Source organism: Hippocampus zosterae, chromosome 4 (assembly GCF_025434085.1).
Source record: "Hippocampus zosterae strain Florida chromosome 4, ASM2543408v3, whole genome shotgun sequence".
NCBI classification, from domain to species: Eukaryota; Metazoa; Chordata; class Actinopteri; order Syngnathiformes; family Syngnathidae; genus Hippocampus; species Hippocampus zosterae.
The window spans coordinates 27569424-27857781 of NC_067454.1; the positions used below are offsets into that span (position 1 = coordinate 27569424).

At 43.4% G+C, this 288358-nt stretch overlaps 5 protein-coding genes across 7 annotated transcripts in view; 4 read left to right on the forward strand and 1 right to left on the reverse strand.

Moving 5' to 3' along the window:
• The first annotated feature begins 3358 nt into the window (after positions 1–3358).
• large2 (LARGE xylosyl- and glucuronyltransferase 2) lies at positions 3359–99001 on the forward strand. Of its 2 annotated transcripts, XR_007962167.1 has the most exons (15): positions 3359–3715; positions 4820–5109; positions 6793–6875; positions 8179–8302; positions 22966–23137; positions 23853–23957; positions 24722–24834; positions 24934–25059; positions 27072–27227; positions 28494–28657; positions 29019–29297; positions 31525–31671; positions 33574–33769; positions 34316–34838; positions 98723–99001. XR_007962167.1 is itself a non-coding variant. In XM_052063902.1 (14 exons), exons 1-14 carry the CDS (start codon positions 3616–3618, stop codon positions 34511–34513), a joined length of 2253 nt encoding a protein of 750 aa, XP_051919862.1. In that variant the 5' UTR covers positions 3359–3615; the 3' UTR covers positions 34514–39073. The 2 variants fall into 2 exon arrangements, 1 of the variants encoding a protein (XP_051919862.1); XM_052063902.1 differs by lacking the exon at positions 98723–99001 and having other exon boundaries at positions 34316–39073.
• Positions 81141–122632, forward strand: LOC127599704 (EMILIN-1-like). The gene is made up of 14 exons (XM_052063858.1): positions 81141–81639; positions 104151–104276; positions 105118–105344; positions 105567–105784; positions 108132–108305; positions 108379–109392; positions 109977–110280; positions 111128–111373; positions 111458–111706; positions 111872–112063; positions 120173–120280; positions 120930–120947; positions 121175–121309; positions 121496–122632. The coding sequence occupies exons 1-14, from the start codon at positions 81503–81505 to the stop codon at positions 121816–121818; spliced, it is 3471 nt and encodes a 1156-aa protein (XP_051919818.1). The 5' UTR covers positions 81141–81502; the 3' UTR covers positions 121819–122632.
• An 8855-nt stretch (positions 122633–131487) lies between these two features.
• On the reverse strand, positions 131488–134628 carry mthfs (5,10-methenyltetrahydrofolate synthetase (5-formyltetrahydrofolate cyclo-ligase)). The gene is made up of 3 exons (XM_052064040.1): positions 134360–134628; positions 132210–132474; positions 131488–132009 (listed from the first exon to the last, which is right to left on the reverse strand). The coding sequence occupies exons 1-3, from the start codon at positions 134468–134470 to the stop codon at positions 131783–131785; spliced, it is 603 nt and encodes a 200-aa protein (XP_051920000.1). The 5' UTR covers positions 134471–134628; the 3' UTR covers positions 131488–131782.
• A 7577-nt stretch (positions 134629–142205) lies between these two features.
• Positions 142206–155614, forward strand: fah (fumarylacetoacetate hydrolase (fumarylacetoacetase)). Of its 2 annotated transcripts, none has more exons than XM_052063980.1 (14): positions 142206–142797; positions 142898–143099; positions 143548–143669; positions 144687–144736; positions 145322–145412; positions 145976–146073; positions 147019–147071; positions 147578–147677; positions 148923–149053; positions 150853–150928; positions 152147–152193; positions 152522–152623; positions 153537–153654; positions 155230–155614. In XM_052063980.1, the coding sequence occupies exons 2-14, from the start codon at positions 143070–143072 to the stop codon at positions 155304–155306; spliced, it is 1095 nt and encodes a 364-aa protein (XP_051919940.1). In that variant the 5' UTR covers positions 142206–142797; positions 142898–143069; the 3' UTR covers positions 155307–155614. The 2 variants fall into 2 exon arrangements, with proteins under 2 accessions (XP_051919940.1, XP_051919939.1); XM_052063979.1 differs by having other exon boundaries at positions 142989–143099.
• Positions 155615–176151: 20537 nt separating this feature from the next.
• The window catches only part of arnt2 (aryl-hydrocarbon receptor nuclear translocator 2), a 113974-nt gene continuing 1767 nt past the window's right edge, over positions 176152–288358 (forward strand). The window contains exons 1-18 of the mRNA XM_052063916.1: positions 176152–176445; positions 180433–180544; positions 183751–183798; positions 186928–187141; positions 187436–187649; positions 203400–203502; positions 206853–206918; positions 208198–208283; positions 219765–219841; positions 238438–238572; positions 252287–252361; positions 257930–258081; positions 267724–267796; positions 267954–268077; positions 268336–268438; positions 268562–268700; positions 269985–270135; positions 282144–282289. Of these exons, the coding sequence (XP_051919876.1) occupies positions 176415–176445; positions 180433–180544; positions 183751–183798; positions 186928–187141; positions 187436–187649; positions 203400–203502; positions 206853–206918; positions 208198–208283; positions 219765–219841; positions 238438–238572; positions 252287–252361; positions 257930–258081; positions 267724–267796; positions 267954–268077; positions 268336–268438; positions 268562–268700; positions 269985–270135; positions 282144–282289 (2049 nt within the window). The 5' untranslated portion in view covers positions 176152–176414. The remainder of the gene's footprint in view (positions 176446–180432; positions 180545–183750; positions 183799–186927; positions 187142–187435; positions 187650–203399; positions 203503–206852; positions 206919–208197; positions 208284–219764; positions 219842–238437; positions 238573–252286; positions 252362–257929; positions 258082–267723; positions 267797–267953; positions 268078–268335; positions 268439–268561; positions 268701–269984; positions 270136–282143; positions 282290–288358) is intronic.

The following is a 288358-nucleotide window of genomic DNA, read 5'->3' on the forward strand; positions in this document are numbered from 1 at the left end:
ACCAGCTCGAGGTTGCCATTGGCTTGTGGTATACGAGGTACTTGTAGCTGTCCTCAATGTTTGCTATTGTTCCTTCACGGAGTGAGACCCCTTCAGTGCGGACTATCTTTCCTCTCTTCGTCACCATCTCAAGTCCGAATGACATCCCGATGTAGCTGCTGTAGATCCTGGTTGTGTGGATCAGATATGTCCCTTTCGCTCTTAGCATACAGCTTTATGTCATCCATGTAGAGGAGGTGACTGATTGTAGCTCCATTTCTGAGGCGGTATCCATAGCCTGTCTTGGTGATTACTTGGCTTAGGGGGTTCAGTCCTATGCAGAACAGCAGTGGGGAGAGTGCATCACCTTGGTATATGCCAAATTTGATGGACACTTGGGTAAGTGCCATTGGCTTCAAGTGTGGTTTTCCACATCCTCATCGAGTTTGCAACGAAGGCTCTTAGGGTCCTGTTCACCTTATACAACTCAAAGCATTCAGTGATCCATGTATGTGGCATCTAGTCATAGGTTTTCTTGTAATCAATCAAGGCTGTGCACAGGTTTGTATGTCGGGACCTGCAGTCTTGTGCGACTGTTGTGTCAACCAGGAGTTGATGTTTGGCTCCTCTGGTATCACTACCAATGCCCTTCTGTACTTCGCTCATGTATTGATCCATGTGTCCACTTATCTTAGCCGAAATGATGCCTGACATGATCTTCCATGTTGTGGAGAGACAGGTTATTGGCCGACAGTTGGATGGGACTGCACCCTTTGAGTGTTCCTTCATGATCAGGATCGTTCGTCCTTCGGTTAGCCATCCTGGGTGAGTCCCTTCCCTCAGCAGCTGGTTCATTTGTGCTGCTAGGCGCTCATGGAGTGCTGTGAGTTACTTTAGCCAGTAGGTGTGGACCATGTCCGGGCCTGGTGCTGTCCAGTTCTTCATATCTGAGACTCTTTCCTGTATGTCTGCCACTGTTATGGTAACTGGGTTGTGTTCAGGGAGGTTGCTGTGCTCCTCTTTCAGGGTCACCAGCCATTGTGCACTGCTGTTATGTGCAACCTCCTTCTCCCATATGCCTTTCCAGTACCTTTCAGTTTCCAGTCTTGGTGGGTCAGCTCTGTTGTTAGGACCCTGCCACTGAGCGTACACTTTCACAGGATGTGTTGCGAACAGCCACTTTATTCGTCTGGCCTCTTTCTCTTTCGTGTACCTCTTTAGGCGGCTGATCAAGGCTTGGAGCCTTTGTTTGGCAGTTTCGAGTGCTTCAGGTATGGTCATCTGGATGTACCTCTCGCGTATCGGCCTTTTCATCACACCTCTCTGGGCCTCCGTCAATTGACTCACATCTTTCCGAGCCGCCTTGATCTTAACCTCCAACCGTCTTTTCCATGGTGGGTAACGTATCTCATGGCTTCCATGGTTGCTCTTATAGCCAAGCATCTCAAGGATCACTGATGCTGAAGCGTATATCAGCTCAATAGTTTCCGTGATCGTTACGGTAGGGATCGCCCTCAGTGCTGCATTCACACTTTCCATGAGACTTTCAGGTGGTACTTCACATAGCCGTTGTAATCGGTTTCTAGGTTGCCCAGCTTTCATTCTCGCCATGATTTTAGCTTTCAGGTCAGTTGCTGCCTCAATCAGCAGTTCATTCATTGGGGCTGGCCTCCCGATCTCATCATCTGCATTCAATGGGGCTCGCCTCCCAATCTCTGGTATGACCTCCTCCTCTGATCTGGCAGCGTGGGGCCCTTCACCATGGAACCTGCGTTGTACCTCATCAATCTCAAGTTGAGACAGCAGTTGTCGTTTGTGGATGTTGGAACACTGAGCTACTAGTTGTTTCGTGGTCAACCGTGACTGTGGGTTTCGAAGTAACCATTTAGCCCACATTCTCTGCATGTAACCCCTCTGACTAGGGTTGCTTGAGTAGTAGCATTCCAACAAAGCCATATTATTGATCTCGGCTATCTCCGCTTTGTTCCAGTAGCCCATTTTTCATCAAGGTGCTCCGGTTCCCCAGCGCCTGACGCAGACCTTGTTTGGCCGGGCGACGTCTGAGCCGGCATGTCATTCATTTTATTGTCTCTCATCATTGTATGAGGCATTAGCGTGAAGGATCTTGCCCACGGATATATATATATATATATATATATATATATATAGAGAGAGAGAGAGAGAGAGAGAGAGAGAGAGAGATGGAATTGCTGGAGTCTATCCCAGCCGTTCTTGGGAAAAAGACGGAACAACCCCTAACTCGTCGCTTATAGTATTACTCTAAATTGTGCAGAGTTCGATTCCGGGGCTTCCTGTGTATTGTTTTCAAGCTCTCCCCATGTGTTGTGGTTTAGGTTGAGTTGTTTCACAGGTTTTGCCAAAATTATTTGGTTTTTTTTCTATCTAGAACATCACAAACTGCATCATGGCTGTCGAAATGGCTCCACACACACACGACTCCAACATACACTCAGGCATCAGATCTGACTGAGTGACTTAATAACTGAGCATGGCATGCCACTGCGCTTACACACACTCAACCAAGCTGAAGAAAAAGTAATTCCCACCAACTCTGTATCACTCTTGAATTTGGGACTCGACTTCCCGACGGATCCTCCTCTCCAGCATCCCTGAATAGGATGAGGAGTGTGATCTCTGTAATCGGAATACACCGTCTAGTCCCCCTTCTTGAAAAGAAGGACCACCACCCCAGTCTGCCAATTTGGAGGCACTCTCGCCGATGACCATGCAATGTTGCAGAGGTGAACCAGGACAGCCCTACAGCATCCAAAGCCTAGACCTAGAGGAACTCGGGACAGATCTCATCCACTCCCAATGCTCTGCCACAGAGGAGCCTTTTAACCACCTCACTTAAATCCCAGTGAGAAGAGAGCCCACCTCAGAGTCCCCAGACTTTGTTTCCTCCAAGGAAGGCGTGTTGGTGGAATTGAGGAGGTCTTCTGCTCAACGACTCACAATGTCCCAAGTCGAGGTTAGCAATGCTCCATCCCCACCATACAGTGTTAATGGTGCACTGCTTCCCCCTCCTGAGATGATGGATGGTGCATCGGAATTCCCTGAAAGCCTTCCGAAAGTCGGCTTCCATGGACTCACCGAACTTCTCCCAACTGCTGGCAATTAGTGTCACTTTGTATTGCTACCCTTCTTCCTTCCGTTAGTCCTGCTGCCGCTAATCTATTCATACTTGCAGCAATCGGGCTAGCTGAAACTAGTGACATGAGGCTATGTGCGACTATCATCTTTATGTATTTTTTTTTCTTGCATCACAATGTCTTCTTTCTGTCGGTTTGTTTTGGTGATAAACTCTTTCGGTCTGAAAAAAAGAAATGCAGTTTTGGACTTGAGACTGGTCTTATCTGGGACAGTGTCTGAAGGTGGGTATGGCCTGACAAAACGACGTTGCAGCCATCAAGGCACCATAAATGTCCAACCCCGTGGGCATAAGAAATGTGCCACCTGTTCTATTGTGTTTAATATGTTTTAAAAATGATGTTTTTTGTTCTCCTTCCCAGATGAAAAGATGGCATCTACGCACCTGATTTGGCATCTACGCTCTTCTCGCTCACCCATTGCGCTTGACCTCTGACCCTTATCACTCTCAGTCACCATAACATCATGACCTTGCTGTGCCGTGGACGCCTGAAGTTTTTAGTAGCGTCTTTAACTACCATTGTGCTCCTTACCGGGCTGTACCTGCTGTCTGGAAACCTGGAGTGTGAGTACAAATTTTCACAGAAAAATTGCAGTATGTGGAAATAGTTTCAGGGGAATGAAACGTTTGAGAATAGGACATCACTATGGTGTTCAGCTCAGCTTCTCAACAGCTGCTCAATTTTCATTAATTTTAAGGGGACTATTCAGTTGACTATGAATTTCCACCAGAGTATTACTCGCAGCCATTAAAGTTGCATTCGCAAATCGCAGTCAGCTCTATATTGTAATTTGAGCAATAATAGCATCATCAAGTAACGGGATGATTCTTTCATCAATCACACCTAAACATGCATAAATAAGGTGTCAGAATGAGGTCCGATATTGCCTCACAACTGCCTTTCGAACATATTATTGTGCAGTTGCTCAACATCATGTTGTTATCCTGCGTATTTCTGAGTTTTCTACACTGCAGCAGGTGCCTTGAAAACCAATGCACTTAGCCTTACTCAGGGGTGCCTAAACTTTTCGGATCGAAGATCTACTTTTCGATCAACTAACCTCACGGGATCTACCCATACCGACGTGCGCGCGCACACGCACGCACACGCACACACGCCATGATGAGAAACAGCCTGAAACTGAGGCATGCGACGCACTTCTGTAGCCCGTTAACTATCGTAGCTCACAAGTACCATTTTAAAGTGCTTCCCTGGACCCTCCTAGATTCCTATTCTTTGCCCGTGCCCTCGGTGAATTGTACACGAAGCAAACTCTGAATGAGAAGAATGACGATAAAAGATAGAGCGCAACAGCTCTTATCACTAGCTGCAATTGCAGACTGCTGAGCGCTAACAACTTCCGGTGACGTAAATACCGGTAAATTCAAGATTTACCTGCTTTATTTTATTTTTTTAATATTTATTTTGTGAAAATGAGACTGATAGGATGATTAGGGTGCAGCGTACATGACACAAAAAATATATTACTAACATGTACAAAGACACACAAATGGTTGTTTGTTTGTTTTTCTCCTCGACACTCTTCAGATCTACTCGGGACCTGTCTTAGATCTACCGGTAGATCAGGATCTACCTAACGGGCACCCCTGCTTTAACTCATTAATCACATAAAGAAAAGTCTTTATCTTCCCTTTCCCTTTTGACAGATGGTAGATCCCTGTTCCTTCCTCCCTGTTTGGTGGACATGCCGGCATCTCAGTTCTTGGAACGAGCCATCCTGAAGTCACGGGTTCGAGAGGTGGAAGAGGAAAACAGAAAGATCAGACTACAGCTCAGCCAGTCACAGAGCACTGCTACCCAGTCAGCTGAGAGAAATTATCGCGACTTGCAATGGGGTGCTTCTGCTGACATTGGACCAGAGGACGGGTACAACACATTGGAAGAGAAGAAGAACCACTCTGAGTGTTCAAGATTGCCTGCCGTCCAGAAGTGTGAGGTAAATAAACTATCATTTACTTTTCCAAGCATAAAAGGCGTGGCTGTACATCGGTTGTTTCTTGGGTGGGTGTGCTTTGTGTCATTTGTCAAACATCTTTGGTTTGGAGACATTATTCCAGATGTGACATTTTCATAACATTGCTGGTAATGCAATTAAATTATGCCATATTGTCGAGTGACTAGTTGACTGATTCAAGTGCCAACAGCTGTTTAACATTGTTAAGTTTCTTGAAAATTCTGAGAAAAAGAGCTTTTTGTGAAAAGATGCATTTCAAGTAGAACTGTCACTTTCCATTTGTGATACCTCACATATCTAAACAGTGCTTTCCGACTAAATAACAACAGAAACAACACAAAAAGGTCACTTTGACTGCAAAATAACAGTTTATTGCAAGAAAAACCGGGTGCTGATGCGTGCCCTATTCGTGACGTTTTCATGAACGCGCGTTTGTTAAGAATGACAATAGATTTCGTCATCTTTTTTTCATTTTAAAAAGCTGTAGTAGAGGTATTTATCCATGTTCTCACTACTAAATTGCTTCCACACGTCACCTTGCGACATAGGATCGCCATAGGTTCGCCATACCACACCCACTCACACTGTGAGAGCGACCAAGAGCTGCTGCCACTCCTGCCATCTAATGGTGATTTATCATACTGAAATCATTCCCACAGTATTAATACGGATTGATGAGATGCACAAATTCCTTTTTGAATATATTTTGAATAAAACACCCAAACGTGTTTGTACGTTTTGACACTCATGGATTGGATTTTTGCAAACTGATTTGTAAATTGTGGCATTAAATTAGTTAAATGGTGAAATATAGCAATAAAAAATGTGCGCATTCAATCACAAATCTCTGTGCACTATGTACAGGTAGAAATCGGAGTGTTCAAAATACCTCATTGCATTTTCCAATTTAAAATATGCACATCATACACTTTCCATTCATCCGCTATAATATACAAAAAGAATCAGAGTAGCATTGACTAAAATTCAGGAAGATAAATACACACACACACACACACACACACACACACGCGCGCGCGCATGCACGCACGCATGCACGCACACACTTTGATCTTTTTTTTCTGCCTCTGAGCTCCAGCTATTCATAGATGTTGCTTCTAAATATCCAGTGAACTGATATCATACATATTTGACGAGCTACAGTCAATCCGAAGTTTCACATCAAGGGAATGACTGAATGTCCTGGATACAGCAGCTCTTATGTAACGTTGCTAGGGTCACTGCTGGAGTCTCAGAATGGGCTTTAACCTGGAACCAGGGATTACAAACTGACAAAGGACACGTTAGTTGATATTATATTCTTGTTCATATTTAACCTTGGTAATTAGACATATTTTGAAATTATATTTTGGCAAACGTTTTCTGATATTGTGATATGATATTTATACCAGTGGACAAATTCACACGGACATCTCCTGGAGGTCAAGCAGCAGTGTCGGGTATAATGCACGCTGAAATCCAAGTAATTGACTCAGACCAGTATCAGAGATTTCCTTTTCTATCTTGAGGTTTGAGAATCACCTTTTCACCGCGAATATGATTCAGTGTTGGTGTGTTTGCATGCCTTTAATTTGCAGGGCTACAATCCAAATGAGTGTAAATACTGAGTATGCACTCTGTGACATCAACAGTTTCATGTTTCTACAGGTAATACACGTCGCCTGTGTTTGTGCTGGACACAAAGCCAGTAGAGATGTGGTCACACTTGTCAAGTCGGTCCTCTTTCACAGGTGAACTATGTCATCTGATTTAATTTCAGAATATTAGTGCTGGGTGTCATTAGCAATCATTAGGGATAATATAATGGATTGACGAATAGCAGTTATAATGACAACAACAACAAAAAACATTTTAAATGTTCAAGTATCGAGCTGGACTTGAGTCTAAAATTTCAATCACACTTAATCACACTTGCAAGAGGGGGCGGGGCGATTCATTGCCCCCATTTTTGTTTTTTTTATGCTCAGAATATGTTGGAATCAAAATACTTCGAAGTGCATGCAAAGATACCTTCTGAAGTCATCCACAATGATTATGAATAGATAAATGGCTACTGAAGGATGACTTAAAAGCTGCACGCCCAACACCTGCAGAGATGTTTTGACCAATGGCAGTCATGTTTCTCCACTGATGTTTCTCACATTTTAAGATATTGTGTGTCACTCCTTAAGGCTGGGTTCCAAGTTTAGTCATGGTATTTGAAAGTGACATGATGCAATGTTACACAATCTATATATATATTGCACGTCGTCCCGCACGCGGTCTGTCCTTCCGTCTGTCCCTTTTCAAAACGTACGTACTTCACCGCGCCGCTGCGCGCCGCCACTGCGCCGCCACTGCGCCGCTCAGGCAGTGGCTGACTACGATCGCGCGGGCATCTTAGCGAAAAAATGTTGTCTACCCACAAGCATTGCAATAAAATTGTTAGTTATTTAGTAGAGCTAAACATCTCTATTTTCGCGATAAGCAATGAAGATGAACAAAAAGTTGAACCAAGCAACAACACTTTTGTGCGCCGAAGGCCCACCTTACCAGCCTTCCGCAGGAACTAGCTGATGAGCCGCCCAGAGGGCGGCGAACCAGCTAGTCTTACATAAAAGTGACTTTTGGCCTTTCCCTGTCAGGGGTCACCCCTTGGTAATGACATTTTCATCCGGATCATATTTTATGAAAATGACATCAAATTGACCACGCTATTTTCTTCTAAGTTGCACCAACCATTTTGTAAACTACCATACAGTTATAAAAATGTAAAGTCATCACAAGTTTATGAGAAAAGGAGTATAGTCTTTCAAAATCTCTGCTTTTGAATGGTGTGCGCAGATGTGGCGACCCCTGTAGGTTGTGCCGATTTGTTTGTTGGACAGAATCAGATAAAGGTTGTCTCATTTGGCCATGTTTTGCAGCTGATTTGGTTTAAAATTTCCAAACTGTTGTCTGCAATGTTTGTTGTTGTTGTTGTTTTAGAAATGTGATTAATTTCATGATGTTTTCAATTGACTGAGCAGAGTTTTCCCTCCCTCAATTTTCCAGGAGAAACCCTCTTCACTTTCATTTTATCACTGATGCTGTGGCCAACCAAACTTTGAGCTCCCTGTTTCAGTCCTGGATGATTCCTTCTGTGCAAGTTAGCTTTTACGATGCAGAAGAACTCAAGGTAAGAGTATGCCAAGCACGCATAACTGTGTCAGTCCCAAAAGTTGTACAATGCCCTTGGCACCTGCCCCCTGTTAGTAAAGGATGAGTCACAACAATTATCAGATCAAAAGACAATCTCTGCTGTCAAAAGGAGCTGCACTGATTCAAAGACGAGAAATGGTCTTGCAGAAAATTGATTTCACCAGGTTTAAAGAGCATCAAAGTTAAAAAGACAACCATATAAAAAATATATATATTGTGGTTTTGGCAGCCATTTTAGATTTAGTATTAGTCTTTGGGGCAAAAATGCGTCGTCATTTTAGTCACATCTTAGTCATTTCTATCTGTGATAGTTTTAGTCTAGTTTTCATCAACGAAAATTCAAAAAAAGTTTTCGTCTAGTTTTGGTCGACAAATACTCAATAAGGTTTTAGTCTAGTTTTCGTCATTTTAGTTCCAGTCTCGTCTCGTCAACAAAAACACACATTCGTCACGTCATATTTTAGTCATCAAAGAGCCATGTTTAGCTTTTCATCATCTCATTAAAAAAAGGGACGTTAACGAAAAAAAATTGTCATCGTCGACGAAAACAACACTGGTTGGACAACATCCAACAACATCCAAAATTTGCAGGGTGGGCCCCTCGAGGACCGGAGTTGGTGATCCCTGCTCTATTGGTTATGTTCATTGATGGGCTTCTTCGACACATTGCGCGAATGAAATGCAGTGTTGCCACATGCTGGCACCAGCTCGGTACTTTCTGGGCTCCAATGTACACTTTGAATCACTTTTCTGGCCATAAATGACGAAATAAGTGACGAAATGTGCCCCACACATTCTTAAATATGATATACAAACAGTTGAACGTCAGCATGTGCGGTACGTGTGTGACACATTTATTGGTGACAGAAAGACGAACACCCCTCCGTGAGTCGTCACCTTACCGTGGTGGAGGGGTTTGTGTGTCCCAATGACCCTAGAAGCTAAGTTGTCTGGGGCTTTATGCCCCTGGCAGGGTCACCCATGGCAAACAGGTTCTAGGTGAGGGGCCAGACAAAGCACGGCTCAAAGACCCCTTATGATGAGCAAAATATATGGACCAAGGTTTCCCAAGGTTTGAGGCGGCCAATCTGAGTTGTGGCCGTAAGGTGGTTGGTGCCTGTCGTGGCGGCAACCCCCGTACTCGCTGGTGGACACCAGCAGTAAGGGATGCCGTCAAACTGAAGAAGGAGTCCTATCGAGCCTTTATGGCCTGTGGGACCCCAGAGGCAGCTGACGGGTATCGACTGGCCAAGCGGACCGCGGCTTCGGTGGTCGCCGAGGCAAAAACCCGAGCGTGGGAAGAGTTCGGTGAGGCCATGGAAGCAGACTTCCGGACGGCTTCGAGGAAATTCTGGTCCACCATCCGACGTCTCAGGAGGGGGAAGCAGTGCACCACTAACACTGTGTACAGTGGGGATGGGGCGCTGCTGACTTCGACTCGGGACGTTGTGAACCGGTGGGCAGAGTACTTCGAAGACCTCCTCAACTCCACCAACACGCCTTCCTTGGAGGAAGCAGAGCCCGGGGACTCTGAGGTGGGCTCTCCTATCTCTGTGGTTGAAGTCACCGATGTGGTTAAAAAGCTCCTCGGTGGCAAGGCCCCAGGGGTGGATGAGATCCGCCCGGAGTTCCTCAAGGCTCTGGATGTTGTGGGGCTGTCCTGGTTGACACGCCTCTGCAACATCGCGTGGACAACAGGGAGAGTGCCTCTGGATTGGCAGACCGGGGTGGTAGTCCCTCTTTTTAAAAAGGGGGACCGAAGGGTGTGTTCCAACTACAGAGGGATCACACTCCTCAGCCTCCCTGGTAAGGTCTATTCAGGGGTGCTGGAGAGGAGGGTCCGTCAGGAAGTCGAGCCTCAGATTGAGGAGGAGCAGTGTGGTTTTCGTCCCGGCCGTGGAACAGTGGACCAGCTCTACACCCTTAGCAGGGTCCTTGAGGGTATGTGGGAATTCGCCCAACCAGTCTACATGTGTTTTGTGGACTTGGAGAAGGCGTTTGACCGTGTCCCTCGGGGAGTTCTGTGGGGGGTGCTTCGTGGGTATGGGGTACCGAACCCCCTGATACGGGCTGTTCGGTCACTATACCACCGATGTCAGAGTTTGGTTCGCATTGCCGGCAGTAAGTCGGAATCGTTTCCAGTGGAGGTAGGACTCCGCCAAGGCTGCCCTTTGTCGCCGATTCTGTTCATAACCTTTATGGACAGAATTTCTAGGCGCAGCCGAAGCGTTGAGGGGGTCCGTTTTGGGGGCCTCAGTATTTCATCCCTGCTTTTTGCAGTGATGTGGTGCTGTTGGCTCCTTCAAACGGGGCTCTCCAACACTCACTGGAGCGTTTCGCAGCCGGGTGTGAAGCAGTTGGGATGAAAATCAGCACCTCCAAATCTGAAACCATGGTCCTCAGTCGGAAAAGGGTGGAGTGCCCCCTCCGGGTCGGGGAGGAGATCTTATCCCAAGTGGAGGAGTTCAAGTATCTTGGGGTCTTGTTCACGAGTGGGGGTAGGAGGGAGCGGGAGATCGACAGGCGGATCGGTGCAGCGTCTGCTGTGATGCGGACGTTGTATCGGTCTGTCGTGGTGAAGAAGGAGCTGAGCCAAAAGGCGAAGCTCTCAATTTACCGGTCGATCTACGTCCCAACCCTCACCTATGGTCACGAGCTATGGGTCGTGACCTAAAGAACGAGATCCCGGATACAAGCGGCTGAAATGAGTTTTCTCCGCAGGGTGTCCGGGCTCTCCCTTAGAGATAAGGTGAGAAGCTCAGTCATCCGGGAGGGGCTCAGAGTCGAGCCGCTTCTCCTCCACATCGAGAGGAGCCAGTTGAGGTGGCTTGGGCATCTGATTCGGATGCCTCCTGAGCGCCTCCCCGGTGAGGTGTTCCGGTCATGTCCCACCGGGAGGAGACCCAGAGGAAGACCCAGGACACGCTGGAGAGACTATGTCACCCAGCTGGCCTGGGAACGACTCGGGATCCCCCGAGGAGAGCTGGAAGAAATAGCTAGGGAGAGGGAAGTCTGGGCTTCCCTGCTAAAGCTGTTGCCCCCGCGACCCGGCCCCGGATAAGCGGTAGATGATGGATGGATGGATGGATGGAGAAAGACCAACAGAAATGTCTCTTGTTTGCCTGAGTCGGCAATGCATGTGCGTGTGCTCCACTTCACTTCCTGCCCGTATATTTGAACAAGAAATATGCCCATTCAGTGATTTTAATGATGAGGTTTTTTTCTGCTCGGCTGTCAACGGAGGAAGACGCTTCTGCTTCGGCTCCTCTCCTCCCTTATCTTCGCTGCTGTCCTTGTCTCCTGTCTTTTCTTCCGAAAATGTCACCATGGATTTCCTCAGCTGGTCTGTAGACACAATTGACAAGATTATCTCAACTATAAATGGTAGCGAAGAAACGGCTTGCCCTGAGTGGACAGTGAGAGCTTGATACGCCTTGGATTCCCGGAAAAGATGGAAGATGCCGTGTCTGTCTATTCTGTCCATCGAGGGTGGGGTATCCTGTTGTTTGGAGCTGGCAGTTTCCCGATTTATCATAAAAGTCACCGGAGCAGCTCCTAATAGAGGTGAACATGCTGCCGGTCTTTCTGAATGGTGTTGGACGAGCTGTCAACACTCAGACTCGGGTGATGAGTAAACTCAATCTCTGGACACTGAAATTGGTCCACAATGTTGACACATTGATTGATTGATTGCCAATTTGGCTAATTGATGGTGTCTGAGAGGCACCAGCAATGATTCAATGTTGACTGAAAATATTGTTAGCCTGTTCCTAAAACAACAGCGATCTAGACTTTCTCCTGGAAGTGATGCTGCCAAGTACTTGTCCTTCACCTCTCCCATTCTCCTGTGCTCTATATTTCTGTTTACGCCTCCAAGGCTGACTTTCACGTGCTGGCTGGGACATCAACACACACAATTCACGACTCCACACAATACAAGCACATGCCTGACATTTCTTCACCTTTGTTGGCTTTAACACACGCTCCACCTGCTCGTGATGGCCCAGGTGTGCTGCGGATGCCTTAGCCTTGAAATGGATGCGCTGTGAGACAGAGTGTCTGGGTGTCACAACATCCTACACATATGGATTTGTTAGAGTTCTGTTTTCATGTCTTTCATTACGTTTAAGCGATGTTCCCCTTGAAAGAACATAAATTGGGGCTTGTTTTTTTTCCCCGTGTTTTCGCGTTTTTCATCGAAAAAAAGCGGGGCGCTAAAACGATCTATCTCCCTCGGCTGGTCATCGTTATTTCTTTTTTTGTTGGACAGGTTGTGACCGTGAAGACAAATTCCTTGTGTGTTTTTACACACTTGGCAAATAAATCAGATTCTGATCTTTATTGCATTGTGAAAAGGAAATGGAAAGCTTGGACCTTTGAACTAAATTATTACATAATTTAAAACAATCATTGTTTTTGTTTTTTAATGTGTATATATATATATATATATATATATATATACTGCGATTGGCTGGCAACCGATTCAGGGTGTCCCCCGCCTACTGCCCGAAGACAGCTGGGATAGGCTCCAGCAGCCCCCGCGACCCTAGTGAGGATCAAGCGGCTCGGAAGATGAATGAATGAATGAATGAATATATATATATATATATATATATATATACAGTACATACCGTAAATTCCGGGCTACAGACCGCACCTGATTAAGAGCCACATGCTCAGATTTATGAAGAAAAATCAATTTTCTAATTATATGCGCCGCACCGTACTATAAACCGCTGGCCAATGAGTAGGTGGGGGTTTGCTTCTGCGGCCCTGCCGCCGTGGAGCGCCTCCGGATGAGGCAGCTGGCGCGGTACCCTGCTGAAACCCCGCAGGAAAAAAACCCCGCAACATTTCTTAAGGTTAAAATAATCTCCATATTTTTATGAGCATGATAAATGCATTTGCACAACGAAATTACGCTGAAACACATAATAAGACGCCAGACAAAGAGAGATCTTGATGTGCATTTGCGTAATTACAAGGAGAAATACTGCAGCCCCCTAGGCTTTAGATAGAATAATGCAAATCATATAAATGGGAAAAGATAAATGAAATTATTTCTAGAGTCAGCCGCTTAAAAATTATCATCGTTGGCAACTTTAGATCCGATGCTGCGTGGCTCAAAACATAGGTAAAATGTGTTCTCTCGTGGCCACTTGTTTTCAGTATAACGGAGGAGTCACCTTTTTTAATTACAGTCCGAGTGAGAAGCAAATCAAATGTCAGAGGGTCTTCGTCCATATTTATTATTTCATCTGGGCTGATGGAATTCTCCGCTATCTTTGTTTGTGTGAATGTGAGGAACGAAGCAAGTTTGTCCTCATAATTGGGAGGGAGCTGCTGACACAACGTCATGCGTGCCCAAATAGACAGGCTTTTCCGTTTCATGAATCTATAACACCACGATGGCCCACCTTGAAAACCTTTAAAAGCTTTGGTTGTCTTTTTACACTGGCTCAGTTCTTCTTGCCGGAGCCTCCACCTTCGCACCATCGACTCGTCTATTCCAAGATTACGGGCAGCAGCTTGATTTCCTTCTTTAACTGCCAGAGACATCGCTTTTAGTTTAAAAGCTGCATCATATGCTTTTCGTCTGGTATTCTCCATGTTGATCAGGGTTAGAAGAAAGACTGAATTAAGGAAGTTGTGATTACCGGTAATCATACAATTTCATTGAACCCCTGTGTACTACTCATTCATTTTATTGTTCGACTGTTGCCGGGTTACACATTTTTCCCATGCTACAGCAAAAAGAGCAGAAGTTGTGATTAGTCATACAATCTCATTGGACCTCAGTGAAAGACCCATTCATTTTATTGGACCATGTTTTTCCCGCGATGGAAAAAAAAAATTTAAAAACCGCTTCATATTACATGCCGCAGTGTTGAAAGTGTGGAAAAAAGTTACGACTTGTAATCCGGAATTTACGTTACATATATATATATATATATATATATATATATATATACATACACACAGTATATGTAGTTGGGGCTGGGGGGGATAGCTACTGTCGGTAATGAAGCAAACGTCAATGATTTTTTTTCAAGCTTTTGACGTGGCTGGTGGCCCTCTGGAATGACACTTGATTGGTTGCTGCAAGCTACTTCAACAGAAATGAACTTGAAGTTCGTTTGGAACTTGTAATCTGAACCAGAATCAGAATTAGAATAATCTTTATTTGACAAGTCTGTAGGAAGGAATTCGTCTCCGATATAACATGCTGCATTAGTATCATCGTAAACAAGGACATGACAAATAGGTATGCAAATAGGTAAGTCAGTGACTGTTTAGGGAGTTAATGGCTAGAGGGAAGAAGCTGTGTAAGTGTCTACTGGATTTGGTGCGCATGGATCTGTAGAGCCTGCCTGAGGGGATGGAAGAACACAGGATTGATTCGATGACTGCCGTGTAGAACTGTCGTAGCACCTCCTGTGGCAGGCCATGCTTCAGCTCAGCGGCCTCAGGAAGTACATCCTCTGCTGGGCCCTTTTCAGGATGGAGATGGTGTTGACTTCCCACTTCATGTCCTGGGAGACAGTGATTCCCAGGAACTTGAAGGTCTTGACGGTTGACACAGGGCAGTTGGATAGTGTGAAGGGCAACTGTGGAGAAGAATGTTTCCTGAAGTCCACAATCATCTCTACAGTCTTGATCGTTCCAGTCCAAAGGACGCCCAACCCTACCTTTGTTTTGTTCATGGTCATTTGTTCATTCAAAAGTTCATTTAGAACCCTGGTTACTAGGATGGAAATGGGCTCTTGGGCTTTGCTGGGGAGCTTAACTTCAGACCAGACAATTCCAAACAGTCACCATGAGCTTGCAGAAAGCAGCAACATAAGGTGCGTTGCTAAATGTGCATCTGAGGATCAACTGGAGGAGCACGAAGGAATTGTTACTGTGATTGTGTTAGCAATGTTACATCAACATAAAATCTGGTTCACAGCAAGCTAAGTCAAATTAAGGCATGTCATTTTCTTTGCCTAAAATTCCTCTGTCATGCAAAGGGAGTGTTTCCACATTTTTATAAGATTTCAACTGGGACTTTCTTGTTAATTCTCTCCCACAAGCCTATACAGGTACATGAACAGAACACAACACACAACTCAGTGGCAGTTATAACTGCGGGAAGAAGGCTTTTCTGAAAAAGAGCCCTCCTGCACCCTAGTGACCTGTAACTGTGCCCCGAGGGCATGAGGATGGTGTGTGTGTGTGTTTTGAATTATTGAAGTTGTATTACTTCTGGTAGCTTCATTATTGAATATACGGACAGACCAATGATATATGCAGCAATGTTGGTTCCTATCTGTGAGTTTACTTTGTTTTGGGTTTTTTTAACAGACAGATTTTTATAGAAATAGATGGATCAGTATAGAAACATCAGTGGGATGATGCTTGAATACAGTAACAGAAAGAGATGTCGATCAACATAAAGCTCTCTGAGTTTGCAGATGGTTTATTGTGTCTGGTGACCCCGTTGAATTTCCACGATGTGCCGGTCGAAAGTTTGTTTGTTGTCCAGTTTTCCCTCAATGTATTTCTACTGCTTTGTTGTTGAGGGCAGTGAGCTGCTGAAGAGTTGTGAAGACCGATAAGTTAAGTTTATCATTTTTCTTTCGTGTGTTTGTTTGTATTTTTGGTGACTTTGAGGATGATATTGGGTGAATACATACATGCACTGATACACTTCCAAAAATTTCTATTAAATATCAAGTAAATGAAAATATTTCAAATACCCAAATAAATTCATATATTTTGTTATTTGTATTCCTGAGCTATTTTATTCAACTCAAGTATGTATTCAAATTTGCGCTAAAAAAGACATTTGAGCAACCTATTTTGGAACACACGTCGGAAAAAGGATTAGACAAAAATGAAAAATATTTATCCTCCAAGGTTGTGTTATGGCCCCTTCTCTCTCCCTTCTTTGGTTCCGTGCCTGCATGCGTAGGTGAGTGAATGAGTGAGCTAGCAAGTGAGTGATTGAGCGAGTGCATGCGTGTGTGATTTCATCTTGATTCATTCACAAAATCACATTCTACTTCCAGAGTAATCTTTATGCTAAATAATGAGGCCTTTGTGCTGACAGCTACTTAGACCTGCACTATCATTCCATTAACTCATCAAACACAAGAAAATCAGCCAAGACTTCAAGGTGATTATATTTGCAGATGATGCGCTTATCCAGATCCAATTACACTAAATAAAGAAAAATAATTAACACGTCTGATTTGTAGACACAAATATAAATCGTTTCCATAAATTATTTTCCATGTGAAAATATTTTGTTTGTCATTGGTTTTTGGGCCTTTGTTCTGGACAATTTCAGTGTGTGTGTGTTTTGTGCATAAAAGCGTCTTTTTCCTCTCTCAAAATTGTCTCTTTTTTGCATGTCAGCAAACTGCATTTTGTACCGCACTGAATAATCTACCGTATTTTCTGCACTGTAAGGCGCTTTGGAGTATAAAGCACACCTTCAATGAATGGCCTAAAACCATTTTCATACATTAAAGGGCACACCACATTATAAGGTGCATAGAATAGCTAAAGGCAACACAATACAATACAGTGATATACAGCTTTATTTATATCGAGCTTTCACAACCACTGCAGCTGTAACAAAGCGCTTCACAGAACATTTAAAATACTACGCCTGAGAAATCAGAATATTGGTCCATATATAAAGTGCATCGGATTATAGGGTGCACTTTCGGCTTTTGAGATAATCGAATGCTTTTGGGTGTGCCTTATCGTGCAAAAAATACTGTAATTTATCTCAAGGTAACTGTTGTTTAAACAACATTCTCTTGAATGGTAAACTGTCTCTTATCACATGAATGTTTGTGTAAGCGTTTAACAATGGAAGCAAAACAGTTGGACTATGTCAGTTGATCAAGCCTGCACTACCGCTCTCCTGGCATGAGCAATTGTGTGGTCAAAGGGAGGGGTGCCCATTATGTCATGCGCGATCGACCGGTAAATCGCTGACTGGTCCCAAGTCGATCACGAGGGGTGTAGAGGAGAAAAAAAACAAACAACCACTTGTGAGTCTTTGTGCATGTTAGTAATATTTTTTGTGTGTGTTAATGTACACTGCACCCTAATCATCCTATCAGTCTCATTTTCACAAAAAGTATTTACAAAAATCAATCAAATAAAGCTGGTAAATCATTAAGCTAAGGTGGTGCTTGAACTGCGTCTTCGGAGGTTGTTAGCGCTCAGTAGTCTGCAATTGCAGTTTGTGATCAGAGCTGTTGTACTATATCTTTCATCGGTATCATTACAGTATTCTCATTCAGAGTTTGTTTCGTGTACAATTCACCGAGGGGACGGGCAAAGAATAGGAATCCAGAGGGCAGAGGAAGCACTTTAAAACGGTATGTGTGAGCTATGATAGTTAACAGGCTCCAAAGGTGCGTCGCATGCCTCCGTGTCAGGCTGTTGTTCCTCATGGCGTGCGTGTGTATGTGCGTGTGCGGTAACGGGTCGATCGCAGGAGGTTGGTTGGTTGAAAAGTCGATCTTCGGTCCAAAATATTTGGGCACCCCTGGTCAAAGGAGTTCAAACGTGGCTGAAATGTGTGCAGCAGGGGCACAACTGCATGTGCACATTCAATTGCTAGGCACATAGGGCGAGGTTCAATGAAACAAAACTGTTCGGTAGTGATGGGTCCATGAGGCCTCATGAGGCGTGTCGACACACTGACACACTGTGTTGATACTGTGCTGATACTGTGTCACTGACCACTGCCACCTGCTGGACCTTCAAGATCCCTGCATCCAACCCACTCAACAGACTTTACTGACTGATAATTTTTTTGTATATTGTACATATAAAATATACAATTCGGTAATAAATTGGCAAAAAGTGAAGGTAAGATATAAAAAAAGGAAAAGAAAATAGTCATCATCACAAATATGTGTTCAAAGGAGTAGAAAGAAGTAAAAAAACCCTAGAGTCCTACCCCTTCTTATATATGAATTGATCATTTTTCAAAATAGAAAAGAAAGTCTACATATCAACAAATGCTTTTACCCTTATGTATGCTGTACTGATACATTTTTACAACTTTAGGTTTGTATATACAGTACATACTCATTGGAGCACAAGTATATGTCGATTTTCTCATATTCATAATGGATGCTACATTTCATTAATATATTAAATAATCTCATCAATGTATTCCTGATGTATTGCTATATTTCATGGGTGTATCGAATTTATTAGCTTAATTCTGATTTGTGTAGTTGTCTTGTACTACTCTCAAATTCATTTTTAATCTCAGCAAGAGAGTTACTCATTTTACTGGTCCGTTTCAGAATCATTCCACAGATTTACACCTATTACAGATACACTCCTTTGCGTGATGTTTGTTCGTGTTTTGGATTTTTCTGTATAGGTTAGTACCCCTTAAATTATGACAACTTTCTTGAATTTTAAAAAGCTTCTGGATGTTTTGGCAAAGGAGGTTATTGTGTGCTTTGTACATTAATTGGGCGATTTTGAAGTCAACCAGGTCATGAGATTTCATTGTTTAATTTGATAAACAGTGGATTTGTGGGTTCCGTCTATTTGGAGCCAGTGATTGTTCTGATTGCTTTGTATTGCAGTTTTAAAACAGTGTTTTACTGGCATTTCCCCATATTTCCACACAATAGGTCAAATATGGAATAAAAGTGTGTACAAGGATTTCTTATTCAGCACATCCTTAGTTTTGGGAGGATCCCTATGGTTTGGGATATTTTTCTTTTATTATCTATTATGTAGCTGCCAGCACGGTTTTGCATCTACAACTGTTCCAAGACATTTTCATAAGGTCATTCATCGATTTGATGAAGTGTATACAATATCATTCACATCCATGCATTCATTTTGCAACATTCAATGTGTTCAAATAATGTGAAGATCATTTGAATGAGGATGCTTGTGGGCTTTGATTTCACATTTTTATTGAGAAAAATAAGATGCTCCAATGTTTTAAACTTCAGCCTGTTGCGTCTTTTACAAGCAATTTCTCCTGCTGTGAAGAACACACGCTCACAAGGGACGGATGTGGCTGGCGTACAAAGGAACTCCTTTGCGAGGTGGGAGAGGTTTGGGAAAGAAGTGTGTTGGTCCTTCCAGTACAGCTGCTTCCTGGAACCTTGATTGTCAAACATGGAGTGGAGAGTCAACCAATAATTACTGATTGTCAATTAATCATCAACATAGCAACCGTGAAAAGATGAGTGAACGTTTGTATACCTGGCGTAATACCGGGTGTATCGCGAACTTCATTCTCATGCTTGGCCCGATAATGCCTCAGCATGGTGGAGGTGCTTCTGTTGGTGTATGACAATTCGACTTGGCAAATTCGACATTTCACCTGTAATGAAATGTGAATAAGAAGTAACTAAGAGTTACCTTGAAATGTATTCGGATTAGAATGGTACAACACGTCAATAATCTGAGAGGCACTCGGCGACAGAAGGCGATTTGAATAAATAAATAAATAATACCTTATTCTCCAGGACATCAAAATGGTCCCACACGGCGGATGATTTGCGTCTCTGCTCCATAATCGGCAAGGAAGGCAAGGCACGAACACGAAGTCTGCACTGACACGAGCTTCGACGAGCGTGAGTGAGGTCTGGCTTGTTTCGGCAGGTGTTCCTTATAAACACTGTGTGGCGGGCTTTTGCTGCGTCAACGCCCTCTGCACTGAGTCGACGCCCCCTGGACTAAGTGGCGCAGCCTGTACTGTGCCAAGCAGCCGATGCAGTCTAAACTGCACCGGTGCAGTTCACGTGTCAATTAGCAGCCTGGACTGTGTCAACGCAGCCGATGTGTCAATTAGCAGCCTGGACTGTGTCAACACAGTCGATGTGTCAATTAGCAGCCTGGACTGTGTCAACGCAGTTCACGTGTCAATCACGTGACGTAATGAGCCAGCACATGCATCGACACGTGGTTTGCCCTGTGAGCCCGGCGCATGTGTCAATGCATCGGTGTCGCTGGACCCATCGCTACTGTTCGGGTTTGGATGTGACCCCAATAGCACGACAACAGGCAGGTATAATTGAAGCCAACACTTGGCGTAGTTTATTGAAGAGTCTTAGAAAAGTCACTCAGGAAGAAGCCACGGTGAAAATGTCCACAGGAAACGAAACCCGTCGCTGGACCCATCGCTACTGTTCGGGTTTGGATGTGACCCCAATAGCACGACAACAGGCAGGTATAATTGAAGCCAACACTTGGCGTAGTTTATTGAAGAGTCTTAGAAAAGTCACTCAGGAAGAAGCCACGGTGAAAATGTCCACAGGAAACGAAACCCTTACGCAGGGAGACAACTGGGACTTAAACACTCAGGGGGAAGCACGAGAAGTCCACAAGGGAATGACCACACATAGAACAAGAAAACTGTGGGTGATTCCAACAGAGCCCACTGGTGTGGTGACAGCACGGACTTGCACTGAGGAATGGTCTGTGAGTCAATTTATACCAGTCCAAACGAGCAGATTGGCAACAGGTGGGTGATGAGCTGACGAGTCTCAGGTGTGAGGTGCAGAGCACCCTGGCTGGCCCCTCCTTAGCAAAAACATGGCTTTTACGCATTTTCAAGGAGCGACTGGTTTACTTTCTGTACCTCAGCAAGAAGTTTGTTCATTTCTTCCACAAGGAAAAGTGCAAAATCCTCTTTCTCAGGATACGGCTGTCAGACTTTTTTTGGGTGCAAAACCACGGGAGGGGAAAGCAGGACTGCAGTCTCCCTCGCTATCCAGGATCAAGAGGGTCTCGTGAACTAACATCGACAGATACACATTGGACTATCAGTATATATTGAATTTGGGCAATGACCTAGATGACTCTGTTTGAAAGATACGTCTTCAATAATCTTGCTGTCATTTTGTACGGGGTTGCACCGACCAGAAGAACCCGAGCCAGAGTAATCCATGAAACCGGAAAACCATGGCTTAAACCCCATTGTAAAACCGAAAAACTTTGGTACATAAGCGTGTATACTTCTGTGCACAGCAACTATTGTCCCATCTGTAATCCTGAGTAAAGGGAAGCATGTGTACTGTCCTTGCATATTCAAGGCTCATCATCATCAGCTGACTGATGGCCAATGGCGGCTGGGCTGTTGTGGGGGTCCACAACCCAACTTCAGAATTTCTCAGTCACAGCCACTGAAAATGGCCCAAAAGTGCATTTTTTTGGATTAAGCCTGAAAGTTTTTTGTTATCCCAGCAGAAACAGAATGTTGTGAGGACGCAAGAAAAAAAAACACGATAGGGACATGCTCAATTGGATAAAACGCCATGAATTGAGCGTCGCCTCATGTTGCTAGTTTTGGATGGACCGATTGCCCCCAGCCTTAATAGATTCGTGCTTGCCGCAGTGAGAAACCTCAATGGAACAATATGGAAGCAGTGCAAAGTGATTCTTCCCCAGCAGATTATGATGTCTAGTAATACGCGGACAACAGCAATCAGTCTTTACTGTCATAACACTTTTTGCGATATGGCATGCAACGGGTCTTCTTCACTCTTATTATTTGTTTTTATTCATTTATTCAGATCATCCATTGATAATGTCTTCACATGAAAATGGTCAGTGGAACTATTACGTTTAGGGGGTCTCCATCTTTATTAAAATAAATAAACCAGCAAAAAATCATTTTGTTTTTGTTTGAATGTAGTAAGTAAATATTTTAAGAATTTGGTTGTTGATTTATTCTTTGAAGCGAGAATATTAGTGATGGGTCCAGCGACACCGATGCGTTGATGCACGCACCGGGCTCACAGAGCAAACCACGTGTCGGTGCATGTGCATCATTACGTCACGTGATTGACACATGAACTGCACCGGTGCAGTTTAGACTGCATCGGCTGCGTTGACACAGTCCAGGCTGCTAATTGACACATCGGCTGCGTTGACACAGTCCAGGCTGCTAATTGACACGTGAACTGCACCGGTGCAGTTTAGACTGCATCTGCTGCTTGGCACAGTCCAAGCTGCGGCACTTAGTCCAGGGGGTGTCGACTCAGTGCAGGGGGCGTTGACGCAGCAAAAGCCCGCACAGTGTATCCTAAGGAAATGCGTCTGGCGACACGATGCCGATTGCCGAAACAAGCTAGACCCCACCCTCGCTCGCACCCTCGTCAAAATGAACTTCCTGGCATTCGATTCTAAGGGCCATTATCAATGGCATCTGATTCCATGAAAAAAGGTTTCAGCCGATTAAGTATTGAAATAATGAAATCCCTCTGTACATTGCCATAGTGTCAATCGGTCATAAAATTGTATTTATTTATTTGTTTTATTTTTTATTTTTTTACAATAAGTGATAGTGTTTTTTCTGTACCAGGCAACTTGGAAAGGCAGGCAGGGTATGTCGTTGTTTTGGTTCTTAATCGGCTTAAACCTTTTTTTCAGGGAATCATAAGCCATTGATATTTACACTTCTGTTCTTTATACACGCTGACTAACTGAATGCTGGAAAATTTATTTTGACCGGTGTGGTCCTTTCACGTCATACCCTTTTGCCTGCAAATTAGTTAAACAGTCGGCGTTTCAGACATCAGACATGCTCAAGTTTGGTGCTCTTGCTGTGGATGAATCCTAACCAACCAATCCTTCATTGTTGTGTTTCAGTCCGAGGTGTCGTGGATACCAAACACTCATTACTCAGGTATTAACGGCTTGATGAAGCTGACTCTCACCAAAGCCCTGCCACATGACCTGTCAAAGGTCATTGTCCTGGATACGGACATCACTTTTGCCACTGATATTGCTGAGCTCTGGGGTGTTTTCAGAAAGTTCACAGGTAAGGCATTTTGAAATTTACATACTGTAGTTTACCAAAAAAATAAAAACATGTACTTTGTACTGTATCTGCTGAACAAGACGCCAATGACTGAAAGTTTGGTCGAGGTCAAATAAACCTTGCGCTGCAGTTTGGTTCGGTTCTGTCTCTCTGTCTCTCTGTCTCTTGCGGGAGTCTGGAAGAAAAACTGATTTGTATGATATATTTATAAGCGTCAGTCACACATACTGTAATGTGGAAAAAAGTGCTTCTTTCAGTCCAAGATTTTTGCAGAGCTCGGTGCAAGACACAGAGGTGTCATGGAACGTCATGCCAATTACACGCAATTCATGAGGAATTGAATGTGGCTGATCACCATGTACTGTTAAGAACTGAAAGATCCTCAAAGGGAAAGAGTTTATAGAAAGTGATGATGGCATTTAGGCCCCTTCAGTCAACGTTTTATTCACATTTTTACGGCAGCGTCTTGTATTAAGTTCTGCCTAAGCAGACAAGTTCATAAAATAATCATCAGGTTTACGTTTACACCAGTGTATTTATCAAGGTTATACGTTCAATAAGAAACCGTGAGCAAAGATGCTGTCACACTTAATGTCACTCTCTGCTTTGCAGTTTTATGAATGAACACAAACTAAATCCCCAGATGGGTAACACAGGCTTTGCCTCTAATCCCATGCAACCAAAACACATTTTGGCCTGGTTTATGTGTTCGCAGATAAACAGGTCATTGGTCTTGTGGAGAACCAGAGTGATTGGTACCTTGGAAACCTGTGGAAAAATCACAAACCGTGGCCTGCACTTGGCCGGGGCTTCAATACAGGTAGGATTCTGACATAAGCTAACAGTTTGCTACTGCACCTGTTGCACCTAGAATCTACAGTAGGGGTCGCTAACTCAATTTGTGTGGGGGGCCGCTGGAGAGAGCGTCTTGGCTGTATTATGCATTATGCAAAAAATTGGTTCATTTATTTAAAAAAGTACAACTAATCCAATCTTCGCAATCTTTATTAACAACCATTCAGAATATTTATGGCTCTTCAGGTCATGAACAAGATTGCTGACTCCGTTTGTCTCTCTCATCTCCCTGGTATTTTCCATCTTCCTCTGTGTGTGTGGCTGAGCAATGGCTGAATTTTTTGAGCACCGCAATTTTCTCTGCGCAGTCACATGTCAGTTCGCGACTTTCCATCCCCTCTATGTCTTGAAACAGGTTGTTTTCGTCGCCAACCTTTTCTTTTCATGGCGAGTTTTGAAAAACAACATGACTGGGACTGTACTTGCTGTCACTTGAGAATTGCGTTTCCCCAAAAGATGTTATGAGCCTGAGCTATGGTAGCCCATGAGTGATTCAACAAATAAATAAATAAACACGCATGCGCACAAACACACAACATGCCCAGTGCAACGACACGGCAAAATGGTGGGTGCCATAAAATCTCATCCTGCGGGCCACAAATGGCCCCCGGTCTACAAAATTGAGACCCCTGCGCTACAGTGTTGCCACTCACAGATGACCTTCAACAACCTGTTGTCCAGTGAGTCCTAAGATGATCATATTTTTGCTTGCTTCATATGCAAAACTAGGTGTAATTCTCCTCTACCTGGAGCGACTCCGACAAATTGGATGGGATCAGATGTGGCGCCTGACAGCAGAGAGAGAGTTAATGAGCATGCTCAGTACATCTCTGGCTGATCAGGTGAGGAAAACCTCTGTTGTTCATTGGGGGGAAAATGAGTTCTTGAATTTAGTTCAATATTTGAAGGTAAGCACATGTAATAACAACTTGTGCTTTCAGGACATCTTCAATGCATTCATAAAGCAGAACCCGATTTTGGTCCACCAATTGCCCTGCTTCTGGAACGTTCAGCTGTCTGATCACACTCGTTCTGAGCTGTGCTACACTGAGGTCTCTGACCTCAAGGTATATTGTACTCACACAAAATTGGGTGAGGGGCCGGTCACTCTTAAAGGGTAATAAATTGTGCACATTTTCAAACCCCACGACATCTCTTAAGAACATATCTGTGACATGCTTTCAACAAGATCAGCCATTCATGTTGAACCAGTCGTGCACATAGGTGGTGCGTACCACTAAAAAGTGTATCTCTTGTTAAAGATGAGAAATACAGTGGCAAGAAAAACATGCAAACCATTTGTAATTGTTTTCTGGAGAACTTTGTCATCATGTTATGTCGTCCTCATATAAGTCAAAGGCACTGAAAACCAAAATGGGCCCCCTTTTCATAAATCCCGTCACATGTGGCACAGCAAACAGCCTCGATGGAAACATCTCTTTGCGGAGGAGGACGACACATAATTGCAGCAATCTCTGCGTGAGTGAAGTCAAGCATTGCCACTGCTCCAGCCATGCTCGAGACAATGTGAACCGTGATAGCTGCTGGCGGCTTAAATATGTCCGCAGAGTTCAGTATCTTTCTGCCTGTGCCACGATGTGGCAAACGGTCACCTCAGAACCAGTGGCTCGACGTGGTCTGAGCAGGCATACGTTTAAATCGATTTTCCGCCACATAATTGTCACTCGGCTCACTCCCTCACTGTGCCGGCAAGTCTGCGCAGAGGGCAGCAAGTGCAAATGGGCAAGCAAGTGCAGTGAGTCTTGTGCTTGCATGAAAATCAAGATCCACGAGCGTTTGCGCCCCACCACAGATCTGCTGTCTCAGCAGACAAAATGGTCACCTTTCATGTTTTTTACACTCTAATTTAAGGGTCCAGCTGATTATTATTTTAATAATTTAATTGTAATAAATAAATTAATTATTTAATTAAGAATAAGAATAATAATTAATAAAATTAATACATTAATTTAGTTTGAAAGTGCTCTGTAAATACTGTTGACTTGACTTGACTTAATAATTGATTCATCTGTGGATTTTTGTCGATGAATGGCTGAAAAAAAACTGTAATTTCCACTCCTTTATTCAAAAACAGGACATTATTTCAAATGAGCAAAAAACGCCCACATTTTTTTAATTAATCTATTCATTTCGGGTTCGATCCTCAAGATTGATTTTTTTTTTTTTAACGGTAAGTCAAGTCAAAAATGTTCTCTGCAATAATATGTTCTACGCAACCCGACTAATCTAAATATGGTACTATGATTAATATTGCATTTATTGAACAGGAACCAAATGGAAAAATCCACCCATTTTTTCCATCTTTAAGGGGCAGCTATTTTGCTATTTGCTGTAAACTTGCTCAAGTAAAGAACAGTCATGGCTTATCTTGCGAACAGCACACAACCAAACTCAGAAAACGACTATGTGAAAATCAAATTAAAAAAAAAAAATTGGAAACATTTGACAATCGATTCGGTGTCGATAAACTGTTGCAACTCAGTACGCTCATTAACATTTATAATGGCAGTGGAAAAAGCATGGACATAAATGAACCCTTGCAATTCATAATCCTGATAATTAAAATCAAATCAATAATCTCAACCGGGCACTTCCTGTTGCTGTGGATCAGACCTGCACATCGTTGAGGAGGACGTTTAGCCGACTCTTCCTGGCAGAACTGTTTGAGCTCGATGGTAATCTCATGTGTGTTCCCCCCTTTACATCATTTTTTGTTGATTTGAAGTCTGGGCTCTGATTGGGTCATTCCAAAAGGCAGATTGTTGTTTTTCTGAAGACATCATGTTGTGGACTAGCTTCTGTGTTTTGGGTCATTGTATATAGTTTTCTTGCAACACTATTTTCTCTCTCTCTCTCTCTCTCTCTCTCTCTCTCTCTCTCTCTCTCTCTCTCTCTCTCTCTCTCTCTCTCTCTCTCTCTCTCTCTCTCTCTCTCTCTCTCTCTCTCTCTCTCTCTCTCTCTCTCTCTCTCTCTCTCTCTCTCTATATATATATATATATATATATCATTTTGACCTATTTGGAACCCAATGACACCTGGTCTAAATCTGTGCTTTTAGGTAATCCACTGGAACTCTCCAAAGAAGCTTCGTGTGAAGAATAAGCACGTGGAGTTTTTCAGGAACCTTTACCTGACCTTCCTGGAGTATGATGGGAACCTGCTGCGGCGGGAGCTATTTGGGTGCCCAAGTCAGGCTCGTCCAGAGAGCATCCAGGTTAGATAAATACACGCAAGTACAGTACACACACCGTGGTAGCACCATGTCCTGAATGTTTTGGACACACACACACAGAGCGAGAGAGAGAGAGAGAGAGAGGGAGAGAGACAGAGATTCACAGTTCATCAAAAACCATCAATGATTCCTACATATAAATTATACACCATGAGAGGAGAGTGGTGACCCAATCAGAGCCCAGGCTTCATGTTATGTTCAAACCAAAAGGAAAATGAACTGATCATGCATTTCCGGTATATTAAGAAACACAATACTGACAATATTGAATTAAAATATCAAAAGCAATATTAGAAATCCCAAATTCTTGAATTCACATATGATGGAAAGAAGCTGTGGGGAACACGACATAAGTCATGAGATGGAATTCAAAAATGCATGCCTTTCTAGAAAAAGATGGAATATTGTTTTGGAAAACATATCCAGTTATATTGCAAGTTATTTTCACAATTATTTCACCATAACTGAGGGATGACGTGTACCAGTGTACACGTCATCCCTCGTCATGATGACTTGTACAGTGTACAAGTCATCATTTTTAGAACAGGACCGCATGCATGAATTTCTTGGGGACGACCTGGCGATCCCCTTGCGTTCAAATGACTCAGTCGTGCATTATCATGTGGATCGCAGATTATTTGGGCATTGCTTGTCTGAAATTATTTCCTGTTTACGTAGATGCAATGTTGTGTGATGGTGCTTTCATTCAAATGTGGCCCCAATCTATCTTTGGCTCCAACCGTGCTTGGGACGATTAAGTTCCTTAGTTTTGCTCGCCCCAACTCATGTTCAGCATGTTTGGTGATTGTGAATATATGCACAGTATATTCCATTTTTTCTCTCTCTGTTCCTCTGAATTTGGTTCATTTTGATATTACAGTATACTGCTGTATTTGTGTTTGTATGCATGTGTGCATGCTGCAAAAGCTAATGAGGATTTTGTGCTAATGGGGATTGGCTAAACAATAAGAAAGAAAAAAAAAACAATGTACCGGTAAATGATATTGTGTGACTGTTGCAAGGCAGCTGGTTAGGGTGTCGGCCTCACAGTGCAGAGGTGCATGGTTCGATTCTGGCTCCGGCCTTCTTGTGTTTGCATGTTCTCCCCATGCCTCCATGGTTTTTTTCTGGGTATTCTGGTTTCCTCCAACATCCCGAAAACATTCATGGCAAGTTAAAATTTCACCATTGTTGAATCAAAGACCACAAACCCTGAAAATGTTTCAACCAAAGGTTCTTTTTCTTTAGTTGCAGACTGATCTTGAGGAGCTGGATGAGGATGATCAGTGTTATGACTTCCGCCGTGAGCGACTCACCGTCCACAGAGTCCATCTTTACTTCCTGCAGTATGAATATACCCCCACAGAGGATGAGAATGATGTCACTCTCGTAGCTCAACTTTCCATGGATAGGTACCTGCTATTTCACTAAATTTAGAAGTAGAATATCAGGAAAATCTGGATAAAATGTTTGCCTGCCTGAAAAATGCCTACATAACATCTATTGTGCTAAGTCCAAATAAACTTTGTAGCAATTTGTACATCTGTTAGTCAGCACTGTACTGGCAGGACGTTATTGTGTTGTCCTTCCCCTTATAAATGTATTTAGTAAACTATCAATGCATGTGCAGTGAATTATGAGGTAACCTTAGTTGTAGCACTCCTGTGCTTGTTACTGCTCCTCCACAGATAAATGCACGTGCTAACTAAAATAGCTAACCTATCACAGCATTCTGTCTGAATAAAATGTGATTTTTCTGCATGTCACCGGAAGGCTACAGATGCTGGAGGCCATTTGCAAGCACTGGGAAGGGCCCATCAGCCTGGCCCTGTACATGTCTGATGCAGAAGCTCAGCAATTCCTACGCTACGCTCAAGCCTCCGAAGTGCTGAAAACCCGCAAGAATGTCGGTTATCATATTGTTTATAAGGAGGGCCAGTTCTACCCCATCAACCTGGTGAGGAATGTTGCCCTGAAGAATGCAAACACTCCCTACGTTTTCCTGACGGATGTGGACTTCTTACCAATGTATGGTCTCTATGATTATCTCAGGTAAGACCGGCTGCTGCCCTTCAGTCTACTGTATTTCAGCCACCTGTTCACAATGGGACAGTGAATGCTTGGTGATCTCAGTCTCGCTGGTTTGTGCTCATTTGAGTTCATTTCCTGTTTTTGAGTCCTCGTCGTGTAATGCAACAACACTTTGAAGGTTATCGATTCAGCTGCTTTGATTGTTGCTCCCACTAGTCTGTCTGCTGACTTAACACTCTTCATGTCTTAAACAATACTTTCTCAAGGTCTGAAGGACATTGTGCTATAGCTCCACTACAATGACTGCACCTGGAGCTACCAAAGTTTAAGTAGAAGGTTAGAGAGAGTAGAACGATTTCTATTGCTGGGCCCAAAAACCATCACTATCCATTTCAGACTTAAAATACATTTATTCCATAGCTTTCAAATGCAGCTTGAGAGGTTGCTCTTGTTTTAGGGGTTTTTGTTTTGTAGTTTTAGCTTTGTTTTTTTTTGTTTTTTTGGGGGGGGGGGTTATAGATGGTGTTATTTTCACTTGTCGTGTTCAATTTGTACTTTAGTACAGCACACTCTTTCAGATGCGGTTATATGCTCTATAAATGAATCTCAATTCAGTTGAGCTCAAGAGGCTCTTCACCCGATGTATGAAAAGCTTTTCTGTAAATACACCCACACTCCTTTTGAAGGCAACGCCAAACTTTTGGCGTTTGTCCCTCAGTTTGAAATCGAGAGCTCGCGGGCGTTCATTTTGAATAAGTATCGTATGTAAACTGCTTCAAACAACAAAGCGTGTGACGGAAAAGTGGTTAGGACTGCACGACTGTCCGTGTCTTATGTTATGTGTTGTGTTTATTTATTTTACTTTGTGTGAACTGTTTTGTTAAGCGCTTTGTTACAGCTGCCGCTGTTGTGAAAGCGCTATAGAAATCAGCATGTATTGTATTGTATTGTACAACTATGTAACGTTATCCTGGATGTCATCATTTTGGTTATCATCTTCTGGTGCAAAACATGTGTGAGCAGCTGAGTCATTAAATTCCGGTAATTTGTGTTGCGTCTCTCTCCCTGGAAAGGCAGGACTTTGATTATGGTTCAGGCATTACGCCCACAAGCAATTTTTTTCAACTATCAAAGATGGTTTCTAAGTAGGCCAACAAGTATCTATTTTATTGAGGAAATGTAGAGGAGAAAAAAAAGTCCATATATATAAAAAATATATTTGGGTATAGAAACAAAGTATTTGTACACTGTTACATTACAACACAGGCAAATGCATGCTACGCCCAAAGCAACTGTTCAAAAGTATATGATGAAGAGCAAGCAGCTACAGTATTTAAAGCTACCGTCTTTGACGTCCCAAGAAACTCTTGATGCAGGATTCTTCAAAGGCTCAAACTCTTGTATTATGTATTTCGGCTACACATACCCATTTTTGCGGGGGCCTCAGAAATACAGGAAGACTGATTTTCAAACAGTTTAAGTTACCAATGAATACCATGCTAATTTGGATGACACAGATGGACAAGGTTCTGGATGGTTTGCTAAATGGACAGGATGTCCACAAAGGCTGTGGTGCCAGCGAAGAGGCGTTAAATTGATGTTTTGTGCTGGAATAATGGGGCTGAGGTGGTCAGCCCCTGTCGAGTTCATGGAGGTCTCAAAATGACAGAATGACCACAGAATATGAGGAGTTTGCAACTGACCAATTCCTGTCATGTTTTTAAAAGAATTACACATAATGCAGAAAAATATTGCATAAGACGATAAATTATTCCACACTGCAAATATACATATATATAAATATGCAAATATAATAAATATATCAAAACTCTGAGTGAAAAGGGGGAAACACTGTGTGTGGCCACCATCATCCATGACCTCAATTCTATTAAAAGCTTGTGGACCAAGCTTAAAATGAGTCGTCAGTTTCAGTGGATTCAAGCGGAAATAATATTTGTATATTTGAAGAATGATGTCAATGTAAAGACAGACTTCAGTGGTTGTGCACAATTTGAAGCACTGGATTTCGTGTAATGACAATGTCATTGTGGTTGTTGTGTTTATGTATTTTACCATAAAAATTCATGTAAAAGTTGACGTTAAAAAAAAGCATTGTAAATTTCTTGGTAAATGAACCCATTTCAAAATAAAACATCAGACAGACAAACTGGATTAAAGCATGTGCAATGTCCAGAATATGGGGTTGGATTTGTAATTGTTGATCGATTGATTTCTTTCCTCTGTGCAGAAAAACTGTCACACAATTGGACATGGCAAATAATAAGAAGGCTCTGGTGGTTCCAGCTTTCGAGACACTGCGTTATCGCTTGTCCTTCCCCAAATCCAAAGCAGAGCTCCTCTCCATGCTGGACATGGGGACACTCTATACCTTCAGGTACAGTACAAGAATATGAATGCAGGATGATATTCTATGATCAAATGTTCTCTGCAATTCATTTCAACCCCCTTATCAGAATTGTTCTACATCAGTTCCGATGCTCTACTTGAGATACAGTTTTAATGCCGTAAACCTGATAACTATTTATCAGGTTGCTGTCAACTATTCCATTAGGGGTGCACCGATTAATCGTCCGGAATCAATATCAGCACCAATTTCTTTTAATTTGGGGTATCGGTAATTGACTGAGGTATGGAAAAGTCAGCCACTGTTCTCTTCTGCTGTGAGATTACCAATAAGGTATTGGTTTTTATTTCAGAGAACTACTTAAAATGCAATTAAAACAACCCGCTTGTATTGTTTCACGGGTAGTGTTCAATGTTTCACAATAAGACAAGAATGGAACATCAAAGGCATACGCTGTTGGTTCTGGAAAAAAAAAAAAAAAGAAAAGATCAGGATTGACAAGTCAGACATTTTAAAGATCGGTGATCGGCCCGAAAGTGTCATTGGTGCACCCCTGATTCTGTTCGGATTTTCGTTCGTTTTGAATGGGAAATGTGTTGAGAGAACACATGCGTTGAGAGGCAGCATATACCATCAGAGGCTGTACCAGGTCTTCAATTATAAATCAAATGTAACATTTAGAGGTTCTTTCACCTGCTTATTGTTTTGGAGTGATCAAGAAAATGCCAGAAAGCGCCAGATTGAGAATGTAGCACAGAGTGTTTACTGAATTAAAACCAACATGACAGTGCCCTCTCAGCCAATGTTTTTTTTACATTCTGGATGACAGTATATGGATGGTACAAATTATGACGAAAATCATCAATGATTTTTATTTTCATTTCCATGATGACTTGGCTATTCAGTGTTGCGAGTGTGGCACAAATGACAGCTGGGTAGTCATTGGAGTGGGTGGTCATCTGAGACAAAGCCACACCGAGTAAACTGTGAAAGATGGTTTCAACTTCTGGGAAGGAATGAAAGGAGAGCTTTCCAAAGCCCCTTAACACGGCTATTATACCTTATGATTATATTGATGCTGATGAAACTGAATGGTAGTGTTGATGGGTTCTCCATAAATAACGAGGCACTCTGGCGGACTCAGATTTACTTGTACACTCTCAAGTGACCTAGTAGATAAGTGGATTTATGGACTTCGTAGGAATGCGATAAAGGAAATGTATTTATAGGCTGGGTTGAAACGTGCTCTTGTCTATAAAGACGGAGGGTACCGGTATATTCCATCATAGATCCAGAGGTCATCAACTATTTGAGATCAAGGCACAAGTAAATACATCGAGTGTGTTCTTAGCAGGTGTGCCTCGGCCGGCTCCACTCGCCAGCAGTTGCAAAGGCAAGACAGAAAACGAAGAAACCAAGAACATAACACTGTATGAAGCAAAAAGAAAACTTAAATTTATGACTTATGATTTATAAATTTTATTCCATGTGCCAAACTGAAAACGGGTGTATCGTCCGGGGAGAAACTATAATCTTACAGAGTTATATCCAACATCAGCTCAAATTTGCTCACAAACTTGGGAGTTCGTGTGGGGATCCTAAGTGGTCAAACCTGACACAGACTGTGGAATTCCAGAGTTCAGGGGATTTGAGTGAGAAAATATTGGGATTGGCTTTGGCTCTAGAGCACGAAAATTAAAACTACTAATGTTAAGACGAGTGTTTAACTCTGAAAATTAAGGTGGATTCCACGGGAGTGGAGCATGATGAGGGAAATCTGTCTCGTGGGTGCACTTCCTGTGATTCTTGGAACCACCTTGAACTCTGTGACTACCATGTCAAAGTAACATGCAATTAACTCTGTAGAAAACCCTTTTGAATCGGAACCTGATCAGTGAAAAACATTCTCACCATGACTTATTTTATCTGCAGGTATCACGTGTGGCCGAAAGGCCATGCCTCCACCAACTATGCTAAATGGAGGACAGCCACCACACCTTATAAGGTTGACTGGGAGGCAGATTTTGAACCTTATGTTGTCGTGAAACGACATTGCCCAGAATATGATCAGCGTTTTGTGGGCTTCGGCTGGAACAAGGTTTCCCATATCATCGAGCTTGACGCACAGGTACTGTGCAACACAAATGATCAGATCTACAACATGCACTGTACTTTGTTGCTGCATAAAGTGCATTTCGCTCTGGTGTTTGAATTTGGTGGGTTGGTAAAGGGGAAGTCAAGGTCAAAATTTTCTTGGCAAAAATATGCTTTCTCTGCAGCCACTGGTCCAAACACAGTAAAAATTTACATTTGTGGCATAAGAATAAAGGTGATTAGTCAAGCCACCCATTTTCAGCCATATTTAGGTGGCTGACATGTTCATGCAGCATCGCCCTCTGCTGTTGACGGGAATGGACGTCAAAGTGCCACTAGCCTTAAATTGTGAACGTCACGATTCATCTCTTTTCTGGATTTGGTCATGTGATGTTCACAATGCAAGCTCCTGGTTTACTTCTGCTTTATGGAATGAATTTACAAAATTAAAGAAACACGTCTACTCTACTCTATTAATTTCACGTACAATATTAGTACAGGAAATCAGGAAATGCCAGACGAAATCAGGAAATGCCAGATGAATTCATAATATTGATTTTGTTTTGTTTTTTCCTCTCAGGAGTATGACCTTGTGGTTCTCCCGAATGCTTTCATGATCCACATGCCCCATGCACCCAGCTTTGACATCTCCAAGTTTCGCTCCAGCTCGAGCTACCGCAACTGCCTGAAGACTATAAAAGAGGAATTCCACCAGGATTTATCCAGGAAATATGGCTCAGCTGCTCTCAAGTACCTCACTGCTCAGAGAAACATCTGAGCAATGCTGTCAGACACGCATTTTCACAAGATAAAGAGCTCATACATACCGTTGATTGATTGGCGCTCAGCGATGGCCAGCACCAAGTTGCAATCCAACGGTAAAGCGTTACAGCCCCTACAGGACAAGAAGAAAGTTTAACATGATGGCAAATATCCTCATTTATATGGATTAACGAGGCCGATGGAGGTGTGAGACTGAAAGATCTTGCTTTAAAGCGTGTGATTGAAAACAATACAATACAATACAATACATGCTGATTTATATAGCGCTTTCACAACAGCGGCAGCTGTAACAAAGCGCTTAACAAAACAGTTAACATAAAGTAAAATAATAAACACAACGCATAACATAAAACACGGACAGTCGTGCAGTCCTAACCACTTTTCCGTCACACGCTTTGTTGTTTGAAGCAGTTTGAGATGAAAGAGGAGAGACGTGGAAATTTCATTTCCATTGTCCTAGACTTTATCTTTAATTAAACCAAGAGCATCATTTCGAGGAGTCAAAAATATCCTAAGTGCTTTGTGAAGCTTCATTTTCCCAAGAGTAATGAATGCATCCATCCATTTTAGAATCCGTTCAACCTCACGATGGGGCGTACTTTCCCAGCAGTCGGTTACAAGTTGTTTCGTCTATCAGGGATATTTCAGGCAGACATGGATCTCTGGAAACCAAGTTCAAGAACACAAAACAAGCAGTACAGTTGGCATTTACATCACATAGTTAGCAGTTGTGACGGTCAGCTGACCGTGAGGAAATGTTTACGCCTTATTACTTTGTACAGTATTTACTAAGATATTTAATATTTTCATATCTACACTTGTAAATATAAACCGATTAACTTAAAGAAATGAGCCGGTTAATTTGTCATGTGTAATGTAATGTGTGGAGATTTTGTACTGTATCGGTGCCACACACTGTCAGCACTCTGCATCTGGTTTATTCCGGGTGGGTACGGATCACTCTGCAAATGTGCTTAAGCACCACATGTTCATGTGGTCTATTCACAAATGAAGAATAGTAAGATCAGGTATCTCATTATTTTTCCTTCCAGGCGACGTTAATAAGCAATGCAGTGATAGAGAACAACTCAAAATTAAAATTTGTATTATCGAGAAGCGGTTATATGTATGACTGAATTGCAGATGCTTAGCTTTCTGTATATTTGGCATTGTTGTCTTATTCACTGGATATTGTGTGATCTGCTGAACCGTTCCAACAACAGTTTTAGAGTGCAAATTAAATTAAAAAGCAAATTCATCAAAACAGCACAAAAATTGGAGCCTAATTCACAGAACATTTTGTATCCAAATTGATAAGAGTTCACCTTGTTTTTTGACCTGAGACTTTTGTTCAAAAAACACAATTTCTCTTTGTTCATACTGCAAGGTGTGATGCCCAATTTGTTCACATTACAAAAACAAATACGGCTTCTGATGTAGCCACAATTCGTTCGTGATGTGGCACTCATGCACAGATGCTGATTCACGTGCAACAAAAAAACGACTTCATGTGGCGCAGTGTTTACTCAAGTGGCCCTGCATATATAGCGACTCATTTTATCATCTCATGTTGCCAGAGTAGCGAGGCGGGAGGAGGTAGAAACATTTTGGGGATATGAGGTAACGCTTCTCAATCTCCTTGTTTCATGGAGATGTCCACTAAAGATGACCTCATGACATTGCCGTGCATAATAAGTGAAACGCCTCCATGGCTGAATTACTATTATCGCCACAAATGTCCACCTTATGCTTCATGTTTCAAGTGGGATTAATTTAAAGTCTAATGTAAAGACAACGACAACAACTGTTACTCAAAAGATGTGCACAGATGAGATCTCATACAGAAGACACATCGCATACCTATCTGATTTATATCCACATCCAAAAGAGGCCCAGGTTGTAAAAATCGGAACTATACCGATTGAAAAAAAGAGATATGTGTCACATATGGGCAAAAAGTGAGATGCAATGTGAACACAGCCTTAGTTGGGTTTCCTAAATATAAATGGCCACACCAAAGGAAGTTTCTTTGTTTTGTTTTGTTTTGGGGTTTTTTGCATCATCCTTCAACTACTTTTAATCATCTACAATTTGTCCCTGCAGGAATTTGCGACGCAACACTGGCAAAATTTGCCCCGGATTTCAAAGCCCTGTGTGGAATTGAAAGCAGTCCGGGTGCCCAATATTACTTTTACATGTAGTATTTGATCCTGGTGTCTAGACGTCGTGGTCAGACAGGATACACCACAGAGTGTGATTCCCAATTCAATTTTTTTTCCATGTTCTCGTTCATGTGACAAAAACAAATGTGTCCTACAATGTTAACTGGACGCATCCATGATGTGACACACGTGTGTTTGAATGACATTTACTGTCATACCGTGTGCAGTCTGTTAACAATATCTAGGTCAAGTGGCGAGTTTACAATTTAAGTCTTAGCTTTAATATCACTTGTTCTGCCTCAATTTCTTAGCTTTTTAGCTCGTCATTTTAGATCTTTTTTTTTTTTAACTGAACATGGAAAATCAACATTTAAGCCGAGGAAGCAAGATTTGCTCTCCGCACAATCAAAATTGTTCTCCACAGAAGCAACATTTTTTTCACAGCAGATTCCTGTGTGGACGAGACAATGACCAAAAATTATTTTTATACAAATATCTATTTTTTGAAAATTATTTGTTCATGAATTCATTTTGGTGGCAATTACTTGACTTCTTTCTATGGTTTCAGTCATAACAGCCCTCCAAGTGAAACAGTAACTAAAATATGGCCCGCGACAAAAGTGAGAAACTATAGCCAAAGGGGAAAAAGAGACAAAAGTTGTTTCTGTTGTCTTGTTCTCTCATTGTGGCCCAGTGTTTTTGGGACCCCTGTTTTAGCAGCACAGAGAATCTGAAAAGCCAAGAATTATATTATCATGAGTGGGTGCTATTGAGACCACTGGATAATAGTCGGCTATTTCTAGAAACAATGAGAATGGGTGCTAAATAGGACTCGGAAGCAACTACGCTACATAGTCAAGCCAAAGAACAGCATTTGGGTACTATGTCAAAACTTTATTTTTCAGTGTACATAGCCTGCTGGTGTATTAAAGCACCAAAGTAAATTAATTCATGAGCTCTTATTCCTTCTGTGAATTTAAGTTGTGCTACCTTCACCGCATAAGATATGCCACAAAAGGCAAGATGGTCAAATCTGATTTTGATCAGGAGATTGGTAGATTTGGTCCTCAATGGTGTATTCACGGTCAAACAAAATGTGTGTGTGTGTGCGTGTGTAGGCGTGCGTGTGCGTGCGTGTGCGTGTGCGTGTGCGTGTGCGTGTGCGTGTGCGTGCGTACGTGCGTGTATAATACCGACTAAACTTTTGAGAACCAAACATATTCCATTGGCACCTTTCAATGAAAAACTAAATATCGTACCAAAACAAAATTGCCTAGATAAGTCATATTTTCGCTCCACACCCACAGACTGTCCCAAAGAACACTTTGGACCAGTGTTTAAAAAGGATTTTTATTGGTCTCTGGTTTTGATATCATAAAATCTTGGTACTGTATTTGAAGAGGAGTGTGTCAAGGTAGTCCGGAGTTCTCCGGACAGAATTGGATTCTTCAAACGTAGACTCAGAGAAGGATTGACAAAAAGGTTTTATTCATACAAAAACGTGCAAGGCCGACAAAGTACAGCAAAGGCCCCTGGTTACAATTAACCCGGAAATCACAAAATAAATGCTTGCAAAGGCAAGGACAAAAAACAAGAAAACCCAAAGCGCCTTACCTTAAAAAACCATGACTAGAATTATCAACCAAAATACTATTTACATAGAACAAATCGGCGAATTTTCCGACAGCAGTAGTTGGCGTGGCGTGGCTTTTTAAAGGCGGAATGTAACTCCAAATTTGGCTCAGGTGCGGCTCGTGAGGAAACGCCCACACTCCGGATGGAGGAAACAAAGCAAACAGGACAGGATCATGACAGAGTGTGTAGACTTGGGTAGTTTTGTTTTGTTTTTTGTCAACTATAACTAATTAATTATCATCACAGATATGAGTAATGGTAGGCATGTTACATGTATATTACACTATATATTTTATAAATGAGACCTCTGGACATGAGAGAGAAAAAGTAGTGGACCAAAAGTGGATACAACATTTCATGACTAGAGCATTGCATGGTTCTGGAATTGCAATACGGGATTAAAAAAATGTGTTTTATGTGCATCTCTATCAACCTCCTCCCCGCATTAATTGAATACACAAGGTGAATAGAGAAACAGTCCAGGTTTTGAGCAAAGCGGATGCAGCAAGGCCTTAACCGTGAGTCAACAGCATAATGCATGAACATGAATCATGAATCCTGCCCCCGCACTCCTGCCATCAATGCCCCGTCCATTGAGTTGTTGCTAATTGTGGTAAATGCTATACTGTAGTGCCTTTGCTGTATTGTGGAACTTGATTTTGATTGTCACAAAAAGGCCTGTCCTCAGGCACTCTATTTATTATTATTGGATCTTATTTTTCTATGTAAGTGCTTGAAATAAATTTGCCCTTTTTTAATCGTTTAGCCCTGTTTATTCTGTACACACCACAGAGCAAAACAAGATCAGTCTTGTTGGCTTCTTATAGAACCGCGATGACAAAAACGCTGTCAAAAATGCATCAAGAATAACAATAACTTTAGATCAGCTGCATTGATTGCAATTGAGATGTTCAATGGAAGGTCAAGAAATTGAATTTGGCGCCTTTGAGTCACAGCCTGTTACACAAGCTTCGCTAGGTTTTCTCTTATATGTAGTTTTCTGACCTTATTTTTACATTTCTTTTTAGTTGTTATTATTGCAACCTACAGCATTTAATAAACAACAAACACGGAAGGAAGACAAGAGCCGGTTACAATCTCCGACCCGCTCTGAGATACAACCTGCCGAGTCCTTAATTTATTGAAGAAAGAGCTCCTTAATACACAAGCTTCGAAAGGGAAGGGAGGTGGAAGCACACACACACATGTCAGAACATCAATAAAGTCCACAGAAAGATGATGTCACGGTTCTGTGTCAGTCTGGCCAGCAGGTGGCATCAGCGGACTTTGGTGCACACCTGCTGCCAATATATGATTAGTCTCAGTTTGTATTTAAGGAGCCCTCTGACATGCACATATCGCTGGAGTATTGTAGTTAGCCTTGCTACTTCTTTGCTCATTGACTGCTATTGCTATAGATCTCGTCGTGTTTCGCTCTCGGTACCAATGATTTTGTAAGTATTGGATTTTATTTTGTGAACTGGCTTTCTCTTGCGTGTATTTTGGATACATTGTTTTTGTTTGTCTTCGCGATCCTTATTTTCCTACCTTGCCTTTTGTGCAAGCGCTTTTTGTTATTCGTTTTTGTGCCCTCTGGTCCTTGTTTTGACCAGCACTTTATGTTACTACTTTGTTGGTGCGAATTTTTGTATATTAAACCTTTTTGCTACGGAGACCTTGTTTGGTGTCTGCATTTCGGTGATCCACTTCCTTATTTTTTTGTTGTGCGCGAAGCAATTATCCTATCGCTTCGTGCACAACGTGACAGAATACTCCAGCCAACATGGATCCCGCAGACCTCAACAAGATTATGACCGCCTTGACCAGCCAAGGACAACTGGTGGGTCAGCAGGAACAAGCGCTCGCGGAGCCCCGGGGCACAGTCTCCCTGCTGGCCCATCGACTCGAAATTTTGGGTTCACCGGTGGAGCGGGAACCCGATATCCCACACCCACCACGTTATGGTGGTGAACTTGGGCTCGGTGAACAATTTCTTCACCAATGCTCGTTGGTGTTCGACCAACAACCATACAGCTATGCCAAGGATAAAACCAAGGTGGCATTCATAATGAGTCTGTTGACTGGTCAGGCGGCGTCATGGGCTTTGGAAGTGAGCAATGCTAAGCCCGGCCTTCGGTCTTCCTTCCCTGATTTTGTGGCCGAATTTCGGCGGGTCTTCCACCCTCCAGTGATGGGAAGAGAGGCCGTTTACTAGATTATCGGCAAGGAAAGCAATCAGTGGCCGAATACTCTATTTATTTTCGTATTCTGGCCGCCCGTAGTGGTTACGGGGACCGCGCCCTGTGTGGCTTGTTTCACCGCGGGTTGAATGTATCATCAAAGGACGCACTGGCAACCCGCAATGACAGCACCAATTTGGAAGAACTCATTAAGCTGGTCCTTGTTATGGACAACCGCCTGCGGGATCGCGAGCAGGAACGTAAGGACGAACGGGGAAATGCCAGCGCCCAGCCCCGACGTGCGAGCGGTCGGCCGGATTACCGCGAATCCTGGCGGCCGTCTGGACCAGAGCAGCACCCCGGTGCCAGGATCGTCGCCGCTGAGGGAGAGCCTATGCAGCTGGGCGGAGGACGTGTGGGGCCGGAGGTAGGACGACAACGGATTCGTGACCAGGCCTACGGCGGCCAACAAGGACATCGAGTTGACGACCATCCGATGACCCCAACCCGCTTTTCTACTCGCACGTACAACCGTGAGTCTGCACCCAGCACACAATACCGGGAGCCTAGAGGAGGGGAGTCCAGGTCGGGACTCTCCAAGAGACTTGAGCTAGACGGGACACTCTATGGTCCTTCACGGGCTTTTCCGGGTTCGGGCACTGGTGGACTCGGGATCGGACGATTGTTTTATTGAGACTAAGTTGGCTAATGACCTGGGTTGTCCGATAGAGGAGTTGGATGTGGCTAAACGTGTTCACGATCTCGATGGGCGACTCCTGGCGGAGATAAAACAGATCACGGGCCCCTTAATGGTAAAGGTCTCTGGTAATCACGTTGAACAGAGGCGATTTTATCTTATGCAGTCTCGGTCCGTACCTGTTACCCTGGCTAAAGACCCATAATCCTGTCATTGCGTGGGATCGCACCGCAATTGAGAATTGGAGCCCATTCTGTTACGCGCATTGTCTACGGTCGGCAGTGGGGGGTAGAGGGCTACCTCGCACCGACCCGCCCGAAACCATTTGCTTGGACAACGTCCCAAGCATCTATCATGATTTACGCCAAGTGTTTAGTAAGGATCGTGCTCAATCCCTACCTCCACACAGACCTTACGACTGTGCTATTGACTTACTGTCTAACGTCCCTCTACCGAGTTCTCGACTTTATCAGGTTTCACAGCAAGAACAAGAGGCTTTAAGGGAATACATTGATAATTCACTCTCGGCTGGCCTCATAAGGCCATCTAAGTCCCCGTTGGGGGCCGGGTTCTTCTTTATTGAAAAGAAGGACAAGTCGTTACGACCATGTGTAGACTATCGGGGACTAAATGAGATCACCATAAAAAACAAATATCCTCTTCCACTATTGGATTCTGCATTTGCCCCCCTCCAATCAGCAACCGTTTTCTCAAAACTAGATCTACGCAGTGCTTACCATTTGGTCCGCATTAGGGAGGGGGACGAATGGAAGACTGCTTTCAAGACACCATTGGGCCATTTTGAATATTTGGTCATGCCTTTTGGGTTAACCAACGCTCCTGCCGTGTTTCAAAGTTTAATCAACGACGTGTTGAGAGATTTTTTGAACGTGTTTTGTTTTGTTTACTTAGATGACATATTGATATTTTCAAGGAACATCAACACCACGTCAGGCTGATCTTGCAACGTCTAATGGAAAATCGTCTTTTTGTAAAAGCAGAGAAATGTGAGTTTCACGTTGAGTCTATTTCATTCCTTGGGTTCATCGTGGAGAAGGGGCAGCTGAGAGCCGATCCTGCCAAGATTAAGGCGGTGGTGGAATGGCCGACACCCACTGCGAGGAAGCAGTTACAACGTTTCTTGGGGTTCGCTAATTTCTACTGTCGTTTTATTCGTAATTACAGCCAGAGAGCACTTCCATTGACCCGGTTGATGTCCGTCAAAGTCCCGTTTCGGTGGGATTCAGATGCCGACAGGGCGTTTGCCTAATTAAAGAAGTCATTCACTAAGCCGCCCGTGTTGCAACACCCTAACCCTGATATTCCGTTTGTAGTAGAGGTGGACGCTTCGGATTCAGGAGTGGGGGCAGTGCTATCTCAGCGTTCACCAGTCGACCAGAAGATCCACCCTTGCGCCTTCTTTTCACGACGTCTCAGTCCTGCGGAAGCCCACTATGATGTGGGAAACCGAAAATTGTTGGCCGTCGTGCTAGCCTTACAGGAATAGAGACACTGGCTCGAAGGAACTAGAGAGCCGTTCACCGTGGACACCGACCACAAGAACCTCGCATACATTCGCTCGGCCAAGCGACTGAACTCCCGTCAAGCCCGGTGGGCACTCCTGTTTACACGCTACAACTTTACGCTCACCTACAGCCAAGAACGTGAAACCTGACGCCCTATCTCGGATCTATGACCCAGCGGCCGAGAGTGGTGTACCCCAGAGCATCCTACCGGACCACCGCATCATGGGAGCGCTTAGATGGGAGATTGAGCGGAGGGTACAGGAGGCCCAAGAGGGAACCCAAGTTCTGGCGGGATGTCCTTCCGGAAGGCTATTTGTGCCCCCACATCTGCGCGCGGAGGTGTTGTAGTGGGGACACACATCGAAGATGGCATGCCACCCCGGGGTTAACCGGACATTGCATCTCGTCACTCAGCGGTTTTGGTGGCCTGAGCTTCGAAGGGATGTTCTGGACTATATCAAGGCCTGCTCCGTCTGCGCATGCAGTAAGGTCTCACATCAGCCTCTGGCTGGTTTGCTACGACCCTTACCTGTTCCTCCTCGACCTTGGTCCCATATTTCAATGGACTTTGTCACTGGCCTCCCTGTTTCCCGGGGAAAGTCCGTTATCCTCACCATTGTGGATCGCTTCTCCAAGTCCGCCCATTTCATTCCGTTGTCCAAGCTGCCGTCCGCCCTAGAAACCGCCGACCTCCTCATCAGCCACGTCTTTCGCCTCCATGGGATCCCGCTGGATATTGTGTCGGACCAGGGTCCCCAATTCGTCTCCAGGGTGTGTAAACAGTTCTGTCGCGCCATGGGGGCAACGGCAAGCCTGTCGACGGGATACCACCCCCAGTCCAACGGACAGACCGAACGGATGAACCAGGACCTGGAGGCGGTGCTACGATGTGTATGTCTCCACCGTCCCTCATCTTGGGCCGTCCACCTGCCTTGGGTGGAGTACGCGCATAACACACTGGTCTCCTCAGCCACAGGTCAGTCTCCCTTCATGTCTGCCTATGGCTATCAGCCTCCGCTTTTCCCATCACAGGAGGGGCAGGTGGAAGTTCCGTCGGTACAGCACCATCTCAAGCGGGCCCATCGCGTGTGGAGGGAGACCCGGGCAGCCCTGTCGCGTACCGCCACCAGGAACCGGCAGATTGCAGATCGGCGACGTCGCCCGGCACCAGGCTATCAAGTGGGGCAGAAGGTGTGGCTGTCTACGAGGGATCTCGTCTGGCCGGCACTTCGAGCAAGTTGGGGCCCCGCTTCACGGGACCGTTCGTGGTGGAATAGATCGTCAGCCCCGTCTCCGTCAAGCTCCGGCTGCCGCCCACCATGAAGGTCCACCCAGTCTTCCACGTTTCCCTGCTTAAGCCGGTGGCCTCCAGTCCCTTGGCTCCGCCTCCCACCTCGCCTCCTCCTCCGCGGATTGTTGACGGTGACCCGGTGTACACGGTGAGGGAAATCCTGGACTCTCGGCGCAGGGGTAAGGGGTTCCAGTACCTGGTCGACTGGGAGGGCTACGGCCCGGAGGATCGGCAATGGGTCCCCCGCTTCTGGATCTTGGATCCGTCCCTTCTCCGCGCCTTCCACGCTGCGCACCCATCGAAGCCAGGTAGTCCGCCAGGAGGCGTCCGTTGAGGGGGGGGTACTGTCACGGTTCTGTGTCAGTCTGGCCAGCAGGTGGCATCAGCGGACTTTGGTGCACACCTGCTGCCAATCTATGATTAGTCTCAGTTTGTATTTAAGAAGCCCTCTGACATGCACATATCGCTGGAGTATTGTAGTTCGCCTTGCTACTTCTTTGCTCATTGACTGCTATTGCTATTGATCTCGTCGTGTTTCGCTCTCGGTACCAATTGTTTTGTAAGTATTGGATTTTATTTTGTGAACTGGCTTTCTCTTGCGTGTATTTTGGATACATTGTTTTTGTTTGTCGTCGCGATCCTTATTTTCCTCCCTTGCCTTTTGTGCAAGCGCTTTTTGTTATTCGTTTTTGTGCCCTCTGGTCCTTGTTTTGACCAGCACTTTATGTTACTACTTTGTCGGTGCAAATTTTTGTATATAAAACCTTTTTGCTACGGAGACCTTGTTTGGTGTCTGCATTTCGGGGATCCACTTCCTTATTTTTTTGTTGTGCGCGAAGCAATTATCCTATCGCTTCGTGCACAACGTGACAGATGATGTCTGGTCAGAAACAATGCACTCCTGTGCTTAGAGGAATTCATTTGCGCAAGGTCGTCGTGAGCGTGCCGTCTCACGGTAGCCATTTCCATTCCTCAGTGGTTATCTGATTTCAGTCTGAGTGTTGGCGAAGTCTCCAATCCAAAGAATATCATTTAGATGCACTTTTGTGTACTTGGAAGGTTGAAAGTTCTTCTACACGGCGATGAAGCCTAACAAGCACCGCTCCTTGATGACTTATCACGTCTAAGCTTGGGAACCGGTTGGCTCCCTTCAACATCGTTCTTCACTGTTCCTCTCTCCTGGAAACCTTGCAAGGCCATTCTGCTGAATAAATGCTTTGTCCTAAGATGAGAGTACATGTGGGATAACTTTATGTACATTTATTCTATTAATTTCGTTTAATTTTTTTAGTATGGCCCTGTCCCCGCCCTTGTCCCCCTCATTTGCGCGTTCCTGATAATGGGTGCCAATGTGGGGTGTCCCAATTCTCCATTGTTCTTTTGCCCCACCCCCTTTGCAACCTTGCTCCACACTTTGGCTCGGCCCACATCCATGCACCCTCAGCCAAAACGTATTCCCCACAATGCATTGCAGATTTGACCAAAATTGCTGGAAAATGGCAACGCTCGATGAAATTCCTGTGCTTGTGCCAAAATAATTATTTTCAAGTATAAATATGGAATTATTATGTATTTATATGTATTATCATTATGTTAGATTGGCCCTTTTGGTATTGTTAATATTATAATTACATTAGTTGTTGTTATTTGTATTATATTATTTAATAGTTTGCATGTTCTCCCCGGGCTTGTGTGGGTTTTCTCCGGGTGCTCCGGTTTCCTCCCACATTCCAGAAACATGCATGGCAGACTGATTGAACACTCAAAATTGTCCCTAGATGTGATTGTGAGCGTTGATGGTTGTTCGTCTCTGTGTGCCCTACGATTGTCTGGCAAGCAGTTCAGGGTGTCCCCCACCTACTGCCCAAAGATGGTTGGGATTGGCTCCAGCACCCCTGCGACCCTTGTGAGGGTAAGCAGATCGGAAAATGGATGGATGGATGGATGGATGGATATTTGTATGTTTTAAAAATATTCTGGCTCATAAACTACCCAGCGAAAGGTTGATGCTTGGCATCCCTGCAGGCAGTAGCTCATTACATTTACTTTACCAAGTGAATATGAACTCTGGTGCTGCAATGAGCATCTGACTTTTTCGCCTCCTTCGATTCCTGCACCTTTTTTTCAAATACCGGCAACCAACCACAAAATTGTGGTTGGTTGCAGTTTTAAAATCATTTTAAACAATAGAATTCCAAAACAACAACCAGCGATGGCGTGCCGCTTGTTTGTGACAGAGATTCAACACAGTGGCGTAACGACATGGACTGTCCTAAGTCTGCAATTTTGAGGACCATAAGGTATAGTGTGGGCATTGGGTATTGGGACAGAGCCTTTGTCGTTTGAACTTGTTGTGGACTTTTTTTCTGGATTTTTGGCTGATGGTATTTGTTGGTGGAGAATATCGGCACAAACCGGCGATACCTTCATGGCAGTATTCTTGCAACAGCACCGGATTTCGGCTATGATGGTCCAATTGTTGGAAATGTGTTGTTTGGTGGCTTAACAGGCAGCATTGTTGGCTCAAAAAGGCCAATGCTGTTTGACTGTCCTTGATGGTGCAGCTGGAGGGGCTGCGACACGGGCAGCGTTAACAACGTGGAACCGAATGTATCCGCAGAGGAGATATAGACGAGAGTGCATCACAGATGAGACATAGGGAGAAATGACTTAAGAGGACTGATTAATTGGACTATTCTCTGTGTTACTCGGACGGACGAACGTGTTAAAAGTAGGGGCTGGCAGTGACAATGTCAGTCAACTCGTGACAGCTAAGTCAATGATCGAAATTGAGGATTCAATATTTGAGGTCAACTTATATATTTTGAAGCTTTGTTTTGCTCTCAGCGGCACGTTGGTCGACTCGTTAGCACATTCACCTCACAGTGCAGAGGTACCAGGTTCATTCCAGCTCCGGCCTTCCTGTGTGGAGTTTGCATGTTCTCCCTGGGGCCTGCGTGGGTTTTCTCCGGGCACTCTGGTTTCCTCTCGCGTTCCAAAAACATGCATGGCGGATTAATGGAACACTCCAAATTGCCCCTTGTTGTGATTATAAGTTTGTCTATGTGTGCCCTGCGATTGGCTGGCACCCAGTTCAGGGTGTACCCCTCTCACTGCCCGAAGACAACTGGGATTGGCTCCAGCAAACCAGCAACCCTCGTGACGATAAGCGCCTGGATGGACGTAATATTCAATGGCAACAACACACATTGATGCCATTCAGGCGCCACGCAAGGATTTTTCTCTCCCGGGCTAAGGGGGCCTTGAACGATGTGGGGAAGCTAAGGAGAAAAGAAAGATTTTCATGTCTTCACTTACTTTAGAAAAAAAAGTAAACACTTTTGAGACATGTATATTCATTATAAGTAGAGCTGTCAGTTTAGCGCGTTTTTATTGGCATTAATTGAAATTAATTTTAACGGGATTAAAATTTTTCTCGCGAGATTAACGCGGCACACGTCACAAGCGGATGTTATGTTGCTCTATAAATACACCAGAAACAAAACAACAAGCGCGCTGCAGAAGTCCACGCCCATGTCTGTTTTGCCAGCCACGGCAGCGCGAGACACCGAAAACTGATACTTAAAGAGTTTATGAATGGAAAGTTTACTTTTAAAAAGTTGCCATATTGCTCCACTGACAAGACCAAAGTTATCTGTTCTTCTCTCTCTCTCTGTATCATACAGGTATACGATGTATGCCACTGACGCGATTTTACGTGTTTGGAACTATTTTGTGTGGAAGGTTACAGTGTTCTGTGTCCATGTAAATAGAGCGGGTGGAGCTTCTCTGTGTTCGTCTGACAGTGACAGTGCCCTACAGTGGTAGCGAAAGTAAAATGTCTCCAGTGTTGTCATCGAACCAAGTGTAGTCATTCGAAATTAGGTCTACACAAAACCGTAGACAGACTTCGGCGCAAGTAGGACCAATACAATCAACATAGCCTGACTGTGTTAGGGGAGTGAACCCCCCACCCCCTTTCAGAATGGTTTGCCCCTGCAGCACGGGGGAAGTGCGTGTGCTTGTTTGTACGGCCGGCAGTTTCCAATACAGCGGCGCATTATGAACACTGATGTCCGGTGTCTCGTTATTCTTCAACAAACATACAGAAACAGACCGCTGTGTTAAAAGCAAACTTGAGAAAAATGAAGTATGCAACCATGGTTTAAATCCACTATAGGCTGAGATGTTATATTGCTCTATTTTGATTTCATAAAAAAAGCTGTTAAAGCAGCTGTTGTGTGACAAAATATTTTTTTCACCATTATTGATGGACAGTAATATTGTGTGAGAGATTATGTGTGAATAACTGCACCAAGTGAAAAATGTTCATGTAAAATTGAAAATCGAATTTGTTATTTCATTAAATATTTGCATTTGTCACAACATTGAATGTTTTCATTGTTCCGCCAACATGTCAACCAAGCTGAAACCGGCATAAATCATCTCCATCTTTTTCTTTCATAATGACGTGAAATCAAGATTTTCATGGTTTCATAATCTCGTCAATGGCTTCTTTTTTTTTTTGCTGTCGCTTGGAAAGAAGGAGGAGATGATTTGGTTATCCGTAGAACAGTGGGAGTCACGGCCTCCTTATTTGCGTCAGAACAAAAGGAGGATCGATGCGGTCGCAACAGAAAATAGCTCCCACCCACACCCACAGGTCTCTACCACTTGCAATCAATGGCAATAACCATTCTCTTCTCGTTCTTCTCTTCTCAGGAAGTCACCAAAGGGGAAGATAAGCTACTCTCTCAGGTGGGATTTAAGTCATTGACGATAACACACAGGGTATTCGATCGTATTTGCTCTGGGGATGTTATTGTCCTGTCTGTTTTATTGACAGGTGCACAATTCTCACTTGCTCACATATAAATTGTGTGTGTGTGTGTCTGTGTGTGTGTGTGTTTCACGGACATGAAACATATAAATACAAATGGCATTGCAAAACAAAAAAATTAAAGACAAAAGTTTTTAAGACAATTGATAGAACAAAAAGGCACACAAATCTTGGGGGCTCACATCCACAAGGAGCTGAATATCCTTAAAAGTCTTGCTTGTCTCCTTACTACATTTAGTTAGTAGTTAACTTTGCTTTTGGCCTTTGTTTCAATATGGCTGTGCAGAGATCAGAAAGTAGTTGTCTGAGTGTATGTCGGGCAGAACCCTTTCACGTTACAATTGGTTCCTGCTAATAATTACCACTAGATGGCATCAGAACACTAACAGGGAAACAATTCAATGGGACATACTCTATAATGAAGAGACTGTAACACCATTAATATAAAGCGCATCAGGTTATAGGGCGCATTGTTTTGAGAAAATTGAAGGCTTTTAGGTGCGCATTATGGTTGATGCAAACAAAGGAATTAACGGTAGCTCTTTGAGAGGCTCTCATTACTCCATACAGCTAGTGTAGGATTCTGATGTTAAAAAAAAACAACCCACTGATAACAGTGTTTGCGTCCTTTACTTGCGCAAAACCTACATGCGATGTTTTGAAAATGTGCTGCATTTCATTCCAAATATCAGGATGTCGCTAATTTCCTCTGCATTTTCTGGGCAATTCTAGTCACCGTTTTTACTTTGACGAACAATGAAGATCATGCCAACTAGAACAAAGGCATTCGTACTAATTCTGACGAGTGCGTGGCATGTGTTGCAGACGTGCTGTGCAGCACCATGCGTACAAGGGCGTCTGCACATGCGTGGAAGCATCAAGAGGCCTAAAGTGGTCAGGAATTCTGAAACTAACAGATGGCTAAGGTGAGCGTCGGTGTTCGCTAGCTCCATGTAACTTAAGCTATTAATTCCTTCGCATTATGGTTTGTGATGTTTACTTTTGCCGTTTTTTTCAAGGCCATCCAACAACAACTCAGCAACTTAAAAGTTGCCCGACAGTGCAGTCCCACCTAGATTGCCGTCCATTAAATCCTCAGTACCTTTTTATGTAATATAATAAGCAACAACACAAATTACCAGCGAACTATTACACTCATCTTGCCATGCAAATAGAGTTACCTATGGGTTTGTAGTTCTCTCCTATTAGTTGACAGTGGCCCAAAGGGCTGCAGTTTTCTGTCGTTTAAACATTAGGTTTCTCTCTTAAATAAAGATCAATTTCAGGTCATTTTGTAACATCTTCCTCCGACTCTGTAATCCCATTAGGATCGAAAAGTTGCTTCCATCTTTCAATGTTAGTTTTGTAAAGTAATTTTCTGCACCAGCAGTGCGCACACATCCTGATGGCAACATGCCATTTTTTACGTTTAAAAGTGATGATTAAGTCAAATGTGTTGTTGGCGACTGGCTGAGACATCAGTCCAAAGGTTTTTACGCTGAGGGAATATGGAAGCTTGTGCACAGATGGGAAAAGTGTGTGATAGTGTTGGAAGACTATGTTGAACATTTTTTTTAAGTGACCTCATATATGTATAAGAGGTCCTTATACCGAAAAATTCACCTTATTTATTGATTGATCCTCATAAATACGCACAAAATTCGAGAACCGCTTAAAAAAACCCAAAAAGCACAAAAAAAACCATCCGACCTATATATTTTCCCTTCATAAGTAACTGAACTTGAGAACCTGCACGGACCGCCCTCTAAATGGTCAAATCTATCAATATATGGTCAATGCAAAAGTACCACAACCATAAATGTATTAAATTTTCTCCAAAATGGACGTGATGCCTAATAATGCGGGCCGCCTTGTATATGCACCGAGTTCCAAAATCTGTGAATGCTGTTGTGTGACTTCGATGTGGGGTCTGCTTGACCGACTGATGTTTTATCGAGGAAAGGTGGCCATAACTGAGGACAGCATGCGGACGTTAAAGTGGGATGGGTGGGAGTGAAAGAGGACGCTAAAGGCGTGTCCCAAGCAGGTGTAAATATTGCCCTGTACGTGTCTTGAGCCAAACAACATCTTGAGACGCGCTTGCGAAGCACAGTAATCTGTAATCTATCAGTTACACAGCAAACCGGGGGAATCGAGCAACAGCAATCGAGAGAATTCAAGATCATTGAATCCATGGTGCTTGGTGCTTTTGTTTTATGGAAGGGTGCCATCTATGCATCATTGCAAAGACGACCAAGGTGCAGCAACATCAGTCCAAGGAAAAGCTGTCCATCTTCCACTCCGACTGCAGTAAAAAGTGTAATGTTCTGCGTTCCATAAAATAAAGACGCTTTCTTGGAGATTGTAATACTTTTTTCTGCCGCTCTGCCGTCCCCACTTGGCTTCCATGTTCTCTCAACCAATCTCCACATTCTCAACTCAAATGTATTTATAGAGCACTTTCAATTTACAGCACGTGCTACGGTAAGTGATGAAGGATAAGCAAATTTTGCATTTTCAAATACTACAAACAAGAAGATTGCTGACAAACCACAAGACAGCCCAACTATATCACCAACATGGATGAGGTGCCACTCGCTTTCGACATCCCGGTGAGGCACACTGTCGAGAAGAAGGGGACCAGCACGGTAGCTGGACGCCCAACGGGGTGCGAGAAGTCGGCCTTTACTGTTGGTTTTGGTTGCCATGGTAATGGACAGGAATGCCCACCTCCAGTCATTTTTAAGCCGAAAGAAAAGTTTCCAGCTGGAGTCAAAGCGAGGTTGCGAGCGGCGTGGGAGGAATGGTGAACACAACTTTATGAAGACATGAAGGCAGCATCAGACGAGTTTCGTCAGTTTGTGAATAGATTGTTCGACAGTCGAAATCATTTCTGAGGAAGCTGCACGGCAACGAGGCTGACTCTGAGAACGATGCGAGCGAACCTGGTTTAATGGAGAACTTGCCCAGCTGTTCATTTAAGAAACAGAAGATGAGGACTTTGATGGATTTGTGGATGAGGATTGATTAAAAAAAAAAACAACTTGAGTACATTGTTAAATACTTGAATAAAGTTCTCAATAAACTGAACTCAGTTGTATATATATTTGTATATCATTTGTAAATTTATGTGAAAAGTCATCAAAATTCATAATCTTCAGGCGTTGTTGCTTTCACGTCCCCGTTAAGGTGGGCCAACATATTTTTTTGTCATGTACAGTACATTGTTTGTATATCATCTTGGATATCTTGGTCTTGGATATCATCAACAGCAGCCTTTCTTCTGGTGTAGTTCCCCAACAGTTTAAACATGCTGTGGTCCAACCCTTGATCAAGAAACCTGGTCTTGATCCAGATGAGCTGTCAAGTTACAGACCCATTTCCAAACTGCCTTTCATTTCCAAAATTCTGGAAAAAGTGGTGCACATGCAGTTGAAACTTTTCTTGGATGAACATAACATCTTGGAGGTCTTCCAGTCAGGTTTCAAGACGATGCATAGCACGGAGTCAGCCCTGTTACGCGTTTCTAATGACATCCTCCTGGCAAATGACTCTGGAGACCACGTGTGTCTGGTTTTATTGGACTTAACTGCAGCATTTGATACAGTGGATCACAGTATTCTGCTGACTCGTTTGCAGCACTTGGTGGGCATTGGCGGGAGTGCTCTTGATTGGTTTAGGTCCTATCTAGCTGACAGGACCTTTTGTGTCAGCCTTGGCTGCTCTGAATCACGCACTGCTCCCCTGTCATGTGGTGTTCCACAGGGCTCAATTCTGGGGCCTCTGCTGTTCTCGCTGTATCTGCTCCCATTGGGTTCCATCTTAAGGAAACATGGTATTCCTTTCCACTGCTATGCAGATGACTGCCAGATCTATGTCCCACTGAGCAAGAAAGACACCTTCTCATTAAGGCCACTCCTATCCTGTCTGGAAGAAATCAAAACCTGGATGGCACAAAATTTCTTGAAGTTCAACGAAAAGAAGACAGAGGTGATATTGTTTGGCCCCAGTGGACCTTGTACATTCCATCCTGTAGACTTGGGCCCCCTATCTCCTTATCTGAAATCAACGGTCTCAAACTTGGGACTTAAACTGGACAGTGATTTCAAACTCGATCGGCAAATTGGTGCCGTTGTTAAATCCAGCTTCTTTCACCTTAGACAGCTGGCCAAAATAAAACCTTTCCTCTCACATGAACACTTTGAGACAGTAATTCATGCCTTTGTCACATCCCGGCTCGATTACTGCAACGCCCTGTACTTTGGAGTCAGCCAGTCCTCCATCAAGCGCCTTCAGCTGGTACAGAATGCCGCTGCTCGCCTCTTGACTGGTACTCGTAAGAGGGAGCATATAACTCCTACTTTGGCATCCCTTCACTGGCTCCCCATTCATTTTAGAATTATTTTTAAGATCCTCCTCTTTGTTTTCAAATCTCTGAATAATCTCGCGCCACCTTACCTCTCTGAGCTCATATGCCCCTACACCCCTGCCCGGCGCCTCAGGTCTGTGGACCAGTCTTTGCTAGACGTACCAAGAACTAAATTGAGGCTCAGAGGGGATCGAGCCTTTTCTGTTGCTGGTCCATCTCTCTGGAATGACCTCCCACTGAACATTCGGCAAGCCTCCTCGCTGCCCATCTTTAAATCCCTCCTCAAAACTCACTTGTATTCTTTGGCGTTTGACTCAGCATGACTTAGATTTGCTATTGGTTTTACTGCTTGGTGCTTTCTACCGCCTTATTACTTATTACTTATTACTGATTCGTCTTACTGTTTATTGTATATGTTAAATCGCTCCATGTACAGCACTTTGTATGCAGCGATGGCTGTTTGAAAGTGCTCTATAAATACTGTTGACTTGACTTGACTTGACTTGTATCTTCACTCTTGCACCACTTCACTATTTTACGAAGTATCCCGTGACACATCTGAGACTGAGAGAACTGTCACACAGTGTGGGGGTTTTGGCAACTCATTTTTAGGGTGTTTTTATGGTGGAGTGGTCCTCTAGCCGACTATCTGCTACAGGTTGTTTATTAAATACACTCAAATATACACTTGAAAAATTAAAGAAAAATTCATCAATTTTGTACCAAATCAAACATGTCTGGTATCGATGATCACTGCAGTATGGTTCTGTACCAAACAAGTACTTTACTGTGCACTTTACCAAGTACAGTACTTAACTGTGCTGTAAATACAAAGACATCCCTCTCCCCATCCATTTCTTCCAATTCTTGTGGAGGGATCTCAAAGCGTTCCCAGGCCAGAAAAGGTGATGTAAGACAGTGCTAAACATGACCCTGTCCCAGCTTTTTTGGGAACCTTTTGAAGCCATGAAATTCAAAGTTAATGATTATTTGCTAAAAACAATAATGTTGATCAGGTTGAACAATAAATATCTTGTCTTTGTAGTGTATTCAATTAAATACTGGTTGTACATGATTTGCAAATCATTGGACTTGTTTTCTGTTTTTACTTTTGGTTTAACAAGAAGAGTCAGCAAAAGCAGAATAATAAGATAGCGATCCACTCTGTTGCGCAATAAACAACAATGCACCAAAAGGCCAACGGCACCTTTAGTATACCAGTTAGGAGGGAGAGTGCGGTAAAACTGATACACTCTTGAGTGTTTACAGGAAATGGCTATCGGTGGAGGAAACCCACTTCATTCCCGAAGCATACTTTGATCCACATCTGCGGAGAGAGGCTGCTAAGTGAATAGTAATGGCTGCATTTGTATAACGGCTTTGTACATTCAAGGTACTCATGGTGCTTTTACAATGCTACCTCATTTAGCCATTCACACAATGCTAATGGTCTATAGTACCATCCAAGTAAAGTATGTAGCTCTTTCGCTTACAACCCCAATATGAGGAGTAACTTGCAGGTTCATTATCTTGCGCAAGGATGCTTCTAAAATTGGAATCTTCGGAGACAACACCAGGCTGAGCCTATTATGCACGTTGAATGCTCCGCTGACTCATTTACAGTCAAAAGTTGAGGGCAATCGCTTTCCATAGTACATTTGGCTATCTTAACTCCCTTTTACTCCATATTGCTGCCTGTAACATAATATGTATACATCCAATGCATCCAATAATGAGACAGCAGAACATCATGATGTCATGTCATTTAAATACAAATAATAATAATAATAATAATAATACATTTTATTTGTGGGCGCCTAATGGAATGGGATTAAACAGACTGTAAATGACAACAACTTGTTACAATTTAAAGGGATGTTACTAACTTTTCCATTTTTTAACCCGTAAAATGTTGACATTTTGTCTATGATGAATATAACGTCTTAAAAAATGCATTTTGCCACTTGCTGAAAATGATATCACGTGTACTTAGGGCTCAGGTAACGATCAATAGCAGCTCAGCTTGTGAACTTTACATGAGCTGTGAGTTGTAACAGAAGTGAAAAAAGGAAGCACGGTAAAGCCCGTATTCCATTTATTGGCGAAGGTTTGCGAGGGTGAAATGTAATGAATGTAGTGGATGTTGATTTTATTTCAGTTTGTACAGGGTCACAAACGTTCGTAAAGACGTTTGCCAGTAGTTTGCCAACAGCTTTAATGGTCAATTTTTCTTGTCACAAAGACATTTGGAATAAAATGTTATTTATTTTTTATTTACTTTATTTTTTGTTCAAAAAATTGATCTACGACCATCAAACTCTTTGGCAAACATCTTTGCGACCTTTTGCAACCTTGAACGAACCCTAATTAAAAATAAAAATTAAAAAAATGTGTGCTTCAAGCCCACAAACACCAGAGAGATAAATTTCTATTATATTTTCTGACATTTTATACGTGTTATATGTTATTGTTAGGGTTTACTGCGTATAAGACTACTAGCTGGTTCGCCGCCCTCCGGGCGGCTCATCAGCTAGTTCCTGCGGAAGGCTGGTAAGGTGGGCCTTCGGCCCACAAAAGTGTTGTTGCTTGGTTCAACTTTTTGTTCATCTTCATTGCTTATCGCGAAAATAAAGAGATGTTTAGCTCTACTAAATAACTAACAATTTCATTGCAATGCTTGTGGTTAGACAACATTTTTTCGCTAAGATGCCCGCGCGATCGTAGTGAGCCACTGCCTGAGCGGCGCAGTGGCGGCGCGCAGCGGCGCGGTGAAGTAGGTACGTTTTGAAAAGGGACAGACGGAAGGACAGACCGCGTGCAGGACGACGCGCAATATATATATAGATGTGAGAGCAGTCAAGGAAAAAGGCAGGTTAGCTGCATAGGTTGCGTGTGCCGGCGTATTGCTGTGCACACTGGCACTGCGTGAAACTTGTGTTAAGTACACTCTATGTAAAAAAAAATATGCCAGCGTTTGCCGTTTCTGGTCGATCCCTTGCAAATTTTTGCCATGCATTATAGCGTTGTTTTTCATTGTGTCTTCCTCGTTGTCCAACGTGCGTCTCTAGTCGGAGCAGTCATTGAAAGTTTCAATTTGCTAAACATCGTTTCAATTTGAAACACGTTACGACTCAAACTGAGACCTTCCTGTGTGTTGTAAAGGTGTCGGAATAAAAGTGAACTACAGTACATCAATATAGAAGTGGATACTCTTGTGCAAGACACACATGTAAGATCAAAGAAGCCTTCTTAAATAAAATTCGTGTGATTGGATATAAGATCAAAGACGCCTTCTTTAATAAAATTCGTGTGAATGGATATGAGCCAAGAATGTTGAAAGGCGCTTATAAATAAAATGTATTATTATTATTATCTAAGAAAAAAATATGTCAGCAACGTTGCTAATAAACAGCGTCCCCTTTATTTCCTAATATGTATTACATCCCGTTTTGAACATCAAAACTATTATAATCAATGCCTTAATTTTTGTCTTGCTTATTAAGGCCAACATGATGTATTGACATCAGATGGACAGCAGGTAGCAGTATTTAGCCACGTTTCAAATTGCTGCCCTCGCAATGATTTAAGAACGCCGCATGCATACAGTACATACAGTATAGAATCATTATTGTAATGCTGTAATGAAAGGAGGTTTCATCTAGAGTGCAAAGACTGCCCTTATAATGTCACCGGCATGTTTTTTAACTGTATTTCAATAACCACTCGAAATAGGTGATGGAAGGTAAAGTTTCAGTTTACTTATTTGTCAGTTGAATTAGGCTCTCTCCATTCCGAGAAACGCCACTGAAAGCCTTGCGATTTGAATGCAACTTTTCCACTTTCATCAACTCAGTTTATGTTGCAACGATCCACTAAATGAGGACACCTTTTGAAAAAAATGCAGCAACAACTGTTCGATTAAGGTTGCTTAAGGAGAAGCCAAACTAGCAATCATCTAGAGCAGGGGTGGCCAACTTGCGAGCCACAAGTTGAATGGCATGCGGCTCTTTGGCTGGTTCAATGCGGCTCCCGGGCTTTTTCACACCACAAGCGTCGAAAACGCCTCGGCAGTGGCGAATGGCGATGGCATTCAAACAAAGGCGCAAAATACACAGAACGTACTACGTCAGCCTATCATCAATCCCGTTACTTGATTGACATAGAAAAGAACCAATCAGATAAAGGCATTGCCGCTTATGGGCAAATAACGGCGCAAAGCGTTAAACTAGTCAGCGAACTGTACCTCTGATTTTAAGGCAGGGGTGCACAATACGTCAATCACAATCGCCCGGGAGCCAGCGAACTGGTCCCAAGTCGCACGCAAGGGTGGGAGGAGGACGTTAGTGGGGGGGGGGGGGGGGGGGGGGGGATATTTGTTTGTTTGTATCTTTAGCTTTCATTCATTTCGGCCCATTCCGACTGTTGCTCATCGTGGCGTGCGTGCACATGTGCACGAGTGGGCACCCGCAAAGTTGATCTTTGGCCAAAAAAGTGTGCGTGCGCGTGTGCATGCCCAAGAAGGGTGTGGCTCTTTGCAGTAACAAAATTAAAGTAAAAAACTGGCTCTTAGTCTCTGACTGGTTGGCCACCCCTGATCTAGAGAAATTAATAATAATAATAATGCATTTTATTTAAAAGCGCCTTTCATGCCACCCAAGGACACTGTACAAACAATAAGAAAATACAATGTAAAAATTTGTAAACGAGATGTTATATAAAAACAGGACATAAAATCATAAAAACATAGGAAATGGAAGAGCTATGTGTTGTAGGCAATCCTGAACAGGTGTGTTTTTAGTCGGGTCTTGAAAGTGGAAAGAGGTGTGCAGTTTTGGAGGTCCGGAGGTAGGTTGTTCCAGAGCTTTGGAGCAGCGTGACTGAAGGCTCTGGCTCCCATGGTGATCAGTCGGGCAGGGGGCACTGACAGGCGGAGGGAGGACGAGGATCTGAGGGAGCGAGAGGGGATATGCACCTGGAGAAGGTCAGATAGGTAAGGAGGGGCCAGGTTGTGGATGGCCATATATGTATATAGAAGCAGTTTGTAGTTGATTTGATGTAGAACAGGGAGCCAGTGGAGCTGTTGGAGAACGGGGGTGATGTGCTGGTGGGAAGATGTTTTTGTGATGATACGAGCAGAGGCGTTCTGAACCAGCTGGATTTTATGAAGGGACTTTTGAGGTAGACCAAAGAGGAGAGCGTTGCAGTAATCAAGGCGGGATGTGACAAGACTGTGGACAAGGATAGCAGTGGTGCGGGGGGTGAGGGAAGGGCGAAGTCTGGTAATATTGCGGATGTGGAAATAAGCAGTGCGGGTGATGGTGTCGATATGTGAGTGGAAGGTGAGCATACTATCCAGGATGACACCCAGACTCTTAACCTGGGGGGAGGGGGACACGAGGGAACTGTCAATGTTGAAGGAAAAACTGTTTACTTTGGATAAAGTGGATTTGGTGCCAAGAAGGAGGACTTCCGTTTTATTAGCATTTAATTTAAGAAAGTTTGTTGTGAACCATGTTTTGAGTTCGGAGAGGCAAGAGGTGAGGGAGGTAGGTGGGAGTATGGAGTTTGGCTTGCAGGAGAGGTAGAGCTGGGTGTCATCAGCAAAGCAGTGAAAGTGGATGTTAAATTTGCGGAGGATATGGCCAAGAGGCAGGAGGTAGATGATGAAGAGAAGTGGACCTAGGACAGATCCCTGTGGTACACCTGTGGTGACTGGGGAGGCCTTTGAGGTGAATGATTTGAGCTGGACAAACTGTGTGCGGCCAGTGAGGTAGGAGTGGAACCAACTGAGGGGAGTGTGGGAGAGACCAATGGAGGAGAGTCTATTGAGGAGGATAGGGTGAGAGATTGTGTCAAAGGCAGCGCTCAAGTCTAAGAGGATGAGGATGGAGACTAAACCGGAGTCAGATGCTATGAGGAGATCATTTACAATACGGATTAGGGCAGTCTCTGTGCTGTGGCGGGGGCGGAAACCGGACTGAAAGGGTTCATAGAGATGTTAAGGCTGGATTAAATTCCGTCTTTATCGTTAAAATAACATTAGTATATAAAGAATGTTGTGACATGTACATTGAACATCATAATTTAACACTTCCTGCATCACGACTATTTCTTAACAAGAGAAAAAAACCCAAACCAACTTGATTTCATTCAGAACCAATCTGTTTCCAAAATTGACCCTTTGCCATGGTATGCTGTTCCCTCCTGATGACCCTTGACCCTCGGAAGGATGTTTCCAGTTTTGGGTGTTTTCTATTCCCATGATGAAGCTTCATTTCATCCTGTTAGATTAGCATTTAAAATGCTCATCCTGGTTCCAGGGAAACATTCTATGATAGCCGTTCCTGTCCAGCTGAGGTAGGAAGTAAAGGGCCATCAAATCACTGCAGGTAATCGTGCAACAAATGTCCTGTTGGTCTGTTTTTAGAGTTGTTGTCAGTGAAGTCTGATGTGTTTTTATTTCTGTCCGAATACAATGCAATGCACCAAGGAAATGGTTTGTTTCATGGTTGCACTAAAAATGTCAAATGTCAATGCCGTGACCTGCACTATGGGCCACATTCTCCCATTTGCGCATTAGGTTTTTTAAAAAAAATTATGCATAGTGATGTCTGTTAAAAAAAACACAGATTGGAGTACCTATGTGTGGACAATTGTCCAGAAACATCCACTGTTGATGTTGAGACTCGGAGGTATGTGAGTTTGAGACAGATTCTTCAAGCTACTATTAACCGTCCGGATCACCTGAGAGCAGCAGCCCCTAATCCCCTTAGCTCCCAGGAAGTTGTGAAAGAGGTGATAACTTGCCAACCTCAAAGCTAATGACCATTGTCTGAGTTGTTACTACAGTTACCATTTCTATCATACAACATGCAAAAATAAGCACACATTTATCCTTCAATAATATCAGACGTTTACAAATTATGCGGCTCGTGATGTGTGTGATGGGTATCTATTTTTGTTACCTTTCCTAATCGCAATGTAGCAACATAAATATTCTGTAGTTATTGAACAGAATTCTATAAATTTTTGTATTGAGAGACCTGTGAGCAACAATGGTGATTTTTTTCTCACTTCATACTGCAGCAATGTTTCTTTAGATGCTATTTTTTTAATTTATCATTTGCAGAAGCTGCATCAAGCAGCAGTGGGGCTGTTGATGACTGGACAGCGACTGGTTGGAAACCTTCAAAGGGCAGCAGATGGGCTCCTAAGCACTGCTGCGGACTTGGACTCCGGTCAGGCAGTGGACTTCCTCGGGCTGTTCCTGACAGATGAGCTTCTTGAACAACCAAATTAACAAACACACTGACTCTTGTCCGTCACGAAAATTGAGAAGTGTCTTTTTTTACGTGAACACAGTCTCCTCTCTGTTACCAATTTTTAACGGGCAACTCCGTGTGACGCAAGATCCAGAGAGGCACAACACGGTTGACGAGGCTTGCCCAGCACGAAAATGAAGTTCCGTAAGTTTGTCCGCCGAGCTCACAGGCTTCAATTGACCAAAATAGGGCACTTAATGTCCAACAATGGTGTGAAATCTCCCTGGCCACTGATGTTTGTTCTCATTCAATGAACACAGAGGGAGCAGGCAGCCTTGGAGAAGTCAAAACCTAAGATGATTAGATTTTTAGCACTCTTTAATACAGTGACGTTTCATGAGATGGATGCCTTTCAACAACTGTCATGGTGCTGTTTACACTGGTTGCCATGTCGCACGTCCATTGATTGCAGGGCTAGCCAACCCTCGGCTTGCGAGCCACATGCGGCTCTTTGTCTGGTTCAATGCGGCTCCCGGGCTCTCACACGACAAGCGTCGAAAACGCCTCGGCAGCGGGGATGCCATTCAAACAAGGCGCCGACTTCACAGAATGTGCTCTGTAAGCCTATCATCAATCCCGTTACTTGATTGACATAGAGAGCAATCAATCCAATGACTGAATCTGGAATTTCTCCATTGCGAGACTAAAAAAGGTTTTCTTAATCTTAATCACCGCTCAGCGCAAACAACGGCGCTAAATGCTAAGCTAGTCAGCGAATTGCCTCTGCTAAGCTAGTCAGCGAATTACCTCTGATTTTAAGGCAGCGGTGCCCAATACGTCGATCAGAATTGACCGGGAGCCAGCGAACTGGTCACAAGTCGACCGCAAGGGGTTTGAGGTGGAAGTTCGTGGGGGAAAAAAAAAAGATTTGTTTGTTTGTATCTTGAGCTTTCATTCATTTTCGGCCCGTTCCGACTGTTGCTCATCATGGTGTGCGTGCACATGTGCGCTTGTGCACTGGTGGGCACCCGCGTGAGTGCGTAGCGCGTGCGCGCGTGTGTGTGCGTGTGTGTTTGTGCGTGTGTGTGTGTGTGTGTGCACGCGCATGCGCGAGGATGGGTATGATGTGGCTCTTTGTAGTAACTCAGTAAAAAACTGGACTCTTCGTCTCTGACTGGTTGACCACCCCTGATTGATTGTATAAATAGTGAGTGAGTGAGCCAGCCCAACAAATACTGCAGTCAGACTCTGCAACAAAGATCGACTGAAACACAAACCACTACGCAAGAATTCTAACCTCAAAGTGATGACGGTTTTATTGATTTAACATATACCACTCAAAACCAACTCCAACTTACTACCACGGATACGCCCCACAAACTTCATCAGAGTTGAAGGTGAACAATGCAGGTCCCAAATTGACTCAAGACCAACAAATGTAAAAGTGTGTCTGAAATGTGAAACCAAAAACTTCCAGTCGTTGTTTTGAGATGAAGTCATATCACGCTGTCTCATTGCTTAGCAGTGGAGGCAGGCAGGCCGGTATACAGGACCAATCAAGAGACACGACATGCCGCACATAGACACAGATTGATATTTGGAATTGTAAGGGTCAACGGCAGGGTCTTAAAACACAAAGAAATAAAAATGAGAAGATTGAAAGGTGATGATAGTCAATGTTGCTTATGCTCACTGACTTGCTCAAGAGCTCACTTTGTTTACAGCAAGACTTTGTCCACTGTAAGCACAGTGATAAAGAGCTTCCTGCTTACATTAACATTTATTTATTTATAACTCCACCGGAGTTGGCAGTGATGTCAGTTTGAAGGAGGAGTTTGCAGTTTTGGAGAAAAAGAAGTCATATATTTTAAAAAGTTTGCATGACTTTGCCCAAGAGTATTATTTAAATGATCTTTTGAAAAAAAAATCATCTCTCACCTCATTTTATGACTTTAGTTTTATTTCAATTATTACTTTAAAACTTGTGTGACAAAAATAACATGTGAGACTCACCGAAACGTCTCAATCACTCGCCATGCACGCACACACCCACTCATAAAGCACACACAGTCTGACACGCGTTGTCTGCTGAGAAGTCTCACGCATGGAGTTTTCTTGGACTGATTAGTTAATTCCAGTGATCCCAAAAAATTCAAAACAATGAATTGGACAGCTGCCGAGACAAATCAATGGTAAACGTGGTGTGCCCTTGAGCGTAGTGGCAATTCGGAGGCACAAAGTCGATCTGAATGTGAACCTACTGAGACCGCTTACAGCATTTCGTACAGTTGGTCAAACACTGTGAATTTGAGGTGCAGGCAGTCAGACTCTTAACTCCGCTTTTTTTTTAAGCATCCTGACTGCTTGGCATTGGAAGTGGGGGTGGGGGCAGTTGCCCATTTTACAGTGCACATCTGTGATCTCCTCCCAAACCAACTAAACCCCCCTTAGAGGTCTGCTTGGAGCTTTGTGAAACGTGCTGTGCACTCCACCACCTGGACTCAAGCAAATTAATTTCTTCTTCCGCCATGTCGAAGACTGTTGAAGTACTTAATTGTGCTACAGGTATGCAAAATTTCAAAGAAGTGAAAGGAGTCTGTTTGATTCTATAGGAGTGAATTCGGCTGTGACCACGCCCACATCAGCACAGAGGTCCCTCTTTTAGATTCAGTGAGGTGCGGTTGTTTATCCACTAAGTAACCAAAACCTTACCCACCTCCATGCAGAGTTACGGGATTTATGAAAATAGAGCTCTTAGTGTTTTGACTACCAACACGAATAAGCCATGCCAACCAGCGTAGCAGCCGTGACTTCAGCTTGTTTTCAGCAGTGAGCGCACTTTACCTTTACATGTTTCATGCACGGTCACTGGTGAGGCTTTGGTTAAGGGACATGAGGAAGGAGGAGGAAGGTGAGGCGCGGTTGAAATCTTGGAAGCAGAAACATTCCTACTCCCCCTAAGTCTTCCACGAGCTTTCAGGTGATATTCACCATAGTTTTTGTCCATCACAATCACAATTGTGCCGTCAGTGACATTGACATTGGGTTAAGATTAGCTGTTGGTCATTTTATGATCCAAACTGCCTTGCATTAGGAATTTTACCTACGTCAGGCTGCATGAACGTCTCTGTTAGCCCAAGAACTATATTCTCTACTTCTAAACACAATGGACCTTCAGCCATCCTGCCAGTTGTCTTGCAATGGAAAGGTGTGTTTCTAAAATATATGAAATCCAACCTTTCAACAATTTGTTTAGGCAAACTTTATATATGTATTCAATCTGGAGTCCGCAAGTTTAATCTGGGATTTTAAACTGGTTTGAAGACACACCTTTCTCCCTCTGCTGTGTACGCTGCTGCCTACATGGACTGTTACACACTTTTATTGCTGTGTAAATTTCCGTTTCAGAGTGGTTTCATTGGACTCCAGTGGTGACTCGGGGTTTTGCTCCTTGGTGGTTTATAACTAAAATAACAAAGATCCAGGCAGATGATGAGCACAAAAACCTGCAAGTATATTTCTATGTACACTATTCGAATATAAATGACTCTTCAGGAAGTCGGTTATGGTAAAGATTACCAAGAGGAGAGAACGTTATTCTATTCTTTCTTTCCTTTGAAAATCTCTTTCTTTCTCTCTCCCTTTTTTGTGGTGGTGGGAGGCGGGGGCGGGGGGCTTCATGAGCCAACGATAAACTCTTCTCATTTATAACATCTTGTGTTATCCTTTGTGAACCAAGAGGAATTTTTAACGTGCACACATTAGTCAACACTTTGGCCTTGGTATGTATGCTCTTACTGCGATTCCACTAGCGTGTTTTCATTTAGATTTTTACTTTGGACAGGACAGTTTTAATGTGGATTGTCTTTGGCCTCCTTGTAAAAGTTGCTTTCTCTGTTGATAAAAAAAAGCATAAATTGCATGTTTTTCTTCTGTCTGTAGGCTAAAAATTATTGACTTCTTTCAACTAAGAACTCTGCAAACTTTTGTCAAAAATGAAGCTTTTGTCATAGTGTCTTGCTATTGTGCTTTACTGGTATAGTTTTAAACCAGTGACACTGCCACAGACCTCTGAATCTACACTGAATCCCCGTCTTCGTGGTTCAGTTAAAAAAACAAAAAATCACATCTCCCAGATACGCCAAGATCTTTTTTTAAAATCCTCTTGGTACCAAGTGAATATGTGGAAGTCAGTTTCGTAACTACACTTCAACAAAAGTTATGCTTTGCTGAGATCTTATACAATTTGTTGGCAATTATAAACCTTTTTGTGGGGCTTGCAATTACTCGTGGGTTCTTCAGCATATGTGATCTTCAATTGTTTGTGCATGATGAGTTACTAAATTTGTCTTCCAAAAGCATACATTTAATTTTTGTGTGTAGTGAATTGTCGCTTAATTGGACTAGTGGCTGTCGTGGTGGATGGTTGACTCGCCAAATAGAGTGAACACAGCAGGGATTTTCGTTACTGCCTTATACAGCATTTTTCACACAGGTACAGTAAGTGAGCTAGCCTAATATGCGGTTTATGAATGACATGCAGCAAGAAAAAACTATATTATTAAACTCTTTCAGTGGATTTATATTTTTGAAAACATGCACACAATGAATTACTGTTGGTTTGCAATCCAGCGTTTTGGTGCCATTCTTGATTGGGAATTTGATGTAAGGGAGCCCTTTGTCATCTTTTTTAAAAAGATGGATATTGGTTTAAAAAAAAACCAGTAACATAGACATTTGTCATTATTTTCAAATGATGATTTTTGTCATACATCTGGTTAAGTGTGCTGTCCTATGTGGCCTCCCAGTAGCGCTCACTAAAAATTGTGAAAAAGAGGTGATATATAGTGTTTTATAACAATAATGAGCCATGTTTACGATTTAATATGTACCAACTGTTGTAATATTAAAAAGCTTGTAACTAGTAAAAAAAAAAAATCGATCACATTATATCCATCCATTTTCTGATTCGCAGGATCCTCACAAGGGTCGCGGGTTGTGCTGCAGCTTGTCCCAGCTGTCTTCGGGCAGTAGGCGGGGTACACCTTGAACTGGTTGCCAGCCAATATCAGGACGCACAGAGAAGAGAGAAAAAATCTGCGCCCAATATTTCGATCGCGATCGACCCGTAGCTTGCAGATTGGTCCCAAGTAGCTCGCGAGGGGTATGGGGGGGGACAACCCAAAACATTTGTATGTCTGTGTGTGTGCTATTAATATGATATACTTTTGTTAGTGCACACTGAATCCTTAGCAAACTATCAGTCTCCCTTTCACAAAAAGTATTTCAAAAATAAAATAAAAAAGCAGGTCACTTTTAACCTACAGTAGCATCACCGAATTGGAATTGCACTTTGCGATGAGAGCTGTTGCACTGTTTCTTTTATTGTTATTATTATTCCCATTCAGTTTGTTTCATGTACCATTCACAGAGGGAACTGGCAAAGAATGGGAATCTGGAGAAGCATTTTAAAACAGTACACGTGAGCTACGATCGTTAACACACTGCAAAAATGTGTCCCATGCCTCCGCATCAGGTCTAGACAAAGGTAGGCAGTGATTTGCTTTTCATAAACTCACAAACTTTGTGTCTACTTTATTTTTTCTGTTTCATTCATCTTAGGAGCCGTTATGGCTATTGCTCATCAGGGTATGCGTGTGTATGCACGCATGTGCGGTAATGCGTCAATTGCGAAAGGTTGGTTGATCAAAAAGTAGATCTTTGGTCAAAAAAGGGTGGACACCCCTGATTTAGAGTGTCCCATCAACCTGCCACGCATGTTTTTGGAATGTGGGTGAAAACCCACGCGGGCACAGGGACACGCTCCACTTGAATGCATTTCCAGCAAGACCTCTGTTAAGTGTACCCGGTACTCTGTCACCCAAGCACTTAATTATTCTTCACAAATATGTCATCTTAGCTTATCAATTAGCATGGGTTCTCTGTCTTTCCGTCTGTTAATTCCTCCTTGTTTTCCTTTTGTGAGAACAATACTTGTAACAAGAATGGCTTATTCGCCACCGTGGAGGCTGAGTTAGGTAAAGGCAAATTGATTTGTATAGCACATTTCAGCAAAAATGCAACACCAAGTGCTTCACACAGAACATTAAAATATAATTAGAAAGGGAAAAGAAATCACAAATAAAGCATTTTAAAAATAAGCATGTAAAAGATGTGCAAAAAGAGCAAATAAGAAAATAAAACCACAAATTACAGTGCAGATTTTGAGAAAGGTTTGATGACCAAAAGCGATGATGTTCAGAGGTATCAGTAAACGATGAGTCTTCAACCTCATTTTTGAAAGAATTTAGAATTCTCAGCATAACAAACGTTTTCTGGGAGTTTTTCCAGATTTATTGGAGCATCGAAACTAAGGGCTGATTCTCCATGTTTGGATCTGACTTTCGAAACACAGAGCAGATGTGCCAGGGTGGAGCCATTGATGTGGATGACTGCATGTCAGTGGTGGACAGTCAGAGGAGCTGACAGGGGAGGTTGTGCTCTGAAATACAATTTTTGGTGAAGGTGAAGAAATGTGAGTGGAGCATTAGTGAGGCGAGTGTACTGTAAACAGTTCAAAAGTTTGAGCGGAGCAAAGAGATGTTTGGCTTTTTCTGCATCTCCCACAATGCATTGCCGGCGGATATATTGAAAGGCTAGCAGCACGAACAAATTTGCCATTTGTCTTCCCTTGTACCTGTGTCATTGTTGGCTGTAATCGTCAGGAAAAAGGGCAGAAAAGGTTCCTTTAGCCTCCTGAAAATTGTTACAAACCAAGGATTTGACAACCACTCAAAAGATAAGCCATTGATCACTGGTAGCTTAGCTGTTACTATGGTTGTGAGCACAACCATATTACCGTCGGTTAGCAGTCTAAAGAGAGCTTCATATCAACGCAGATGTTCTACAGGTTCCCTTGTCTTTGTTAATAGTTCACCCCCCCCCCCCCCCCACACACACACACACAGAGAATTTTATTCATGTAGGAGAGAGCAACTTTTGAATAGTTGTTCACTGTGGTGACCACTGTCCTTGAAAGGGCTACTGAGCATAGTATCTGATTGGGCACAAATCAGGTCATGTTCGTATTGTTTTCAGAGCAACATTCCTTTCACTGCGCTTTTCCAAGATTCTCCAAATGTTCTTAGTGTTTCACCAGCAAAGTCAGAGAGTGAAGAGTTACAACGTTGGAATGGGGTGGTCAGTTTGGGGGGTAGGTATAATGATTTCCAGGTGCTCACTGTGTTTCATTTCTACACATTTCCCACCGTAAGTTTCATTATACTATATTTTTAAAAATCCTTGTTTCAATCATACCTAAGGTGTACACGTGGTGGTCAGAAGGAAAGTATATATAGTTTCTCAAGAAAAATTGCAGACAAACATATTTTGGTCACACTGGTTGTACGAGGGTCATTCAATAAATAAGGTGAATTTTTCGGTATAAGAACTTCTAATACAGATAGAAGCTTACTTTTTTCTTTTTTTTTTTGCAACGTAGTCTCCCAGCACTGTCACACACTTTTCCCACCTGTGCACAAGCTTACCATATTCCCTCAGCGTAAAAATCTTTGGACAGATGTCTCAGCCAGCCGCTTACACTTTTGACTTCTAAGTCACTTTCAAACTATCGTGAACGTTTTTAAGTGACCAAACAGGTGAAAGTCACGACTGTCTTCATTCAGTAGGTCAAAGAGACTCACAAATGATCAAATTAGAATTGACTAAATGAGCAAAAGAAAGAGTTAAAAAATTGTAGCTCATTGAAACTTTTTTTGTTGTTGTCACCAAACATATTGAAATTGTATTAACCCTTTCAGGGACAGCGGTGACAACCGTGGACAGCTGATCATGTTGTCAGGTTACAGGTTATCATTATTGGTGCATGACATCATAAAATACATTGAACAGATTCTAATTTGATAACAGTGACGCTGTAAAAATTAACTTTCACTTCACATTAGGCTGATAATGATTAAATCATGAATTTGGGAACACTGAGAAAGTCACATATCTGATCGCATCCTATGTTTGACAGTCGGCGCTGCCGGCTTTTTTCCCCAAACATAAACAATGTACAGCCTCCAATCTTCTTTTTCAACACATTCTCAAATCATGGTCAACAGCTTGTTCTTGCTCTTCAGTTTGCCCATACAAACTTGGTATGTCCCCACTGCACAATCGTGAAGTACTGTATGGATTAAAGTGCTTGACGAGTCTCCTGATTACATTTCTTGGCCCAAACTATGATTATGGTGACACACAAGCAGCATACTAATCATAGCAACTACTCACCTTAATTACAAATAATTGTCGGCCCCCTAAGGGAATAATAAAATGACAACTCCGATTTATTAAGAGCCCGGTGTTTTGAAAACATGTGAGTCTCCCGGTAAAATTGGGCTATTTGGCAAGTGTGCTTGAGTTACTTTGTGGATTCAATGAGGATAGAGTCTCTGGTCTAATTTCAGAGGACACCACCCAAGGTAAGAGACTCGAGGCTGTTGGACAACCCCACAGAACCGCCAAGACCATCCCCCAGGGAAAGAATGCCACTATCGAAAGGATATCATCAATGTGTGGATTCCCGCCCAAATGTTAGGATTACATCGCTAGAACAGTTACACTGAAACTAAAACATACAACTGAATAGATGGAATCTCCTGCAGGGAATAAAAATGATGATTTGACCAGAAAGTGGAGGACTGTCTCTCACCTTTAGAGAGTGTCAATGACTACTTTGGGCAGAGGACAAAACCATTTCCAAGACTTGGTAAGTCAATGTGAGGCGTTTCATGGAAGGAGGCATGGACTTAGGCACACACACATCTGGCTCTGGAAAAGCAATGTATATACAGTAGTACCTCTCCTGATGAACATCTCTTCATACGAAATTTTCAAGTTATGAAACACCTCAACAGGAAAATATTACCTATTAGTACAAAAGAAATTTCATGATATGAAATCTCTGTTCCGTCACTGGTGATCGGCGTGAACCATATTCTCAGGCGCCAGTTTGTGCGTTATCTGGAACATACTGTAGAACTCAGGTTGTGAGCACTTGCGGCTGTCGGGATCTCACGCCACCGCCATTGACTCTGTTTGTGATTGTTTAATGACCATCTGGAAATCAATTTGCGTCACTTTCTGTTATTTCTTGCGCAGAGGCAAATAGCGGTTAGCAGTATGCGATTTAGGTTGTTGCGCTCCTATGCCCCCACCACAACTGTACCCAAAGACGTGGCCTGTCTCCTCATATCTCGTCCACACTGGAAAATGCTTAACTAGCCAGGAAACATCCAGAAGGAATGACATCACCAGCAAAACCATTCCATAAGAGGGGTTGTCATGGGAATTACCTCTCTTTCCAACTGTAGCCTCCTGAACCATTTGGACAACAGAAGGTAAAGTTGATTCACAATCATGATTGCCTCCAAACTGGATTATCTGTTTGGGGTTGACATGGAGTTATACTTTAAGATTGGGGTTTTGATTCTGACTGCAAATCCTGCTGTTCTGAGGTATTGAGTCTTTATATTTTTTTAAACACTAGGTCTTGCATCCAGCATATGCTATTCTGAATTGTGCCATATGTGTGGAGTGAGCTGGAAAGAGAAGCTCTGTGGTCAGAGAATGACCTGCATGCTAGGCTGGAAGCAGGTTTAAAACAAAAGCGAACAGATGTTCTTTACCAAACATCGATATCGCCATATGTAATGACATCTCCAAATATTTACCAAATACGCTTATGTGTATATTTTCTCACAATTATTCAATAGTTACAAAGATATTTTGTCAGTTACGCTGTAGGCAATCTTTTTGCCCACCTTGCCATTGGATAATAAATATGTTTGGTCAGACGCATGTTTCGTACAGACGCATGTTCCCCTCATGTTATCTCCTCTGGCAAAGTGTGGTGTCCTGTTTCACTGCCAGACGGTTTCACTGTCTCTCCTGCTTGTTCTTTTCTCTACACCCTAATCTCAGCAGCCTTAACAGCTCCTTTATTGGATGGAGTAAAATAAACGGTGTGTGTGTGTGTGTGTGTGCGTGTGCGTGTGCGTGTGTGTGTGTGTGTGTGTGTGTGTGTGTGTGTGTGAGATGGTGTTACTGGGGTTAACTTGGGCCCCCGGTTATGCCCGCCCCTCCACCAAAGACAGTTCAAGCAGTTTAGATTAACACCAGACACAGACTAAATATGTTTCTGTTGAACAATGATAACTCTCAAGACACACTGAACTGAAATGAAGTTCATACCTCAATGTTGAAAGACCTTTTTTATTAATTGCTTGGCGATGCATTTGTTGATAATTGTTCTAAAGCTACAACTGCGACACACAGCAAAGCAACTCAACCTGACTGAACTGTCGTGCAGTTTGTGGTCTCGCTGATCATCGGCTACTAGTTTTGCTATATGATTAAAAACGTGAATTGCTAGTGAACTATGTCTCCCGATATCACAGATGTAACGGCAATCAGAACCGTCCTGTTAGCTCTCGTTTTATATGCATTGCAATGCATATAAAACATTTACACGGTATACTATAATATATATTAGATGTGTTTGTGTTTAGAATAATACTGATCTGCATTTCGATTTCCGTCTGTATTTATGGTAAAGTGAAATGTTGGAGAGTCTCAGTTTTAGAAATGCACAAGTCACAATCCATTGCCTCTGAAATATCCCCATGCACTCCCTCCTTTTACAGTAAATATTCTCTTGTACTGACTCGTGTTTGCGCTGTCCAATTTGTCCTGATAACAGAAATTCCTCATTTGGGAAATAAGCATGGTACATGTCCTTTATGAACCTGCAAGTATTTTGACAAAATGAACGTGTAACAACACAATCAATAAAATACAAAAATATACTGTCCAAAAATTGTTTATATAACAAAAACTCCAATACAGGTGTATCAAAAAAATCACAACAGTAAATACGCACAGTATTTTAATGTTTATTTTTTGTCTTGGGGAAAAAAATATGTATTTTGGATTGTTTTGTTGGATGCATTCTTTGGTTTATGACAAGGTTTGCCTGCATGTCATACAGTTTTCTTGCTAGCTGCAAGTAACTGTCACGTTGATCACCGATGTCTGGTAATTCTTGGGCATACTGAAGGATTTTTGTTGCCATTTGCATTGCTTCCTTGCTGGATGGTGGCTTATCATCAGGAGTTGAATTGATGCCCTGTTGTTTAAAGTTTCGTAGATTTGCGTCTTTCCGACTCCAAGTGTCTGCTGGATCTTTTTAAATTTGTGTCCAGCCTCACTCAAACGGATGCATTTCACTCGCTCGGCTCCAGTTTTTACAGTTCTTCTACGTTTCGATGGGATGATCTACACGACGTAAGTGAATAAAGTTAAAATCTTTCGCAATTACAGTAAAACGCACGCCAATAAAAAGTCGCTTAGACATCTTCGTTTCGAATCTGATGAATGAAAACGGCGAAGCGAACACGTTTCTTCGGTCGTGTCGAGTGGGTGCTGCTTTTAAGCTAGTGCCGCGTTCTACAGGACGTAAGTGAATAAAGTTAAAATCATTCACAATTACAGTAAAACGCACGGCAATAAAAACTCACTTGCACGTCGTCGTTTAGAATCTGATGATCGAAAAACGCGAAGTGAAAACTTGTTTCAACGTTGTCTTGTCGTCGTCGCATCGGTGGGCGTGGCGTGTAGTTAAGCTCCCGCGGCATTACACCTCCAACCGGGTTACGGGTAGTGGAATTTCCGCTTACGCAACTTCCGGTAACATGTAATATCGTAGTCAAAATGTTAATGCATAGGTTTTTATTCCGGGTGAAGGATATTCCTTTGCATAGAATTCCGGGGATGGGAATATTTACTGTATTTCTCAGAATTAGAATCATCTTTATTGTCCAAGTATGTAGAAGACACAAGGAATTTGTCTCCGGTATAACACGCTGCATTCGTATTATCGTAAACAAGGACATGACAAATAGGTATGGAAGGACATTTCGTAATTTAAGTGAACCGTAGTGCGCTGGTACCACCCAGTGACAACTGTGAGACAATGTGCAAAGTATTCTCGCCGGTTTCCTTCTTTCCCTTGACGATCGTGCCGTGTCGTTTGAAGTTCAAAATCGGAGAGTACAGTGAAGTGGAGCCTCATAATTTTTTTTTCCCGGTGAGAACACCGGGGGTCGCAGTTTTTCAGTTGCAGTGAGTTGGTTGAGCTGCGCAAGGCCCAATTGCCTGATGTGCGACGTAAATTCGCCGACTGTGTCTTTTTAAACACCATTGTCCAGCTCTGTTACTTTCGACGCTGTGGTTCTACAGTCTATAGAAATATTCTGGGGCGCCAACTGGTTAAATTGTGAACATTTAGTAAATAAAACTACTAGTGATAATGTCCGTATACTTTAAGAGAGGTACATTAATCAGTCTCATCAGCAAGACTATTGTCAACCAATCATCTGGTTTGAGAGGTTTCTCCCTCTCGACTGCTTGTGAAATAAAGCAGCCTTTGAATTTTTGACCCACTTTAGACTGCTGCAACTTCACCAACATTCCTGAAAAGCATGATTGATATCAGTGAAAGCTTAATCTGAACCAGAGAAGTGTGTGTGTGCTGGTTTTGTGATGACCTGAAGGTGTTTGACTGAATACACACAGCTGCTTTGGGTTCTTGCTTTGTTGATATGCAGAAAAAACTTGTGTTTTTTTATTATTTTTTTTAACAAGAGTGTCTGTCAATCACTGGGCCAACACTGAACTCTTAACAGAAGCTTATTTTTTTAATATCAGATATGATTTAATGTTCAATCAAATATGTGTATGTTACATACATGTAGTTACAATTTACAGAAAATACCCAACCACTATTTCTCTTTAGAGGTTCCCTGAGAACAGGTGTATTCCTTTTTTGGAGGTTGTCATCTGTGTTATGTTTGAATGTTGATTGATCCTACCTGTGCGATTTTACTCTTGTCAGAAAATGTGTATTTGAAGCGATACTGTGTCAATTGACTTTAAACAATGTTTCTCAAATCCATGACAATGCACTTTAATTCAATTTCCTCACAAGGGTCACGGGTGGGGGGGGGGGGGGGGTGCTATCCCAGCTGTCTTGGGGCGGTAGGCGGGGGACACCCGGAACCAGTTGCCAGCCAATCGCAGGGAACACACAAACGGAGAACCACCCACGTTCACACTCACACCGGGTGACAACCTTTGAGTGTTCAATCAGCTTGCCATGCATGTTTTTGGAATGTGGGAGGAAACCGGAGTACCAGAAGAAAACCCACGCAGGCCTGGGGAGAACATGCAGACTCCACACAGGGAGGCTAGAGCTGGAATTGAACCCGATACCTTTGTACTGTGAGGTCGACGCGCTAACCACTGGACCACCGGGCCGCCCTCAAAAAAATATCTGGAGCGAAAATATATGGACAGAAGCCAAACTGGCTTGACCCAAGCGGAAATAGGCAGGCTGAAAATCAGGTGAAACTAAAGAATGAAAGACAAACACACAGCATTATTCAAACACAGGAGGGTTCTGGGAGAATCCAAAGCCTAAAATCAGGAACTCAAATCAGAGTTTAGACTTTCATCTGGAACTACAATTGCCTTTCTTTGGTTTTTGTGTACTTTGACATGTACCGGTATGAAAAATACTCCCTAAAATATCAATAAACTACAAGGGGATACCTTTTCGAAGCTTTTGAAAGAAGGCTATCAATTGGCGGATTACGTTTATTCTGTAAAATCTGTTTCAGGTTAAAATATCTGAGGTTAAATTGTTTTTTTTCGCTTTCGCTAAAAAAACAAGGACAGCTTCTTACATTCTTCTCTCTCATCCTGTTGGCCTTTCACCCTCCTGGTGAAGGTCACAGCAAAAAAAAGTCAAGAGGATGACCCCCTGGGCGACTTCTGTGCTTTTACAATCACACTTCAACAAATTAGAGGCGATTTTATTGATGGTATTGTGGCTACTTTGCAGATAACATCAGCGCATAAACAAAGACTCTTCAATGAAGTCGTAAACCAATCCAAAATGATTTACTTCAAAAATGTACCCCCACCCCCAAGCCCTCCACCCCCCACAGTTCTAAGTAATATGTTTCTTTTTTTTAACTGAGGCAATACTGCAGATTCTCTCCACAATGTGAAATGTCCCCCCCGCCCCTTCCCTCAATCTGTGAAAATTGTGGACTGATGATAACCTTTACAATTTGCACCTGAGATACGATGGCCAGGTGATCGCCTGCGGCTTAGACAGCTGATGAAGAAGAAGGCGTGGCTTTAGCCTCGGGATGAACGCTTTTGCTGGGACGCCGCAAATAACAAGATCCAGGACATTTAACGAATGTTTTCGTTGTTGTGAAAGTTGTTTCTCAAACGCAGAGAACGTTATGAGTGTTTCAAACATGCATAAAAACGATCACATTTGTCACAATTATTTTTGAGAAAAAAAATGCAATAATAGTGTTGTCATGGAACCGATTGATATAAGCAGCTTATGGAGCAATACGTGTTACTGTATAATTATGAGTTTGTACCGTTTTTTTCCCTCCGGTAGATAGCAGGCGGAAATCTTGACGATACATTCTTTCAGATGCCAGCTATTAATTTGTTCACCAAACACTCCTCCTTCCGGAAAACAACCACACCTCTTTTAATGCTTGAGGCATAGTTGGTGTCGTCCTCCTTTTTCGAAGTCTGTAAATGTGTCTTGCCACAAAGTACTTCACAACAGATTGGCTGCAAAGCAAAACACAAATCTAAAAGCCCTGTCGGAATATAATCAATAAATTAGTCAGCATGACAGACAGAAGGCCATTCTCCCACTTGGATCCAAAAGTGAGCAATTCTTCAGGATGAGCCTGAGCCAGCCCTAACTGCAGGTTCAATCAAAAAGAACGTTACAATCTGTTCCTAAAAATATACCTTCCTGACCGAAGCTTGAAGATGGTCCCATGGGAGAGGAGCCAGACAGATGACTGCTTTGCTTCTCATTCTGCTTTTGGAGTATCTGTTCACAAAAAATACTTTGTAGGACTGACCTCAAGGAGTGCAGTGTTCAAGTGGGGCTCAACGCTAGTCTCAAATCCATCGAAGATTGGAGAATCCCTTTAGGCTGCTGACAAATAATGTAGTTCAGTATAACTGTATAACAATGTGGATATCAATACAGATGATAGAAAATAATAGCAGGGAATTTCCATCATCAATAAACGGGATCCATTCAAACCTGCAACCTGTAGAAAATGCACCAATTTTATTGTTATACACTGTGCAAAATATTTGATATCAGTGTGTTCTTGTCTTGAAGTAGAATAATAAACCTGTAGCTCAATCAAAACTGTGACTTGAACAGCATGCTAAACCATCGTGCGTGTGTGCGAGGATGTGCCACGGGGAAACCTTACTGGATTATGAAGGGTTCTTTATATAGGAGGGGGAAAAAACATACATGGACTTGACCGCAGTATACAGATACACTTTTAAACAAAGGGAGGGCGGAATGAAAGTAGACTTAACCACCTTGACTCCAACAGTCCTGACATGTGATTATGGATTTATGATTTCCAAATGGAGCAGCCTGGAGGTCCAGTGGTTAGCGTGTTGACCTCACAGTGCAGAGGTACAGGGTTTGATTCCAGCTCTGGCCTCCCTGTGTGGAGTTTGCATGTTCTTCTCCTTGCCTGTGTGGGTTTCTCTCCGGGTACTCCAGTTTCCTCCTACATTCCAAAAACATGCATGGCAGGCTGATATAACATTCAAAATCTCCCCTTTAGGTGTGAGTGTGAGCGTGGATGGTTGTTCGTGTGTGTGTGCCCTGTGGTTGGCTGGCAACCGGTTCAGGGTGTCCCTGGCCTACTGCCTGGAGACAACTGGGATAGGATCTGGCATGCCCCGCGACCCTTGTGAGGATAAAGCGTCTCGGAAAATGAATGAATGGATAGATGGGTGATTTTAAATGTCATGCAGAGGCTCCAAGGTGATTAAGTGAAGGGACGGGACCATTGCTATGCTTACTCTGGCATGGGAAATCGTTTCAACCCAAGTCTTTATTTGAAAATAGTCACATGAAAGTAAAGCGACTGGGCAGTGGGGAAAATGCTGCGTGGGTGGGCTTACGGCTCCGATTTATGAGTTCAGATAAAGAAAATTTCCAGAAGGATTTGTTTTTCTGCCGCTGTCTCTGTTGTACTTGTTAGGAGGGAGGCAAACAGTAATATTTGAGTTGAAGTGTTGACTGCTGATGGCACTCCATATTTAGGCCAAGAGTAAGCTTTACTAAAATAATCATCATCATAATAATAATGCTCATTTTAAAAAAAGGACTGTTGGTGACATCAGCAACAACCTCCAGAGGGCAGGAAGGAAACACAGTGTAAAAGTCACTGGTAGCGGATATTTCAGCTCATTTATCATATTTTGTATGATAAATATTTCTCACAGGTTGTATCCCCTTGCTCTTCCATCATTCATGATGAATCTCACTGGACTTGCAAAGGGTGGACATTTTAGGCGGAACGCATTGTGTCCGAAATACAACACACACCCCACCAACAATCAGTGGGAGCTGACAGTTCATCTACCATGTTTGTGTGTGTGCGTGTGTGTAGGTGTGTGGGTGTGTGTGTGTGTGTGTATGTGTGCGTGTACGTGTACATGTGCGCGCGTGTGTGTGTGTGTGTGCGCGCGCGCGCACGCTCACATCCATGCTGGTCAGTCTTCAATGTCATAACATTTTGCAAGTCACTGATATGACATTTCCTTGTGCTCCGGGAAATCTACAAGGTTGTTTTCTTCTCAGGTTAAATACAAAGCAGTCACAGGCATCATCTCAACATTTGTGCCTTTTGCAGTGAACCCCAATGTTGGAACTGGGCAATATTGTTGCAATTATTTTAGGGATAAGTTTGTACTCTGGGGAATACTTCAGGTCTTTGAGACAGCAGAAAAGCTTTTTAAGACTGTCTTCATGCTTACATTTGGTACTCTTGGTACGTATATTGATTCAATCACTCACAGATCAATGATGATATCGACTGGGTTACTTCCGCTTGTTGTTTTATGGATCACAAAGAGCTTCTGAAATTGATCAATTGAAAAGTGTCAAAAGTTCTTCACACGTAGAGATGTGGTGCAAGACTTAACACAGTTGAGGTGAAGTGAATTGCTCCAGTCAACTTCCAAGTGCACCAAGACCACCTCTTCAATTCACGAGTTTAAGATTCGCACAAGATCAAGCCCTGAGAAAAATGCAAGTGTGGACACAAAAAAGTTCAATTTGATACTCCAAATGAAGAAGTCGTGATAGTGAATATAAAACCTTCTTGGTAAAAGAAATAAAAATCTCAGCCATCATTCCCTGGTGGTGAATCGAAACAATTTCGAAATGCTGGCTTTGATTTTTTCAGAATTGCCTTGTTGTGAAACAGAACAGAAAACAGGCTGTAAAAAAAAAAGGAAAAAGCTTGCGGTGAGGAATCGGGAAGAAATACAGCTCCCATTTCAGCCATGTCTTTGTTCGGGAAACCGGTAAGGGACACAGCAGAAACGCTTCACCGGTCATATTTTGCAAAAGCCAACTCACACCTCGAGTTTGATTCAAAATTTACCAAATCAAAAGCAAAATAATACAAGAAGATCAAAGCAGTAACAATCAGACAATGTTATGGAATGCATAAAATGAAAAAATGGAATAGAGTCCAACATGTTCTTGCCATTTTAAAGATAAAACTGATTCTTCACAATTATTTATATTTGAATCATAATAGTAATAATATTCCCTTGTGCTCCAGGAACTCTGCAGGGTTGTTTTTCTTTTCTTTTCTTTCTTTCTTTTTTTTTTTAATGCTGGGATAGGCTTCAGCACCCTTGTGAGGATAAGCGGATCGGAAAATTGATTCATGGATGGATGTTATCATTCTCTTCTACTGAAAGTCTGTTATTGTCAGTTTTTACATTGCACGAATGCACAATTCTCTGAAACACATCATAGTTTGTTTACTCTTGCCTTGTTTTTATTTTTATTTTTCTACCTTTCTGAAGTAGCTCGACAAATTTTCTGAAGCGATAAAACACCAAAGGTTTGCGAAACCCAACACACCCTTTTTATCCCCCCATTTGGCTTCACAAACTCTGCGTCAAGGTCATGAAACTTGAAGATTAAGATGAAGAAACACCTGAGGATACTGACGTCGTAATTCATTCGCCACATGATAAATGTCTATCATATACCATGCAAGAACTGACAAATATCAAAGTGAGCACTGTATAATTCAGCCTTCAGAGTTTTACAAGGTCATAGAATGATCAATGACAGAGTAAACATATATAAATGGACGATAACGTAAAAGAACATGTCAGGTATTCATCGTTTCACAGATTTTGTGTCATTATAATGCAGTACGCTAAGTATTTCCAAGTTGTTTTTTTTAACCGGCTCTGTTACACCTATATTTAAAACTTAAGTCTCATTTTGTTTTAAAACTGCCCGAAAGTTACTTCCACAATCAAAATTGAATTGGGCAGACTGTAGGGTGTATGTAACATTTAATATTTGTTGTTTTTATCATTGCAAATTTCAATGCAGTATGTGGGTGTCTGTGCATGCAGGTTTGTGTTCTGTGAATGTGCACAGTGACATCACATATGTGTCACACAGTGACATCACATATGTGTCACTTCGAATATACATAAATACTACAGTAAGTATAATTCCAATACATGGAATTATATGCTTTCATCTGACTTTGACCAATGAGATACAACCTTTAAGGTACATCCAATAGGTGAACGGTATCTAGGGGCATTACTAAATGATTAAAAAAAAACACATACAGTGCATACAAACGCATTTATAAGTTATCACAATTAATTAGCTAAGAGCTTACTTATTTCACCTTAGACAGCTGGCCAAAATAAAACCTCTCCTCTCACATGAACACTTTGAGACAGTAATTCATGCCTTTGTCACATCCCGGCTGGATTACTGCAATGCCCTGTACTTTGGAGTCAGCCAGTCCTCCATTAAGCGCCTTCAGCTGGTCCAGAATGCCGCTGCTCGCCTCTTGACTGGTACTCGTAAGAGGGAGCATATAACACCTACTCTGGCATCCCTTCACTGGCTCCCCATTCATTTTAGAGTTATTTTCAAGATCCTCCTCTTTGTTTTCAAATCTCTGAATAATCTCGCGCCACTGACCTTACCTCTCTGAGCTCATCCGCCCCTACACACCTGCCCGGCGCCTCAGGTCTGTGGACCAGTCTTTGTTAGAAGTACCAAGAACTAAACTGAGGCTCAGAGGGGATCGAGCCTTTTCTGTTGCTGGTCCCTCTCTCTGGAATGACCTCCCACTGAACATTCGGCAAGCCTCCTCGCTGACCATCTTTAAAGCCCTCCTCAAAACTCACTTGTATTCTTTGGCGTTCGACTCAGCATGACTTAGATTTGTTCTTGATTTTACTGCTTGGTGCTTTCTACCGCCTTTATTACCGATTCGTCTTACTGTTTATTGTGTATGTTAAATCGCTCCATGTACAGCACTTTGTATGCGGCGATGGCTGTTTGAAAGTGCTCTATAAATACTGTTGACTTGACTTGACTTATTTTACAGGAAGATGGATTTTTTCTGTGATTGGCTGCGAACAGTTCCGGGTGGACCCCGTCTCCTGCCCGAGGACAACTGGGCATGCTGGAGCCGACTCCAGCATGCCTCACGGCCGTTGAGAGAAGAAGCGAATCAGAAAATGGATGGATGAATGGATTTTTGTGTTTTCATGAGTAAAATGCCATTTCTTTTGGTACATTTTAAATATGACCAAATCATAGTTAATCAAGTTTTATCAATAACATGCAGCCCTAAGAAATACATAAATATTTACAGTACACATAGTGTACCAAGATAGAGGTAATAATTCGGAATTGGGCATTTCCCTCTGCAGGGTAATACCAGGCGACACATGGGAAAAATTGCTTTGAGTGAGTCTGGGTGTTCAGTGATTGGCTGGCAACTAGTTCAGGGTGTCCCCCGCCTACTGCCCTAAGACGGCTGGGATAGGCTCCAGCACCCCTCGCAACCCTTGTGAGGATAAGCAAATTAGAAAACAGATGGATGGAGTCTTGGCTGTTGAAATTTCACAAACTTGGCACAACACCAGCATTTTACTGCTCCTCTGAAATTACATCAAAAGTGAATCAAGACGGGAGAATGTGAAGACTGACATGGAAAAATACACTCTATTACATTTTCCGACAGTGGTGGGAGTACTTTTTCAGTACAGTAACAAGTATTTACTACCATTACTACAACTACTACTTATTATTATTACTACTACTCCTACCTTTTCAATCGATTACGCTTTTTTTTTACTGTCACTGCCCAAAAATGTGGTGTGCTCATTGAAACCTGTTTTCATCAGACCAACTTAAAAACGGGAGGTGAAGCTTTTGCGCTTGTTGTTGTTACTTCAACATTCTTCAATTTCACTGTGAGCTATTTCATTGCACAAAAGTGACGAACCAGTGTTCACTAAATCAAGAGTGGTCTCGTCTATAAAAATAAACGAGAAACAGTAGAACACGAAGAGTAGAAAGAATAGTTCTGCAGTGAGTGCTGGATGGATGTGTCGGTTTTCTTCTCCGGGAGGGGCGGGGGCAGTTCTGGGGGGCGGTGATGTAGAGGAGGAGCAGCTGGACTGGCTTCAGCCTGGACTGTCGCAACCTTTTCTTTGTTTCGTATGAGACATAAATTGTTCTGATGGAGAAAAACTACCGGGTTAGGTCGGAGTAAACGTGGACAAAAGGCGGGACTCGGAGCGGTTCAGATGAGTTCGAACAGTGCGTCAAGTGCGAATTTTGGATCAGAATCGGGATTATTGATCAGAGTCGTTCGGACGAACTTTTTTTTTTACTTAGAAAAAAATATGACCGTCTATTATATTTGACTCCATGGAGCTGGGATGTCGTTCTCCAGTTGAGGCAGCCTTCCCTCTCTGATTTGTAACGACATCCAGTATTAATCGCGTATTGGTCAACGGGATGGCACTTCTTTTGCTCCTGCTGGCTCTCTTGACTTGTGCGGACGCCAAAAGCGCGTTCCCGCTCAGAAGCTCCTACAACCTATACACCGGCGGGAATGCGCACGCTCAAGGTGCTCGAGTCGCCAGCAGACACAGGTAATACGACGACACAACTCTGCTTTTCTATGACTTCTCTGCAGTTAGTTCTATTTGTAGATTTAGTAAAAAAAAAAAAAAAAACCCACAGCAAAGCGTTCCAAATGAAAGACGTTTCAACGAGCGCCTCTTCATCCTACTAATTACACATACACACACACACACGCAAAAACTCGGCTTCATTTGATCATGTCCGGCTGCAAATGACTAAAACGTGGTCAACTGACGTAATTGTCCACGTTCAAAAGAATTGTGTCGAGGAGGGAGGAGTTCATTCAGACTTTTGAGCATGGGTGATTTCATGGAAACATCGACAGGTGGACACAAGAATGCATTTACAGTCCACAACAAAGGCCCGCTATCGGCACAAACTACATAAATCACCTCAAGTTTTTTGAGTGGTAAATGCTCTCCCATGGATCCAACCGCAGACGCTCCCGTTTAGCTGCCCGCCTGTGGTCAAAGATGTGAAACACACTCGTTAGCAGTTTGTCACCATGTCAAAAGTTGCTGCCGACCACCACGTGGATTTTTATGTCCATCTCGAGAATGTAATTTTGCACACAGTATTTCTCGTTCGTATGTGTGGCATCTTGGCACGATGATGTAATATATTATGACATCCTGCCGAAAGGGTGGAGCTTTGTGTTGGCCAGGGGTGGCCATGGACTAGCCTGGAAATCCAGATTCATTGCTGTACCACCGATTGAGTCTCATCAAGTGCATTTCTAAGGCAAGGCAAATCTGAGCATACAGACAGTGAAATGAACCAATCAACAAAGAGCAGGCATGCGTTGCAAAAATACACCATGTCGTCCCCCAAGTGTCATCAACTGCTGGGCTTTAAATGACTCTCTGTCTTTCTCATTATTATTTCCAACTTTAATGCCGAATGATGTAAACAAACTATCGTATGTCCTGCGCATAATTTTGAATGAGGGTGGACTTCTGCCACTGAAGAGTTACATTGCGCACAAAGGAAACGCCACAGCAAATAAACTAATTTGATTGGACGCCTCATTTTGAACTCCACACTCCATACTGCGCTGGAGTGTCGGCTTCCCACAACCACTTTCTTGCCAGGCCACCCCTTATTACTCTCTGACCACTCCACACCTCGGGAAAATGTTGAGAAGAGATTTTTCTGCCACTTTCTCATCGATGGGAGTCTTCAACAGCTTGATACTTATTTTTCATATTAACGACACATTTAAAGAGCAAAAGCACAATTGATCTGAATGCATCCATCCATCCATCCATTTTCCGATCCGCTTATCCTCATAAGGGCCGGGAGGGTGAGGTGATGGAGGGGTGGGGTGGGGTGCTGGTGCCTATTTTAGGCTATTCTCTGATCATACCGGCACTATCAGCCTGCCATGCATGTTTTTAATGTGGGAGGAAACCGGAGCACCCGGAGAAAACCCACGCAGGCCGGGGAGAACTTGCAAACTCCACACAGGCAGGCTGGAGCTGGAATTGAACCCAGTACCTTTGCACTGTGAGGTTGAAACGCTAACCGCCGGACCAAAGAGCCGCCAAAGTCTTTAATTTTAATTTTCTAATTACAAAAAGCAATATTAGGGCTACTCAAGTGGCGATACAATTTACTGCTTTCTATAAATATAAAAAAACACATTAACCCTTTCATGCACCAATAATGATAACTTGTCACCTGATAACATTGATCGGCTGTCGACTGTAGTAACCGCTGTCCCTGAAAGGGTTAAATTAATGTTTAACATAACTGAGTTACAAAAGGGAGATGATTGTATTTTTCTTCCCTCTTTATTTCCTGTAGTTGAAAAACGTGTAATTGTGATGACAGAAAGTGTGAAGAGATATGACAACTTCAGATTATGAATTTCGCCTTGGGAGTAATTTTGCATTACTCTTACTCTGTTTTCACCTATTCTGGTATCATTAAACGTGAATATTTGCTCATGGATGTTCAAGCAGCCAGAAAGCAAGGAATACAAATCAAGTTATTAGTACGACTATGACAATCCAAACAGTATATTGCTGTTGGTCTTTCACAGGTTTAGCATGATGCGTAGCTCTCCATGTAGTCAAAATAGTTGGGAAGTCCAATACACAATACAAAGATCTAATTCATCCACTTGCAGGCATGCAGGCAGGGAACAGATGCCAGAATAACGGTGAAGCTCAACGTTGGCATGCCACTGAGCAGTTAGAAGAATGAGTGAGTTTCTTAAGACACCTGGACTGTGCTCAGGAAGGAGACTTTCTCACAACAGCACTGAATTGAACTTGCAACCTTTTGCACCATAATCAAGTCCAATTGAGCTGGTGTGAGAAATCATGCAAACTAGAAATGGGTTTGAAAAAGTGAAATTCTCTATCCAACTGTACACCGAATCACTTAAAAAAAAGAACGCCTCTCAATGAAACAGCTCAGTGTTATGAAGTACCTGGTGTTGAAGAAAAGCCTTTTTTTTTATTGCTTGTTGTGTCATACAGTAGGCAATGTGAACTTTGGAAATGAGTGAAAGCAGCCTCTCCAATCTTGTGACCCCTGTTTGAATGTCTTAAGACCGCAACATACCAGTCGCATTAGGACCGTGTTCTTGTCATTGAGGTTCGGCAGATATAAATAACCGATCAAGTCATGCTGTCGTGCTTCAGGCTTAAATGCTCACAATGTTGATCTTTAGGGCAACCTAAGTACAAATTCTGGGTAGATTTGCTTCTGCTTTTAGCCAACAGAGTTGGGCTCATCTTTGCTGTCAAGTTGTTGCCCCCTGACTTTATGTCTGCAGTTTCTCCTCAAAGTCGTATGGTGTACAAGAGCTCAGAGCTGGAAAGCAGCAGGGGATAGTGTTGCCAAGTACAGTGTCGATGACTGGCGATAGCAGATTGAAAATGCTTTCAGAAACAAAGAAAACTGGAATCTCGCCTCAAAGAATGCGCAGCGGTGGTTTCCAACCTTTCCTTCGACGCAGACCGGTTCAAACAAGTGCATGCTTTTTGGTGGATTGTGTTCATGGTCCGGTGGTTGCACAGCTGCAGAGTAGCAACTAAATTGGTAATGATATGTCGACAGGCTGTGCAAACGCCTCTCGCATTATCATGCTTTCCACATCATGCTTCTTGTTACAATGATTCAACAGGATTCTTATATTGCCTGTTTTGGAGGACTGACATTGTACAATGGCTTCATTTGCGCCCCATCGCTTTGCAGATACCGCCACACAAGCGAGGCTGAGGAACCATCTTGTGTACCGGTAAATAGTTTCGTCTTTAGGAAGATAACTCCAAATCAGAGCTGCCCACCAGTTGCACATTCAGTCATTGTTTACTTCTTGTTTCTTGGACTTTCTGTTTACATCTTTGACTTGCAAACTACAATAGAGAAGGAAAAGCTGGACTCTGATCACATACTGACACTCATAGCTGGTCACCTTAACCCTTTCAGGGACAGTGGTTACTCCAGTGGACAGCCGATCATCTTTTCAGGTTACAGGTTATCATTATTGGTTCACAAAAGGATTCATATCACAATTCTTTGTCATGGAATCATTGAGCCCTATTTATATGTGCTTCTATTTTGGGGATGATCTATCTATCTATCTATCTATCTATCTATCTATCTATCTATCTATCTATCTATCTATCTATCTATCTATCTATCTATCTATCTATCTATCTATCTATCTATCTATCTATCTATCTATCTATCTATCTATCTATCTATCTATCTATCTATCTATCTATCTATCTATCTATCTATCTATCTATCTATCTATCTATCTATCTATCTATCTATCTATCTATCTATCTATCTATCTATCTATCTATCTATCTATCTATCTATCTATCTATCTATCTATCTATCTATCTATCTATCTATCTATCTATCTATCTCTCTCTCTATCTATCTATCTCTTTTTTCTTCACATACATACACACACACACACACACACACACACACGGGCGCGCACACACACGTGTTTGGGAAATTACCTGGAAACCACCTGTTTCTGGATCCTGTTGAAGGAGTTTTGTAGTTACATGCACATTATTTCACTCCAGGGAAATTTCTTTTCTCATTAAATGGTGATTTAGCAGATTGGGATGGTTGTAATAGATAGGTGTAAAAACCCTCGAGACTGGTGTTGATAAAATATTTCAGGCGCACACACATTGCATTCTATCCAATTCCTCAGTCACAAAATACTACTTTTTACATGCCACATGGGCAGCCCGCTGATCGACTGGTTGTGGGTTGGATTCCGGCTCCGGCCTTCCTGTGTGGAAATTCTCCCCATGACTTTGTGGGTTTTCACCAGGTACTCTGGTTTCTTCCCACATTCCAAAAATCATTTGCACAGCAGTTCTTCCGTCGTACACAATTGATAATGAACGATCATTTGCAATTCCAAACCACCCCATGTAGTAATGTTGGCAGAGTACTAAACTCCTTAAAGTCATATGGTGTACAAGAGATGTCATAGCTGGAAAGCAGCAGCGGATAGTGTTGCCAAGTACAGCGTGGCAGGTTAATGGAACCTTCAAAATTGTCCCTAAAATGTCCCTCTAAATTGTGACTGTGAGTGTGAATGGTTATTGTGTGTGCCATGCGATTGGCTGGCAACCGGTTCAGGGTGTCCCCCGCCTCCTGACCGATGACAGCCCACTACCCTTGTGAGGCTAAGTGGTTTAGAAAATGGATGGATGGATAAATGCCATAACTTGAAGGGACGACGCTCGGGGATTTTATCACAATGTATTATCAACTTCATCCCCAAGATGTAGTGCGAAGGTTTACGCATCTGAGCACTAACTTTTTCTGAACACAAAATCATTTATGACTTATGTGTCATGAAATGCTGATGCAAAATAATGTGCTGGTCGTACGTATGTATAAATTGGATTTGAATTTATGTTGCTTTATTTTACTTTGTTGTCTGCAGCCAGGTTGGCATTGCTAATGAAAATCGGTTCTCAATTTCCTTACATGGATAAAAGTCAAATTAAATGAAATACAATGACAAACTATTTACAAAGTAAACATGAAGGTTTTACGCTTCTGTTTAAGATATAAATAAGTATAATACACGTTTCGAGAAATGAAGGAATAAAAATAGTTCCCATTTATCTGTGCAAACTCCAATTCAAATGAAGTTGGGACCTTAAAGCAATACCCAAATTAACATTATAGTGATCCCTCGCTCTAATGCGGTTCACCTTCCGTGGCTTTGCTGTTTCACAGATTTTTTTTTTGTGCAGTTTTTTAAATGCTTTTAAACAGTGAATTGCATTCTGCATCCTGTTTGGCTAAGGCACTGACCAACGTGAACAGTCTCTGCACCTCATCTTTGTACATACATACCCCACAATGTCGACGAAACGTTCTGCACCGGCAAAGGCATCTGAGGACGCACTCAAGCAATATCATTTTACTGTACAGTATTTCCAAAAACTATTACAGTTATTTGTTGAAAACATTTTTTGTTTTGTTTTTTTGTGCTTGGGCCTCAAAACAGGTTTTGGTCTTTGGTTTCATTGTATACATAGTTCAGTATTGTATAATACTTTGTAAAATTGTAAAATAAAGCTCACTACTTCACGGATGTCACATATCATTGATTTTTTTTGGAACGTAACCCCCGCGATAAACGAGGGATTACTGTACTACAAACGATAATACCAAATACTCCCCCCACTGGCTGAGTGGTGTACTGCTTGCTCTCTATGGGGGGATGGGCAAGTCTATTGATGTGACGCCAGAAAATTCTGCAAACATGTCCAAATGGTCAAAACTATCCAGAACACAGGGAAGGAAAAAAAGACGATTGATGAAAAAAAGAGACCAAATCGGAGAAAGACACATACTGGCACCACTCACAGCCTTCAGGATTTCAGAGAAAGTCAGACATTATAAAACTCTTGCAACAACAATCTACCGAACAAAACTGAAGGTTTGTCAAAATACAGCTGAAAACCATTCTCTCCACTTCTTTTTTTTGTGGAAATGTTATACTAAATATTGTAGCCAGTAGCGACCCTGTACTGTAGTTGTGTTATACAAAGGAGAATCACTAGTTTTTACGGACAGGAGGATTCTAGGCCCAAGGGGATGCACAGAATGAGATTGGCAATACTGTGTGAAAACTTGAAAGTCAATGTTTGATGTCATGTTTTTTCAGTCTGCTACAGTACCAAACACAGAATATGTGTACTGCGTTAACCACAAAAAAGGAAAAAAAAAATAAGTACGCATTGTTACAGTGGATGCAAAACATGCCATTGTGTTGTCAGAAAGTAAGCCAAGCCCGTCAATTAAAAACAAAACAAAACGGAAACATTAGAGAGAAAAGTTTCCCTTTATGCAGTTAGAATTGTCATGAAAATGGGATTTAACAGCTGCAATTGCCAGCTGCTTGTTGTGTGGAAGCATCAAAGAATGGCGTCAGCTTTTTGAGGGTGCTGGTGCTGACATGACTTTGGCTCACAAGACACTCTTTGCGCTAAAATACTTTTGAAGTCGCAGAGATTCTGGCGCATATATGTCTATACCAGTGGTGGGTAAACTACGGCCCACGGGCCGAATCCGGCCCGTTTGTCTTTTTAATCCGGCCCGCCGAAGTATGAAGACCGTACTTTCATGCTTTTGTTCTGTTGATGTGTGATATGGACTGTCAACAAATGCAGTTTTTTTTTAATATACCATAGCTCGTGCTGACTTGGCCCTTCTGTCAAATTTTAAAAGTCAATGGGGCTCACGAGCCAAAAAGTTTGCCCACCCCTGGTCTAGACGATTGAAGAAAAGGTATTACTGAGTGATTTTTCAATGGGATAATAACATTCATATTAAAGTAGCGGTCTGGAAAATAGAATCATTCGGTTTGTATTTATCCCTTGGTTTGCTCCACTTTTCAATTCTTACTTTCCGAGATCGTCCAAATCCGAGATGATGCAACTTGCCTCATTTTTGTCGATTTTGTATCCATATTAAATTTGACATGATTCCTAGGCTTTCTGCATCACAAATGGATTCTGTGAAATCCTTTCAACTAACATTTTCAGTGACCCTCACTTCAAACATAATCCACTAGGATGAGTCCTGGTGGATTGGATGAAACTCAAATTAGATCCAAAACTGGGCACCTCAAACCACATTTAATCCTGAATTTTCAAATTCAGATTTGGAAATACAGTCCTGCCTTTAATCCAGATTGGAGCCTTTGTTGAGCCTTTCAAAACTTCAATGGGATATCTGGATCAGTTTGATCCAGAAAAACAGCATTCAATTCGGGTAGGATTGGAGTGATGATCCCATTTATTAGTTTTGCACAAACTCATCAATAAATAAGCATGACTTGCATTTCCGGGAATTCATTAGGAAAGAGATATTTTCAATAAATGAATTATGTTTTTTTTAAACTCAAAATTTCCAAATTTCATGAATCCAAATAAGGAAAAACATAAAGTGCTTCAACCAAAATTGTAACAACAGCAAAGCAATTTGGGATTTTTTTTGTTGTAAATACTGGCATGAACAGCAAATTGAGAAAATAGGACATTGTCCACCAGTCGACTTTCTTTTTGTTGTTGTTGTCGTACTGGAATAATGTCTAATTTTACATCCACTGGAATTGATCAGTGACAGTGGCACTGTCATTGTCGCATTGTGCGCTAATTTCTTTTGTTTGCTTGTTTGTTTTTTGTAATTGTAATTCAACAAGCATGCTCATACACACGCAGCGCAGAGCAGAAAGAATGAATTGCGGTGAACCAACGCTTAACGGACACAATGGGAAAATATTGGAGAGGGACCAATAGAAAGTTGGCGAGAGACTAAAAACAAGGTTCAGTTGTTCTTTGTTGTAATCTGTATTTCTTTTTTGTTTTCTTTCGTGTTGATAAGGATACAATGGTATGCAGAAATATGCTTTGAACAATTTTACAGGCAAATGATACTATCTCTAGTCGTGGCGATGAGTGGGGGAGGTGTTTCTTCTTCCTAGGGTGGACATTCAAGAAATGAGAAGTTCTGCTTTGGTGTCGACTGCAAAAAAAAAAAGTGTGTATATATATATATGTCGTGAGCAGGCTGCAAACACAGTCCCCCAACGCCCTGCTGATCATCTCTGGGGACTTCAACCATGTCTCTCTGTCGTCCTCCCTTTCAACCTTCAAGCAGTATGTAACCTGTGCCACTAGAGACAATAATATTTTGGACTTGTTTTATGCCAATACCAAGGAGGCATATAAACCCCTCTCCCTCCCTCCTCTTGGAAGAGCAGACCACAACTTGGTATTTCTCGAGCCTGTGTACAAACCCCTGGTGCACAGGCAACCAACTGTGACCAGAATGGTCAAGAAATGGTCATCGGAAGCTGAAGATGCTCTGCGAGACTGCTTCGCGACAACCAGGTGGGAACTCTTCAGCGAGGTTCATGGGGAGGACATTGATGCACTCACTGACACCATCACGGATTATATAAACTTCTGTGAGGAGAACACTGTACCCACCAGAACTCTGCGGTGTTTTTCCAACAACAAACCATGGATTAATCCTGACGTAAAGACCCTGCTGAAGGAGAAGAAGAGAGCTTTTCGGTCGAGAAACAGAGAGGAGCTGAAGGCCGTGCAGATTCGGCTGAGAAGAAAGATCAGGGAGGGGAAGAAGTTATACAGGATGAAATTGGAGGACCAGTTACAGGCCAGCAATGTCACTGGTGTCTGGAGGGGCCTGAAAACCATCTCAGGCCATGACAGCCCAAAGACAGTGGTCGAGAAGGACAAGGACTGGGCAGATGGACTGAACCATTTTTTCAACCGTTTCGACCAGTCGTCTGTCCCTTCCCCCAACCACAAACTGCAACCTCTCTCACTGAGGACTTCTTCTCCTCACCCTCCTCTTTCGACCAGCTCTCATCAACCCAGTATGTCACCTGGTTCCTGCCTGTCCGTCACAACAGAGCAGGTAAGGAACCAACTGAGGAAGATGAATGTGAGGAAGGCAGCAGGTCCGGACAAGATCAGTTCCCGGCTCCTCAGGACCTGCTCTGACCAGCTGTGTAACATTGTCCAGCACATCTTCAACCTGAGCCTGAAGCTGGGCAGAGCTCCACAGCTGTGGAAAACTTCGTGCCTGGTCCCAGTGCCCAAGACCCCCCACCCTAAGGAGCTGAACAGCTACAGACCGGTGGCGCTGACGTCTCACCTGATGAAGACGCTGGAGAGACTCATCCTTGCCCACCTTCGACCGCTGGTGAGCCCGTCACTGGACCCGCTGCAGTTTGCCTATCAGCCTGGCATCGGCGTGGAAGATGCCATTATCTACCTCTCCACTCAGTGCTGTCACACTTGGAGAAGGCTGGGAGCACTGTGAGAATCATGTTCTTTGATTTCTCCAGTGCCTTCAACACCATCCAGCCCAATTTGCTGGGAGGCAAACTGCAGAACGCCGGAGTGGACCACCATCTCACAGCATGGATCATAGACTACCTCACAAATCGGCCGCAGTACGTGAGATTGCAGAGCTGTGAGTCGGACCGGCTTCTCTGCAGCACTGGAGCGCCGCAGGGGACTGTTCTGGCTCCATTCCTGTTCATCCTCTACACCTCGGACTTCAGACATGACACTCCAAACTGCCACCTTGAGAAGTTCTCCGATGACTCTGCGATTGTTGGCCTCATTACAGAAGGGGACGATCGGGAGTACAGGGGACTGACAAAGGACTTTGTGGACTGGTGCCAGCAGAATCTCCTCCAGATCAACCCGAGGAAAACTAAGGAGTTGGTTGTGGATTTCTGCAGGAAAAAGTCCTCACCAGCACCGATGAACATTCAGGGTATGGACATAGAGAGGGTGACCTCCTACAAGTACCTTGGTGTTCTTCTCAACGACAAACTGGACTGGTCCACAAACACGGACACCCTGATTAGGAAAGGACAGAGCCGACTCTTCCTACTCAGGAAACTGAGGTCTTTTGGGGTTCAGGGGTCACTCCTTAAGACGTTCTATAACTCGGTGGTGGCCTCGGCCCTCTATTATGGCATTGTCTGCTGGTCAGGCAGCATCTCGGCCCGGGACAGAAAGTGACTGGAGCGACTGGTCAGGAAGGCCAGTTCTGTCCTGGGTTGCTCCCTTGACACTCTGGAGGAGGTGGGCAACAGAAGGATGCTAACTAAGCTAAAAGCTATGATGGCCAGTCCCTCCCACCCCCTCCAGCCCGCCCTGACAGCACTTGGTAGCTCCTTCAGCCAGAGACTGTTACACCCGCGCTGCAAGAAGGAGAGATACCGACGCTCGTTCCTACCGACTGCTGTCAGGCTGATGAATAAAAAATAACAATCATAATAATAATAATAATTAAATGATGTGAAGGTAAATTGTAAATAGTACTGCGATTTATCCATTTGTGTTCATATTGTATTTAATTGAAAGATGTTTGTTGTTGTTTTTTTTTCTCTTCTTCTTTCTACATACATTCTTGCTGCTGGAGGCTGTAAATTTCCCCATTGTGGGACAAATAAAGGATATCTTATCTTATATATATATATATATATATATATTATATATATATATATATATATATATATATATACAGCTTGGATAGGATCCAGCACCCCCCGCGACCCTAGTGAGGATCAAGAATATATATATATATATATAGGATATATTGCATATACATCGTTCGACCTCAGTATGTGGCATGCATATGTAAGTATCGATGGCTTATACTTGCATAAAAGTCTATAAGTAGCCTCTATTTAATGGGAAATGGTATTACATTTTGACAATTCCAGATGCTGTCTATAATATTGGAGCTGTGAATGTAAATTTAAAAACAGAATTTAGTATGCATGGCTGATGGTTGTGATACATCTTAGTGATTGAATACCTTATTGGAAGAGTGAAATGGCTGAAGTAAAAAAATGACAAATGACATTGTTTCAATCTTATGACATTTGATGTCTGCAATGATTACCACAGAAGAGCTGGCTTTAAGCGATTGTATTTGCGCAGATGATATATTTTCGTATTTTAGGCAAAAATGACATTTAGGGACTCTGTGTTTCTCAGTTAGTCAGAATCACTAACATAACAAAACAAAAAGGCAAATCATCAGGCTGCTGCTGCCATTCCAAAGCGTGCAAGACTTTGATCCCTGAGGACTTGAGCAGATGGATAAATGATAAAACCATGTATGACATCACTAACAGAAACTCAGCAGTGACTGCTGCAATCCAGTCAACATGGGAAAAGATTTCCACTCAGAAATTGAATAAATAACAAAACTAAAAAACATGCATAAGATGCAGTATACCGAGTATAATAGGGCACAACCTCTCAACATCATCTGATCAATGGAACCGTTTGCTACGTGGCAGTGAATTCAACCTGACTGCCGTCTTAACGATTTGGCTAACTTCAAGTGCACGTTTTCTGCAGCTCAGAGCAATCTCCACTTGAAGGCGATCCACCTCCACACTCACAGGGAGCCAATTTACATTTTAGTTTTTTTTTTCCCACAACGACATGAGCAGATCAGCTAAACCTGAGCCCCCTCTGTCTTTTTCAGCATTGTAATCAGATCATTCAAACAAAGGAAGTTTGGTAAATAAGTTAACATGTTTCTATGATGCTGTGCCTCACAGTCAAACAGATAGGAGTACAATTTCATCTCAGCTCAGGCCATGTGTGGAGTTCTTCCCATTCATGCATGCCCCCCCCCTCATTCCGCCCCCCCCCCCTCCTTAGATACGCCCACTTCCTCCATAGCACTGGGAGTTAATTGTCATAAGTTTTGTGGGAGGGGACAAGCCAAGCCCCGAAAGGGGGCGGGCCAATATGTGGCCTTTGTCATCACAAAAAAAAACGCCCTTAAATCACAATCAATTATTTTCGGTAGGTGAATTTTAGTGCTGACATCATTTTTACATACAGACTTATATAAGTGCCAATGTTCAAGTTTCCCTTTCAGCATCCCGGTCATGTGGTTACCATACAGTGTGGAAGTGAGAGGATTGGCTGGGTCCTCCATCTGCTTTAAGCTAAAGAAGACTGTGTACAACCTCTTTTAAAAAAACGCGACCAACTTTATGAGCGTGTCCGTACTGATACACCTCACAGCTCTTTAGATTGCTCTTTGCCTTTCATCTGAATCGTTCAGAAAATAGTTAAACGTGACTGTACCTTGTCGGTACCACTTTTTAAGTCATCCTCCTACCCCGTTGCATTAGCAGGAAGTGTGATTGAAATGTTTTCTCTTATAAGCAGTTAACAACTGGCGTTCCCACATTGTTAAAGTCTTTAACTCATTCAGTACCAGCCAATTCTGGACCAAGACTGAAAAGACGTTTAAAAACGTCTTTGGGAGTGAATGAGTTAACTGTCATAGAAAGCGGACTCGCACAGTTTCCGTGTACACAAAATCCAAGTTTTGCTCTGTCGGTGTCATGATTCGGTTTAGGGACCAATAGGTGGCATTGTAGGGCTCCACCGGCAGCTGCACACCTGTTGGTCATAGGTAAGCAGGGCTTTAAAAGGACTCCCAGCCCGAACACTCAGTGTCGGGTCATTGTTTGCTCTTGCTACTGTCATGTTTGTTTGTTTGCTGTTCCTTTGCTGCTGTCATGTTTGTTCTAGTAGTTTTTTGGTTATTGATAGTTTTTGTTTAAGTCATGTTTTTTGTTTGTTACTTTGGACTTTGTTTTGGATTTAGTTTTCTTTGTTTTAAATACAATACTTCAAATACACCCTGCTCCTCCCTCCTGCCTGCTTTTTGTGGTCCACCACCACCTTGCAACGTGACAATCAGAGGTCTCAGACAAACTACACGCAAAGGCTCATGCGTCATAGGTATAAGGTGGAGAGTCTTTCATCAACTCAAACTTACTTTGTTCCTGTTTGATATTCACGTTTTCTTTGTTCCACAGTATTTATTCCACACACACACACACACACACACATGCACACACACTAAAATGATGTCAGACCTTGAGCAGGAAATATGTCATTGGCCTCATACCAGTTCAATATGCTTCTAATGACATCCTAGTCCTCACCGTGCCAAAAGGAGGAGTGTGATTCCACACAATAGGTGAGTAATCTATTCGTGCAGCAGACATGTGATTAATGCTTTGAGAGTTTTAGACCACCCCACCCACTCCCCCTTAAGATCATCGGAAAAAGTGTTTTCTGACATGGCCTTATGATAGTACTACTCTTTTCTGTTCAGCTGCCACAGAAGTCAAGAGTATTAGGGTGGACATAGAGGAGGAATGGTATTATCAACATATCACAAGACTAACTTAAGGCTTTAGCTTCCAGCAAAGTTGAATAATTACTGTTCCAGCTGTATTAAATGGAACTTGGCCCTACAAGTTCAATAATTCTGCAAAAACTAAGCCTTCAATGTTAGCGTATACGAATAGACATGGTTAGTGATGACTAGAATTTTACTTCTTTTTCAGTGCTACAGGCAAATCTCATTCGAAAGTCTTCATGCTGTCTCCAAAGTCTTTAACGTCAAATTAAGGTGAACCTGGGGTACATTTTAAAGATGACACTTTATTCAAGCCTCATTGGCTATATTTCAGACCCCATCAATAAAGACATTTTAATCTAGTATTGAAAATTTTAACTGGTGAGATTCTTTCAAAAAATAACAGTTAACTCAGTTTTATTTACTTTCCTCTTGCGGCCTGTAATCTCTGCTCATGTGTGCAGCCAAATTTAGAGGAGTCACTGGCACTAACATGGACAAACATGGACTAGAAATAGTTTAACTTTCTGTTTTACTGGCGTGATGCTTGTTCGATAAATCTAAATAAAAGTAATGTGCAACAAAGCCCAATTTAAATACCATACTTGTTTTATGTGTTTGGCGTATCGAATTTCCTCTATGGGGCCTTTCAAAACAAAATCACTGCTACTGGATGAACAACAACAAAAAGAAAGTCGACTGGTGCATATGGGCAGAACTAATCATACAAGATAGAAGTTTTGAGAATTGTTAGTCTGAAAACTATGACCAAGCATTGGCATAGGTCGAGATGTGCACAAGTATTTTGGTGGTGATTGGTCCTAGTTTTCTGACATTAAGTTATGTTGAGCTTTTTCTCTGTAGTGAATGCTTATGGTGAAGAAAAAGCTTGATGCCCATAAAATAAAAAATACTGTGATGATTGCTTTGATGGGCGGCCCGGTGGTCCAGTGGTTAGCACGTCGGCTTCACAGTGCAGAGGTACCGGGTTTGATTCCAGCTCCGGCCTCCCTGTGTGGAGTTTGCATGTTCTCCCCGGGCCTGCGTGGGTTTTCTCCGGGTGCTCCGTTTTCCTCCCACATTCCAAAGACATCTGAATTGTCCCTAGGTGTGAGTGTGAGCGTGGATGGTTGTTCGTCTATGTGTGCCCTGCGATTGGCTGGCAACCAATTCAGGGTGTCCCCCGCCTACTGCCCGGAGACAGCTGGGATAGGCTCCAGCACCCCCCGCGACCTTAGTGAGGATCAAGCGGTACGGAAGATGAATGAATGAATGAATGAAAGGATTGCTTTGATATTTTCAGAGGTTGAAATAGGCATGGCAGCCCGGTGATCCAGTGGTTAGCACGTCAACTTCACAGTGCAGAGGTACCGGGTTCAATTCCAGCTCCAGCCTGCCTGTGTGGAGTTTGCATGTTCTCCCCGGACCTGTGTGGGTTTTCTCTGGGTACTCCGTTTTCCTCCCACATTCCAAAGACATGCATGGCAGGCTGATTGAACATTCTCTACATTGTCCCTAGTCGTGAGTGTGGATGGTTGTTCGCCTATTTGTGCCCTGCGATTGGCTGGCCACTGGTTCAGGGTGTCCCCCGCCAACCTGCCCAAAGACTGCCGGGATAGGCTCCAGCACCCCCTGTGACCCTTGTGAGGATAAGCAGATCGGAAAATGAATGAATGAATGAAATGGGCAGAGATGGAGACCTGCATATGCATTTTGGTAGTGATCGATCATAGTTTTCTATGATTAAGCCACGTCAACAACGCAAATAAAGCGTTTTAGACTGTCCTTCCAGCGCCTTGATGAAATACAGCAAAATCAAGTTACACCATCTGCGCAGTTAAATGTGGTTTCTAAAGACTAGTTTACTTTTTGTGACCAAATTTGCAGATGCGCTGGGCGTCGAGGCAGAAATCCCCAGTGAGGCTTTGCACGTATACCAAATTCACAAATACGCTGAATACCCCCAGCAAAAAAAGACAAAGTGCCTGTTTTTATGCTGAGCGCAGACTACATTCTGTTACCAAATTGTCGGAGGAGTCAATTGACCAAATCAATTAAGTTAAACACACAGGGTCTACTTACCAAAGGGTTATGTTTGAAACAAATGGGTGTAAACTTGATTGCTCAAGAACACAGATATGGAAGCTAATCCACTAACTGGGTTCACCTACACCTACAATACAGCAAAAAATTAATCACAAAACAGTAAAAAGCACGTAAATAATAAAACTAAAAAAACAGTCTCCTGCTGAATTGAAAGCCAAAGTATACAAATGAGTTTTAAGAGGGGTGGTGGTAAGGTGAGATGCAAAACAGAATGGACAGTCTGTGTATGGAGCAATGACTGGTGTCATTATGGCACAGGCAAAATCTGTTTTGCAGGTTCTGAATGATCAGTCAAAGGAGGGAGTCATACCATCATCTATGACAAAACTCCTTTCAACTATGCTTGTCCTGGCGTCAGGGATCATTTCAGCACACATTTAAAAGAATTGGTTCTGGCTTCTCTGTCATTTTGGGTGTGCTGTTCCAAATTTTAAACACAGTAATCGCAGGGCAGCCAAATATATCCAATTGTCACACACTCGGGAAGAATTAAATCAAACAAAACATGGCTTTTATGTGGTTGCTGACTTTCCCAAAATTATCTGTGCGATATATTTAATTTCTGTTTCTTTGCCTCTTTCGCAGCGCATCCAATTCCATCACTTAAAACATAAAGGTTTTGCGGCTACTTAAAGCACAAAAACCTTCAGAGCTACTTTCAGCATTTGTTAAAATATTACTGTCGCCATAATTTTTACACCTTTTGCCAACAGTTTGCAAGCTGTTGGGTGTGCTGTGTAGTATCTGCTGTTTGGTATCTTAAGTCAAGTCAAATCAACTGTATTTATAGAGCACTTTCAAACAGCCATCGCTGCATACAAAGTGCTATACATGGAGCAATTTAACATATACAATAAACAGTAAAACAAATCGGTAATAAAGACGGTAGAAAGCACCAAACAGCACAAAACCAAGAACAAATCTAAGTCATGCTGAGTCGAATGCCAAAGAATACAAGTGAGTTTTGATGAGGGTTTTGAAGATGGGCAGCGAGGAGGCTTGCCACATTGGCAGTGAGGAGGCTTGCCAATTGTTCAGTGGGAGGTCATTGCAGAGAGAGGGACCAGCAACAGAAAAGGCTCGATCCCTTCTGAGCCTCAGTTTAGTTCTTGAAGACTAGATCTTAGTCGCAATCGTAGTAGAAACTCAGATCATATGCAATACATCCTTCGACAAGCCATCACTGTTCGAGTGAACACGCAATTTAGTGACCCCTGTTTGGGATCAAGCCCACAATGTGATGCTTTGTCTGCTCAGAACAAATGTGGTCAACATATTCATCAGTCAACAATGATGACATCATCAAATTGTAGTCCGACCATGTGCTAAGCATTTCTTGGGAATGAACTCACAATTGTACTTTGTCAGGACGATGGAGATGAAGCTGCCATATACCTCGTCTGTGTGCCTTGAGCAAGTATGAAGAACTCTGCTTGCATCTGATCTTTATAGGGCACTCTTTGCAACAGTTGAACAGTTCAGTGAAAAGGAATTACTGAAAGACATTCAATGTTGTTTTTATGATGATTCTTATTACAGATTATACGACCAAAGTGCATCATTACAAATGCAAAAAAACTGAAGCAATATTTGAAGTGCATCATATTTTATTGAACCACAAATAAATAAATAAATAAATAAATACAATACAATACAATACAATACATGCTGATTTATATAGCGCTTTCACAACAGCGGCAGCTGTAACAAAGCGCTTTACAAAACAGTTAACATAAGGTAAAATAATAAACACAACACATAACATAAAACACAGACAGTCGTGCAGTCCTAACCACTTTTCCGTCACACGCTTTGTTGTTTGAAGCGGTTTGAGATGAAAGAGGAGAGAATCAAAGTGTCCTTTAACCAGTGGATCAGAGACGTCATGCTCAAAATGTGCACACGTCGGCTACAAGCTAAGTTTCAAAGTCAACAAGAAGCTGTAGCATCCATTGACGAAAAAAGAGATTGGTTAACTTCTCCTGTCCCAATGAAATCCATTTCAATTCCAAGCGGTGACTCACGGTTCCAAATATGCATCGGCGCTCTTCGCCAATGCTCCTCTCTCCTCATCCTCAACTTCAGCGGCCATCCATCCAGCCGCACCAACGCCAACTGTCCAACAGCGCTGACATAGCCACTGAACAAATCGGGGTTGTGAAAAATGCTGCCCATTACTGGCGCAAAAAACACAAGCGCCCCAGGTCTGTCCAGCACCGACAGTCAATGGCGCCGACATTCCTCCCAATCAAAATCTGTGCTGGTACAGGCGTGCTGCCGAGTCACGAGTCAAAATGTCAAATAAATCACATGATTGTCAATAAACAAGCATCGTCAATTCATAGACTTTACCGGTGCATTTCCTCAAGTCGCCACACTTTACTTTATAGTCACAGGTTTTCTCTCCCTCTCTCTCTCTCTCTCTCTCTCTCTCTCTCTCTCTCTCTCTCTCTCTCTCTCTCTCTCTCATATATATATATATATATATATATATATATATATATATATATATATATATATATATATATATATATATAATATTTGAGTTCCATCCCAAATCCAGCACCCTGAGACAGTACACAAGCCGAAAGGAAGGAGGCCGGGTACTAGTGAGTGTGAGAGCCACTGTCCAGGATGAAACATCCAAGCTCCATGAATACATCAAGGAGAAGGCTCCAACGGATGACGTACTCAGAAAATGTCTCAGACAATGGGGAACAAAAGATGAGGCGCTGGAAGAGGGACCATCATGGGAGGACAAGCCCCTACACGGGATGTACCACCGGACCATAACTGAAGTGGCCGATCTCAAGAAGTCCTATCAGTGGCTAGAGAGGGCTGGCCTGAAGGACAGCACAGAGGCACTCATCCTGGCTGCTCAGCAGCAGGCCCTGACCACCAGAGCCATTGAGGCCCAGAAATACCACACCAGACAAGACCCAAGGTGTAGGTTGTGCAAAGAGACACCTGAGACGATCCAACACATAACTGCAGGGTGTAAGATGCTGGCAGGGAAAGCCTACATGGAACGCCATAGCCAGGTGGCTGGCATAGTCTACCAAAACATCTGTGCGGAGTATGGACTGGAAACCCCAAGGTCAAAATGGGAAACACCTCCGAAGGTGGTTGAGAATAACAGAGCGAAGATCCTGTGGGACTTCCAGATCCAGACTGACAAGATGGTAATGGTGAACCAACCAGATATCGTGCTCATAGATAAAGGGCAGAGGAAAGCCGTTGTAGTGTGTGTAGCGGTCCCAAGTGATGGAAACATCAGAAAGAAGGAACACGAGAAACTCGAGAAATACCAAGGGCTCAGAGAGGAGCTGGAGAGAGCCTGGAAGGTAAAGGTGACAGTCGTGCCTGTGGTGGTCGGAGCACTCGGGGCAGTGACCCCCAAACTAGATGAGTGGTTGCAACAGATCCCGGGAACAACATCGGACATCTCTGTCCAGAAATGTGCAGTGCTGGGAACAGCAAGGATTCTGCGCAGAACCCTCAAGCTTCCTGGCCTCTGGTAGAGGACCCGAGCTGAATGAGGGACAGACACCACCCGAGGGATGAGACGAGTATTTTTTTTTTTTTTTTAGAGAGAGCGAGAGAGAGAGAGAGAGAGAGAGAGAGAGAGTTAATTGTTTAAAAATGGTTTTCCCATTATATCTGCAACGTTGCAACGCCATTCACCTGCGATTCAAATTTTGAATTGCTGCTATATTTTATATGCACCATATGAAATTACTTTTACCCGGAAACAATTTTTGTCCATATTACACAGCACTAAATGAGCTTGTGTTCTTGTTGAAATATAGGTCATCATGCTGTCGATATATAATTTTATAATTGTAGGTAAAATAAAAAAATTGTGCTGTTTGTATTACTTATTACTTATTGTAATACAATAAGACATGGCTTGGCTTTAAATTAAAGACATTGATTTTAGAAATACAAAAATAAGCTTTTTCTTCTCTCTTTTAGCTTTGCAAATTGCTTGGGAGTGATACCTAACAGGTCCTCACAGAACATATTCTTGTCTTTCTTGAAATTCCTCCCATAAAGTAATAACCGAGCATTGATCGACACGTCAGAGGTCTCACATTCAGCTGGCCCTACAGTGGTTCCTTAAATGTAGCATTATTTTGCTAGGATAGCATATCCTATTATTCAGTGAATCATCCTGGGCTTTGCAACCTATAGTATTGTTTTGTGTTTTTTGTTATTGTAAAGTGTCCTTGGGTGTCTTGAAAGGTGCTTATAAATAAAATGTATTATTATTATTATTATAATATCAGTTGAGACTTAAGCTGCTATCTGTTCAAAAATGTGCTTTAACGTATAGTAGCATTTGACATTGCCACTTTTAATAACTGGGTTGCGACGCAAATGAAATGTCGGTATGTTTGACATGCTTTGGAAAAATTAATTAGAAAGAGTCCTTCCATAACAAATAGAACAGTAGATGCAAAGCCATATGTCAGGTGTCTTGGCATGCCACTCTGCCTTCACTTTTATACCAATGAAGGACTATCAACATTGTAGGTTTAAGATAAGATAAGATAAGATATCCTTTATTCGTCCCACAATGGGGAAATTTACAGCCTCCAGCAGCAAGAATGTATGTAGAAAGAAGAAAGGAGAAAGAGAAAAAAAAACAACAAACATCTTTCAATTAAATACAATATGAACACAAATGGATAAAAATTATTATTATTATTATGATTGTTATTTTTTATTCATCAGCCTGACAGCAGTCGGTAGGAACGAGCGTCGGTATCTCTCCTTCTTGCAGCGCGGGTGTAACAGTCTCTGGCTGAAGCAGCTACCAAGTGCTGTCAGGGCGGGCTGGAGGGGGTGGGAGGGACTGGCCATCATAGCTTTTAGCTTAGTTAGCATCCTTCTGTTGCCCACCTCCTCCAGAGTGTCAAGGGAGCAACCCAGGACAGAACTGGCCTTCCTGACCAGTCGCTCCAGTCACTTTCTGTCCCGGGCCGAGATGCTGCCTGACCAGCAGACAATGCCATAATGGAGGGCCTAGGCCACCACCGAGTTATAGAACGTCTTAAGGAGTGACCCCTGAACCCCAAAAGACCTCAGGTTCCTGAGTAGGAAGAGCAAAAGAGATTAGTACATAAAACACCAAATCCTTGTACTCTCCGAAGGCCTTATGCCACCACTCCGCCCAGAAGGACGTATTCACGCCGGAATGGGCCCTTATTTGGCGAGTCAGGGTGCGGAGGCCTCCAATGGCCTTGGCGAGGGCACCATCAGGCGCGGTGTTGTTAGGTATGAACGTACAACACTGGTCACCAAACATCGCACATACTCCATTGGTCTCTGCCAAGAGCATATCAACCGCGATGCGGTTCTGAAACGCCATCAGGGAGGTGGCCGCCAATTGCTCTTTTATAGCCAAGACGGCTTCTTCAGTAAAATTTCCGAGCCTCTGGACGTTGTAGTGGAGGTAGTTGATCCTGTCAACATTCTTATTAGGGGTAACCCAAATGAAAATGGATTCCCAACCGGCAGCAATCTGGTTAACCAACTTATACTCATCTGGCACGCCATGAGGAACCCCAATTGCTCTGTCCTTTCCTAATCAGGGTGTCCGTGTTTGTAGACCAGTCCAGTTTGTCGTTGAGAAGAACACCAAGGTAGGAGGTCACCCTCTCTATGTCCATACACTGGATGTTCATCAGTGTTGGTGAGGACTTTTTCCTGCAGAAATCCACAACCAACTCCTTAGTTTTCCTAGGGTTGATCTGGAGGAGATTCTGCTGGCACCAGTCCACAAAGTCCTTTGTCAGTCCCCTGTACTCCCGATCGTCCCCTTCTGTAATGAGGCCAACAATCGCAGAGTCATCGGAGAACTTCTGAAGGTGGCAGTTTGGAGTGTCGTGTCTGAAGTCAGAGGTGTAGAGGATGAACAGGAATGGAGCCAGAACAGTCCCCTGCGGCGCTCCAGTGCTGCAGAGAAGCCGGTCCGACCCACAGCTCTGCAATCTCACGTACTGCGGCCGATTTGTGAGGTAGTCTATGATCCATGCTGTGAGATGGTGGTCCACTCCGGCGTTCTGCAGTTTGCCTCCCAGCAAATTGGGCTGGATGGTGTTGAAGGCACTGGAGAAATCAAAGAACATGATTCTCACAGTGCTCCCAGCCTTCTCCAAGTGTGACAGCACTGAGTGGAGGAGGTAGATAATGGCGTCTTCCACGCCGATGCCAGGCCAGGTTTAGCATGCCAAATGGAGTGTACATCTTCCAAAAACAGTTTTAAGATATTAAAAAGAAAAGCACTGAATAGAGCTGGGCTGACAAGGCCATATAGTAGTGTAGTCGATTCCTCCCTCCATCCGAGTTTTAAACAGGAATCTTATAACATGGATGACGACTATTGAATTCCAAACCTTAATTTTTTTATATAATAAAAGTAAAAAGAAAAAAAGCACGGTTATAAACTTGAAAAGCCACAAGTTGTTCTTCACAAGTGCCATGCCTGTCTTGTTAAGCAGGAATGCTTATTTAAATGTGGGTGACAACAGCAAAACAATAAGGGAGAAGAAGTCAACTCAAATGTATTTATCTAGCCCTAAATCATAGAAAAGTCTCAAATGGCTTCACATTACAGTTGACAAATATTAACCACATTCCCGAACCACCATGAGGGCATGGAAAAACTAAAAAAAAAAAACGGAGGACAAATGAGAAGTAGCAGCATATGGGGGAATCCCCTTTCCGGGATTACCAGGCTGCAATGGATGCCGGGTGGCAAACATTCAACACATAATGTATGCAATATTAGTTAAAATAGTGTAAAGGTCCATTTGATCAGCCTGAAGTGGATCCCCACCCAGGTGATCAACGCGGAAGCCGACACAGTGGCTCCGAGGAGGTGATCCACCTCAGCTCTTGTCTCGGTCAGTCGGTTTAAAATCCAAACAGTGACTTCAAAATTCAGTCATCGTTACCTAGCCCCCTCCCCAAGCCAGCAAGCAGCAGAGAGAGTAGAAGCGGTACTCAATTATTCCAACATGGAGTTGAAGTAAATGCAAGCGTTTATAAATAAGTCTTTAGTTGTGTTTTAAACATTTCTTGGGAACACTGATTTGTTGTACAGTTACATTGACAATGGACAGCTCCACTGAGACCTCAAAATGTGTGCGTTCCCCAGGAATTGGTGCGCGTATGTGGCAACAAAGACAGTAAGTTGTGTCGTTGAAGATGGAGTGGAGACATATGTGAAACCAGACTACCATCCTTGTGCTTGGGGCAGCGGTCAGTGCAGCCGCGTGGTTTTGTGAGTACTACACTCTGCAAATCTAAACATGTTTTTTATTCTCTCCTGTTGACTCACGTTGGGTGTGCATATTGCATTGTGTCACTGTCCAGATGACCTTGGTTAAAATCCAACCCAAACTGCTCAATTACTTTAACATCTGCTGTTCTCGAATGCCTGCTTTCCATTTTAATTTTCTGGTATTTGTGAGTTGTGTCTGCAGCTACACAATCTGATGCAATCAAGTGTCACTCTCTGTTTTCAAATGACCTGGTTGGCGCAGAGCTCATTTCAAAAATTTTACAGCATTTTTTTCCTCTCAAGACAGGACTTAAATTAGAAACCAGAGTGCCACTTGTTGAGTCATCGTCATAGCCGGTTCTGTCACTGAAGGAAGAAATTCCTGAAGGAAAAAAGAACAGTGGGCCCAATGTAATGGGAATTTGACATCTAACAGTGCTAAAATGTATCTAACTGTTTGTACCATTGAATGCTGACCAGTTATTTGCAGATAAGAAAAGTTGCTTGCTCACAGTCACACCTAGGAAAAAACTTGAGTATTCCATTCACCTACCTTGCATGTTTTGGAATGTTGAAGAAAACCCACGGGGAGAGCATCTAAACTCCACACAGGAAGGCCGTAGCCGGGAATCGAACCTCGGATGTCTATGCTAATGACTGTTCTGTTCTGTTTCGACCATTCCACTCCCGAGCAAAAAATAACAAAACTAATCGTACAATTCAACAGTGGTCCGATTTAGCCATGTTTTATACCAATGCATTGAAATTGTTAAAAGAACCTTGATTAGTTTGAATGGTAATTTCCATTTTTTCCCAATTTTTCTGATAAATGTCTTTACAGCTATCGAACCTACATGAGGCCCAGGTACAAAATAGCTTATAAAATGGTGACGCAGATGGAGTGGAAGTGTTGCCAGGGTTACAGTGGTGACAACTGTAGCAACGGTCCAGTTGGTGGGACAGGAAGCACCAACAGGCCTCAGCTCCAGCCAGGACATGGAGGAAGTGGGATGAGCACCGGACAAGGAGGCAGCAACACTGGTGTTGGACAGAATGGAGGACACAGTGGTCAGTCCATTCTTATGTTTATTACCACAATGGTGCAACCACTTGGCAGGAACTAGGTTTGATAGGGCACATGAGAAAACCGGGTCAATTGAATAATATACCAAAACTCAAAGCAAATGTAATGTTAATTATCTTTAGTGTCTTGTTGAATGATCTTTTCTTGGCTTTCCTCTGTTGCCATGTGAAGACAAACAATGAAGTTGCTGTTTGGTTCTTCTCCAGGAAGGGTCGATAATGAAAAGATGAGACAGCTGGAGGAAAAGATCCACACCCTGACTAAGACTATTGAGGACTTGCAGTATACCATCACTGACAAATCTGGTATCAATGCTGGTATATCCTCCGGAGCACGAAACCCTGCTGATGCAGCTCAACCTGAGATTAAAGAAACAATCCACAGCATTCAGACCAAACTGGATCAACTTGACAATCGCACGCAGGTGACATCAGCATTTACATTATTACTCCTCCTACTGCTATTATAAATAGCAGTGTCACAGAAATGTGATCGAACACAGTACAGTGCAATGTCAAATGTTGGTCATGTTTGCGTTTCTTTCATAATATGTCAAGTCAAGTCAACAGTATTTATAGAGCACTTTCAAACAGCCATCGCTGCATACAAAGTGCTGTACATGGAGCAATTTAACATGCACAATAAACAGTAAGACAAATCGGTAATAAAGGCGGTAGAAAGCACCAAACAGTAAAACCAAGAACAAAACTAAGTCATGCTGAGTCGAATGCCAAAGAATACAAGTGAGTTTTGAGGAGGGTTTTGAAGATGGGCAGCGAGGAGGCTTGCCAAATGTTCAGTGGGAGGTCATTCCAGAGAGAGGGACCAGCAACAGAAAAAGCTCGATCCCTTCTGAGCCTCAGTTTAGTCCTTGGTACTTCTAATAATGTCTGGTCCACAGACCTGAGGCGCCGGGCAGGTGTCTAGGGGCGAATGAGCTCAGAGAGGTAAGGTGGCGCAAGATTATTCAGAGATTTGAAAACAAAGAGGAGGATCTTGAGAATAACTCTAAAATGAATGGGGAGCCAGTGAAGGGATGCCAGAGTAGGAGTTATGTGCTCCGTCTTACGAGTACCAGTCAAGAGGCGAGCAGCGGCATTCTGGACCAGCTGAAGTCGCTTAATGGAGGACTGGCTGACTCCAAAGTAAAGGGCATTGGAGTAATCGAGCCGGGATGTGACAAAGGCATGAATTACTGTCTCAAAGTGTTGATGTGAGAGGAGAGGTTTTATTTTGGCCAGCTGTCTAAGGTGAAAGAAACTGGGTTTAACAACGGCACCAATTTGCCTTCGAGTTTAAAATCACTGTCCAGTTTAAGGCCCAAGTTTGAGACTGTTGACTCAAGATAAGGAGACAGGGGGCCCAAGTCTACAGGATGGAATGTACAAGGGCCACTGGGACCAAACAATATCACCTCTGTCTTCTTTTCGTTGAATTTCAAGAAATGTTGTGCCATCCAGGTTTTGATTTCATCCATACAGGATAGGAGTGGCCTTAATGAGAAGGTGTCTTTCTTGCTCAGTGGGACATAGATCGGGCAGTCATCTGCATAGCAGTGGAAGGGAATACCATGTTTCCTTAAGATGGAACCCAATGGGAGCAGATACAGCGAGAACAGCAGAGGCCCCAGAATTGAGCCCTGTGGAACACCACATGACGGGGGAGCAGTGCGTGACTCAGAGCAGCCAAGGCTGACACAAAAGGTTCTGTCAGCTAGATAGGACCTAAACCACTCAAGAGCACTGCCGCCAATGTCCACCAAGTGCTGCAAACTGTGTCAGCAGAATACTGTGATCACTGTATCAAATGCTGCAGTTAAGTCCAATAAAACTATACACACATGGTCTCCAGAGTCATTTGCCAGGAGGATGTCATTTGAAACGCGTAACAGGGCTGACTCCGTGCTATGCATCGTCTTGAAACATGAGTGGAAGACCTCCAAGATGTTATGTTCATCCAAGAAAGTTTAAATTGCATGTGCACCACTTTTTCCAGAATTTTGGAAATGAAAGGCAGTTTGTAAATGGGCCAGAAACTTGACAGCACATCTGGATCAAGACCAGGTTTCTTGATCAAGAGTTGGACCACAGCATGTTTAAACTGTTGGGGAACTACACCAGAAGAGAGGCTGCTGTTGATGATATCCAAGACCGATGCGCCAACACTCGGGAGAACCTCCTCAAAGAAGTGCGGGGGAAGAGAGTCGCAAGGGGAGCCAGATGGCTTCGTCTGGCGAACTACATCCTCCAAAAGCGCCAAGGACACAGTTTCAAAAGAATTTAGTACAGCTGAACATGGAACATGGACAGAGGGGTCAGATGCGGTATTTTAGACCGGAGTCCTAGCTGTAGAGACCTTATCAATGAAAAACTGAAGGAATCTGTTGCACAACTCGTGTGAAGAATCCGAGCAAGTAGGCAGAGGGGGTTTGAGTACAGAATCTCAGAATATCGTTTTAAATAGTGCGCATGGGTTGTCACGGTTAGCTTGAATAAGGTCCGACAGATATTCTCTTTTGGCCTCTTTTATGTGTATATGTGGAGTGAGAGCAACGATGGAAAGCATCCCAAATTCCTGACTTTTTTAAAAACACCTCCACCTCACCCATTTCCGATCAACTAACAATCAATTAACGATCAATTAACATGTTAATTTTCCAAAGTTCTCTTAGGACCATGGTTTCATACCCGCACTAGATTAGTCTTTGCTTTGCTTATTTTTCTGTCAAAAAAAGAAAAAATAATAATTCAGATTGTTTTATTTTGTATTAGGCTCATGATAAAACCCTTGTAAGTATCAACAATCATCTGGTAAATGGAAAAGGAAACGATCTAGAAGGAGGTCTTCCAGGAGGAACTACGAATGGAAAAAGTCTGAACTCACTGAAGGAGGAGATCCTTGAAGAGCTTGAGAGAAGGGTTTCACTATCATGTTCCTCCTGTCAGGTATTAGTGTTCTATTTTCATCATCACACCTACTGTCACAGAAATATGCATTCACTTTTGTATATTCTTTCAGGCTGGTGTGAAGGACCTACACAGGCAACAGCAGGAAGACCAGGAAAGAATTCGGGCCCTGGAGAAGCAGCTTAATGTAATGGATGTTCGTTATCGACAGGAAATTGATGGATTGCGGAGGGAACTAGCAAGCTCAAAGAGATGCTGCGACAACATCAATGACCTCCGAAACCGCGTCACAGATGCTGAGCGCAAGATTAGCTCAGCGGCCGAAAGCTTTGATGTCCTGCACAACCGCCTGAACAAAGAGCTTCAGGGAGGAAGTGACAACCGTAATAAGGATGCTGGCTTCAGAGGAGGGGAGATTGGTGCTGAAGGTGGAAGAAGGGGCGGTAGTGGGGATGGAGTGGTGACTGAGGATAAACTAAATAATAGACTGAAGGATTTGGAACGACGGGTCAATGGGACTATGGAGCAAACTGAACAAAGCTGTGCATATTTGGAAAATGATTTAAAGGACTACTTCCACGGAGAACTTGGTGACCTTCGGACTGTGTTCCTGGACCGCTTTGATGATCAAGCCTTCAGGATTACAGATGTGGAGCTGGATGTAGGGCTTGTGAAGCAAAGGGTGAATGAACATGACAAGACACTATCAAAGCTAGAAAACAGAACCTCCCTCATGAACATGAAACTGGAGGAGTGTGGCTGTAGAGGCATGATAGCAGGAGGGGAAGTCGGAAAAGGAGGGGGGACTACTATCAATGGTGGAGGCCGCGGTGACACTGCTGGTGGTGGCAGGGAAACTGGTGGGACCAGAGGTGGCACAAGTGGTGGCAGAGGTGGAACTGGTGGAAGTCAAGGTAGTATTGGTGGAAGCAGTAGTGGCACTGGTGTCGATGAAGGAATAAGTGGGACTGTGGAAGGAGGAAGATTACCGGGAATAGGAGGAGAAAAAGATAATTCCACAAGGAAATCACTGGAATGGAGAGTGATTGCCAATGAGGTTCAAATAAGACATTTTAACACAAAACTCAAAGACCTGTCCGTGTCTGGAGACTCTCTTAATGATAAGGTAATTCCAAGTCCACAAACAATTTAACATTACCCTACGGCCATTTGAAAAAAAAAAACGACTCAAAAACTCTCAATTGTTGCCAGTGTTTTATTCATAGCCCTGGGTTCTGCTTCTATCTCATCTCATTTACCGTTGCTGTCCTCTGATGACAAACACGTACCTGTATGTCCATTTTTGTAATTTTCTAAACATTGTCACATTAACACTTTCAGGGACATCAGTTACTACAGTGGGCAGCTTATCATGTTATCAGGTTACAGGATGCATGAAAGTGTTTATGGGATGTCCAAAACACAAACACCCCATGAACGTGGTTGTTTTTTAATGCCAAAATTGCACTTGTGTTTTTCACACGACAGCGACTTTATAGTAAATTATAATCAAATCAAAGATGTGAGAAGGGGTACATCTTGTAAATATCCTTTGCAAAAATAAATAAATTTAAATACAGATGTTGCTATAATTACTAGTATGAATATTAACATGTAAATGTTCACATCTTAAGCAAAAAAATAAATCAAAATTCAGATGTTGCTATAATTGCTAGTACATATATTAACATGTAAATGTTCATATCTTAGGTCGTGGACCTGAGTCATGACATTCGCAAGATCAAGGCTTTGACTGGGGACCACGGTGAACACTTTAACCGCATTGTGACAGAGGTGGAGTTACTTGGGCAGGACTGCGTAATCTGTGGGACAGTCGAGGATGAGTTGCGGAAGCTGCGGAATCATTCCAGGGATGCTTTGGGCCGCCTGCAGAACCACATCAACCGACTTCAGTTGAGTGTGGACTCTGGAGGCGCTTGCAACCAGATGTGCTCTCACCTGCAAGATGAAGTTCGTCTTCTGCGAGAGGATGTCACACGTTGCACCAATAAATGTAAGGTGTGATGTAATGTCGAAGTGTGTTGACAAATGCCTTGAAAGTATTTCTATGGTGTATTTCTATATCACGGATTTCACTTTTTGTGGGGGTGATTTGGAACATAACCCCCGCAATGGAGAAGGGTTGACTATGCACTGTAAAATATGCAAATGCTGAGATGTTAGAAGAGAATAAGCATAACACTCTGACTGGCCATGCGGTACTTGTCTGGCAATGGCCAAGCGTCCATCTATCCATCCATTATTCGAACCGCTGATTGACACGAGCCTCACATGCGTGCAGGAGCCTATACCAGCTGACCTCAGGCAGTAGGCAGGGTACACCCTGAACTGGTTGGAGCACACATAGACAAACAACCATTCACACTCACATTCACACCGAGGAACCATAAGAGTGATCAGTTAACCTACCATGCATGGTTTTAGAATGTGGGAGGTAACCGGAGTACCCGGAGAAAACCCACGCAGAAGAGAACATGCAAACTCCACACATGGATGTGCTTACCACGGTGTGCTGAGACTCCTCAAAATAGTTTTTCAGTCTCACATTTGATCCACAGATATGCAGCAAGTTATCATCACAACCCATTGAGATGACATTTACATTTCACAACATTTAATAACTACAGTATATCGTCAGTTTTTTTTGTAAGTTTTTCATCGCTCATCAGAAAAATGGATGTCCATCAGTGACGAACTAATGGACCTGACGGGGTGCCTGGCTATGTTATTTTTAACTTTGGATTTGATGGAAACCTTTGCACCAGATGTTTTGAAACAACAGGGATAAGAAAAAAAGGTAAAGCTTGTTCTTCCCTAGTATTCACTTTTTTACTGTTTAGGTGATGGTTCTGGTAGCACTGGTTCAACCGGTACAAATGGAGGTACCAGGGGAGATGGACCAAGTTTGGACGCTGAGCGACCTTTAGATGGTCACAGTGTGATCGGCGGGGCCCTTAACAACAACCAGATGAAGACCTTGCAGGGTGAATTGTCTGAAGTCATCCTGACCTTCAGCTCTATAAACGACACCCTCAAGGGTCTTGAACACACTGTACAGAAACATGGCAGTGTCATCACTGACCTGGGTGAGCTCAGCTTAATCAAACTGACTCAGCACACATTCTTGATGAAAACATGCTGTGACCCTATAATTCTCTAACAATCGACAGGAAACACAAAGGATAAGATTATCTCAGAACTGGATAAAATACAACAGGAGGTGACCGAACACATTGAGGAAAGTCGGGACCGCTTGGATGGGATGGACCGAGATTTCAGACGCTACGAGAGCACGATGCTGGTCGAAATTGGAGACTGTAAGAGATCTGGCGATGGGCTAGAGAAGAGGTTATCCAAACTTGAAGGAGTCTGTGGAAGGTTGGACGGAGTTTATGACTCCATCCATAAGATCAAGGAAGGTAATTGCCTCATCATTTCTTTCTCTTCTTCTGCAATTGCTGGAGTAGTGAGATTGGCGACTTTTGCTGATGGAAATTTCGATAAAACTGAAACATACTCTTCAAAGTATATTTTGTAACAATTGTTTTGTGAATCTCTTTTCCACTGTTGTCCTCCACTTTCAGGACTTAACCAACATGTATCTAGCTTATGGACGTGTTTTTCGGGTCTAAACAAAACAGTCATTGATCACGAAGGAATCCTCGACTTTGTTCAGAAGAACCAGGATGAATTTCAGGGCCGGATAAAGAACCTCAACTCCAGCCTGAATCATGTCTTGAAAGAAATGCATAGCTTCTCAGAGCTCACCCTGACTGGTAGGATTATTTTCTATTCTATTCTATATTTGCATATTTTATAACAAATTTATCTTTTTTTAATACAAACACTTAAACAACGATCAGTCTTGCTGACTAGTTTCTGGAAGACAAAAAATACATACATGAAATATCCTCATTGAATCGTTTCTATTCCAAAGGAATAAATAGCATTAATTCTCAACAGATCTTACCTCAGGGTACTGAATACAGTATATGTAACAGATCTAGAACATCAACGGAACCTCAAATTGATGTTTACTCAAAATTGGCAGAAATATTTGACAACATGTATTTGTGTTATAGTAACTGCTCAGGATTCGTTCTGATCAACATTTGTTGAGGCACAAAGTAGTACCGTATTTTTAGCACTAAAAATCGCACTTATGAGCATTCGTTTTTCCCAAAAGCCGAAAGTGCTCCCTTTCATCTTACCTTATGTATGGTGTCACAGTCTCTTTATATACCCCATTGAGTTGTTTCCCTGTTCGTGTTCCTATGCCAGTGGATAGCAGGAAGCAATTGGAACCGAAAAGGGTTTTGCCCGACACTCATTGACATGTGCATTCGCCAACCCACACTAAACACCATTATGAATTGAAGGTAATACCACAAACATAATTAAGTACTGACTAAATGAAGGAAGACAGAGACAAGCAAGACTTCTAAGGATATTTAGTCCCTCGTGGATGTGATCCCACGAGGTTTGTGTGCCTTTTTGTTGTATCAATTGTCTTCATAACTTTTGTCTTTCATTTAGTGATTTGGAATATAATTTTTATTTACCGGTATATGTTACATGTCTATGTTTGTGACCAGTTCTCATGGCTTTGTTATAGTTGCAGCAATTGTGAAGGCTTTATATAAATCAAGCTGTATTGTATTGTATTTATTGTATTTATTGTATTCTCTTGATCGTAGCTCCATCTCGTGCAGCCATGTCCAGCTTCAGGCCTTGAGGGCCACTGTCCTGCCTGTATTCCAGCTCTCCCGGCTGCAACACACCTGATTCCGATGATCAGCTCATCAGCCAACTCTAAAGCAGCATTAGAACGATCATGATTATTTGAATCAAGTTTGTTGGTCCTGGGAGAGCTGGAAAACAGGGGCCCTTGCGGACCGACTTTGGACACCCCTGATCTATTGGATGCATCGCGTAACCGCGGCCACTATTGTAGCTTCTATACACCAGTGCGCTCTGTATAGGAAAACTGTTTTAAAATAGGCCATTCATTGAAGGTGCACCTTATCATCCGAGGTGGCTTATAGTGCAGAAAATACGGGAATTGCTTCATGTTGCATCAACTTTTCATAGAAGGCTATTTCTCCTGTTTGCACGTTAAGTCTTTTTATTTTTTTTATTTTTTTCTTACGTGTCTGGCTTGTAAACCTTTCATGTGCATAGTGGTACATTCTTGGGGATATTCATAGGGTTATATTCTTCTTTAGGCTTAAGTCAGAAAAGATGCACAGATGCACACCTTTTTGGCAGTAGAGATGCTCTCATTGACTTGCATGTATCACTTATGTATGCACTTTTATGAAATGTATGCACTCTGAGTGGAGCAAACCTTAAATCGTGTGCTCCCTGTCAAATCCTGCGTAGTCCGCATTCTCCCAAAGATTTAAGAGCCTTTCTTCTTGTGAAACATTTTTGAAGGTGAAACATGTTCAATTTGGTTAACCGCCGGTCTGACTAATGATGACGTTGCGGTACACGACTGCCCCAAATGCTCACTGACTACTCAACGGCTGTAATGTGTCCCCACTACGTTATGCCCACGGCAATTCAAATTCGTCGGCATTGTATCATATCAATTGACAAAATATAACTTTTGGGAAGGGGGTGGCGGCCTCTGCTTCAAATATGGTGCTAGCAGACGGGGGGGGGTTTGTTTGTTTTTTTAATGTGGAGAGCTCCCACTATTACAGCAATCGCAGTCGCTTCTTACGTTCGCAGTGGCACAATGGTGACTGAGGTATTGAGTCATTTGTTCTCATTTGCTTCCATGTTAGTTGTCAAATACTTTGTACTTTTCAAATACTTTTACTCAAATACTTTGTACTTGTCAAATACTTGTCCGTGTCGCAAGGAAGCTTGGGAACAGCTGAGCTATCCCTTTTTTATGAATGGATCTTCATACATGCGTTCTGTCATAAGCACGGTATTCTGATAAAATTATTTTGATTGAATTTATTTCAGACAGAATACAAAAGCCCCTCCGGGGAATGCCCACATCTTTGGGTTACTCCATCCAGAGTGCATACCTGGCATGAGGGTACATAAATGACAGATTTGAGTAGACAGCTGCGTGCCTTTTCTGATTTACGTACATGGGAGAATATGGCCCAGAATTAATTATGTGTTCCTCTATTATCCCTCTTTTATCCAGTGTCTTTATTGTGGTCTTATTTTGTTTTTGTTTTTCCCATTATTTTGTTTCTTGTTTTCTCATGTAGCCAAACCTCTAATTCTGATTCTTCTTTTTTGCTTTGAAATTCTGATTTACACACTTGTTTTCCTCGTTCCTTTTTTTTCTTAGTTCATTGTTCAACAAAGTTTTTTTCTAAAGTTTTTCATTGGCCATACAATTCGCATTGAAAGATTCACATTTGAATCTGCAAAAGCCTAGTGATATTCACAAAGTAACTGAACTGCAGTTGACTGGTGTCTTATCCAATTCAGCTATATCTTATATTAAAAGACGTCTGTCAAAAACTTCAAATACGTTTTAGAACTGGTCTCTTCACCAAAATTTCTCTCATCATAAATTAGGTTAATGCTAGGGTTTCTTATTCTGCCATTATCTCAGCCACATCCAGTGGTTACTGTCTGCCAGACTCACTGCTGGGTCACAAAGGGTGAGAGGCTTGGTGCTCAGTTGCCTAACATATACTTAGTTTTTATTTTTTTTACTGTGAGTTTGAACAACCCAGAGAACATGCGAAACTCACAGAAAATCTGTGAGAACATCTTGCTTCAGGCAACAGTGCGACTCACTTAACCACAATGGGCCGCCCATTGGTTAACCTGTGGTAAGAATTTATTGTTGAAAATATATGGGGAACCCCAGGGTCAGCTGCTCCAATTGGCTGCAACCATCATGAATCATTCCACTGCTTGACAACAAAGCCACTCACACACACTCCTTCAAGCTGCTCTGTCGTCACGACATCAATTCAGTGATCTGATGACTCTTTGAGAAAAAGCAAACAGAGCAAGCCATCATTTTTTGGACTGCGCTCAAAATAAATACTTTGCCTGATTTATTCGGCAATGCTGTAATATGTCAGGCGGACTGAGATGAGTGTTGCCACCCAGAAAAACGCGACAATGTGCTTTGACCAACTCAAATCCGCAAATTCGGATTTCTCGTTTGTTTTTAGCAGCCCGTTTGTTGCTCACTTCGAGTCACTACAAATTCGTATGCAGCCCTAATAAATACTTACCTAACATACTGTACCTATAGAAAAACAGACGGAAATTTAAAAAACACAAAAACAGGTCATCCACTTTGCAAATACAGTACACGTAAAATGCTCTGATTTGTATCCTCTTTCTGGAGTATTTCGAAATGTGGTTATTCACCACATTCCTCTGCGGAAAAGTGCAGGCAACATGTGACCATATCAATATTGTCTGAAATTTATCACGGTAAGCGGCGTGTGGTCTTTTGGTTTTAAAGAACTCTCATGGTGTCCATATTTGTCCTGCAGCCAGAGAGCTTGATATACTGTATTGCTGTATGTACTGTATATCAAATACAATACACAGACAATTTGTCTGCACATTACGGCCAGGTTGGCCACCAAAAAAAAGAGCACATCAATCACATGGTCAAAGCTCAAAGAATTTTAACAAAACTGTCACTTTCTGTTGTTCACCTCCTGTTCTGGCTGCACTGTCCAACAACACATTCGGTCTCAACTGCCTGTTTGGCTATAAATGTCTGATTCACTTTAAACACAGTCTGTTCTCAATTAACTCCAGAGGTGTTTACAGGGCTTTCACTGTTGACTTCAGCTCATTCCAAATTTATGACATGATTAAAAGGGAATAGTTTGTCATTCCATTTAGCCACACCATGTTGTTATCTGTGGGTGTGCAATTCCAAGAGTTAGGCCAAATCTTGCAGGATCCACTTGGAAGGGAGCTGTGTTTCACCACTGGCTATCGTTCGGCTTGAGCCAAACGTACAGAATGCGATGAGATTAGACTAGAAAGACATTTTTGAAAATTATATTCAACCTTTCCACAGTAAATTAGAAACAAAAAAATTACAAGGTGTACTTTCTCTTATATTTCCAGGTCTGTTGAAAAGCTTTGAGAGTGAACAATGGCAAATTAAATGTAGTTACACAGCAAAAATTGAATTGTTAAAATTCCAGAGTAAAATTTGTGGGAGTTCATTTTAACTCACAAAGTGTAATTTTAACATTTAAATTGTGTTCAGAGTAAATATTTCACACAGATATTTCCAAACCACTCCAAGATATCCTCCTCTCCTCCTTGCTTATCACTGGAAAACTCTGACACTGAAATGAAACGATTTTGGGCCAATGAAGCCATTTTCTCTAACAGAAGAGACCGGTCAACAGTGACTCGCCAGAAATTATCTCTTCTAAAGCGGTGTTCAAAACTAGTTGGGTTAAAATTAATGGTCTTGAAAACAAAGTTGGACTTGTTTCAAACTTGGTCCAGAATGCTGCTGCCCGCCTCTTGACTGGTACTCGAAAGAAGGATCACATAACTTCTACTCTGCCATCCCTTCACTGTATCCCTATACATTTTAGAGTTCTTTTTCAGATTCTAATATTTGTTGTCAAAGAATAGATGTCAAGTATTTCAATGGACTCGACCCACTCTGAATTCCTCCACCCATGCACTCAACTCAACTCAATTGTATTGATAGAGCACTTTAAAACTACCACCACTGTATAAAAAATACACACCTGCCCGGTTTCTCAGGTCTGCAGACCAGACGCTATGAAGTACTAAGGACTAAGCGGAGTCCCGAAGGGGATTGAGGCTTTTCCGTTGCCGGTCCCTCTCTTTGGAATGGCCCTCATGAATGTACGGCCAGCTCCCTCGCTGCCCATCTTTAAAACACGCCTTAAAACAAATTGGTGTTCTTTGGCTTCTGACTCAACATGAGACTTTATTTGGGTTTTACTGTTTTTGGGCTCAATTGGATAGCACGTCCACCTCACAGTGTAGAGGTGCAGGGTTCGATTCCGGCTCTGGCCTCCCTGTGTCGAATTTGCATGTTCTCCCTGTGCCTGTGTGGATTTTCTCCGGGCACTCCGGTTTCCTCCAACATTCCAAAAAACATGCATGGCAGCTAGATTGAACACACTAAAATTGTTCTGAGGTGTGGGTGTGAGCACGGACGGTTGTTCGTCTCTGTGTGCCCTGCGATTGGCTGGCAACCGGTTCAGGGTGTCCCCTGCCTACTGCCCTAAGACAGCTGGGATGGGCTCCAGCACCCCCCGCGACCCTCGTGAGGATAAGCGAATCCGAAAATGAATTAATGAATATATATATATACATATATACTGTATATATATTACACCCTTTGATCGCATTATCATGCACATACAATGTGTGGCGACGGGATGGCTCAGTGGGTAGCTTCACTGATTTAGGTGTTGCGGTACGTGTTATCAAATTTAGTGCGCTTTTAAAGAGTCAAACTGACTGAGAGGGAAAACAAATGTCTGAGAAGAGTCACTTGTATACTACCCCCCCCCCCAAAAAAAAAACCTCTCCCAGTGTTTTCGGTGTTGATTTAGCTCTGTAGCGTGTGGGTCTATATAAACTCCAGAAAAAGGTCAACTCTGTGGGTATCAATCAACACTGGATTTTTTTTGCGGTGGACTGTCCATAAGCTGTCTGTGCAAAACTACACAGGAGCTTGGAATCAGTGAAAACATTTAATTATATTATTTGTGACACCTACCAAAAATACAGATTCATTAACCCATCTCTTGAGAGTTCAGTATTCTGAAATTTAAATTTCAGATGCAATAGGGGGCATATTCTCACCTTTGTGCTTAAGTCATTTTTTTCTGTGCCTGGCTTGCGCACTTTCAAGGCGATTCTCCTGTTCAGACTTCAAACACATCCACCATGTGTAACCTGGGAATTTGTACGCAATCACCAAAGTGCCATGATTTGGTGAAGTGAGTTTGATGAGTTTTCCTGAGACATGTGAATTTCATACAGACCCTTTTGGAAAATATGTCACACTTCAAATGTGAAATGAACTTACATGATGGAAGTTTAGCTCCTCCTCGCCTGTGATGTGTGTGTGTGTGTGTGTCTCATGCAACGGGCCACGTTGAAGGCGCACGTGTTTTTGCAGTGTGCACAGTATGACTAACAACACCCACCTAGTGCTAAAGCTATCCGGCGCAACCATGCATTTGAGAAACAGCTCTTATTTCTTTTTAATGCCTATTTGATGCATGATGCCCGCCAGGAACTTAAAAATGTTAGCTACTGGCACCTGGAACCCGTTCCAAGTACCATAATTGACAGCGAGACCAACGTACCGAGTCTGTATCACCCCACTGCCACTGCCTCCAGGGAGCTGACAGCCCGCCTGCGTTGAATACGTTCATCTTTGTACATCATATAGGGCTTATTTTATAACTTGGGCTATCATTTGGGAGAGTATTGAGTCAATCAGTTGCACCTTTTTTATATTCCAATAACATCACGAACACCCGGCAAACAAAAATCTAAAAAGTATCAATACTGAAATAATGATTTTGTCTAATCATAGATGTACTGACTTAACTGCAAAATCCGGGAGTTTTAAATTGAACGCATATGATGTGTTGGATGAATGTTAAGAGTTGTTTACACAGGTTGATGGGATCTTTCGCCTTCTAATGGCCAAACATTTCATTTTACTGCCCGTCAGTACAGGTATATACCATTGGCATATACTGTATAGGAACAGATAAACAAAGAATTTCTGACGATCCAAAATGTATTCAAACAAAAAGCAAAAGACATAGTCAACAGTAATGATCGTAATGACGATGATAGTGATATGAACAAACTTCCTGTGATTATTCTTTCACTTTTAACCTCACTGCAGTCAAATTGCTTTAAAACATATGATTGTACAAGCTGACATTCCAGCCTTGTGCAACCAGGCAAAAGAGGACAGTGTGTAGCAGACAAATGGCATCTCATTTTACTATGCCACAGCAGAGGGTTTGTGGTTGTCTGTCTTGTTAAAAAGCAACAAAAAAAAAGACATGCAACCCATGTTAATTAAAAAAAAAAAAGAGTGTTTGTCAAACTGCTAAGACCTTTTTGATTTTTCACACGTCTCCTTAGCCTGTGCTCTGTATCTGCGCTGTCGGGGGTGTTGTGTGAGTCACCTATTTCAAATTCTGTGTTCTTACATCCTGCATATTCCACATTTGCACATTTGAGAAATACATTAGCACAAATTCACGGCTACACACACCTCCTTCATATACAGTGAATGGGGGCGAAAATCCCCCATCCTGGAAAAAGGCCATCGTGTCTAGAATCCCTAAAGAGGGCAAGAAGAAAGAACTCTACAGTAGCTGCAGACTACAAATATTTCCAAACAATTTCAGTCATTCATGCCTGATATAAAACACTGGGAAAAAACTAAAACTAGTCAAGTCGACACATAGAGTTTTTGAGTACATTTTACTTGCATTGTGTTAGTTTATGAGCACTAAAGCTCCAGCATTGGCGATCAAGTAGAAATACGAATTGAAGTGGATTGTGAGAAAGGAAAACATCTCGCAGTGTACATCACAAAAAGGGTGGACCAATAGTTTTAAAAAAACTACACACGGATTAACTAAACCGTCACGAGAGATCTGGGAAGCGGGTCAACACATGTCCAGAATCAAAATCCTTCAAATGAACACGCTGCCAAAGTTATGTTGCCTTTATCAATCGTTGACTATTTTAATACCATGAAAAATAAAATGTGGAATGGGTCCCTCAGGTACTTCAACTTGCTCCTGAGATCCTGTTGATGTGGTGTCAAACGTATGATATACTTACTCAATTTATTTAACCTCATAACAAGGTGTGTCATAATATTACAGGCCCAGCTGGACCTCCAGGAGAGAGAGGCTTCAATGGGCTGCCAGGTCCCCAAGGGCCACCTGGACCTCCTGGAAGACCAGGAGAAATTGGAACACATGGCCTCCCAGGTATAGCACTCAAATCTTTGTTCTCCAATGTGAAGCCTGAGAAATTGGATTCATTTAGACTCTGAAGCAACTTTGTTGCAGTGTCTTGTGATTTTGAATCTTTTTTTGCGGGGGTAGAGGTGGATCATCATAGCATTTTTTAACTTACACGTACCTGTACATATTTTCAAAATACGGGTATCGCCTGCACACAGCCCATTTGATGTCACCCGAAAGATTTTCATTTGGATTTAGGTCTGGACTCTGTCCAATAAAACACGTTATTTTCCTCTGGTAAAGCCAATGTTTTATTGAGTTGGATATATATGTTAACTCTTTGCGATGCGGTTGGTTGTCTCGAAAGATGAATTTCTTCATCTTTGACCCCTAGAGGAGACCATTGAAAGTCTCCTGCCAAAACTGCCCGCGATTTTGAACTCATTTAATGAACTCAGCCTTGAGGAAAGTCCTAGATCCATCTTAAAAAACGAGGTTTGAATGTACACGTACTATTTTCCAGATTTATTGAACAAGATGTCTCTTTTTAGTTAATTTGAAAATTAATGATGGTTCCCTTAATGATGGTTCCTAGTATAAAACCTATATTGTCATAAAGTGTTTGTGACCTATTGAATGTTTTTTAAACTAATTACTGATATGCTTTTTATAGGTCCCAGAGGAGAAACAGGTATGTATATCATAAATTTGAAAGATGAAATGATCTCATAATCCATTATTTCATTTTATTCTGCAACAGAAATCACTGTGATGATGACAGATGACAGTCATTATGATCAGTGATTAACGATCATTAAAGCCAAACATTGCACACTCCTACCATCCATCCATTCTCTAATCCGCTTGTCCTCACGGGGGTCAAATCATATACTAATTTGCAAAATGTGCGTTTTTCAGGACTACCCGGTATTCATGCTCATTTACCAAAATTGTCCTTCTCCGCTGCCCTCACGGTTCCCATGGAGATCCCGGGGACCATTATCTTTGACAAGATCTTTGTTAATGAAGGTGACTTCTATGACCCCAGAACAGGTAAACAGAACTTTCTGTGAGCGTTCATTGTCCTTCGATATTTGTTTACTCTCGTCAATGATTCACAAGCCAACATTTGGCCCGGTCCCTGATTAGTTAAATAAATTCACATCTTCAAATGTCACTTCAGTGTAGAATACGGATGTATATTTGTGCAGTAACCAATTGCTCATCTCTTCATCTCAGGTATTTTTACTGCTCCAGTTGATGGACACTACTTTTTCAGCGCCATCCTAACAGGCCACAAGAATGAGAAGATAGAGGCAGTTCTTTCCAAATCCAACTATGGCATGGCCCGCGTGGATTCTGGTGGCTACCAGCCGGAGGGGCTGGAAAACAACCCTGTGGCGGAAGTCAAAACCTCTCCAGGCTCGCTTGCCGTTTTCAATATCATCTTGCCCCTGCAGGCCCAGGACACAGTCTGCATCGACTTGGTGATGGGAAAACTGGCCCACTCTGTGGAACCACTTACCATCTTTAATGGGATGCTCCTCTATGAAGACATGTGATGGCTTCCCGCCAATGTCTGAAACATTGAAGACATTAAATGACAAGGACAGAGGACCTGAGTAACACAATTTCCAGATGAGTCAAGACAATCCCACCAGAGGTAGCATCAAAACAACAATCTCATTTTGGTATTCAGAATTGATGGAGAACTTTTCTCGACAAAGACCTCAAGTATTGAGAAGATTAGATTCTCTATCATGTAACTGATCACGTGACCAGAAACTTGTTTTACCAGTTTTATGTGATTTGTCCTCTGAGCTTTCTTTTCTTCCGAGGTAGATTAAAGCAGGACTATACTCCACGGCTGTGTATCCCTATAGGTTAGCATTAATTCCAATTCAGGTGTCGAAAACCTAACCTATTTAGTAGGCAACTTTATGTCAAGGTCAAGCTATATCCTGTGGTAAACAAGTGCATGTTTGTAGGCGTATCACCCTTCTCAAAGGTTTTCATTGAATCTTGCTATCTTTGTGAAAACTCTGACATGTTTGTTTTGTCTGATAGTAATTATACTACAGTATTCAGTTTACTGGTATGAGTTTCGGATTGAATGTTTTATCATAAATTGCACATTTTTTGTTGTTGTTTATGTTGCCAAATGTCTTTATGTCACTCACAAGACTATTTTGATTGAAAAGGAAAGTAGATTCTAGCACTATTCTCTATTTGGTTAGTGTCTGCAGTTGGTTACCAGAATTTGATGTAAAAAGTGCACATTAGAATTACTGTCTTCCAAAAAGGTCAAATGGTCTTGTTTTTTTAATGTGTTGTTCGAAGAGTATGTAAGGTATTAAATTTTTTATTTAATGCAGACATTTTTGTCATGTCCATTATGATGTACAGTTTTGCTTTGAGATTTTTGAACAGCTAAATAACAGTGTGTGTGCGTGTGTGCATGCGTGTGAACCACTCAAAATATTTTGCTTTATATACCGGTAGTATAATTTGGACTATATGCCGCATTTTGGGGGGAAATTAATTTGCAATTACCTGCACACTGCTTTTTTTTCGGCCCCGGTTAGCTGCTGCTGCTAAGCTGTGAGATTGCTGCTGTTTGCCAGATGCTACAAACTTCTTTCAGCGGAGTAAATTCTACATATGTACTGCACATATGTATTTGTGATGTATTCTTTCTCTTCTCACATTTGTACTCTTCTCTCTGGTGAAAAGACAGTTTGTGGGGAGTCATAATCCCCAGTCTGGTCCAGCTCTGGTGTGTTGGTTCACACAGACCGCTCTCTGAGTTTCTGTCTCCCTCACACTTCATCTTCTTGGACTTTTTTCCCCTTGTTTTTCTTGCAGAGCACTACCATGTCTTTGACCCTTCTAAATCCTTTCCTGCCTACCCTTTTTACATTGTTTTCGTCACGCTGGGGCACAGATCGCTCACTTGCTATTCTGGTGGCGAACCATCATCTGTAAATAGCTAGCAGTTTACCGAGATGTCTCCACTCACCTTTTCATCCTGTGGTGACTGATTTTGCCTCACTGAGAAAGTTGCTGATTTGAAAGGACTTATCTCCAACTTGTAGCAAACTTGTGAGGCTACAGCTTCTTACGTACACATGCGATTCCCGGCAACTCGAAGTTACTGCTTCGACCGGTCCTTCAGAATGCAAATTTGATGACCACCACCGGTTATGCCTCAGGAAAGCGCTGAATCCGAGCCCTGCTCACTGGTTGTCGCCCATGGTATGAGTTCAACACTGTTAAATGTGCTCAACTCCATCACACCAGTAAGACTTCAATTTTGACCTTAGAGGCTTACTCTGTGGTGTACAGATGAAATCCGTCATGTAAGCATGCTGAGCGCAAATGGCGTGTGACTAACCTCGTGGTCTTCTATCAGGCATGGCGCGATAGCTTGCTGAAATACAAAGAAGCTCTTGTTTTAGCTAAAATCAATTATTTCTGCAGAATAATCGTAATCAAAAAATGACCTAAATACTTACTTGATGCAGTAGCAATGATTACGGCTCTTTGCAAATTTTGCACACCCCTGTGGGACAGTATTACCGCACTGATTATTGTAGCTTCAGCTCTCTACATACTTGAAGAACTGCCGTTGATCACTATTCCAGACCACTAGACACAAAGCACTCTAGGACTTTCTGCAAAATTGCACACATAAAGTTGGACTACAATTACTGCTCCTGGTCACTTAAAAATAGTGCAATGATCATCTGTGCCAACTGCACAACAGTCATACTATTGTAAGTACCACTGATCGCTTTATCTTTGCTCGATGACTCTGCATATTGTTGCACAGCTGTTATTGGGTGATACTACTGCACAACGCAGTAGCTGATGCTGGTCTGTCAAGGAGGGGAAGCTCACATCATACAATGTGTCCGTTTATTTATATGTGGATTCTACTCTCCGTTCCTTTTCAAAAAAAATATCTTTGACCCTGTCAAACCAACAAGGCGTCTTTTCCAGGGACTGAACTAGTGTCCTAAAACTACAGCAACTGCAATAAAACCCACCAGAAATAAAAAAAATATTTCGTTGCTAGTCGTTTTCAACAAAGAGAGTGTGGCTAAGATGATTAGAAGAAGTCTCCAGTTCAACTTAGAACGGAATGAGAATTGAAAGACGTGCCCACGGATGCCAACACCAAAAGATCGGTGATTGGCTCATTTCGCTGTCAATCAAAAAGAGATTCAGCCTCAGAAAGATCATCCAATCATCATGCAGAAAAGCTCAGCGTCCGAGCCAGCCCATAAAAGCCCAATGTCAATAGACTCCCAGAGACACTGAGCAACTGATGGGCGGGACAAAACCAGCAGTTATCCAATGACTCATCTCGTTTCAATGCATTGGGACAACCGACACTGAACTCTCTAGACGCCCAGTGTCCGCGCTGTAGACGATCAGCGTCCACAGTTGAAAGCACAGTGAAGCTGAGGGAGGCGGCCCGGTGGTTAGCGTGTCGACCTCACAGTGTGTAGGTCGTGGGTTCGGGCCTCCCTGTGTGGAGTTTGCATGTTCTCCCCGGGCCTGCGTGGGTTTTCTCCGGGCCCTCCGGTTTCCTCCCACATTCCAAAAATGTGCATGGCAGGCTGATTGGACACTCAAAATTGCCCCTGTGAGTGCGAGCGCGGATGGTTGTTCGTCTCTGTGTTCCCTGCGATTGGCTGGCAACTGGTTCAGGGTGTCCCCCGTCTACTGCCTGAAGACGGCTGGGATAGGCTCCAGCACGCCCCACGACCCTTGTGAGGATGAAGCGGTTCAGAAAATGCATGGATAAAGCTGCGAGAATGAATGAGAAGAGAGTCGCATCGTAACCAGTAATAAGAAGCTGATTTGGAACAAAGGTTGAGCGCGTTATAGCGCATATTTAGTCAATGACATGTCCACACAATTGTACGTACACACATATATTTGGTCACTTACTTTTTGACATTTTAGAGGAAGCTGCGTTTCCCTTGCAGTCTTAGAGCAATCGCCTCTGGCACAACGGTACCCTTACATTATGGAAAGTCTTTGTGCAAAACCAGTGTAACTCATACTACCTGAGACAAATTTATCGTGTGTTTTTCATACTTTCAGACTATTCAGACTCTGATTCCGATCTTCAATGCATTTCCGGGGGCCTTTTTACTGACTCACAACATGGACTTGAAAGGGGTATTCCAGTCCACTTTTCCAACTCAGAGGTCGGAAAACTCATATTTCCCACCTTCCTCAAATGCAGCATTATACCACAGAGCTTAAGGCAATGTGCTATAAAGGTTAAAAGCTGCTTTGGAGATTCAATTTTGTCACATGCTCAAAAATGAAATTGCTGATTATCGAACAGATTGTTCCCAACTTTGCCCAATTACTATTCCTAAAGTACCTGGATGCCTGTCACAGCTAATTTGAAATTGAAATGACAGAATTGGATTTTAATTGAGACTGTGATCGTGTAGTGGTTAGTACCCTGCGTTGTGGTCGCAGCAATCCTGGTTCGAATCCTGTTCATGGCATGTGCAAAGGTCATACTTGTGAAGGCAAAGGACGGCACAATCCTGCAGGAAAGAAAAACGTAGAACTTTTACAAGCTGGGGATGCACATCTCCTCACCCGCCTCCACACCTTCATCCTTCAATGCTGGGCTGAGAGAAGGTGCCTGGGGAACTGAAGGATTCCGTCATCGTCACGAAATTGAAGAAGGGCGACAAACTCGACTGTGGAAACTATCGTGGAATTTCCCTGCTGTCATCTGCTGGAAAACTCATCTGTCGTATACTGGCCGACTGACTCAACTGTCTCGCTGAGCGGGTTCTTCCGGAGTCCCAGGCGGGCTTCCGTCCAGGAAGGGGAACCGCGGACATGGTGTTCTGCGCCAGACAGCTCCTCGAGAAGTGCCGGGAGCAGCGGAGGGAGTTCCACGCCATCTTTTAAGATTTGGCCAAAGCGTTTGATTCTGTGCCCCGAGCAGCACTCTGGAAAGTGCTGGAACGTCATGGCTTACCCTCCCCCACCCCCGAAATTCATATCCCTCATCTGGATGTTTCATGACGGCATGAAGGGTTGCGTCCTGACTCAGGGCGAAATGACTCCCCCATTCCCGGTTCGGACCGGAGTCAAACGGCTGCACGGTGGCGCCAACGTTGTTCTGCCTCTACATCATCACGCTCATGCACCACGGAATCACTCTACGCTACCAAACTGAAGGGTCGCTCTTCAACCTCAGTCGTTTGAGGAGCAGGCGGGGGGCCATGGTCACGACCGTCAGTACGCTGATGACAAAGCTGTGGTCTCCAACACTTCCAGGGGCCTCCAGCTCATAGCGGACGGCTGCGCCGCGGCGTACAGGACCTTTGGCCTCTCCGTCAACACCAAAAAGACCCTCCACCTGAACCATCATCCACCCCAAATCACCATCGACGACGAACCCATTGATTAGATCTCGGCGTTCCCTGACCTGGGCAGCATTATCCAAGTGGACGCCGGCTTCACGGAGGACCTCACTTACCGTATCCAGGCAGCCCACACAGCCTTTGGACGCCTAGGTCATCGGGTCTTCTGGAATCACGCCATTTCCACCAACACGAAGATCATGGTGTACAAGTCTGTCATCCTCCCGACCCTTTTCTATGGCGCAGAATGTTGGACCCTCTATCGGACCAGCATCAAGGGGCTCGAGAGGTTCCACCAAGGACGACTCTGATCTCTCCTCAACGTTTCCTGGGAGGAGAGAGTGACCAATAATGAGATCCTCACCCGGGCTGGCCTCACGAGCACGACCGTCTCCCGAAGCAGCTCCTCAACGCGGAGTTGCTGGAGGGCACCCGTCCCCGCCGTGGCCCGAAAAGACGATTTAATGACCAGCTAAAGGGTCATCTTCAGCGATAACGAGGGCCTTCTTGGCCTTCTTTGGACTTCTTGGCGGCCCGGTGGTCCAGTGGTTAACACATTGACCTCACAGTGCAGAGGTAACAAGTTCAATTCCAGCTCTCGCTCCCTGTTTGGAGTTTGCATTTTCTCCCCGAGCCTGCGTGGGTTTACTCCGGTTTCCTCCCGCATTCCAAAAACTCTAAATTGTCCCAAGGTGTGTGACAGGAGTGTGAGTTGTTCGCGCGGATCACCATGCAGAGACACACATAGACAAACAACCATTCACACTCACGCAGATGGTTGTTTGTCTCTGTGTGCTCTGTGATTGGCTGGCAACTGGTACAGGGTGTCCCGTACCTACTGCCTGAAGATGCCTGGGATAGGCTCCAGAAATGCCCAGCGACCCTTGTGAGGATGAAGCAGATTGGAAAATGGATAGATGGATAAAATATACTAAAAACTTGTGTCGCATTGTTAATTATTTTGTTCCAGTCTTTTCTCATAGGTGGGCAGTAGGAAGCGTCATGTTTCACTCAGAAACTGCAAAATAACTCATGGGAGACATTTATGACATTTTTTATACTGTACTGAAATCATCAAAAAAGGGGGTTCATTAACACCAGATAATTTCCCATCATTCACATGGCAGGTGATAGGCTTGAATCAATTCACGGTGTCCATCAAATACAAAGCTTTTGTAGCAATTTTTTAACCCTCCAGATTCTTTGAAAATGTTTCTCCACCCCTGCCACAGACTGAACCAGAAGCTTTTTTTAACAACTGAACCAGCTGAGCTCATTGAGTTGGCTGCTGGTTGATTAAGCTTTTCCAGATGTTTCCACCTCCTCCAGCTCAGTTCAGATTACTATTGAATATTTACCCATGTCACTGTGGGAGGGGCGACTCATGGATATAAACATTCTGGGGGTCAGTTGAAGTTGCGCAAATAGCACGACAAAAAGATTGAATCAGGTCACACATTGACCTGCAATGGTAGTGCAGTGGTTTCACCCCCCCTCCCGCCCCAAAAAAAGAATCAGGGAGTAGTTCTCTAGTTTTATTGTTACCATTTAATATTATAATATTAAATGATGGAAGGAGATGCTCTCTTGTGCCCGTTTCATGACTGTGGACTGTCTGTCTTGTGTATTTCTGTTCTTAGACTTAGCCGAAGATGATTTTTTTTGCCATCGATATGCCTCAAAGATTCTATTATAATAACCTACAGATTGTCACCAAGCTTCTATATTTCTTTATGGGCGTATGCTTTCGAGCCAAGTCAGACAAGAAAGAAATGAGACCAATAAACAGGTTTTCGGTCTTCTTTGGGCGCCCCACCCCTCAATTTAGCTAGACACACGTGTGACACATGGGGACCTTATGTAATGCCACCCTGACTTGGCCTGTGTTGCCCAACTGAACTGGCATGAATAACCAGAAAACAGCTCATGGACTACAGTCTTACAAAGAACCACACATTCAACTTGTGTTTATCCAAAGCATTTTACATAGAATTCAGGGGTGACATTACACTTATCATTCTTGGGCCATCCCCCTGACCACCCACATACCAAGGGGGAAATTTTAATATCTGTTTTTTCCACCATTTTCACATGGAGGCCACCCTTTGATACCCTATACTGAGTTTTTTTTAATTAACTCCATATTTAAAGAATGAATGCACAATTGATCTAAATGCAAACTCTGAAGTATTTATAGTCAACGTTAAGTCATTATTTTCACATTTCATTAAGCCAATAATGCGACTTCACATTTTATCATACCATCATATCATAACATCGGCAGTCATAGTTTTATTTTAAAAAATCCACACACATACCAATCTTGCGCACACACCATTATATAAACCAAGTGAAGGAATAATTATGTATTTTAGATTTAGTAATCATACATTTGTGTTTTAATAATGGTGAATTGATTCTGCTTACTATGAAGAATGCTTGTGCGCTTAATAAAGATATACTTATGCTCTTAATAAATAGATGCTCATAATTATAATAAAGAATGCTTAGTGCAAAAAAGCAACATTTAGAATTGTGAAGAATTAAGAGACTTGTTTTTGTCAATGTGCTTTTTAGATGTGATTTGAATGAATGAGCGATTGATCTCAGTATGTAAAATGGTGTCAGCTGGCCGTCTGTGAGAAATGATCACTGGGATTAGCCGTTAGTTCGCGAATCAAAGCATGAGATAGAAGTCGATTATGAGGTAGGACACAAAAGCAAAGCCACTAAAAAGAAAATGGCATTATCAAGTAAATTAAGATCAGACAAATGTTGCTTTCTACGTCGATTTTTTTCCTGCTTGATTATGAGTGTGCTGGGCATTTTTCTGGAGAGTTGTGAATTTCATTTCATGAAACACTGACTGTGGATGGTATGGTAAAGAATGACGAAGACACGCACTTCACGTATGCACCTGGTCATCTGCCACTAAAGTAATCAATCACACTGAAACCACGCCCCACTCCCCCGCGGCTAACTTCACGTTATGTTAGCTGGTCTGATATTATGACACAAACTGTGATACGATATCATGTTACTTTCCCTAAAGTGTTTAAGATACAAACCAAGCCTGTATATATGCTGGTGTTAATTCAACACCCGTAGTGTCAAATTTTTTCAACAGTACATCCACTACAGTATAGGAAACGGACAGTGTTATCGGGCCAAATCTTCTTGGGCTGTTTCCCTTCACTGACCAGAAAGGAGAAAACCCGAGAGGTGTGTGCAACTCAATACGCACATGACTAGTTGGCCTTGTCTTCCAGATTGGAGGAAGGACACTTGGCTTTTCGTATCATCTCATTTTTATGTTACATTTTGGGGAATAGCCATATTTTTGTCAAGCAGCTGACAAATTACGCTCGATAGACTGAATGGACTATAAGTTTACACACACACACACACACACACACACACGAGTTTGAATTCAAACAGAGTGAAATGAAAACTCTTTTAAATAAATTTGAAAAAAAAATTGTGCAGCTCGTCTCTCTGGCAGATTGCACCAAAACATGTGAAATTAACTTGAATGTTAATGAACCCAATTGCCCGTGTCGCCCATGTGAGCATGTGTCATCACAGATTTATGATTAACCAAGAGGCCCATGTGACCGGCACACATTTAAGTACTGTAAAGATGTAACATGATGTGGACTCTGAATTAATGTTATCCATTTTAAATAATATGAATCATAAAATTCAAGTGGGGACCAAGTTATAAAGAAAATTTTCTTTTTCAATCAAATATCACCATGTGAGAGTTTTTTTAGGAAATCGATGCTGAGGAAATTTTTACAAGGAGAACTAGTCAACTCCAGTCATTACCTAAGGCCGTGGTTTCAATTTCAAATGGACACCAATCAGGGTAAAATGCTGGTGACATCCTATTTTAACAATTTCTCAGTGTTACATCTTAAGACAACACAGGCTTTTTATTACTTAGTACTGTGAATGCAATACTGACAATCTGCTTTTATAACCATCCCCCAACTTTGAACACCGATTGAATTGCAGCGTGCTGAAGCCAGAATGTGTTTTATCATCCTTTTGCCTTCAAGGTACAGAGCCCCTAAAGGGACACTAGAAGGCTCAAAGAAGAGAAGCCACTCCTTTGTCATCTCGGCTACGTTCTTGAGGTCGTTGTCCTTTTGGAAGGAAAACCTTCACCCTAGTCTGAGGCCCTGAGCACTCTGAAAAGGTTTTCATCCAGGATGTCTCTGTGCATCACTGCGTTCATTGTTTATATTTTATTTATATTGCACTTACATTGTACAGTTCTTATCTGAAACTTTTAGTTTGTGCAATGAAACACTTTATTCCCCCCCCCCCCCAATGTTGCTGCTGTAAACTGCAAATTTCCCCAGTGTGGGTCAAATAACGGTTATCTTATCTTTCCCTCAGTGCTGACGATAGTTTCCACTTCATCCAATTTATGGGGTATATTGTGTGTAGAATTTTCAGCGGGAAATTGTGATTTATTGTATTTTGGAATGAGGCAAGAACATAAAATGTAGAGAAAAATAAAACGATGTGAATACTTCCCGGATGCAAGGTGACGGTGACCTGAAAAGAACAGCAACTTGACAAACCAAGAAAGCCTCCTGTTTTTGTGCCATCTCGAGTAGCAGAATTCTAGCAAGAGATGGTGCCGTTGCTCTGTGCAAGCTCTGATTTCAGTCGGGGATTGCTCAATCTCAAATGAAACAGGCTGCACGGTATCGCATTTGGCGCCTTGATGTAAGTAATTAATGTACTTGAACAGGGAATGTTAACAATGAATATTAGACTTAAAATAAAACCAAATCAGACCAGGGAACGTGATCGAAAATAATTGCATTTAATTATTGTTTACTTTTGACTCTTCCTCACCGGCCTGCCCATCCCTGCTTGAGTTACACCTCTGTTGTACCAGTTAGCGTTTTGAACGAGCGAATGACTTCTGGGTAAGCATTAACCCAAGGACACTACAGATTGGATCATCAGTACATATGACCTACTAAATCACAGCCATACCCACCTCTGTCATCCTGCTGTTTAAATGCAAAGATCCACACAACTGCATGAAACAGTGACATTTACACATTTATTTATGCAGCATAAAGAACCAAAATGCTCAATTTTTATCTTCATAAAGGACTTCATCAATGAGCACATCATTGCCGTCAACAGGGATATCCTGACACAGTTGCTCTTTATAGGCCAAGGCGATGGTGTAGGGCTTCCCTCTGGGGTGCCGGAGGCAGCGCTCCAGATAAGTGTCATAGAAACCCTTGCCCCTGCCCAGACGCTTTCCAGACAGGTCAAACCCGAGACCTGGCATCAAAATGAGATCCAGACCCCCTAGAAAATATTGGTAAAAAAATGAGTGTTAGCGTTTGTTGTGAATGAAGTCATACAGGTTCAAACATGCACTTATGGTTAAGTTATTATAGGGCTAAAAGACAAACAATAGCACAGGACAGACTAATTTGTGAAGTATTTTTGCCATTTTCAGACTCAGGGGTAAAAAACAACAACAACAAAACACTTGCAGTCTCTACCTCCACAAAATGCATCTTCTCTGCTTTTGTCATCCTCGGCGGGCTGTAGGATATTCCAAGACGTCTTGGGCAATGAGGCCATGTCCTGCATACTGTTGAGCTTCAGCATGTCCATGTGGTTGCTGCTATGGTCATATCTGGGGATGAAGCAGCTTTTACCCACTTTAAACACATCTTTGATGATTTCCTCGGTGTGTACTTCATCATCCATGCTGAGAAATACTGCAATACGTTTACAAGCCACATATTTTGGGTGTCTGATGAGCTGAAAGAAATAAACAAGGCAAGATCATTCGATTCAAGAGCAGAGTCCGATGAAAGCTTACAATATGCATATCAAAACTTTTAAAAGTTTAGCAGTTCAAATTGGTGTTCACTCTGGTGTTTCTGCATGGGGTTTTCATTAGCGATTTAATGAGATGTCCCGAGGTGTTGGAGCATGTCTCGAGCAAGAGTGGGCGTGCCAAATAAGGCCCCGATTTAGAGCGTGAAGAGAATCACGTAACTGACGTCATTGGTTTATTCAATGTAATGTTATTTCATCACACTCGAACCCCATGCGCCCTTTTTTTTTTTTTTTCGATGCGGCCGGTATGTAGTCATTGTATTTATGTTTGCTTGTTGCAATTCTGCATATACTTATTTTCAGCTGGCGCCATGAATAGAGTGTTGCTCTTCCAGTCACAGTGTCCTGGGTTCGAGCACCATAATAGATTTTGACAGGTTAAAACTCACACTCATTTATATTCATCTACATTGTATTTAGGGTGTTATATTCCTCACTTGTGCCATATTTACATGACACACCTACTACTAAAACTTGAAAATCGCTACCTATTGTAACTGTTTGATCTTTTTGACCACATGATGGCTCCATAGAGCAAATGAAGCAACATGGAGCTTTGAACCATGGGCAAACCAACTGGCTGGAAAGCTTCAGTGCTTCACAAAGCTTAATTTCCCCATCACTCGTTTTCATCGTATCCGCTAAACTACACAGATATACATGATCAGTATTTTTGGTCCACCATGTTGGCAGTTTAGATCAAAAAGATTCTCGATTCAAATGCTCAGTTGAATCAAGGAAGAAGAAAAATAATGAGTCAACCTCCAATTGTGGTGTGTGACATCATGGGAAAACGATACAGTAAACTTCCCTCGAAAACAGATTCCAGGTTTGTGGTCCTGCTATACACAGGCTGTGTGTTTAGAGTTAATATAATTTGATTTATTATTATTATTATTTTAATTGATATGAACTGTAATTCCACTTTCAACAACTTTATGGTGTATAATGCGAGGTCAGTTAATTTTGTTAGTTAATAAAAGAGGAATAAAAGACGATCTTATCTGTTCCTTGAAACACAGAGAAGGAGCAGTAGGCTGTACAATATTTATGTGCCAACCATTGCTCTTGGACACTGTCAACATGCGCCCTCCTGGGGATAAACAGTTCAGATATGGATCCTTGATAATAAAAGTGTGTTTAAATACATTAAAATGTTTTGTATTGGTCATAGAAACACACCAGTAGAATATTTAAATAGTGTGTTTCTGTATCGCTGATTTCACTTATTGCGGGATGCTTTGTTAAGGAACCCGCCTCAATGTAAGAGGATTATCAAACAGTACTGTGCTGTTAATGCCAAAAGACATTCAGAAATTATTTTCATGGCCCATGATTTAACCATATTCTTATAACAACAAAATCATGTAGTCCTTTGCACGATACTGTATCTTTTTTCTCTACACCCGACCCTTTGTATTATTACCATCTATAGGGGTTTAATTTGCTGTTTTTCTTTTAAGAATGCATGTAAGTAAATGTGCCATTGTGTTGATGTGAGTCGTACAAATTCCCGAGCCAATAACTGATGTATATTTTGAAACTGTCTAAAAGTGGGCAAAGCAAGTTGCTAAACTTACATTAAAACTTAATCATTAGATGCAACTTGACGCCCAGTGATCTGAGACAATTGTATGTGGATGAACTTTGCTAAAACCAGTGTAGCGAAAGTATGAGTTTTGTTTGAGCAACGCCATGCCACTGCATTACAATTATGAACCCGTTTTCGCCCAAAATGTACTTTACTTGCGGCACCATTGAAAAATAGCGTCTTTACATGAGCGCCAGGGTCCCATTTCCTTACCTTTTGGCAAACAATTAGAGACTGTCGCTGTTTCTCCTGTTGACTTAGGAGTGCGAGCCGACGCTTTATTTCTTTCCTAAGCGCTTGTTTAGCTGCTCGTGTAGCGGCCATTCTGCCTCTCGAGATTGAGTGCAAAGTCTACTTTATCTATGCTTCGGATGTCTGAACCAGAACTGATTTCCACATCCGTTGCGCCATTGCCTTATTAAATATTAACTGCAATGTAAGTGACAGGGATGCAAACTTTATTGTCCGAGGCGCTCTGCAAATACGCAACCTCCGGCTTGTGGGCTTGCAGCCAAAGACCTAAATACACAGATCCCTCATTGAAGTGGTGAGCCCGTTGCCACCGTCCGTCAGGGCGTTCGCCATGTTGAATGTGACCAAGGCTGAATGGTGTGCTGAGGTTTACTTTATTCATATGTATTTACCCAAATTTGGCTAAATAATATTCAACTAGGGCGGCCCGGTGTTCCAGTGGTTAGCATGTCGACTTGACAGTGCAGAGGTCATGGGTTCGAATTCTCGGTTCCGGCCATCCTGTGTGGCGTTTGCATGTTCTCCCCGTGCCTGCGTGGATTTTCTCCAGGTACTCAGTTTCCTCCCACATTCCCCCCCAAAAAAACATGCATGGCAGGCTGATTGGACACTCTAAATTGTCCCTAGGTGTGGGTGTGGGCGTGCATGGTTTTTCGTCTCTGTGTGCCCTGCGATTGGCTGGCAACCAATTCGGGGTGTCCCCTGCCTACTGCCCAAGGACAGCTGGGATAGGGTCCGGCACACCCCGCGACCGTAGTGAGGATAAAGCGGTTCGGAAGATGAATGGATGAATGAACGAATATTCAACTAAATAGTTAAGCCAAGGGAGGCATGATGGTCGACTGGTTGGCATGCCTGCCTCACAGTGCAGAGGTGCAGGGTTCGATTCTGGCGCCGGCCTTCTGGTGTGGTGTTTGCATGTTCTCCCTGTGCCTGCATGGGTTTTTTCAGGGTACTCTGGTCTCCTCCTCCTCCTGAATGACAGGTTAATGGAACACTGTCAATTGTCCCTAGTTGTGATTGTGAGCGCAAATGGTTGTTTGTCAATGTGTGCCCTGCGAATGGCTCAGGGTGTATCCTGCCGACTGCCCGAAGACAGCTAGGACAGGCTTCAGCACACTCTGTGACCCTTGTGAGGATAGAAAAGGAAAATGAATGGATGGATGAATAATTAAGCCTTATACAAGTGTCCAAGAGGAAATTGCAAAACATTTTCACCAAGGTAACAGATACACAGCAAAGGACAACGTCCACGTTCCTGCCAAAAACAGACAATTCATCCAAAATGTGTCAGTGCATTTATGATTCATATGCAATATTTAATAAAAGCAAGCAAACATGCACTGGCAATATTGTTTCATATCACAACATAATAACTTAGAAATGGGGTGATTAATAATATACTGTAGCAGTAGTGCAAACAGCTTCTGTCACGTTGTGCCGGAAGCGATAAAATGATCGCTTCGTGCACAACAAGATAATGAGGTGGATCCCCGAAATAGCAGACAAAGCAAAGGTGGTCCGAGAACAAATGGGTTTTAATACAAAACACAAAATACCCGTCCGGGAGCAACAAACAGAAAACGCTGGTCAAAATCAGGACCAGGAATAAAAGGAAGCAACAGAAAACGCTTGCGAGAAAACGGCAAGGATTATAGTTGGCAACAATAGGAATTAATAAGAGTAGATTTAACGACGCGCAATCACAGCCACAAGGCTACACAGCAATGAATAGATTAAGGCAGTAATCGAGAGAATTGGCTCGGGGTGGAATACTCCGGCAGTAAGTTAACTGCCCGAGCACAAAGATAAACCCTGTGTAATCAGTCCTTAATGGGTGACAGGTGTGTCGGCGGTAGGCAGGAAAAGTCTGCCCCCCTGCTGGCAAACACGGGACGTGACAGTACCCCCCCCTCAACGGACGCCTCCCGGCGGCCTACCCGGCTTGGTCGGATGAGCTGCGTGGAAGTCGCGCAGAAGGGACGGATCAAGGATCCAGGAGCGGGGCACCCATTGACGATCCTCAGGCCCGTAGCCCTCCCAGTCGACCAGATACTGGAATCCCTTACCCCTGCGCCGAGAGTCCAGGATGGCACGAACCGTGTACACCGGGTCACCGTCGACGACCTGCGGAGGGGGGGGCGGAGTGGAAGGCGGAGCCAAGGGACTGGAAACCACTGGTTTGAGCAGGGAAACATGGAACACGGGGTGAACCTTCATGGCGGGCGGCAGCCGGAGCCTGACCGTGACGGGGCTGACGATGGACTCGACCACGAACGGTCCAGTGAATCGGGGCCCCAGTTTCGCGGACGTGCCGGCCAGGCGGAGATCCCTCGTAGCCAACCACACCTCCTGCCCCACCACGTATAAGTAGGTGCCGGGCACCGACGACGGTCCGCGATCTGCTGGTTCCGGGTCGCCGTGCGGGCCAATGCAGCTCGGGCCTCTTTCCATACGCGGTGGGCTCGCTTGAGGTGATGCTGCACAGACGGGACCTCCACCTGTCCTTCCTGGGACGGGAACAGCGGCGGTTGATACCCGTAGGCCGACATGAAGGGGGACCTACCAGTGGCTGAAGAGACGAGGGTGTTGTGTGCGTACTCCACCCACGGTAGGTGGTCGACCCAGGAGGAGGGACTGCGCAGGCATACACAGCGGAGGGCCGCTCCCAGATCCTGGTTGGCACGCTCGGCTTGTCCGTTGGACTGGGGGTGGTATCCCGAGGTCAGACTGACCGTGGCCCCGAGGGATCGGCAGAACCGCTTCCATACGCGGGACACGAACTGGGGCCCCCGATCCGAGACGATGTCCTTCGGGATCCCATGGAGACGGAAGACGTGTTGGACTAGGAGGTCGGCGGTCTCCAGCGCAGACGGCAACTTAGACAGCGGAACAAAATGAACCGCCTTAGAGAACCGGTCCACGATGGTGAGGACGACCGACCGCCCACGGGATGGAGGGAGGCCCGTGACGAAATCCAGGGCGATGTGTGACCAAGGTCGAGGAGGGATGGGCAATGGCTGGAGCAGTCCTGCCGGAGGCCTATGTGAGACCTTGCCGCAGGCGCAGGCGGAGCAGGCATTGATATAGTCCACCACATCCCTCCGAAGCTCCGGCCACCAGAACCGCTGGGTGACGAGATGCACAGTCCGGTTCACCCCAGGATGGCAGGCCACCTTGGACCCGTGCCCCCACTGCAACACCTCCGAGCGCAGAGGTGGGGGTACAAACAACTTCCCTGCGGGGCATCCAGCCGGGACCTGGACACCATCCAGGGCTTCCTGGACCTTCTGTTCGATCTCCCATCTCAACTCCCCCACGATGCACCGGGTTGGGAGGATGGTCTCTGGTGACCGGTCCCTCTCCACGGGGTCGTGGAGACGGGAAAGGGCATCGGGCTTGGTGTTCTTTGAGCCAGGAGAGTATGTGAGGATGAAGTTAAAACGGGTTAAGAATAGTGCCCACCGGGCCTGACGGGGGTTGAGTCTTTTAGCGGAGCGGAGATATTCCAGGTTCTTGTGGTCGGTGTAGACCGTGAACGGTTCCTTAGCCCCCTCGAGCCAGTGGCGCCATTCCTGTAGGGCGACGATTACAGCTAGCAGTTCACGATTGCCCACGTCGTAGTTGGACTCTGCTGTACTGAGTCGACGAGAGAAAAAGGCGCAGGGGTGCAATTTCTGGTCGACCGGGGAACGCTGGGACAGAACGGCCCCGACCCCCGAATCCGAGGCGTCCACCTCTACGACGAACGGGAAGTCCGGGTTAGGATGTTGCAGTACCGGGGGATTTGTGAATGCGGCCTTTAGGCTGGAAAATGCCGACCCCGCAGCCGAATCCCATTTGAATGGGACTTTTGTGGACGTCAGACGGGTCAACGGGAGTACCTTTTGGCTGTAGTTGCGAATAAAACGACGGTAGAAGTTAGCGAACCCCAAGAAGCGTTGCAACTCCTTCCGGTTAGTCGGTGTTGGCCAGTTCGTCACCGCCTCCGTCTTGGTGGGGTCTGCTCTCAGCTTGCCCTGCTCAATTATAAACCCCAGAAAGGAGATGACAGGTACATGGAATTCACACTTCTCTGCCTTGACGAAGAGCTTGTTCTCTAATAAACGCTGCAATACCAGCCTGACGTGTCGCTTGTGTTCTTGAATTGATTGGGAAAAAATTAAAATATCGTCGAGATAGACGAAACAGAAAATGTTCAGCATGTCTCTCAACACGTCGTTGATGAGATTCTGAAAAACGGCGGGGGCATTTGTCAGCCCGAAGGGCATAACCAGATATTCAAAATGGCCGAGCGGGGTCTTAAAAGCAGTCTTCCACTCGTCACCTTTCCGGATGCGAACCAGGTGGTAGGCACTGCGTAAATCTAATTTTGAAAAGACTGTGGCTGACTGTAAAGGGGCGAAGGCGGAGTCTAGCAATGGTAGCGGATACTTATTTTTTACTGTGATGTCGTTCAGACCCCGATAATCCACACACGGTCGCAGGGATTTGTCCTTCTTTCCAACAAAGAAAAACCCCGCACCTAACGGCGATCGCGATGGTCTAATTAGACCTGCAGCGAGCGAGCTGTTGATGTATTCCGTCAGTGCCTCGCGCTCGGGTTTAGACACCTGATACAGCCGGGAGGTTGGCAACGGAGCGCCCGCCCGCAGGTCTATGGCGCAATCGTAGGGTCGGTGCGGGGGCAAAGAGCGTGCGCGATCCTTGCTGAACACTTGACGCAAGTCATGATAGCAGTCTGGCACTCCGTCAAGGCAGATAGTTTCGGGGATGTCGTCACCGGCGCGTTCGTGCTGCCCTACGGCTGATCCTAAACAACGTTCATAACAGTTCCGGCTCCAACTCTCTATTGCCGGACGCTCCCAGGAAATTACGGGGTTGTGAGTCCTGAGCCAGGGCAAGCCGAGAATAACCGGAGCGTTACGGCACTGCAATAAATCGAACCGTAGATGCTCAACATGGTTACCGGATAATTTTAGTTTTAGTGGTTCTGTTCTTTGCGTCACGACCCCCAGGAGGCGTCCATCGAGATCACAAACCCGCTTTTTATCGGCCAACTTCTCGACATAACAGCCCAGGTCGGCGGCGAAGTCGGTATCCATAAAACAACCATCAGCCCCCGAGTCTATCAGAGCCCTAACCCGCCGCGACCGGGGCCCCTCAAATATCTCCCCCTCGAGTTCCAGTCTCCCGGTGTGTCCCGGCCGGGAGTCAGTTCGCCGAGGCGTGGGGGACTCTGCGCGGGGTCGGGACTCACAGTTTTTGGAGGGCGAGGATGGGGAATGTTCCGGTCGGCTGGGAGCAGCATGAGGTCCTCGTTGACAGCTGTCAGACCGAGCCCGATCGTTGAATCGGCGCCGTCTCTGCTCCGGTCCAACGTTTTCGCCACCCAGCTGCATCGGCTCCTCCCCGCAGTACGTGGCACACCGGGACGGAGAACGATCACCTCCCCGCTCCCGGTTTCTCTCTCTCAGGCGGTTGTCCAATCGCAGGGAGAGCTCGATTAACTCCTCCAGGTTGGAGCTGTGGTCGCGAGTCGCCAGCTCATCCTTGAGTTCGGTGTTTAATCCACGGCGAAACAGTCCGCACAGCGCCCGGTCGCCGTAGCCACTCTGGGCGGCCAGAATCTGGAACTCGATGGAGTAGTCCGCCACCGATCGCCTCCCCTGGTGGAGTTCAAGTAGCCGGCCCTCAGCCTCTCTGCCCCGCACGGGATGGTGGAACACCCGGCGAAACGCCGCCACGAAGCCGTGGAATGAAGACCGGAGGCTCGGCTTCGCGTCGCTTGTCGCCATCGCCCATGACGCCGCCGGACCTGTCAACAGGCTCATAATATATGCCACCTTCGCGGCGTCAGTAGCATAGAGGTAAGGTTGCTGGTCGAAAACGAGCGAGCACTGGTGGAGGAAGTACCCACACTGCCCGTGCTCACCCCCGTAACGTGGGGGGTGTGGAAGCGAAGGCTCCCTCATCATTGTGGGAAATGATGCGGGTGCCTCAGGGGTGGCAGGACGAATCACGGAGGGAGGTGCTCTCCGTTCCTCCACCCGTACAAGACGGGGTTCGAAATCATCGAACCTGTGAGCCAGCATGGAAACCGCGCTGCTGATTTCCGAAATGGCTTGGCCCTGCTGACTTAACTGTTGCTCTCGGCAGGACAGAACGGAAAAAATCTTTTCTAAGTCTGCGGGATCCATGGTGGCCGGAGTATTCTGTCACGTTGTGCCCGAAGCGATAAAATGATCGCTTCGTGCACAACAAGATAATGAGGTGGATCCCCGAAATAGCAGACAAAGCAAAGGTGGTCCGAGAACAAATGGGTTTTAATACAAAACACAAAATACCCGTCCGGGAGCAACAAACAGAAAACGCTGGTCAAAATCAGGACCAGGAATAAAAGGAAGCAACAGAAAACGCTTGCGAGAAAACGGCAAGGATTATAGTTGGCAACAATAGGAATTAATAAGAGTAGATTTAACGACGCGCAATCACAGCCACAAGGCTACACAGCAATGAATAGATTAAGGCAGTAATCGAGAGAATTGGCTCGGGGTGGAATACTCCGGCAGTAAGTTAACTGCCCGAGCACAAAGATAAACCCTGTGTAATCAGTCCTTAATGGGTGACAGGTGTGTCGGCGGTAGGCAGGAAAAGTCTGCCCCCCTGCTGGCAAACACGGGACGTGACAGCTTCTGTATAATGATTCGGATCTCAACACTCTAAATTAAATTAATCTAAATTAAATTGAAAAAAAATTATGTCCATTTGTAATGTAAAATGTATATTGTCATGCTGCAAAAGGGGGCTTTAGAGCAGCAAACAGCGATTGTTCTGGTGCTCCTTCATGACCTGGCTCAGATTACGAATGGGTTCTTGATCACAAAACAATCCATTCCTGCAATGGCCAATCGGCTCGCGAGCCTTAACTTAATTTGCAAGTAAAATCGCTCACAATCACACCTTGGGGCAATTCAGAATGTTTCATTACCCTGCCATTCTGGAACGTGGGATGAGACCGGAGTACCCAGAGAAAACCCACACAGGCACGGGGAGAATATGCCAACTCCACACAAGAAGGCCGGGCAGGAACAAACCCCAGACCTCTGCTCTGTGAGGGAAACCACCATGGCACCCTTTTTCTGTGTTCAAACTATTCCCATTTGACAGCATGAAATCATAAGAGTTGGACTTTAAAATAAAAACTTTTTACTTTCCACCTTTCCATTTTGTGATCTATAAGCTTGCTGTTTTTTTGTGTGTGTGTTAAATGTTTCCATTGGGCATTTGATTATACAGTATAGCTACTTTGTTACCATTGTGTTTTAACTAAGCCAGAGTTTGACGGTTTGGCTGTTTAGTTCTCTTACCACTATGAATAACCTTTATGCTCAGTTTCGCTATCAATCAATTCATTATCGAACTACTTTGCTTCTGAAATGTTTGCACCCCTGCATTTGGGTTTTCTGCATAAAGAGCACTGTAATGTTTACATTACATGTAATGGAATTTTATGAATCTGTTTCATATTCAGTGATTTACATCAACAATTTGATTAATGAGAAATATGATCACTGATCTTGATGTGATGTTATCATGGAAAAGTACAATCAAAAGCAATTATTCAGTTTAATGGCTTTGTCAGTCTGAAAATACACATCTCCAAGAAGCAAATGAATGAGCCATTCTCACCTGTTGCTTCGCTCCGCCACATCAAATATGGTGGCAATGCCGGCGTACCATATTGTGCTCAAAGCAACTTTGCGTAAGGTATGCACTACAATGACGCATGACTCATACGTCAGCAGCAACGAGGAAGTGAAATGCTTTTGGAAGTCAACGTTACAATTCAGGACGAGGAGATTGCATAGCAGCCGACTGCTGTTGCAACGTTATCTTTAACTTTAATATTTTCCATCTAACCATCATTAAAATCAAACGCATTTGAAAACAAATAAGTAAACATAAAATAGCTTCTTTCTCTTTCAACCACAACAATGCATTAAACACATGGACGTGTATTTTAATTTACACTTAAACATAGTGGAAAATTATTCATGCACAACATTTACATTATATATTTATCTTGACATATTTTACTTGAATGTGAATGGGAAGAAGTGCTTAGTCATCCCCAAACTGGTTTAAATTAACTTCTGAGTTCCCAAAGTTAGGGTGGATCCTATTGACTGCCTGTGATTGGATGTGCCGTCGCAGGCGGGTCTGTCCAAAGGCTGCAACATCTGCAAACTCTCACAGATGTTGTCCACTCAAAAACTCACTTAGGTTTACCTTGGAACACGACCTCTGGAGAGAAAATGTCTTTTGTGAACGTAGATCCAGCATCTGATTTCTCTTTCCACAACCTACCGTATGGCGTATTCTCCACATTGGACAATGTAAGTGTTTTTGTTTTTGTTCTGTGAACTGTCATTTAACAAGAAAGGACCAGGTATGGTTTTCATCACAGTATTTTCTTTCTTGCCTGATTACTTGTAGTTGGAGAAGCATGCTAAAATGTGAGAATGAACCCTCAAGGAATCAATAATAATAATAATTAATAATAATTAGAAAACTCTGATGTCCTCAGCCCAAACGTCGCATTGGGGTCGCCATTGGAGACCAGATTCTGGACCTGAGTGTGATACTCTCACTGTTTCAAGGACCCGTGATGGCCAAACATCAGGATGTCTTTCAACAGGTAGTGTAGCTGTTTTGCATTGTGAGAGATCGTATATTCCTCAATAAGGCTCTCGGATTTGCCAGAGGATTTCTGGTGTCAAGTTGAATCAGTATTACTCTTACTTTAAAAAGTTTAACAATGACGTGATCCACATTTTTCAAAAACAATGTTGAGTTGGGAACGAGTACGTATAATTACCAGTGCTATCCTATAGAGTTTGACATAGGGCAGACTTACACGTGCTGCTGTGTTTACAAGGTACCGCAGTTGCATCATAATCTTTCTTTAATCCGTTCTAAAACCTCGGCATGGGTTCCACTTCACAATTGTTGTAAGGCTCATAAACGCAGAATATTTATTAAACACCGTGACATTAATCAATGATACATACGACTTGTCCAGTCATAGATGCCTTTACATAATGTTGTGTGTTCCCATTTCTATGATATTGTGTTCCATATGTCAGCCTACATTAAATGCTTTTATGGGTCTGGGATATGAAGCATGGAAGGAGACCAGAAGAACTTTGCAGTTTTTGCTCTCAGCCAATGAGAGCACTCTAAGAGATGACTGCACTCTCCGCAGTAGGTGAGTGTATTTGTAGTAGTAAAATCGACTCCTAAACAATTCAGCGTGTCCATCAAGCAGGGAGGAGTCCGCTCCAAAATTTTCTTGACAATAACATGTTCCCTTCGTGCCCACTAGACTAAAAACTGTTTTCTGATCAATATTGCATTTGAGGAATATGAATTAGGCAGCAAAACCCATCCGTTTTCATCCACCAGCCATTTTGACACTTGCTGTCGACTGAAAATTACGTCACGGTTGCACAGCAATGACCAATCATGGCTCAGTTTGCAAATGTCACATGACCAAACCAAGAAAAACGTGAGCCGTGATTGGTCGTTACCTGAGCCCTGAGCAACTGTGATGTCATGATACCTTGTTATAAATTATTGTTTGTAGATTCTTGAATTATTTTATCAGAACATTTTTAATTAAATAGAAAAAAACTCATTGGTAATGCTGATTTTAAGGTCGACCCGATTTAGTTTCAGGACACTCCTTTGTTGAGCTTCTATTTGTGCCTGTCTTGTGCCACTTGTTCATTTGCTTGCCTTCTACATGCCATCAGCTTTTTCCTTCAACTTGTTTTTTGCCCAAATGGCTGTCTCGTGATTGATCATAGTGTATTTAATCTCCAGTTTTCATTTTGTCCCTGTCAGGTCTGCATCAACCAGTTTGTTGAATTGGATATTTGTTGTTTTTACTGGTCACTTTGAGTACCCTGTATGTGGCTTCACTGTTTTTATCAGTTTTATTTATTTTTTCTTTGCATACTCTCATTAGCAACAGTTTTCCGTAACATTTTGTATTTTGGAATTTTCCTGACTACACTTGTGGCTGCTTAATCGACATTTCCTGTCCCCTCTTTGTCTCGCACAGTATATGCAAAGAGACGTTTCAAGTGTAATCCTTTCACATGCATTAATTTGTTTTTTTTTGTCATTTGTGTTGCCTACAAATTTGAAAATATTACTTTGTTTTTGCTCATTTTATTCCACTCTGGTTTTCCTCTCACTAGTTTTTCTTTTGTGTCTGCAGAGCTTTTGTCCCACAGAGCGCAGCCAAAATGCATCTTCCCGCAGATATCGGTCAGTCCAAACTCAAATACACAAAACTAACACTGTCACACACACAAAAAAATGTTCTATTTGGAGGAATGAGAAATTGTCTTTGTGAATTATTGATTTTTCATAATTTACGACACTTCCTAGTTGTCCTAATAAAATGTGTCCAATCACAGTTACCTGTCATTCTTTCTACGGAAATTTATCATCCAAAGAGATGTTGATGAGATTAAAGGTGAATATTAGTAACCAGATGGCAAAAAGTGTGTAGATCTAACATGTCATGAGCCAAAGGACCAGACCTTAGATCAAACATGATGATGATGATGATAATTACTGTGTAATGACAGAGCTGCCAAAGTGACAAGGCCGTTAAAGATGTTATGAGGAGCTCATGCATGAACACTCTTAGTATTAGGTTGCAGTGTTTCATTCTAATGTGACAGGAAAGGACTATTCCCATCCGGTTTACACACGTAAAAATAACAAAGAAAATTTGTGCTTTAAATGTTACATTTTATAGCCTCTTCATAAGTACATGTTACAGGTGATTTCTTTGACTTTGTGTCATCGTTTGAAATATTTTTATGTGTGTGTCTTTCAATACAGGTGATTACACCGACTTCTATTCATCCAGGGATCATGCAACTAACGTTGGCACCATGTTTCGGGGAAAAGAAAATGCTCTCATGCCAAACTGGTAAACTAATATCAACACAACATCTGCAGGCAATTGCTGGTGGAGAGAGAGGAGTGTGTGAAACCAACTGCCCGGCACTCTTTGCATCACTGATATGCACTGTAGAGGAACAGTTGAACATTATTTTATTGATGCAGATGATGCTCATATTCTAGCACAGTAGTGTGCTGTGTAACCATTCCTTTTCGCATTTTAGAAGCAATGTCCCTCAAATGGGCAGCAAGGTGGTCGACTGGTTAGCTGGACCGCCTTACGGTGCAGAGGTGCAGGATTCGATTCCAGCTCCTGCCTCCCTGTGTGGAATTTGCATGTCCTCCCCGTGCCTGCGTGGGTTTTCTCCGGGTACTCTGGTTTCCTCCTACATTCCAAAAACTCGCACGGCAGGCTGATTGAACACTCTAAATTGTCCATAGGTGTGATTGTGAGCGCAAATTGTTGTTTGTCTCTGTGTGCCCTGCGATTGGCTGGCAACCAGTTCAGGGTGCACCATGCTGCACCATGCTGATATAAAAAAAAAATGTTAGAACAACTTGATCTCTTACTTGGCCTTTTATTTTGTGCAGGTTGAGGCTTCCCGTGGGATATCATGGTAGAGCATCATCAGTGGTTGTTTCTGGTACCCCTATTCGTCGGCCCGTGGGCCAGATGAGACCCGATCAAAGTAAGTTCACAGTGGCACAACTTGAAATTCATTATGCTGACTCCCCTGTTGGATGTTGACCAAATGTTCTGGTGAATGAAGCACTTACACATTAATGTCCAACATTGTACATTTGTGCAGTCACATATTTGGATTGAATTTATTTTGAGAAAAAAAGCCTTCAAGTGGTATTATATGATTAAATTATCACATTAATAAAATAAATGGGCAGCAGGGTGGTGGACTGGTTAGCACATCCACCTCTCACAGTGTAGAGGTCATGGGTTCAAATTCTCGGTTCCGGCCTTCCTGTGTGGCGTTTGCATGTTCTCCCCGTGCCTGCGTGGATTTTCTCTGGGTACTCCGTTTTCCTTCCACATTCCAAAAACATGTATGGAAGGTTTCTTGAATGCTCTAAATTGTCCCTCTCAATTGTGCCTGAAAGTGAATGGTTGTTTGTTCCCAAAGACTGCTGGGAGAGGCTCCAGCATACCCATGACCCTCGTGAGGAAAAAAGGATTCTAAAATGGATGGATGGCTAACATAACTGCCTGACTAATTTTTTTTTATTTTTTTTTGGCCAGTCAGATTTTTTCTGGAATTGACTCTCCATAGTCTAATGCCGATGTTGCAAAAATCTCCAATAAACAGATTTAAGATTTCCTGCAAAAATCTGACTTTGGCAAAAAAAAAAAAAAAAAAATGAATCGGGCAATTATGTTATTAGCATGAGAAAATTATACAGATTCAAATCCAATGCAGTGATGACATCAAGTTAAATATAAATAAATACACAATATTCTGTTTTGTTTTGTTTTTTATTTGTTTTACACAATGTCCCCACTTCATTGGAATTGGTACACATTGCAGTACATTATCCAAAGGAGAAATGTTTTAAAACACAGAACATTAAGTAAAAGTAATCATAAATGCACATTACACCAATGTTTCCTTCCTTTGTTTCAGCAAAACCTCCTGTCTTTGGCCCATCAAAGCAATTGGACATCGAGTTGGAAATGGTGATTATAGCTCTCTCTCAGCTTATCACGTGCATGCTTGTCAATCTATTTTGAAAGAAAATATGTTAACACCGGGGCGGCCCGGTAGTCCAGTGGTTAGCACGTCGGCTTCACAGTGCAGAGGTACCGGGTTCGATTCCAGCTCCGGCCTCCCTGTGTGGAGTTTGCATGTTCTCCCCGGGCCTGCGTGGGTTTTCTACGGGTGCTCCGGTTTCCTCCCACATTCCAAAAATATGCATGGCAGGCTGATTGAACGCTCTAAATTGTCCCCAGGTGTGAGTGTGAGTGCAAATGGTTGTTCGTCTCTGTGTGCCCTGCGATTGGCTGGCAACCGATTCAGGGTGTCCCCCGCCTACTGCCCGGAGACACCTGAGATAGGCTCCAGCACCCCCCGCGACCCTAGTGAGGATCAAGCGGTTAGGAAGATGAATGAATATGTTAACACCAGGTTCATTGAAATTTCTTTTGATGTCTTTTAAGATATATGTGTTTTATGCTGTGTGTAGGCGTTCTTTGTTGGAGGGGGCAATTTGCTGGGGGAGCCAATCCCCATTGAGAAAGCCCATGAACACATCTTTGGCATGGTACTCATGAACGACTGGAGTGGTAGGAACATCTGTTCAATCATCACTTGTCCAACGTTAACCCTTTTAGAGACAGTGGTTACTGCAGTGGACAGCTTATAATTTTATCAGGTTACAGGGTGCATGAAATTGCAATTAGCTTTAAAATTGACCTTCATTTGTCCATATAAACAATTTAGCCATTTTAAAACATAAACAGGCAATTATGAAATGTATTTTACAGCCCCTATTTAGATGTAATAAAAGTCACAATTTATTCATTTTAAGTGAAATGCAGGTTGTCAACAATTGATTAATTTTAAGTGTAATGCAGGCTGTCATGGAAAAAAATTGAAAGGCAGGGAGAAAAGAGAGAGAGAGAGAGTGTATAAGCAAGACCGTCCAAATGGACAACATTAATTTGCAGTGACATTTAACTTAAAAGCACCACTTGTACCTTCCTTTACTCCTGCATTATAGATTAATGCAGTCCCTTCATATTTAGTCAGATTGACATACAATACAATACATGGTGATTTATATAGCGCTTTCACAACAGCGGCAGCTGTAACAAAGCGCTTAACAAAACAGTTAACATCAAGTAAAACAATAAAGATGAAGAATAAATGGTAAAGTCAACTCTCATCAATTCATGTTCCACGTCTCTACGGAATTATGATTTTGCTGTTCTCCCCATGTTTTCCCCATGCCTGTGTGGGTTTTCTCTGGGCACTTTGGTTTCCTCCCACATTCTAAAAACACAAATGGCACGTTAATTCTAAATTGTCCCTAGGTGTGAGTGTGAGTGCGAATGGTTGTTCGTCTATGTGTGTCCTGGGATTGGTTGGCAACCAATTCAGGGTGTGCCCTTCATGCTGCCCAAAGACAGCTGAGCAAGGCTCCAGCAGTCCCAACCCTTTTGAGGATAAACAGATCAGAAAACAGATGGATGGAAATTAATAAGCAGACTCACTCCCCTGTATGATAAGGCAGTAAAGTTCACTCGATCTGTATTTGCAAAGCTTTTAGAGGTGTTGAATGAAACTGTAGTGCCTGTGTGTGTACGCAAACATCGGACACGTAAATCAAAGTCACCCCTTTTATTTTATGGGTCGCCCACATCAGGCAGGCATGGTGGCTCACACATGACAGGTCTATGTGCACACACTTTCTATTTATCACCACACTGTCATGCGATTTACATACAACAGCAGTCGGAAGAACACAACATTCTGGGTGTAGGGACAAAAGACTATCAACACTTATGCTCATGTTTCATCTCTTTCAGCTCGGGACATCCAAGCTTGGGAGTATGTTCCTTTGGGTCCATTCCTGGGGAAGAACTTCGGAACAACCATCTCACCTTGGGTGGTCCCAATGGAGGCCTTGTTACCCTTTGCGGAGCCCAATCCCATTCAGGTCATGACCATAGATGCAAACACTACAGGCTCAATATTCATAGCCAGTGTAAATTTGGCGCATTGTGAGGAATAACTGTGCAAATGTACGGGCCTCATCAAGTGTTGGTATTTTCGTAAATGCATGCAGCTTTTTTTTGTGCCATTGTGGCCATGAAAACGTCCAATTTGCTTTGCAGCCAACCGAAGAAGCGCCTTTAAATTCAATGTATGACAGTCACACTGTCCTTGGTATGGCCCAAACAGAAACGGATTTTCTGGAGTCCATGCAGGAGGTCCAAGTATGCAAAGTACAGTATGTTTGTAAGCAACTGCAAGCAGACCTCTATGGACAAATGATGTAAATTTGATCACGCGATGACAGATTACCACTGTAAATTGGGCACTTGAAAACTGCCTTCCACCCTAATGGGTCATGCCCGTGTGTAATAGCTGTGCCACGGCCAGGGGAGTGATTGAGAAACTATAATGATAATGCGTTCACTTAATTTCTACAATGTTTCTGAATGTTCGATGTTGTTATTATGATGTATACGATGACATTCATCATACATGTCCACAGAACTTAGAGCATGTCTGCCTGCACTCGCGTTCACCAAAATTGCATTATACTCCCTGCGCCATTAGTTCGATGAGGTTCCAGCAGGCGTAACGATTAGTCTACTTTCAAGAACCACATTTTTAGGTGCACCGGACACTTCTCAAAGGAAATGCCTTCAGTATGCCAAACACCCAGCATGGTGAGAGAGAAGAACCAAATTCCCAAACGAGCACATCGGGGCTTGCATCAGCATGAAAATCAGGATATGCCAGTTTTTATGCTTGAGCGCAACTGCACTGTCTATGAATGTAGAGTCCAAAGAAAAGAGCAGCGGTTCTAAAACTGAACCCCGTGGAACTTCATAGGACATTGGAGACAAGCGGGATTCAAAACTTGCACCGATCAATCAGGCGGTTTCTGACAACTAACAGCTGTTGATAAAAGTTAACAGGGAAAAAACATACAACTACCTCATGAAATATGATCAATGAAACAATATCAGTGGGAAAAAATGGAAACGTGCTCACTTTTTCTGAAATACATACACGAGTGAAGAGTAAGATGCATCGTTAAGCTGGTAAAAAAGACATCATGTTGCTTGATGGTTCAAGTGACAATTATATTCATAAAATGCACATCTGCGATTTTCCATATGTTCAGTGAGTGCTCGCACAGCGGTATTTGGACATGTCTCTTGAAACGTGAAAGTGAATGGGCAGTTAAAAAATACCTGATAGAGGCTTTAGTTCCAAATTGGATCTGCATTCTACCTGTACATCCAGCCTCAAGAATGTCAAACTCCTTTTAAAATGTGACTTGATTTCATAGGTCAACCTGCAGCAGGGGTGCTTTACCTAATTGTCTGTCCCTATATACTCTATGCCCTGTGACTGGCTTGGCGGCCAGTTCAAAGGGTAATGCGCCTTTTGCCCAAAAGTCAGCTGGGACAGGCTCCAGCAACCTCCGCGACCTTCAGGATATGCGGTGTTGAACATGAATGAATGGATGGACGATGTGACATTTCAGTGCAGTTTGGATGTTTTCATTGCGGTGTACCGGCATTTATTTCATTATTTAATAGAATGACGATATTTATGCTCTTCAGCCACTCGCGCTCATGCGTCCAGTACAGGACCTAATCCCCCCCTACGCGTCGACCATCGCCTTTCGAGACGAGGATGCTATATATTTATGCATGACATGTAATTAAGTTTCTGTGCATTCCCCATACCCTCCCCCACCCAAAATCCTTTTTACAGGATCCACAGCCGCTCCCCTACCTCCAACATGAAGATGCATACACGTTCAACATCAATCTATTTGTATCACTAAAAGGTATGGAAGAAACAAAGCATGTTTCAAATGTGGTATGTGTGAATCTAAACTTAAGTCAGTAAACTGACTCAAGTTTAGAAGAATCAGAATCGGAATCATCTTTATTGGCCGAGTATGTAAAACACACAAGGAATTTGTCTCCGGTACTATAAGCTACACTAGTATTGAAATAACAAGCAACTACAATAAACTAGGACATGGCATATAAATATTGAAAGACTTTCCGTAATGTAAGCGTACCATTGTGCAGTGGTACCACCCAATGACAGTCGTGTGACAATATGAAGAGGCATTGAGCAGAGATAAAGTAGTGCAGAACATACAATACCAAAACCACTGTGCAATTGGTGCAAATAATCGTTGCACCATTCTTAAGTGACCAGTAGTAGTCATTGTGATACAACTTTAACTGTGCAATTATGTATAAAGCCCTTTGAAGAGTCTAGTACTGTGGTACATTGATCAACAACAATTGTTCAAGTATGTACAGAGCTGGAGCTACAATGATCAGTGTGGTAATACTGTCCCACATGCAAAATGACACTGTAGATTTGAGTAACCTGTTTAGGGAGTTAATGGCGAGAATGAAAAAGCCAACTCATTCACTCCCAAAGACATATCTATGTCTTTTCACACTCCACACGTTCAACCCCAGATACCGGTACTTTAAATTTTTCCGAGACTTAGGGTAAAAAAAAAAATGGGGTCTAGAATTGGCTGGTACTGAATGAGTTTTAAATGTCTGCTGATTTTAGTGCGCATGATTCGAGAGCACCTACCTGAGTGGAGTACCAGTAATTGGAAGAAGTGGTGCTGCTCTGTGTGTGTGTGTTGGGGGGGGTTAGCATTTTCCATGCCCTTGTTTTGGTTCTTGCGGTGTACAGGTCCTCGAGGGTGCATCGGGCGGTATAAAAGATTTGGCAGTGCATCCTAGAGTACAGTAGTGCAGAGTTGTCTAATGTGTTGAATCTCATGTAGCTAAATGAGGTAAGTAAATTATTAGTGTGTACAGTATATGATGGAGTGTAAAGCCACCCCACTGCAAATTGCAAACATAAGATAACATATTGTTCATTTACTATTTTTCTAATTGTCTCAATCAAAATTGAGCATTATTAAAGCGAAGGTTTATGGTATCGAAAATGTATTGTATGTCATTGAATTGTGCATATTGTGACTGGTAGGTTTATTTTGTGTTATGATTTTATTCTCCTTTAGGGCAGCTAATGAAAGAATCTTCTAACATCTGCAGTTCAAATTTCAAGGTAATAAACTGTATCTAACTTTAAATATTAAACAGTTACAAGTGGCACATGACAAACCCTTCCTCATTTTCTGTCAAAATTTAAATGAGTACAGTAATAACAAATACATTGAGTATTTAATAATCAAAAAGTAATAAATTATTTTATCTTTCACAAACCATTGCCTAAACTTGGTCTGTCTCTTGCATTCCATTACAGTTCTGTCAGATGCTACACTTCACACACATACATCATGATAGTGCTGATTTCAGTGTCATGAACTGCAGGCAGTCAAGAGCGTCTGCTACTTGTGCTTTGACTTCACTGCTTCTCTCTTCCATGTCTTCAGTACATGTACTGGACAATGAAGCAGCAGCTCGCTCATCACACGATTAATGGCTGCAACATCAGACCTGGAGACCTGCTGGCTTCTGGTACCATTAGTGGACCTGTGAGTGTCTGACGGCACACTATAAACTATACATTTCCTAAATATACCTGTGCATTCCGTAACAGTATATTGAATATTAGTCACTCTGTGAGGCTAAACCTTTTCTGTCTTAAGTTCTACAATTAGTTTTTTGTTGCTTTTTCTACAATGTCCAGTTTTTGAATAAGAAAGCATACACAATAACCAATGTTTTTATATAATCTTATTAGTCAATTCATTGGGGGAAAACCCCCCCCAACTGATTTATCAAGTTGTGTAGTCGTAGCTCGAAAAGTGGACATTTTACACCGAATCCACGTGATTGGTATTCCTAACGTTATCAGCTGATCAGACCTATGGATAATCTGTATCAGCAGTTTAAAAATCTGTTTGGAGCACGCACACACACTCACACACATATGGGTCATTTTCATATAATTTGATAAATGACCAATTGAATTATTGACAACTGGTATCATTCAAATGGAAATAATTGTTCAAGATTTTTTTTTTTTTGCTTTCACGAATGGACCAGGTACCTTTTGAAGAGCTTATTCTTTCATAAATAAAATCTAAATCTGAAATAACTCAGCCATGATCCTGTAGCTCCTATCTCACTCAGCGTTGAAACATGTTCAGGTTCAAAATTTCCTGGCGACAAGAAAAAATTGTGATCATTTAAAGTGTCGACGAATGTCTTTGCGACTGATTGCGACCTAAACGAACCCTGACAAGACATCAACATTCACTATTTTTGCAAACACTCTCAAACCTTCACCGCTCAGTGGGGTTTAAAGAGAAGACGTGGGATAGAAAGAATAAATGGATAGTGTCCTATTGGCATTGTACAATTGTAGATCAGCGTTTGCTTTTGAAGCACATTTGTGGTATCCATTTCATATACAGCACGTGTGCATCATCTGTCTCTCAAAAGGATCCAAAGAGTTTCGGTTCCATGCTGGAACTATCATGGAGGGGATCCAAGAGCATTGACCTTTGTGGTGGAGAAACCAGAACCTTCCTCCAGGATGGAGATGAAGTCACCATTACAGGTTAGTAGTAAAAATCAGCCTACTGCTTAAGAAACAACAACTAAATGGACACACGTGTAACAAGGGCTACGTTTGTTTTATAATTGCTGGAGATGATAAAACACTATGGGCAGACAACGGGTTTCTACTTGGACCAGTAAGGGGACACTAGGTTCGGTTCACTGGAGCCAATGATGTCACAATTGAGGGGGTGGCATGGGCAAAGAAACAAGACAACAGTTGTAAAAATAACTTTTATATCAAACAGACACAGGACAACAAAATTATCACAACAACCACAGTGGAAAAAAGAAAGTAAATAAATCAAATTTAGTCTCATCACAACAACCACAGTGGAAAAAAGAAAGTAAATAAATCAAATTTAGTCTCAACCTCTTAGTTGACCTTTCCCTCAAGCAAAATAATTGATCACCTTTCTCAACACCGGTGTGAGTTCCCTTTTTTTTTCTTTCAATCTGAATGAAATAACTAAACACAAATTGTTCTTGTCAACTCCTGTCGTACAAAATAAATTCTTCTAAACATCACCAACACAAATAAAATAAATTAAAATTTATCAAATGTAATATATTGTATGTTCTTTGGTTGGCTCGCCACCACCACTGTACCCCCTTTTCCAGCACTTCTGGACGTCAGGGCACCGTAATGGAATCCACTCCACTGAAGGCACGCTAATCCCAGCGCTGTCCTCAATTAGAACTCCACAAAAGACCCGGCTTAATAGGGCCGAGAGCACACGAGCGCCGACAATAAAATAACTACAGTAATTAATATTAACTACTTAATTCCAAGTACTGTGAGACGTTATTAACATTTATGTACTCTCACCAGAAGAATGTTGAACGATACTCCCGACGATGTTATACGGTCGGCGAAATCCCGGCGGTACGTAATGCTAACAGCTACGTTAGCCAGGTGTGCAGTACTCGAGGTCTAAGGAAAGTGACTATGTTTTAGCAACAAGTGATTTTAAACGAAATGCGCATAACACGCTCAAGCCTCTGAGCACACTCACTGACTGCGTAGAATGACTCTCTTTCTCCCGAAACACTTCCTCACAACGGCGAAGAATACGTCCGCTCGCGTTCAGTCCCGTCAGAAAAAGAGACCGAGATAGGTTGCGCCGCACGTTCGTGACGTCACAAAGGTGAAAAACTGCACCTCTCATTCGCTGACACCCCACTAGTATTTTGTGCCCTGATTCGCTCGGGCCACGGCAATATTCAATTCTGTTTAATTAAGCAATTTTTTAACGACGCTAATCTTTTAGTCAGTATAGATTTTGGTTATGTCCACTCCCCATTGCCTCATGCCATAATCCGGGTTACACCAGCATGTTGTTTAAAATAAAAGTCGAATTTGGTTTGGTCACCCATAGCCTGTTCTGAGATCGAGAAGTCTTTAATGAACCCTTAATTAAACCCACATAAATTAGTTAATGTATTTTGAATTCATGATCCATTCCCTATACTGTATGTAGGACATGATAATAACCGAGCCTTTATTGCAGCTGAACATGGAGTAGATGATGATGCAGCTTCATCATGTACCGTACATGGATTTTTCTCTGTCCAGGTCACTGCGAAAGAGATGGTTACCGGGTGGGCTTTGGCTCCTGCACTGGGGTCGTCCTCTCTGCCTTGCAACACTGAAACCAGCAGAATGTTTTGTATGAGCGGGAACATGTTCCTTTGTGGAAAATTAATATTCAGCACGCACATGCACACATGCATACATACACAATAATTCAATTGAAGTGATATACGCCTTAATTAATTATTCATGCATTTCTCAGAGCTCCAAAGACAGATAGTGACCTTGTTACTGGAATCCTCTGCAATATCCGTCAGAGGGCTTGTTTCACATCATGTCTAGTGTTACTGCTGTACCAGAATCAGTATTATTGATATTTGCAGCCTGGTATTTCTGGATTAATAATAAAAGGCTGAATACGTTTTTATTGATTATTTTTTGTTTTGTTTTTTTTTGTTCTAGAGTATGTCATATGACCATTAGATTTGAAGAGCTGATAGAACTGCAGCGTATTCACATTGTTGTATTCAAAATACAACACTGAAGACCGCACACTTGACTGGATCCATTCCTGAAGCAATGCCCCAGCTCCATTTACACGCAGCTCGAACGCTGGTTGTTTTGTAGCACATACCTGTGTGTGCAGCTCTTGTATGTGATGAAGGTGAACAAAACGTCACAGAGGAGTCCCCTCGCAGATGACAGTCTATCTCGAGTCCAAACAACAGACCCGTAGGCCAGACAAAAATGAACTTATTATCCCAGCCCGGGTTGAGTGAACGCTGGCGCGTTTGGCTGCCGCTGCCCAACCCGTATTGTTTTGTGTTTTTTGTTATTGTAAAGTGTCCTTTGGTGTCTTGAAAGGCGCTTATAAATAAAATGTATTATTATTATTAGTATTCCAAGAAAAGATGTGAAGCAGGGTTCGTTGTCTTCTCCACCAGAGGGCGCCACTAAAAAGTAGAGGACGAGTTTACCTGTGTAAGTTAATGTTATATTATTAGTTATTCAGATTTTATTTTTGAGCATCATATTCTTTAATGTTAAGGTTCCCTAAATTATATTCTATTGTTTAATAATTGCTTAAAAAACCTTTGCCTCCTCGTCATCAGGCGCCGACAGGTATGGCAGCCTCTGTCACACGCTCCCTAGTATTATCCCTGTTTTTGTCATTTTCGTTTGTTTTTGGCGACCCTGAGCGGCTTACTTACACGAGGGAAAAGTTGCTGCGCATTGGGGAGTCTACGCTCGGTCTTTTTTCACCAGTACACGAAAATCCACAAGGTTTTTCGGAGCTAATCGCGAGCGGAGCGGCTGCGCTGTACGCAGCATGGAAACGCCGCCGGAGGGGGAAGCGAGCCGGCGTGCTCGTCAAGCTCCGGCAGCGTGGATTTCGAACCCCGCTCCCATCGATCCATCTTGCTAATCTACGATCTCTGCCAAACAAGATGGATGAACTTCTTCTCCTCACAAAGACCAACAAAACATTTGCACGTTCTGCTGCGCTCTGCTTCACTGAAACCTGGCTCAGTGACCGCCATCCAGATCCCGCGCTACATCTACCCGGCTTCCGCCTTCTCCGAGCCGACCGCGACACGGAGCTATCAGGGAAATCGAAAGGTGGTGGGATTTGCTTCTATATCAACGAAGAATGGTGCACTGATGTCACGAAGCTCGACGCACACTGCAGCCCGGACCTGGAGTCGCTGTCTTTAAACTGCAAGCCATTCTACTCGCCACGTGAGTTCACCTCCTTTTTACTAGTCGGTGTTTACATTGCGCCACAAGCTAACGCTAACACGGCGATACAAACGCTAGCCGAACAAGTAAACAAACTCGAGCTAAAATACCCAGAGTCACCCCTGATCATTTTGGGCGATTTTAATAGAGCACATCTTAACCGTGAACTTCCCAGATATAAGCAGCACATCGACTGTTTCACCAGATAAGGCAACATTCTAGACCACTGCTATACAACAATCAAAAATGCATACCGATCGGTCGCCCGTGCAGCATTGGGTCTTTCTGACCACAATTTAATCCACTTAATACCTACATACAGACAGAAACTCAAATGTGTTAAACCGGTTGTTAAGACTGTGAAAAAATGGACAGATGAAGCAAAGCTAGCTCTACAAGAATGCTTAGACTGCACTGATTGAGGCGTCTTTGAAACTTCAACGGGCACACTGGATGAATACACAGACACTGTAACATCATACATCAGTTTCTGTGAGGACATGTGTGTACCAACGAAGTCATTCCGCTCTTTCAACAACAACAAGCCATGGTTTACTCCCAAACTCAGGCAACTCAGGAAAGAGAAAGAGGCCGCATTTAGAAGTGGAGATCGGGCACTGTACAAACATGCCCGAAACCAATTGACAAAGGAAATTAACATTGCAAAGAGAAGCTATGCAGAGAGGCTGAAAAACCAGTTCTCTGCTAACGACTCTGCATCTGTATGGAATGGCCTGAAAGCAATCACTAACTATAGAATGCCATCCCCCCAAACAGTGAACAATAACGGTCTTGCTAATGAACTAAACATGTTTTTCTGCCGATTTGAAAAGGCCACCCCCATTTCCCACACACACCCACCTCTACCAGAAACCACTCTACCTACCCCCCCACCCTCTTTTTCTCCACTACAGATCCACGAACAGGACGTGAGACGGCTCTTCAAGCAGCAAAAGATCAAGAAAGCTCCGGGGCCCGACAAAGTGTCCCCCTCCTGCCTGAAAGTCTGCGCTGACCAGCTGGCTCCGGTCTTCACACTGATCTTCAACAGATCCCTGGAGCTGTGTGAGGTCCCATCCTGCTTCAAACAGTCTACCATCATCCCAGTTCCCAAGAAATCGGCAACATCGGAACTGAACGACTATAGGCCTGTCGCCCTGACGTCTGTGGTCATGAAGTCCTTTGAACGCCTTGTGCTGAACCACCTAAAGAACGTCACTGGACCCCTGCTGGACCCTCTCCAGTTTGCCTACCGGGCAAACAGGTCTGTGGAAGACGCAGTCAACATAGGTCTGCACTACATCCTCAAGCACCTCGACAGCACAGGGACCTACGCAAGGATTCTGTTTGTGGATTTCAGCTCTGCGTTCAACACCATCATCCCGGAACTCCTCACCCCCAAACTACTCCACCTCGGTGTGTCCCCTGCGATCTGCCAGTGGATCCTCAGCTTCCTGACGGGACGGACACAACAGGTGAGACTGGGAGCAACAACATCATCAATATGCACCACCAGCACTGGAGCCCCACAGGGATGTGTCTTCTCGCCACTGCTCTTCTCTCTCTACACAAACGATTGCACCTCAACAGATCCAGCTGTCAAACTCATAAAGTTCGCAGACGACACCACGGTCATCGGTCTCATCAAAGACGGCGACGAGTCTGCGTACCGCCAACAAGTGGAGCAGCTGGAGCTCTGGTGCGGCCGACACAACCTCGGGCTGAACACGCTCAAGACTGTAGAGATGATCGTGGACTTCAGGAAACATTCTTCTCCTCAGTTGCCCCTCACACTATCCAACTGCGCTGTGTCAACCGTCGAGACCTTCAAGTTCCTGGGAATCACAGTCTCCCAGGACATAAAGTGGGAAGTCAACACCATCTCCATCCTGAAAAGGGCCCGGCAGCGGATGTACTTCCTGAGGCTGCTGAGGAAGCATGGCTTGCCACAGGAGGTGCTACGACAGTTCTACACGGCAGTCATCGAATCAATCCTGTGTTCTTCCATCACGGTTTGGTTTGGGGCCGCCACAAAAAAGGACAAAATCCGACTTCAACGGACAGTCAGGACGGCAGAAAAAATCGTTGGCACCGCCCTACCCACTCTTGAGGACTTGCACACTGCAAGAATCAAGACAAGGGCACGGAAAATCCTCCTGGATCCCCCGCACCCTGCCCACCACCTTTTTCAGCCACTCCCCTCAGGCAGACGCTACAGATCCCTGCGCACCAAATCCAGTAGACAATTAAACAGCTTCTTCCCTCTAGCCATTAACTCCTTAAACAGTCACTGACATAGTCACTCTTCTTGCACCACAAAATGGTACTACAAAACTACTGGTATACTCTAAAATGGTTCAATGATTTTCTTGTTTATGATGATACTAGTGCAGCGTGTTATACCGGAGACAAATTCCTTGTGTGTTCTACATACTTGGCCAATAAAGATGATTCTGATTCTGATTCTGATTAAAATGTTTTTATGTTGATAGCGTCTGATTGGCTCAAGAAAAGGAAAGCAGGAAGTGTTTTTGTTGTAGAGAAGAGTGTGTTCTCGATCGTGCTGCGTTGCAGACGTCCTTTTTGATAAAGCTGCGAGCAAAAGGAATATATCTCTCCTTTTGCCGTTTCGTAAAGTATGAGCCATCCATTCAAAAAAAACACAAACCCCTCAACTTACACCTGCATATGGTCAGGGGGTGTGTCCTGTCTGAGAAGAAAATAGTACATAGTGATCTGAAATGACTGAATTAACCATTTTGTATAGTGGTCCATAGTTTAAAAAATTATTAAAATATTAATTCTCTCTCGCTCTTTGCGGATAAAAGGTCTAGCAGTGATACGAGTTGACTTGTTAGAGGAGAGATTAAGACATTTTGTCACACCTCAGAATGAAAACGGTCACTGTGTTTTTTTGTTGCAAAACACTGTGTGATATCTTACCCCGTATACTGACAAAACTTACCTGATGGTGGGGGCGACATGTCACATGCTCACACCTTGCCCAAATCTCTTATAATACAAGCAGGAACCAATCTAAGTAAAAAAAAAGGCAACATTTACAATTGTAAAAAAATAGATTGGTGTGTCATTGTGCTTTTTTGATATGCTTTGAATGAATGAGTCATTGAGCAGCAGGCTGTAAAATGGTGTTGGCCGTCAGTGACACTTGATCACTCTAATTAGCTGATAGGCAAAGAATCACAGTAGGAGATAGAAGGAAACTATGAGACTGATGTTATAAAATGGGTTGATTTGGGTCTCAACTGATGTGTCATCTTTTCTACCGTAAAATACCCCAAAGGCACTCATACCTTCAGAACAGAATGATTATTATGAATTGATTCGGTTGTCAGCCACCGAGAAGAGGTAGAAAGTAGTTTTTCAAAATGACTTTGACTTTATTTCAGAATTCAATGCTTTGTGATCTTACAGTTAATTCTCATGTCAGCAAAGCAACTGTGCAGACGCAACATGATCTACTTTACACTTCAACATTCTAAAGCAGCCTCCCCCGGCCCCAATCCTTCCTGAGAGGCACATCACTGACTGCTGGAGAGTCTATGTGCACCCATCACAGAGTAATTAGTCAGGCATTCTCCACTCTCCACGAGTCAAAAGGATTTGATTTAAACACGCTCCCCTCCCTCTCTTCTCTAAAGTTTCTTCAATTGATCTCATGAGTTCATTTGCTTCTTGGTGAAGGCTTTAAATCCGAACTGTGTTTATCAGGGAGTCATGCAGTGGCGGACCCTCAGGGCCAGCAAGGCCTTCTCTGCTGGCCTAAACATTCATGAAATAACTAATAATAATAATAAATTTAATTCATGTCACTGCGATTGGCTGGCAACTGATTCAGGGTGTCCCCGCCTACTGCCCGAAGACGGCTGGAATAGGCTCCAGCACCCCCTGTGACCCTAGTGAGGATCAAGCGGTTCGGAAAATCGATGGATGGATGGATAATTCATGTCATTTTATTTTCATAAATATGTAAACAAAATTATTCTCTGTATTCTTTACGTCATACTATTTACACTCAGTCGAGTGGTTTTCAATGTTATTTTAAATAACATTGAAAGGTTTATAAACCAGTCAGCTCTACTAGTTTGTGAGTGTTCCCTTCATTTTTATACATTTGTTCAAGAACTAGGTAAAGTCCTGCTGTTTATTTCCTTGACATTCACTGATTCCTACCTGCCAAATCTGGAGTTAAGGGTTGTGCTTCGTCTTCGTTTCCTCCTCAGTCTCACTGCAAGCATGATCCTGGTTGGCAAGATGCTGCTATTGTGGAAGTGTTTGCATGCCATTTTTTAAAAATTAGGGATTAATGTAGCATACCATTTCCAACAGATACGATGATATTTATAAGAAAAGACATCAGCCAAACATATAATATTGAACCGTGGTTTGCATGTGATATTTTGTGTTTTGACAGGTGTCTTCAGGTGTCTTGATATTGCACTAACTTACTAACTCTTCCAGCAGGCACCTTTGCAGCACTTTGTGATGCTTTGACAAAAAACACAAAACACATGTTTGGCACATTTGGCCAAATTAACTCCATCCTTGCTCTTTTTGTCTGCTTTGGGTCTTTTGTAGCGATTACCTGTGGCTGTGATCAGCTTAAAATAGGAACCACTGAGCTTAATTTGCCCTGAGACAAGACCATGGCTAGAAATAGGATTTCATTTCACTCATCGGAGGATTACTTAGTATATTTATTTTCTTGACAGTAATAACACAAAGTATTGTGTGCTAATATTTCTTCAGTGGAATCCTTGCAGTTTTTTTAGACCAGCCATCCTAACATTCTATGAAAGGGTCAATTTTGGGGTTATTGGATTAACATGCGTGGCAGGTTAATGGAACACTTTCAATTGTCCCTAGGTGTGAGTGTGAGCACGGAGGGTTGTTCGACTATGTGTGCCCAGCGATTGGCTGGCAACCAGTTATATTGAACGTGCCTCCTGTTGAGTGACGTGAAAAGACACAGATTCGAAGATTTAAAAGAAATGTAACTAAAGCAAGGACAACCAACGCATAAAATGGATGATAAATAAGTCTGCAGCCTTCCAACAAGACACAGGTCTCGACCAAAAGATCTGTCCAGTAGCTGAACCCGAAGAGTCACATGGATATTCACAAGAGCGGCAAGACTGAAACCAGAAAGAAGTCAACACAGGAGGTGGACTGCTACAGCTATAGGTGAACGGTAGAAGGTTGAGCAGGAATCACGACAACTAGCAAATCACAAGCGCTTGCGCTGTGAACTGAGCTGCTGTTTGCTTTGAATCTTGTCCTTCCTATTTTCCAATATTTGGTCAACTCCGCAATGTAAAAGAAAGAGGACTCACATTGGCAGTGCAGTAATGTTCGTACATGTATACCACTTTTGCAAATGACTGTGTACTACGGTCTGTGAAAGTACCATTGCTCGATACGTGAACAGTGAATGTACGCCTCAAGGCTGAATCGTGCACTGAATGACAAAGCAAGGATTCAAGGAATATTATTTACCAACATACATTTCCAAATGATTTGGCACACACGATGATAGCCGAAGATCCCAGATTAGCCCGGTGAGTCCAAAGACTTATAGAACCACAAAATAAGATAAAATAAATATGACAAAGCCACAATGAGATGCCTTTTCACTGTTTGAACGTGTGCAAAGATGCAATGCAGCAAAGGTGTGGATGCAGCTGAATGAATATCCAAGAGACTTGAAATGTAAATGATATTTACAAGGCCATTTTGTGAAAAAGAGAACACAGTGTTCAAGTATAACGTGTTCAACATGCGGGGATGAAGAGTCATTCAGCTAGGGTCTGATGTCAGTGCTACAGAGCAGTGTCTTGAGTTTAACAGTGTAACAATTTGCGGGAAGAAAAGCTGTTCCTCAGCCTGGTGGTATTGCTATGGATGTTCTGTAGCCTCCAGCATAAGGGGAGGGGATGAAAGAGGGTGTGTGCGAGATTGGCTGAGGCCTTGATGCAGAGAGCCCTTTTGTCTGCATCTTTTGTTGAAAATGTCTGTGTGGGGAGGCCCCACAATCTTCTGAGCCACCTTCATTGTCCTTTGAAAGAGCCTTCCTTACCATGAGCCTTCCTTACCATGAGCCTTCCTTACCATGCAGTAAAGCAAGACCGGACTTTTCAGCCGTAGTCCAAGAGTGGACTACAGGTAAATAAATAAACAAATCGGAAGCCTTCAATGTTGGAATCTCAAGTACCTGATCTCTACATACGCCTCTGCAGTTCAGACAGCAGATTCTGAACCTCTTTTCTTCCCATCCTTCATTATCATCTCTAACATTCTGCCTTTCTGCTTAGCAATCTAGGATGATCCAATAACAAATGTCTGAATATGAAAAGGACTCTCACAGCCACTGTTATATTCCCCAAAAAATCAAACCACAAAAGTACTGCTTAACCTTAACACATCGTCATGAACTAACAAAAACATAAATATTGCTAGTGCAGGAAAAGAGAAAGTGACACAGAGAAAGCTTCTTAGCTGTTCCCTTTTCATCTTCCACGGCTTTGGAAGTTCGGAACTCTGGTCTGGTCCTTAAGCGGGAGAGGAAGGGAGGGGAAAACATTGAAGGACGGTAGCAAGTTAAGTCGAGAGGCTGTAAATGGGAAGTACAGATAGGAGGAAAGGGGACGATGGGTTGAAGAGCAATGGGAAAGAATCACTGTGAGCTACTACATTTCATCTCTGTGTACTGAAATCCAAACACTGCAGTGTACTCTTTACTGTTCCTGCTCATTGCCTACAAGTAACACACAATGATATTGCATGATTTGTGTATGCAAACTGTGTATGTGTGTGGGCGGGGGTACATTTTGTATCTAGGAATGTGTGTTTGTACTTAAACATTAACCCTGAAGTAGTATGAAATCAAGAAGTACTATGCTTTTACATGGTCCTGCCAAATTAATTGTCAAGGTTGAATAGGATGTTTTAAAGTTTAAAGTCTTATTACACGGTCAAACATTTTGTGTAGGTAGTGAAAAATATAAATAAAATGTCAGCAAGCCTTTATAGCAAGGGTCCCAAACTCCGATCCTTGAGGGCACCTATGAAGCATGTTTTAGATGTTTCCCTCCTCCCACACACCTGCTTCAAGGGATCAGCTTATCAGCAAGCTTTGCAGAAGCCTGAAAACAATCCTGATCATTTATTTGAATTAGGTGTGTTAGAGGAGGGAAACATCTAAAACATGAAAGATCAGGGCCCTCAAGGACCGGAGATTCTTCACTCTTGACTGATGCGAAAGTATTTTTCACCTTTGAGTGAAAAAGGCTGGGTACGTGTTTTGGGAAAGTTCTTGTACCCTGGAAAGCAAATATAAATGGGTAAATTTGACAGACCAGAGAGAAGAATGATGTCAACTACCTTGCCAAATCTGAATGATTTCAACAAACAAACCAAAAAGTACAGTATATAAAAGGAGGCTTCAAAATTATGAAAAATTGTGCCCTTGTATCTTTTTTCTAATGCTGTGATCGTGCCCACTGAATATCTTGAAAAAACATACTCTGCTCATCTGCTCAATGTAAATTAAATATCTATTAGTGATGGGTCCAGCGACACCGATGCATTGACACATGCGCCGGGCTCACAGAGCAAACCACGTGTCGATGCATGTGCTGCTTCATTACGTCACGTGATTGACACGTGAACTGCATTGACACACTCCAGGCTTCCAATTGACACACCGGCTGCGTTGACACAGTCCAGGCTTCTAATTGACACACCGGCTGCGCTGACACAGTCCAGGCTGATAATTGACACATCGACTGTGTTGACACAGTCCAGGCTGCTAATTGACACGTGAACTGCACCGGTGCAGTTTAGACCGCATCGGCTGCTTGGCACAGTACAGGCTGCGCCACTTAGTCCAGGGGGCGTCGACTCAGTGCAGAGGGCGTTGACGCAGCAAAAGCCCGCCGCACAGTGTTTATAAGGAAGTGGGTTTGGCGACACAATGCCACCTGCTGAAACAAGCCAGACCTCACTCACGCTCGCTTGTCGAAGTTCGTGTCAGTGAAGACTTCGTGTTCGTGCCTTGCCTTCCTTGCCGATTATGGAGCAGAGACGCAAATCATTCGCCGTGTGGGACCATTTTGATGTCCTGGAGAATAAGGTATTATTTATTTATTTATTCAAATCGCCTTCTGTCGCCGAGAGCCTCTCGGCGAGCGGCACTCGCCGAGTGCCTCTCAGATTATTGACATTTGTTGTACCATTCAAATCCGAATACATTTCAAGGTAACTCTTAGTTACTTCTTATTCACATTTTATTACAGGTGAAATGTCGAATTTGCCAAGTCGAATTGTCATACACCAAAAGAAGCATTATCGGGCCAAGCATGAGAATGAAGTTCGCGATACACCCAGTATTACGCCAGGTATACAAACATTCACTCATCTTTTCACGGTTGCTATGTTGATGATTTAATTGACAATCAGTAATTATTATTGGTTGACTCTCCACTCCATGTTTGACAATCAAGGTTCCAGGAAGCAGCTGTACTGGAAGGACCAACACACTTCTTTCCCAAACCTCTCCCACCTCGCAAAGGAGTGCTTGTGAGCGTGTGTTCTCCACAGCAGGAGAAATCGCTTGCAAAAGACGTAACAGGCTGAAGTTTAAAACATTGGAGCATCTTATTTTTCTCAATACAAATTTGTGAAATAAAAGCCCACAAGCATCCTCATTCAAATGATCTTCACATTATTTGAACACATTGAATGTTGCAAAATGAATGCATGGATGTGAATGATATTGTATACACTTCATCATCAAATCGATGAATGACCTTATGAAAATGTCTTGGAACAGTTGTAGATGCAAAACCGTGCTGGCAGCTACATAATAGATAATAAAAGAAAAATATCCCAAACCATAGGGATCCTCCCAAAAACTAAGGATGTGCTGAATAAGAGATCCTTGTACACCTTATACTTTTATTACTTCCATATTTGACCTATTGTGTGGGAATATGGGGAAATGCCAGTAAAACAATGTTTTAAAACTACAATACAAAGCAATCGGAACAATCACTGGCTCCAAATAGACGGAACCCACAAATCCACTGTTTATCAAATTAAACAATGAAATCTCATGACCTGATTGACTTCAAAATCGCCCAATTAATGTACAAAGCACACAATAATAACCTTTGCCAAAAGATCCAGAAGCTTTTTAAAATTCGAGAAAGTTGTCATAATTTAGGGGGTACTAATCAATACAAAAAAATCCAAAACACGAACGAACATCACACAAAGGAGTGTATCTGTAATAGGTGTAAATCTGTGGAATGATTCTGAAACGGACCAGTAAAATGAGGAACTCTCTTGCTGAGATTAAAAATGAATTCGAGAGTAGTACAAGACAACTACACAAATCAGAATTAAGCTGATAAATTCGATACACTCATGAAATATAGCAATACATCAGAAATACATTGATGAGATTTTTTAATATATTAATGAAATGTAGCATCCATTATGAATATGAGAAAATCGACATATACATGTGCTCTAAAGAGTATGTACTGTATATACAAACCTAATGTTGTAAAAATGTATTAGTACAGCATACATAAGGGTAAAAGCATTTGTTGATATTTAGACTTTCTTTCCTATTTAGAAAAATGATCAATTCATATATAAGAAGGGGTAGGACTCGGGGTAGGTTTTTTGCTTCTTTCTACTCCTTTGAACACATATTTGCGATGATGACTATTTTCTTTTCCTTTTTTTATATCTTACCTTCACCTTTTGCCAATTTATTACCGAATTGTATATTTTATATGTTCATTATACAAAACAATATATCAGTCAGTTCAGTCTGTTAAGTGGGTTGGCTGCAGGGATCTTGAAGGTCCAGCAGGTGGCAGTGGTCAGTGACACAGTATCAGCACAGTATCAACACAGTGTGTCAGTGTGTCGACACGCCTCATGAGGCCTCATGGACCCATCACTAATATCTATCTATATATCTGTTATGCAGCGAAACTGCAGGCCAGGTGAAAAAAAAGAATAAAAAGGCAATTCAGCCAGGATTCAGGAAGGAGATTCTTTATTTTCAGGAGTGACAGTTGACCAGCCCACATATAGCACTGTTCTCCAAATTGTCCGGCGCAGTGACTTCCTCATTCCTCTTATAAAGGGAGTTCACTTGAACTTCAGGCCAATCAGGTTCAAGCAACAATTGGCCATTCCCAGGTGGTTGCAATTACCTTATCTGAAACTATTAGTGTTCTACAAGGTGCATTAAGTATCACACAACAACAGTTTTGGATGGAAAGAAATGTGCGCCTTTCTTCCATCCAAAATACACAAAACCCCCCCAGAATTTTTAATATGTCTTTCATCATAAGATAAGATAAGATAAGATATCCTGTATTCGTCCCACACTGGGGAAATTTACAGCCTCCAGCAGCAAGAATGTATGTAGAAAGAAGAAAGAGAAAAAAACAACAAACATCTTTCAATTAAATGCAATATGAACACAAAATGGATAAATCGCAGTACTATTTACAATTTTCCTTCACATCATTTAATTATTATTATTATTATGATTGTTATTTTTTATTCATCAGCCTGACAGCAGTCGGTAGGAACGATCGTCGGTATCTCTCCTTCTTGCACCGCAGGTGTAACAGTCTCTGGCTGAAGGAGCTACCAAGTGCTGTCAGGGCGGGCTGGAGGGGGTGGGAGGGACTGGCCATCATAGCTTTTAGCTTAGTTAGCATCCTTCTGTTGCCCACCTCCTCCAGAGTGTCAAGGGAGCAACCCAGGACATAACTGGCCTTCCTGACCAGTCGCTCCAGTCTCTTTCTGTCCCGGGCTGAGATGCTGCCTGACCAGCAGACAATGCCATAATGGATGGCCGAGGCCACCACCGAGTTCATCATGACATTGCTCACCCCCTCTCCGCCAGGTTCCGACAACCTCGACAAATAATCAGCAATAACGTTCTTCTTACCCTGGCAATGCTCAATGGTGAACTGGTATGGCTAAAGGGCAAGACACCACCGCAGTATCCTGGCATTTTGGTGTTGCATGGAGTGCATCCACTTCAGAGCGCGATGGTCAGTCTGTAATCTGAATTTTCTTCCAAGGAGATAGTAACGAAGAGAGTCGACAGCCCATTTAATGCCTAGAGCAGTGGTCCTCAACTAGAAATGCTGTCGGTCCACTTTCTTTTTTTTTTTAATAAGACCAAGGTCCGGTCCCATGCACGGTGGTCATGGGGAGCAGGGCTATATGCCCATTTAGTATGGTCACGCCAAGCTTATAAAAATCAACACTCCTCACAACCAACCAATAATGGGGTGCATGAAAATAACAATTATTCACTTTGCCAGTACACAGCAAATAATGAGAGGTATTGTGTTGAGGCAGAGGAACTCTTTTATTTTGTTAAGTTGTGCCTGCTTAATAATAAAAGTAAGACATTTTTGACTTTAACTTTGTTAAACAGTAGTTGTCTTTTTTCCCTTAATTTAACAAAAGCAAAACAAAATACTAATTTTACCAAAATAAATACTAAAAATGAAAACAAAAATATTATTTTCATTTGTACAATTCCCCTTTTCACACCCCCTCTGAAATCATTGAAAAATATATCAGGAGTTAAGAACCATTTAAATACTGACACAAGGGAGCACAGGAATGTGCAGTGCTGTTCTTCCACTAAAGGTGAATGCAATGTCTGAGGCATGCAAATATTATTTGAGGACACCATTGGGATGTTCATTTAGCATGTTGCGGTGTTCTGCTGTTAAACTGCTGCAAAGATCCCCGGGTAGACAGGAGCAAAACTGCACACAATCGAAACGTCCCGCGATTTGTCTTGTCTAATTGTCTGTGTGTGGCTCTCTTGTGCTGAAGCTGTGAGCACACTGTGGCGTCGCGCATGCGTCTGTTTCCTGACACAGTCATCCATTTTGAATGCGTGACGCTAATGTATGGGCACACCTTAAGTTCAGAGGAGCCAATCAGCGCATCGTTATCGCCGACATGCCCCGTCTCCCATTTCGTAAAACATTATACACACACAGAGTCGCGCTGCTGTGTCCTCTGCAGTACATCTGTTCGTGCACGCAAATAATGCAACGGATAATTTTAACAAGCGATCGCGGTAATGCGCAGATTATAGTCCAAAAATTGAAAATATATAACGTAAAAATCACTTTATAATTCATTATTTTATACAATTTGCCGAGGGCCCGGACAGAGGAGGCCCGGACAGAGGAGGTCGGCGGTCCGGTCGTGGATCGCGGTCCGCCAGTTGAGGAAGAGGGCCCTAGAGTTTCCTTTTCAATGGTTAAGTATTTCTTCTTCCGTTCAAAAAGTTTCTTACTCAGGAACAGAATTGGCCTCTCCTCACCAGCACTGCCTTGCATCAGCACCGCACCAAGGCCAACATCTGAAGCATCCACTTGTACATGAAACTCCTTGGAAAAATCTGGACTCTGCAATATAGGAGCTTGACAGATGAAAAACTTTAAGACCTTAAAAGCTCGTTCACAGTCTGCTGTCCACGGTAGAGGAGATTTAATGTTCTTCCATGTGAGATCTGTTAAGGGAGCTGGTCATGTGGCAAAATGTGGAATAAACCTATACCAACCAATCAGTCCAAGAAATGATCTCAGTTGCTTCTGGGTCTGGGGAATTGGTATTTTCTCCACAGCCTTCACTTTCTCCACCTGGGGCTTTATCTTCCCTTTCCCGATCAAATGCCCCAGGTAACTCACCTCTTCTTGTGCCCAGGAGCATTTCCTCTCATTAATGGTGAGACCAGCCGCCTGCATTTTTCCAAGGACAGTCTTAAGGTGCAGGAGATGGTCCTCCCAAATTTCACTGTATATCACGACGTCATCGAGATAGGCAGCTGAAAAACTGGAACAGTCCTTGAGAAAAATGTCCATTAATCTTTGAAAGGTCGCAGGTGCTCCATGCAGACTAAATGGTAAAACTGTGTAGTGGAAGAGGCCTAACCCCGGAATCGGAAAAGCAGTGTATTCTTTACAGGTGGGGTCGAGCGAGACCTGCCAGTATCCTTTACAAAGATCCAGAGTTGTGATGAATTTTCCCCTACCCAATCTTTCCACAAGCTCATCAATACGAGGCATAGGGTAGGAGTCAAAACATGAGATGTTATTGAGCTTCCTCGTGTCTGAGCAGAATCGTAGTTGAGATGAGTCCTTTTTGGCTACCAACACAATTGGGTTAGACCATTCACTTTTAATGGTTCTATGATCCCCATATCGGTCATTGCTTGTACCTCCTGCTTCAGTGGTTCCACCTGCCGGTCTGGAATTCTGTATGGTCTCAAACGCACAGGTTTATTTTCTTTGAGCACAATCTTGTGGGTGATGAGATCAGTTTGACCAGGTTTATCTTTGAATAGTGAAGAAAATGATTCCTTTACCTCTGCCACCTGAATTTGTTGCTCTGGGCTGAGGTGTAACGGGGTCACTTCAGGATTACTTCCTTCCCTCTTGGGTGTCATCTCAACCTCATCCATCTCCTCTGTCAGTTTAGCCGACATCAGGCGCTGACAGCTATGGCAGCCTCGGTCACACGCTCCCTAGTATTATCCCTGTTTTTGTCATTTTCGTTTGTTTTTGGCGACCCTGAGCGGCTTACTTACACGAGGGAAAAGTTGCTGCACATTGGGGAATCTACGCTCGGTCTTTTTTCACCAGCACACGAAAATCCACAAGGTTTTTCGGAGCTAATCGCGAGCGGAGAGGCTGCGCTGTACGGAGCATGGAAACGCCGCCGGAGGAGGGGGAAGCGAGCCGGCGTGCTCGTCATGCTCCGGCAGCGTGGATTTCGAACCCCGCTCCCATCGATCCATCTTGCTAATCTACGATCTCTGCCAAACAAGATGGATGAACTTCTTCTCCTCACAAAGACCAACAAAACATTTGCACGTTCTGCTGCGCTCTGCTTCACTGAAACCTGGCTCAGTGACCGCCATCCAGATCCCGCGCTACATCTACCCGGCTTCCGCCTTCTCCGAGCCGACCGCGACACGGAGCTATCAGGGAAATCGAAAGGTGGTGGGATTTGCTTCTATATCAACGAAGAATGGTGCACTGATGTCACGAAGCTCGACGCACACTGCAGCCCGGACCTGGAGTCGCTGTCTTTAAACTGCAAGGCATTCTACTCGCCACGTGAGTTCACCTCCTTTTTACTAGTCGGTGTTTACATTGCGCCACAAGCTAACGCTAACACGGCGATACAAACGCTAGCCGAACAAGTAAACAAACTCGAACTAAGATACCCAGAGTCACCCCTGATCATTTTGGGCGATTTTAATAGAGCACATCTTAACCGTGAACTTCCCAGATATAAGCAGCACATCGACTGTTTCACCAGAGAAGGCAACATTCTATATCACTGCTACACAACAATCAAAAATGCATACCGATCGTTCGCCCGTGCAGCATTGGGTCTTTCTGACCACAATTTAATCCACTTAATACCTACATACAGACAGAAACTCAAATGTGTTAAACCGGTTGTTAAGACTGTAAAAAATGGACAGATGAAGCAAAGCTAGCTCTACAAGAATGCTTAGACTGCACTGATTGGGGCGTCTTTGAAACTTCAACGGGCACACTGGATGAATACACAGACACTGTAACATCATACATCAGTTTCTGTGAGGACATGTGTGTACCAACGAAGTCCTTCCGTTCCTTTAACAATAACAAGCCATGGTTTACTCCCAAACTCAGGCAACTCAGGAAAGAGAAAGAGGCCGCATTTAGAAGTGGAGATCGGGCACTGTACAAACATGCCCGAAACCAATTGACAAAGGAAATTAACATCGCAAAGAGAAGCTATGCAGAGAGGCTGAAAAACCAGTTCTCTGCTAACGACTCTGCATCTGTATGGAATGGCCTGAAAGCAATCACTAACTATAGAATGCCATCCCCCCAAACAGTGAACAATAAGGGTCTTGCTAATGAACTAAACATGTTTTTCTGCCGATTTGAAAAGGACACCCCCATTTCCCACTCACATCCACCTCTACCAGAAACCGCTCTACCTACCCCCCCACCCTCTTTTTCTCCACTACAGATCCACGAACAGGACGTGAGACGGCTCTTCAAGCAGCAAAAGATCAAGAAAGCTCCGGGGCCCGACAAAGTGTCCCCCTCCTGCCTGAAAGTCTGCGCTGACCAGCTGGCTCCGGTCTTCACACAGATCTTCAACAGATCCCTGGAGCTGTGTGAGGTCCCATCCTGCTTCAAACATTCTACCATCATCCCAGTTCCCAAGAAATCGGCAACATCGGAACTGAACGACTATAGGCCTGTCGCCCTGACGTCTGTGGTCATGAAGTCCTTTGAACGCCTTGTGCTGAACCACCTAAAGAACGTCACTGGACCCCTGCTGGACCCTCTCCAGTTTGCCTACCGGGCAAACAGGTCTGTGGAAGACGCAGTCAACATAGGTCTGCACTACATCCTCAAGCACCTCGACAGCACAGGGACCGACGCAAGGATTCTGTTTGTGGATTTCAGCTCTGCGTTCAACACCATCATCCCGGAACTCCTCACCCCCAAACTACTCCACCTCGGTGTGTCCCCTGCGATCTGCCAGTGGATCCTCAGCTTCCTGACGGGACGGACACAACAGGTGAGACTGGGAGCAACAACATCATCAATACGCACTACCAGCACTGGAGCCCCACAGGGATGTGTCCTCTCGCCACTGCTCTTCTCTCTCTACACAAACGATTGCACCTCAACAGATCCAGCTGTCAAACTCATAAAGTTTGCAGATGACACCACGGTCATCGGTCTCATCAAAGACGGCGACGAGTCTGCGTACCGCCAACAAGTGGAGCAGCTGGAGCTCTGGTGAGGCCGACACAACCTCGGGCTGAACACGCTCAAGACTGTAGAGATGATCGTGGACTTCAGGAAACATTCTTCTCCTCAGTTGCCCCTCACACTATCCAACTGCCCTGTGTCAACCGTCAAGACCTTCAAGTTCCTGGGAATCACAGTCTCCCAGGACATGAAGTGGGAAGTCAACACCATCTCCATCTTGAAAAGGGCCCGGCAGCGGATGTACTTCCTGAGGCTGCTGAGGAAGCATGGCCTGCCACAGGAGGTGCTACGACAGTTCTACACGGCAGTCATCGAATCAATCCTGTGTTCTTTCATCACGGTTTGGTTTGGGGCCGCCACAAAAAAGGACAAAATCCGACTTCAACGGACAGTTAGGACGGCAGAAAAAATCGTTGGCACCGCCCTACCCACTCTTGAGGACTTGCACACTGCAAGAATCAAGACAAGGGCACGGAAAATCCTCCTGGATCCCCCGCACCCTGCCCACCACCTTTTTCAGCCACTCCCCTCAGGCAGACGCTACAGATCCATGCGCACCAAATCCAGTAGACACTTAAACAGCTTCTTCCCTCTAGCCATTAACTCTTTAAACAGTCACTGACATAGTCACTCTTCTTGCACCACAAAATGGTACTACAAAACTACTGGTATACTCTAAAATGGTTCAATGATTTTGTTGTTTACGATGATACTAGTGCAGTGTGTTATACCGGAGACAAATTCCTTGTGTGTTCTACATACTTGGCCAATAAAGATGATTCTGATTCTGATTCTGATTCTGATTCTGTCTCAGTCACTGGAATTTCTCTGATGAAGAGACTTTGGGAGCTGGGTGACTCCGATTGCTTCGCGGCATATAGCTTCAGCAAATTCACGTGAAGAATCTGCTTCTTCTTTTGTTTGTCAGGGCAGAGAATCTCATAGGTGACGGGTCCTATTTTCCTGGTCGCAGTGTATGGGCCCTGCCACTTTGCCAGTAGCTTACTTGGTCCAGTAGGCAACAATATTAACACCTTCTGTCCAGGGTGCAATTTTCTCTCTCTGGCATGTTTATCATACCATACCTTTTGTTTTTTTCTGACTCTCCTCCATATGTTTCTTTGCCATGTCTCTGAAATTTGAATAATATAGGAGATGACACTGTGTGAGGTCGCCTCTCCAGCCACCCAGTTCTCCTTCAGCATGTCCAGGGGTCCACGGACCTGGTGAAAGGTGAAAACCCAGTTGACGCCTAGGGCACTTCTCAATAAACGAATAACAGAAAAGGCAGCCATTTGTCCCAGTCTTTACCAGTGTCATGAATGAACTTCTTCACCATTTGTTTTAACGTTCCATTAAATCTTTCAACAAGACCATCAGTTTCAGAATGGTAAGGAGTGGTTCTTATTCCTTTAACTCCAAGATGGATATATAGGCCTTTCATCAGGTGAGACATAAAGTTTGTGCCTTGGTTTGTTTATATTTCCTTAGGAATGCCTGTTCTCGAGAATAACTCAATCAAGCACCTGATTACCGGTACATGTTTTACCTGCATAGAACGAAGTGGATAAACGTCTGGATACCTGGTTGCATAATCACAGATTACAAGAGCATACTTGCATCCTGAGCTACTCTTTGGCAACGGACCGACAATGTCCTTGGCTATCCTGTCATATGGAACACTCATTATAGGTAATGGCTGTAAATAACCCCTATTCGATTTTTTAGCTGGTGCTACCATCTGACATATGCCACATAGCCTGCAATATTCCTGCACATCTTTATATAGCCCTGGCGAGTAGAATCGCTGACTGACTCAGTTATATGTTTTTGCCTGTCCAAGATGTCCTGCCCATGGAATAGTGTGTCCTAAATGTAGAATGAGCTGCCGGTACATGGTTGGAATGACCAATCTAGGTATAGCTGTGTCAGAGATATACAGTAGATCAGGGGTGTCCAAACTTTTTGCCAAGGGGGCCGGATTTTCTGTGGTAAAATGTCGGGGGCCGACCTTGGCTGACATTCTTTACATTGAACAACAATATTGTTAAACAAATTTTAGTAAGCCAGCCTGCGTTTCACCTTTCCATTTTTATTTTAATTTCAACAATCCTAAGAATTTCTTTTGGTTCATTTGAAACAGGGATATCACATGCAACTGATTATTCACTTGACTTTTTCTTAAACAGAAGTCTCCTGAGTGCAAATTGCAACATTTGAAACATAAAATGTATCACCACGACTTTTCAATAGTCACAAAACCTTTGACTCAAACAACAGGGAAATGAACAAGCAATACACATATCCACAACTGCAGGGATCATTTGAAATATGACATGTCAGTCAATATAAATGTTGATTGAACTTTTTAAATTTTACTCTGGAATAAAACTTAGGACTGATATAGATCTTAAACATTTATTCAGAGACTTATTGCAAGCTGACAAATGATCTTAATGTGACGGGTGATATTGAGATCTGGATTGAAGCACAAAGGCAGGTCTGGTTCAAAAGCAGTGGTATTCATTCATTATCCGAACCGCTTTTATCCTCACTAGGGTCGCAGGGGTGCTGGAGCCTATCCCAGCTGTCTTCGGGCAGTAGGCGGGGGACACCCTGAACTGGTTGCCAGCCAATCGCAGGGCACACAGAGACGAACAACCATTTGCGCTCACACTCACACCTAGGGACAATTTTGAGTGTTCAAACAGCCTGCCATGCATGTCTTTGGAATTTGGGAGGAAACCGGAGTACCCGGAGAAAACCCATGCAGGCCCGGGGAGAATTTGCAAACTCCACACAGGGAGACCAGAGCTGAACCTTTTCACTGTGAGGTCGACGCTCTAACCACTGGGCCACCGGCCGCCCTATATATATGTGTAGGTATGTATATAGACGCGCGTGCACACACACACACATATATATGTGTGTGTGTGTGTGTATATATATATATATATATATATATATATATATATATATATATATATATATACAGTATAGAGAGAAAGAGAGAGAGATATGCTAGAAGTGTGCATCTGTTATATGAATTATAAATATGATACATATGTCAGTATGGTTCCATTTCTAAGAGAGATGATTCCATTTAGTTCAATATTGTGGCATTTCCTTCAAAGATGCATCTATCCAAAATACGATTCGATAGGTATCTCACTAGATTTGTAAAAATGATTTGTAAAGTATCGATATCGATCGTGTATCAAGTGTAAAAGTTATTGTTAGAACAAATTAAAACTTTCCAATGGACACACTTGAAGAGACGTTTGGCGTCCCTTTCTTCCACTGCGTCTTTTGCTGTATGTAACAATAATTTATTCAGGGAGCCTGAAAATCTCGCGGTGTTACCATCCAGACATCTTGCATCCTATTTAGTCTGGTTCCACAGGATTTATTGTTTGACTATCGACAAAATAGTTTTATTCAGTCATCCAGTGCAGATTTTCGACGAGTGGCGGCGGCTGTAGCGAGCCTCGCGTGCCAAGCCTGCGGTGTGTCGACTCTCTCTCTCCCAGTGCAAGCCCTGGGCTCTCTTGACGAATTGTGCGTCATCTCCACCGCTGTCGTTTTGTTATTTTTCTCCGTTGAGGAAACATGGCAACTCCCGCCGCGGTCAATCCGTCCGGTAAGTCAGTACCCGCTTTTCACATCTGCGGAAAACCGAACGTGTTCAGTCTGTAGTTTCGAGACGAGGGTTCAAAGGATATACGTTTTGCTGAGCCTAGGAAGCAAGAAGAGGGCTAAACCCGCCACCAGGCCGCCACAGCCTAGCTCCAGCATCCATCCCCTTCCCCCATATTGTGCGGTGGTTCACAGCAGTGCCATTCATTCTGTACAGCTTTGCTAACTTCTATGCCTTTGTCAGAATGAGTTGGCCGAGGTACACGCAATGCTTCCATATTCATGTATTCTATCCTTTCTGTTTATGATCGCTCACATTATTTTCGCCGACGCATTGCTTTCCTCACTCTCAGTGACACAAAGATTATTTTGCATATTTATTGTCCGACTGCACTGCACTTGTTAGCGTACGTTGGATCTTGCGTAACATCTGCGATATACAGAGATGTCAACTTGTAGCCTCCTGGTACGGCCGTCTTTCTACTATCGCGCCTGTTGATTCCAAAATACGTCGTCAGAGAGAATGATTCAATAGCTCTTACTGCCCACACAGCAATAGGTCTGTAAAACCGTTTTGGGCACATGAATTACAGTATTATGTTGTCTTCGTTTAAATTAAAGACGCACACGGTAGCACGATTCACACTCCAACATATTTGCAAATTGGCGAGAGTCACCGTGTCACAGTTAACTTGTCATAATAATGAGTAAACTTAATTGTGCTTGGTTCGTCCTACTCCTTTTCTGTTTAAATCACAGGCGATGTTCAGGTATTATAACGGCTATAAACACTGCAGCGAACACGAGTTCCTTTCCATTTATCCAATAACCGAACAAAGATTACATAGTTATTATTATCATCATCTCAATTTGGAATTCTCTTATTTAATTAAGATGGCACGGAGCATTCGTTTAGTCATTCTGCTAGAGCCAACACTTTTTTAAGTATCACAAAGTATAACACTGGTCAACAATTTAGTTTTGTGCAGATTCCAAATCTGTCCTCATTTTTTTTCTCTTGCGTATCTTAATAATAATATGTCAACGTTTTCACTATGACCTGTTGTCGTGGTTACAAGTCACAAAATGACAATACAACTAAAAGGATAGTCATAGTTTAGTAGTTATTATTAAGAGTAAGGTTCAGCAACAGTTGGAATTTTTTTCTGAAATGCCACAGCAATAAATTACAAAGTCCCTCAAGGGACCTAACGAATCTGTACGTCATAACGGTAGTTCGTTGTAACCATTTCAGATAAAATCGCCACCAACTATGATGTACAGTATAATACAGTATGAATATTTTAGATGTAAAAACATAAATGTAATATTGTATAAACACGTCACTTACAAATAGGTTTATACAGTATGAAGAACCCCGCCCCCACCCCCGATTTTGATACACCTGAAACAAACAACTGCAGCGTTCCCACTTCATCTCTGAAAACATTCAGTCAGCAAATGATGCCTTCTCCACTTCAGGATGTGAGGCGTCCCGAAGCCGTTTACGATCATCTTTTTATCTGTTGTCCTCGAACTCTGGCATGATTTTAACGTTATAATGGTGGAAGCAAAATTGGCAAATAAAAAATTAATTACGTGAAATCACGACTTTGAAAAGTGAACGATATAGGGGTGAAAATGTAAATGGGGTAACTGTAAAGAGGTTCGACTGTACCTTGCTTATGTTTTGTGTAAACTGTAAACCATTGTATTACAAATGTATTACATGTATAATTGAAGGTTGGATCAAGTAACAGTTTGAGCAGAGGAATTTATTTTGCTTCAAATGCCTAATAATGGCCTTTCAAATATTTGTTGCTTGGGTCAATCTGAATATCCTGGGAATTGCTGCTTGAAGTTGCATTTGAGAGGAATTATATTCTCGAGTCACACTGTCACCCTGAGCTGCTGGACCCCCACATGAAAACAGGTCAACCATATTCTCTCACATTCTTTGCCACTTCACTGTACTGCGGATGTAAATGGAAAGGGAATCTAAAATTAACAAGAGTGCTTATTTGCACACAAACTGCATAGTACTAACAATTGAAATCCAGTGTTGGTTGGAGTGAACAATGAACAGATAAGAAGACTACTGTCACATGATAAAAGAGTTAAGTAAAAAGGGACCACCTGCTTGATTGAGAAACGGGCAGGCTGCTCATTTCAGATTAAATGTATACATTGATATGCCTTTGTGCTTTTTGTGCTATAATGTAATGAATTTCCAATGAATGGAGTGAAACCTACGTGGAGCTTCTTTATCAAGTGATGACTTTTAGTTTGCTAAATGCTTAATGGTGCCCCTGTTGCTGTTGTAGTCAGAGAAGGGCAAAGTTAGTGTGCTGATCTAAGATCAGATGGGCTTTTCCCCCTTGCATTGAACTACAGCGTGGTGCAGTGATCTCAGACCAGGAATGTATTGTCACTAGAGGATTAGCTCCAGCTGGAGGTTACCCAGATCCAATTGCTGTAAGAGCATGTGAGACGTGACATGTGAAATTATCTAATGAGGGTTGCATGCTACTCTGTAACAAAGATGATTTTAGTATTGTCAAGCAGTGGTCTCCAGCCACTGGGATGTAGTTTAATTTTGAAAACCAAGTGTATTCGCCTACCATCTGTACATGTGTCAAACTGTTAGTCAAGGTCTTGTGATACATCAATAAAAAAGTAAGTCCACGAGCTAGCAAAAATTAACAAACATACTGTATATACTGTACATTTTCAGGGCTCTACACTAACTTTTGCAACAGTAGTATTGGTACGACCCACTTTTTTGGATGGTGGCACTTGCTGCTTACTTGCTGCTTGCTGTAAGCACTTGCACAGACTTGGTCGCACCCTTGTTTGGGGCAGTGACCATATTTGCTGATGCACAGTCGTCTCAATTGACATACCGTAGTTTCATATGGTGTAAAGATTGACAGTGACTGAAGATATATTTTACTGTAACAAGACCTTTCGCAACAAGACAAGATGTTTCCTCGACACATTGGTGTTGATTTTTAATGGAATACCGCCTGAGGGATGAAAAGTCATGGGCATTTAATGGTGTTTTTCAGCCTTGCCGCTTACATACAGTGAGTGATTTCTCCAGATTCTCAAAACCAGAGGTGTCAAACAATTTTTTGTCACGGGCCACATTTTAGTGACCGTTTCCCTTGGAGGGCAGTTATAACTGTGAAAACATATCAAGAAGTCAAGAAGAATGGTTTACTCAACGATTGTTAAAGTTCGTATCATGAGGGGTTTGGTAACAAGAAAATGCTTATTATATCTCACCAATTTATTACATATGAGAAGTTGAAATTGTGGTACAGATTTAGCAATCATTGTAGAAGTTCACATGTTTGATTTCCTTTCGAGGGCCACATAAAATGATGTGGTGTGCCAGATCTGGCCCCCGGGCCTTGAGTTTGATACCTGGGATGTAAACATTTTGATGACAGGATGGATGAAGTCTCTAAATTCCTTGCAATTGTACGTTGAGGAAACTTGTCCTTAATCTGTTCAACTATTTTCTCACACAGTTGTTCACTAAAGGTGAGCCTTGCTCGGTCATTGCTTATGAATGGTAATTTCATAGCTATGGGCTTTCAAATTCATCTTCATTCCATTCTGTAAATCTTCAGTATGTCGGCTAATGCAATCGAGGCTCCCTTGAAACGACCCCATGTTAGCTTCCGGTGTTAGCTTGCGATTGCCGATTTCCTTTATCCTTCCCTAACTGTAGTTATCCGAGTTCCTTTTATAATTTCTTTTTTTGTTGGCACTCCACTCGTCACACATATGATAGCTTGTAATGTTTATCTCAAGATTAGCAGAGTTGAAACAGTTGTGCAGTGGGAGAGTCTGCGTCACACATGCCACTCCACTATGTCAGAGCAAGAAAGACATTTTAAGACAGTTTGTATCTGTAGGCTTAATGATGAAAGGAGATTAATACTATTCATCCTTTTATGGTGTCCGGTGTTTTGTTCTACAGAGATGGGCAGTGAGTTGCCAGGTACAGTAGTGATGCCGGGGGCAGTTGGGTCCGGCCCGGTAAGGATGGGAGGATCTGTGCCAGGCCGTGGCGGCAAGAGAAGATCAGGCGGGTGAGTATGTCTCTTATGCTCTGACCACTGCTGAAAATCTGGGGTCTAACTTTTTTTTCTTTTAAATAAACCTTAATTTTAGGTTATGTGTAAAAAATCCTCGATTCAATCTGCAATGCATTGATGGAGAATGCTAACTTATATATGCAAGAGCAAACATTCTATGCATTCCGACTGAATCACGGTATTTAAAATGAAAACAAGTTGTGGTACAGATTTGTCGATATAAAAAATGACATCATTGGTAGCCTTTACACCAGGGGTGCCCAACCTGTTTTGACCGAAGATCCACTTTTTAAGCAGCCAACCTCCCAAGTACAAGTACACCTCGCCTTTACACACACAAGCACGGCATGATGAGCAACATCCCTAACATGTACAAAACTGAAAAAATAAACTACATACAAGACAAGACTGAGTTTGTTGAAAAGAAAATCATTGCCTCCCTTTGTTGGAGACCTGACACAGAAAATCAGGGACGCACTTTTGCAGCGTGTTAAGTGCAGAAACATCACGATCATAGCTCGCATGTACCGTTTTAAAATGCTTCTCCCGGTGCTCCAAATTCTTATTCTTTGCCAATGTCATCAGTGAATTGCAGATGAAACAAAAAAAAATTGCTGTATCGTAAGCTGCAATTGCAGACCGCTGCCCGCAAATAACTTCCAAAAGGTCGACCACAATCGACTGGTTGGGCACCCCTGTTTGAGACCAATCTGATTGATTGTGAAAGCGCTATATAAATCAGCATGTATTGTATTGTATTGTATTGTATTGTGTTGAAATGCATTTTATGCAAAATCAGTGATCAACTTTTATGTCCTTTTTTATTATTTATCAATGACTTCATTGATTGGATCAATAAGACATTACAGCAACCACAACCTTGTTCATTCTGGGGGGATTTTGTGCAGTTTGTGCTATTTGCGAGCCCAAAAGCGTTATCTGTTTTTAGCCATGTCTCGTGTCGTGTGGGTGGAAAGCCTTTGCGCTGTAAGTAGAGGTAAGATCGGGCCTAAAAAAAATCCAGTCTGACCCGACCCGGCCCGAGCCCTTTGCAGGTCCGAGCCCAAAGCAAACCCGAAATTTCATATTTAATTTGTGAGGACTCAGGAGGAGCAGGTGTGATTTATGATAACAAATTAAAGCCTGTCTTTTGTAATGAAATCGAAGTTAAACAAGACTGTATAAACATTTACCGTATTTTCACGACTATTCGACGCATCGTACTAATGGCCGCAGTCTCATTAATGGGTGACATTTCTGTATTTTACACATACACAGGACGCATCGTACTAATGGCCGCAGTTTTACGGTGGTAAAACATACGCCAGCTTAAACATACGGCACGCATGCACGCACTCCAACACGTTAGCTTGAAGCATACGGTAACATGCCAAGACATACAGATAAGATAAAAACACGTTTTTAAAAAGGCAACGAAAGCAGAACTGAGTTCGGGTGTATTTTATTTAGCCATCGTACAATGTTCTCACGTTTTTCGATCAATCAACACCCAGAAATCCATCAAAGTCCTCATCCTCTGTATCAGAAGCAAAGGACTTCACATCTCAGTTGTCATTGAATGCATCACATGCTAGTGTGAGTTGCTACGCATTGCCGAGCGGAAAGAAGGAGTAGCAACAGCAAAGTCAACATTTCTCTCGTGTGAAGCTTTCCCACATTTGAAAGTAAAGAACAGAGCGAAACATGGTGGCAGCGCGTGTGTGTGTAGAAAGAATTGAACAATTGTGCAAGTACCGTAATCCATCAAAAACGCCGCGTTCCCTCTCGTTGTTGCGTATTGTGGCGTAACTCGCCAAGCGCTGCCTCTCACTCTTTGTAAAGTTGTGTTTGCCACCGATCATCCATTGTTCCCATGCCGTTTGCAACTTTACTTTGAACGCCCGGTTGATGCCAATGTCCAGCGGTTGGAGTTCTTTAGTCAAGCCTCCGGGAATAACGGCAAGCTCAGAGTTCGTTTGCTTGACTTGTTTTTTCACCGCTGCTGTGAGATGGGCACGCATGCCAAAAGATAACCGGTGGCTTTAAGTTTGAACTGAGCTTCGTAGGCGTGTCTTTTTGTCGAATTTATTTTCAGGGGTTCTTAGAAACCAAAACCGGAGTTGTTTTGCAACAATGCACATTGCCACACTCTATACAAGTGTTGGTACTGGCTTGAGGCGTCCACTTACACGCCCACCCTTCACCATTGGCGGACTAGCTTGTCTGTCCTCTCTCTCCCTCTCTCTCTCTCTCCATATATGTATATATACACGCCCACCCTTCCCTGATTGGCCGACTTCTTTCATGCCTGGCCACCGTCACTTCCGCCTTTTCTCTATATAAACAGCGTGTCGGCTGTCAGTCAGATTTTGGAACTCGGCGCATATAAAGGACGCTCCGCACCATAAGGCGTCCTGTCCATTTTGGAGAAAATTTAAGACTTTTAATGGCGCCTTATAGTCGTGAAAATATGGTACATCTTTTATATTTCTGTTTCTGTAGAGGGTTTATTAACATTTTATAATCATTTTTCCATCATTGACGGATTTTTTTATGAGTTGACGGGAAAAATTTAAGGCCATCCATCCTTTTGACGGCTTGAAAATTGGGCCATACACCACAGCAGCAGTACGTCCTTAAGAATCTAGCACGGCACTTTAAGAGAAAGAAGATAAGATAAGAAAACCTTTATTAGTCTCGCAATGGAGAAATTCCCAATTCACAGCAGCAAAGTTATGAAAGGAAGAAGTAGAAGAACAAAATATAGGAGCTGCTGAAAAAGGCAGCCACTCTCGTGGACCCATTTTGAAGTCAAAATAACACAGGCCATGTGTTGAATGTGTTTTTTTTTCTTGATGATTTACAAAGTATCTCAATGTGTGCACATATGTCCCACTTTTGTGAGTTCTGACTGTTAGGGACAGCCGAATAAAACTCTTTCTGAAAACAACCCTGGTGTCGGCATGATTTGAATAGAGCCCATTTTTGTTGTGGACGAGGTGAAATGTTTTGTTAAAAAGGTTTGGCTACTGTAGTTTTACACGATACATAAGTTTTTTCCTTTTGCATCAACTAAAACAAATTAGTTATACTCTTCTTCAAACTGATCTCTACCAGTAAACAGCAAACATCAGTCCTTGAGTATTGTGCTCTCTGAGTCTTAAAAGTGGTAATGCGTCTTTCCTGTGGTTCTTTCTCAGAATGGACTTCGAGGACGAGGATGGAGAAGGACCTAGCAAATTTTCAAGGTGAGGAAAATGAATGCAGCGGTCTTCTCTGACATTCTGTATGTCTCATTGCAACCCAGTAGACACAGTTAGAAAATTGGCTACAATTCAAGTGTTCAGTACTGTACATCTTAACATCATACATTATGTGTAGCTCTTTTCTTCTCAGTTTTATCAGACTAATCTTGTCCTGAAGTGGATCAATAAAATAATTAATAAGCTAAGATTTAACCGACAAGACTTGCAGATACACAATGCTTATAAATGGTTTGTCTGATCACTTCATAAATCATTTTGTTTTCATTCATTAAGAGCACAATGGTCATATTTAAATTTTTGGTATGTAACTCAGCTGTCCGAGTGAGTTTCAATTGTCTCAACCTGTTTTCTTCATCCCCCTTTTTGTTCTCGCTTGTAAGTCCATAGGTTGTAAGTGTATTATTTCATCGGCAGAAATGTCCGCAGTGGTGAATGATGGCAGTGTAGAGGACAAGCTGCTCTCTGCTGATCACAAGAGGAACTGCACGCTTAGTTTTTGCAATTGCAATTGCATTACATGTTGGAAAACTGTCCAGTTTGTCAGACTTTGATAGACCATGGGAGATTTGTCTCAGACTTATTATCAATTTCCCTTATCCTCGCAAGAGTTGCGGGTGTGCTGGAGTCTATCCCAGCTGTCTTCTGGCAGTAAACTGGGTATACCTTGAACTGATTGCCAGCCAATCGCAGGGCACACAAAGACAAACAACCATTCACACTCATGATCACATATTGGGACAATTTGTAGTGCCCAATCAACCTGCCATGCATGTTTTAGGAATGTGGGAGAAAACCGGAGTACCCGGAGAAAACCCATGCAGGCACGCTGCGAACAGGCAAACTCCACACACACACACACGCACGCACACACGCACGCCCACACACGCGCGCACACACACACACACACACACGCACACACACACACACACACACACACACACGCACACACACACACACACACACACACACACACACACACACACACACACACACACACACACACAAAACCCAGAGTGAACCCTGTGAGGTAGACAGGCTAACCAGTTGTCCACTCTTTTTCAAAAATATATTTAAATACATTTTAGCGATCTACAAGCATGCACACTTTTGACATGTTTTTCTGATCCACAAATAAATGCGTGATTTACACAAATGTTAATGTTTCGTCAGCATGACATATCATTTGTAAATTCAGGTCTGCCTTTTGTTTCCTGACATGTTGTCACAGAAGGTCAGATAAAGGCTGATTTTCTATTTTTCAATTTACAGTTTTTAAATAAGAAATGGAAGATGGCTCATTTTAGTTCAATGCAGACAGCAACACTTTTTCCCATGAATGGAGGAGGGATGGCTTTTCTATGCGTGAATATGTGAGATCTGTGTGCGCATAACTGGAAATAGTGTGATGTAGGTTTCAAAATTAAATGCACATGTCCACTGATCCACAAACACACATTCCAGATTCACACGCAGAATTGAATATTTACAAATTGTAAGTCTTGATAAACACTCATAACATTAGCAAACATCATACATCAGTGGATCTCCAAAATACATGAATATCGCAAATATAAGATAAGATATCCTCTATTCGTCCCACAATGGGGAAATTTACAGCCTCCAGCAGCAAGAATGTATGTAGAAAGAAGAAAGGAGAAAGAGAAAAAAAAAAAAACAAACATCTTTCAATTAAATACAATATGAACACAAATGGATAAAAATTATTATTATGTGTATATATATGTGTAAATATATTTGTGTGAATAATTTTGGGACAAATCTCTCCATATATTAGAGCCAGTGCAAGTATGCCAGTGACACATAATTGCAGATAAATCGAAATGGAAGAGGAGGTGACCTGTACACAGTGTTTGTGTTGTGTTGTGGTAAGGAACATTTATCCATATCATGGTGATGCACTAGCTTGAAGCCACGTTTTATTCACAGATCAGTTTATTTGGATGTCCACTAGAAATGTCATTGCTGCAGGTCTTTTGACATTTTCCTGTATGCGCACTTCTAAATTAGTCCTTACTTATTTTCAATTTAAAAATGTAATCAAGAATGTCAGCTTGACCAACCACTATGGCAGGTACGTAGTCTTTGGAATTGCATTTCATTCTTGAAGTTTAAGCAATTTGGGGGTTTAGTCAGATAAATCATATTTGAGTCGAGTTTTCAAACCCGCAGTAATTACGTTGTTGGATGGTTGTGATGCAGATGTGGCAAAATGATTTGAGTGGAGTGCACAAGAAAGGTACACTTTGGAAAAATAGTGTTGTGAGAAACATATAACGGCATTGTGTTCTTAGATCAATACTGTACTCCTATTTAGTAGAAAAATATATTGTTCATTCCAGTCGAGATTTTTTTAAACATGTAAACTTTGCCTTGCTCCATGCTGTTTTCATCTGTTTTCGTCTTCTCTCATTCACTAAAATATATCAGAGTTGACTTGTCAGGATTTTGGTGTTTGTATTGATATGTTTTGTCATTCATATGTATTTCCAATTGATTGAATGCTATTTTTTTTTGTGTGTGTTCCTTGTAGGTATGACAATGATCAGATACACGGTGGGGATAAGGAGAGATATGCCAGGTAGGCCTAGCCATCTGGAAATAAAGTGGATACTCAAGTTCAAACCTGCTCTGGCTTGAAGTGAAATATTACAACAACAGGTGCCAAGGAGCCAATGCAGTCTAAACTGCACAGGTGCAGTTCACGTGTCAATCACGTGACGTAATGAAGCAGCACATGCACGCGTCAACGCATCGGTGTCGCTGGACCCATCACTAGCATTTTGTAATTCCTCACAATTTCTTGAACATCCTTTGAAAACAACCGCCGCCTTCTGACTGACTTTTTCTGGTATAAGAATGTATGATTGGTACCCGTCAAAGGAAAATCCATACACATGCTCCATCGTCTTGCTCGTTCAATGGAAATGGTCAAAATTGGTTTCGCTGTCATTATTCATTATGGAACATGCGTTTAACATATGTTAAACAGGGAGAACGTTTCATCCGCCGTGTGCTGTCTTTTTACTCATTACAAATTGTATTTTAGTTGAAACCTATTAAAGTTTTCTAACTGCCTTTTCTGTATTTTAGAGAGAACCACAGTGAAATCGAGCGACGTAGACGCAATAAAATGACGCAGTACATCACCGAGCTGTCAGACATGGTCCCTACCTGCAGCGCTCTGGCCCGTAAACCTGACAAATTGACCATTCTGCGCATGGCAGTTTCTCATATGAAATCAATGCGGGGCACTGGGAACACATCCACTGACGGGGCTTATAAGCCCTCGTTTCTGACTGAACAGGTATTTCCGGGAGTGACTTTTTCAACATGTCATACATTTCTAAAACATTGACCAACAAAACAAATTATATCTGCATTAATTTTTCGTGATCTCCCGCTAAAACTTAAAAATGTATACATGGGGTTACACTCCTCACTCCAATACTGTATCTGAAACCTTTGTTTTGTGTTTTATGATTCATTACTTGATTAAATCCTCCATTTAAAATGATTACAAATTAGAGTTGTTATGAAATTATTATTGTTTGGATTATATTTGAACATTTACATATGTAAATTCTGTTTTGAACTATAGGAACTGAAGCATCTGATCTTGGAGGCAGCGGATGGCTTTCTATTTGTGGTGGCGGCGGAGACGGGACGCGTGATCTACGTCTCTGATTCTGTGACACCAGTCTTGAACCACCCGCAGTCTGAGTGGTTTGGCAGCACTCTTTACGAACAGGTCCACCCAGATGACGTTGACAAGTTGAGGGAACAGCTCAGTACCTCAGAAAACTCCATGACCGGTAGATGAAGTTCTGCTCCTATTTCTTCATTTTTTTGTTTCTGTTGTCAGTTGGTATTATCATGTTAGAGCTTTTAATAGGAAGGCACTACATATAACCTTTAAGCAGTGAACTATTACTATGACTATAGGGGTGTTCATATGGCAACTTTTACTCCGGTGTAGCACCAGGGCTGCCCCCCGTAGCGCGTTCACATGTACAAAGTTATACCGGTGTAGCCCCTGAAAACGGCTTAAACCGGAGCAGATTTAACCCTGCTCAGGAGGTGGTTTAAAAATTTACTCCGGAGTAAATGCTCATTTACGGTGCAGGACCGATATAAAATGGGACATGTGAACGCTACATGGGTAGACTCGTTTTGCGTGAGAAGAGTTCATTACATACGGGTATTGCATAACTTGCATCCAGGGTATTTTGCACTTCTTTCCTTTCCCTCTCTCATCCTTTTACGGTGTCTGATAGACCACAGCGTTGATTTGTCTGGAGTAGTATAAACCATGGTCTTTCGATGTGTCACAAACAAGGCGGGGAAAAGGAAGTACACTTTACGCATGCACCTTTTATTTCCGTATTATTACGATTGTATTGTACGGCCGCAGAAACTGCCGTGTGAACGCAAGTGGGGCTTCACCGGGGTTAACACGCTTCTCTTTAGTAAACAGCTTTATACGTATAAACGCTCCACAAAATTTACACCGGTGTAAGATATATCGCAACAAATTACGTTGGTGCAGCACCGATGCAACTGTGTGCCGTGTGAACACCCCTTGTAAAAAAAAAAAAAAACGACCAACACATTTTCCCAGATGTAATGCACTGTCTTGATATAACATACAAGCCTCATTTGTCCCTTTAATAATTAAAAAAATTAAGCTCAAGTGACTAATGCTATAAATTTATTTCACATGCCAGTACATGTGCTGCTTTGTGCTCTATGTTGTGACATATTGTGTAAAGGCTCGAGAGGGAGACTGAAAATATCAAGCCCATGTGCTCACTAGAGGGCAACACTGTTATATTTTTCCTTCTGTAGGAAAGCGATAACATAACACCAGCATCTAATCCACATAATGGAAGAGCTGTAACAGATACCGTACACACACACACAACACTGTGCATCTCTCTCTCTCTCTCTCTCTCTCTCTCTCTCTCTCTCTCTCTCTCTCTCTCTCTCTCTCTCTCTCTCTCTCTCTCTCTCTCTCTCTCTCTCTCTCTCTCTCTCTCTCTCTCTCTCTCTCTCTCTCTCTCTCTCTCTCTCTCTCTCTCTCTCTCTCTCTCTCTCTCTCTCTCTCTCTCTCTCTCTCTCTCTCTCTCTCTCTCTCTCTCTCTATATATATATACACACACACACACAAGCTCATACATAGCCTTTGAAGTCCCGACATCGCTGTCAGTAAATTCAGTGGAACTAAAGTCGTGCATATTGGAAACTAATTCTACTAAAGGACTGCATGTTTTTACCATCTTACTCCCTCTAAAAAGTGATGATGATGATGTTGATGATGAATACTACCAACAAGTTAAATGCAGAGGATGTGTACTTTTTTGTTCCATGCGATTCTGTCAATCAAAATATTGAAAAATTGTTTGTTTTCGTAACTTTTATTCACCAAGCGCTTTTAAAGAATCAGGGGATATTTGATTATGTCATCTGCTGTTATGTGTTTACCTCGGTCAAGAAAGAATGCCACCACGCTCACGTGCAAAGCCCCAGTCAAGTTCATATTTGCAAGATGGTGCAAATTCCTTTTCCATCTGGAAGGTATCACTCCTCTTCCAACAATGATGAATCCCGTTTGTGCCCCTCATCTTGTGATTTTATCTTCCACTATTCTAATATACATTACAAAAACTCCGCTTCAGTATGCAGCAGAACAAGGTGTTAGGGTGCCCAAGGGACCTTTCAAGCGGGTTCGAAATGACAGGATGAGTTACACACGTATTATAGAGTCAATAGCTATATAAATCAGCATGTATTGTATTGTATTGTAATAGTGTAGCTACGTTTACATGATGCATGTTAATTGCTTTCACACACATATGTGCCCCATCAACACCCCTTCAATGTTAGAATATAATTAGTTTATCGTCACGATGGTCGCAGGTGTGCTGGAAAATGTCATAGCCGTCTTTGGGCAGCAGGCGGGGTGCACCCTGAACCGATTGCTAATTCAATTTAATGGCAGACAAATTGTTTCATTGTCAATGGAATATTAACACGTGGAAAAAACAGACATTTCTTTGTGGACCTATGCATCATTAGTTGTCTGAAGCTATCGATGAAACCATCCATCATTCACTCTATCGATCCGTCCTTACATTGTTTCTCAAAAAAGATGAAATAAAATATATATTTACATTGTACAATATCAATTTTCTGAGCCGCTTATCCTCACTTGGTTTTATATTTTTTACCCCTTTCCATTAGGACTCCCAAAGCTGTCATTTTGACAGTTTTTAAACTTTGATGTCTTATTATCATTCGGCAAGCCTCCTCGCTGCCCATCTTTAAAGCCCTCCTCAAAACTCACTTGTATTCTTTGGCGTTCGACTCAGCATGACTTAGATTTGTTCTTGATTTTACTGCTTGGTGCTTTCTACCGCCTTTATTACCGATTCGTCTTACTGTTTATTGTGTATGTTAAATCGCTCCATGTACAGCACTTTGTATGCAGCAATGGCTGTTTGAAAGTGCTCTATAAATACCGTTGACTTGACTTGACTTATCTGCCTATATCGATTGATGATGCTCTCAGCCTCTCGACTTTTCCTTATTCTATCTATATTTAATTCCCACGGAGTAGGTTTATGGAATCAAACAATATAAACATTACTCCTTTAAACTATGGCGCACCCCTCAATTTGACGTCTCAACTTAACTTATCCAGTAGTCGAGTCGTTAGCACGTCGACTTCAGAGTCGACGTGGTTCAATTCCAGCTCCGGCCTTCCTGTGTGGAGTTTGCATGTTCTCCCCGTGCTTACGTGGGTATTCTCTGGGTCCTCCGGTTTCCTCCCACATTCCAAAAACATGCATGGCAGGCTGATTGAACACTTAAAATTGTCCCGAGGTGTGAGTGTGGGCGCTAATAGTTGTTCGTTTCTGTGTGCCCTGCGATCGGCTGGCAACCGGTTCAGGGTGTCCCCAGCCTACTACCCAAAGACAGCTGGGATCGACTCCAGCACCCTCCGTGACCCTTGTGAGGATACGCGGATCGGAAAATGGATGAAGGAATGAATGAATGAAGGAATGAATGAATGAAGGAATTTATCTTGCCCACATTGTGCTGGGATTGCACAGTTGGGTTTCTATATCGACCAGCGGCTGCATTGAGAAACACTGCTGGTCACCATATTCTACAAAAGGTCTCATTACGTAGAAGAGGCACCACAACTGCTTGAAAATATTGACAAGTCTGAGTATGAATTACTGCTGACATACAGCCAGTCTGACGCAAAAAGTCCCCTACCAAGCCCCCGGTTCAGAGGAGCCGTGCGTGTCGTGTCGCATGTGGTTGAGTTATGATAGTCAAGACATTGTGGGCACTTCATGCCAGTCAGTTGACATCAATGAAATAATGAACTTAGTTGGTGCTTGTTGTTCGAATTCCCCAATGGAAAAAAAGAGTTGTGGAGTGCGTTGATGGCAGAGTTGTTTTGTGTGTTGTACTTCAGCCATACTTCTTCAAACTCAAGTGCAGTCAAATATATTGTGACACACGTCTCCTTTCCTTTGGCACTGAACTATAGAATATATTTTGTAACAGATGAACCACACGCACCGCATCGCGACAACCGCACGGGACAATAGGCGCTCCACTAATTGTTCCTCATTCATTTGTATGACACAATTTTCATTACAAGAATTTATTTTGTGATATCCTCACTTGCTTTTCAGTTTTGATTGATTATTTTCAATTTTTGTAGTTTCATTGAAGTAATCGTTTGTTTACATTTTTTGGAGGCGGTCTTGAACGCCTCTTGAGTTGAATCGAAGAAGTTACGGAGACAGACAAAGACGTACCTGTATTTGTTGAGACTGTCAACAAATACAAGTCATCACCACAACTTGTCTCCACTGTCTTCCTCTCTTTCAAAAACAACAGATCAGTGGCATGCAGAACGGGGCTGTTTGTACCTTTGGCACACGCCTCTTTGCTCCCGGAGGCCCAAAGTGTCCCATCAAAATATTTTTGTTTGTTTTTTCCATGTGCTTGTGTGTGAAAACCCATCTGTGGCTTTTAAAAGGAAAATGTTATGTAACTCAGTTGAACATTTGTTCAGATTAGACTTATTTAGGAATCATTAATGTAAGTCTTTGAGTTAGTGTTTGTGTGAGAAAAGGGGAGGACAGGATGATCTGTACAACGGGCCAGAGGCGCCATAGTAGGGCAAGCAAATTAGGCAGTTGCAACCCTGAATATATCCATCCATCCATTTTCTGATCTGCTTCATCCTCACTTTTTGCTCTGCTGCTGTCCTCCCCTCACCCTTCCCTGCTCGCCACTCAGTCTATGTGCTGTCCTTGTCTGACTGTCAAAGCCTCCTGCCGTATTTTCATCCTAAAAAGGGAAGAAATTTCATCTGTACTGTATGTTACACGTACAGTACATTTGAGAATAAAGCTTATCCAATCCAATCCAAAAAACTAACCATGGAATTGGTTGGCTGGTCTCTCGATGCCATCGACAAAATTTTCTCGATGAGAAGAGCAGGCAGTGGGGAGTCTACTTGTCCCTCGCGGACATTTGCTGCTGGATACACCCTAGATCCCTGGAGGAAGTGGAGGATGGTGTGCCTGTCAATACTGTCCGTTAAGGATGTTGAAGACATCTCCATTATCGGCCTTCTGATAACAGGAATGCTGCTGTTTGGTGGTAGCAGTTTCCTGATGTATCGCAAAATTCAACCGACGGGAGCGGCTTCACTGGAAGTGAAGATGCTGACGGTCTTTATGGATGGCATAGTGCGGATGTCCAACACTCAGACCCAAGCGGTGACTGAGCTAAACCGCAAAATGGATATGGTTTTGGAGCGTCATTGCAAGATGGAGAAATTGGGATCCGCGCTCAGAAAATAAATCGCGGATTTGGCTGATCGGCGCTATTGAAGAGACACAGACCACGGACTCAAGGCTGTCTGGAATTGTTGGCAACCGTTCCCAAAACATCTGCTATCTTGACCTTTCCCCTGGAAGAACGTACGCATGGAAGCTAGTACCCTACCGTCACCCCCTCCTTCTCGGCCATTGACTGATAAGCCAGGACTGTCTCCATGAGAAGACCTTGACAAAGCAGCTGCGGCCTGACACGCACACACAACCAGACAATCACACGTGCATACACACCCTTGTATCACCGCCGTTATTGTTCCTGTTTTTTCCCCGTGACGTGAACTGATCTGCGGAGTGGACTGAGCAGCTGGTCGGACGGGCCGCATCGCGCTTCCCCCTCTTCCCATCCATCCGTCCCCTCATTACATGTTGTGTCTTGTGACTTGTAACTGTCATATGCTTGTTTACGTGCTGGAGTCTTTTTTCTCCTGGACTCAAATTATCCTCAGAAGAGGATAGTTCGAGCGTGTTTTTTTCCCCATCTCCCTCCCTAGTGGTTTCCTTTCTGAACTAAGATCTCGGGGCGCTGTGCATACAGCGAGTACCGACAGGCCCTTTGCACTGTATCCCATGTTCGCCATTGTTTTTCATGTTTCTTCTGCAGAGCATGCCTGTTAAGTGATATTTCGTTGCACGAACGTGTAATAAAAATAAAAGCAATTCAATTCAATTCAGTTCAAACTTATGAGCAGAACTGTACATAGGCGCACGTTTACAGTGATTACAACATGCATTCATTCAGTTATTCTTCAAACTGCTTATCCTCACTCGGCACGGAGGCCAACCAGATGTTATCCCAGCCATCTTTTGAGTCAGCGGCAGGGTCAGGAACAACTGGTCAGGGTGGCAGTGTCGCCAACTGCTGGTTATTCTCTGCAAGCGAAGTGTTAAAAAAAATGATTCCATTACATTTTGTTGTTTTATTTGAGTTCTGTGGTCTGGTGTTTCCAGTGATTTTCTTTTTTCAATAATTATCAATGATTTTATCATTAAAATAGCTGAATCTGTATTTCCTGTTCAAAAGTGTGGGCAAGGATTAAAGAGAAGCATTGAATTTACTGCCCTCCATTGACCACGCACACATTAATTGTCGACTCAGGCAGTCGTCAGGAGCACTCACACAAGAGACATTGCTGTTTTTTTCTGTTGCAAATAAATGTGTTTTATCACACATGTACTGCACATGCTTTCGTTTCACAGTCTGTCATATATAGGTTATGAATGTGTCTTCACATATTAAATCGCTCTTACAACCAGATAAGTCACTCAAAGTGCACCCTGCAGCTCACAAAGTACAGCCAGCCTGTGGCAGTGCTGCGCTGCATTGGCACAATGTGTAGAAGAAGCCCATAGACTTGGTCGGGGGTCGCTGTCTGCATCTATACTTGGCATTCGGCTTTGCCCATGTTGTAATTCTCAACAATCAGTCTGGTGTTTAAAAAAATAAATAATAAAAATATTGACGTTGTTTCCAGCTCAAGAGCGTATTGTGACATGGTAATATTTCTTCTTCATCTTCTTCCAAGTTGTACCACAGTGTTCAGATTGAAAACAATTCAATGGTGACAACCTTGTGTTGCAAAAAACTCACTTTCAATGTTACGCATTCCTAAATGTTCCTTGAAGCACTTCTAAATTCAGTATAATTCTTTGGACTACACTGTGTTCCTTGAAAACAAGTTGTACAGCCACATATTTTGATTGGAGCCTTTTGTGGCTACTGGATCGTTCGCTTAATTAATTAATCTATTTATAATAATAATAATAATAATTATAATAATACATTTTATTTATAAGCGCCTTTCAAGACACCCAAGGACACTTTAAAATAACAAAAAACACAAAACAATATGGATTGAGCAGCGGCAGCCAAAACGCGCCAGCGTTCACTCAACCCGGAAGTCAGAAAGAAACCACAAGGGAGGGAGAGGGGGGAAAAAAAACTCACGCTCGAACTACCTTCATTTTGAGGATAATTTGAGTTAGCCACAAGCATATTTAATGAAATGCATTTTATTTATGTTCAATGCAGAATATGTATTTTATGAACAAAAAAAGATGACAAAGATAAAAGATGGAAAGAAAGATAATAGAAAATGGCCATTTATTTCATGCAATTTTATTTAAGGGAAAAAAATCTTTGAATTTGTCTGTCATTCCTTTTTGGGGGATGTCTAGAGGGCGGAGGGAGGAGGGGGGAATTACGAGTGATATTTGCTCTCAGTATCGATATCTGTGACTACCGTATTTTCCGCACTAAAAGGCGCACCGAAAAGTCTCCCATTTTCTTAAAACCTCACAGCGCGCCTTAAAATCCGGTGTGCCTTGTGTATGGTCATTACGGTAATATGTCAACCCAAAAATGGCTCCTTGCTGGAGACATGCTTACAATGTTGTAACTTGCTGTTGGTTCAGTGGTTCTGCTTGAGTAAATAGTCTTTTTGTTGCAGCTCCGAAAAAAGGAGAGCTGTGGTGTTGTTTTTTAAAACGCACACTTTTTGAATGGTTTTCACAGTCTCAACAAATACAGGTACGTCTTTGTCCGTCTCCGTGGCTTCTCATCTTCCGTTTGACTCGAGAGGCGTTCACGACCGCCTCTGAAAAACATAAATTCACATTTCCTTCAATGAAGTGGCGAAAATTGAAAATAATGCAGCAAAACAGAAAATCAAGCGAGGAAATCACAAAATAAATTCTGTAGCCCACTACAGAATTTATTTTGTAATTTCCTCGTTTGTGAATACAGTACACAACAGAGGAATTTAAAAAAAACTTTCAAAACTTCTGAGACAGTCCAGTCTCCTAAATTTTACATCTGATTGTTCTGCTGGAGCTACGCTCAAGGAAATGCCAAAATAAATTCTGTAGAGGGGCTATATAATTTATATGGGATTTCCTTTCTTGAATTTCTGTTTTGATTCATTATTTTCAATTTTCGTAGCTTCATTGAAGTGCTGTAATCGTTAATTTACGTTTTTTGGAGACGGTAATGAACGCCTCTCGAATCAAACAGAAGGAGCGTAGCTCCATCTCGTCGATGCATTGTAGATTGTGTCTTGTAATGCAGTGCGTCCAATATATGAAAAAAAATACAAAATAGGCCATTCATTGAAGGTGCGCCTCATAATCCAGTGCACATTTTAGTGCTGAAAATACAGTACTCAAGAGTTGTTTACTTATACTAGTATCAATCTATCGTGGTATCGAACATCCTCCCCAAAATTAAGCTATGGCCCTGAAAATGTCAACAAAATCATGCAAGGAGTAATAACAGCACTCCTGGTACATGGCAAGGAGGTTGCCTCATTTTAATCAGCTCAATTTTTGGGCAAGTAAAATAACTTGCCCTGTCACAATGTAGTGTAGGAGTGGCTACACTGAAAACCCTTTTTGATAGGGCATTTAGCGATATAGAGCTGATGCTGCTGTGATGTTTAAACTTCCAAATGCTCTCTTATTGTGAAATTATATTATTGGAAGTAGTTGTGTTAAAAACTGTTGCACTCGACAAATAAAACATACATAATTTACTTCTGAATACAAGTGGAACACAGCCTGGGGTGCAGATAAGAAGGTTGGTGTGGTTCCCGAATGAGCACCAAACAATTGCCTCATGGATGAACTCGAAGACATCGTGAATAAATATACAGTAGATATGTCACTTTAATATAACTGAAAAAGCGTTCTGTCCACCCCCCCCATTCCCCCCCACCCTAGTTTTTATATCCAAAATAAAACAACAAATGGCACTGCTACACACTGGCAGCTTATTAAAACAACTTAATTTACTGGTTTATCATTCATTCATTCATTCATTCATTCATTCATTCATTTTCCGAGCCGCTTGATCCTCACTAGGGTCGCGGGGGTGCTGGAGCCTATCCCAGCTGTCTTCGGGCAGTAGGCGGGGGACACCCTGAATCGGTTGCCAGCCAATCGCAGGGCACACAGAAACAAACAACCATCCGCACTCACACCTAGGGACAATTTAGAGTGTTCAATCAGCCTGCCATGCATATTTTTGGAATGTGGGAGGAAACCGGAGCACCCGGAGAAAACCCACGCAGGCCCGGGGAGAACATGCAAACTCCACACAGGGAGGCCGGAGCTGGAATCGAACCCGGTACCTCTGCACTGTGAAGCCGACGTGCTAACCACTGGACTACCGGGCTGCCCACTGGTTTATCAAAGATGTTAAATTCATATTCAACACAATTTCAAGATCCTCCTCTTTGTTTTCAAATCTCTGAATAATCTCGCGCCACCGTACCTCTCTGAGCTCATCCGCCCCTACACACTTGCCCTGCGCCTCAGGTCTGTGGACCAGACATTGTTAGAAGTACCAAGAACTAAACTGAGGCTCAGAGGGGATTGAGCCTTTTCTGTTGCTGGTCCCTCTCTCTGGAATGAACTCCCACTGAACATTCGGCAAGCCTCCTCGCTGCCCATCTTCAAAGCCCTCCTCAAACCTAATTTGTATTCTTTGGCATTCGACTCAGCATGACTCAGATTTGTTCTTGATTTTACTGTTTGGTGCTTTCTACCGCCTTTATTACCGATTTGTCTTACTGTTTATTGTGCATGTTAAATTGCTCCATGTACAGCACTTTGTATGCAGCGATGGCTGTTTGAAAGTACTCTATAAATACTGTTGACTTGACTTGACAATTGTGTTGCATGGCCTTTTTTAATTGCCCACCTCTGACTTGCAATATTGTATCCTAGCAGTTTTCTCGGGCAGCCATCCAATGTCCATTCATTTTTACACCACACAAAGTTTCATGTAAAACATATTTTTCTGGACTGTCAGAGTCGCAGCACAGCGACATGGAGATAACCGTCTTGCCGGATGCCCTCCTGCTGACCGTCTCACTGTCCGTGTCGAAGTTAGTGCACAGTCAATCTCGTCAAGCCAGCCGCCACGACGGTCGGTCGGACGCAATGAGCCACAAAGGTCAACTTAAAAATAAAAGCAAATCAAGTCATGCTACATCAAATCTACTCAGCTTTTATTTTGAAGTGGACCTTCAGAAGCGAACCTTGTGGCGGCTGACTTGACTTTGAAGGCTAGCCTGACCGAAGCGCATTGATAAAACTGCTTCGTACACAAATGAACAGTGACAGGCCCGAATCTGGTTCGCAATTGAATGTTTCCACTGGGCCTCTTACGTGCAGCTCTGAACACAGTATTAGTCAGGATGCCTGGAAATAAGATAGGATAAGATAACCTTTTATTTGTCCCACACTGGGGAAATTTGCACGTGTTATGTTTTTTTTCCCTCTCCCTACTCAGCGTTTTTCCTTTCTGAATTCTGATTGTAATTTCCCCATTGCGGTACAAATAAAGGATATCTTAATCTTAATCTTATTTTGTTATGTTGTTGTTGTGTGTTATTCATATGGATGCATTGATCGCAACAGCTACACCTGCTATCAAAGTAGATTAGTATCAGTATGTTGCTTTTGCAATGTAGCAACGGGCAACTTTGACAATGTTTTAAGCAATCAACTCGCTTTTCACTGGGCCTCTTGCATAAGTAAATGTTAAAAAATTCTGCTCATGTTCTCTGTTTCTCTGCCATGTCGCACACAGATCAACAATTGCTGCTACATGTCTATTTTACATGCTGATATTATTCAGTTGTGCCACTCACTTTGGTCTCACCTGCCTCTAAACACACTCGAACAATATGATGCAGAGAACTTTAGCAATGATGTGGCAAACCTGGACCAATGAAAACTGACTGACAAAAGCTGCCTGTTTTGTATACTAGCTCCTCACTCTCTGTGCTGCCATGTCAGCAGTGTTAACGGTGGCAAACCAGCTCATCAGCAAAAACAAAAAAAGAAAGTATTTTTAAGAAAGACAAATTTACAGGCCCCATAAGTGCAGTGGATGAAAATTTTGTTGCACTGTCTCAAATTTATGGGCAAAATGCGATCATTTAGGGGCATTCTGGAGCTCTGTACCTTGGTTGTTGGTGTTCACTATATTGACCAGTTTAAGGAGTTTGTCAAACGTTTGCCAGCCTGCTTTAAATGCATCCACTTAAAGTTAAATCAACTTAAAGTTGAATCTTTGTCAACAGTCATACAGTGAAACTCCTCTACAACGAAACCATGTTTGCAGCAAGAAATTTTTCACAACAGGGGGGTTTTCACTGTAGCAAATTTGATCTCAGATGTAAACACACACACAAACGTATGTGTGCACGCACACACAATCGTATGTGTACTCTATTTTTATTCCAACAGTGCATAAGTATGAGCACACACTTATTTGACACTTCATGTAGTTAGTGTAGAAAGAAAAAAAGGGAAAGAAATTGCAAAATTTTCGATGAGCATTCACTTTCACTTACCGGTACATCAATTTCTTATTTTGCTTCCTGTCTTTCATTTTGATCACTTTTACCCTCTCTTCCAGCTTCAGAGCACTTCTTGTCTGAGCTGCTTGACATCCAAAGGTCCGTTTTGTAGCCATTTTAGCAATGCAATGTTCATGCTGCGTCGGAATCAAATAATAACAAATACTCCCTGGAACCGGTGGCTTTTCTTTCCACCATCTCACTGTCGCTAACTCGACCTCCCCTTAATTGTCACCCAAGACAGTGTTGCTCAGCTCATGTCATGCAATGAACTTTAATAGCCAGCCACGGGATGCTTCGTAGTCCTCCATGGCCGTAGTTAGCGTGATGGAACTCGCCTTCTCTCTTATGAGCGCTCCAGTTAGCTTAAGGTTTTTAGCATGATAACAAGTAAAACATTCCAGAAAATGTTCGTTTATTTCAATGTCCATCGAGCCACAAGTAATTTACTCTGAGCAGCTAATTGGGTGCATTCCACTCGATCTTCCACGGCTCTAGCTGCAGTATCTACACACAGATAGTGAGGTCCCTCTTGGCCAATCGGAGGTCAGAATGATGCTCTGTAAGCCAATGGGAGACCAGCTATAAGTGTGTTTTGTTCAGAAAACCCGGAGCTGTGAAAGAAATGAAAATCGTTCACTATTCCAGTAAAACTCATGCTATTAGAGTCACTTACATGTCACTGTTTCGTATCCAATGAGAGTAAATAGTGGCGCGGACCGAGTTATTTCGTGATATTGAGAGGGACTTGCTTGTTTTTGCGCCACTGCGTGCTTCTGTATGGCTTCCGATTTCCGGGTAGTGGAAATTCCGGTGTTATGAATTGATCGGTAAATTAAAAATTTGACTACGACGTTACATTAAGATTAAAGATATCATTTATTTGTCCCACACTGGGGAAATTTACAAATGCCTAGGTTTTTAGTCTGGGCGAAGGAACTCTCCAGATGGGAATATTTACTGTAAACCAGTGTGGTGGTTACTGTTGCTGTTTCCGAACGAAGCAATATATGTCGCTTTTGGATTAGACTTCGTTGTAGTGAATCTGTTCGCGAGGCTAGAGCAGAGAAAATAATTTCGTATAATGCAGCAGGGGGTTTTTTTCGTCGTATGGGGGGCAGGAGAATGGGAATGGTGTTGATGTATAAAGATTTTTTCACATTAGGGGGTATTTTCGCCCATGTAGGTCTCTAGAACGAGACCTACATGGTCTAGAGACACTGTATTCTCATATTTCTCAAGGCTATTCATCAGTGCTGAGATGCCAAAGGTGTCGAGGTCTTTGCAATCACCAATAGTCAGATTATCATTCAGGAAGCTAAGTAACATAAAAAAGTCTAAAGATCTCATTTAAAGACGTCGGTAGACTGTGGGGCCATCAGGCTGTCCCTGTGACTGCACTGTTTGCATCCTCTCATTAGCATCGTTGCAGCACTGGTCTGGATGTATTAGAGCCTCTGGATGTTCTTACCCGGAATCCCAATGATGAGTGCATTTCAGTAGTCTAGCCTGGAGGAGGCGTGGACAAGATTCTCTGCATCCGCAAGGGAGAGTGTAGGACAGAGTTTTTAAATGTTACTGAAGGTTTTGCAGAAGGGTTTAATGTGTGTTTCAAAGAGGAGATGGTGTGAGGTGTTCATTTTATCACCCTTGTTGGCGATGGATGTGGAAAGGTGGATGGTTGTGTTAATTGGGATGGGGGAAGCTGTTAAGGGATCTGATTTTGAGCTGTTCAACTGAAGTAAGTTGAGCCTCATCCACACCTCTATCGCCTCCAGGAAGGCGGAGAGTGTCGATGTTGGCTGAGGGACAAGAGGTGGTTATTGTCCTTATATGGAGCTGAGTATCATCAGTGCAACTTTTATAAGAAAACTAATATCTGCTAATGAGGTTGCCCAGGGGGAGCAGATTGACGTGAAGGACTGCATAACACAGAACCTTGAGGGACACCGCAGTGACTTTGCTTGGCCCAGAGCAACATTCTCAGTTCTGTCAGTCAGATAAGAGGTGAAACGCTTGTGTATGTTTTTTCTGCGAATCCAATCGTATATTGCAGACAGTGGTGGAGGATGTATTGGTTACCTGTGTCGTTAGATCTAGGATGAGTAGAGATAGGGAGATAGGGAGACAGTTTCTGCATAACTTACCTTAATTTTTCCAGAGGCTTATCAGCGTGATTGCGGTGTAATGTTTTTAAGTGCTGCCTTGATTTATTTGGGTCATGCTGTCTGGGGCCATCAGTTTTAGACACAGTCAACACACCGGTCTTTCCTTGTCTCCCAGAGCTACCCCCCCCCCCCCCAGGCATCGCATTGCACCCCTCTATTTGAGAATTACTGATCTAAGGGGACAGTAAAAGCAGATCTATTGAGACAACCGCTGTGATCTGAGACACCAAGATCATAAACATGTTGATGGGGGCGAAGTTAGACATGACTAGAAAGAAACTTGAAACGACTTGAAAACAGAAAGCCATGGGTACCGTATTTTCACGACTATAAGGCGCCATTAAAAGTCTTAAATTTTCTCCAAAATGGACAGGACGCCTTATGGTGCGGAGCGTCCTTTATATGCGCTGAGTTCCAAAATCTGACTGACAGCCGACACGCTGTTTATATAGAGAAAAGGCGGAAGTGACTGTGGCCAGGCATGCGGGAGAGAAGTCGGCCAATCAGGGAAGGGTGGGCGTGTATATATACATATATGGAGAGGGAGAGAGAGAGAGAGAGAGAGAGAGAGAGAGAGAGAGAGAGAGAAAGAGGGAGGGGGAGAGAGAGAGGACAGGCAAGCTAGTCCGCCAATGGTGAAGGGTGGGCGTGTAAGTGGACGCCTCAAGCCAGTACCAACACTTGTATAGAGTGTGGCAATGTGCATTGTTGCAAAACAACTCCGGTTTTGGTTTCTAAGAACCCCTGAAAATAAATTCGACAAAAAGACACGCCTACGAAGCTCAGTTCAAACTTAAAGCCACCGGTTATGCTTTTGGCATGCGTGCCCATCTCACAGCAGCGGTGAAAAACGAAGTCAAGCAAATGAACTCTGAGCTTGCCGTTATTCCCGGAGGCTTGACTAAAGAACTCCAACCGCTGGACATTGGCATCAACCGGGCGTTCAAAGTAAAGTTGCAAACGGCATGGGAACAATGGATGATCGGTGGCAAACACAACTTTACAAAGAGTGAGAGGCAGCGCTTGGCGAGTTACGCCACAATACGCAACAACGAGAGGGAACGCGGCGTTTTTGATGGATTACGGTACTTGCACAATTGTTCAATTCTTTCTACACACACACACACGCTGCCACCATGTTTCGCTCTGTTCTTTACTTTCAAATGTGGGAAAGCTTCACACGAGAGAAATGTTGACTTTGCTGTTGCTACTCCTTCTTTCCGCTCGGCAATGCGTAGCAACTCACACTAGCATGTGATGCATTCAATGACAACTGAGATGTGCAGTCCTCTGCTTCTGATACAGAGGATGAGGACTTTGATGGATTTCTGGGTGATGATTGATCGAAAAACGTGAGAACATTGTACGATGGCTAAATAAAATACACCCGAACTCAGTTCTGCTTTCGTTGCCTTTTTAAAAACGTGTTTTTATCTTATCTGTATGTCTTGGCATGCTACCGTATGCTTCAAGCTAACGTGTTAGAGTGCGCGCATGCATGCCGTATGTTTAAGCTGGCGTATGTTTTACCACTGTAAAACTGCGGCCATTCGTACGATGCGTCCTGTGTATGTGTAAAATACAGAAATGTCACGCATTAATGAGACTGCGGCCATTAGTACGATGCGTCGAATAGTCGTGAAAATACGGTAAGTTAAGCAAAAAGCAGCTTAATGTCCAATAACCCGTAATATATTAGTGCAAACAGAATCAGTGCGCAGGCGCACAGTGATGAATGACAAATTGTTGCTCGGCAAAGTTTTGAGTATCCATGTGCACTTGCGCATATGTGCACCCTTGATAATGACAAGGTTTATCCTATAAATAGTGTATTTTCTGTTCCATCGTAGTGTATATCATTCTTATCTGTTCATATCTGTCTTTTGTGTGTTGACTGTAAAAGTTATGTGATGGATTTTTACTCCGAGGCCATGATGTGCATGTTTCTTCTTGACTCACTCTTATCATAAAATGGTAGGTTATAAAATGATACAAGAAGCACCCTGTCATAAACGTCTGTATGCATGAACCTATATTTCAAAGTACTGGTACTTGTCTTGGCTTGTTTGAAAACAAGCTGCTGTCTCTCACTCTATTAACAGGACGTATCCTTGACCTGAAGACAGGAACAGTGAAAAAAGAGGGGCAACAGTCCTCCATGCGAATGTGTATGGGCTCCAGGCGCTCCTTCATCTGCCGTATGAGGTTAGTATTTAATTTGCTATACAGTCGACCCGCTGCATACTTGCGGTTCAGCACCCGCAGATTTGCTTATTTTTAGATTTTTTTTCATATATATTCCCAAACCCTCCCGTTTTTTAAATGCAAAACATATATTGAATGTTTATTGGCACAGACGTGCCACATGTTACGGATTGTCCGTATTTTGTTATGGAAAGTCCACTGAGCATCATTCCACTTTGACCAGGACACTAATTGTTCCATATATTTAAAAAATCCAGTGTCCCAACTATAGCACCAACAGTCTTGCAAGCGAGTACACATTTCATAAATGACTAAAATGTAATTAACGGTCTATTCCAACTTCCCTGTTTTTTGCTGTTCTCATTGGGGAATGCTTGGAGCATGCTATTTTGCGCTGCCCCGGTTTTCCATGCCAGCTTCAGCCTTCAAGCTGACGTGCCTAACACGATGCGGCGCTGCAGATGGCAACTGGTGCAAACAAAGGAGCTCAGTTCTTATACAATTGGGCAAACACCCATGCTGAACACCCAAGTGCATCAGTGGGCAACATTTTAGCCACATCCAAGAAGTCAGGGAAACTGAAATCCTGAAATACAGCTTTACATGATATCTCCACAAGTGAGTACAACACAATTCTCAGTCTTTGCACATGGTTTCAGCAGTCATCTTCAAACATGTTGAATAATTTGGGGAAAAAAACTCTGGTTTTACAGGGTCTTTAAAGTAAGGTTACATTCACACTGTGGCCTAATATTTCATTGCTTGGTGTATTTGCTTGTGTGGAAATTTTGTGCAATAGTTATTGCTTGGAATGGTTAGTTGTGCACTTGCTTCCAATAAGCCTCACAATGAACTCTTGAAGAATTTTTTTTGGGGAAAAGGTCTGCAATTCATTCTGAAAAGAAAATTACAAGAATACAACACAATAAATTTTCATTTATATAGCACTTTCACAACGTGTGCGGGAAATCCTTTCAGCCTTCGACAAGCAGCATCAGATAGATCTTGTAGTGGACACTTTTGAATACTGTTTTCAACTCTCTTTATAAATCTTAATTCACTTCTCAACTCGAGAAGTCGTTCTTGAGTATAAGTCGCACCAGCCATAAAATGCATCATAAAGAACAAAAAACATACATAAGTCGCGTTTTGGGGGGAAATTTATGTGATAAAATCCAACACCAAGACCAGACATGTCATCTTTGAAGGCAGATAAAAATAAAACAACAGGCTGAATAAGAGTACGATATGCTAACGTTACATGACGCATAAAAAAATGAATTGAGAATGGGCCTGGCATGTTCACGCAACATATCAAGAGTTATTCAGATAACTGTAGCATAATTATCATGCTAACAAGTTTACCAAACCATCAGTGTCACTCCAAATCACTAAATCCAATGAAATCTTCATCATCGGTGTCCCTTTTAAGCAACTCTGCCAACTTCGGAGGTACTTCGCTGATGTCAGTGATCGTAGGTTTTTTTCTTTTTGACAATGTGTAAAGCATCAACACAGGCCTAGAGCCCCCTCTTGCGGTTTAATGTGAAAATAACTTGTCAAATAATAGAATGTGTTAGTTATTTCACACATACTGTAAGTCGCTCCAGAGTATAAGTCGCACCCCCAACCAAACTATAAAAAAAATGCGACTTATAGTCCAGAAAATAAGTATTAAAAAGTAAAAAGTAGTTCAAAAATTATTTTAGACAAGTAATGTCATGTCAATCTGAACTACTGACGTATAAGATAAGATAAGATAAGATAAGATAAGATATCCTTTATTCGTCCCACAATGGGGAAATTTACAGCCTCCAGCAGCAAGAATGCATGTAGAAAGGAGAAAGAGAAAAAAAAAACCAAACATCTTTTAATTAAATACAATATGAACACAAAATGTACATTATTTCGTTTATCCCCTTCTGGACATGTTTTGGATTTTTTTCCTGATATATGTGCTTTGGCCAAATAAAGGTTGGGAAACACTGCTCCATAACACAATGTACAGAATGTACAAGACATGGTATTCCTAAAGAGGTTTGTGAGTTCTGATATGTTGTTTTCCAGTCTCCATGCCTTCAGACATGCCTTGCATTTACCAATACATTCTAGTGCCTTGAATCCTAGCAGCTGTGACAATGTGCAATTACCACATATGATCATGCAACAAAATACAATATAATTCATAACTGTAAAGCATATGAACCACAACCTGTTTCACTATGTATTCTGCCATGATAATAATTTATCACCATGTATTGAGGTTTTCGTCCAATCAATCTTAGACCAGGTAACTTTTAAGTTTTTTTAAAATTCCCAAACTGAAATATGACCAGTGGACCGCTGATAAAGCTGTCCAACTATTATTGTGTCATCAAGGTTCACAGCCTAACCCATCTGACATGAGGAGCCCTGGCTAAGATCACGTGTCACTTGCAAAGCTGACACAAACACTCTCACAGACAATTTAATTCAGAGCCTGTACCTAACCTGAAATATGCATGTTTTTTTCCCTCTGGCAATAGCTTGAGTGAACCCACTTAAGGTCAGGAAAAGCATGCAAATTCTGGACTTTTTTGCTTGGGGTGGGGGGAGTGGGAATTGCGAACCTCTGTGCCACTGCACTGCCTCTGTTTAATGTTAAACGGTGTGCTGTGCTGTGCTTGTTGATGCCAGTTTGACAACACTTCATCTTTACTCCATAGCAACTGACCCTAAACAAGCATCGGCTCCAAAGTAGGTCAAATCGGTTGTAGACTTTCACAAGGTTAGGTTAACAAAATTTTATAAGCAGAATATTATTGGCATTTTGTGGTTTGGCCAGTGTATAGAAACATTAGAGGCCACTTGTTTTGTCTACATCTGTCATAATGTCCTGTGAGTTTCATGACATCTGTAGTGTGCTAAGCTGATTGGAATTTATTGGACTGGCATTTTCCTCTTATGTTGCTATTCCTGGCTCTTTGTAATTCAAACAACATGCTTCTGAGACCGTCTGCGAGAGACTGCAAGAATCAGTGAAACACTTCTCTGACACATACATAAACACGGCTATGGAGAGCACAGATTGATCTGCTAGCCAACATTTCAGGGAAACTATTATTGAATCCAGACAGGCATTTGTAATGTTTAGCCATTGAACTGTTGTTTTCACTGTTGGATCAACGCATTTTAACAATGTCACCAGGAAACTCTGATGGACACTGGCCATCTTTGGCCAATGTTTTAACTTTAACTTGCCGGAAAGGAAGGACTGCAGGGAACTTGATACGTAGTGCAGAATGCTTATGCAACTGGTGTCATGAAAAGTCCATCTGCAGAATAACAATTATCTTCTTTCGTGTGTGCAGGTGTGGCAGTGCTCCCCTGGATCACATTTCACTAAATCGTCTGTCTAATATGAGGAAGAGATACAGGTAAAAGGTCTTAGCTACCAAGTTTCTCATTTACCATCATTCGTGTTGTCAACTTTTCTTTTCATCCTCTTCGGATACAAAGGTACCCGGTAGAAATGACGATGAATGAGTTAAGAGTATCACTGTTCTGCCCTCCTTTACATTTAGAGACACAACACTGTACAGATGTTACTGTTTTGAAGTTGTAATCCAATTCCTACGATGTGAATGAGTGAAAATTTCATCCAGGATCCTGACGTTCATAAATCCATCCATTTTTCAAACCACTTATCTTCGCAACCACCACCACACCAACCGGCAGCGGCAACACACCCCATCGGAGGGCACCCGGCCTTGTGCTGATATTTGGGTGCATGGCGAGCGCGTGCCACTTGGCCCGCCGACTCAACAGCAAGTCCAAGACACCCTGCCACGGAGCTTACCAAATAACAAAAACCCTCCTCTGACTCCGTATGAAAATACAGAAATAATATTTTTTATGCTCTATTATTTCCCCAGTGTGGGACAAATAAAGGATATCTTAATTATTAATTAAGTGTATGAAACAAAATGGAAAGTGTTTGCCAAATAGTGCCCTTGTAAGTGAATGTGGGGTGAAGCATGCGGCAGTTGTATGATGGGCTGCATCTTAAGCAAGTGCCAAATTTGACAACAGACGACAGGAGGAAGTCTCCATTCATTATCCGAGCCGCTCATCCTAACGAGGGTTGTGGCCGCACTGGAGCCTATCCCAGGTGTATTCGGGCAGTAGCCGGAGTACACCCTGAACTGATTGCCAGCCAATCGCAGGGCATAAAGAGACGAACAACCATCCGCACTCAGTTTGACTCATACCTCGGGACAATTTAGAGTGTTCAATCTCCCTGCCATGCATGATTTTGGAATGTGGGAGGAAACCCATGCAGGCACAGAGAGAACTTGCAAACTACACACAGGAAGGCCAGAGCCTGGACCTCTGCACTGTGAGGCGAACGTGCTAACAATTTGTTGACAATGTGCTAGTTGACAATGTGCCGCCGGGAGGGAATCTACTTTTTGTTTATATTGGATAGCATAAAACTGTGAGGGCTGGCAATGATTGAGTTAATGTCATACGATCGACCAACAGCCCCTTTGCGGGTTATTTGGTCGTGAACAACACATTGGGCACCCCTGACTGATGATGCAATGTGGCTGACAGAATAGAAGCACATAAACAGTCATTTCAGAAATGTTAAAATGTCATAGCTCCAGACTTGTGTCAGTTCTTGACGTGCTGCGGTTTGTTTTTGACTGACAGGAATGGCCTTGGACCATCAAAAGAAGGGGAGGCTCAGTACTCTGTGGTTCATTGCACTGGCTATATCAAAGCATGGCCCCCTGCAGGTAAACAAATACTCCCTCCACTCTGTGTCCCCTCTTGCCCCATGCTTCACCCCACTGCATGACTGAAACCCAGAGAGAGACTGTGACCATGTCCAATCAAAAGCAGCTGTGGGCTTTGCACTGCTCATTGATCCAAACTTGGATCAAAGCAGCAATCTGCAATAACGTGCATGGTTTCCATATCTGAAATGTGTGAATGTGGCAAATGGTTTGAAAGTATTTCTTGCTAATAGCTAATTCTCCAACAATTCAATGCTAACATCTAGTATCTTGGTTTGCAAGCTTATTTTTGCAGTGCTTTCTTCTCCATGTGACATAATGGGTGTTTGCTATAACAACAGTAGCGTTTCAGGAACTCCTCGTGTATCCCATCTCATACTTGATCTGTTGTAGGCCTGGTTCTGAGTTTGCAGCTCACTGAGCAGAAAGTAGGCAGCCCTTTGTAATCCTGCTCCTCATTGGCCTTAAAAATCAAATTAAAAGACATCAAGAATGAGCACTTATGATTGGATGTCGCGTTCCACAATTTTAAGAAAGTAATTAATTTGTGCTCCATCGGTTGCACGTAAATTGTAAGATTATGCTCAGTGAATGAAAACAGTGATATTGGATGTTTCTTACACACACACACACACAAGCACACACACAAAATAATAATAATCTGATATGTGCGTGCAGCTAAACTAAGACCCATTAACAAATTTCTGCATTGTCCTCACTGTTGGGAAAGGATAGCCATAGTGGCCTTTTACTGAACAGTAATGGATGTATACCACACTGAGCACACCCAAATATTGTAATATATTGTACATTTCCCCAGTGTGGGACAAATAAAGGATATCTTATCTTATATTCGCTGGTGTCAGCCACAACTCACACCCAGACACTCACATGTAGCCATGCCATAAGTTGAGCCTTGAGCCAACCGGCTCACCTGACTGACTTTCTGACAGCACATCACTCACTAGGCATCCTCCTCTTCACATATCAAGTCACATATCTTGCACTCAGATTTTACAAAATATTTTGGTGCATTCTACATTTTTAAAGAAACCCATAGACTTTGTATGTGCAACACAGACTGTCTACTCTGCCACTGTGCGGCCTTAGAATCACAGTTCTACTGTTTCGGCGTGAAGCATGTAGCAGCTACTTCAACTTATTCAGAGATGCCAAATGTTCCAGTTTAGCCATACTTTGTTACAGGCACTTCCCATGTGTTCTGCCTTTGAGCCTAGTTTTGCTTGATTTTCCATGTTAACGATCTGAAGGAGTAATAATGTACAGTGAAACTCCTCGACAACGAAATCATGTTTGCAGCAAGAAATTTTTCACAACAGGGGACTTCTCACTGAAGCAAATTTTATCTCAGATGCAAACACACACACACACACACACACACACACACACACACACACACACACACACACACACACACACACACACACACACACCAGTGTTGTGTCCAACGACCGGAAACCCGAGGCCAAGGCCAAGGCCACGGACTGGACTCCGAAGCCAAGGCCAAGGACTTGATAAGTTTTCCGAGGCCAAGGCAAGGACTAAGGACTGATTTTGAAGCTGAGGCCTCGCCGAGGACATGTATCAAACAATGCTATCATACCACTTGGCAGGTCTTCACGATTTGCAACACCCCTTGAACTCCATAACGCTTGAATAAAGTGTTTTTATTCAAAGAGTAGAACAGTCAGTGTACGTGTTATTTATACTGAGAAAAAAAGCATATGATATACAGTACATTTATGAATTGGCATGCAAAGGTCAGTTTTGTAGCCATTGTAGCAATGCAACGTTTGTGCTGCGTCTGAAACTAACTATAACAAATACTTCCTGTACTCCTGCGCATGTGTAAACCAGTGTGGTGGTTGCTGTTGCCGTTTCCGAACAAAGCAGTAGAGGTTGCTCTGGCATGCTGAGGTTGGATTACACTTGTTTTCGTTGTAGCGAATTTCATAGTGAGGCAATGGCAGAGAAAAATATTTCATATTACACAACAAGGGGAATTTTCGTTGTAGGGAGAGCATAAAAGTGGGAATGGCTTTGATGCAAGATTTTTTCACACTAGGGGGTATTTTTGCCCATTGAGGTTTCGTTGCAGAGGAGTTTCACTGGATAAGAATTTAATACAAATTAACCAGTAAAAATCAGACATTGCTTTTGAATTGTGTTTTAACAGAGCTCTGAAACAGGCCAGGACAAAATGATTGTAGAAAATATTGGAAATAATTTGACCATAGAGTCATATTCAACCATGGTGTGTCCTCTTATTAGAATCAAAGGTGTATTCAAACTTGAAAACAGTCAGTTGGCCTAATTACAGCTCCTACATATCCAGCTCGACCTGGAGCGGTTCACCACCGAGTGAGAAGCGGTTGGGATGAAAATCAGCACCTCCAAATCTGAGATCATGGTCCTCAGTTGGAAAAGGGTGAGATGCCTTTTCAAATAAGATCCTGACCCAATTGGAGGAGTTAACACATAAAAAAAATCCTATTCAACCAATATTCAAAAGCATTACCAGATTTTTATTAGTTAATTTCCATTACTTCATATCTACTTCTTAGTCTCTTTTCCTATCATTCGTTTTCTTTCATCAACAGAAGGGTAACAACAATTTTGTCCAGATGCATACCAGGTTGTGATTAAGGCATAAAAAAATGTTCTGTTCAAATGTTCATTGACCTCACTTGGGTAAAAAATACTGTCGAATTTGAAAATAGGTGTCTTTGTTTGTTAATTACTGTCAGCTATCGGTACATTGAACAGTGAACACTCAGTTTTGTTTGTGAACAAAATGTTTGATTCGGTCCATCAGCTTTGCTTCAGTTCGTGAACAGTGCCAACATCCCTGCTGTATAACTCACTTGTTTCACGCAGCAAAAAATGATTCGCTCTCAGGTTCACGAGCATCAGTTATTTTTGTTTTTTGGTTCGCAGAGTCACGGAACGAATAGCTGGATTGTGGTTTTACTTTGCTATTTTCCAATTTTGGTTTGCAGGAAATTTTGATGACATGCTGGCAGAACTCAACAACCTCTAAATTACTCATGTGAAACCTAAAAGATTTCCAAGCCGACAAAACTTATTTTGACTTCAATCATGTCCTTGACATGGGGCTGACCTGTGTCACAGGCAATGTATTACAACAATTATACACTGGAAGAATGAAGAATCTTTTTCATTGTTGGCTTTTTTCATTGTGTTGTTTATAAGAAGAAAATGGAGTACCATCTGAAAATTTAAACTATGCCGGTTATACTGGTGTTTGGAAAATAAGCATCATGCATCAAACTGCACTAAATCCTTTGAACTTTTGAATGTATCTGGAGGGAAATAAACATCACGCACCAAACTGCCCTACATACTTTGAACTTTTGACTCTATCTGGAATAACTCAAACCGAACTCATGTGCCACATGTGTTTAAAACACTGACACATTTAAATTCCTTACACAAACAATATTCACTTGGAATGTTCCGTGCACATCAGCACATGCAGTAATAAACGGCAGAATACGACACAGGATATGTATTTTGTACCATATTTAACATTGGCCATAAGAAGAGAGGTGCCTCAGGGGAATCTGAAGAAAATTATTCACAAGGGCATTAAAGGGCAAGAATATTAGATGATTTCTAAGCACCTTGATGTTCCCGTGACTACAGTTGCACATACCGTAATTTCCGGACTATAAGCCGCTACTTTTGTCACACGCTTTCAACCCTGCGGCTTATTGAATGATGCGGTCTATTTAAAGATTTTTCCAACGGCCACCAGGGAGCGCTCGAGCAGAAAAGGTAATAGTGAGACGTTATCATGTGTCACAATGAGTGCTTCACCTGTGTTATGAGCTGGACTGCAATCCGAAAGCTTTATGGCTGGGTCGATGACAGATGTGACCGAACTTGACAGATTTATTTGGAGATGGCAAGTGTTCCAGTTTGGCCCTAGTTTGTTACGGGCAGTTCCCATGTGTTCTGCTGTTTCGGAGAGGACGAGACGACATATGCGATAGATTCACTCGAAGTTTACAAGTGAGTCTGTAAGTACCACAGCCTGTATTTGGCTGATGTAAGATTTGGCTTCTACCAACCAAACATACAGTATGTGATGTCAGTGCATATTCCCCATGTACAAAACTAGCTTTGCAGCAGCTCTGTGTGGCTAGCTGGCTAAACTGGGCGGCTAAAAGTTCCTGATCATCACTCCCCATGGCGTATAACCGACATTTCTGATCAGTATCGTTATCACAAAAGGCAAGGATGACCCTGGGTCATGAAATATATAGGCCAATCATTATAAGAATTTCCTAGCGACACTAAAGTATAGTCAGCCATGACATTGCGTGTTTATGTTTGTCTTGCAATTCCAGAAAAACACAAAATGCATCGCACTTGAAAGGAAGATGTATTTTTTTCAGATTGCATGCATAGCTCATTGGTAAAATTAAGATTAAGATAAACTTTATTTGTCCCACACTGTGGAAATCAGCAGTCTACCGCAGCAAAATTTTTTTTGGGGGGGGGACAAAATGTTTCATTGCATAAAATAAATGTTTCAGAAACGAACTGTACACAGTTCAATATAAGGGGTCGTTGCACTGAATCGCCACAATTGAAATGAGGGTGCTCAGTACTTAGAAGAGGGACTCATGCTATTCCTTGGGTGTGCCCACTCGCCCACATTTTAGCCATGCCCCAAAAATCCGGACAACTGTTATATCTTAGCAATTCAGTATGAAAACATACTCAATCTTTGCAAGTTTTCAACACTTCTCTTCCAACACATACTCTATTTTTAGAAAAATAGCATGGAAATTACATTAAATGATGTTTAAAAACAAACATTTCAGATGATGGTTTTTACACATTGAACACATTTAAATGCAATCATTACTTTAGTACCTTTTAATTTTCCTATATTCAAAAACAGTGTTAATGTGTGACCTGTGTGATATATTATCAACTCAACTCAACTGTATTTATAGAGCACTTTCAAACAGCCATTGCTGCATTCAAATTACTGTACATGGAGCAATTGAACATAAGATAAGATAAGATAAGATAAGATATCCTTTATTCGTCCCACACTGGGGAAATTTACAGCCTCCAGCATCAAGAATGTATGTAGAAAGAAGAAAGAACAAAGAGAAAAAAACAACAAACATCTTTCAATTAAATGCAATATGAACACAAAATGGATAAATCGCAGTACTATTTACAAATTTCCTTCACATCATTTAATTATTATTATTATTATGATTGTTATTTTTTATTCATCAGCCTGACAGCAGTCGGTAGGAACGAGCGTCGGTATCTCTCCTTCTTGCAGCGCGGGTGTAACAGTCTCTGGCTGAAGGAGCTACCAAGTGCTGTCAGGGCGGGCTGGAGGGTGTGGGAGGGACTGGCCATCATAGCTTTTAGCTTAGTTAGCATCCTTCTGTTGCCCACCTCCTCCAGAGTGTCAAGGGAGCAACCCAGGACAGAACTGGCCTTCCTGACCAGTCGCTCCAGTCTCTTTCTGTCCCGGGCGCAGATGCTGCCTGACCAGCAGACAATGCCATAATGGATGGCCGAGGCCACCACCGAGTTATAGAACGTCTTAAGGAGTGACCCCTGTACCCCAAAAGACCTCAGTTTCCTGAGTAGGAAGAGTCGGCTCTGTCCTTTCTTAATCAGGGTGTCCGTGTTTGTAGACCAGTCCAGTTTGTCGTTCAGAAGAACACCAAGGTACCGTATTTTCACGACTATAAGGCGCTATTAAAAGTCTAAAATTTTCTCCAAAATGGACAGGACGCCTTATAATGCGATGCGTCTTTTATATGAGCCGAGTTCCAAAATCTGGCTGAGACCCGACACGCTGTTTATATAGAGAAAAGGCGGAAGTGAGGTCGGCCAATCAGTGAAGTGCGGGGAAGAGGTCGGCCAATCAGTGAAGCGCGTCCGCGCACTTATATGTAAATTTGGAGAGAGAGAAAATGTGTACGTGAGTGACGACACGCACGCATGCGGAGAAGCGGTCGGCCAATCAGTGAAGTGCGTCCGCGCACTTATATGTAAATTATGGAGAGAGAGAAATGTAAATATATGAAGAGAGGTGGACGTGAGGGAGGACAGGCACGCAGGGGGTGGGTCCGGCAATGAGTGAAGGGTGGGCGTGTAAGGCACGCCTCTAGCAGGTACCAGCACATGTATAAAATGTGAGTATGTGCATTATTGCAAAACAACTTCGGTTTTGCTTTTCAAGAACCCCCGAAAATGAGTTCCACAAAGAGACACACCTACGAAGCGCAATTCAAACTCCAAGCCATCGGTTATGCAGTGAAACATGGGAATCGAGCAGCCGCCAGAGAATTTAATATCAACGAATCCATGGTTCGCAAATGGAGGAAGCAGGAGAACGAGCTTCGCCAAGTCAAAAAGACCAAGCGCAGTTTCCGTGGAAATAAAGCGAGGTGGCCAGAGTTGGAAGACCAACTGGAGCGGTGGATTCTTGATCAAAGAGCAGCCGGCAGAAGCGTCTCCACGGTCACCATTCGACTAAGGGCGAAAACGTTAGCCGAAGAATTGAAAATTGAACATTTTCAAGGAGGTCCGTCTTGGTGCTTTCGCTTTATGAAACGGCGCCATCTATCTATGAGAGTGAAGACGACCGGGGCTCAGCAACTTCCAGCGGACTACAAAGAAAAGCTGGCCGTTTTCCGCACCTACTGCAGTAAAAAGATTGTCGACAAACGCATCCAGCCTAACCACATTACCAACATGGACGAGGTCCCGCTGACTTTCGACATCCCGGTGAACCACACTGTGGAGAAGAAGGGGACCAGCACGGTTGCGATACGCACAACGGGGCACGAGAAGTCAGCTTTCACTGTCGTTCTTGCTTGTCATGCTAACGGACAGAAACTGCCACCTATGGTGATTTTCAAGCGAAAGACGCTGCCGAAAGAAAAGTTTCCAGCCGGCGTCATCGTGAAAGCAAACCAAAAGGGCTGGATGGACGAGGAGAAAATGAGAGAGTGGCTAAGTGAGGTGTATGTTAAGAGACCGAATGGCTTTATCCATGCCTCGCCGTCACTCTTGATTTGCGATTCCATGCGTGCCCATCTCACACCAGCGGTGAAAGACAAAGTCAAGCAAATGAACTCAGAGCTTGCCGTCATTCCCGGAGGCTTGACGAAAGAACTCCAACCGCTGGACATCGGCATCAACCGGGCGTTCAAGGTGAAGTTGCGAGCGGCATGGGAAAAATGGATGATCGATGGCGAACACAGCTTCACGAAGAGTGGGAGGCAGCGCCGGGCTAGTTACGTCAAGATCTGTGAATGGATTGTAGCTGCTTGGAAGAATGTTGCTGCTAGTACAGTTGTTCGAGCTTTTGGCAAAGCCGGCATCATTTCCGTGGAGCCACATGACGACGAGAGTGACTCTGACAACGAGGGGGAACCCGGCGGTTTGGATGGATTACCGATACTTGCACAATTGTTTAATTCGGACACAGAAGATGACGACTTTGATGGCTTTCTGAGTGATGCTTGAGCAAAAAACGTGAGTACCTTGTAAATAAAATACACCCGAACTCAGTTCTGCTTTCGTTGCCTTTTTAAAAATGTGTTTTAGCTTCGAGCTTCAGTGTGTACTTCAAGCTAACGTGTTTGCGAACGTGTTAGCATGCATGAATGCCGTTTGTTTAAGCGTATGTTTTACCACTTTAAAACTGCGCCCATTCGTACGGTGCGTCCTGTATATGTGCAAAATACAGAAATGTCACCCATTAATGAGACTGCGGCCATTGGTACGGTGCGTCGAATAGTCGTGAAAATACGGTACTTGTAGGAGGTCACCCTTTCTATGTCCATACACTGGATGTTCATCGGTGCTGGTGAGGATTTTTTCCTGCAGAAATCCACAACCAACTCCTTAGTTTTCCTAGGGTTGATCTGGAGGAGATTCTGCTGGCACCAGTCCACAAAGTCCTTTGTCACTCCTCTGTACTCCCGATCGTCCCCTTCTGTAATGAGGCCAACAATCGCAGAGTCATCGGAGAACTTCTGAAGGTGGCAGTTTGGAGTGTCGTGTCTGAAGTCCGAGGTGTAGAGGATGAACAGGAATGGGGCCAGAACAGTCCCCTGCGGCGCTCCAGTGCTGCAGAGTAGTGCAGAATAGAGAGCAGTGACAGAGTAGGCGGGTGTTCGCTTCTGCGTCCCCGCCGTTGTGGAGCGCCTCCAGGTGAGGCAGCTGATGTGGTCCCCCGCTGAACCCCTGCAGAAAAAAAAACTCAAAATTTCTTAAGGTTAAAATAATCTCCATATTTTTATGAGCATGATAAATGCATTTGCACAACGAAATTACGCTGAAACACATAATAAGAGGCCACACAAAGAGAGATCTTGATGTGCATTTGCGTAATTACGAGGAGAAATACTGCAGCCCACTAGGCTTTAGATAGAATAATGCTATTCATATAAATGGGAAAAGATATACGAAATTATTTTTATAGTCAGACGCTTAAATTTGACCATCGTTGGCAGCTTTAGGCCCGATGCTGCGCGGGTCAAAACACAGGTAAAATGTGTTCTCTCGTGGTCGCTTGTTTTCAGTATGACGGGGAATCACCTTTTTTAATTACAGTCCGAGTGAGAGGCAAATCAAATGTCAGAGGGTCTTCGCCCATATTTCTTATTTCATCTGGGCTGATGGAATTCTCCGTTATCTTTGTGTGAATGTGCGGAACGAACCAAGTTTATCCTCGTAATTGGGAGGGAGCTGCTGACACAACATCGTGCGTGCCCTAATAGACAGGCTTCCATTTCATGAATCTATAACACCACGACGGCCCACCTTGAAAACCTTTAAAAGCTTTTGTTGTCTTTTTACACTGGCTCAGTTCTTCTTGCTGGAGCCTCCACCTTCGCACCATCGACTCATCTATGCCAAGGTTACTGGCAGCAGCTCGATTTCCTTCTTTAACTGCCAGAGTGATCGCTTTTAGTTTAAAAGCTGCATCATATGCTTTTCGTCTGATATTCTCCATGTTGATCAAGGTTAGAAGAAAGACTGAAATAAGGAAGTTTTGATTACCGGTAATCATACAATTTCATTGGACCCCTGTGTACTACTCATTCATTTTATTGGTCGACTGTTGCCGGGTAACAAATTTTTCCCCCGCTACGGCAAAAGAGCGGAAGTTGTGATTAGTCATACAATTTCATTGGACCTCAGTGAAAGACTCATTCATTTTATTGGTTCATGATTTTCCCGCGATGGAAAAAAAATTTAAAAGCCGCAACATATTACACGCCGCAGTGTTGAAAGTGTGGAAAAAAAGTAGCGGCTTAATCCGGAATTTACGGTATACTTTAACCAACGAAAATATAGATCATAACAGTAAATCCACCTCTACCCCCTCCCACTCAAGCCGAACATAAATTTCTCACAGGGTGCGTGGAACGTACCTGAGAGACACGCACAGGGTCCGCCCCAATGTGGTCAGTCTCGTGAGCATCCGCGACACCAGTCAGACAAGATGTCAAGCACATGGGGCTTTTTGTAATTTAGCAGGAGGACAGTGCAGAGGCCACATAAGATCTGGTGGTCGCGGGACCTGCACCACCGTAGCAGAGACTCGTGACGGCCAAAGCATGATGGCCAACGAAACAGTAGCCTGCTGCTGCCGATGTCCCGGAACGGGCGTCTGCCAATGCCAAGGAAAACAGCCATGGGGGCCTGGGCCTGGTCATTCTGTCGCCATTTTTGTACAGAATGTCCAGGAACTAGGAAAGGTGAACTAGAAAAAATAGACGGAATAAGGTGATTTGTGGCCAGGTTTGGAAGATTCTGACTTTGTAGAAGACATGGAATGAGGTGTAGAAACTGGTACGGGATTACGTGATTTGGGAATAGCTGTTGGGTTGCGAGATTTGGAAAACAGGGTGGAAATATGAGACACCTTCACTAGGACACCTTTGTTGATGTCTTGGATATATAGCCAAACGGGTGACTAAGTAAAATGTCAGAAGAGAAAAGACTTGGGTTTGGCCTCAAGAGGGATCCTGAAAAAAGGGTGACAAAAATTGATTTCATCCAGAAACCTCAGCAACAGTTTCATCAAAATCAGAGTCGTACAAGAAAAACGTACACAATGAAAATAATATGACAATGTGAGACACAAAGAGGTGGAAGAGACACAGAGGAAAGGACAAGAGAACTTTCACAAGGAAGTTTGGCAGCAATTGGATGAGGAAGTTGGCAGGTAGACCAGAAATGCCACAGCCAATTCATCCACTGAAATCAAGAAATACATGACAGAGAAGACTCTTGAGAGATTTCAGGATTCTTTACGATGTTGGAAAAATGAAAATCAAACATACAGTAACCGTTTCTAGGTACCTTGACAGATTTTATGCAAGCCAGCCTCAGCAGCCAGAGTATTCTAGAAAACTGTAGAAAAAAAACATGTTTTAATAAAAATGTATCCCAATAAATTTAAAAAGAACAAAAACTGCCTGCCTCAAAGAGTACTACAAATCATTTAATTCAGATTTTCACATAGACAGTCTCCCATTGTTTATTGAATTTATATTTTAAAATTAGATTACGATTTGAACGCACCTCAATTTTGTGATAGATCAGGAAACTGCCAGGAACAGAGTAAAAAGCGTCGTCCTTCAACAAAAGCCAAGCAGAAAACATTGGATTGTAATTTGCCAGATTACCAGTCATAGTCATGCTTTAACGTTTGAGTAGATTTGTGTGATGCTCTGTGTTACTTCGAGGGTTTTTTTTTTTGTACACAGTCAGAGGTTCTGAGCACTTAAGGCAACTGTTTGCAGGGCGGTCAGAAAAGTGTGTCATGCCGAGGTCATACCTGTTTGAACAATATTTTTCTATTTCATCTTCAGCTATTGTGTATTCCCCGTGGGATTGCGAATGAAATAAATTAATAGGTTGTTGTATTATACCTGAGAAGCAATATTCTCCCATACACTCTATTTTTAGCAGTGTTGGACTTCATCCTGAAAATGTGTTCAAACTCGCTCTATGATCGCATTAATATTTCCATATTTCCGGTTCAATTGGGGTGAAAACCGCAGCCCGCCTCTTCCTCATTGGCATTGTGACTCATCGAAATAGGAGATCCATTGACGCGATATTTTCATAGGTGTGCTGCACACACTTAATTCCATGTGAAGATACTCCGAGTTGATTAAACGGATTTAAATCTGCTGTTGTGCAACCGGAAACTTGCACAAAATATGCATGAAGTTGCCTGGCGGGCGCGGGTGCCGTATCTTGGAGGTGGCGAAATGAAAAATTTATACAGTGTGTGCTTTAATACTGGACATGTACTGTGTTAGACCCAGTGGTGGACTCACCTTTGCTTGCTGTTACTGCATTTTCAAAAATGAAATAAATCTTTGCAAAAATAGATGGAGTAGATTGGTCTGTTTCTCTCCTCAGGTATGACTGTACCAGATGAGGACACAGAGGCAGGACAGACGGGGAAATATTGCCTCGTGGCCATTGGAAGACTGCAGGTGTGTACACTCTTGGATTATTTGTTGAAAGAAACTCTGAACATGACAAAAGTGTCTCAGCTGTTGGATTGGAGAACTGTAGTAAATATGTTTCCTATCATACCCTTCTATAAACAATATATAAATAATTTGCATCATTTTGCTAATGCTGGAACCATCTTTCTACAAATGTGGAAGTGAGCTCTACATGTGTCAGACTTGACTACCTTTAAAAGACTTTAAAAGGCATATTTTGTTAGTTTTAGACAACAAGAACACTTTCATTATCCTGACTCATTTCCATTTTATCATACACTTTAAGTCGTCAACACATATTTCAAACATATCCAAATATCTTTGTGTTTAGCTCTTTAAACCTATTTCGAATTACATTATCTCAACTCAACTCAATTCAACTGTATTTATAGAGCACTTTCAGACAGCCATCGCTGCATACAAAGTGCTGTACATGAAGCAATGAACATATACAACAGTAAAGCAACAAATTGGACACTTTAAGTCGTCAACACATATTTCAAACATATCCAAATATCTTTGTGTTTAGCTCTTTAAACCTATTTCGAATTACATTGTCTCAACTCAACTCAATTCAACTGTATTTATAGAGCACTTTCAGACAGCCATCGATGCATACAAAGTGCTGTACATGAAGCAATGAACATATACAACAGTAAAGCAACAAATTGGTAACAAAGACGGTAGAAAGCCGGTAGAACCGAACAGCAAAACCAAGAACAAATCTGAGTCAAATGCCAAAGAATACAAGTGAGTTTTGAGGTGGGTTTTAAAGATGGGGAGTGAGGAGGCTTGCCGAATGTTCAGTGGGAGGTCATTCCAGAGAGAGGGACCAGCAACAGAAAAGGCTTGATCCCCTCTGAGCTTCAGTTTAATTCTTGGTACTTCTAATAATGTCTGGTCTACAGACCGGAGGCGCCGGGCAGGTGTATAGGGGTAGCTCAGAGAGATAAGGTGGCGTTTCATTTAGAGATTTGAACACAAATAATAGGATCTTGAAAATAACTCTAAAATGTATAGGGAGCCAGTGAAGGGATGCCAGAGTAGAAGTTATGTGCTCCCTCTTACGAGTACCAGTCAAGAGGCGAGGAGCGGCATTCTAGACCAGCTGGAGGCGCTTGATGGAGGATTGGCTCACTCCAAAGTAAAGGACATTGCAGTAATCAAGCCGGGATGTGACGAAGGCATGAATTACTGTCTCAAAGTGTTCATGAGAGAGGAGAGGTTTTAGTTTGGCCAGCTGTCTAAGGTGAAAGAAACTGGTTCTGTTCAAAAATAGACTCTCGGAAGAATTGGGTGCTAAAAGCGACTGCAACATTCCAAACAAATGACTTGCCTCGCTCCCGTTGAGTTCAGTATGGTCCTAATTTTAAATTTGAGACACTTTCACATCGAATTGTGTTGTTTTTCTTGTTGTCCCAACAAGCTGTTTTATAAGTTATTCAAAAATGAACTATAAAATTGACTCCCAAGTTTCTGAAGTCTTTATTGATTGTGCATGACTCTTCGTCTCCCCTAAGGGTAATAGCTCAATGACTACATTTACATGTAGTCAGCAACCTTTTTAAAACCCGGATATTATCAGTATTCAGGGTTTTAAAGACCATGCAAAATGCGCACAAACCCCCATTCGCTCACAATGGAACGCATCTCTTCCTCGTGTAAGGAAGGCGAGGGGAGTCGAGTGACGCATTCAAGTACGTTCAGTTTGGTCGAAAACGGATTTTCGGTCGTAATCTGAGGCATAAAAAACTCGAAATTTTTGGTCGAAAACCAATTTGGTCCAGAACAGAGACGTTCGAAAACTGAGGTTTGACTGTATTAGAACTAGCAGAGTGAGAGAGAGAGAGAGAGAGAGAGAGAGAGAGAGAGAGAGAGAGAGAGAGAGAGAGAGAGAGAGAGAGAGAGAGAGAGAGAGAGAGAGAGAGAGAGAGAGAGAGAGAGAGAGAGAGAGAGAGAGAGAGAGAGAGAGAGAGAGAGAGAGAGAGAGAGAGAGAGAGAGAGAGAGAGAGAGAGAGAGAGAGAGAGAGAGAAAAATTAAATACTAAGTATTCGGAACTCAACAACCTTTCTGAATTTAGTGTCGTCTTTTGAATTTGAATGTTGTAGTTCTCAATGAGCCATTGTCACTGGGCTCATATGAGACGTCCATATGTCCGTGGTAAAACATCAGTTTATGCGGAGCGACAACATTATAAATTTCTAGTCAACACGTGTATGCAAAGTAGCTTCGGTTTGGGGAGAAAAAAAAAACAATAGTGATGGGTGCGCCATGTTTACCTGTTACGCCATGCAGCTTTGAAGCACAAATAGGTGACACTTGGTGTCGCTATCGTTACACCAACACTAAACACACATCAAAATAACGTTATAAAAACCAAAGGTTTAAAGTGCACGACGGACATTTGAATATAATGCCAGATACATACTACAGTTGCACAGGAAGGAGTGGCAAGTGCCTCTCATGTATGACACTGCATGGGGCGAGATGGCTCGCCTCCGGTTATGATAAGACATCCTTTATTTGTCCCACACTGGGGAAATTTACAGCCTCAGTAAGATGAAAATGCATCTTAGCTAAAATATTGTACACTAATTTTATTGCTGGTTGGAAACAAAATCAGAGAGGTAGAATATAGCCCCAATAAATCAAAAAATTATTTAGACACTGAACATTATGCAGAATTTTTACAGTTGTGCCTGTCCCATACTAAGGTTCTTGACATAATTTAACCTTTTCATCCATCCTCAACCTCAGGACATGACAAGCTGTCCACTGTCAGAACCGCTGTCCCTCATTAGGGGTGTTCACACGGCACACATTTGCTCCGGCGCTGCACCGATGTATTTTGTTGCGATATATTTTGCACCGCAGCAAATTGTGTGGAGCGTTCACACGTACAAAGCCGCTGAGCGTGACAGCACCGGCACAGCGTCGGGGTAGCCCCACTTGCGTTCACACGGCAGTTTCTGCAGCGGAGCAAAATGACAGAAAACAAATGAGCCGTCGTGTTGCTCCTTTTTAAAACGTACTGTATATACAAAACTCAAGCGACGACTGGACAGGGACGTCCTTCTCCTTCTTGGTCTCCGTGCCTTCTGCTCGAGAGTGACCGCCCACGAAAACGTAAATCAATGATGACTTCAATGACACTCAGAAAAGCAAACACTAATGCGCCAAACAGAAAATCAAGAGAGGAAATTACAAAATAAATTATATGGGGGCCGGGGGTTGTGAACACAAAACAAAGGAACAAACCACACAAACAACTCTGAGACAGTCCAGTCTCCTACAAAAGGAAAGATGTTACCAGCCAAGTCTTGTGTCGTTATTAAAAAAACACATGATGGAAGTCCTACAGAGCGTGAAAGCAACGCATTCTCGCCAAACGTACTCTTCACAAGCATTTGGTCTGGAGCAAATTTAACCCAGTTGCGTTCACACGTGCAAATTTACATCGGTGCTGCTTCGCCTGAGGTGGATCAAATTTGGTCCGGTGTAAGCCTTTTTCCGGGGCTACGCCTGAGGTAATTTGCACGTGTGAACGCTCTACTGGGGCAGCCCCGGCGTAGCACTGGACCAAATCTTGCCGTGTGAACAAGTGTTGAAAAGAATGGAGATTCAGAATATATAAAATTAGGAATGTATTCGTTTATAAATATGAAAATATAAATATGGAAATGAGTTCCTGTAAGTTATCAGCTCTTATAGATGTAGTCATTGATATTATGAAGCCCATTGTCTGACACAATTGAATAACTGTAGGTAGATATATATCTAATATATATATAAATACTGTATTAGAGCTGTCTAACGATTAAAATATATAATCTAATTAAAAACGCAACTGTCATGATTAACTCAAATTAACTGAAAATTTATCGTGATTACTCACGCAAATTATATTGTTTTTGAATTTCCTTTTACATTTTTTTCCCATTTTAATGCTGTCATCAACATGGAATCATGAATCAGTGCCCTTCTGTTTTTGGACTGTTTGGACTGTGATTGATGTAACAAATCATAGCTTCATCCGGTCAATCAAAGCCCAAATTGTAACTTAGTCCATGGGCTAACACCGGTAGCTTAAACTTACCGGCTGTCACCGCACCGGCCTTTCTCCCTCATCATGGGGCGGCACAACTTCGCCGCCTTCGGGTTATTTCTGATACTCCTGACGTTCTGCCATCATACAGTGACAGGACTATTCCATTATTCTGTCACGGATCTTCTCCGGATCCGGAGGATTGCACCGGAGCCTCCGCCGCCGAAACTGCACCATCATCCTGACATCGCTCGCCTGCCTCGACGTCGCTACATTCACCGCGGGTCGTGTAGACATGTTGACTACAAAAATCCTGGCTCAATCAACTCGACCTGGTCTTCTCGACGTCCTCCCAGAAACCGCGGCCGCAACACCACCTACTATGCAGTAGCCCGCCTGGCTAGGTCGGCTAACGGCACTGCCGCCGTCAAACACGACACCTTCGCTGTCAACTTTGGACTGCTGAACATCCGCTCACTTACGAACAAGGGACACCTCATTCAAGATGTACTCGCGAACGCAGACTTTAACAAAACCTCGTTTTAACAAAAACCTGGCAACAAACAAATGAGTTCGCTGCTCTGTGGCAACGGCCGTGGAGGAGGCCTCGCGGTAATCCACCGCGAGAAGTCTTACCAGTCTCCGTTCCTGCATCAAGCTCTTTTGAATGCGTGGTGTTTAAACTCCCTGGACCCACGGCAACCATCATTGCCACAGTTTATCGCCCCCTGAAGCCACATAGCGATTTCATCAATTAATTTAATCACACACTTATCCACTCTCTCGCCAAATTTAATTTTGCTGGGAGATTTCAATATTCACATGGACAACCCCGACATGCCACTCACAAGAGACTTCACATCCTACCTGGAGAGTCTCGCGATACACTGTCTCACTGACCTCCCCACCCACATCAAAGGCCACACATTGGACTTGGTTTGCTGCTCTGGCCTCTCCCCCTCCAAGCCCACTGCTGATGTTTTTCCTGAAACCGATCATTTTCTCCTCACTTTTAACACCGTACTCCGTCTCTCTACAATCAGAACCTCCCGCCTCATTTCTTTTCGTAATATCAAAAATATCAACATTGACACATTCTGCTCCATTATCGACCGTGCCCCGCCGCCAGACGCCCTTTCAAACCCGGATACCCTCACCGCTCACTACAATGCCTGCCTCACAATTACTCTAAATTCTCTCGCCCCCCTGAAGACCAGGACTGCTTCATTCTCTACATCTGCCCCCTGGTTTACACCCGCTCTTCGATCATTGAAATAAAAAAAACGCCAACTTGAGCGAATCTATAAGAAAACCGGTCTCACCATCCATCAGGACATGTACACTACCCATATCACTAAATACAAGGACCAAATTGCACAAACCAAATCCAGCTACTACTCTGGCCTCATCCTCTCCAAAGAAGGAAATTGAAGATCTTTCTTCTCCGTCATGAACAAAATCCTCGGGCCACCAAACTCTCTCCCCCTCCACCTGTACTCCACAGCAACCTGCAACTCCATAATGGAACACTTCAACCACAAAATCCTCAAGATCCATCACCAACTCCATCAAAACCTGCCTGCTCCCCCCCCCCCCATCTGAACCTTCTTCTCCTTGTCATTTCTTCTCCAGTTTTGTTCCACCAACGACTGCTGAATTATCCGACCTCATACTCAAATCCAAGCCCACCACTTGCCAGCTTGATCCCCTCCCTTCATCCCTTGTTAAATCCTGCCTTCCTTCTGTGCTTCCTCACATATCTGCTATTATCCACTCCTCACTCTCTTCTGGTATTGTCCCATCACTCCTCAAACTCCGACTCTTCCTACTCAGGAAACTGAGGTCTTTTGGGGTTCAGGGGTCACTCCTTAAGACGTTCTATAACTCGGTGGTGGCCTCGGCCATCCATTATGGCATTGTCTGCTGGTCAGGCAGCATCTCAGCCCGGGGCAGAAAGAGACTGGAGCGACTGGTCAGGAAGGTCAGTTCTGTCCTGGGTTGCTCCCTTGACACTATGGAGGAGGTGGGCAACAGAAGGATGCTAACTAAGCTAAAAGCTATGATGGCCAGTCCCTCCCACCCCTTCCAGCCCGCCCTGACAGCACTTGGTAGCTCCTTCAGCCAGAGACTGTTACACCCGCGCTGCAAGAAGGAGAGATACCGACGCTCGTTCCTACCGACTGCTGTCAGGCTGATGAATAAAAAATAACAATCATAATAATAATAATAATTAAATGATGTGAAGGAAAATTGTAAATAGTACTGCGATTTATCCATTTTGTGTTCATATTGCATTTAATTGAAAGATGTTTGTTGTTTTTTTTCTCTTTCTTCTTTCTTCTTTCTACATACATTCTTGCTGCTGGAGGCTGTAAATTTCCCCAGTGTGGGACGAATAAAGGATATCTTGAAAACCGCTGCAATCACCCCCACACTGAAAAAACATGGCTCTGACCCCAACAACTTTGATAACCTCCGCCCCATCTCCAACCTTCCATTTATCTCGAAAATCCTTGAAAAAAACTGTTGCTGCTCAACTCCACTCCCACCTGTCCCTTCACTCTCTCTATGAACCCTTTCAGTCCGGTTTCCGCCCCCGCCAGAGCACAGAGACTGCCCTAATCCGTATTGTAAATGATCTCCTCATAGCATCTGATCCTGATCCTGGACAATCGGCCCCCGTCAGGGACTTGCCCCCCCTCCCAGGTGCCAGACCCGGCACGAATCCCGTTGGTGTCTCGCAAGGTTCCCCACCAACATTTCCTTCCCACACCTCCCGCAAGCGACCCTTCTCCCTCCGCGCCCACCCTCCCCATTCGCCCTTCGCCCCCCCCACCCCCCTGCTCCCCCTCCACGCGCCACGCCCGCTCCCTCCCTTCTCCCTCCTTCCCTCTCCACCTCATACTCTACAGACTCTTTCACACCCTCTCACGTGTCTGGCATAGTTTGCTTTCGTCACCCACCTTTCACACCCTCCACACTGTCTCCTTTCTCCCTTCTCATACGCTCCTCCCGTGCAACTCCTTTGGTGACTCATTTTATTACCTTTCGACCCAAACCTCCTTCCACACTTCTCGCATTCAAACTCCACCTGTTCCTCGTTCCTGCGGTGTATGCGTTTCTCGTGCATGATTAGACCAGCTCTACTCCTGCACACTTTTCCGCACCTGTCATACCGACATACCAACCCATCATTCACTCTCCTCACATTCCTTTCCAGTCTTTCCTCGTTCCTTCCCGCCTCATATCTGTGACCTTTCTGATTTTCCCATTTATACAGGTGATCCATTCGCTCGCTCACTCTGCGCTTCCATCCTTCCCTGTCACTCGTCCCCATAGCTTTCCTGCCCTCTTGATCCTGTTTCTCACATCTGCCTGAGTCCCAATCCAGCTTCCCAACACTCTAATCTCCTCCCCCTCTAGCGTTCCAAACTCCAGCACCTCCTCCTTCTCCTCATTGTTCCTCTCTTCCCACTGGGCCATTACACTTTTCACTCTCCTTACTCTCTCGTGTATCTCTCCTTTCGTTCCCACTATAGTAGTGTCGTCCGCAAACAAGGCGCTCGATACCCTCACTTCCTTTGTTTCCGAGCTCCCACTCTCCCAGCCATGTTCACCTGCGAATGACCCTCCTGGTATCCACCTCCACACCACCATTTTTTCCTCCCTGTTATCTTGATTCCTCGCCGCTAGTGCCTGCCTCATCACCGCCTGATGGTAGATGTTAAAGAGGATCGGTAATGTCGAGCATCCTTCTCGCAGCCCTCTCGCTGGCATCCATCCTCCACTCACTCCCTCCCTTCCCCTCACCTTATACTCTGTCGTCTCATGCAGGTCCATAATGGTGTCCAGACATCTGCCTTTCAACCCATACCTTTCAAGCAACATCCACAGCGCTGGTTTGCTCACCCTCGGATACGCCTTTTTCAAATCTAACAGTCTTGCACATGGCCAGTCGTTGTCATTCATGTCCCTTACCCCTTCCTGAGTCACTCTCTTCTTACAATCTTCTACATCCTCCTGTATGCGTACCATCATTTGCGTTCCATCTGCTGTGGACCTCCCTTTCCTAAAGCCCGCTTGGTTTTCGTCAAGGAGCCCCAGGTGTTCGGCCCACCAACTCAGTCGCTTCGCTAACATTCTCCCTAACACTCTGCTGCCCATACTCAGCAGGCACACTCCTCAGTAGTTGTTTCTGTCATTCCTGTCCCCCTTCTTATGTATCGGTACCATCAGTCCCACTTTTACACTTCCCTCCCACTGGTCCGCCCTCCGCTCAAACATCTGCCTCACTATCTTATTCACTCTTTCTCTCACTTCCTCACACGCGCTCCGTATATATCCTATTCTCACCCCATCTTCTCCCGGTGCTGACCAAGGATTGGATATTTCTCTTCTCTCCCTTCCACATACCTCCATTGCTGTTTCCACCATTATATTCGCCAGCTCTGTCCACCCACTCTCCTTTCCCCGTCCTTCCTTGTTCAACTCCTCCAGTTTCTCTCTTGTCCTCTCCTCATATTCTCTTTTCTTCTCCTCCACTTTCAACACCTCCCACTTCGCTTGCACCATTCTCCTTTGGGTCCTCTCTTCTGTCCTCCATCTCTTCCACTCCCCATTCACCTTCATACACACCGGTCTATGGTCTGACAATTCATACTCACACATAGTCCACATCCTTTTCACCATGCGGTGTCTCTCATTTCACCAGAAATCCATCCAACTCATACCATTTCCCGCTCGCCATGTGTCGCCACGTCCCCCTCCTTCTAAACCTCCTATAGCTGTTAACATATGCCAGATCGTGCTCCTGACACCATTCTATTAAATCCCTTCCGGCTTCATTCATCCTCCCCAACCCATGCCCCCCACACACTCCTCCTATCTTCACATTCGTTCCCACACTTGCATTGAAGTCTCCTCCAATTATCAGTCTTTCCCTCCCTCCCATCGCCACCTGACTCCCCATATCTCGTCGGCATCTCTCCATCTCTCGTTCGTCCGTTCCCCAGCTCGGTTGGTAGACCGATAGCAACCTGAGCCCTCCCAGCACCACCGCCACCACTCTCTCTCCCAGCCACTTCTGCTGTCCTTCCTCTATCCACATCCTCAATGCCGTTCCCCTCAGCATCACTCCGGCTTTCCTCCCCTGAACAAGCACTTACCTGTTCATCCTCCTCACCCAACCACACCACCTTCACCACACCACACAGGCTTCTTCTGCCTTTAGTTCCGTCATCAGCACCACTTCCCAGTTTTCTTTGTTGACTCTTTCTGCTACTCTCCTCAACCGCTTTCTAAATGTTTCTCTCACACTCAATCTCCTCACATTCCATGTGACTATCACTCGTTCACCGTTCTTGTCCCGAGCTTCAGTTTTGTTTCCCCCTTCCCGTCCCGCCCTTCCTCTCCTCCTCTCTCCCCTTCTTTCATTCCTCTCTCTTCTTTTATTGTTTCTGTCCTTGCTCCCCTCTTGCTTTCAGGGCCTGGATGGGGGTGAATCCCAACCAGTCTGTCTTTCACCCACCCTCCCACATGTCTTTGGTCCATCCTGCCTTGCTTGCGCTTCCTTCTTACCATCCCCAACTTGCCCCCTGGGGAACCTTTTTCCCACCTCGTCGCGCCACGTGCGGGTCCTAAAATGGCCCTCGCCTGACTTTTATTTAAGGAGGGTTGTGGGGCGGCTACTCACACTTCCCTCCGTTCCGACGGGGCGAGCATCGGGTGTCTCTCCTTCCGGTGAGGTCCCTCTTCCTTCCCCGTCAGCTGGTAGGTATTCAGCCGCAGCAGAGGCTCGAGTCCCCCGGCGTTCCCCCTCGCGCCACGTGGAGGCATCCCACCATGCGAGCCCTCATAGCATCTGACTCCGGTTTAGTCTCCATCCTCTTCCTCTTAGACTTGAGCGCTGCCTTTGACACAATCTCTCACCCTATCCTCCTCAATATACTCTCCTCCATTGGTCTCTCCCACACTCCCCTCAGTTGGTTCCACTCCTACCTCACTGGCCGCACTCAGTTTGTCCAGCTCAACTCATTCACCTCAAAGCCCTCCCCAGTCACCACAGGTGTACCACAGGGATCTGTCCTAGGTCCCCTTCTCTTCATCATCTACCTCCTGCCTCTTGGCCATATCCTCCGTAAATTTAACATCCACTTTCACTGCTATGCTGATGACACCCAGCTCTACCTCCCCTGCAAGCCAAATTCCGTACTCCCACCCCCCTCCCTCACCTCTTGCTTTTCTGAACTCAAAACATGGTTCACAACAAACTTTCTTAAATTAAATGCTCATAAAACTGAAGTCCTCCTTCTTGGCACCAAATCCACTTTATCCAAAGTAAACAGTTTTTCACAGTCTTGTCACATCCCGCCTTGATTACTGCAACGCGCTCCTCTTCGGCCTACCTCAAAAGTCCCTTCATAAAATCCAGCTGGTTCAAAACGCCTCTGCTCGTATCATCACAAAAACATCTTCCCACCAGCACATCACCCCCGTTCTCCAACAGCTCCACTGGCTCCCTGTTCAACATCGAATCAATTACAAACTGATTCTATATACATATATGGCCATCCACAACGTGGCCCCTCCTTACCTATCCGACCTTCTCCAGGTGCATATCCCCTCTCGCTCCCTCAGATCCTCGTCCTCCCTCCACCTGTCAGTGCCACCTGCCCGACTGAGCACCATGGGAGCCAGAGCCTTCAGTCACGCTGCTCCAAAGCTCTGGAACAACCTACCTCCGGACCTTCAAAACTTAACACCTCTTTCCACTTTCAAGTCCCGTCTAAAAACACACCTGTTCAGGATTGCCTACAACACATAGCTCTTCCATTTCCTATGTTTTTATGATTTTATGTCCTGTTTTTATATAATGTCTCGTTTACAAATTTTTACATTATATTTTCTTGTTGTCTGTACAGTGTCCTTGGGTGGCATGAAAGGCGCTTTAAAATAAAATGCTTTATTATTATTATAATCTCTCACACAATATTACTGTCCATCAACAACAGTGAAAAATATATCGGTTGCCAGCCAATCGCAGGGCACAAAGAAACGAACAACCATTCACACTCACACTCACACCTAGGGACAATATAGAGTGCTCAATCAGCCTGCCACGCATGTTTTTGGAATGTGGGAGGAAACCGGAGCACCCGGAGAAAACCCACGCAGGCCCGGGGAGAACATGCAAACTCCACACAGGGAGGCCGGAGCTGGAATCGAACCCGGTACCTCTGCACTGTGAAGCCGACGTGCTAACCACTGGACTACCGGGCCGCCCTATATATATATATATAATATAAAAATATATAAAAATCGTACAAAATATCAAAGGAAATTCAGAAATGATAAACAATGCATGGAGTAATCACAGTTAATTTTTAGTGAATTTGAGTTAATTATGACAGTTGCATTTTTAATTAGATTAAATATTTTAATCATTTGACAGCGCTAATATTATCACGTTGCAAGGTGGTGGTGGACCCCAAAAAGTTGGCAGGAGGGAGGAGCAGGGTGTATTTGAAGAAGTGTATTGATAAAACACAGAAAACTAAATCCAGAACAAAGTCCAAAGTAACAAACAAAAACCATGGCAGAAACTAAAATCTCTCAATAACAAAAACAGGACTGAAGCTAAAACATAACCATGGACTAAACATGACTGAAACAAACATGACAGTAGCAAGAAGCAACAGCAACAAACAAAACATGACAGTAGCAAAAGTAACAATGACCCGACACTGAATGTTTGAGCTTGGAGTCCTTTTAAGGCCTTGATTACTTATGACCAACAGGTGTGCAGCTACCACTTGTTGGTCCCTAAACCGAATCATATAAAAAAAAAAAATCCTCATCTCACCCCTCGGGTGGTGTCCGTCCCTCATTCAGCTCGGGTCCTCTACCAGAGGCCAGGAAGCTTGAGGGTTCTGCGCAGTATCCTTGCTGTTCCCAGCACTGCACATTTCTGGACTGAGATGTCCGACGTTGTTCCCGGGATCTGTTGCAACCACTCATCTAGTTTGGGGGTCACTGCCCCGAGTGCTCCGACCACCACAGGCACGACTGTCACCTTTACCTTCCAGGCTCTCTCCAGCTCCTCTCTGAGCCCTTGGTATTTCTCGAGTTTCTCATGTTCCTTCTTCCTGATGTTTCCATCACTTGGGACCGCTACATCCACTACAACGGCTTTCCTCTGCCCTTTATCTATGATCACGATATCTGGTTGGTTCGCCATTACCATCTTGTCAGTCTGGATCTGGAAGTCCCACAGGATCTTCACTCTGTCATTCTCCACCACCTTCGGAGGTGTTTCCCATTTTGACCTTGGGGTTTCCAGTCCATACTCCGCACAGATGTTTCGGTAGACTATGCCAGCCACCTGGTTATGGCGTTCCATGTAGGCTTTCCCTGCCAGCATCTTACACCCTGCAGTTATGTGTTGGATTGTCTCAGGTGCCTCTTTGCACAACCTACACCTTGGGTCTTGTCTGGTGTGGTGTATCTGGGCCTCGATGGCTCTGGTGCTCAAGGCCTGCTCCTGAGCAGCCAGGATGAGTGCCTCTGTGCTGTCCTTCAGGCCAGCCCTCTCTAGCCACTGATAGGACTTCTTTAGATCAGCCACTTCAGTTATGGTCCGGTGGTACATCCCGTGTAGGGGCTTGTCCTCCCATGATGGTCCCTCTTCCAGCGCCTCATCTTCTGTTCCCCATTGTCTGAGACATTCTCTGAGTACGTCATCCGTTTGAGCCTTCTCCTTGATGTATTCATGGAGCTTGGATGTTTCATCCTGGACAGTGGCTCTCACACTCACTAGTCCCCGGCCTCCTTCCTTTCGGCTTGCGTACAGTCTCAGGGTGCTGGATTTGGGATGGAACCCTCCATGCATGGTTAGGAGCTTTCGGGTCTTAACGTCCGTGGTCTGAATCTCTTCCTTTGGCCACCTTATTATTCCTGCAGGGTATCTGATCACTGGCAGTGCATAGCTGTTTATTGCCCGGGTCTTATTCTTGCCATTGAGCTGGCTTCTTAGGACTTGCCTCACTCGCTGGAGGTATTTGGCCGTAGCCGCTTTCCTTGTTGCCAGTTCGAGGTTGCCATTGGCTTGTGGTATACCAAGGTACTTGTAGCTGTCCTCAATGTCTGTTATTGTTCCTTCAGGGAGTTAGACCCCTTCAGTGCGGACTACCCTTCCTCTCTTAGTCACCATCCGACTACATTTCTCAAGCCCGAATGACATCCCGATGTCGCTGCTGTAGATCCTGGTTGTGTGGATCAGGGAATCTATGTCCCTTTCGCTCTTAGCATACAGCTTTATGTCATCCATGTAGAGGAGGTGACTGATTGTAGCTCCATTTCTGAGGCTACATATATATATAGAAGGTCTGCGTCAGGTGCTGGGGAACCAGAGCACCTTGATGAAAAATGGGCTACTGGAACAAAGCGGAGATGGGCGAGATGCGATAACATGGCTCTGTTGGAATGCTACTACTCAAGCAACCCTAGTCAGAGGGGTTACATGCAGAGAATGTGGGCTAAATGGTTACTTCGAAACCCACAGTCACGGTTGACCACGAAACAACTAGTAGCTCAGTGTTCCAACATCCACAAACGGCAACTGCTGTCACAACTTGAGATTGATGAGGTACAACGCAGGTTCCATGGTGAAGGGCCCCAGGCTGCCAGATCAGAGGAAGAGGTCATACAAGAGATTGGGAGGCAAGCCCCAAAGAATGCAGATGATGAGTTTGGGTGGCCAGCCCCAATGAATGAAATGCTGAGCGAGGCAGCAACTTACCTGAAAGCTAAGATCATGGCGAGAATGAAAGCTGGGCAACCTAGAAACCGATTACAACGGCTATGTGAAGTACCATCTGAAAGTCTCATAGAAAGTGTGAATGCAGCACTGAGGGCGATCCCTACCGTAACGATCACAGAAACCAATGAGCTGATATACGCTTCAGCATCAGTGATCCTGGAGACTCTGGGCTATAAGAGCAACCATGGAAGCCATGAGATACGTTACCCACCATGGAAAAGACGGTTGGAGGCTAAGATCAAGGCGGCCCGGAAAGATGTGAGTCAATTGACGGAGGCCCAGAGAGGTGTGATGAAAAGGCCGATACCCGAGAGGTACATCCAGATGACCATACCTGAAGCACTCGAAACTGCCAAACAAAGGCTCCAAGCCTTGTCCAGTCGCCTAAAGCGGTACACGAAAGAGAATGAGGCCAGACGAATAAACAGGCTGTTCGCAACACAACCTGCGAAAGTGTACGCTCAGTGGCAGGTTCCTAACAACAGAGCTGACCCACCAAGACTGGAAACTGAAAGGTACTGGAAAGGCATATGGGAGAAGGAGGTTGCACATAACAGCAGTGCACAATGGCTGGTGACCCTGAGAGAGGAGCACAGACACCTCCCTGAACAGAACCCAGTTACCATAACAGTGGCAGACATACAGGAAAGAGTCTCAGATATGAAGAACTGGACAGCACCAGGCCCGGACATGGTCCACACCTACTGGCTAAAGAAACTCACAGCACTCCATGAGCGCCTAGCAGTACAAATGAACCAGCTGTTGAGGGATGGGACTCACCCAGAATGGCTAACCAAAGGGCGAACGATCCTGATCATGAAGGATCCCTCGAAGGGTGCAGTCCCATCCAACTATCGGCCAATAACCTGTCTCTCCACAACATGGAAGCTCATGTCAGGCATCATTGCGGCTAAGATAAGTGGACACATGGATCAATACATGAACGAAGCGCAGAAGGGCATTGGTAGAGATACCAGAGGAGCCAAACATCAGCTCCTGGTTGACAGAACAGTCGCACAAGACTGCAGGTCCCGACGTACCAACCTGTGCACAGCTTGGATTGATTACAAGAAAGCCTATGACTCGATGCCACATACATGGATCACTGAATGCTTGGAGTTGTATAAGGTGAACAGGACCCTTAGAGCCTTCGTTGCGAACTCGATGAGGATGTGGAAAACCACACTTGAAGCCAATGGCAGGCCACTTACCCAAGTGTCCATCAAATGTGGCATATACCAAGGTGATGCACTCTCCCCACTGCTGTTCTGCATAGGACTGAACCCCCTAAGCCAAGTAATCACCAAGACAGGCTATGGATACCGCCTCCGAAATGGAGCTACAATCAGTCACCTCCTCTACATGGATGACATAAAGCTGTATGCTAAGAGCGAAAGGGACATAGATTCCCTGATCCACACAACCAAGATCTACAGCAGCGACATCGGGATGTCATTCGGGCTTGAGAAATGTAGTCGGATGGTGACTAAGAGAGGAAAGGTAGTCCGCACTGAAGGGGTCTCACTCCCTGAAGGAACAATAGCAGACATTGAGGACAGCTACAAGTACCTTGGTATACCACAAGCCAATGGCAACCTCGAACTGGCAACAAGGAAAGCGGCTACGGCCAAATACCTCCAGCGAGTGAGGCAAGCCCTAAGAAGCCAGCTCAATGGCAAGAATAAGACCCGGGCAATAAACAGCTATGCCCTGCCAGTGATCAGATACCCTGCAGGAATAATAAGGTGGCCAAAGGAAGAGATTCAGACCACGGACGTTAAGACCCGAAAGCTCCTAACCATGCATGGAGGGTTCCATCCCAAATCCAGCACCCTGAGACTGTACGCAAGCCGAAAGGAAGGAGGCCGGGGACTAGTGAGTGTGAGAGCCACTGTCCAGGATGAAACATCCAAGCTCCATGAATACATCAAGGAGAAGGCTCCAACGGATGACGTACTCAGAGAATGTCTCAGACAATGGGGAACAGAAGATGAGGCGCTGGAAGAGGGACCATCATGGGAGGACAAGCCCCTACACGGGATGTACCACCGGACCATAACTGAAGTGGCTGATCTCAAGAAGTCCTATCAGTGGCTAGAGAGGGCTGGCCTGAAGGACAGCACAGAGGCACTCATCCTGGCTGCTCAGGAGCAGGCCTTGAGCACCAGAGCCATCGAGGCCCAGATATACCACACCAGACAAGACCCAAGGTGTAGGTTGTGCAAAGAGGCACCTGAGACGATCCAACACATAACTGCAGGGTGTAAGATGCTGGCAGGGAAAGCCTACATGGAACGCCATAACCAGGTGGCTGGCATAGTCTACCGAAACATCTGTGCGGAGTATGGACTGGAAACCCCAAGGTCAAAATGGGAAACACCTCCGAAGGTGGTGGAGAATGACAGAGCGAAGATCCTGTGGGACTTCCAGATCCAGACTGACAAGATGGTAATGGCGAACCAACCAGATATCGTGATCATAGATAAAGGGCAGCGGAAAGCCGTTGTAGTGGATGTAGTGGTCCCAAGTGATGGAAACATCAGGAAGAAGGAACATGAGAAACTCGAGAAATACCAAGGGCTCAGAGAGGAGCTGGAGAGAGCCTGGAAGGTAAAGGTGACAGTCGTGCCTGTGGTGGTCGGAGCACTCGGGGCAGTGACCCCCAAACTAGATGAGTGGTTGCAACAGATCCCGGGAACAACATCGGACATCTCAGTCCAGAAATGTGCAGTGCTGGGAACAGCAAGGATACTGCGCAGAACCCTCAAGCTTCCTGGCCTCTGGTAGAGGACCCGAGCTGAATGAGGGACGGACACCACCCGAGGGGTGAGATGAGGATTTTTTTTTTTTTTATATATACACACATGGGCCGGTGGTTAGCACGTCGGCTTCACAGTGCAGAGGTACCGGGTTCGATTCCAGCTCCGGCCTCCCTGTGTGGAGTTTGCATGTTCTCCCCGGGCCTGCGTGGCTTTTCTACGGGTGCTCCGCTTTCCTCCCACATTCCAAAAACATGCGTGGCAGGCTGATTGAACACTCTAAATTGTCCCTAGGTGTGAGTGTGAGTGCGAATGGTTGTTTGTTTCTGTGTGCCCTGCGATTGGCTGGCAACCGATTCAGGGTGTCCCCCGCCTACTGCCCGAAGACAGCTGGGATAGGCTCCAGCACCCCCCGCGACCCTAGTGAGGATCAAGCGGTTTGGAAGATTAATGAATGAATATATATATATATATATATATATATATATATATAGTGGGTGTGTATATATATATGTATATGTGGGTGTGGGGGTACATATATATATATATATAGATATATATATACATACACACACACACACACACACACACACATATTTTAACATGACTTTATAAGTCAGTTTGAATGTACCGTATTTTCACGACTATTCGACGCATCGTACTAATGGCCGCAGTCTCATTAATGGGTGACATTTCTGTATTTTACACATACACAGGACGCATCGTACTAATGGCCGCAGTTTTACAGTGGTAAAACATACGGCATGCATGCGCGCACTCTAACACGTTAGCTTGCAGCATACGGTAGCATGCCAAGACATACAGATATGATAAAAACACGTTTTTAAAAAGGCAACGAAAGCAGAACTGAGTTCGGGTGTATTTTATTTAGCCATCGTACAATGTTCTCACGTTTTTCGATCAATCATCACCCAGAAATCCATCAAAGTCCTCATCCTCTGTATCAGAAGCAGAGGACTGCACATCTCAGTTGTCATTGAATGCATCACATGCTAGTGTGAGTTGCTACGCATTGCCGAGTGAAAAGAAGGAGTAGCAACAGCAAAGTCAACATTTCTCTCGTGTGAAGCTTTCCCACATTTGAAAGTAAAGAACAGAGCGAAACATGGTGGCAGCGCGTGTGTGTGTAGAAAGAATTGAACAATTGTGCAAGTACCGTAATCCATCAAAAACACCGCGTTCCCTCTCGTTGTTGCGTATTGTGGCGTAACTCGCCAAGCGCTGCCTCTCACTCTTTGTAAAGTTGTGTTTGCCACCAATCATCCATTGTTCCCATGCCGTTTGCAACTTTACTTTGAACGCCCGGTTGATGCCAATGTCCAGCGGTTGGAGTTCTTTAGTCAAGCCTCCGGGAATAACGGCAAGCTCAGAGTTCATTTGCTTGACTTGTTTTTTTCACTGCTGCTGTGAGATGGGCACGCATGCCAAAAGCATAACCGGTGGCTTTAAGTTTGAACTGAGCTTCGTAGGCGTGTCTTTTTGTCAAATTTATTTTCAGGGGTTCTTAGAAACCAAAACCGGAGTTGTTTTGCAACAATGCACATTGCCACACTCTATACAAGTGTTGGTACTGGCTTGAGGCATCCACTTACACGCCCACCCTTCACCATTGGCGGACTAGCTTGCCTGTCCTCTCTTTCTCCCTCTCCATATATGTATATATACACGCCCACCCTTCCATGATTGGCCGACTTCTTTCCCGCATGCCTGGCCACAGTCACTTCCGCCTTTTCTCTATATAAACAGCGTGTCGGCTGTCAGTCAGATTTTGGAACTCAGCCCATATAAAGGACGCTCCGCACCATAAAGCGTCCTGTCCATTTTGGAGAAAATTTAAGACTTTTAATGGCGCCTTATAGTCGTGAAAATACGGTAAGTGAGAAGGCACACACGGTCGGTGTAGTCTCATTTAGGTTGTGTGCTCGAACCTTCCCTCAGGTAACCAGCTCTCCTGTCTCGATGGATATGAATGGTCTATCCGTACCCACAGAGTTCTTGTCCCGCCACAATTCAGATGGGGTCATCACCTTTGTCGACCCACGCTGCATCAACGTTATTGGTTATCAGCCTCAGGTAAGATACAAAGATTAGATTAATTTATGATGTGAATGTTACTCCTGCTCCTTTCTTGTGGCGAGAGACTCAAACATAAACATGGAGAGGGAGATCGCATCTTTTCTTTCTTTCACATGTGAGCAAAAGTATTGGAACATTACACAGTCTTTATTGTTGCCCATGCCTGTTGCATTCCATTGATTATTCATACAATGAATAAAAAATGTGGAATGTGAACCCAAAGCAAGACTCAAGCTCAAGAGGTGTGCATGCCTCTTCACCCTGACATCTCTCTTTGCATGTCGGAATATGTGTGCTATAGTTTTCTGTGTGATGCGTCAAAAAATATATGGCAGTGACAGTTTAAGTTATGCTTGAAACCAGGGGTCGGAAACCTTTTTGGCTAAGAGAGCCATAAAAGCAAAATATTTGGAAATGTATTTCAGTTAGTGCCATGTATACATGTATGTGTGTGTATATTTAAAAAAAAAAAATCCTCGTCTCACCCCCCCTCGGGTGGTGCCGTCCCTCATTCAGCTCGGGTCCTCTACTAGAGGCCAGGAAGCTTGAGGGTTCTGTGCAGTATCCTTGCTGTTCCCAGCACTGCACATTTCTGGACTGAGATGTCCGATGTTGCAACCACTCATCTAGTTTGGGGGTCACGGCCCCGAGTGCTCCGACCACCACAGGCACGACTGTCACCTTTACCTTCCAGGCTCTCTCCAGCTCCTCTCTGAGCCCGTGGTATTTCTCGAGTTTCTCGTGTTCCTTCTTTCTGATGTTTCCATCACTTGGGACCGCTACATCCACTACAACGGCTTTCCTCTGCCCTTTATCTATGATCACGATATCTGGTTGGTTCGCCATTGCCATCTTGTCAGTCTGGATCTGGAAGTCCCACAGGATTTTTGCTCTCTCATTCTCCACCACCTTCGGAGGTGTTTCCCATTTTGACCTTGGGGTTTCCAGTCCATACTCCGCACAGATGTTTCGGTAGACTATGCCAGCCACCTGGTTATGGCGTTCCATATAGGCGTTCCCTGCCAGCATCTTACACCCTGCAGTTATGTGTTGGATCGTCTCAGATGCCTCTTTGCACAACCTACAGCTTGGGTCTTGTCTGGTGTGGTATATCTGGGCCTCAATGGCTCTGGTGCTCAGGGCCTACTCAGGGCAACCTCCTTGTGATGTAAACTCCCATATGCCTTTCCAGTACCTTTCAGTTTCCAGTCTTGGTGGGTCAGCTCTGTTGTTAGGACCCTGCCACTGAGCGTATACCTTCGCAGGTTGTGTTGCGAACAGCCTGTTTATTCGTCTGGCCTCATTCTCTTTCGTGTACCGCTTTAGGCGGCTGGACAAGGCTTGGAGCCTTTGTTTGGCAGTTTCGAGTGCTTCAGGTATGGTCATCTGGATGTACCTCTCGGGTATCGGCCTTTTCATCACACCTCTCTGGGCCTCCGTCAGTTGATGCACATCTTTCTGAGCCGCCTTGATCTTAGCCTCCAACCGTCTTCTCCATGGTGGGTAACGTATCTCATGGCTTCAATGGTTGCTCTTATAGCCAAGCATCTCAAGGATCACTGATGCTGAAGCGTATATCAGCTCATTTATTTCCATGATCGTTACGGTAGGGATCGCCCTCAGTGCTGCATTCACACTTTCAGGTGGTACTTCACATAGCCGTTGTAATCGGTTTCTAGGTTGCCCAGCTTTCATTCTCGCCATGATCTTAAATTTCAGGTCAGTTGCTGCCTCGCTCAGCATTTCATTCATTGGGGCTGGCCTCCCAATCTCATCATCTGCATTCATTCGGGCTTGCCTCCCAATCTCTGGTACCTCTTCCTCTGATCTGGCAGCCTGGGGCCCTTCATCATGGAACCTGCGTTGTACCTCATCAATCTCAAGTTGTGACAGCAGTTGCCGTTTGTGGATGTTGGAACACTGAGTTGCTAGTTGTTTCGTGGTCAACCGTGACTGTGGGTTTCGAAGTAACCATTCAGCCCACATTCTCTGCATGTAACCCCTCTGACTAGGGTTGCTTGAGTAGTAGCATTCCAACAGAGCCATGTTATCGCATCTCCCCTAGTGTGAAAAAATCTTCATGCATTAACACCATTCCCACTCTCCTGCCCCCATACAACGCAAAAACCCCTGTTGCGTTCCACAAAACCTTTTTCTCTGCTCCTGCCTCACGACGAGATTCACTACAACGAAGTCGAATGCAACAGCCACCTCTTCTGCTTCGTTCAGAAACGGCAACAGCAACCACCACACTTGTTCACACATGCGCAGTAGTCCAGAAGAAGATGGAGGCTCCGGCAAGAAGAACTGAGCCAGTGTAAAAAGACAGCCAAAGCTTTTAAAGGTTTTCAAGGTGGGCCGTTGTGGTGTTATAGATTCATGAAATGGAATCCTGTCTATTAGGGCACGCACGACGTTCTGTCAGCAGCTCCCTCCCAATTACGAGGACAAACTTGCTTCGTTACGCACATTCACACAAAGATAGCAGCGAATTCCATCAGCCCAGATGAAATAATAAATATGGTCGAAGACCCTCTGACATTTGATTTTTCTCTCTGCCAATGATGATCATTATTAAGCGGCTGGCTATAGAAATAATTTCATATATCTTTTCCCATTTATATGATTTGTATTATAGCCTAGTGGGCTGCAGTATTTCTCCTCGTAATTACGCAGATGCGCATCAAGTTCTCTCTTTGTCTGGCCCCTTATTATGTGTTTTAGCGTAATTTCGTTGTGCAGATGCATTTATCATGCTCATAAAATTATGGAGATTACAGTGATCACTCGCTACTTCGCGGTTCGTTTATCGCGACTTCAGTGCATCGTGGATTTTTTCAAACATTAAAAAATATATATATATTTATATATGTATATATTTTTTTTACATATACATGGAGTACGTACTGTATATGTTGCTCTACGTGACTCACTGTTGTTTTGCAGCTTCTCGCGGACCGTTTGCGGACTTTAAAAAAAATGTTAACCTGTTTATATTACCGTATTTTCACGACTATTCGACGCATCGTACTAATGGCCGCAGTCTCATTAATGGGTGACATTTCTGTATTTTACACATACACAGGACGCATCGTACTAATGGCCGCAGTTTTACAGTGGTAAAACATACGCCAGCTTAAACATACGGCATGCATGCGTGCACTCTAACACGTTAGCTTGCAGCATACGGTAGCATGCCAAGACATACAGATATGATAAAAACACGTTTTTAAAAAGGCAACGAAAGCAGAACTGAGTTCGGGTGTATTTTATTTAGCCATCGTACAATGTTCTCACGTTTATCGATCAATCATCACCCAGAAATCCATCAAAGTCCTCATCCTCTGTATCAGAAGCAGAGGACTGCACATCTCAGTTGTCATTGAATGCATCACATGCTAGTGTGAGTTGCTACGCATTGCCGAGCGGAAAGAAGGAGTAGCAACAGCAAAGTCAACATTTCTCTCGTGTGAAGCTTTCCCACATTTGAAAGTAAAGAACAGAGCGAAACATGCTGGCAGCGCGTGTGTGTGTAGAAAGAATTGAACAATTGTGCAAGTACCGTAATCCATCAAAAACGCTGTGTTCCCTCTCGTTGTTGCGTATTGTGGCGTAACTCGCCCAGCGCTGCCTCTCACTCTTTGTAAAGTTGTGTTTGCCACCGATCATCCATTGTTCCCATGCCGTTCGCAACTTTACTTTGAACGCCCGGTTGATGCCAATGTCCAGCGGTTGGAGTTCTTTAGTCAAGCCTCCGGGAATAACAGCAAGCTCAGAGTTCATTTGCTTGACTTGTTTTTTCACCGCTGCTGTGAGATGGGCACGCATGCCAAAAGCATAACCGGTGGCTTTAAGTTTGAACTGAGCTTCGTAGGCGTGTCTTTTTGTCGAATTTATTTTCAGGGGTTCTTAGAAACCAAAACCGGAGTTGTTTTGCAACAATGCACATTGCCACACTCTATACAAGTGTTGGTACTGGCTTGAGGCGTCCACTTACACGCCCACCCTTCACCATTGGCGGACTAGCTTGCCTGTCCTCTCTCTCCCTCTCCATATCAGTATATATACACGCCCACCCTTCCCTGATTGGCCAACTTCTTTCCGCCTGGCCACAGTCACTTCCGCCTTTTCTCTCTATAAACAGCGTGTCGGCTGTCAGTCAGATTTTGGAACTCGGCGCATATAAAGGACGCTCCGCTCCATAAGGCGTCCTGTCCATTTTGGAGAAAATTTAAGACTTTTAATGGCGCCTTATAGTCGTGAAAATACGGTAATTAGACGCAACTTCGCGGATTTTCGTTTATCGCGGGTGGTTTTGGTCCCCATTAACCGCAATAAACGAGGGATTACTGTATTTTTACCTTAAGAAATTTTGTGGGTTTTTTTCTGCGGGGGTTGAGCAGGGGACCGCACCCGGAAGTGCTCCATGGCGGCAGGGACGCAGAAGCAAACCCCCGCCTACTCATTGGCCAGCGGTTTACAGTACGGTGCGGTGCATTTAATTACAAAATAGATTTTTCTTCATAAATCTGAGCATGCAGCTCTTAATCAGGTGCGGTCTGTAGCCCGGAATTTACGGTATATAATATAAATAACTATTTTAAAAGTTAATTGTCTGAGATTTTCTCTGAAAAGTTAAAGAAATGACTTGGCACACAGGGAAAATTGTCTTCAATATCGGCGGAAAGCATCTCTGAGAGCAAACGACGGTAGTTGCCCCGATGATCACACACTCGAGCTCCCTTCCCGCCAATTCAGACTTTTATTGTAACATACAAGGAAAATACTGCCCCCGATATTTGCATACCGCACCACCAGTCCGGATCCTCGCGAGTGATTGGTTCCCTGTTTTTAACCTCCAGTACGTTGGCGCCTTTTCTGTCTGGTCTACATCGGATTAACGTGTTGCAGACTTTGCGGATGGCCAATGTCGCCTGGGCGCAACAGGTGTTCTCAACTCGTCTTTTGTTGTTCAACCGCTGTTCCCGAATTATTCATTCCCCTTTTGTGACCGAGTTTCGCCCTCTCCCCTGTGATCGCCCACCTGTATTGACGTGCTAATGGTGGACTTCAACAGTCCTCCGTCCAGGTGGGCTTTGTGCACAAGCATTTGGGGGTTTAGATGTGCCCAACTTAAATGAAACTTTAAACATGATACACTTTTGCTCATAGATTCCTCTAACATTAAGTCAACAAAATGTCAGTATAATAAACGTCTGAATGTATTCTTATAAATAATTTTGTGATCGTACTCACCATTAATGTGAATGGTTTTCCGTTCCTCACGATTGCTAAAAATCCAGCAAAACGAGCGTAATTATAGTCAGTTTGCCAAGTCCATATGCGGAGTTGCTGCTGGCTAGTTTGCTCAATAGCTTGCAAGTCTCCTTTCCGCTGTCTCTCGTAGGCTATTTTGTTGCGAATGTAGCATGGCGCGTGCCGCTTTCCATTAAACCGTTTCATCGATGGTATTTTGTCATTGCAAATCAGACACACCATAGAACCTGTTTTCTCCACAAAGGCGAATCCTTCGGTCCATTTGTCCTGATGTCTACCATACTCATCATCTTTTTTTAATTTCGCCATCTTATTCGTTTCAGACTAGCTTTGAGCTAATGACTGAGCGGGTTGATTCAAAAGAGGGCGCTTCCCTCTTTCCGCAGCAACAGCCAACATATGCCAGTATTATCAGCACTTTGTATGCAGCGATGGCTGTTTGAAAGTGCTCTATGAATACTGTTGACTTGACTTGACTTATCCAATCAAATTTGCTCCTGGAGCCAACTGCAGCCCTAAACAGGAAATAAGCAGTTAAAAAAAATCAATGGATGGATTCAACAAGCAAGAATATTTTGTTTTATCTGTGAGCCAGATGCAATTATCAAAAGAGCCACACATGGCTCGCGAGCTATAGGTTCCCGACCCTCTTTTATAAGATTTGCTTTCACCTTTAATTATTGGGATCATTTGGGTTGTTTGGGAGGCGCAGATGTTCACACACCAGACAGACTGAGGTTGCAATGACAGTAATATGTAACGTGAACACTTACACACACACACACGCACACACACGCACACACACACACACACACACACACACACTCACAATTGGATTCCATCCTAAAATCCCAATTAAGTACTAAGACATTAGGATACACCCGTTAATCCCTGCTAATTATTGATGACCATGATCTTCCTGTGGTCTAATAAATATAAAAAGCCTTCTCGTAAAGATCGCACGGAGGACACATATTTGTACTTCTAAGTAACCTAATACCAGAGTCAAGATGACATAACTTGTTCCGTACTTAAAAAATGTCAAAGTGTTGGCTATGGTTTTAATCATACAAGCAAGAGCAATTATTTCCGTGGTTGTAGTCTCTTGACATTAAAATAGAAACACATATTAGCTATTTCAATATTTCCATTGAAACATTCTTGTCACGATGGGTTCTTTGATGAAATCCACATGATCCTCAGACATTCGGCATAATATCAAAATATTTTGTGATGTGCTTACAACGCAAATACCACTGACAAAATGAAAAACAGTTGCTGGCATTGAGACATTTTCTTGATGCTTCTTTGTCCCTTAGTGCCATTCCTTCATATTTCTCAACAGATGTGGAAGCAACTCAATGTCATGGCTGCATTTGCGTTTCATTGTATTTTTCCACACCATTAAAAAAAAAAACAACCCATTGTCTGAAGAAAAAAAATCCTATTTAAGTCACTGCTGGGTCGGTTTGCATTTTACAAAATGCATTTTACAAAAACGCGGGCCACGGACAGTAGACCTTGAACTCGCAACCAAAATACCTCTTCCATAATCAGAAATGACGCTTCAAGCGTGCACTGCTTCATTCTAACAGTTCGGAAACACAGAGTCATTCAACTGTGCCGTTTGGTTATTAAGAGTTCCGCAAAAAAGCGTGCCAGAAGTAGGACTGAACGATCTTGGAAAATAATCTAATCGTTCCTCAAATTTGCTGTTTAATTTTCTCACGGTCATTTTCTCATGCATCTTGACAAATGGTATTAGACAAATTATGCAGCATAGGATACGAAGATAAAGGCAAATGAAACATTAGTTAATATACACGGTTTATCTTCTACAGTTCCAAGTATAAATTGACTAAATACTTTGACATGCAGTTGGCGAGCATACACCATGACAACCTAATTCTGCCACCCAAGTGTGGAGTAAACATAATTATTTAATGTTACTGGAAATTAGTAACTTCCAAAATAAAGCGGAGATGAATAACACAAACAAATCTGTAGCTGTACTGCTTCCTCCATATCATTTTGTTACATGAAATATGTAACTGTGGACTGCACTTCACTCAACTTGTCATATAGATCGACATAAAAATAAAACATACGTATAAAAATCTAATCTTATCAATCTGCAGAAAGTGACATTACACATGCTAACGAGTTGGTAAAGCATGATTATACCAGTTTATGACATTGCACCAGTTTATGGATAAGCACCCGCAGTAATGACACCAGTTTATCAATGAAATAAAGAGCAGCACATTTTATTTTAGTTTAGTGAATGAAGCATGTGTCCAAATTTATCCTCTTAATATTTGTCCGCTTGACAACTTTGCATGGCTCTGCTATTTGCAAATCATTTGACAGAGGATGCAACCACCTGGTTGTTGTTTTTCAGAGGTACCGTATTTTCCACACTAAATGGCGCACTAGATTATGATGTGCACCTTCAATGAATGGTATATTTTTTTATTTTTTTTCATATATGGGATGCACCGCATTATAAGACACAATCTACAATGCATCCACAAGATGGAGCTAAGCTCAAGGAAATGCCAACAGAACACGACACTACACTTACACCCTGATTTATATAGCGACGAGCAGATGTCAGTCTAGCAAGGAAACATTTTGGGGTTGATTTACTACCGTCATGACCATACACAAGGAACATAGGATTTTAAGGCCCGCTGTGAGCTTTTAAGAAAATGAATGGCTTTTAGGTACGCCTTTTTCTGCGGAAAATACTGTATTTCTGCTGCCGCCACCAGTGGATGTTTGCTGTTGCAGTAGGGGCATCAACTTTGAAAATGTTTTGTCCGAAAACCTACCCAGCAGGCAAAATATACTTCGGAGGCATTGTGAAGAGCTATTACTTTTATTTCACATGCGCCGTACACAGCAGACAGCCATGGTGGTCCACACACTCGTGCAGACACTTCCCCACTAATACCCACAAGTGCACCAGCATAAGGCGGCAGCCGAAACAGCACAAAACACATGGCAAGTCTTTTTTTCTTCATCTTGCCAGGTGAACAAGCCCAAGCATGTTAGATATTTGCCCCTTCTCATGAGACAGAAACCTTACTGAACGCTTACGCGGCAGTGTTAACTTTGCCTTCTGTGAACCCCTCTGTCCCGCCTCTCGCCAACCCGTCTCAGCCTCTGCTCCACTCTAATAACAGTAATGATCAGTCACATCGCAGCCTTTGCGATGAGAAAATCACATTTTATCAAATCCCGATTGTATATTGCAAATGCAATTAATTTTTCAGCCCTAGACGGAACCCAGTGCGTCAGGCAATACAGATGGAAGCGGCCCAGAACACGCGATGCAGATTAGTTAAAAAAATAGGCTGCATTTGGAAATTAATGGGATGGGAGCGCCCTCTGCCTCTCTGAAAAGACACACGCTTAGAGTGGAGTTAAGGTATGAAAGTGAATTTCCGAATGAACCCTGTGTTGACAGCAGCGAGCGAGTTATGGTTGGATGAAACGTCCGCTTTTAACGACAAAAAAGTTTCCCTTTTCGTTTGAAGTGGCTTACCTTAAATAGAATCCCATGTGGCATTGCGGCCAGGTAGAAACCGTGTCCGTTATCGGGCCTTTTGTGGCCATAAATACTTGTGGATCCCTCTTAAGGAAGCTGCATGCCAAATGAGCGATATGTCATATATTAGTTGCCATATCTACTACTACTACTACTTGTACTTCTTCCTCATCTTCTTCTATTTTCTATTGGCTATATCTGTTGGCAAATACCTTTGGTGCATGAATGCCACCAATTTAGCATGCTAAAGAATCAATTTATGTTGTCAGCTTAGGCCACTGTGTTGATACACAAATCCTATACACTGCACCACACTGACGCTGCAGACTGGAAATATGTATTTATATAATATATAATGTATACTCAAATTACAGTAACATACCAATCACCATTCATTTTCCGAACCTCTTAATCCTCACTAGGGTCGCGGGGGGTGCTGGAGCCTATCCCAGCCGTTTTATGAAAGTCAAAACAAAGTAGTAGTTTTTCTTACTACTGTTGACCGTAAACAAATAAAAATGACAGCATGAAGTACATCTACACTGACAGCAAGGACCCTATTTTGGGTCATGCAGCTCAAACGGTGAAGTTACCCTCTTGCTCCTGTGGCACATTGGTACTTGCCCTGTGTCCAATTACATTTGTCCCTCTTCTTGTTTTTGCATGGTTAAACCCAGCCTCATCAGAATATATAAATTCTTGCTGGATTTCTTCAGCATCCATTTGCAGGACTCTCTGAAACTTAATCATCATCATATCTTGTCGCGCCAGTACTGGATCCATTGCTTGGCAGCATCACTAGTGTCTAAGAGGTCTTGATCTGTGCAGGTGGGCCCCAGTTCACAATCCCGAAGAATGTGCTCCATTGTTTGTATTGGGTGGCCACACGGACATTCACTGCTGAGTGAGAGTCCCCATTTATAGGTGTTGTTCCCAGTCTTGCCTACTCTGGTTCTAGCTCTATTTAATGTCACCCAGTTCTTTCTTGACAGGGCTCTGAAACTTAATAAAAGACAAGAGGAGCTGTTCAATATATATTGCACAATAAAGTGGTGTGCAGCATACAATAGCGCGCCATGCTAACGTGAACAATACATTCATCCACATATTCATGACGCACTATGAATATCTGCCAAATAGTACCTGATACAGTTTTCTCAGGTGTTATTGAAAATATTGTTATCACTGATGACACCGGGTTGAATTTTGCTCAGCTTTATACAACTGTTATCCAAAACCATGTTAGCAATGGTTGTCCTCTGTGCACGAGTGAACATGGAACACCTTGGTGTCCTCGACCCTCAATCTTGGACAGGATAGGAAAGGAAATTTTCCAAGGAAGAAAATGAGAATTCAAAGAGGCCCCAGGGCTTTGTAATGAGAAGCAGCTAACCTTACAATCCTTATTTGTGTCTCAAGCAGTGGTTCTTAACCTTGTTAGAGGTTAAGAACCCAACCAGTTCATATGCACATTCATCGAACCCTTCATTCGTGAAAAATAAAACTATGATTTTTTTTTTTTTATAAATTGAACACATACAATACAATTTCTAGACATACAGTGAGTGTAATTTGTTTTAATTGTGCACAAAATGAATCCTGCATGTCGTACTATCATGACAGTCACACTTTGATACTGAGCAAACAATATTTCTCACAGCACTAATTGGACAAGCAATGTAATTTGACCATCTGCAGCCAGTGATGCCCAGGTGGGCGTGTCATTACTAATTGACACGTTGAGACGGGTGTGTCTTCACTTTCATAGCATAGGCTCCGTCGAACCCCTGAGAACGATACGCCAAACCCCTAGGGTTCGATCGAACCCAGGTTAAGAATGTTAAAGTGTGAAAATGCATGGAAAGTTTTGCAAATCACTGTGTGTAATGTTTTGCAAAAAGCGTGACAATGTTTCTGTGCTTATATTTGTGCGGCTCTGGACAGGTGTTTCGTTCCCTGAGTGTAAAAATCTGTTCATTGTGTGAAAATGGTCATTTTAGTCTGTAAACAACTATAAAAGCCTCCCAAGTGGGAGTCAGCATACGCATTCCAACAGTTAGAGTGCCTTTGATTAACCCAGAATAAGGTTCAGCTGTTGTAGTAGGCTTTTCCAGACCTTTTTTTAATTTTTATTAGAAGCCTGAAGGTTTAGTGCTCACGCTGACTGGTATTCACAACTGCTCATAATTGTCTTCACCTTGACCAAGGTCACAGTTGGAGCATGGAGCTGCCACTTGTCATGTTTTACTCTAATTTGGGTGTTGTTTTTATGATGAGCAATGTTCTATGTTTGGTGCAAACACATTTAATATGTTGGCCAATCATGGTTTCGTTTCATGAGACTCAAACACATTTTGATTACCGTATTTTCACGACTATTCGACGCATCGTACTAATGGCCGCAGTCTCATTAATGGGTGACATTTCTGTATTTTACACATACACAGGACGCATCGTACTAATGGCCGCAGTTTTACAGTGGTAAAACATACGCCAGCTTAAACATACGGCATGCATGCGCGCACGCTAACACGTTAGCTTGAAGCATACGGTAGCATGCCAAGACATACACATAAGATAAAAACACGTTTTTAAAAAGGCAACGAAAGCAGAACTGAGTTCGGGTGTATTTTATTTAGCCATCGTACAATGTTCTCACGTTTATCGATCAATCATCACCCAGAAATCCATCAAAGTCCTCATCCTCTGTATCAGAAGCAGAGGACTGCACATCTCAGTTGTCATTAAATGCATCACATGCTAGTGTGAGTTGCTACGCATTGCCGAGCGGAAAGAAGGAGTAGCAACAGCAAAGTCAACATTTCTCTCGTGTGAAGCTTTCCCACATTTGAAAGTAAAGAACAGAGCGAAACATGGTGGCAGCGCGTGTGTGTGTAGAAAGAATCGAACAATTGTGCAAGTACCGTAATCCATCAAAAACGCCGCGTTCCCTCTCGTTGTTGCGTATTGTGGCGTAACTCGCCAAGTGCTGCCTCTCACTCTTTGTAAAGTTGTGTTTGCCACCGATCATCCATTGTTCCCATGCCGTTTGCAACTTTACTTTGAACGCCCGGTTGATGCCAATGTCCAGCGGTTGGAGTTCTTTAGTCAACCCTCCGGGAATAACGGCAAGCTCAGAGTTCATTTGCTTGACTTGTTTTTTTTCACCGCTGCTGTGAGATGGGCACGCATGCCAAAAGCATAACCGGTGGCTTTAAGTTTGAACTGAGCTTCGTAAGCGTGTCTTTTTGTCGAATTTATTTTCAGGGGTTCTTAGAAACCAAAACCGGAGTTGTTTTGCAACGATGCACATTGCCACACTCTATACAAGTGTTGGTACTGGCTTGAGGCGTCCACTTACACGCCCACCCTTCACCATTGGCGGACTAGCTTGCCTGTCCTCTCTCTCCCTCCCTCTCTCTCCCTCTCCATATCAGTATATATACACGCCCACCCTTCCCTGATTGGCCAACTTCTTTCCGCCTGGCCACAGTCACTTCCGCCTTTTCTCTATCTAAACAGCGTGTCGGCTGTCAGTCAGATTTTGGAACTCAGCGCACATAAAGGACGCTCCGCACCATAAGGCGTCCTGTCCATTTTGGAGAAAATTCAAGACTTTTAATGGCGCCTTATAGTCGTGAAAATACGGTATGTGTGTTTTGAAGTGCGTTTTGAAAAAATATACCAGAGCTTGGATGTTTTTATTTGGCTTTCATCTTGCCCAGACATGTCAAGAAGACAGGAGGTTGTTGTCTCATGTACTAAACAGGCAGTACTTGAATTTTAATTTTCAAATATTTCCAACTCTTTCAATGTTTCTGTCGAACAATGAGATCCATCTGATGCTGTGGGTACACATTTTATATTCACTGCATATAGCACCAAACAGCAAAAGTTGCTTCGGGGCACTTTATACACGGAGCAGGTCTCCAAACACACATCTCACTCGTACGACGAGAACCCAGCATGGGGTAATAAGCTCTCGGCAACGGAAGCAATGAAGGGGGAAATCTTGACGCAGGGTGGCTGTCTGGGGTGTCTTGACCAGTTGGGGTGAGAGAGTGAAAGAGAAGAGGAACAGTAGGGACAAAGGATAGAATGAGAGACAAAAAGAATGAACAAATATGAAGGCGAGAGAGAGGGAGCAAGAAGGATTTCAGCTGAAACAAGGAAGCGGCATGTACCACACCAATTGCAACAGCAATACCATGGTGACCAGCAAGCACCAGCGATATTCGTAGCACAGGTTTTGCCTTTTGCATCTTCACCTCTGAAATACAGGTGCCAACGATGACTGCGACAGGGAAGTAAGAAGTTAGTGACATGTCTTAAAGGGAGAAATCATAACTGAGAAGACAAGAACATGTGCCATGAAAAATGTCAACAAGTTCAACTCGGAGCCATGCCCAAGAGAACAGCGACCAACAAACCAGCAAAAGAAAATGCTGATCAGCAGGGAAAACAATAAACAGCTTCAATGTGTGATGTGATGACACCCAAAACAATAACAGAAGCCCCCCCCAAAAAACCTGTCCATCTAGCATCCAACACTTGGGATTTCACAGGCATGTGACATCAAATACCCGACACTCGAGCATTGAGTTACAGACTAATACAAGAAATTGTCAAAATCCAATCAACATCTGATCACTGTTACAACAGGACAAACATGATTTGAAAAATGTCATGGTTTGTCCATTCAGTTTCGGACACCTGGCACCGTGAATCATGGGCGATACGACAGTGTCCGAAGTCCTCGTCCAACATCGTCTTCGGTCAAATAAAAGCACGTGTGGAGTTGATTAATTACGAACGGAACATATTTCCACTTTTCAGTGTCGTTGGAATTCAATTGTAACGTACTATTTTTTTGTTCCAAAGGACCTGTTGGGCAAAGACATTATCGAGTTTTGTCATCCTGAGGACCAGAATCACCTGAGAGAAAGTTTTCAACAGGTAATTTAATTATTATATACAGTATGTTCTTCACATGTGAGATTCTTGTTTCGTTACAGATTAAACAGATTTCACCTCAGGATGTGATTAATTATGAGTTTTATTTTATTGTTCTGACTGGCAATCATCTGTTAAAAGGCTGCAAAAAGAAGGGACGTCTGAAATTAACTGTGGTTTGCCAAACAAGAAAAGAGTGGAGCAGTACTGCATTGTTGTGGACAGCAGTGATTCGCAACTAGTGAGTCGCAGATTCATTATGGGTGGTTTGCGGAGAGGTTGGAAAAAAAAAGTAGGGGTCCTTGGTTTAAGACGGTACCAACATACTCACTGTTTTTATTTCTTTTTTTATATTTATTTATTTATTTATTTATTTATTTTTACACAAGTACCTTAGTTACGTTTGGTTGAATATCCATCCATCCATCTTATCCTCACAAGGTTTGCGGTGCGTTTCGGAGCCTATCCCAACTAATTAACATTCAATAGACATAGAGTGTCAACCTCACAGTGCAGAGGTGTAGGGTTGGATTTCCGGCTGCGGCCTTCCTGTGTGGAGTTTGTTCTTCCCCTGCCTGTGTGGGTTTTTTTCCGAGTACTCGGGTTTCCTCAAACATTCCAAAAACATGCATGGCAGGTTATTGAAACACTTTAAATCGGCCCTACATGTGACCGTGAGTAAATTTGCTTTTTGTCTCTGTGTGCCCTGCGATTGGCTGGCAACCAGTTCAGGGTGTCCCCCGCCTACTTCCCAAAGACAGGGGATAGGCTCCAGCATCCATGGCCAATGTGAAGAAAAGCGGGTCAGAGAATGGATAGATGGATGATATGCAAATGTGGACTGCACTTTTTCAGTCAAACCATCTTACACATTGATGGATAAATAAAAGAAACATACGTGTATAAAAATTCAAGCTTACCGGATCTACAGTCAGAAATATTACACACACTAACAGGTAGGCATATTTATTTTTATTTCTATTTCACTAACAAACAAGTGCCATCAGGCATTACCACCCTGTGCCACCGTCTTATCATTGAACATCTTTTCATCTTTTGGTTCACAACATACAGCCAAATTCATCTTAATATTTGACCAATTGACTTTGTGCAGATGTATTTTAATTTGTCATTGGCAGGGACACAGTTCCAAGATTTTTTTTCTCTCCTGGGGGTTAAGGGGGGCTTGACAACTTCTAAATACATGTTATCAAATAAAATGCTGGAGGGGCTTAAGTGGGAGTACACAGATCTCTGACAGGGCTGTCGCCCCACGAGCACCGGTGTAGCGCCATCTCTGGTTATGGCTCAAATCGCCCTGCGCTATTGTCTCCGTGTGTGTGCTGAAAGCACATCGACACATAAATCGAAGTCAACAATCAGAATCTCTATCCAGCTTCTGCAGACGTTGCTGATGATTTCATCATTTGAATCAGGTGTGTTGCAGCAAAGAGAGATGAAAAATAGGTGGCATAGCAGCCCTCAAGGAACCAGATTCACTACTCCTGTTTGAAATCAAAAAACGATTTTCTGGTTTTTGTTACCCGCCTAATAAACACACACGCACACGCACATGATATAACCCGATTACTGTTTGACTGTTTACCATGGTTTCAGTCAAGGATTCAACAACCGTAATAACGGTAACGTGCTCTTTTTCTCTTGTTTGAGGGGACCTCGAAGAAAGACATAATGCAATATGATAGGCCGCTTGCAGAGTGAGTGAATGGGCTGCTCCTTTGAAGTTAATTGATGCCAGTCGTGTTCCTTTTCGGTGAGCAGTTGCACACGCAGGATGATGCAGGGTAAAGAAGGAGGAGGGGGAATCGAGGGAGGTTGCATGGATGAGACACATTTACAGTTAGACCAGTGCTTCACAATGGCAGAAGAAAATATTTTGAATCTCCACCACAACTACAGATAGTATCATTTGTGTAAAACTTGTTCGAAGTACAATAGAACTTTCAGTTACAAACGACATTTTTTACAAACTCTTCTAATTGCGCACAACTTTTTTGTGGAAAATAGACCTATTGTTCCATGCATGTATCGTTATGCGAACCATCTCAACATGGATGAGCGGATTGTGTTGTGCTTCTCGCACTATTTAACCATCATTTTCTGTGCACGTTTCTGTGCAAGAGGCATACTGTTTTCTTTCTTTGTTTTCTTTTTACTCTTAATTAGCTGTGATTCACAGCTGGTTTATGGCTGTAGAAGTCCCCAAGCCCCTATAAAACCCAATGTCTTCTCCGCGCCCATCATGTGCAGACGTTCCACTGACAGACACACACACACAACCACGATGAAAATGTAGCAGAATAAATAAAGCATGCTTCCTCCAACCACAATTCTCACCGTGCCCACCTACATTTCTGATTAACGTGGCACAAAAGTTTGACAGTATGTAGGACATGTACAGTTGGAGCTGGGTAGACGAATGTCAAGTGTCCATCTTGTAATTTTTCTCCTCTCTTCTCCATCGTCAGGAGTCACCTACAGTAAAGTACCAGTGATAAAGAGGGACAGAGGAAGCTTGATTTGATGGTCAAAAGCTTTCACTTACATTCTTAGGTCTCGCATCTACCAGATGGCAGACTAAATAGCAGCATTGCAAATTGATTCATAATACATAGTCACCATGTCTAACAATCACACAGCGTAAAATAAATCTAACAGTCACTGGAAATAAATAAATAAGGAGATGGATGAACGCAATAGATCGCATAATTGTATTACTGAGGGAAAGAACAAACTACTAAAAGACCACTAATTCGTAATGACTATTTAAAAAAAAAATAGGGCCCCTCAAGTCCAGAAGTTTCCCCGACAAGCTTCTTCCAATCACAATTCTCACAGCGGTCATCTCTATTTTTGATGAATGAGTCAAAACATTTGACTTATATATGATATGTACATTATTTATTGTACCAGAGCGTCTCTTAAATTAAATAAAAAAGAAGACACAAAAATCAATGTCTTCTCACCGTGGCATCAAGCTTTTGTGTGTGCAGCCAGATTCCGCCAACACTCACTTCTTCCAGTCACGATTCTAACAGGGGCCGCCTTGATGTCATTAATGTGGTCAAAAAAGACCAGTTTCACTGGATCTGCCCCCCCCCCCCCCCAAAAAAAAAACACAAAACAAGCAGCACAGTAGATGACTGGGTAGCATGCCCGACTCACAATACAGAGGTCCTGGCTTTCGCTTTCCTGTCGGGAGTTTGCATGCATGTCCTCCCCGTGCCTGCGTGGGTTTTCTCCGGCCATTCTGGTTTCCTCCCACATCCCAAGAACATGCATTCATCTAAATTGTCCCGAGGTACGTGCGTGCGTGCGTGCGTGTCTGTCTGTCTGTCTGTCTGTCTGTCTGTCTGTCTGTCTGTCTGTCTGTCTGTCTGTCTGTCTGTCTGTCTGTCTGTCTGTCTGTCTGTCTGTGTGTGTGTGTGTGTGTGTGTGTGTGTGTGTGTGTGTGTGTGTGTGTGTGTGTGTGTGTGTGTGTGTTTGTGCGCGCGTGCGTGCGTGCGTGCGTGTGGCTGTGGGTGTGTGGCTGTTTGTCGATGTGTGACTGCGATTGGCTGGCCACCAGTTCAGGGTGTAGCCTGCCTACTGACCGAAGTTGGCTGGGATAGGCTCCAGCATAGCCATAACCCTCGTGAGGAAAAGCCATTCAAATAATGAATGGATGGATGACAAACAAAACAATTACAAAATGGACAAAAGAAAAACATCTGACTAAGATTGTCATGCTATTTTGGAAGGAGACTCTTTTTCAATGGAGGAGTTGTTGTCCTTCTCTTTTCCTCACTTTAAAGCTAAAGCACAGAAAACCCTTTTTGTTTTGTGTATAATTTCTTCAAAGAATCCATCCATTATCCGAACCGCTTTATCCTCACGAGGGTTGCGGGCGTGCTGGAGCCCATCCCAGCCGTCCTCGGGCAGCAGGCGGGCCACATCCGAAACTGGTGGCCAGCCAGTCGCAGGGCACACATAGACACTCACGATCCCACCTTGGAACAATTTAGAGCAGGGGTGCCCAAACATTTTGGACCAAAGATCGACTTTTCGATCAACCAACCTCCCGCGCACGCACATAGACATGCACACCATAATGAGCAACAACTTGACATGGAGGCATGTGACACGCTTTTGCAGCTTGTTTATCGTAGCTCACACGTACCATTTTAAAATACTTCCCTCGGCCCTCTAGATTCCTATTCTTTGCTCCCACCCTCGGTGAATTGTACACGAAACAAACTCTGAATGAGAATAATGATAACGATAAAAGATGTAGCGCAACAGCTCTGATCACAAGCTGCAATTGCAGACTGCTGAGCACTAACAACTTCTGGTGATGCAGGTCACACGCCACTGTAGGTTAAAGATTTACCTGCTTTATTTTATTTTTATTTTTTTAATACTTTTTGTGAAAATGAGACCCTAACCCTAATAGGATGCTTAGGGTGTAGTGTACCTCAACACCAAAAATATATATTGCTAGCATGCACAAAGACATGTTTTTTTATTCTCCTCTACACCCATCACGATCGACTTGGGTCCAGTCCGCGATCTACCGGTCGATCACGATCGATGTAATGGGCACCCCTGATTTAGAATGTTCAATCAACCTACTCTGCATGTTAATAGGGAATGTGAGAGGAAATACTTTTGTTGTCTTTGTTTCCCTGGACAAGACAGGAACAGAGAGAACCTGCACACTTCAGACAGGAAGGCCGGGGCCAAAATTGAACCCCAGACCTCTGCACTGTGAGGGGAATGTGCTAATCAGTCGACCTCCGTGTGTGTGTGTGTGTGTGTGTGTGTGTGTGTGTGTGTGTGTGTGTGTGTGTGTGTGTGTGTGTGTGTGTGTGTGTGTGTGTATATACTGTACCTATCTATCTATGAATAGGTGGCTGGAATGGATAAATTGCATTTACATTCATTTCAAGGAAAAATGTTACTAGATGAAAGTTTTAAATGGGACAAGGAATCAATGAAGTTCATAAGGTGAGGCACCATTATACACCCCTGCCTTACATTGTATTCTTACGAATATTGAATAAAACAATAGTAAAAAAGGAAGAAATTTATCGATTTTCAAGAAAGAATGCTTTAAATTTATAAACATTTGAATTTGGATCATTATTGGGCATGTATGTAGAACACACAAGGAATTTGTCTTTGGTAGTATAGGCTACACTAGTATTGCGATAAAAGACAAGACATTTAAGTATCAAAAAAAACTTTCCCGAGTGTAAGGTACTATTGTGCAGTATTACAACCCAATGACAACCTGTGCAGGCTCGTTGAGAACACACAAACTCCACACACACGCGCTCCACGCTGGAGCCGGAATCGAACTCTGCACTTCCGCGCGATGAGGCCGACACGCTAACCAGTCGACCACCAGGCCGCCCTGCTTGCACTTAGACAGAATCATCACAAACAAGCTGATATTGCTTATTGCTTGGAATGGTACACAGCTGAGGAGCAATGTAAAATGTTGCCACAGGATTTCAGTTGGGACTCAGTTGTGTGGTATTCAAAATGTTGAATATTGTCATTCTGCAGGTGGTGAAGCTAAAGGGTCAGGTACTGTCTGTGATGTACCGTTTCCGCATGAAAAACAGGGAGTGGATGTTGATCCGAACCAGCAGCTTCACGTTCCAGAACCCCTATTCCGATGAGATTGAATATATCATCTGCACCAATACCAACGTCAAGTAAGTTACTCATACACACACTATGTTAAACAACAATGCTGTGATGAATTTGCTGTGCAAGTACTCCAGGATTCCCGCAAGGTCATAAAACGTCTTACGAGTATTAAATTTAGGAATTTGGAAAGCACACCTTGAAATTTTATGATGTATGTAACTTCTCTGTGGAGAGCTCTCTATCCTTGATAAAGAAATGGATAAGAGTGCAAGGTGGTGGTTATAGACGGGAAATATGTCATGTCCTCCACGCACACGAGACCAGTGAAGTAGGAGGGAAAAGAGGAAGTGGTTACTGCTTTTCATTGTTGCATGTATGTGAGTGAAATGGATGCGGTATTAGTGGTGAAAGCCACTGCTCAAATGTTGCCTTCATGAGCTTAATTTGTCTTTTGTCCCCATTTCACATTGTAACAACAAAACTTTTGTTATGCAGGAAGCAAATCTACTTTCCCTCGAGATGAATCTGTCTCTCTATCTATCCAACTATCTATCTGTCTATGTGAGGTGATGCAGCCAAGCAATTGTTTCACATAGCCTTCAGTCAATAAATGAATCACTCCACCCATACACGATCATTCAGCCAATCAATTTCTCTGGCATCCATCCATTTTCTGATCCACAAATCTTCACGAGGTTCGCGGGCATACTGGAGCCTATCCCAGCTGTCTTTGGGCAACAAGCGGGATCCAGTAATCCCTCGTTTATAGCGGTTAATGGGGATCAAAACCACCCGCGACAAATGAAAATCAGCGAAGGAGCGACCAATTAACAGATACAGGTAAAAAAAAGTCCACAAACAATCCGTGAGAAGCTGTAAAACAACAGTGAGTCACATAGAGCAACATATACAGTACTGTACTCGATGTATATGGAAAATATACAGTATATATATATATATATATATATATATATATATATATATATATATATATATATATATATATATATATTCATTTATTTATTTCTTATGAATACGTTTGAAAAAATCCGCAATGCACCGAATCCGCGATAAATGAACCACGAAATAGAGAGGGATAACTGTACACCCTTGCCTGGTTGCCAGCTGATCAGTTTCGCTCACAATCACACCTAGGGACAATTTACAGCAGGGGTGCCCAAATTATTCAGATCGAAGATTTACTTATCGATCAACTAACCTCCTGGGATCTACCCTTACCGGCACGCACGCGCGCGCGCACACACACGCACACATACACATGCCATGATGAGAAACAGCCTGAAACTGAGGCATACGACGCACTTTTGCAGCCTGTTAACTATCGTAGCTCACACGCACCGTTTTAAAGTGCTTCCCTGGACCCTCCTAGATTCCTATTTTTTGCCCGTGCCCTCGGTGAATTGTACACAAAGCAAACTCTGAATGAGAATAATGACGATAAAAGACAGAGCGCAACAGCTCTGATCACAAGCTGCATTTGCAGACTGCTGAACGCTAACAACCTCCGGTGACGTAATCACAAACCACCATAAATTCAATATTTACCTGCTTTGTTTTATTTTTTAAATATTTTTTGGTGAAAATGAGACTGATAAGATGATTAGGGTGCAGCGTACATGAACACAAAAAATGTTACTAACATGTACAAAGACACACAAATGGTAGTTTTTTTTCTCCTCGACACTCTTCGGATCTACTTGGGACCTGTCTTAGATTTACCGGTAGATCAGGATCGACGTAATGGGCACCCCTGATTTAGAGCATTCAATCAACTTACCATGCATGTTTTTGCAATGTGGGAGCAAAACAAAGAAAACCAGGGGAGAACAGACAAAAACTTAAAACCAAAAGGCCAGGGGCCCAGAAATGAACCCCGACCTCTGCACTCACTCTGCGGACATGCTCACCAGTTGATCAACGTGCCACCTGGTCAGTATAGATAGTCCTCAACTAGAAATGCTGTCGGTCCACCTTTTTTTTTCATATAAGACCAAGGTCCGGTCACATGCACGGCGGTCATGGGGGGCAGAGCTACAGTATATGCCAATTTAGTATGGTCAAGCCAAGCTTATACAAATCAACACTCCTCACAACCAACCAATAATGGGGTGCACGAAAATAACAATTATTCACTTTGCCAGTACACACCAAATAATGAGAGGTATTGTGTTGAGGCAGAGGAACTCTTATTTTGTTAAGTTGTGCCTGCTTAATAATAGAAATAGCCATTTTAGGGAAATGAGACATTTTTACTTTAACTTTGTTAAACAGTAGTTGTCTTTCTTTCCCCTTAATTTAACAAAAGCAAAACAAAATACTCATTTTACCAAAATAAATACTAAACATGAAAACAAAAATATTTTCATTTGTACAATTCCCCTTTTCACATCCCCTCTGAAATCACTGAAAAATATATCAGGAGTTAAGAACCATTTTAAATACTGACACAAGGGAGCACAGGAATGTGCAGTGCTGTTCTTCCACTAAAGGTGAATGCAATGTCTGAGGCATGCAAATATTATTTGAGACGCCATTGTGATGTTCATTTACCATGTTGCGGTGTTCTGCTGTTAAACAGCTGCAAAGATCCCCGGGTAGACGGGAGCAAAACTGCACACGATCGAAACCTCCCGCGATTCGTCTTGTCTAATTGTCTGTGTGCGGCTCTCCTGTGCTGAAGCTATGAGCACACTGTGGCGTCGCGCATGCATCTGTTACCTGACACAATCATCCATTTTGAATGCGTGACGCTTATGTATAGGCACATCTTAAGTTCAGAGGAACCAATCAGCGCATCGTATATGCTGACGCTTATGTATGGACACACCTCAAGTTCAGAGGAGCCAATCAGCGCATCGTTATCGCCGACATGCCCTGCTCAGCCTGCTTGTCTCCAGTTCGTCAAACATTTTACACACACACAGTCGCGCTGCTGCGTCTTCTGCATTATATCTGTTCGTGTACGCAAATAATACAACGGATAATTTTAACAAGCGATCGCTGTAATGCACAGATTATAGTCCAAAAATTGAAAATGTATAACGTAAAAATCACTTTATTATTTTATACAATTTGCCGAGGGTCCGGACAGAGGAGGCCCGGACAGAGTAGGTCGGCGGTCCGGACAGAGGAGGTCGGCGGTCCGGTCGTGGATCGCGGTCCGCCAGTTGAGGAAGACGGGTATAGATAGATGCATTTTAAAGGACACGAAGTATACTCAAATCTTCACGACAGAGGTACCTGTACATACGAAACTAATTGGTCCTGGAAGAAATTTCTTCACTAGAAAATCTTGTAAGTTGAAACACATTTTCCATTTAAATGCCCCCCCCCCCCCAAATTCAGACAGAAATGTTTCCTAAAGCATAGAAATGCATCAAAATATGGAACAAATACATGTTACAATTAGATCATTGCACAATAAATGAGAATTGTGCATAATGCAAAAAAATAAAGAATAAAAAACGATGGTCATTCAACTTTTAACTGCGTCCTCGTTTTTTGTCCTCTTTTGTTCATGTTCTCTCTCAGAAGTGTTTTTTGACTGCCGTTTTGTAGATAACTAACCGATCCAAGGACATTAGCTTTTGTCGGCTTTTAACGATCCTTTGAAAATGTCCAAGTGAAACATCAGCATAGTGAGCGATTGCCCGACTGTGAACACTTTTTCTGGTAGATTCACATTTACATAAGACTATCGGAACACCTCATCGCCTGAGGGGCGAATGACAAGGACGCTGCATAGACACAGATCAATCCATCCTCACACATGGACACATACGGTAGAGGTCCCTCTTAGCCAATTGGATACCAGGATGATGCTTGGTAATAGCCGACGGCAGAGCATCTATCAGTATGTTGCTTTCAGGAAACTTTGAGCTGCAAGGAGCAGCGCATACTGCATTTTCACCTTTCGTATCTTAAAATGTCTTTTGTAACAAGAGGCAATGTTTTCCTGTTGAGGCGTAACTTGAACATTTTCGATGAAGAGACGCTTGTAAGAAGAGGTACCACTGTATTTCACTATTTGCAGGCTGGCTTTGCCCTTATTTCACACAAATAGCATGGTTCCACTGTATACAAATATACATGTATTTTGTTGCGACATGTACTTTACTCACATATTAAATTAAAAGTAATCAAGGTATATGACTTTAATATTGTGGAACTTGGATTACTTTTCTGACTAAAAGTTTTAAGACATAACTCGAAACTGTATGCAGCACAGTATGCCTATGTGTGCCCTGCGATAGTCTAGGTACTAGACTATCGTGCTGGAGCCTATCCTAGAGTTTAGGATAGGCTCCAGCACGCCTGCAGCAACCCTTGTGAGGATAAGCACCTCAGATAATCACATGATGGATGGATGGAAACTGTATTGTAATAAATTTTTAAAATAACCCTCCAAATCCTGCTTCGATGCTGACACTGGCTTTTATTTTTGCTTGATTTTTCTCTCAAAAAGCATCAGACGTGTTTCAATGTGAAATATTCAACATTTTGACTTTCACAGTTTGGTATCTTTTTACGCTGTTGGTAATTGTACGAACAAGCAGAAATTGAATGTGACTACAAGAGTAATGTTTTGAACTTGCACACCGGACAGGAAGAAAACATTGTTGTGAGAATTGGTCCAGTTTCCAGCACCTACGCAGTTTGAGGAACACAGAGGAATTAGTCTGAGAATCTTCATTTGAAAAGATCACCTCAACGTTGTACATGTGTCCGTTCATTTTGGGAAATCTCACAAGGAGTGGACTGAGCCTGAAATCAGTGCCACTGTGTATTGACGTAGCAATGGATTTTGTGTCGCATTCCTTGGGTCAAGTAGCAGAGACATCAGTCATGTCTCACTTGGGCTGAACTAGATGATAAGTCAGGGGTCCAAACTTCTAAGTTCTTTCAGATGTAAATGTTTTTTTTTCCATTTCATTTGGAAATCAAGGTCCCAGACTGTGGAGGAAGAGAGAAGAGGTATGCAATCCAAGTTGCTGAAAGTCAATTGTAAACTTTCTATAGTCAATGATGATTTGGAGTGCCATGTCATCTGGAGGTTTGGTTCACAAAGTTTTGTTAAGTTCAAAATTAACACATTTTTAAACCAAAACATTTTATAGAACTTTATTTCATCTGCTGACTAGCTTTATGGAGATGTTGATTTTGTGCAGGAATTGACATCCCTCACTGCCAAACGGACCAAACGACGTAATTTGATTCACTCGCAAACTCACCTAACCCTTGCCACAGGCCTGAGGATCTCAGAAATGAACAGAAACTGTTTTCGGTTCCGTTAGATTACCCAATGGGAAAACCACTGTAGATAATTTGGGGTTCCGTAAACGTTTGTCATGGGAACCCATTTTTCTATTTTGACTGATATCATAATCAAGAGGCCCGGTAGTCCAGTGGTTAGCACGTCGGCTTCACAGTGCAGAGGTACCGGGTTCGATTCCAGCTCCGGCCTCCCTGTGTGGAGTTTGCATGTTCTCCCCGGGCCTGCGTGGGTTTTCTCCGGGTGCTCCGGTTTCCTCCCACATTCCAAAAATATGCATGGCAGGCTGATTGAACACTCTAAATTGTCCCTAGGTGTGAGTGTGAGCGTGGTTGGTTGTTTGTCTCTGTGTGCCCTGCGATTGGCTGGCAACCGATTCAGGGTGTCCCCCGCCTACTGCCCGGAGACGGCTGGGATGGGCTCCAGCACCCCCCGCGACCCTAGTGAGGATCAAGCGGTACGGAAGATGAATGAATGAATGAATGAATCATAATCAAGAATTCTGATAATCAAAAGTATAATATTTAAAGGACAAATGTTTGAAAACTATGCATTAACAATGAACATAATTACATCAGCAGCTGTGTACTCCAGGTTTATTCAATGAGATAATTGGATCCAAATATGTTGTTTAACACTTTTATTGTACTTATATGGCATCATGAATACAGCATACCACAAAATCTGGCTATACCATGGGCCACAACTAAACCTGACACTGTTGACATGATTATGTGTGTGTACTATTTATGTAAATATACATCATATGGCTACTATGGCTACCATGACCTAACCAGTTCACTGTTGGGTCCAAATGGATTGTTTCTGGCATTCCAGAAAGATTACATCTGCAAGAATGGAACAGATGTGAAGCCACTGTGACCTTGACCAAGAAAGCAATTCATTCATGGCTTCAGCTAGAGTCAACGTCACTGCCTATAAACCATCCATCCATCCATCTTCTACCGCTTATCCGGGGCCGGGTTGCAGGGGCAACAGCTTTAGCAGGGAAGCCCAGACTTCCCTCTCCCTAGCTACTTCTTCCAGCTCTCCCCGGGGGATCCCCAGTCGTTCCCAGGCCATCTGGGTGACATAGTCTCTCCAGCGTGTCCTGGGTCTTCCTCGGGGTCTCCTCCCGGTGGGACATGACCGGAACACCTTACCGGGGAGGCGCTCAGGAGGCATCCGAATCAGATGCCCAAGCCACCTCATCTCGCTCCTCTTGATGTGGAGGAGAAGCGGCTCGACTCTGAGCCCCTCCCGGATGACTGAGCTTCTCACCTTATCTCTAAGGGAGAGCCCGGACACCCTGCGGAGAAAACTCATTTCAGCCGCTTGTATCCGGGATCTCGTTCTTTCGGTCACGACCCATAGCTCGTGACCATAGGTGAGGGTTGGGATGTAGATTGACCGGTAAATTGAGAGCTTCGCCCTTTGGCTCAGCTCCTTCTTCACCACGACAGACCGATACAACGTCCGCATCACAGCAGACGCTGCACCGACCCGCCTGTCGATCTCCCGCTCCCTCCTACCCCCACTCGTGAACAAGACCCCAAGATACTTGAACTCCTCCACTTGGGGTAAGATCTCCTCCCCAACCCGGAGGGGGCACTCCACCCTTTTCCGACTGAGGACCATGGTTTCAGATTTGGAGGTGCTGATTTTCATCCCAACCGCTTCACACTCGGCAAACGCTCCAGTGAGAGTTGGAGAGCCCCGTTTGAAGGAGCCAACAGCACCACATCATCTGCAAAAAGCAGGGATGTAATACTGCGGCCCCCAAAACGGACCCCCTCAACGCTTCGGCTGCGCCTAGAAATTCTGTCCATAAAGGTTATGAACAGAATCGGCGACAAAGGGCAGCCTTGGCGGAGTCCTACCCCCACTGGAAACGATTCCGACTTACTGCCGGCAATGCGAACCAAACTCTGACATCGGTGGTATAGTGACCGAACCGCCCGTATCAGGGGGTTCGGTACGCAATACCCACAAAGCACCCCCCACAGAACTCCCCGAGGGACACGGTCAAACACCTTCTCCAAGTCCACAAAACACATGTAGACTGGTTGGGCGAATTCCCACATACCCTCAAGGACCCTGCTAAGGGTGTAGAGCTGGTCCACTGTTCCACGGCCAGGACGAAAACCACACTGCTCCTCCTCAATCTGAGGCTCGACTTCCTGACGGACCCTCCTCTCCAGCACCCCTGAATAGACCTTACCAGGGAGGCTGAGGAGTGTGAGCCCTCTGTAGTTGGAACACACCCTCCGGTCCCCCTTTTTAAAAAGAGGGACTACCACCCCGGTCTGCCAATCCAGAGGCACTCTCCCTGTTGACCACGCGATGTTGCAGAGGCGTCTCAACCAGGACAGCCCCACAACATCCAGAGCCTTGAGGAACTCCGGGCGGATCTCATCCACCCCTGGGGCCTTGCCACCGAGGAGCTTTTTAACCACATCGGTGACTTCAACCACAGAGATAGGAGAGCCCACCTCAGAGTCCCCAGGCTCTGCTTCCTCCAAGGAAGGTGTGTTGGTGGAGTTGAGGAGGTCTTCGAAGTACTCTGCCCACCGGTTCACAACGTCCTGAGTTGAAGTCAGCAGCGCCCCACCCCCACTGTACACAGTGTTAGTGGTGCACTGCTTCCGACTCCTGAGACTTCGGATGGTGGACCAGAATTTCCTCGAAGCCGTCCCGAAGTCGGCTTCCATGGCCTCACCGAACTCTTCCCACGCTCGGGTCTTTGCTTCGGCGACCACCGAAGCCGCGGTCCGCTTGGGCAGTCGATACCCGTCAGCTGCCTCTGGGGTCCCACAGGCCATAAAGGCTCGATAGGACTCCTTCTTCAGCTTGACGCATCCCTTACTGCTGGTGTCCACCAGCGAGTACGGGGATTGCCGCCACGACAGGCACCAACCACCTTACGGCCACAACTCAGATTGGCCGCCTCAACAATAGTGGCACGGAACATGGTCCACTCGGGCTCAATGTCCCCCGTCTCCCCCGGAACATGGGAAAAGCTCAGTCGGAGGTGGGAGTTGAAACTCCTTCTGACAGGGGATTCCGCCAGACGCTCCCAACAAACCCTCACTATACGTTTGGGTCTGCCAGGACGGACCGGCATCTTCCCCCACCATCGGAGCCTACTCACCACCAGGTGGTGATCAGTTGACAGCTCCGCCCCTCTCTTCACCCGAGTGTCCAGAGCATGCGGCCGCAAATCCGATGATACAACTACAAAGTCGATCATCGAACTGCGGCCTAGGGTGTCCTGGTGATAAGTGCACATGTGGACACCCTTATGTTTGAACAAGGTGTTCGTTATGGACAGTCCGTGACAAACACAGAAGTCCAATAACAAAACACCACTCGAGTTCTGATCGGGGGGGCCGTTCCTCCCAATCACGCCCCTCCAGGTCTCACTGTCATTGCCCACGTGAGCATTGAAGTCCCCCTTGCTTGGTTCAACTTTTTGTTCATCTTCATTGCTTATCGCGAAAATAAAGAGATGTTTAGCTCTACTAAATAACTAACAATTTTATTGCAATGCTTGTGGGTAGACAACATTTTTTCGCTAAGATGCCAGCGCGATCATAGTGAGCCACTGCCTGAGCGGCGCGCAGCGGCGCGGTGAAGTAGGTACGTTTTGAAAAGGGACAGACGTAAGGACAGACCGCGTGCGGGACGACGCGCAATATATATATAGAAGATTGCATAGGCTTTAGTCACAGCGATTGTCTATGCACCCGTCTCTCCCTCATGCCTCCCCTCGTCTCCTCTCCGCGTCTCAATAACCATTTATATCACAGCTTTTGTGATGAGAAAATCACGTTTTATCAAATTGTGATTACATTGCAAATTCAATTATTTGTTCCGCACGAATATACGGTACGTCGTTTTAAAATAGAAGCTTATTTTTTATATAATTGTAACAACATATTCTGTCCCTGTACACAAGTAGTAGCTCAGAAATTACATTAATAAAGTCAGTTGAGGTTGGTGGTGGTGTGGGGCATCTTTGATTTATTTTTTCCCCCCAAATTATTATTTTTATTTTTTATTTTCCTTGTTCTAATTTTCATTATATCATTGTGCTCCATGGGCCGAAAATATTCACCTTTTTGGCGAACATTGTGGCTTGACATATTATTCATTAGCCTTTAATTAAAGAATACAATGAGATAACAGTGTACGAGTCAACACTTGGCCGGGCTTTTGAGATTTGTCTTTGATTACAAATTCCAAAATAACCAGTTGTCACATAAATCGAACAAATATAGAGCCAAATAAAAAGCTGTACAGATGTTTTTAAAAAGATGTTTTAAAATATATATATTTTAAAATGTAACACTTGTGCTACTGTCCACCATTTTGCTAATGTACGATTATATTTTATTTTCATGTTTCTTTGCAGGCAGCTTCAGCAGCAACAGGCAGAGCTAGAAGTTCACCAGAGAGACGGTCTGACGGCTTACGATCTTTCCCAGGTAAACAAACCTCAAATTCTGAACTCAATGAAGACGGTCAAGCAATGCATTTCTTTTTTAAAGAAATCATAATTGCTCAAAACCCTATTACGTTTGTGGTGAGCATTCTTTGTGACTTTACTTAAAGTTGAAATCCTCCTGCGATCCCAAATTCCAGGTTCCAGTGGCCAGTGTGAGCAGTGGAGTGCATGAGGCAGGCAAGAGTATTGACAAGCCAGAAGCCCTTTTTTCCCAGGAAAGAGACCCACGCTTTGCTGAAATGTACACCAGCATCTCCGGATGTATGTCATACTCATACCCCCTATTAACTTTTTTTATAGAGCATTGTAATTACTGGTTGACATTTTAAAAGGTTCCTGTTTTGTTTGTCCTAATTTCATCATAATTCTTCCAAAACAAAATCTTTGTATAGTGTGGATTTAAATGTGCTCAATGCTGCATTCACAGATTTATGCCTCTATCGCCCACACCACCCAACGTTTGTCTCCTCCGGGTTATTAATTATAATTTTAATCTGGCATTTGTGTGTATCTGAATAGCCGGTGATAAGAAGATGATGGTTCCCTCCTCGACAGCGGGAGGACAGCAGCTCTATTCTCAGACTTCTCAGTTCCAGCAGGGACACTCTGGAAAAACCTTCAGGTAGCTAGCTACATGTCATTGCCACTGATGTCATGTGACATTCATTCTATCTTTTGTCATTTTCAAATCTATTGTACTACAGTTTGTGTGTGTGTGTCTATTTCTCTTTTTCTATGTTTCCAGTTCCTCTGTGATTCATGTCCCAGGTGTGAATGACATCCAACCATCAAGTTCGTCCACTCAGAATCTAGCTCAGATATCAAGACAACTCAACCCTGGCCAAGTTGCTTGGTCAGGAAACCGCCCCCCATTCTCTGGCCAGGTATGCAAACATTGACATTCTGTCAGCCTCAAGTTGATGGTGCGGTTTCCAGTGCTGCCAAATGATTTCCTCAGCTATTTCCTTGGCATTACACTTCCATCTTAAATGCCAGATGAATTAGTCTTTATTTGATGTGCGTGTCTGTGTGTTTACACATTCACACCGGGGAACTCAGCAAACTTTAAAACTAAATCATATCATGAACAGTCAGGGCTAATTAAAGTTTCCAGCAAATGAATCAAGTCACTGCCGTGAGATGATTTAGAGGAAAATAGGGTTGATGATCACCACTTCTAAACATATGGTAAAATCTGACATCATGTTCAAGTTTAGAGCCTGACCAAGTTTTTGGTCCCTTTTTGGCCTTTTCAGTAAAACATTGTTCCAAACACAATATAAATCAGTCTGAGCAGTGTGAGGCAGCCATCTGTGAGGGCAAATAAATTTCCCAGATTGTTCTGGTTTCCAGGCTCGTTCAGTTGAGTTTAACTGGAATGAATGCTAGTTGGGCATCGGATGAAATTAATTCAAATCAGAGCTTGCATTGCACTAAAGATAATGGTTCAGATGTTTCACATGTCCCATATTACTGAACTTGTTTGCACTCTTTTGTTATGTGCATTCACACCTAATTTGAAGATTATTTTGCATTTGTTGCTGATTTACATTGGTGTGAAGTCTTATAAAAAGCAAACCTTTGCTGGCAGCTGTTTTCTACTAAACAAGCAAATACATTTTATGAAGTTTGGCTAACAAGAAACACATTTTAGTGTATATTTCAGTGCTTCACCAGATTTTTTCAAGACCTTACAAAGCAAGTCATATTTGTTATTTATTTCAAAATACCGGTAGTTACATTTGTCTGAAGGTAAATGCTGAAAGATGCACATGACAAAACAATTTAGTATTGAATTCTTGGAATATGGCAATTAACTCTTTCATCGATTAAGTAGTCCAGATTTTTTGCGCAGGGCTAAAATGGGGCCCCGTCATAACTACTCCCCCAGAATATAAATACTGAACGCCCTTACTTCATCTGTGACTATCTGTTGCAGTCCCTGAAAACAAACAAAGAAAAAACATGAAAACATACCTGGCATTGAATGGCATAAATACTGTATTTGTCATTGGCAGCAAATGAGTTTCACACACAACGGTATGCGTTTTTCAGCTTGCAGGTGATTGCAAACACTTGAGTATATATATCTTGTACGAACCAGTGTATTTGATTGACCGATGGATGAAGCTCGAGCAGGATATCTAACCACTATCTAAACATTACAGTCCAGTAAAGCCCAGACCAGTCCGTTTGGTATTGGGACAGGCCACAGCTACCAGACCGATCCGGCCTCCTACAGTCCACTTTCATCCCCAGCCACATCATCACCCAGCGGGAATGCCTACTCAGGACTCACAAACCGCAGCACAGCCTTTGGTGAGTTCTTAGCATCCTATTCATCTTCCATTGTTTTGGAAGAGGCTGGATTTATGGAAGAAGGATAACAATCATATTTTTCACAGTTCACATCTGTATCAAGAAGGGATTTTCAACCAAATCATTGCGCAATCAAGTAGAGCAAAACTACAATATTTCAGCTACCATTTGTTTGTACAGTACAGTTTTGTGTCTTCCTCTGTGGCCCTTCATTTATAAATCATCTTCACATGCCAGTATTATGGAAGTGGGAAGGGGAATTAATGTATTAAGGGACTCAGGTTAGTGTAAAATAGTCAATGGTACTGGTCGTGCACTCGAGTGGGCTCATCTGTCTTCCACTGGTTTTCAATCATTGCTAATCAGTATTTGTCTTTCAATTTATTTTACTTATTCATGTTACATTCATGTTATGTTCGGCCTCTCCGTGAGCCGTCACCTTACCGTGGTGGAAGGGTTTGTGTGTCCCAATGATCCTAGGAGCTAAGTTGTCTGGGGCTTTATGCCCCTGGCAGGGTCACCCATGGCAAACAGGTCCTAGGTGAGGGACCAGACAAAGCACAGCTCACAAAGCCCCTTATGAAAAATAAAATCGATGGTACTCAGTTTGCCTTGCCCGGACGCGGGTCACCGGGGCCCCCCTCTGGAGCCAGGCCTGGAGGTGGGGCTCGTTGGCGAGCGCCTGGTGGCCGGGCCTACACCCACGGGGCCCGGCCGGGCTCAGCCCGAAGAGGCAACGTGGGTCCCCCTTCTCATGGTCTCACCACCCGTGGGAGGGGTCAAAGGGGTCGGGTGCAATGCGAGCTGGGCGGCAGCCAAAGGTGGGGACCTGGCGATCCGATCCTCGGCTGCAGAAGCTAGCTCTTGGGACATGGAATGTCACCTCTCTGGCAGGGAAGGAGCCCGAACTGGTGTTTGAGGCAGAGAAGTTCCGACTGGATATAGTCGGACTTGCCTCCACACACAGCCTGGGTTCTGGTACCAGTTCTGGTACCAGTTGGACTCTCTTTCACTCTGGAGTTGCTCACGGTGAGAGGCGCAGAGCAGGTGTGGGCATACTTATTGCCCCCCGGCTCAGTGCCTGTACATTGGGGTTCACACCGGTGGACGAGAGGGTTGCATCCCTCCGCCTGCGGGTGTGGGGACGGGTCCTGACTGTTGTTTGTGCATTTGCACCAAACAGCAGCTCAGCATACCCACCCTTTTTGGAGTCCTTGGAGGGTGTGCTGGAGAGTACTCCTGCTGGGGACTCCCTTGTTCTACTGGGGGACTTCAATGCTCACGTGGTCAATGACAGTGAGACCTGGAGTGGCGTGATTGGGAGGAACGGCCCCCCCGATCAGAACTCGAGTGGTGTTTTGTTATTGGACTTCTGTGTTTGTCACGGACTGTCCATAACGAACACCTTGTTCAAACATAAGGGTCTCCACATGTGCACTTGGCACCAGGACACCCTAGGCCGTAGTTCGATGATCGACCTTGTGGTCGTGTCATCGGATTTGCGGCCGCATGTTCTGGACACTCGGGTGAAGAGAGGGGCGGAGCTGTCAACTGATCACCACCTGGTGGTGAGTAGGCTCCGATGGTGGGGGAAGATGCCGGTCCGTCCTGGCAGACCCAAACGTATTATGAGGGTTTGTTGGGAGCGTCTGGCGGAATCCCCTGTCAGAAGGAGTTTCAACTCCCACCTCCGACAGAGCTTTTCCCATGTTCCGGGGGAGACGGGGAACATTGAGTCCGAGTGGACTATGTTCCGTGCCTCTATTGTTGAGGCAGCTAATCTGAGTTGTGGCCGTAAGGTGGTTCGTGCCTGTCGTGGCGGCAACCCTCGTACTCGCTGGTGGACACCAGCAGTAAGGGATGCCGTCAAGCTGAAGAAGGAGTCTTATCGAGCCTTTATGGCCTGTGGGACCCCAGAGGCAGCTGACGGGTACCGACTGGCCAAGCGGAACGCAGCTTTGGTGGTCGCCGAGGCAAAAACCCGAGCATGGGAAGAGTTCGGTGAGGCCATGTAAGCCAACTTCCGGACGGCTTCGAGGAAATTCTGGTCCACCATCCGACGTCTCAGGAGGGGGAAGCAGTGCACCACTAACACTGTGTACAGTGGGGATGGGGCGCTGCTGACTTCGACTCGGGACGTTGTGAACCGGTGGGCAGAGTACTTCGAAGACCTCCTCAACTCCACCAACATGCCTTCCTTGGAGGAAGCAGAGCCTGGGGACTCTGAGGTGGGCTCTCCTATCTCTGTGGTTGAAGTCACCGATGTGGTTAAAAAGCTCCTCAGTGGCAAGGCCCCAGGGGTGGATGAGATCCGCCCAGAGTTCCTCAAGGTTCTGGATGTTGTGGGGCTGTCCTGGTTGACACGCCTCTGCAACATCGCATGGTCAACGGGGAGAGTGCCTCTGGATTGGCAGACCGGGGTGGTATTCCCTCTTTTTAAAAAGGGGGACCGGAGGGTGTGTTCCAACTACAGAGGGATCACACTCCTCAGCCTCCCTGGTAAGGTCTATTCAGGGGTGATGGAGAGGAGGGTCCGTCAGGAAGTCGAGCCTCAGATTGAGGAGGAGCAGTGTGGTTTTCGTCCCGGCCGTGGAACAGTGGACCAGCTCTACACCCTTAGCAGGGTTCTCGAGGGTATGTGGGAATTCGCCCAACCAGTCTACATGTGTTTTGTGGACTTGGAGAAGGCGTTTGACCGTGTCTCTCGGGGAGTTCTGTGGGGGGTGCTTCGTGGGTATGGAGTACCGAACCCCCTGATACGGGCTGTTCGGTCCCTATACCACCGATGTCAGAATTTGGTTCGCATTGCCGGCAGTAAGTCGGAATCGTTTCCAGTGAGGGTAGGACTCAAGGCTGCCCTTTGTCACCGATTCTGTTCATAACCTTCATGGACAGAATCTCTAGGCGCAGCCGAAGCGTTGAGGGGTCCGTTTTGGTGGCCTCAGTATTGCATCCCTGCTTTTTGCAGATGATGTGGTGCTGTTGGCTCCTTCAAACAGGGCTCTCCAACTCTCACTGGAGCGTTTCGCAGCCGAGTGTGAAGCGGTTGGGATGAAAATCAGCACCTCCAAATCTGAAACCATGGTCCTCAGTCGGAAAAGAGTGGAGTGCCCCCTCTGGGTTGGGTGGTGAGATCTTGCCTCAAGTGGAGGAGTTTAAGTATCTTGGGGTCTTGTTCACGAGTGAGGGCAGGAGGGAGCGAGAGATCGACAGGCGGATCGGTGCAGCGTCTGCTGTGATGCGGACGTTGTATCGGTATGTCGTGGTGAAGAAGGAGCTGAGCCAAAGGGCGAAGCTCTCAATTTACCGGTCGATCTACGTTCCAACCCTCATCTATGGTCACGAGCTATGGGTCGTGACTGAAAGAACGAGATCCCGGATACAAGCGGCCGAAATGAGTTTTCTCCGCAGGGTGTCCGGGCTCTCCCTTAGAGATAAGGTGAGAAGCTCGGTCATCCAGGAGGGGCTCCGAGTCGAGCCGCTTCTCCTCCGCATCGAGAGGAGCCAGATGAGGTGGCTTGGGCATCTGATTCGGATGCCTCCTGAACGCCTCCCTGGTGAGGTGTTCCGGGGATGTCCCACCGGGAGGAGACCCCGAGGAAGACCCAGGACACGCTGGAGAGACTATGTCACCCAGCTGGCCTGGGAACGCCTCGGGATCCCTCGGGGAGAGCTGGAAGAAGTAGCTAGGGAGAGGGAAGTCTGGGCTTCCCTGCTAAAGCTGTTGCCCCCGCGACCCGGCCCCGGATAAGCGGTAGAAGATGGATAGATGGATGGATGTTACAGAACATTGCAGAACTTGAAGAAAACACATCCAATTGTATGATGTACTCTCTATCTACTAGTCAAGTCAACTTTATTGTCAAATGTGCTCTATCTGCAACATAAAACACAGATGAAATTTCTTTCCTCTCAACGACAGAAGAGAGAGAAACCGCTGCGGGTACCCGCGCCGCCGTCATAAAAACAGTTCACATTAAATGACAAATACTACAACTCATCACATAAGACACAGACAGTCATGCAATCTTAACCACTTTTTCTGCATGCACTTTGTTGTTTGAAGCAGTTATTAATGAAAGAGAATCAAAGTGTCCTTTCACCAGTGGATCAGAGACATCGTGCTGAAAATGTGCATATGTCTGCTACAAGCTAAGTAAGAAAGCAAACAAGAAGCTGTGGTGTCCATTGATGAAAAAAAGAGATTGGCTCACGTCTCCTGTCCCACGTAAATCCGCTTCAATTCCAAGTGGCGACTCCCAGTTCCATACATCTCTGCGCTCTGCGCTGACACTGCTTTCTTTTCATTGTCGGCTCCACAAGCCATCCATCCATCCAGCCGGAGACTGTCCAATATTTCCGTTGAACAAAAAACAGGGCTGTAAATCAATGCTGCCTATTACAGGCGCAAAAACCAACCAACAAAACAAAAAACGACATGCCACCTTCATTGCACAATTCAACCAAATGTATTTATGTATGATCCACTGAGTGTTGGAGATCACGTGTTAATGAACCCAGCATACCACATCATTCGCAAAAAGCAGAGATGCAATATTGACCCCTACAAACTGGACTCCCTAAAAGCCATGACAGCACCTATAAATTCTCTCCATAACGTTTATGAACAGAATCGGTAACAAAGGGCACCTAACTCTCACCAGAAACGAATTAGACCTACTGCCGGCAATGCGGACCAAACTCTGACACAGATTGTACAGGTACCCAACAGCCCGTATCAAGGAGTTCGATACTCCATACTCACAAATAAACCCACAGAAGTCGTTGAGGAACATGGTTGAAGATCTTCTCCAAGTTGACAAAACACATGTAGATTGGTTGGGCGAACTCCCATGCACTCTCAAGGACCTTGTTGAGGGTGTAGGGCTAGTCCAATGTTTTACAGCCAGGATGAATACCACACTGCTCCCCCTGAATCCGAGTTTCGACTTTTTGACAAACCCTCCTCTCCAGCAGCCCTGAATAAATCTTAGCAGCGAGGTTGAAGAATCCCCCTGTAATTGGAAAATACTCTGCGGTCTCACTTCTAAAAAGGGGGACCAACACCCCACTCTCCCGATCCCGAAACACTGTCCCCGTTTCCATGCAACGTTCCAGAGGCGTGTCAACCAGGACAGCTGCATAACATCCACAGCTTCTTGGAACTCCGACCGGATCTCACCCCGGTGCCCTGTCACAGAGGAGTCTTTAACCACCTCAGTGACCTCAACCCCAGAGACTGGAGTAGCCTGACTCAGTGATCCCAGAGTCTGCTTCTGAATGGGAATGCGTGTTGGTGGAATTGAGGAGTTCTGCCAGAGGTGGGAGTTGAAACTCCTTCTGACAGGGGATTCTGCCTGACGTTCCCAACAGACCCTTGCAAAACATTTGGATCTGCCATGTCGAACCAGCATCTTCCCCCACCATCGGAGTCAACACAACACCGGGTGGTGATTGGTTGACAACTCCGCCACTCTTCACTCATGTGTCCAAGACATGCAGCCACGAGTCTAATGACACAACCACACAGCCAATCATCGAACTGCGGCCTAATGTGTCCTGTTACACAGTGCATGTATGGACACCTTTATTTTTGAACACAGTGTTCGTTATGGACAATCCATGATGAGCACACAAGTCCAGTAACAGGACACCGTTCGGGTTGTGATTGCGGAGCTTTCCTCCTAATGGCCATTCAAGGTCTTAGTCATTGCCCACATGAGCATTGAAGTCCCCCAGCAGAACAATGGAGTCCCCAGCAGGAGTACTCTCCAGCACACCCTCCAAGGACTCCAAAAAGGGTGGGTATGCTGAGCTGCTGTTGGGTGCATATGCACAAACAACAGTCAGGACCCGTCCATCCACCCGAAGGCGAAAGTGAAGTCGTCCACTTCAGTGAAGCCCCACTTGCAGGCACCAAGACAGAGGGCAGGCTCAGCGCCTCTCACCGTGGGCTATTCCAGAGTAGGGATGTAACGATATCCAAATATCACAATACGATTATCAAGGTATGAACCTCACAATACGATAATTATCACGATATTGTGGGGAAGTTGGCGATATGTACAAAGAAATGAGATTGGCCGGTCATTTTATTGTCAAGTGCTCCTATTGGCTCAGCAACACAAAGTATCATGGTCTATGTAGTTCACAATACACGCACAAATTGTGGAGGAATTTTAATGTGTCCTCATCTGGCATCTAGCATGGGCCTGGAGGCCAAAACATACCTAATTCAAATCTCTCTATGCAACTTCTCGACGTCTCACATCAACTCAGACTCCTTCTCCCAGAGAGGTGAGTGTCTGTACCCAGGGATCAGAACACCAAGATCCCTGCCTTTGGCCGCCACGCTGCCCACACTGCACCTGACCCCCTTGGACTCTACCACAGGCGGTGAGCCCATTAGATGGGGGACTCATGTTGTCCTTTTGGGCTTAACCCAGCTGGGCTCCATGGGTGCACGCTCGGCCACCAGGTGCTCGTCAACGAGTCCCACTTCCAGGTGTGGCTCCAGAGGGGGGCCCTGTTGACACCAAGAGCAAACTCTCCATTTATGCTAATCATTATAGGGGTCTGTTTATCACGGGTGAACCTGCTAGGCATAAGTCCCAGGCAATTTAGCTCCTAGCATCACTGGGACACACAACCCCCTCTACCACATTAACTTGATGGCTCGTGTAAGGGAAATACCATCTTTTCCGGATTATAAATAAATGGCTTCAGTGTATAGGTCGCACCGGCCTTTAAATGTATAATAAAGAAGAAAAAAACATGTCGCACTGGAGTATAAATCGCATTTTTGGGGGAATTTTATTTGATAAAATCCAACACCAGGAACATACATGTCATTTTGTAAGGCACTTTAAAATGAAAATAAAACCACAGGCTGAATAAGTGTACAATTTGCCTAAGTAACATGATGCGTAAACAACGAATTGAGAATATGCCTGGTATGTCTACCTAACATATTGAGAGTTACTCAGATAACTACAGCATAAAGAATGTGCTAAAAAGTTTACCAAACCATCAGTGTCATTCCAAATCACTAAATCCAATTAAATCTTTATCCTCTGTGACACTTTTAAACAACTCCACCAACTCCGGAGGTAGAGGATGCAGTGCTTCCTCTTCTACGTCACTTACGTCAGACTCCTCACAGGCCCAGAGCGCCGTCTAGCGGTTTAATGTGAAAATAACATCAAATGATATAATGTGTTAATAATTTCACACATAAGTTGATCCAGAGTATAAGTCGCACCCCTGCCCAAACTATGAAAAAATCTGCGACTTATACTCTGGAAAATACGGTAACCGACCATCTGTGTCTAATTAAAAAGGTTGATGTCTCACTTTTTTAAGAAACTACATTTAATGTTATTACTATCAGTTACAGCAGAATTGGTACACACGAGTATACAAACCGATGTCCGTTAATTACTGTTGTTCAATCAAGATTTGCATTTCATATGAAAAGTTTGAACATAAAACTTAAAGTAGTGTAGCTGTATTTGTTTATTTATTTATTTTTGACACAGACCTTGTAATGTCTGTACTGCCCCCTCTGGGAGCTCATGTGGCTAGAGCATCTACACGTGACACAGCTAAAGCCTGTTCAGTGGCAAGATAAACTAAACTTTTAGACAACTGATGATTGTCAAAGTTGACCACTTCTTGCTTGTGTTTAAAATAACACTTTCAAAACTCAGCTATTAGGTCCCATTGAAAAAGTTGAAATGATCCAACAAACACCACCTGCTGCTGTGAAATGAATCCAGAATGCAAGTTTGCCCAAAGTTGCATTATAATTCCTCCAATAGTTTTACTCACCCAATATTGCCAATTTCAAAGCCACATGATCAGTCTGGCTGAAAATTGAATGAGAGCACACTGACAACCTCAGTGTGCGTTCACTGCTGCTCGGAGCTGCTCGTCAAGCAGCTGCTCACACCTCCTGCTGTTTGTTGTCCACATGGTGAGCGCAATGAAGCTTGTCCAGCTTGTAACAGCTACTTGATGGCCTTTTAATGGACACAAACATTAGTAAAATGGATTATCTCTGCAGTGTCACTTGTGCTCCCTTACTGTCCTCATAGACTGTTTGTAGGACTAATGAAGCTTGTTAGAGCAATGCCATTTACATGATCTGCCGCATGGTTTCATTAATAATTTGTAATAAACACTTTATCTTTGTCTTTCTGGACTCATCTGCGATTTGGTAATTACTTTCCATCTGTTGTTTTATATGTCCCGCTCTATCCTGCACCAACATGTTGTTTATAGCTACATGTAGACCAGAAGAACACAGTGTTTATTATGGTGAAAGAGAAAGAATGTCTCTGAAGCTGACAGCTTCTTTGGGGTTTGTTTGTTTGTTTGTTTGTTTTTTTCCATGGGTTGATTCTCAATACAATCAAGCACGAATGCGTGTCTTTCTGTAAGTAGTAGTTTGCAGACTTGTGTGCAGTTCTTTCTGTTCATTTTAGTCTCCCAAAATGTTCCAATTTAACGATCAGAAGAAGGAGATGCAACTTTGTGGTGCTGTTGAATCATATTGTGTCTGACTTGGTGACAAAATTTCCCTAAAATGAAAGTCCGTCAAAATGCTAAATCTGGTTGAAATGGTTCTTTAAATCTTATTATAGCGCACAAAGAATTGAGAAGGAAAAACAATCAGATGATAAGTTCGAGAGGAATTAAGTTTTTTTGTGTGGGGTTGGAAAAAAATTGCCTTTTTGGGGAACGCTTTTGTGTTGCATTGCCTTTTTAAAATCCGGTGTAAAAATACCTGCAAATTTGAGTAAAAATTGGCACATTTATGTAATTGGCCACATTGGCCATGGTGATGTGATTTTGATCTTATTTCTGAAGATGCTTATTTAAAAGACCAAATGATCTCATTTTGACCCCCCCCCCCCGACCCCCCTCCCAAATAGTATGGCTTGTATTTTTTATTTATTTATTTATTCAAATGAAATGAGAGCTGATCTATTAAAATTTGGGCATGTTATGAATTCATAACATAATTTGAAAAATACAGAACATTTGAAAACGTAAACAATGGTTGCAACGGTAACAGGAACTTTGTAATAGAATTATTTTGCAAGTAACTATTTCTCAGGAACTACTGGATTGACTTGGCTGAAACTCGTTATGCAACATTCTATAATGCTATTGTGTGAAATAGGGCTGACCCATTTTGGAAAATGTAATAATGATTTTTTTTCTCAAAATTGCAATTTATTCATTCATTCATTCATCTTCCGTACCGCTTGATCCTCACTAGGGTCGCGGGGGGGTGCTGGAGCCCATCCCAGCCGTCTCCGGGCAGTAGGCGGGGGACACCCTGAATCGGTTGCCAGCCAATCGCAGAGCACACATAGACGAACAACCATCCACGCTCACAATCACACCTAGGGACAATTTAGAGTGTTCAATCAGCCTGCCATGCATATTTTTGGAATGTGGGAGGAAACCGGAGCACCTGGAGAAAACCCACGCAGGCCCCGGGAGAACATGCAAACTCCACACAGGGAGGCCGGAGCTGGAATCGAACCCGGTACCTCTGCACTGTGAAGCCGACGTGTTAACCACTGGACTACCGGGCCGCAAATTGCAATTTAATATTCTTTATTTCAAAGACTATTGTCATGTATTTTTCTACATACAAGAAATTCTTTAAATTCTTTATTAGGCCGAACGTTATTAGCTCTATTATACCATATAAAACACAAAGATAATGGCAAATGAAGCATTAATATCCATCTATCCATCCATAATGCGAGCTGCTTATGCTTAGTAGGGCCGTGGGCGTGATGTAGCCTGTCCCAGCTGTCCTTGGTTCCGAGGTGGCATACACCCAGAACTGGTTGCCGGCCAATTGTAGGGCACACATAGACAAACAGCAACTCACAGTCACACCTACGGACAATTTCGAGTGTTCCATTAACCTCCTATGCATGTTGTTGGAATGTGGGAGGAAACCAAAGAAAACCCAGCCAAGTATGAGGAAAGCATGCAAACTCCACACAGGCCGCATTTGAACTCACGACCTCCTTACTGTGAGGCGGACGTGCAAACCACCGTGTCATTAATTCCGTGTCTTATGTCATTAATATGACATAAGACATTTTATCAACTACATTTACAGGTGTAAACTTCTAAAATAACATTGACGTGTAGTAAGATGTCACACAAACCAAAGTGCATATTACAACAATAATGCAAACAAATCAATGACTTTTTACCACTTCAACATATCATCTTCATGTTTCATGGACCATTAAATGTAAACGCGGACAGCACCTCTCACTCAACTTATTATATATAGACAGATAAATAAATGAAACATACATCCTGCTTTATTGATCTCCACTTAGTAAGGTCGGGTAAAAAAATCAGATCATGCATACTTTTGCCCCAACATCTTTCAAATGGGCATTACAACTCTGGCATCTTATCGATTAAATGTGTAGTAATGTATTTTTGACAGTCTTTAGGATCATTCATGAAACGCACGGCTGGATTTATCCCTTTAATATCTGATCATGATTTAATTTGTCATGGCTCAAGTAGTCGAACACGGTTGTCGTGTGTGTTCAACATCAGGAGAAAGGGTCCAGCTGCAGCTGGATTGACAAGTGCACAGTGCAAAAACGGGGAGCTTTTTTTTTTTTTAACTTGCGAGTCGAAAAACATCAAGCATGTTATCGGTCCTCAACTCAATGTCTCGTGTGATGGAAAGCTGCTGCTGTGAAATCCCTCCACGCCGCCTCTATGCGTCCCCTTCTCTCCCCTCCGCTCTTTGCTTCTCAATACAGTAATATAAGGAAGAGTGAGTGGAAGCTGATGCAAAAGGTGGGTGGGAAGATATAGTTTGTTTGCAGAAAATTATTCCAAAAAAATACATAAAGAAAATATAATCAATTAATTGCAAATATTACTACTCTAGCTTTAGGATTGATCCTTAAATTTTAGCATTCTGGACCGAAAGATCGATAATTTGGTATTGATCTGCCCGGCACTACTGACTAGCTAGATCAGGGGTACCCATTATGTAGATCGTGATCGACCAGTCGATCAGGGACTGGTCCGAAATTGATCCGAGGGGTGTAGAGGAAAAACAAAAAAAAACATTTGTATCTGTGTGCATGTTAGTTATATATTTTTTGTGTTAATGCACACTCCACCCTAATAATTTTATCAGTCTCACTTTCAAAAAAAGTATTTAAAAAAGAAAAATAAAACCCACTAAAAAGTGGGTTATCTTTAACCTACGGTGGCGTGTGACTGCACCACCGGAAGTTGTTAGTGCTTGGCAGTCTGCAGTTGTAGTTTGTGCTCAAAGTTGTTGCGCTAATCTTTTATCATTATTATTCTCATTCAGAATTTGTTTCGTACAATTCGTCGAGGGGACGGGCAAAGAATGGGAATCTGGAGGGCTGAGAGAAGCATTTTAAAACGGTACGCGTGAGCTACAATCGTTAACAGGCTGCAAAAGTGCTTCGCATGCCTCAGTGTCAGGCTGTTGCTCATCATGGCATGCGTGTGTATGTGCGTGCATATGCGCGCATGCGCGTTAACGAGTCGATCCCGGGAGGTTGGTTGATCCAAAAGTAGATTTTTGGTCAAAAAGGTATGGACACCCCTGGGCTAGATCATATGACACACCTGCGCAGTGTTGCTGCGTTCTGTTCATCGGCATAAAAAAAAAAAAAAACAAAAGAAAGAAAATGAAGAATGTATGCTCAATATGGATAACACATGTTTTGGTGTTGATCCCCAAAAAGTAAAAAGGCGTCATGAAAAGTGTTTCAGTTTTCGGGGGGGAGTGGCTGGATCACATTAAAAGCATTTCCATTCATTTCAATGGGGGAAGATGCTTTGGGATTCTAGTGTTTTGAGTTACGAGCATGGTCAAGGAACAAATTAAAAACTGACATCTCAAGGCACCACTGTACAGTACAATATATGACAGCAGGTGTGCATGTAAAACTGTGTTATTCCAGATGTGTCCGGAGAGAGCAGCCAGAGCGGAGCTCAATTCCAGGGTCGACCCAGTGAAGTGTGGTCCCAGTGGCAGAACCAGCATCACTCCCAGCAGGCTGGGGAGCAGCATGCACATACTAACCCCAGCCAGACTGAAGTATTTCAGGTGATAAAACAAACACACACACACACACACAAAACACACACACACGTCTCTGGTTTTGCTGATGACATGGCTAAACAGATACCGTATTTTCATGACCATTCGCCGCACCGTATGGTTGGGCGCAGTCTCATTAATGGGTGCTATTTCTGTATTTTACACAAAGACAAAACGCACTGTATTATTGGCCGCAGTTTTAAAGTGATAAAACATACGCCAGCTTAAACATACGGCATGCATGCGCGCACGCTAAAAACATGTTATCTTGAAGCATACAGTAGCATGCCAAGACATACAGATACATGGTAAGAACACGTTTTTAAAAAGACAACGGAAGCAAAACTGAGTTCCGATGTATTTTATTTAGCCATCGTACAATGTACTCACGTTTTTCGATCAATCATCATCCAGAAATCCATCAAAGTCCTCATCCTCTGTATCAGAATCGAACAATTGTCCAAGTACCGGTAATCCATCAAAAACACCGGGATCCCTCTCGTTGTCAGAGTCACTCTCATTGCCATGTGGCTCCACAGAAATGATGCCGGCTTTGCCAAAAGCTCGAACAACAGTGCAAGCAGACGCGTTTGTCCAAGCAGCCACAATCCATTGGCAAATTGTGGCGTACCTCGCCCTCGCACTGCCTCTCACTCTTTGTAAAGTTGTGTTTGCCACCGATCATCCATTGTTCCCATGCCATTCGCAACTTTACTTTGAACGCCCGGTTGATGCCAATGTCCAGCGGTTGGAGTTCTTTAGTCAACCCTCCGGGAATAACGGCAAGCTCAGAGTTCATTTGCTTGACTTGTTTTTTTCACCGCTGCTGTGAGATGGGCACGCATGCCAAAAGCATAACCGGTGGCTTTAAGTTTGAACTGAGCTTCGTAGGCGTGTCTTTTTGTCGAATTTATTTTCAGGGGTTCTTAGAAACCAAAACCAAAGTTGTTTTGCAATAATGCACATAGCCACACTTTATACAGGTGTTGGTACCTGCTTGGGGCGTCCCTATAATGTCCACTTACATGCCCACCCTTCACTCATTGGCGGACTTCTTCGCCGCATGGCTGGCCACACCCACTTCCACCTTTTCTCTCTATATATACAGCATGTCGGCTGTCAATCAGGTCTTGCATACACAAGACGCTCTGCGTCATAAGGCGTCCTGTCCATTTTGGAGAAAATTAAGACCTTTAATGGCGCCTTATAGTCGTGAAAATACGGTAATTGCGATTCTGCTTCCCTCAATACTGTGATTGCGATTCATTATGAGATTCTTTTTTTCAATGGAATGTGTGTGTTTTTTTGTTTGTTTGTTTTGGTTTGTTTTTTTTAGCAACGACAGGCAATAATTTGTCTTTTTGACAATAAACAATATCAGATTTTCAGAGTAATACTTGTTTTGGCCTTACAGGTTGGGTTTACGCTAAAATAAAGTCAAATGAACCAATAAATTAATGCGAAACACACATCTACATCAGTTAGATTTTTTTTTTAAGTTACCCAACACCTTGGCTTTCAGTCTTTTAAGTGTTTACCATGACATGTTCAAAAGAATTCTACCAAACAGTTGTGATGTGAGCATACATCAGTAAGTCTTGAGTCAAATGCCAACAATAAATTAAACAAATCAGTATCTTTATTACTTGAATGTAAACATGTGGGCTGCAGTTCTTAAGCACTGAAATTATATCAACACGATGTATATAAATGAATCAAATGCAAACACATACTTCGGGGTGGAACATTTAACCAAATACATATCTCTGTTTTGTGGTCATGGTTTTCAGTTGGGTATATTTGGACTTATGTTCAATATTTTTTAAAAAAAATTAAAGTGAACACATGAAGGATTCTCACAGAATTATTTTCTAACGTTATTTTTGGTTGTTATATTATTATTTACATATGTTTGTCTATTAAAAAGCTTTTCCAGTGGTTGGCAAAAAGTACGATAAACCTGTGTACCCACCAAAGGTGGGGCTAAGTCACATAATGTACATTATGTGAAAGTCATGAGCTAGTCTCAAGTCATAACTTTCAAGTTTCAAGTCCTAATTAGTCCTTTCAAGGATAGCGGTTACTACAGTGGACAGCGTATGTTATCAGGTTACATGGTGCATGAAAGGGTGAAGCTACTGCGGGAAAAATAAATCAAGCAGGTCAGCTCATTTCTTTGTTCAAGCCAGTCGAATGTGAAGTCATCAAATCTTACTCCAAGACAACATGTACAGTATATTCGATGAAGATCACATGATGAAGACCCAAAAAAAACAAAAACATTTTTTACTCAAATAATCAAATGATCACATGAAGAACCACATAACATCTTGAGAAATTCGGCAAACAACACTAGAGTATGAATTACATGCATGTGTACCGTATTTTCCACACTAAAAGGTGCACTGGATTATGAGGCGCACCTATAATTAATGGCACACAGTAAATATTCGCATCCCCGGAATTCTATGGAAAGGAATATCCTTCACCCGGAATAAAAAACCTATGCATTAACATATTGACTACGATATTACGTGTTACCGGAACTTGCATAAGCGGAAATTCCACTATCCGTAACCCGAATGGAGGTGTAATGCCGCGGGAGCTTAAATACACGCAACGCACACCCGATGCGACGGAAAAGACAAAGCTGAAACAAGTTTTCACTTCGCGTTGTACGTCGTGTAGATCATCGAAACGTAGAAGAACGGTAACGACTGGAGCGGAGCAGAGATGTGTTCCTCGAGCCGGTCCTTGGCTTCAAGCCTTGGCCTTAGCCTCGGAGTCAAGTCCTTGGTCCTTGGCCTTGGCCTCGGGAGTCAAGTCCTTGGCCTCGGATTGCCGGTCCTCGGACACAATGAGGGATTGGAGCCTCGAATCCCTTGCATAAAGACCGCAAAAATCACAAAGGAATCTAATAAATTCCATCGAAGGAAACCCATATTGATGGATTTACTCTGTCGCTATAAGAGGGGCGGGTCTGCCACTGACAGGTGACAGTGAGCGCTACGTGTAAAGAGCGGCATCACAGTATCAATCACGGTTTGTTGCGTTCACGATCGCCAGTTTAAATAGCGTCTAAAGCCTTTCTGTAACAGTGGTGTCTTTTATTTATTTATTTTTGCACAGTCGTCACGTTTGTACGGTCGCACTAGAATGTTTGTTTGAACCAAGTAATTAGCATTACAGCTGGAGTTAATAATGTCGGCACTTCACTTCGGGGTTTGGCCGTTGGGATTTGGAGTCCTTTTGCTCGATTTCAGTTATGTTTGTTGAACGCTTTCTCATGTTTGGAATAATGAATTTGATAATACATAGTTTAAAATCATGGTTGATTTAATTATTTATTATTATTATTGTGAAGTTTAAGGTATTAATTAATGTAGTATTAGTGGTAGTGGTAATAATAGTAGTACTCAGAGAATGGTTAGCCATCTCGTTACCTCTGCGTCCCGCGTCCTAGACGCATAATTTTCCCACGGGACGCACAGTTCCAAACAATGTTTGTTTTTTTGGGACGCAAGGAAATTTCTCAGGCAAAACAAACAAACAAAAAAACTACGACAAGCCTAAGGATTTCACAGTAAACGTAAAGCAATCGTTACCGGTAGCGTGTCGTTTCCGTGGCGTCATTTTCACGGTACCGAAAAATAGTTTAATTATAAAAGTCACCGCACCTTAATTGACTGTGATCCACCCGATTTCACTGCGCCTGTATGTGTGTTTGTGATGTGATGTGGTGTGTGAGTGTGTTTCTTGTAATTAACTTTCGTTTTGTTTTGTTTTGTTTTGTTTTCAGTGTTGGGGGGGACACAACAGATGACGTTATGTGTGCATGCAGGTTGCTATTTTAGTCCGCAAACTGAGGAATCGCGCGGATGAAAGTTTGAGATGGCGGCGAAAAAAACCTCACCAAGTTCTACTAATTACGATATTTAAGAAATAGGAATGCTTGTCTGATTTATCGTATGAATCGTCCAAAGGGCCTATCACTAAACTCACCTGTGATGTATGCGCAAAACGCGAGAGCGAAATACGACGCGAATACGATTACGAGGCAAATTGGTCATTAGATTTGTAGGCTAATCACTGTGAAAAATATTATGAAACAGTATTGGGTATTCAATAATTTACTGGTTGTAGCATGGTAACACAAAGTGTAGTCATGCTAATGTTAACTGTTGGTAGAACTAATGATGACGTGTGTTCAATTCTTTCGTCAAATTTATCGTAGATTACACATGCATCGTCTCGGGAAGAGGATGTCAAGCCACATCAATACTTACCTGTATTAATAATTACCAGTCAATTAATCTTTGCAGTGTGAGATTGGAAACAATACTCTGATGATGCCACATGAGTACACCAGTTTTTGATCCATTTATTTTTTGGAATAAAGTTCACAGCTGCTGATGTCATGTTCGTTGTTAATGCAGCGTTTTCAAACATTGACTCTTGAAACATTATACTTTTGAGTTTCGGAATTCTTGATTATCAATATCAGTCAAAATAGAAAAATGGGTTCCCGTGATGAACGTTCATGGAACCCAACATTAGTTATCGTGGTTTCCCAATGGGTAATCCAAAAAACGGTTACCATGAATTTCCCAAATCCTCAGGCCTGCTCCTGAATTATTTAAATTTTTGCAGCATTTGTTTATCATTGTATGTATATGTTGTTGTTTGTGTTATTATCATATGCAATTAAATCAGTAGACCATTTCAGAATTCGAAATTTGGGACTCTCTCAATCCATAATGGCACTCATACTTTTCTGATCAGCGAGTCCCTAGGAATCGCTGCCGGTAAACTGTAAAATTATCACTGCAGAGATTACCGCTTTTTCTGCACTCAGTGATTGACTTCTATGCAAAGTCATTTCTCAACTTGTGTTCCGTGCCACGTCATGCCTGTTGAGTGTTGATTTACTTCATATTAAGAAACTACTGCACGAAAACATGAATTCATAAATGGATACCATATGATTTAAAAAATAATTTCTCTGTATAAATAACACGTACCCTGACTGTTCTACTCTTTGAATAAAAACACTTCGTTCAAGCGTTAGGGAGTGCAAAGGGTTATGATGGAGGGGTGTTGCAAATCATGAAGACCTGCCAAGTGGTATCATAGATAGGATTGTTTAATACATGTCCTCGGGTAGGCCTCAGTTTCAAAATCAGTCCTTGGTCCTTGGCCTTGGCCTCGGACAATTTCTCAAGTTCTTGGCCTTGGCCTTAACACGGAAAATTTTCCAAGTCAGGCTAGGTTTTATACATGTCCTCGGCTAGGCCTCAGTTTCAAAATCAGTCATTGGTCTTGGCCTTGGCCTCGGAGTCAAGTCCTTGGCCTTGGCCTCAGGTTGCCGGTCCTTGGACACAACACTGGAGCGGAGCGAGTGAAATGCCTCCGTTTGAGCGAGGCTGGACACAAAGTTAAAAAGATCCAGCAGACACTTGGAGTCGGAAAGACGCAAATCTACGAAACTTTAAAAAACAAGGCATCGATTCAACTCCTGATGACAAGCCACCATCCAGCAAGCAAGTAATGAAAATGGCAACAGAAATCCTTCAGTATGCACAAGAATTACCAAACATCGGTGATCAACGGGACAGTTACTTGCAACTAGCAAGAAAACTGTATGACACGCAGGCAAACATTATCATAAACCAAAGAATGCATCCAACAAAACAATCCAAAATACACATTTTTTTTCCCATGAGAAAAAAAAATACACATTAAAATACTGTACGTATTTTATTGTTGTGATTTTTTGGGGATACACCTGTATTGCAGTTTTTGTTATATAAACAGTTTTTGGACAGTATATTTTTGTATTTTATTGATTTTGTTGTTACACGTACATTTTGTCAACATACTTGCAGGTTCATAAGGACATGTACCATGCTCATTTCCGAAATGAGGAATTTCAGTTATCAGGACAAATTGGACGAGTCCATACGAGAGAATATTTACTGTATTTTGTCATTTTTTTTTCATACATTGAGCACACTACACAATGCCTCCACTAGATGGAACTACGCTCAAGCAAACTTCAACAGAACGATCAGATGT

Excerpts from the sequence above, each read along its gene's own strand:
- large2 (XM_052063902.1), top strand. The coding sequence starts at position 3,616 with ATGACCTTGCTGTGCCGTGGACGCCTGAAGTTTTTAGTAGCGTCTTTA. Across the intron at positions 24,835-24,933 it reads GTACATCTCTGGCTGATCAG|GACATCTTCAATGCATTCAT; the intron begins GTGAGGAAAACC and ends TTGTGCTTTCAG. Across the intron at positions 29,298-31,524 it reads GGTCTCTATGATTATCTCAG|AAAAACTGTCACACAATTGG; the intron begins GTAAGACCGGCT and ends TCCTCTGTGCAG.
- fah (XM_052063979.1), top strand. The coding sequence starts at position 142,717 with ATGTCTTTTGTGAACGTAGATCCAGCATCTGATTTCTCTTTCCACAAC. Across the intron at positions 147,072-147,577 it reads TGGACATCGAGTTGGAAATG|GCGTTCTTTGTTGGAGGGGG; the intron begins GTGATTATAGCT and ends TGCTGTGTGTAG. Across the intron at positions 152,624-153,536 it reads CTGGTACCATTAGTGGACCT|GATCCAAAGAGTTTCGGTTC; the intron begins GTGAGTGTCTGA and ends GTCTCTCAAAAG.
- LOC127599704 (XM_052063858.1), top strand. The coding sequence starts at position 81,503 with ATGGCACTTCTTTTGCTCCTGCTGGCTCTCTTGACTTGTGCGGACGCC. Across the intron at positions 81,640-104,150 it reads CGAGTCGCCAGCAGACACAG|GAATTGGTGCGCGTATGTGG; the intron begins GTAATACGACGA and ends TGCGTTCCCCAG. Across the intron at positions 105,345-105,566 it reads ACAGAATGGAGGACACAGTG|GAAGGGTCGATAATGAAAAG; the intron begins GTCAGTCCATTC and ends GTTCTTCTCCAG.
- mthfs (XM_052064040.1), bottom strand. The coding sequence starts at position 134,470 with ATGGCCGCTACACGAGCAGCTAAACAAGCGCTTAGGAAAGAAATAAAG. Across the intron at positions 132,475-134,359 it reads CTCTAATTGTTTGCCAAAAG|CTCATCAGACACCCAAAATA; the intron begins GTAAGGAAATGG and ends TATTTCTTTCAG. Across the intron at positions 132,010-132,209 it reads AGAAGATGCATTTTGTGGAG|GGGGTCTGGATCTCATTTTG; the intron begins GTAGAGACTGCA and ends AATATTTTCTAG.